The sequence below is a fragment of the Panthera onca genome, chromosome E1 (genome assembly GCF_046562875.1).
Source record: "Panthera onca isolate mPanOnc1 chromosome E1, mPanOnc1 haplotype 2, whole genome shotgun sequence".
In the NCBI taxonomy this organism is placed as follows: Eukaryota; Metazoa; Chordata; class Mammalia; order Carnivora; family Felidae; genus Panthera; species Panthera onca.
In genome coordinates, this window is record NC_138352.1 from 46,986,580 (window position 1) to 47,274,937 (window position 288,358).

Consider the following 288,358-nt stretch of genomic DNA (forward strand, 5'->3'; position numbering starts at 1 on the left):
AGCCTGGAGCCTGCTTCTGATTCTGTGTGTGTGTGTCTCTCTCTCTCTGCCCCTCCCCCACACATGCTGTGTCTCTCTCTGTCTCAGAAATAAACATTAAAAAAAATTAAAAAAAAAAAAAAAGAAAAGTATCCAGAGAGAGTATTTGGTGTATAGAAGCATTCATTACAACCATGTGGGCCAACAGCCTGTTATGGAAACAATCCTGTTGTCTACATAGTTCTTTACAGCAGTGGGATGTGCCATCTTGAAAGCTGACCTGTGTAGTTTTCTGCAGGGATGCAGGCCAGTGACTATTTACATATCTATATATTCTAAGGCTGCTCCAAACAACTGGTAACTGAGGTGATGAAGGGGCAGGGGCTTTGCATAAATAGAAAAGCAAATGTATATTTGTCGGCATTGCTCTCCGCTCCTTTGTTTTATCCTCTTTCCAAAAATAAAGTGCATTGTTCCCGGGGAGTGGCATTTGAAGTGGCAGCTGTCTGCCTGGCTGACTCCTTCCCATAGAGCAGAGCCCAAGGAAGTGACTAGGGTTAACTTGAGTTTGTTCTAGCCTCTACCAACACTGGGATTCAAGTTGCCAAAATAGCTGCGTTCACAGGGTGTGTCAGGCTGAGCCCCAAATGCCCATTGCTCACACATTTACAAGTGACACACAAACTTTGCGGGTACCTATGTCCTTGGGTTCTACACAAGTGTGGCTCATTGGAAAGCTTGCCCCATATTAGTGCATTTATAAGGAATAGCATAGCATGCCTTCTGTCTTCCACTCTCTTAATAGTAAGATGTAGCCTGAAAATCACCTTACTTGGTTTGGGTCAACAATAATATGAATGAGGCTTGATTTTTATTATGCACCTGTTAACCTGAGGGGTCAGCCAAAATGGAAAGTGGATGTGGACATTGTGCTACGTTTGAAGGCTGGCTTTAAGAAAAACTCAAGATACAGTAGAGGAGGTAGTTTGCCCAAGAAAGGTAATATTTTATTTAGGAAAATCTGTGAGCAGAATTCAGATGCATATTCAAGGTTTCTGGAATTGAGTTAAGTTGACGTGACTTAATTCACACATCGACTCAACATTTTGGTGTAGTTAGTACACCAAGATATCTGTGTAAAATAATCTATCGTCTCTTCAAATGGCTGTTGTGGTGTTTTGTGTTAGCAGGGATATACTGAAGGGATAGTATGAGTGTGATCCCAGGAACATTGGTCTTTGGTGGTGGGAGAAAAGTTCCCAGGAGGTGATATTACAGATTGGAAAAACCATTCTCAGCCACATTTTGCTAGCAAGCACTATCTAAATGTGCTAAGGGTTGTGAGTAGTGGCAGAACCTCCATCCATCTACCCATCCATCCATCTATCCCTCTGTCTATCCATCCATCCATTCATCTATCCATCCATACGTCTATTCTCCATACTTGTATCCATCCATCCATCCATCCCATTTTAAAAATTGACTAAATGCTAGGTGTTGGGGTAAATGGAAATAAGACATGTCTCTACCATAAGAAAGGTGTTTGCTGGGTTGAATAGACATATCTATCCAAAAGATATAGACATGCCCTGATCACCAGAACCTGTGAATATGACTATGACCTCATTTGGAGAAAGAATCTTTGCATATGTAATTGGGTTGAGGAACTCAAGATGATATCATTCTGGATTATGTGAGTGAGCCCCAAACCCAATGCCAAGTGCCTTGTAAGAGACACACAGAGAGAAGAGGAAAAGTTCACATGAAGATGGAAGCAAGGACTAGAGCTATGCAGCCACGGCCATAAACCAAGGAAGCCAGCAGCCACCATAAGCTGGAAGAGATGAGTAAGGATTCTCATTTAGTGCCTTTGGAGGTAGCAGGACCCTGCTGATGCCTTGCATTTAGATGTCAGGCCTCCAGGGGCGCCTGGGTGGCGCAGTCGGTTAAGCGTCCGACTTTAGCCAGGTCACGATCTCGCGGTCCGTGAGTTCGAGCCCCGCGTCAGGCTCTGGGCTGATGGCTCGGAGCCTGGAGCCTGTTTCCGATTCTGTGTCTCCCTCTCTCTCTGCCCCTCCCCCGTTCATGCTCTGTCTCTCTCTGTCTGTCCCAAAAATAAATAAAAAACGTTGAAAAAAAAAATTAAAAAAAAAATTAGATGTCAGGCCTCCAGGACCGTGAAGAAAAAAAAATTCTGCTGTTTTAAGCCACCAAGTTGGGGTAACTTGTTATGTCAGCCCTAGGAATCGAATACAGGGCATACTCTAGTAATTGTATTCTGGAAATCCACAGCTGGAAACCAGCTTATTCTGAGCTTTCAGAGGCTTTTCATTCATTCATTCATTCATTCATTCATTCCCTCCCTCCACAAACACGCAACTCAGGGCCCCTGTGTGCTGGGCACTGTTCTTGGTGCTGAGTAAACAAAAGCAGGAAAGAGTCAGCTCAGCCCTGCAGGGAGCTCACAGATGCAGGCAAAGCAGGAATTGCCCAATGGAGCAAGGAAGCCCTCAGGGGTGTGCACTGCTGGGAGCACAGAGCAGGGCTGGCTGGCTGCATCTTTGCAGGGGGATGAGTAGTTTACTAAAACAGTGCCATATGCCCTAAGGCATGGATGTGTCCAAGACCAGGGGAAATCTGCTTCCACCGAGTGAGCTACAATTTCTTTACACCAACCTTAGACTCACTTAAAAAAAGAAAGGCTGTGGCTCATAATTTATGGGGGCCCATGAGGAGGAAAACAAAAGGGTCCTTTCTTGAGCAGGCTGGTGTGTGTGTAGTTTATGTGCAGAATTTTCCCAAACTCTGCCTTCTGAATCTTTTGAGCTGGAGATGGTAAGTGTTGGTAGTGAGTAGGTGGGGGGAGAGACCGTGGTGGAGCAGAGAGAGGGGCCGTTCTGCCAGAGCAAAGGTATCCCCACCAAGAATCGGGCTGTAGCTACATGTGTGGGGAGATTTCCCAAAGATGCTGTTTTGTCCCTTACCTTGTTCAAATACAGTCACTCATTCATTCGTTTATGGGATGCTGATTTAACTCTTGTGAGATTAACAAGATGATTCTGTGCTGAGGGTCAAGATGGAATGGTAGTGGAAGGCAAGACAACTCTCTTAGGAGAGTCTCATGGGAGACAATGACATAGACCTCGACTCTGAAGAGCGAGATAAGGCCAGGTGCACTTAGGCCATAGTGTGAACTGCATAGACAGACATGGTAACGCTATGGGTGGTTAGAAAAAGTGGTCATTGAGGGTATGGCCAGGAAAGTCTTTCTGGAGAATGAGCGGCTCAAGGTGGGTAGGATTTAACCAGATGAAAACAAATAGAGGTTGGGTAGATCTTCCTCCCTCCCTCATTCCCTTTCTTAAGCCCAGAGTTGGAAGAGAAGAGTGTGCCCAAAATGCCTACCATCCAAAAGGATTGTCCTCCGGGAAAAAGGGCAAACTTGTGTTAGATGGGATATTGAATTCTGGTAAACAAACAAAATTTGAAAACAAAAAAAAGTATATAATTTTTTTAAGTGGAAATTTTATTTGTAGCCAGATGGTAGAAGCCTTGACTATCCGTTAGGGCATTTGTATGTGATCCTAAAGGCAGTATGGAGCTGCTGTTTTTTTCTTTCTTGTTAGGAGATAAAATCCACTTTCTATCTTAAAAGTAGTGATACTCATTACAGGAAGTAGGAAGATTATGGAAAAGAAGAAAAACAAATTACCTGTAATCTCCCTTTAAAGAACTGATTATTGTCAGTATTTTTTTCTGCATGTAATTTTTAAAACAATTTCAGAAATCACATACATACTATTTTATATCCTGCTCTTTAATCTTACCATTATAGCACAAGCATTACCTGATATTATTTCAGTCCTTCAAGAACATAACTTTTAATGATCACATCTAGGAGATGTACGTTAATTTACTTAATCTTTCCCCTATGGTTTGATATTTGATTTACTGTCATTTTTCATTATTATAAATCATGCTGGGATGAACTTCTTCATGTAATACTCTTCTTCCATATTTATGATTATTTCCTTTGGCTAGATCCCTAGATGGGGAATCACTGAATCAAAGGGCATGAACATCTTAAAGGTTCTTTGAACATTCTGCCAAATTGCTTCCTTGGGGGTTGTTGAGCTTTGGAAGTACATGATGAAAGATGAGTCTCATAGCCGAGGACAAGCAGGGCCAGGCCAGAGAGAAAGAGCATTCCAAACATTCTAGCAGGAAGAGACATTCCAGAGTCACCGAAGCTGCGGCCCTGGTGATATGCTGTCCTGATATGAAAGCATTGCTGGTGGCCCTGCCATTTTTAGAAAGCCAGTTTTGAATTCTTCCCTATAAGGGCAATAGTGCTCCAGACATGCTGGTCTTTTTTTTTTCTGTTCCTAGAGCACATCAAGCTCACTTCTACCACAGGGCCTTTGCATTTGCTGTGTTCCTATTCCTCTACTGGGAATGTCTCCCCTTGGAACTTATTGTGACTGGTGCCTTCATATTTATCTCAGTTCAAATATCAAATGCTCAGAGAGGTCATCTCTGATGACCTTCTCTAAAGAAGTTAGACATCCTCTGCCTTCAGCAGCTTCTTTCAAGTTGATTTTATCCATAGCACTTACTATTCCTGCCCATAGCTGATGTTCAATAGCTATTTGTAGAACGATTGAAGTCATTCACTCATTATTTCATCTACTAATATTTTCTGAGGGCCACATGGCAATATTCCCATTATTGTTTAGATGAAGAACAAAATGTTTAACATAACCTGTAGAAGGGTTTCCAGAATTGGTACATACCCAATCTCTCCTGTCTTATCTTGATTCACATTCTGCCTTAGTCTCAGCATTTCAGCCATACACACTTTCTTTAGGTACTTAAATGTGCCATTCTTCTTAAAACTGGCACAGGGTGTTTACACATACTGTTTCCTCTGCTCCAGGTATTCATCTTGGCTTCACCTCATCAACTTCTACTCATGTAGATCTTACATCAATGGCACTTCCTTGGGAATCTCTCCTGACCTCTTATACCAGGTCATGTTCTCCTATTACATACTCTTTGTGGGAGCTAGTCTCCAAAGATGGCCCCCCAGTGAGCCACAACTCCTAGGATTTGTGCTGTAAGTTCTCCCTCTTTGAACCTACTCTGCCCCTGTGACTCACTTCTTGATAGATGGAATGTGGCAGTGTTGTACAATTTCTGAGGCTAGGTCATAAGAAACCTTGCATCTTCTACCTTCGCCTCTTAGAATACTTGCTTTGGGAACACTATTCGCTCTAAGAATCCAGCTGCCATGCTGTGAGATGCCCAAGCTACATGGAGAGGCTGTGGGTAGGTGCTCTTCTCAGAAGGCCCTGTTGACAGACAGGGTCAACTGACAGTCATGTGAATGAGTTACCTTGGATGACTTAGTCCAGTTGAACCCTCACACAACTTCACCTAGCGATGATGTGATAGCACTCAAGTCAGGACTGCCTAGCTGCATCCAGTCAGTCCACAGAATCATGAGACACAAAAACAAATGTTTATGTTAAGTCATCAAGTTTCAGGGTTGTTTGTTATATAGCAATGGATAACTGAAGCACACTTCCAGAATTATATTCCTTTTGGCTTGTCATTCCTCTCTTTCACTGTATTCATCACAGCTGTGATTGCATCTTGTGCCTGATGATTTAATTAATGATTCTCTTCCTATAAGCTTTATGAGGGCAAAGACCATGGTGACCATTTTTTTTTTTTGTACATTTGTTTTATTTTTTTGGCTCGCCATTTGTAGTGGACAATTGGTATTTCATGGCCACCAAAAAATGGGGAAATGGCTATGGTGTGAATTTCAGGGAAGGCAGAGTTTTGCCTCCCAGCAAGAAAGTTAGAAAGTCCAATTCCCCTGTTTGGTTCCTGATAGGGCACAGAATGTGCCCTCAGTCCAGCCAATTGAATGCTCCTGCCTGGGTCTTTGAATCTGCAGCTAGTAACGCAGAGAAGCAGGGATGGCTTAGAATTCATTCTAGTGGCTCTGTTAGGAGCATTTAGTGTCCAGTGGAGACAGTCTGGACCCCCTAACTGATTCCTCTCAGGTACAATTTAAGCTGTGCTTTGGCTGCTCCTCTTCCCTTTTTTCCTGTCCGTTCATTTTACAAGTTAGTTCTCCGAACTTGCTGGTGATTCTCTGAGCTACATGATATCCCTCCAGAAATTTTGTTTTTGTCTAAGTTAGCTAGAATTGCTTTTTGTTGTATGCAACCACATATGACGACCAATTACATACTACCCAGCATGGTAACAAAGGCACAAAGGGTATTTAATAAGTATTGGTAAAGAAATGGATAAGTATGTGCCAGGGACCCAGGTAGACATCCAGGATTCCTGGATAAATAAATCTCTAATTCAGAGGAGCTTGTATTTTGCTGGGTTATACATAAACAAATACAGTAATTACAGGTAAGTGCTGTTAAGAATGGTAGGCACAAAATTATGGGAACTAACTATATCTAGAGGGAAGAGGGGAAGGGATCCCCTTGATTTATGTCAGTGACTGTAATTAGATAAACAGTAAATGTTTATTTATTGATGGAATGGATGAATAAATAAATGTAATGTTGAGGTAATGTACATGAAAAGGCTCATCAATTATAAAGTGTTATGTAAATGGAAAGTATTATTCTCAGATTAACACTTGGTTTCTGTATTAGGTAGGACTATTTATGTTGCATACATCAGAAAACCCAAGTCAAACTGGCTTAAATATAAGAAGATAGTTGACTGACTTACATAACAGAAAAGGCCAGGGAATATAATAACTTCAGGGGCTCAAGTGTTATGATTAAGACTTTCTTCTCTTCATTCTTGTCTGCATTGGCTTTATTTTTAGGTTCTGTCTACATGGTGGTTCCCAGACATTCAAGGCTTCTCTCTCTCACATTCATGTTCAGAAAAAAACAAACATGAAACTCTTTCTGGTTCTTGGAGCATAACTCCTTGGGTTTGCATTGATTTGACAGGATTGGCTGGCATGGCTGAAATGTCCCTCTCTGAGATCTATATGATGCTTGGATTGTCCAGACCTCATTCATGGTCCTGTCCCTGGAGTTGGGGTAGCGGCCAGCCTTGCTGCAGCTACTTGTGGTTAGGACTACAGCACTGGATGCAGACTGCTTGGTTTTGTAAGTCTTGCCTCTGCCACATAAAAGAAAATATTTATTTCTATCTTGGATGACACATCTCTGAAATGGGGATAACAATAGCACCTACACCATAGAGTTTGTGTAAAGATTAAATGAGTTAATGCATGCAAAACGCTTACATCAGTGCCTGGCACATGGTGAGAGCTTAATGCAAATTTGTTACCATTCTTAGCTATTATTACATGGACCAAGAATAGGGAAGCGATGGCTCCTGAAGGAAATTCACAGAACTGTTACCAGAAGAGGGTATGAATGAATGCCTGAAAGGCAAAAACAACAAACGTCCACTATACTTCATTCCCGAGTTCTAACCAACAAACCACTGGGGGTCAGCAGCCAATAAGCTCTTGGATGAAGCTCGCTGGGATTCCCAGCTTCTTGTTGGTGTCAGTCCTGTGCCCCCAGAAGAAGTTCCAAAGCATAATCATGCCCACCTGATTAACACCCCCACAGGGCTGAATGTCTCCCTGGCAATTAGTCCTATTTTTCCAGGCTTCTCCACCTTTGGGGCAGTCTTAGAAAATCCATGCCTTGGCCAGCCCACGTGCATATTAAACCATTTCAAAATGTTGGAAGAGGAAGTCTGCTTGCTTAATGTGTAATTTAGCTAAAAGAACTGGAACAACTTGCATTTTGGTATGTTCCTCATTTTGCAAACGAATGTTATTTTCATAATGGATGATAATGGCTCCTTCAGAGTTATTCTGATCCGTCATATTAATGTAGATTGTGGTGCTTTAATAAGAGTTGACTTTTGACTCCTTAGGCGTGCATCACGGTCGTTAGGCTGCACATACACTAAATCATCAGCCATTATTCTCCTTGTGAATTGATATTCAGTCCTTATTTCACTACTTCCATGGGATGAGCAAGAACATGAATAATACATCAACAAGCCCAAAGCTACATCAGTAGCTTGAAGTGACAAAAGACTGGGTTTTAAGTCCTTACAAAATTCCGGTTGAGGAAGCAGAGTGTCCATATTGTCTACTCTTGCCTGAGGTCTCTATGTACCCGTCATTCTTCATGCCTCTCTGGAAACAGACTGGGGAGGTGGTCCAGACTTCCAATTCTCCCAAGTTCAATTTGTTTCGAGATGGGGGTGTTCACATTATGAAACAACAGGGCAAGAATTCCTGGAGAGCACTTCTGGCAGAGAAGTGGTTTTGAGCTAGGTTCTTGGAAAGAAAATGTAAACTCTTCAAAGATTTTCTTACAGGGGTGCTGGAAAAACTGCAGACCCCTCTGTGTTAAGAAACTAGCACCACCATTTGGGGACATATGGGTGGTGACTGTGACAGCCTGTAGCTGTAAAGCTCCTGTCACACGCTCTTGTTTCAGTCCAGAGCACGGCAAGACTCAAGCCTTCCTTTGATCTCTTTGTGTAGCATTCCATTGGTCCTGGGCTCACTTCTGGAAGGTTCCATCAGCTCCTCTGTCTCTCCAGTACCCAGATCTCCCTCCTCTCACTCTCCAATGGTTCATGTTTCCCCAAGTCCCATTCTACCTGACACATATCATCCCCTGCTTGTCCTGTCGCCTCCCACCTCTGCCTTATCCTCCCATAGGGCAACCACTCATTTGACATATTTTGAGGCAGACCCAATATCAGATGTTACACAGCTTTGCTATAACTCATGTCAAGCTCTATATCAATTCTTGGTTTGTAATGTGGTAGTCACACAATTCTCCCCTCATCAGCCCTGTTACTGAACAGTCCTCAGTTGCTGCCCCATGGGGTGGTAGTAGATAGTAGAACATGGTCAGTGCACTCAAAGACACTTCAGTTCCCATCTCAGCTTGACAATCTCACTAGCTGTGCAACTGAGGCAGGTGACTTTACCTCTCTGAGTCCTCATCTGTAAAATGGGCACCATCATATCTATGCCAGAGGGCTTCTTGGGAAAACTTAAATCGAATCATGTCAGTATGCACTCCGTATACTGGTTGGGATACTGCAGACTCTCAGTAAATGGTTGCTCTTGTTGGCTTAGAAACCATTCTGGCAGACAGGCAGTGGATTTGTCTCATCTGTGGAGGACACTTGGTGCTTATTCTTCTCCCCCTTCTTTAAGCTCCCCTGGACACTCCCCTGTCTCCTCTTTTCCTTCCTTCTTCCTCAGCCCTTTTTCAATCCCACCCACAACTTTGTGAGGATGGAAGAGGATAGAGTTGTTTATTTTGAAACTAAATTCAACATTGACCCTCCGAAAAAACAACCCCTGCAATATACTCTATTACCACATAAGCGCCACATTTAAACAAAGCCTTTCGGCCTGAACTGAAAATTACCGTCCCGCTGGGAGGCATAAACTGGAGGGGCTGCCTGTGTGAACGAGGGACGCTCAGCAGCTGGCAGGGCCGTGTCTGTGGGAAGAAGCTTGGTTCCTTGCTTATGCACTGATTTTGCTTGGAAACTTGCGCTCCACTTTTCCTTCCACAGACGGGGAAGACAATAGCAATCTGTTAAAATGTTGGAGAACAGGAAAGCAACAACTAATAGATTGAAATCCATAAGAGCCCCATTCAGTTGCCAGCTAGAGAATTCTGTTGGGGCTTCAGATGATATAGTCTGAAAATGGTAGTATGTGGATAAGACTGTGAAAAAACTTTCCAAACAAAAAATAGAGACACTAATAAGCAAACAACAGTGGAGCTGAGGAATTTCCCTTTGTCTGGGTAATAATATTAATACTGATAAAAGCAAACATTTATTGAGCACTTATTATGTACCAGGCACAGAACCAAGTGGGAGTTCTACCTATATGAATTCATCTAATCCTCACAACCAGCCTATGAATCAACTTTTCCCTTCCTTTCCCTCCCCTCCCCTCCCCTCCCCTCCCCTCCCCTCCCCTTCCCTTCCCTTCCCTCCTCTCCCCTCTCTCGCCTTCCTTCCTCTTTTCTTCCTTTCTTCTCTTTCTTCCCTCTTTTCTTTCTTTCTGACTTAAAACAATGAAGAAAATTCTTAATTGAAGTATAATTGACATGTAATATTAGTTTCAGGTGTAATACATAATGGTTTGTCAATTCTAAATTGTATTTTTTAATGTTTTATTTACTTGAGAGAGAAAGAGAGAGAGTGAGTATGAGTGGGCGAGGGGCAGAGGGAGAGGGAGACACAGAATCAGAAGCAGGCTCCAGGCTTTGAACTGTCAGCACAGAGCCTGATGTGGGGCTTAACTGACTGAGCCACCCAACACTCCAAGTGGTTTTAAATTCTATACATGCTTACCACTACACGTGTAGTCACCATACAACATTATTATAGTATTATTGACTGTATTTGCTATGCTATACTTTTCATCCCTGTGACTTATGTATTTTACAACTCAAAGTTAGTACCTTTTAATTCCTTTCTGACTTTTTTGTCCTTTTTAGAAAGTAGACACCATGCCCAGCATGGAACCCAATGCGGGACTCAAACTCATGACCCTGAGATCAAGACCTGAACTGAGATCAAGGGTTGGATGCTTAAGCAACTGAGCCAGCCAGGCGCCCCTCCCCATCCTTTTTAAGAGCAGTTGTAGGTTAACAGCAAAATCAAGTTATAGCACCCTTCAGGTAGTATTTTTATCCTCGTTTTCACAGATGAGGAAACTGGGGCACAGAGAAGTTCAGTAACTTAACTAAAGTCACACAGTTTGAACTGTGTGGTTTGAACCCCAACATTCTGGTTCCCAGATCCATACTCTTTTTTTTTTAATGTTTATTTATTTTTGAGAGAGAGAGAGAGAACACACAAGGGAGGGGCAGAGAGAGAGGGAGACACAGGATCCGAAGCAGGCTCCAGGCTCTGAGCTGTCAGCACAGAGCCCTAATGCAGGGCTCGAACCATGAACTGTGAGATCATGACCTGAGCTGAAGTCGGAAGCTTAACTGACTGAGCCACCCAGGCGCCCCCAGATCCACACTCTTAATCCCCACCTTGTACTGCCTCATTTTGTACAAGATGCACTTGGCTGATGACACTGAATGAGCCTATGTGGCGCTGAATGGGTCTTGCCAGTGGACCTGCCACTATGTTGCTTTGTTACTTGCACGCTCTCTTGTCACCCACTGGGAGACTGTAGGATCCTTGAGGATATTTCCACTTCAGTGTCCCTCACAGGCCTGCATGCTGTGCCTGGCACCTAGAAGGGGCTCAGTAAATGCTTGTTGGGCTAAGAACAGGCAGATGCTACATGGGGTGATACTGACTATAAAGGTGAAGTGGACATTCAGAGAAGATGAAGCTCAGCGAGGGACAGAGAGGCTGGAGAAAAGTCTGCGGAAGAGAAAGGAAGTGAGGTCGGCTTTGGAAATTTGAAAAGAGAGAGGGCTGAAGGAAGGACACTCAGGGTGGGAAACCACACAGGCAAAATACAGAGGTAGTGAGGAGAGTAGAGTGGTAGATGCTCATAAGGAGATCTGGTCAACCGGAGTGAGCACTTGAACTTGGTACAGTTGGCCATCAACTGGGCTGGTGGACAGGCTGGAGTTGGAAGAGACCATGAGCAAGGCAGTGCTTTTAGAAGCCCAGGGGGCCAGTATGGCCCAATGGCTAGGTGCTTGGTGTCTTAGGGTCAAAGCCCAAGTTAGCCATTTTCCCAGGTGTGGGACCTTGTGCCACTCACCAGGCAAAGATACCTGTCAGGTGCTGCAAGGATGAAATGAGACCATGTGTGCATAGTGCCTAATGTTGTCTTACAGTAAACGCTGTCAGCTGCCATTATTTGTCCAAAGCCTTGTGGTGGAGAATGACTGGAGTGAAGAGAGACTGAGCAAGGAGTGAGTTTGAGGTCTATGTCACAATAACAACAATAATAAATTCTGATACTTGTGGAATTTTGCTCTCAGGCTCCTCATCATATAACCACCCAGGGAGGTGAGTGATTGTCCTGAGATTGCACCCTGGTTTCCAGGCCAATGGGCTTTCTCCCACCACATCCTGCTGATGAGTTCAGGATGTGAAGGAGTTGGGATTTTACTGGTGGAAACATCTCCGGGCTACAAATTGGGGCTGTCAGATAACTCCTTTTAACTCCTGTCTTCTGGAGGCCTCTTTTAACTCCTGTATTTTGAGAAACACACAAGCCTGCCTACACCCACCCCAGAAGATACTGCCAAGGCCACCTGCCCTGCCCTTTTCCCTACATAGAGTGACCATCTTTTGTTTATATGCACTAACTGAGAAGCATTGTGTCATACCCAACTTTCTATAGTTTGTTTGATATTTTGCTGTCATTTCCAAACAAATTCTTATTTTTAAATTTCTAGGACTAGAAGGTAAGCTCCATGAGCCCAGGGGATTTGTCTTATTCACCATTCTATCTTCTTCACCCGGAATAGTGCCTGGCACATAGCAGGGGCTCAAGAAACATTTGTTGAGTGAATGAATACACGTCTTCAAACTACACACCCATCCTTGGGAATTCTGATTTTCTGGCATCTATCTAGAAAACGGTAGCTATTATTCTTATTATCACAATAAACTTGCTCATTTCCCTGCAGCCTCAGTTCGACAACTAGACTTGGCATCATTTAAACTCAGTGTCCTGGGGTCTTTAGGATCTTTATTTCTTCTGAGTTTTGTAGGCGGCATTTCATGGAGTAAGTGTTCAGTCAACACGGAGAGACTGAGTTGTTGGCGTGGTGTTTATTTCTTTGTGCATGGATGTATGTGTGTGCACGCACGTGTGTGTGTGTGTGTGTGTGTGTGTGTGTGTGTGCAGGTGGACACGGGTGTGGTTTCCATGCCAGCCCACCTTCTGTGGAGCTGAAGGATGTTTGCTGAAGTTAGTCAGAGTGGCTGGGACTCAGGACTCTTGGGTTCTCTTCCTATGATTCATGGGCATTCTGGGGAAGTCTATGAAGCTCTTAAAGCTGTGGTGAAAGCTGGTATTTAAAAAAAGAGGATGACTTCGTTCCTCGTTCCCTTTTGTACATTTTTCCACTAGCACACAGGCTCCTCCAGGAAATTTTGGATCTTCAACCATCTTTATGACAAGTCATTTTATTATTATTTGTTCTCACTTTTTTTTTTTTTTTGCATAAGCTGTCTCCTAACTAGGTATTTGTTCATAATATTTCATTGATTTCATCTGTTGTTTTTACTCTCACATACTCTGCTCCTACTGTGTGCCAGGTGCTGACTGGCACTGCAGACATGAAACACTCTTTTGCCCCTGACTTGCTCCTGGGTTGGGGAGACCAGCGAGGGGCTGGGTGCAAAGACCTGGTAGGGAGGTGTGTGAGGGTCGGGGAGGAGGAAGGTCAGGGGTTCAGGGAAGATTTCCAGAGGCGGGGCCCTCCCTGAATGAGAGCTCACAAGGTGCCAGGAATCATGCTAAGCACGTTGCAGACATTATCTCATTCACTCCTCACTGATTTATGAAGTAAGTGCTATAATCCCTGTTTTTTTGTGACCTTGGATGAATTACTTCACTTCTCTAAGACTCAATTTCCTCATCTGTAAAATGGGATGTGTAAAACCTCAGAGATTTGTGGTGACGATTACATGTTTAAGAACAGGTAGAAGGTACTAACCAACATGCTAAAGTGGAGTTAGTAGGTCGGCTCAGAAATGTTACCTATTGCTATTGTTACAACAAGAAGATGCAGCCTGGAGAGGAGGAATGACTTGCCCAGGTTTCCAGAGAGTACCAGATGTGAGATTTGGATCCTACGCTCATGAGGACAGGCCATACCGCCTTGTATATCTGGTTGGGAATTTGGAATGGGTTTGGAGAGTTTTTCCTGGATGGAAAAGTGTATTACCGAAAGATTTTCAGCAGAGGGTGGCCTACTCTGTAACCCCATTCATGGTAGCTACATTACCCTGGTCAACCTCTAAAATGGACATGGCCACCACCTTCCTTGGTTTCCAAACATGGTATCTCCTGTTCTAAAGTCTCTCCTTTCTTATGCATTACTGGGCAGTTATCTAGTATGGAAACCATGAGGCCAGCAGAGGACCAAGTATTCTCATGATGAAGCGCCTAGGTGACAAATAACAAAAATAAGTCATTCCTATAGGAGGAATGGGGCGGAGGTGGGGGGAGGAGAAAAGAAAAAAAAATCCATCTCTGGCTCAGGTGCTGCTGACTGAAATAATTTTTATCCACTGTACAGAGTCACCACCCAGCTCTTCTTGGAGCCACCCCCCAGGGCAGTTGTAAGGACCGTGATAAAGATTTATGTGGTTTGTTTGCTTTCCCCAAGCCTTTGAAGACCCACAGAGGAGGTAATGTTTATGGTTGGTTGGCTGGTTAACCCTATAGCTCTCTGGAGTCTCCTTCTGCGACCCCTGGGCTGATTCTCTAGGTGGGAGGCAGCAGGCCATGGCTGCCCCATCTGGGGAACTGGCTGTCTAAAGGCCAGGGTTGGAGAGGATTTCAGACCCAATAGTTCTGGAGGCTTTGCTTACCGCAAACAGCGTCATCACAGCCGAACGCCCCCACCATCTTCGGAATAGAACCAATTCATCCCACAGGGGAGCGAACGCTAGAAAATGAGCGCTAAGAAGAAAAAAAGAGGTTGGGGGTGATGTTTGTAAGGTTGGGCTAAGCAAGACGTGAATAGATTTAACTCTGAAATTGTTAATTCTGGTCAGGTGAAGGCAGACTTGTCCAGGGTTCTTTGGTGTGAGGGACGTTATAGGAAGGCATGTATATATTTAAAAAGTAAATGAATCTCTGCTTTATTTTGTTAAACTCTAATATTTTCCTGGCACTGCTGGTTAGAATTACTTGTCTGGGTGTCCTGAACTCCATTTCTGAGCCCCAGCTGAAAACCGTGGACAGCTGGCGGGGAGTAGACACCTTGGAGCTCTGAGATATTTGGTATGCCTTTCCGACCTTATTAAAAACCAAATCCATTTTTTTTTCACATGTTCCTCCACATCCTAGGATAGCAACTGAAAGAACATTGGAAAAACATGTCTTTTTGGAGTTATGTTGGTCAACAGTTCCAGGGCCGAGAGGGCTTCAGTTCTTTGCCTCCTATAGGAAACTCTGTGGACTTGTACCCCCCAATCTGCCATTTTTGTTCAGAAACCTGGGGGCTAGCAGTGGGCTTCACTAGGTTCTTTTGAGTAACAGTGGCATTCATTGGAGATGTTGAGTCCAGAAATGTTTAGCCATGTTTGAATGCATTAGTTCACTCTTTCAGTCAATAAAGACTGGCCACGAGGTTCTCAATAAATGTGAAAGTCATCTCTAAGACCTCAGCTGACCTTTGACAGTCCTATTAAGGGCGGTCACCTCTCACTTTTTATGGCTGAGGACACTGAGGCACAGTGAAACGGGAAAATTGGACCACACAACAGTTCTGACTCTTCATTTCTCCAGATTGCTTTCCCCAGACTCTAGAGCATGAGAATCATAAACTTGGAAGCCAGGAAGGCCTGAGCTCCAATCACGTGTCTTCTACTTATGTCAGGTGAGGCCTGGGAGTAAGTTCAAGCCTCAGTTTGTCACCTGTTGAATGCACAGCAAAGCAACAATCACAGCACCGCCAGGGTCCTGGTGGCAATGACACCAGACAAGGTGTTAAGAGCCCCATACTAATATGTTCTCCTTGTGAGATGAACGTTGGTGTTAGGAGGCCAAAGCTGCAACCCTTTGCTTTGGTCCTGGAGCCTGACAGGAGGGCCTCAACTTGACAGAGGGGTTTAACCGGCCTTTCAAAGTTGTGGCTCCTGCGTGGGGTGCTGTGCTGTCTGTGCTGGGCAGAGGTGGTCCCTGAGAGCAGTCAGCTTCGGTTTCTCCACCAGGAGGTAGAAATATTTAACACAACAAGGTGACCTCATCAGGGGCATACCAGATGCTATCATCCATAAGCAGCCGTTTATTCAAGCCGAGCAGGCCCCACATGCCACAGGTAAGCTGGGGAAAGAGAGATTGAATTGTTCAGCTGTGCAGAGTGGAGGTCGAACAGAGCAGTAACACAACCCTTACTCATAACTTCCAGTTGCTGCAAGTGTTTTTTGTTGTTGTTGTGTTTTTTTTTTTTTTGAAGCAGGTTAAACAGGTTTTCCATGGAAAGGTGTGTAACAGACCCAAAGCAGGACAATGACAAAATTTCCTTTTTCAAAGGACCGTCTTCCTCCCACCAGTCCCAAATCTCTACCCATCTCAACCCACCCTGCCCCCCCACCCCCATTTCAGCACCGCTCCGGCTTCCCATCCCAGAAAAAATGTGCAAGGCACAAATTAGGCCAGCTCAACTGCATAAAGGCACTCTCTTCCCAAATGAGCAAAAATATTCCCACTTAAAAATGTATATAAAATGTTTATGAAATGAGGGAGGAGATTCAGAAGTTATTGTAGGAGCTGGCAAAACGCAGTGCCAAATGTATGTTAGAGCTCCTCTGATGGTTTTCTCTGCAATTGCCATTTAAAATATGTAGACGCGTTCTTGCTCCCTCCCGGGAAGGCCCCCTCCTCCCCACCCCCAGGCCCAGCTGCACGCGCATACAAGAACCCGCCTATACATACACGCACACTCTGACCGCGGACTCCAGCAAAACACGGAGCCGTTCTTTACAGGCCAGGGAGCTTGTTGTTTTAGTCTGTTGTTTTCATTTTGGTGCACCTGCACCCCTTGCCTAAGCCCCCGCCACACTGCCCCTGCCTTGCCCAACAACACCGGGATGTGTGTTTCTGAATAAGCCACACATTATTCGATTTGGTTTCCTCTGGAATTTGGTAGGAAAACTCTGGGTCCCAGTGAATTGGGCTTAATTGGATCCTTCAGGTCCTGAGCATGTTTCACCTGCCTTGTGTTTGTTCTCTGGGACTCCCTAGGCCCCATCCATCCCCTCCTCTCCTCCTTTCCCCCAGAAGCTATATGCATGCTGTGGCTGAGGTCTCTACCCTCAGCGGGGAAACCAGGCAGTGAGCTGGGTATGTGGGCGGTAAGGGCAGCTTGGGCTGCCCGACATTCTGGTGGCTAAGGGGTGGGTGGAGAGGCTCCAGGTTGATGAAGAGCTATTCCGTGTATTTGACGTCCAGCCACTATGGAATTCTATTTGCAAATGCTAAGTGACCTAGTCAATATGGTACAAATTATCAGTAGCAGCAGGGGGAATGTTGGCTGCTGCAACTGGGCTTTGAAGAGATTACTGTACTCTTGGTGCAATCCAGGACCGATGATGTCTTAAATCCAATTTCCACTTGGTAGGTCTCTGAATCATGGCAGAGATGGCATCGTAAAAACAAAGCAATGGTTTCTTCCTGATGGAGACAAGCCAGTTGAGACCCAAATAAGACCTGGAGGAAAATCATCCCAGAGGTGCGTTGCAATAGTATGAAGGTGACCGTGCTTTCTTAGCCAGAGAAGGGAGTAAAGGTCAGGAAATCAAGTGGCTGGCTGGAATATGAAGGGTAAAGATGAAGAAAGAAGAATCTGGGTTCTAAGCTCATCCTCAGGCACCCACTGTAAACATCACCTTTACAGTGTCCCTGAGAGGTGGTGGTCCCTCTGGTTCAACACAGGAAACTCACTGCTTCAACTTAAGGTGGCACATTCAGTCCACTGTTAGACAACTCTGATGATTTGAATCGTTTTCTGTTAAGATTAAATTGATCTCCTTGCCAGACTGATCTTTTGTTATTAGTTATATCAGTTATCTATCACTGCATAACAAATTGCTCCAAAATGTAGCAGCTTAAAGACAGTCAACATTTATTATCTCCCAGTGTTTTCGAGGGTCAGGGATTTAGGAACAGCTTAGCTGGGTATTTGTGGCTCAGAGTATTTCATGAAGTTGAAGTCAATCCTTCAGGCAGGGCTGCAGTCCTCGGAGTTAACTGGGGGTTGGAAGGTGGGCTTGTAAGATGGCTCCATCACACGGCTGTTGGCAGGCTTTCATTGCTGACTCTTGCCAGGTAGACCTCTCCATAGGGTGTCCTCAGGACATGGCAGCTGGCTTCCCCCACAGCAAGTGGTCCGAGAGAGAGAGAGAGCAGGGTGGAATCCACAATGCTGGTCGTGACCTAGTCTTGGAAGTCACATATTGCCATTTCTGCTGCATTCTTTTAGAAGTGAGTCACTATGCCCAGGCCACATTCCAGGTGAAAGAGCTTAGGCTCCACCTTTTCAAGGGAAAAGTATAGAAGCATTTGTGGACATATCTAAAAACTACCAGAGTCATAGTTCTCCTAAATGATACTATAGAAAATTAGCCTATTTAATCATTACTGTAGTTCTCCAGATATTTGACTGACTGTAGGGATATCTTAACACCCTGGCTAGATATCCTCAATTCCCTTGACTGCTCCATTCATGACTTGGTATATATCTTTCTACTATCCTTGTATAGTATGCTAATGAAGCTGAAACATGGCACCTTGGATTGTGCATAAGATTCAAAATATGAATACAGAAGACTATGTAATCATTAGAGCTCTATAACCCACGTGTATGCAGTGCCTGGTACATAGTAGGTATTCCATTAATGTTTGCCAATGAAAGAATGAACAAGTGAATGACTAGATGGATGGACTTATTTCTATTCAAATACCTGGAGATCGCATTAGTTTACTTTTCTTTGGTCTTTTTGTTTTTAAGCAGCTTTTTATACTTTTGCCTAATTTGAGCTTATTAAGTAAAATGTCTAAGTTAACTTTTTTACAATCCTTTGCCCACCTAAGATTCTCCCATTCTGTTTTTGGATTTTTTTTAACCTAGATGCAAAACTTAAATCCCTATGGAATGACATCTGCTGGTCTAGATTGTTCTGAATCATGAGTCCATCACTTAGTATATTATCTCACCTAGATTTCTCTCTTCTAGCTTTGTGGTCCAAAAATGTAATCTAGGGGGCGCCTGCCTGGTGGCTCAGTTGGTAAAGCGTCCGACTTCGGCTCAGGTCATGATCTGGCGGTTTGTGAGTTGGAGCCCCCGTCAGGCTCTGTGCTGACAGCTCAGAGCCTGGAGCCTGCTTCGGATTCTGTGTCTCCTTCTTTCTCTGCCCCTCCCCCACTTGTGCTCTGTCTCTGTCTATCAAAAATAAATAAATCTAAAAAAATTTTTACAAAAATGTAATCTGGGAGTTGTGCTTACATGTAACTGATTAATTACAGCTCCATCAGGTTACCAAGGTATTTCATCTGTGTATATCTGCTCTGCCACCAGGGCTCCTGATTTCCTGTCTCTCCCTCTGGCTAAGCTCTGCATGCAATCAGCACTCCCCAAATGGCAAACCACCCATAACTAACTTGTTCTAACTGCACTTAAATCCAAGCCATCCTCCACAGATGTGGATCTCTCTTGGTAAAGACCTTTAGAAAGGAGATTCCACTGCTCCCACAGTCCCCCATTTCCAGAAGCCACCATCTGGAGGTTAGGGAGAAAAGGGGAGAATGATGTATTGGCAGAATAATTGGGGTGGAAAGGATTTATTCTTGGCCTTTTAAGCAGGGACCAAAGTCTTTTTTGGGTATGAGTGGGTGGAGGGAGATGTGGGGGTGGAGAGGACGTGTCTCAACTAAAGTTGGAACATCCCGCGGAGGTGGCCATTTTGAAAAACCAATGGAGAGAGTAGAGAGTAAAGTTGTTCCAAACAGATGTCGGTGTCTGGGGCCCATTAAGAGAGTGCATTTGGTCGAACTAAAGATGTAAGGGGAAGAATTTGAGTTCTCTTTGCTCAATTCAGACTTGGCAAAATTCTGGCCTTATCTTATTTTTATCTTGATTACTTTATTATTTTTTAGTTGCAGAAATAATATGTGCTTTTCTTTTTTTTTTATCAAGTCAAATAATTTAGAAGTGTGCAAAAATGTTAATAATCTCCCCCTTCTCTCCCGGTCCAGAGTCTGAAATCACAACCTATATTTCTTTCCATATTTATCTCTATGAGTATCTGTATGGTTATATGTATACATCGATAGAGTTTTACAGAGTCACTTATAGCAGACTGGATCATAAACTACATTTTATCATTTCACACTCTTTCCCCCCTTTTCTTCCTTCCTTCCTTTTCAACTCTTCATGGAGCTTTCCGGGTGAGTATAAATGGCTCTTACTCATCCTTTATGATAATAGTACTATAGAAGTACTATAGAGGCAGCATAATTTGTCCAAGTGTTTCTCTATTTGTGGTCACTCAGGTCATTCCCAGTTAGTTTTGCCATAATCTGCAAAGTTGCAATAAAGCATCTTGTACAAACATCCTTATCTGCTGGTGCTTTTGTCTCTATGAGATAGATTTCCCAAAGTGGGATTTTGGTTACTTGGTAGCATGTCTTACATTCTTTCATGCTGGTTAATGGTGTAATAAACAATGTCCTGTCTTCTATCCCTTAAACCAACTCTCTAAGCCATTATTCTATTTTTTTTATGCAGTAACTGATTTCCCAAGGTGGCAATGTGGCTGAAGTAAAACCCAGAAAATACATCTATTCACTGTTTGGATGGGGGTGTAGGGTGGGCTAATCTATAGGGACCCAGTTTTGAGGTTGGTCTACGTGTGTTGGTGAGTATGTGTGTAAATGTGTGTGTGTGTGTGTGTGTGTGTGTGTGTGTGTGTGTGTTTTAATTGACTTGGCTGAAATGCAAGGAGTAGCCATGTCTAGATACCGTTCCATGTTCAATCAAATAAATGGATTGCACTGCTGAGGTGTGACACAGTATAGAGAGCACAGGATTTAAAGTCAGAAGACACGGGTCTGAATTTCCTGGTTCTCTCCCCACTAGCTGTGTTCTTTTAGAGTTGATGTCTTCAGGAGAAAAGTGGGCACCATCACAATGCCCACCTTGCAGGTTGTGAGAATCAAAAGAGAAATCACATTGCAAACCACACGACTTTCCATTGTGCTTAACATTTATTTCATGCAAGCAAAACACGTTAGAGGAAGATACTGTTCTTTTTAACAAAAAGCAAACAAACAAATACATAGTGTCAGAAAGAGACAACTAGGACCCTATGCTGGAGGGGTCTACAGAAACTCAGGAGGGCAAATCCCAATGGCACCCGTTGGAAAGGGGCTGGCTGGGTGAGTGGAAGATTCCAGAGGCTTACAATCAAGGGTGTATTTTAAAACAGACACAAGCAAAAAACTGCTCAAGCATTTTCTGCATTTGAGGACCCAAATATCCCCTGACTGATGAGGATTACTTTCTTTTGGAGAGCTGTCTGGTTTTGGCATTGGGTGTAAAGATTCTTTTTGATAGACTGAAGCTGTTGGCTGCAGTCCTTTGCTGAGGAGTGCTTGGATACTTCTCAGGTGTTTTCTTCTTTCCTCAAGGCAACCAGCTGAGTAGTGTGCCCGGAACTGTCTTAGTTTTAAAAAGGGAAGTCCAGGGTCCTCAATTTTGGGCACACTAGATGGCCTTGCTCTCAGATCACTTGCAGTGGGGGAAGCCAGCTGCCATGCCCTGAGGACACTCAAGCAGCCCTACAGAGAGATACGGGGTGAGAAACTGAGGCTTCCTATGTCATGATGGTTATTCTCAAATGGCTAAAGCTGTTTAAAGATAAGATGTGTCATGACCATGAAAGTTGCCCTCCGTTCTTCACTTTCTGGTGGTTCTCCTTCTCCTTTTTTTTCTCTCCTTCTCCTTCTCCTTCTTCTTTACTTTGAGTATAGTTGACACACAATATTATATCAGCTTTAGGTATACAATAGTGATCTGACAAGTTTTTACATTATATATTGCTATGTTCACCACAAGGGTAGTTACCATCACTCACCATACATCACTATTACAATATCATTGACATATTCCTTATTCTTTGCGTTTGATTCCCATGACTTATTCATTCCATAACTGGATCTCTCACTCCTTTCACCCATTTTGCCGATCCCTTTATGAGATATTGAGTCTCTAAGGCTGCAGTTCTTAAACTTTGCTAATAGGGAATATTGTTGTTCTGTGAACTGGAAGGAGGAGCATTCCCATTAAAATTGAATAACAGCTACTTTGCCCAATTAGCAGAAAATAAACAATTAAGATGGTACTAGAATTTTATCAATTTTCAGACCCCCATCCAAATCAGATTTACTTCTTACCTCTTATCACTTGCCTACAACTTTATGATTTTCAGATACATAATAAAATTATATTTTAAATGGTAATTTTATATATGAGTATTATGATACACTATAGAGGGCCATGACTCCCAATGGGCTTCATGATATAGAGTAAACTTTAGGACCATTTTTTAAAGGGATTATCTTGATGCAATGTTATGTACAGACCCTTCAGAACGTTATACAAAGTGGGGGTCATATGTCTCAGTTTTTCCAGGGATAGTTCCTGGTTGGCCAGCATCCCAGAGCCTGTCCATTCAGTGCCCACTCTCACTATCAAAAGTGTTCTGGTTTGAGTGATAAATTATATTTTCATCCTAGTTATGGGGGACCTGGTAGGCAGGAATTTGTTTTGTTTTGTTTTTGATTAACATTTGCTAGATACATGCCAGGCATTGATTTGACCACTTTCTATGCATTTTCTCATTTAACCCTTATGACTATTAGTAGATGCTGTTAAGAAATAAAGAAACTAAGGCCCAGACAGATTAATCTGCCCATGTTCAATAAGGAACTAAGTGGTAGAGTCAGGATTAGAACCCATGGCTGGCAAACTCCACAGCTTGTGTGCTTAGCCGATATATACTTGTCTTCATCCTTCTGTGTTAGCGGCCTGAGATATTGGATTTGACTCCCAGCTGCCTAATGTCTTCAAGAATTCCAAGGGAGTAGCTGTAACTCTCAAGTGGCCAGTGGAGCTTCCTTATGGGGAATCTGCTCCTTGGGCAGGAAAATGAGGTGTCTGTACCCACTTGGGTATTTCGGATAACTCCAAAGGGGCGCCCTGTCCGTCCCTCATTAGTAGAACCTCCTGTTTACAGGCATGCTGAGATTTTTTTTTCCAATTAAAAGTATAACAAATTTGCTAAGACTTGGTCCTACATAGCCCTGCCAGTTGGGTGTTTGGGGGTGGGGGTGGGGTGGCTACGAAGTATGAGTGCAGTGGCCTGCCCTGGGGTGAGGAGAGAAAAGAGCAGATCTGTATGTGTCCTAGCAGCCGGCTGTTCTCCCTCTGCTGTGGCCTGTTCTGGGACTGTGGGCCAAAGGAGCCTTGGAATTGCTTAGACCTGCCTCTGTGCCTTTAGCTGTCCGGGTAAAAACATCACCTCTCCGGAGGCCTATGCTGGAGCACAGACCCACGTATTGTCTGGCCCCTGGCAGGCTGGTCTGTGGAGGGGACACTCTAAGAGCTCTATTTTAATCTTTTGGAGCTGGGCCAGGGTAGGAATTCAGCTGCCAGCACCAGGCTCCCCACCCCCATGCTCTCGCCCCAGCCCCCATACCGCGACCCCCTCCTCCTGGTTTCATTTGCTCTGACCTCCCATCATGAGAGGTGCTGGTGTTCTTTTTTTCTCCCTTTCTCTTTTTTAAACTACCAGGGCTCTTTCATTGATTTGACCTCCCAAAGTGAGGCAGACCAGGGCTCCTCAGTGGGCTACTTGGGGCTCAGAGTTGGCACGAGGCCAACCCTTGAATCCTGAGATTTACCTCCAGATGTGTGTGCCTCTGTGCTTGTGCGGACTGGTGTGTTTGTGTTGTGTGTGTGAATGTGTGTGTGTGTGTGGGGGGGGGTCTGAGCATGTTGGTGTGTCTATATGTGTTTTTTTTTTTTTTTTTTTGTATCTCTAGGACTTTTCTCTCCATGTGAAGAAAAATTGAGGGGAAAAGAGGATGGAAGGGAAAGGAAAGGGTGGTCCAAGTCCATAAACGTCCTCTTCTCCCTCTACCAACAGTACACCCCTGCCTGGCTCCAAGCCAGATAATTTCAGTTGTCCCTCCAACTGGGTCTTCTTGTCCCTCCCCCGAGTCACTTGGGTCTGATTCTCTGGATAGGAATGAGTCTTATGGAGAGAGCACATGGTGTAACAGGCACGGGACTCTTTGAATTCCAATCCCAGTTCTACCACTTGCCGGCTGTAGGATTTGGGGTATGTGTTTCCCTTCCTTTGAGCCCCAGTTTCCCAATTTGCGGAATGTGGATGATAATGCTACCAACTGCCACAGAAAGTGGAAGATTAAAAGGCACTCAAAAGATAACCCATAATGTTAGCTGCTTTCCTGCCTACCTATCCCTCCTCAGGAATAAGCCCTGAAGGCGGCAGTGGGGCTTGGCCCCTGACCCCAGCAAAGAAGACCCCAGCTGGGAAGGAGGGGCTGTGTTCTTCCCGAAAGGGCGGGAGGGGGCAGAGGGTGTGGACCTCTCTCTCTCCCACCCGGAATCTCCCATTTTCTCTCACCCCCATCCTTTTGGCCTCTGCCAATGATGTGCATTTTCCCCTCTGCACCGGCCTCCCAAACTGACTCATTACCTCGACAGGGTAGCAACTTCCAAAACAAAACTTTTTCAACCAAGGAAAATATAACTATGGGGAGGAAAACATTTCAATATCACGCCTCCTGGGACCCAAGGAAATGTACTGAATGTTTGTCAGAGAATGATGCTGCCCTGGCTTCACAGACTTCTGTGAGAGCAGAGGGAGAACAATGATGGGCACTTGGCTCCAGCCAAACCAACATGGCCCAGTGAGGTCCGGGCTGGTGCCCCAGTTGCCCCAAACTTGAAAGAGTAAAGTGTGTGTCCACAGTAGGCCCTACGGTGGTATGATAAATACCCTACATAAAGGGAGGCCCCATGTCCCATCCTCTGCCTATCTCTCATCTTCCCTTCTCTCCCAAAAGGGATGCCAATTGCAAACTTGCTTTCTGGCAAAGGGTCTGCTTTCTTCATTCCTGGATTCTGCGAAATGGCCAATGGAGTACACTCCACACTTATCAATGGTGCCCCCTGGAGTTGTGCAGTGTTTTGGCCCCTTCCAGGCCACTCCAAGGAAGGGATCTTAAGGTAGCGGTTGGGCAGAGTCTAAGAGAACGGCTGGTGAGTGGTGCTGTTGCCAAAGATATTCCAGACCCAATCCGCTGTGATTCCACAATGGCCTGGACAGCCAAGGATGCAGGAGCTGAAATGGATGGCACTGTTTTCTGAGAGATTGGGGTAGAGTGAGGCAGAAGGAGGGATTGTTGGGGTGTGGTGGTATTGGGAAGGGTTGCTAAGCACAGACTCCTCGGTTACTGTCCTTCTCCACTTTCCTTTAGCTACAGTAGACTCTGTGCCAATGTATCTGCCACCACCTACCCTCCCCAACGAGACCGATGACAACACAAAACTGAAATTCTCTGAGGAGAACCCCTACTCATCCCTGATAGGTTCTCACTGTGACTATATTAGATTCATGGAATTTCAAAGCTGAAAGAGACCCTACACATTTGAAAGATGTCTTCATTTGTAAGTTCAGAGAGGAAAAGTTTCTTGTTTGCAGTCCAGACTACCTGACTGAGCTAGAACACGGGCCTCATGGGAAAGGATCTGTGTGCTTTATTGTCATTATCTGTGTATGTCCCATGCATGTCTGTCTCTGCAGGGGCTCTGTTGCAGAGCAGGAGCTTCCACTGGTCAATTTGGGCATTGTTTTTCCTTTCCCATAGTTCCTAAGCCAATGGCATATGGCATACTAGAAAGTCGGGAGTCCTGGGACTTGGAGCTCACTTTACTGAGCCCCAAGCCTCTTATTTGTAAAACAGAGATAAAACTGCTCTGATCACTTCACAGGGTTGTTTGTCAAGCTCAAATAGGATGGTGCTTGGGAAAGTGTTTTATAAACATATAGGACATTGCAGTTATCAAAAGCCTGATGGGGAAAATAGTGTGTGCAAAAGTTGGCCTTATTGGGCACTGGAATAAGAGTTTTTTGCAGGTTTTCTGGGTCCAGAAAACTCAGAGGGTTCAGCTGGGATAGGTGACCTTCCCAGTCATGGTGCTCAGTTGCTGTGCGTGCTATCGCGACACTTAGGTGAGTGCTGGCTGTCTGGAAGTATGTGCTGTATGATAAGAAAAAGTGGATTTCTCCCCAGGCCCTTTGCTTGCTTCCTTCTGGGGTGTGCTGACCTCAGTCAAAGCATTCTGGAGACCGTGTGTGGGATGGGGGGGTGCAACTTCTCACAAAGTCCTAAAGAAATACTTTTGAGGCACCCTAAAGGAGAAACCGAGCCATTTTATTTTATGTTTTCAAAGGATTTTTAATAGTTTATTTATTTATTTTTGAGAGAGAGAGAGAGAGAGAAAGAAAGAGAGAGAGAGAGAGAGAGAGAGCATGAGCAGGGGAGGAGCAGAGAGAGAGAGAGGGAGAAAGAGAATCCCAAGCAGGCTCCACGCTTTCAGCACAGAGCCTGATTTGGGTCTTGATCTCACAAACCGTGAGATCATAGCCTGAGCCAAAATCAAGACTTGGACACTTAGCCAACTGAGCCACCCAGGTGCCCCATCCGAGCCATTTTAGAGAGGCTCAGGCTGGCAGTCATTTGGAAAGTCCTTTGAGTCCATTTATTTATGGAGTAATTAAACAATTTGTGGGGATTAACATGATTTTAAGAGATCTCTTCATCAGTTTATCACCCTTTCTGGGGTATTTGTGCCGGGAGCTGTGAAATGTGTTGAGGAGGTGATGAGCAAACAAAGAGGCAGTTGCCTTTGGCTTATAGACTCTTACCTAGAGTACAACTGGTGCCTAACTTCCTCTAGTCTGTATCTAACACCAGTCCCTTCTGTGGCCTCCACCTGAATTCAGTAATTGACATAACTATGACAAGATAAGGAATATTATCATTATTGCTTTTATTATTATTGACAGAAGAAAGAGCATTATGCAAATGTGAGAATGCCATAGGCTACCTGAAAAGGAAATGCAATCTCACAGTCAATAAATTATTACAGAGATCTCACTTATTTGACAGATAATATTGGGCAAGAGAATTTCCTTAAGATTTTTTTCCCCGTCACTGTAAATTGATTAGAAACTCCCTCTTTAAATTTGCCTAATTCCCTAACCTAATTTTTCAAATTATTATTATAGAGAAGAAGGAGTTGTTTCTTGTTGGCAGATAGAAATACTAGGTGTTGTTGCCTGGCATAGCTCGTCAAAAGGCAAAGCGTTCAGGGAAGGCACACTTCTTACCTAGCAGCTTGATTCTGAAAGGCCTCCCCATTCTGCCCCTCCCCCAATGCCTCCCCAGGAGTGTTCATAGAGGAAAGAGGATATTAAAGAGCAATGTCATCTGTTTGGTTTGAAAAAGAAGGTAAACTTTTATTCAAAGACAGAATTAGGAAAAGAAAGTAATGGTTTGCTTAGAAAGATGACAATTTACATAGGGAAAACAGCACATTTGGCCAGGACAACAAAACAGCCCTCTGAGGCTGTCAGGAAAGCCGACCACAAACATGCCAATAAAGAGTTGAATTTGTGTGTGTGTTTGTGTGTTTGTGTGTGCGTGTGTGTGTGTGTGTGTGCGCGCGTGTGCATGCCTGTGCATATTTAAAAGAATTCTGTAAAATAGCGTAAGACAAAAACATGGTCCAAAGCAGCACATTCCTGGCCTTGGGAATTCAGGAGAACCTTTGTGCAGGTTCCTGCAGTTCTTTGCAGTGTTCTCAGAAACAGAAGAAATCTCAAATCTCAGCCAGAGGGAGTAGGGGTAAGGGAGGAGCCTCGTGAGTTTGGAAATAAAGGGATAGAGAAATAGGAGGGCACATGCAGAAATGCACTGAAGACATTTAAACATGCATGCGGTGGAGGAAGGAGCAAGGTTCAGGTGTCCAAGCTCCTGGATGCAAGTAGGTGAGAATATTTGCCATTGGCAGCCTGCTGCTGTATTTTCAATACTTGGCAATAACTAGGTATGCAAGAGAAATTGCCCAAAGGCTATTGATCAGTCAAGGGCCAACTGGTCAGATTTTTCTGATAATTGTGAAAACGATGCCCCAAATAATAACTCTTCCAAAGTTTCAGCAAGAAGTTTTTAAAAGCTGAGGCTAAAAAATGTGTGTCTTCATTGAGACTTGGAAAAACCAGCAGGTAAGCCAATTGCTGACAATTCTATTAGTTTATTACTTAATTGACATTTCTCCACACTGAAGACAGAGGGCTTGGAACCTGTCCTTGAAACAGCAAACCATCTTATGAAGAATCAAAAATATTTTTGACTTCTCCTATGAACTATATTTCAATAACATCAGGTTAGATATAAAGTATATTAGTATTATTTAATGCTTATGAAATAAAGTCATTCCCTCTGATAGCTAAGATTTCTTCTGTTGACAATTTTTCTTTCAAATACAATTAGGCATGTAGGAAATTATCAAAAATACTTGCCATTAGAAAAATTATCTTAATTCTTGTTAACCCTTGACCTCTTCTTATAAATTGGTAGGTTGAAGAGGCATGCATTTTACCAGTGTTGATTTTGATCGAGTGTACTGGCCATTTACAATATCCATTTAAAATGTTCAAATAGTTTGCAAATGTGCATACTACAAAATATTATTGTTTCAAGAGTAGAGGTCACGTTTAATACACCTTACATGATTCATCTGTACATTTACAGAGGTTTAAAGCACACAAAATTGTGCAGATAATGTACCGAAGTCTAAACTTTTACATACACTCAGTTGCATACGTAGCAACAAGATACATTAAGTTCTGAACAAATAACCAATGATCAGCCAAATCACTATGTACACATGAGGCAGGAAGCAGTTAAACACTGCCTAATAGAATGTCAAAAAATTACTTTTTCTATGAAACAGCCCTCCCCCACTACACACACACACACACACACACACACACACACACACTCATATACACTTCTTTTTTCTATCACAACCATTAAACTGATGCTTGTGGCCACGTAGATGGGATATCCCCAAACATCTGGTTGGTCACAGGGCAAGAAGTAACACAGCAACTCAGACAGACTTGAGAGAAAAATTTGCCAGATTTGGTTTTTATAAATCAGCTACCAGTTACTGTGAAAGCATATTCAGATTTTCATGTCGTGGACTGAAGGAAGAGGACCAAAGGGCATTAACTAATAGCTTGATAACATTTGCCACTAAGTTAAATACTGGCTTTTGCTAAAATAAAAAAAAAATGTGTATATCTGGAGGGGAAGGACCCTGGGGTGATATTTAAAACAACCACAACAAACCTCCTACATCCTTTATCAAAATAGAATATTTTCACAATAGACTGTGAAACCTATTTGATGGTTAAACAAAACCAACTGTCTTTTTGAATAACTATTTTACAAATTCATTAATAATGGAAATAGAAGAAATAATTGAAAAAACCCACAAATATAACCACTGGGTACAGATGTGGTGGAAAAACCAGAGACCCGAAATATGGCAAAATCAGTGCTTCATAAACAGTCAATGGATTTTTCTAAAAATACTTTTTGCTAATGGCAAAGTTCAACACCTCAGAAAAACTCTGAATTAGGATCTTAGAATAAGTTTCCAAACTGCGCAACATAGTTTCAAATACACTACCCTTGTTGTTTGTAAGGCCTTGTTGAAGTTTAGCTTAACAGTCATAAGCCATGTGTTTGAACATCTTATGAGAGGGGGCCGGCAAAGAAACAAGTTTTTCCCTTGTTCACTCTACTACCTATGAAGAGGTATCATTGCTTTCCAAACAGCTCCCTTAAATTTTTCCTTAAAGGTATGACCAGGAGGAAAAAAAAAAAAAAAAAAGTTTCAGGTTTGCGTCACTGAATCATCTGGGAAAATATTTAGACTTGTTAAAGTGATGATGTAGCCCTTTCAATTCTCTGAGAGTGTTCTCTTGTTAATTGATAACTACCCTCTCTGATTGGTATGTTACAATTCAATAAACAAACATACCAAGAGATGCACACCCCCGGCTGTAGCTCTGCTACAGACAAACTGGAGAGAACCGTCAGGTAATGGCATCATCTTTCCAACAGTATCAGTTTTAAGAAGCCAGTGACTTCTGTGTGCTGTTGACATAACTAGGGAACTTGAGTCCACTGCAGACCCCTTAGCAGCTTGAGTTGATAGTTCTCCAAGAGAAAGTGAGTACGGCTTGGGTGGAGTGGGGGGGGGGGGGGCAAGGGGTTGGGATTTTCTAGTATGCCTCTTTGTCTAAAGTTGCTGTCTTCAAGGGAAGAGGTGAGCAGTCCCCAGAGTGTACCTTTGTGTGGCAGGATAACAATAAATGAGAGGCCAGTCCTCTTTCCCACTTGTCTGGCACGATCTCCTGGCAAGGATAGGGTGGGTGCTTGCCAGGTGGCTCCCAGACAAGGTCTTTTTAGGGGAGTACAACAAGGCTTCAGTCATTGCTTTTCATAAAGTGCTTTGGGATCCTTCAGGAATGGGGGCTGGAGGAATATTATTACTAACTGGCTTCAACTTTCAAACCAAATGGAACCATTCTATCCAGTGTAATTATTGCTTTGAGCATTAGTGAATGTTCTTAAAATGGAATGGGTCTCATCTTTAAGTACCCACTTCTTAAAATACCCACTCCCTAGAGTAAATGTTTTTAATTACTGTCTCCCAGTTCCCCTCACCAATTAAGAGGATGTGACAGCCTTGTAAATGGTTGCCAAGCATATACATTGGAGACTTGCATTTTCCAGGCTGTCTTCCCTTCTCAATAGCCAGCAAGAGTGAAATCAATGATCTCTAGCCCAACATGCCCTATGTCAGCCTGGCTGAGGAGACAGGCTTTTGCCTTTTCTAAAACATCAAAGGGAAGATGTACAGTGAGGATGGCTACACTCCTATCAGATTGTGAGCTCCTTGTGGCCTGGGAGTATGTTTCATACTTTGTTCTTTTGTTCTCTGTGGGACTTAGAATAGAGACAGGGACATGTGAGAGGGCCCTGGTCAACAACTTTTGAGCGTTTTCACAAATGATGAGAGCTGGATAACACAAGTGAGAGTTAAGCATGGTAGAAAAGTTATGGAAAAGAAGACCTGGGACAGGAATATTTCCTCCAGAGGCTCCCAGTGTGGACTTAAAAAAAAAAAAAAAAAAAAAAAAAAGACAAAAAGTTCATCATATCCAAAGCATAACAAAGCCATCAAGATAAAATAAAACAAATAAGCAAACAAAAAACTCCTCAGATGTTGTAAAGTGTCTGTAATGAGTGGCCTGGACAAATGAATAAAGTATTGTGAATTAGAGAACATAGTTGTCCCTCACAGGAATCTAGAACAGGCTCACAAGATGTTGCAAAGTGGAGGTACAAGTGAAGGAAACCTGCTTGAACAAATGGCTAATTACTGAGGATATAACATCCACTTCTGTATAGGAATATTGCTAGGAAGATGCATTTTCAAGTGGACTATGCCCATTGAAATTGAATGTGCATTATTCATTTCATGGGAATGCATCTCTTTTCCTCATAGAAGGTAAAAAAATAAACCATGTTCCCAATATCAGTTAGTGGGTTTGGATTTAATGCAATTTTACTTCATGAGTCATTATTTGGTCCAATGTGCCAGAATCTGAGGGTCCAGAAGGGTGGGTTGGTCTCTGCTTTTGCTGCCTGCTGAATGCCTCCCATCTAATTCACAGTCACAAATTTTGTTTCATGCCACCAGACAGGTCATGATCAGAGAATCACTTGGTTTCTTAGTTTTGGCAATTCCAGCATTCAACATATATAATCTTGTCCTATAATTAGAAATAAATAGAAATTGAGTGCAGGTGACTGTCATTCTTGTTATTAAAGGGGAGTCATGTGGTATGTAATTTTAAGTGACATTTCTCTAAATTTGCCTTTTAAGTAACTTAGCTTAGATGCCTGTTATGTGAAATTTGTATTTCCTGGCAACAAGGAGCTCTGTGATAATGGAAATCTGTTAGGTAAAGGTTGAGAAAAGGGGTCGAATTTGGAATTAAAAGAGATAATCTACAAATTCTGTAAGTAGTCTACAGTCGATCAAAAGTTGACTTTTGATAGGTGTGTACCAATTCCCAATGGGCCAACCTACTATAAAGGGAATGGTTCCAGGTTTTGACCCTAACTCTGAGACTAAAGTGGCTCTGTGACCTTGAGCAAGTCACTTAACCTCTCTCGGCTTTAATTGACTCATCTGTAAACAAACGCAAGCACTTAGACTAATTTTATGGTCCTTTCTAACTCTAATACTCCATATACATAGAGTTCACTCAGAACAGAAGAAAACTGCATTTTAAAATCCTTGCAGGCATAGAAAAGAAGCCACAGTGATTCTGCTCAAGATTCTCTGCGGTGGGGGGGTGGGGGGATGGGGGGTGGTGGTTCACTGAGTATAAAATCTCTTAAAAAAATAAAGATTGAGCTCTGGGCTTTAGTTTTCTAATGACCATAGGCCATGGGCCAAATCTGTACCTTTCCACCAGGGTAATTATTTATGTTTAAATCAAATGTTTTAAAAATGGAAGGGATCGGAATAACATTGTGAACAGGGGACTTTGTATGAACTCCCATGAGGAGGAATGGTAGAACTGTGAGGACAGGGGTAGGGCCCATAAAGAGCAATATTTAACCAAAATGCCTGTGAAGCAGAAAAGGACCATTTAGAATATCAGTAAACTGAATGAGTTTTGGCTCCAGGAAATGAGAGAAGGCTCATGCCTTTTTGGAATATGCAGTGTGATTTCTCTTTGATTTGGGTTTCTCATTTGTGAGAAAGGCAGGTGGGAGGCACTGAGACCAAAACACTTTTTTCAGGTGTCTCTAAGCAGTTTCGGAACCATTGACAGGGACTTCTGTCCCTGAGGATTTTCCCTGAGGCCAATGGGCCAGCTGATCTCAGAGCAAAGTGGACTTTGGAAGGGGTGAACTGAAAAGGGGAAGCCAGCAACCCAAGCCCTGGGCAATCTGTCCCATGACCTGTGATGTAGGGGTGAGTAAATGTGCCAGTGTGTCTGTAAGGACTTCATCAGCTGCCTGGCCATATCTGAAGGGCACTTTCTCATTCAATGACAATTCCATCACCTAAGAATCTAAGCAGATCCACTATCATTTTCAGAGACAAAGCCCCATGGACTTACTTATCTTAGGATTGTAGAAAAAATGCATTTTTGCCCATCTTTCTCTCCCACTCTCTGTCTTGTCTTTAACTGAGGCTTTCACTTAATTCAGCTATCTCCTTGCACCCTGAATAATACAAGGACCATTTTCATGCTTGAACGGGAACTGAGTGTGCAGGAAGTCCTGCTTCCTGCCCTGTTTTACCTTTGCAAGACAAAGCTAGAAGCAAAGCATCCTCTACTTTTGCTTCTGGTGATTTCCACAGAGCACTAAATGAAGAAAAGATCTGTTTTAGGCCTACCATCAGTGCTGATGGATAAATTTGATTTGGGGACCAACTGAGAACCCTGCACTTTGGAATGACTTGGTTTAGCTGACTGGGAACCCAGGTCAAGTCCACTTGACTTTGTGCCCTGAAGACGCAACCTGCGCTTCTTTCCCTTAAACTCTTCTGAAGGTTTAGAACGGAAGGAAAAACAATGTTAATCTTATTTTCATCTCTAGAACTCCTCCCCATCAGTCACAAATTCAAGAAAGAGCCCTAAACCCAAAGGTCAGATTACAGAGCCGGCTGCAGAACTGAGGGTGGCTCTTTAGGCTGCCCTACTTCAGCCATGGGTGCCCCTAAATAGTCCAGGACTCCATGTTGACACAAAAGTTCTTGTGTGCCCTGAACCGGGAACAACACTGGCAACTCTCACTTCCACCTAACTGTATCCAAAAAAAAAAAAAAAAAAAAAAAAAAGGGACTTGAACCTGTAACCTTTGGAATTTTAACATTTCAAACCATTTGAAAAGGGTTGGGGACACAGTGGGGGCCGGGCTGGAGGGAGAGTGATGGAGAATGCAGGGATTTGCTGTGGATCAGGACAGCCAGTTGCAGGACTCCCTAAAGCATGCTGCTGAGTATTTCTGACACGGGGGAGGTGGTGGGGCCTTCGGGGCTCATCTCCGGGCCGGTGGGGCTGGGTAGGGCCGAGTGGCCCCCGGGGGGCGGGCTCAAGGCAGCCCAGGGCTTTGCGTCCACCAGGGCCGCGGGGTAGGGCTCCACGTAGATGCGACGTACCGCAGGCCTCGCATCCTGGAGGCTGCTCTTCCCCTCCTCAGGGAGGCTTGCGGCGTGGGCCAGAACCAGGCCCCGGGACCCAACGGGGGCAGGTCCCAGCCGCTCGGCCTCCGCGGGCTCCTGGGCCAGGGCGCAGGCCCGAGACACGTGCTGCGTGTAAACGCCGTCGGAGAGCGAGAGCGATTGCGTCTTGCTGTGCATGCGCAGCCAGCGGTGGTGGCGGCTGAAGCCGCCGTAGTGCTGGTGCTTAGCCGGCTTCCGCTTTCCCAGGAAGCCCAGCGGCGGCCTGGCGCTCGGCGCCATCTTGGCGTGGTTCTTGGGAGTGAAGCCGGTGAGGGTCAGGCTGTGGAGGACTTCGGCGCACGAGTGGTCGGGATCCGGCCCCGGGGGCCGGCCTTGGGGGTCCTGGCCCGATCCCAGAGGACTCTTCATGTCGTGCACCTGCAGAACGTCGGGGGCGCTGCCACTTAGGCCGCTGAGAGCCTGCTGGGCGATATCCTGTGATGACAGGTAGACCAGGTCCAGGTCTCGGGGGCTCAGGGCATCACTGGAGTCGTAGTCGCTGTCAGTGGGGAGGAAGACTTCTGAGCAGCCTTCTTCATCAGAGCAGGGCTGTGAGTCTACAGAGCCAGAGACCCAGGTTAGAAAAGAGAGAGAAACTCTTAGCCGGGGCCTGCTTCTTGGGCATAGTATCCATGTGGTTGAGCCCTCCCCACCCCTGTGCCTAGAAGGGTCCTGTGCTTTGTTAACGGTCTGCCTCTTGAAGGTAGCAATCATTTTTGAACAAGGGACCCCACGCTTTGGTTTTGCACAGGGCTCTATAAATTATGTAATGAGTCCTGTGCTTAGCTTAAGGGAAAGGGAGAGGAACTCGGGACAGGTCCAACCTGGACAGCGGCAGAGGGGAACGTGCCCTTATTCTCCCTGTACGCTTTTATTATTTGCTGGGCTTGTACAGCAAATACAATGAAAGTTATTGTACAGAGGATGAAACAGTTTAAAAAAATGCATGCTACTCATTTATTCATTTCCTATCCTTATTTCAGAGATGAGCTTTGCATTCGATAAAGTAGCAGGAACTTAAAAGGGGGAGGGAAGAAGAGGTGGAACTATGGGGATTGAAGTCTGGGAAACAGTTTCAGATCTTAGCTGTCCTCCACCTACTTGTTCTGTGATCTTGGGAAGGTTACTTAACTTCTTTGAGGTTCAGTTTCTTTATCTGTAAAATGGGAATGATAATAGAACTTCTTACCTAGGATGACTAAGGTATAAATCAATTATGTTTATAAATATTTACCTAGTTGTCAGGTGTTTAAAAATGAAAAAAAAAAAGGCCAAAGAAAAAACAAAAACAGAAGTAAAATGACAGGCAGAAATAAGCCTCAAAGTGCATACTATAGTGACCATAAATGAGCCACAACTTTAATTCTAAAGATATTTATCATTTAATGCACTCATTATTTATATCTATCCCCCCCCCCCCCCCAATCAGATGGTATGTTACTGTGGAGCAAGGATGTCTTAAAAATGCTTTGAATTCCCACAGAACTCATCCCAACATAGGTAGTTGGTACATACATGCTAATTTAAAAACATGCAAGTTCTCTTAAAAAGAAAAACTGCTAATCTACAAATCAGGCAATCTCAATAAAAAAAAAAATCTCTGTAGGATTTTTGAAAGGAATTTAGTAAACTGATGTTTAAAGTCACCTGGAAGAGAAAATTTATGAGAACAGCCAGCTTTTTTTTTTAAGTTTATTTATTTTGAGAGACAGAGAGAGAGAGTGAGCGAGCTTGTGAGTGCTCACGGGAATGGTATAGAGGCAGAGAGAGGGAGAGAGAGAATCTTGATCCCATGAATTGTGAGATCATGACCTGAGATGAAATCAAGAGTTGGAGGCCTAACTGACTGAGCCACTCAGGTGCCCCCCACCCTTTTTAAAAGATACAATAGGGAGGAGCCTGATTTCTGATTTACCAGATATCAAAAAATACTACGGAGTTTTGACAACTAAAACTTTGTAGTATTGGTGTACAAATGGGCAGATGGATTTATAGAACAGAAAAGTAAAGTCCAGAAATAGTTTTAATTCTGTGTGATAATTTAACATATGGTAAAGATAATATTCCAAAGTAAGGGAGTAGATAGATAGATCTTCAGGATATAGTGTTATCCCTTTAGTAAAATAATTAGAGAAAATCCTACCTTATAGCATATATAAAAATAAATTTCATGCAGCTTAAATGTAACAGGCAAACCCTTCAAGTAATAGAAGACAATATGTTTGTAATTTTGCAGTGGCAGGGTCTTTGTAAGCAAGACAAAATCCCAGAAGTCAGAGAATTGGCTGCTAAATTTGACTACATCAGAGTTTACTACTTTGTAAAACAAATGATACTATAAACAAAGTAAAACAGTAAGGGATAGATTGGAAGAAAACTGTGATAATATGTATAACAAAAGATTAATAACCAGAATATGTAAAGAACTTCTCTAAATCCATAAGAAGACCATCCAGATGGGCAGATGATAACCAGTCCTTCAAAGAATAATTAATACAAATGGTCAATAAACATAATAAAGATGTTCAACCTAGATAGACTATCATTACTAACTAGGTGGTAGTTAGGGAAATGCAGGTGGAAACAACAAGGCATGTTTTTGCCTATCAGATTTGCTAAAAATGAAAAGAGGGATACTCTCATGTGTTGTTGATGTGTGGGAAGTCAGGGATGCTCATATAGTGATGGGGGATCAACTAGTACCGTTCTGCCAATAGCATTTTTAAGTAGACGATATTAAAAATGTGCATATCATTTGTCCCAGCAAGTTCTTTTTTAGATATCTATGTTTGAGAAATTGTCACTGTGTATACACGGAGGCATTTACAAGCTGTTTACTGCAGTGGGATTTGTAATAGTGAAAACAAGAAACAATCCTGTGGCTGAGACTGCTGTGAGGGAAGACTTAGAGGCACCAAAGTATTAGGAAAAGAAAAATCACTTAAGAAAAATAGCTTACTTGCAAAGTTCTGTGAGGGAGTCCAACTTCAGGACTGGCTTGCTGATTAAAAAATACAACAGGTATTTAAAGTAAAAACCCACAGGAATACAAGGTTATAGTTACTTTGTTCATGGTGGGAAATCGGACATGGTTATCATAAGAATATTGCAGACTCCAGGGAAAAATTTTGTTTTGTAAGGGAATTAGTAATTTACACAAACAGGATTAAAGCTTCTTCTATTTTAGGAAGTAGAACCAGATGTAATCCTTTTCTTTTCTTTCTTTCCTTCTTTCTTGGCTTGTTTGTTTATTTCAAGGTCAGGTTGTGAAGTGCTTCATTTTCTTTTCTTTCTCTTTTTCCTGACTATGGAAGATGATGTGTGTGCTTACTCATTGGCAGGGCAAGATTTCAGTTTTTCTCTCTAACTGCTGGCTGCTACCCAATATCTATTATCCTTTTTTGGTTACAAATCTTAAATTTCCTTTGAGACAGCAATGCACTCATGTGAAAGACTGAATTTTTCAGCTTCCCTTTCAGCTAGGTATGGCCATATAACTAAGTTCTGGCCAGTGATGTAGAACTGAAAGTGTTGTGTGAAACTTCTGGAAGTCTGCATAAAGGGAGCTGGCTTAGCTCTGAGGTAGGCCCCTTTTTTTTTTTCTCTTTCCTTTCAGTTGCCTGTAACAAGATGTTGGCTAGGCTCATAAGGCAACCTTGGGAAAAAAAGCCATATGCTAGTGTGGTGGAGGTGAAAAATGGAGCATGGAGTCTGAAGACCATGGAGTCCACATACCAACAATGAATTGTCTACGTGCGGGCTTCTTTCACACGAGAGAAATAAAGTATCTTGTGTTTATGACACTCCTTTTGGATTTTCCGTAACATGGATCCAAACTTAATTCTAACTGATGCATACTAAATGTCTACTATCAGGAGAATAGGTTAAAACTTGGGGCACATCTGTATAGTGGAATATTATCCAGAAGCTACAAAGAATGAGATCAATCCGTATACTGTTCTTAAATAATGTCTACCAAAAAGGACTCCCTTTTCTACTTTTCTGGGTTCTACTCATCTGTTCAAGGTTTCCCTCAAAAACAGCCTTCTTTAAGAAGCATTCCTCAACTGCCCCAGAAAAGATTGCTGCCTTCTCTGCACTTCTCTAACATTTCTTGCTTTTATTGTCCTTTGGCACTTAGCCTGTATAGACTTGTATTATTAGTTGTCTTTTTTAATGCAAATATAACATCCTGGATTCCTGGTTAAATCAGAGCCCTCTTAGGGCAAATATATGTAATTCGTCCATTCATTCAACAATGAAGATTCTGTTTTGCTTGAGCTCCTGCTATAACAGAAACAGTGTGCTTGGTGCCAGAGTGAATATGAAATTAATAAGAAATGATCTGTCTCCAGGGAGTTTACTGTTGTAATGGAAGTATAGGGCATATATGCATCTATGAGACTGGTAGAACATACATTTTATAAGAGAAGTTTAGCAAATATGATGCAGGTTTATAGGAAAGAGATCACATTTCAGTGGGACAGGATTGATAAAATACTCCATCATCTTTTATTTATTTTTTCCTTCATGTAAATGAGATAACTGTTTGTTCATTTATTTATTTAGGGGGACGGAGGGAGGGAGGGAGCAGAGAGAGGGAGAGAGAGAATTTCAAGCAGGGTCCATGCTCAGCAAGGAGCCCGACATGGGGCTCGATCTCATGACGGTGAGATAATGACCTGAGCTGATACCAAAAGTCAGATGCTCAACAAATAAGCCACTGAGGCACCCCATAAATTAATTTATTTCTTCATCCTCTTTGAAAAAGTGGTTTAGGCAGCTATTAATAATAAATATGCAAATGATGAGAGGATTAGAAACCAGAGAAGAAGAGGAAACAGTACAAGTAGTCTTATTTGACTGTGATATGGGAACAGGAGGAATTTGGGAAAAGTGAGGCTACAAAAGTAAGATGCCAGCAGTTGCACTCTTGGGAATTTATCTTAGGAAAATTAAGACTATTTTCATGCAGGACTGTGTATGTGAATGTTCATAGCAATTTTATTTGTATTATCCCTAAACTGGAAGCTACCCAAATGTCCTTAAGTGAATGAATTGTTAAATAAACTGTGGTACATCCATTCTACAGAATACTACTTATCAATAAAAATAAAGAATTCAATTTATGTAACATTCATGAAATGATTATAGAGCTGGAGAATAGATAGTAGTAGCCAGGGGTAGGGATGGGGGGATGAGTAAGGGGGAACAGAAGGAGTTTTGTGGTGATGGTACAGTTGAATATTTTGGTTATGGTAGTGATTACCCAAGTACACATGTGATACAAGAGCTATACAAGGGAGCCTGAGTGCTTGTGTGCATCTGCATGCACATGGTTACACACATGCATGCACAAATGTGTATACATAACTAGTGAAATCTGGATAAGCTGTATGGATTGTACCAGCTTCTTGGTTTTGATATTGTACAAGAGCTGTGTAAGTTGATGATGTTGGAGAAGTTGGGGGAAGGGTACATGGGAATTCCTGTACATTTCTTTGCAACCTACTGTTTCTCTATTTCAAAATAAATGGCCAAAAGAGAGAATTTAATTTTTTAAAAGGTAGGGTGGAGCCAGAAGTGAGTAGTAAATCTTAGATAAGGATGGTACCTAATTTTGTACTCAGTGAGTAAGCTATTGAAGAATTTTGTACTCAATGAGTAGCTATTGAAGAATTTTGAAGAAGTAATTGACAAGAGGTGTGATTTAGGATAATTATGTAGCAGGTTGGATATAAGAGGAATTGGATGGAGAGGAAACAGACAGCAGGGAGGCCAATGAGAAGGCCGTGGTCCAAGCTATGTTTCTTTTAAATATTTATCTTGTTCAGGTTGAGGGGCTGTGTAAGAGTGGTGGTTATGTGGAGGAAAATAGAAATCCAGGAAAATTATTCAAAGATGTTTGCCAGGCATGTATTTTGTGCTAGGCAGATATGGTATCTGCTTTTACACAGTGCATAGAGAAAGGATTAAATAAGTAAAAAAAAAAAAAAAAAAAAAAAAACCCACATAAGATTAATTTCAGATAGTGCAAAGTTCTGTGAAGAAAATGAAACTGGGTTTCAGCTAGAGAGTGACTTGGGAGGAAGGTTCTTTTGCTAACGTAGCTAAGGGAGGAATCCCTGTAGAAAAGGGAGTCTAGGTAAGATGTTAATGATTGGAAGGAACCAGCTATGTGAAAGGTTGAGGAAAAAGTGCTCCAGACAACTTGGAGAGGCAAGTGTAAAGGCCCTGCAGTGACTAGCAGGTTTCAAGGCTTAGTGTCTGAATGATAGTATCAGCATTAAACCAGAGGAGTTAAATTGCATCAGGGTTAGGCAGTAGATTTGGGTTGGGTTGGGCAGTAGAAGAGATGGTAAATTTAATTTGGGACAGATTAAGCTTGAGAGGTTGGCCAAGATATCCCTGGAGGAGATGGGATGGAAGCCTGATGGGTTGCAAGGTTGGGGGAAGATGTTTGTGGATAGAGGAGGAACCACTGGAGAGGGAACTGTTAAAGATAGAAGAACGGTAGGTTAACAGACATAACAAGGAGTGGTCACTTGTGAGCACCAGTGCTGGCATTGGTTTTTGGTGAAAAAGTTGGAAGGACATGAGGTAGGGAAGAAGATAGATATAAAGAGATTTTCAAGTTAAAAGGAGTGAATTGGATAACGGCTTGGGCTGAACGGCTTTAATAATCTTAAAACAAGTTTTAGAGAGCACTTTTTCTCATCCTTTGTGAGAAAAATTGGGTACCGCCAGGAATAGGGTCTCAGGACTATCAGCTATTTTTGATGATGACAGCAACAGGTGCCATCGTTGTGATGAAGAAGAGAGGTTAACTGAAGATTTGAAACTGGGCTGGAAATAAGATCCAAAGAATTGACTTTAGTTGAACTTCCTTCTCTATCTGGTCAGTATTGTCTACTCAGCTGTCCACATGTATTCATTTGTGTCTACAATAGTAATGACATTTTCTTAGTGCTTACTGTGGGCCAGCCATTATGCTAAGTATTCTAGGTGCTTTATCCTATTTAATGCTTATAACAATTCTAATTTTGCAGATAAGAATACATACTAAAGCTTAGGCTTATTAAATTTTCTAATTCATGTACAGTTGGTAAGTAGCAGGATAGAAACTCGCCTGCAGATTTGTCTCCAAAGGCCTGCCATGCTCCTATGCACTTTAGCATTTTTTTTTTAACGTTTATTTTTGAGACAGAGAGAGGGAGCGCCTGGGCAAGGGGCAGACAGAGAAGGGGACAGAGGATCGAAAGTGGGCTCTGTGCTGACACTTAACCAACTGAGCCACTCAGGTGCCCCCACTGTAGCATTTTCATGGCTTTCCATGGAAGCTTCCTGAGGGCCGGGACCTCGTTACCTAATCTACTTTGTGTGGGACGCACACTGAGTTACGTTAATTCAACTTTTAGTAAGAGCTTCTTGATATTGCTGCTGTTAGAGAAACATGTTAAGTTTTATATTAGTTTCCTGGGGCTGCTACAGCAAATCACCACACACTGGGTGGCTTAAAACAACAGAAATTTATTCTCTCACAGCCCTGGAAGCCAGAAGTCTGAAATCAAGGTGTCATTTGTGCTGTACTCCCTCCCTCTGGAGGCTCTAGGGAAGAGTGCTTTCTTGCCATTTCCAGCTGTTGGTGTTCTTTGTGGGGCATCACTCCCATATCTACTTCTGTCTTCATATAGACTCTCTTCTGTCTCTTGTAAGGACACTTGTCATGGGATTTAGGGCCCACCCTGATAATCCAGGATGATCTCAAGATCCTTAATTACATCTGTACCTAGACCCTTTTTCCAAATAAGGTCACATTCACAGGTTATGGGGGTTCGGACACGAACATAATCATTTTAGGGCCACCATTAAATCCACCAGAAGTCTGATAGTAAATATGACTGTAACTATAAGCAATTGCTGAGGAGTTTGTGGCACTTTCTTTCCCTTTCCAGCCCACAGTCAGGTAAAACACTCTGCAAGAGCAGTTTATACTTTGACCTCTCAGCATACAAATAGTGAACATTTATTGTTTGCAGGGGACTAAGGAGTATATGAAGGTGTGCTTCAAAGGTCTGACCTTCTAATTTTCAATGGGGAATCATATTTTAAGACTCCCAGGAAGAGCCTGTGCTGATTTCTTCAGGTAAAGTTAGTTGCTCCGTTCTCTTGGCTCTTATGGCATTTTATATTTATATCTCTGTTACTGCATTTATCAAGGTTTATTATAAACTATTCATTTACATGTTTATCTCCATTATTGAACTATGAACTCCAGAAGGCATACACTATATCTTAATTTATTTCTGCTCAGTAAATGTTGAAGAAGTCAGGCAGTGAAGGAATGGACCAAAGAAGGAGTCAAGCAAAGGGGCATGCAGAATCTTCTGTATTTTCTAGATCATCTAATCTTAGCATTGACATTTGAGCAGGCCATGAGGATCTCCTAACGAGGCTGCAACTTAATTATCATTGTATTATTCGCTTCTTGTGCTATTTCTGTTGCATACAAAGCTTTCAGTAAAATAAGTTATGTTGAGTTGATTGAAACTAAAATAAATATTGAAATCTGGGAGCATAAATTGTGAGATTTGATTGCCTCTTAAAAACAATACTGAAAGCAGCCTGGAAAGAGCTAATTTACATAATCTGCCATAGAAATTCCTGAAAATAGTCACCTAAATTATTTTGTTTCATATTTGGTGATGCTTGACTTAAGGGTCAGCCTAGTTGTAGCAGAAAGAACAACTGTCTTAAAATCCGACAAACCTGGGCTGAAGTCCTATCTTGCTCCTTGACTGTGTATCTGATCTTGAGCAAATCACTTAGCCCCTCTGAACCTTTCTTCCTCTACAGCATGGTGGTATTATATTGCGTATCTTCACAGGTGCCAGGATGATTAAGTTAGATTGTTAGAAATACTTTAAGTGCCTTCCTACCCTTAAATACTGAGAAAATAACTAGAAAACGTTATCAAGAGGTGACTCATTAAAATATAGACCAGTAATCAGATAAACTTCAAGACTTTGCTGTGAGAATGCTGTTGATAATAAAGGAGAACAATAATCTCTTGTATGGTGTCTTGTGTTGGTGGTGATCTAGTTCAGTACTGTATTTCCTGACCTAGATTTAGCAGTGAATTTGTAAATGATATAACTAACTTCTTTACCATAGCTCCTAGGAGCAAGAGACATAGGCGATAAATTAAAAGAAGAGCTAGTTGTAACTGTCATAACCCAAGGGGAGGGAAAAAAGGCTTGGGTATGGAGTGGTAAATATTATCTTGTCGTTTCATGGACCCACAGTTGGGAAACACTGTTCTAGTAGGAATCTAAATATTTGACTTCCATGGTGGTTGTATTATTTATTATAAGACTTAGTGGAACCTATTGCTTAGAGTGGGATACCTCTCCCAGAACAAGCTGGGAAAATCTCCAGGATGCCAGCCAGGGCACTGAGGAGAGTTTCCAGGGACTTAGGCCACTGCCACTCCCTCCCTTCCTGGAAAAGAATGCAAAGTGCAGCTTCCATCCCCAGATCCAGGCCATATGCTCCATTAAGCATTGTAGGCACCTTGCCCAGTTGTTATTTTAATAAACCTGGTTGTGCTCCTCAATTTCCCTTACAGGGCCCACTGGGCAGGCTAGCATTGGTAGAACCTTGTGTTTCCCCTCTGACTGACCCAGGAGCTGTTTGATGAAAGTTCTGCCCATAGTATTAGTGCTGGCTTAGGAAGCTTGGCCTTTTTGCCATTGTAATGGGTGTTGCAATTCCTGGTCTCTGTGGCTCAGGCCAACAACAGCAGAGTAGAGTTGATGTGGATTTTGAGGGCGTTATGTAGAGATGACATTTCAGGAAAGAATAATTGATTTAAAGCTATTGCCTTTCTCTTAAAGGCAGGGGGCATGGCAGGACAGAAAGAAAGGAATAATAAGCAATATTTGCCCTAAAATCTATCTTCACATTTTTAATGTATCAGTGTCCAAAGTTGTACTTTTTTGTGTGCTTCATTGAATCTGTTTCCGCTGTGTTTGAGTAGAATTTAAATAATTTATAAATGAAGAATTTAAATAAATGGGGAGAACCTCGGGGATTTGTTCACCTTCTAATTTACCAAGAGAAATAACATCTTCAGATTCCTGCTGATTTTCTGAACTGTTTATACTGTAATGATCTTAAAATCATCTGGAAAAAGGTTACCAGATTGGAAGATCAGAATAATCTTCAAATGCATCTGAAGGAAACAACACCCCCCTCCCCTCTGTTGCCTCACCCATGTGTCACTAGGAGAAATAGCAGTATCGGAAAAAAAAATTGCTGCTGCCTGTGACCACTGTACCCACAGAAAAGGAGTGGGAGAGAAAATACACATGTGATGTACCAAATCATTCCACCCCCTGCCATGAGTTGCCTTTCTTAGGAGCCAACTTTCCCCCTTGGGTCCTTGGGAGATGCTTAATTTTAATTGACTCGGAGGAGTTCTACTTTGTGTTTGAAAACCACACAGAAATGGGAAGTTAAAGAGTTCCACTCCCCCCCCCCCCCGCCCCCCCCCCCCCCCCACACACAGATATACACAAACAAATCCAAGGTGCTCCACAGCCTTAAAACAGAATCTTGGGTTGGCAGGTTTGTGATAGGCTCTGTATTTCCAGCCAGCTCCTCAGAAGTTAGGTGAACCCTACCCACGCAGAACGGAATTGTATTGCAAAGTTTGCTCTCTGAGCAACCCACTGGAGATGTTTCTCTAAATTGGATTTTTTCCTCTTTGTAAATGGTTTCCAAATAAAAGTAGCCACACTAGTGCAGAGGCTAGAGTATGTAGGAGCAGATTTCATTGCTCTGAAATGCTTTTGCTTTTGTGAGGGGATCTGACCACTAAATGCTTCTCCAAGCTCTCAACTGTTTGCTTGTCACTGGGTTCCATTTTTCATTTGCTTCCCTCCACGTCTTTGTGTTTCACAGCCCATGGAATCTTGGCTTCAGAGAAATAAATGGACCCAAGAGAGAGTTATATTTTAAGGAACAGAATGATGATCACTCACATTTTAGATTAATAATAAAATCCAAATGTAATTGGCCAGATCCTCCCAGTAGAGAGTGCGTGTAACCTGTCATCTGGCCAATATGAGAGTTTGGCACTTCTGTGGCACAGGAGAGGCCACCCTCATACAGCCAAGGGGGACCTTCTTAGGACCCCATGGCCAAGAGAAGATGAAACTCTGGGAAAGTTGTGTGAGCAGAGGGCAGGTAAGGGCTATGAAGGTGGAAGTAGAATGGAAGAGCTGTTTGCAGATTTATGTAAATTGTTGGACAGCAGAGGGAATATCTATCCTGCCTTTTAAAAATGCGCTTTCAACCCCAGACCTCTCTAGCTACTGCCCTCCCTCACTCTTCTCTTCAACAGCCAAGATTTTGAAGAGTGTATCCTTACTGGTCCCATTCCTTTACCTCCCATTTACTTCCTGATCTACTTCTGTTCAGTTTATATCTCCTTCCTTTCACAAACTGCTATCTCCAGATTATGGATGACTCCCTTGTTGAAAATAAAATAAACGACCCCAATAGAAGCTTTTCAGTTTTATTTAAGCTCTCACTATTGTTTGACATGCTTTAGTTTCTGTGACACTACTCTCTGGGTTTTTGTTGTTGTTGTTTTATCTTCTTCTGATGGGTTCTTCCTGCTTTAAAAAGTCTTGCTGTTCTTTCCACGGGGATCCTTTCAGACTCTCCTCTCCATACTCTAACTACTCTGTCTAGGGAATCCCAAGCATTTTTGTAGCTACATCATTCGTATGTCAACAATTCTTAAATCCATGTTATTAGTCCACTTCTCTTTCCTGAGCTCCAGATCCCATAATCCTTTTCTATTGCATGTTTCTTTTTGTGTGGAATGTCCTGAAACTAACTCAGATTCAACATGCCCAACTACCCAAGCTTGTTTCTCGTAACTTTTTTTTTTTCATAAATGGCATCATGATATCCAGAGACATTCAAGCCAGAAAACTTGGTATCCCTCTGTTGCTAGCTTTATAATTGATCTTGATTCCAATATTGTCCCACTATGGTCTCTTCGTACAAAAGCCAGATTTGATTTTAAATAGTAATTCAGACCACATCAATCCTTGCTTAAAAGTTTCCAGTGGCTTTCCATCACAAGTGGAATAAAATCCAAACTTCTTATCTTGCCCCTGCCTGGTCTGGCCCCTGCCTTTTTCTCTACCTTCTCTCTCACCAGTAGCCCCTTTATTTGTTCTGCTCCAGTGACTTTGGCTTTCTTTCATCCCTGACCCACTTCAGGGCCTATTGCTGTTTTATTGCCTGGAATATTCCAACTCCAGATCTTTGCATTACTGGCTCCTTTTTCTGTGGTTGCTTCAAATGTAATCTTCACAGATAGGTCTCTGTTGATCATTTTAGTGAATTCAACACTCTCCATTCTCCCTGCTCATCTCCCCCGCTCATCTTGATTCCTGTTTTGCATTATATATTGGAAGTTTTTCACTTTCTGAAATTATCTTGTTTGTTTACGTTTTCATTACCATTTTTTTCTAGAATGTAAGCTCTGTGGAAGTGGAAACTTTACTTTATCACTATATCCCTCCCTGTTACCTCAAGAAGTACTGGAAGTACAAGAAGTACCTGAAGTTATTGGTGGATAACCAATAAGTATTTTTTTAATGAGAAAATAAAAAGGCTAAACAATGTTCTTGGATCCTGAGTTCAGCCAGACTGCGCACAGTTCCCTGAACTACAATACAGCTGCATACTCTGCTTCCTTTGCCCATAAGTGCTCTCCTCTTTCCTCTTTTTTGGCTCAACTCCTGCTTATCCTTCAGTATTTTGTCACCCCATCTCCCCTCCAGGAAGGTCTCTTTGATCTTACGGTTTATGGTTAACACATCCGATAGACTTCACAGCACCCTATACATTTCCTCATCATAGCATATGCAGTTACCATGAAATTTTGTTAATGTATCTGTCTCCCCCACTAAACTAGCTTATGGCAGGGATGGCATTTTATTTGTATGTCCAGCTAAGTGGAAATCTACAAAACTCACTTGAGGAAATCTAACAGAGTTCTTTAAAAAATTATTGGGTAAATCATAGAATCCTTTGGGAATGTAAATTAGCTGTCTCTCAAGTTCTTCATTTGCCAAGTTTTGATTTTTAGGACACTGACGTTTTTAAAATATAGGAGCATACATAAGCTTATTTATAGAAAAGGTTTACATCCCCACTAAAGTTTTCTATAATAAGAGTAATAACATCAAATGTGATACCTACAATTTATTGTCTGGGATTTGAATCCAGGTCTCTGATTTCTTAGCCCAAGCTGTTTCAGCTACACCATGCTGCCCCCTATGGGACAAGCCCATATTTCAGAACTGTTTGTTAAAAATGTTAATTCTTGTTGTTGTAAAGCTTACAGAATTGGGAGCTTTTATAAGCTATAGAATCAAGAAAGATACTTTGCCATTATTTTAATTGACTAGAAAGTGGCACTAGTCTCAACATATCCTAAGAATTATATTGCCTTTGATTAGTATGCTTTCTATTTATAAGCCAGAGGTATTTCGTAGAACTCTCTGTTAACCCAGCCATGTTTTGTTCTTAGCATTTCCTTGTAAACTCCAAACTCCATTCCCAAGAGTAGAGGTGATGTGCCAGGCATCTCGTACAGCCTGCCTGAAAGTTGTCTCCTGCTTGTTTTATCCATGATGAGGCCAACCTACTTATTTGGCTTCAGGGTCAGGATGTTTTATTTTTTATTTATTTTTATTAAAAAAATTTTTTTTGTTTATTTTTGAGAGAGAAAGAGACAGAGCGCAAGCAGGGGATGGGCAGAGAGACACAGAATCTGAAGCAGGCTCCAGGCTCTGAGCTGTCAACACAGAGCCCGACGCAGGGCCTGAACACAGGAACCATGAGATCATGACCTGAGCTGAAGTTGGACGCTTAACCGACTGAGCCACCCAGGCGCCCCAGGGGTCAGGATTCTATTTATCCAAGATTTCTTTCTTTCCCATCTTCCACCCCAGGACACTGGTGCTATGCTGGGTGAGTTCGCCCCGAACTTTTCTCCAGGCTGGGACCTACGTCCTGCCTCTTTATTGTCCAGTGTCTATTTACTAGAGGCTGGGCCTTATCTCCTTCCTTACTTGGTTTTGGTCAGATTCCCTTGGCTGACTTGGTCCACACTTGGCACCACATCAGTCCCCGTTCTGCATTTCTGAAGCCCTATCCCTGCTCTGTGTCCTTTTATATCTGGGAAACTCAGGCTAGAACTGGACTAAAGCTTCTCCACTGCTGGATGGACTTAATCTCAGGTTATTGCCCTAGTTTCCTATCCCTCCACTGTTCTGATTTTGATCCCTCTCTGCTTTTAGACTCTTACCACTATATAGTGTTTCCTCCTGCTTACTGAGACCAATGCCTCACCATAAAAGAGCCTCATTAGTGGAGATAGGACCAAGAGTCTGGTGACTGAAATATGGGTCTTTAGATCTCATTGCTTACCACTCACAGCCTTTCTTCTGTGCATCTCTGGGGATGGGGATGGGGATGCAAGACAGTCGATATGTGAGGATGTAGAGTTGATCTTCTTGAGGTTCTGCCCATCTGAGGGGTCTATCAGCTTCGTGATGGGTAAGCCACAAACTGGCTGTTTGTATCTTGCATACTGTAGAGCATCCATGATCCATCTCATTTCACGCCAAACTTCATCTATTTGCTTTGGAATGAAATTATAAAAGACTTTAAGTTTGTCAAACAGGTTTGAAAAAAGAGTAAGTTTCCCTGAGAATCCAAGATGATACATTTTCCACAGTACTGGTTTTGAGTAAAATATTTTCAACGTAGGTTTGCTAAGCCAGAAAATCCTGTTCTTTATCATCTCTTGTGCCTTGCATATTTTTACCTGACAGGCTATATCATCTGGTGCAAGTCGTGGAAGATCTGAATTCCAGCTGGGACCCCCACTTTTAGCTCTGTAATAACCTTTGGCAAGTCACTAGGCCTCTTTCAGCCTCTGTTGCCTTATTTGTGAATGTAGACAAAACCTTTTACATATCTTTTTTATATCTCATAGGACTGCTATGATGATTGGGTGAAATGATGAATTTGTAAGTGCTTTGTACTGCAGAGTACATTTCTCACACATATGAAGTGTTATTAATTCTCAGCTTAAGATGAAATATTCCTCATTAGGGTATTGTGAGGAAGGGATATGATAAAGTCTAAATTTCAGAATATTTGAAGAAAGAAATGCAATTTTAGTTCTTCTATACGAAATAGAAAAGCACAGCATTACTGGAATATTTTGCTAAGCAGAGATTCTTGGATCTATTTTAATAGAAAAGAAATAACTTTATATATTAAACTTATTACTTCCATACATATAAAATAAGTGCTTCTGAAGTACAAAACAGTTTAAATAGCTTATTCCTAAGTAGTTAAAATATCCTTACATTTTTAGGGTAGTCCATTCTATGTTGTTACCATTTTGGTTTCAGGGTTATCAGAAAATTACCAAAGTAATTTCAACAATATTTTCATTATAGAGTACAATTGTCATTTTTCTGAAGCATATTAGTGTAAATAAAAGTCTGCCTCTGTGGATGACAGTCTCCCAGATCTTAATAGACACTGGCCATAAACTTGCTGGTTATTCTGACTTTCCAAGGAGGGGATGTTAGTTATACATTTTTTTCATGGGACCCTGGAGCTTGTGATAGGCTTTGTGTCTAATTTCACTTGGGTGCCTTTGGCAAGCCATTAACTTCTGGACCATTTACTGAACTGTAAAAAGAGGAGGTTGGACTAGATGGTGCCTAAGGTCCCTTTTAGCTCTGACACTTTGTGATTTATTTTTGAAGGGCATTTGGAAAATTGGTGGCACTCAACTTCCAGTTAGAAGATGTTAATTGTATGAATACTGCAAGGTTAAGGGCTGATTATAGAAGTTTTAAAGATTAATTTGTACTTAAAGAATAGTCTTTAAGAATATCCACAACACAGAGTAGAGTCTGAAACTGTGATAGACTGCCATGTTCAGAGTGACAGGCAAGCTAGAGTGAACTAGTGTGGTCAAGAGCCATTGTCCATTGCTTTCTATTCTGGATTTGGCAGAGTATTCAGGGCTGGTAATGAAAGCATCTGGTTGAGCCTTTGTTAGGCAGTGAGTTGGGCAGGAGAGTCAACAGTGGGCAGGTCATGAGGACGCATTGAGCATTGTAAAGGGGGCGAACTGAAGTTCAGCAGGTAAAACCAAAGTGGGAATCCTAGAGGAGACTTGGACAGATTTTCTTGTTGGGATTGTTGCTCTCAGCTGGCTTCTACTGGTCCTACCTCATGTAGCACTCTTGTCTCAAAGTTATCTTAAAGGCACTACTGACTGTGGACAGCTTTTAGAGTGCCTTCTAAGGACAGGAACTGTGCATTTCTGTCTTTTGTTTTTGGCTGTGCAAAGAGTAGCTACTCAACAGTGATTGCTCAGTGAGTGAATGAATGAATGAATGGTTACCTAATTCTTTACATCTCTACCCCCCAACAGAGTTATTATGAGTATTAAGTAAGATAATGTAGATAGTGCACTGTATAAAGTATACATTGTTGTAAAGTTTTAAGTTGTTAAAATGACAATCATGATTATTGTATGAAGCTGAATGTGGCCTCCCCCAAGATATGCCCATGTCCTAATCCCTGGAATTTGTGAATATTGCCTTCTATGATAGAAGAGTAAATATTACCTTGTCTGCCAAACTGGGTGATTCAGTTAAGGATTTTGAGAAGGAAGTTTATCTTGGATTATTGGGCTGGACCCTATTTCAATGACAAATGTCCTCATAAAGACATTCTTATAAGAGTGAGGCAGAGTGAGATTGGCAGACAGAAGAGAAGGAGGCAGTGTGACCACAGAGCAAGAGACTGAAGTGATGTGGCCACAAGTCAAGGAATGCCAGCAGCCACCAGAAGCTGGCAGAAGCAGAGAACACGTTCTTCCCTAGAGCCTCCAGAGGGACTATGGCCTGACCAGCACCTTGATTTCAGACTTCCAGTCTCCAGAACTGTGAAAGAATAAGTTTCTGTTGTTTTAAGTCACCTGGCTTGTGGTAATTTGTCTCAGCAGCCCTAAGAAACTAATACAATTATTAATAATCCACTTACTCTCTTTGGATAAGATTATTTCAGCCTTATTGCTGAGGATGGATAGTGAGATTTAGCACATAGATTTTAAAATTGTCTGTATAAACAATGTTTATTTGTTATTTTTTCTCGGTGATGAAGTGGAGAAGTATTAACTGAATAAAAATTTAAAACATTTGTACAGGGAGGCCCGTGGCCTGAGTTTAGCAGACTTAGTTAAGTAGCTCTAAAAGCAGTACAATTTTCACCCATTTTACCTTATACTGTTGATCTAAAAATAACTGACAACATAATCCCCCTGATTTTAAGGTCCAAATTCAGCTTCTAAAGACTTGCTGACACATTTTTAAAAAGAAAGACCATGAACTCCCTAGGTCTGTTGGTTAAAAGTTCTGCATCCATTTCTCACCCTGCCCTTTAAAATTTTTGGTTTTCATCCCATAAATTACACCCTTTCTCTGTGCTCAGGCAAGATAATATTTTTATTAAAATGTAAAGGTGATTGGTTTTCTCACAGCACAGTTACAAGGTGCTTGAGGGGATGATAGATTGGCTATATTTAATGAGCTGTGTTTCTATTACAGCTTAGGAGCATTTGAAGCATTACAGCGTATAAATTATAGCCTAATTGCCCTTTAGGCTTTAGCAGCTCAAAATATGCCAAGCTCCAAGTCTCTACACTGTGACATTTCTGCTGTGTGTGCTGTCTATAAAACCTGTATGCCTTATCTATGAGTTTCTACACCTCCCCTGGTCCAGGCCCTCCCCTTTTCTGGCTGCACTCTTTGGCTTCTTTTCCTCACCGTATTTACATAGACTCCCTTGCTCTTTACAGTGTTTGGTTTGTGTAGTGACTTCAACACTGTCTTAGATCTGGAATCATACAAATGCTCTCGTGGCTGGCGGTTGCCTCTGCAGGTTATGGTGTGTGGTGGGCTGAGCTGTGAATGCCAGCGGGTGAGTGGCTGCAGCTGGTTTTCATTCTGAGTGGGAGAGCGGATTGAGAAACGCAACATAGATAAGGGGAGAGATGATACTGCATTATCTCGAGTCAGTGAAGTTATCTATGTTGGATAGAGCAAAGCAGCCCACTGAAGGCCTGGGTACAGGAGATGATCTGGGTTTACCCTGGCGTAGAAGTGATTTTTTGAACCCTTTGGGAATTGGCTTTTATCCAAGTCTACGTGTACCTGGCTGGCTGGAAGGAGAGTATGTAGAGGGGGCTCTCAAGTTACCTGCTTTGGGAGACTAGAATGGGCTGCAATTTTGAAGAATTGCTGGCCGGGGCTGCCTTTATCCATCCCACTTAATGGTGTGATGAAAGGGAAAAGAGAAAGAGGCAATGGAGCCCTAAGCTAGGTGAAAAAGAATGGAGCAAGGAGTAAGAGTGGGAGTAAGAGTAAGAATGGAGCCAGGAAGTCCTGAGGGGTCTGAGACTGAGAAAGACTGAAAAAAGTCAGCTTTCTTGTTGGATGAACACACTGGATTCAGGGAGGCTTAAGTGGAATAAAAGCAGAAACAGAACCTAAGGCATGGTTATAGAAGTGTTTCTCTAAAAATATTTATGGTTGTTAAAGAAGTCATGAAATATTAGGGCCAACCAGGCCCTTCAAAGTCATTCAGTCCAAATCTTTCATTTTACATACGAGAAAATTGGGGCCCAGGAGAGCAAACAAATTGTCCATTACTCCAAGGCCTATAGGTAGAACTCAGGACTAAAAATGTATGCTTATTGATTTCTGGTCATTGTTTTCTTCTGCTCCATGTCCATTATATTGGGTTCAAAAGATAAGCCGGTCTTTCCTACTCTCATGCCTCATTCTTCCCTTTCCCGCCCCTTCCGCATATCGATGTTCCACGTTTACTGGAAATGAAATAAATGCTATAAATGTTTGAATTTTTGAACACCACGTTCTCAGGTTAAGGAAACATGTGATTTATTAAAAGGTTTATTTCTTTAGTCTGAGAGGTCGTCTAAGGTATCTCATTTACAGAGCGGGAGAAGTAGAATAAGATTTGTCTGCTCACCACTTTGCGAGTGTATTATAATATCGTCTTCCTGAGTTCTCAGTAAATTCCAAATCAGAGCATTTTTCCTACTTATTAATGAATAAATGAATACATAGTTTACTGCGTACTTACTATGTGCAGGCAGTGTGCTCAGTGCTTTACATGTGCTATCTTTTAGAATTCTCTCAGTAACACTATGTGCTAGTGGTAGTATTACCTTCCCTATTTTACAGATTAGGAGGTTGGACACAGAGGACACAGAATTTCTCTCCTAAATGATTGTAATAGCTTCATATTTGATTTACCTACTTTTGGTCTTCCCCTTAAATCCAGGAATGATATGCAAATTATCTAGTGAGCATAGCCAATGAGAATGAGTGTTTACAAGAAATAACCAGTATGTCCATACCACTGCAAAGGACTATTCCTCACCTTGAATCTATCCTAAATAGCTATGAGGGCCTATAACTTACTTTCTCCAAGACTTTGGCTAGGGCCCTCTTACCTACAGAATAAAGTACAAATTTCTTACCATAGCCTTTAATAAAGCCCTGTGATCTGATCTCATTGCTGCTTTCATTCTTGCCTACTTTCTCACTACCTTCACTCAATTTATGCCCCAACCAAGCGACTACTCATCATTCCCAAAATACCATTTTTCTATTCTTCCTGCCTTATCTGTTTATACTTTTGCTTTGAATGCCTCTTACTGTAGTCCAACCTGTCCCTCCAGACCCAGCTTGGGTATCAGTTACATCTTCTATGGCAACTTTTCTTATACCCAAAAATATAAGTAAATTTTTACTTCTTTGTGTTGACAAAAAAAGATTTTTTTTGGTACTTTTCTTTTGGCACCTAACTCATTTTAAAAATAGTATTTATACACATTTCTCGTCTATCCTACTGGATTTTAAACTCCTTACAGTCAGGGACCATATCTTATTCAACTCGGTATCTCTCTTGCAGTGCCTGCCATCTGCATGTTCAACAAATATTTACCAAATTGAACTGAATATGTATCATAGTGATATTTATCGTGGGATATTACTATTATACTCATTTTGTGACTTGGGTAATATAGACAGAAAGATCATAAGATTTGTCCAAAGGACTTAGAGGCAATTTCAGGCGAGATTCAAATTGTCTTGATAATTAATTAGTGCCCCTGTCACAAGAACCTGAGGTGTCACTTAGACCATAGACAGGGAGCACATTTTCTGGCCCCTGTAGCCACACATTAAAGCGTCAGCTCTGCCAGAAAGAAGTCTAAACCATGGGGAATCTCAGGTCCAATTGGATTTGAGTTAACATAAACTGGTGGGTCATCTTCTCTGTTTTCTCTGGGATATTGAGTTAATACAATTTTTCTTTCTGTTAGAATTATCAGTGGGCTCCCAGGTAAGCATTCTAATCTGATCATTACTTCCTCTGGCAGTGGTTTTTCTCTCCAATATGGGAATCCACCTCTACCCACCATAGTGACTGATGCAGTCCTTAGTAACACTGTGATTTATATGTAGCTCTTTCTTAAGCCTTTGTTTAAAAACTCACATCTTCCTAAACTCCACATTTTAACCAAATCAACAGGCTCTTGCATACTGTTGTCTTTAAGTAAACCCAGATTGCTGTTCTTTCTCATGCTTGGTTCTCATTCCCTCCACCCTGCCACTTCTTTCTTCCTTCCACCTCAGAAGAAATAAACGATTACCTGAATGAAATCTAACACTTGCTGGTGTCTTTGTTTGGCAGCTGCAACCTCGCTGTCTGAGATGGCTTCCCTCAGGGACTGTTGGGTATTCAGAGAATCCAGCTCCACAACAGCAGAAAGGCGGCAATACAGACTAATAAATTTCTCCCTGTAGCTGCAAAAATGAACTGGAAAATGGACAAGCAAAATAAAACATGTTAAGATCTGGTATCAAAATAGAGAAATTCATACCTCAGAGAAAACAAGTTGAATGAAAACATGATTTATTAATCCTATCAGTGGAAAATATTAAGCCATAAATAAATTATAAATGTGCTCTTTAGGGGCCAGTTGTCTGGCTTTAGTCAGACAGTATTCCCTTTTAAGGTTTACCAAGTCCTGGTAAGGCATGGGGAAGTGGGGTTGGCTCAAGCTGCAGTTTATGTTCAGCTCCTAAAGTTGAGGCTGTGTGTAAGTATATCTATATATCTATCTATCTATATATATATATATCCCTCTCTATGTATCTGTGTGTGAATATATATATATATATACACACACATATATATGTGTGTGTATATATATATATGTGTATATATATATATATATACACATATATATATATTCATTTCTGAGAAAATAAATTTGCTTATCACTTTAAAGGGAAAAAAAAAGTCAAGTAGCAATTTGCAACCTAGTTTTGGTTTCCATGTCTGATTTCCAGTAAGTATCTTATATGCTTCTTTTCAAGGCCAAAAGTCCCAGAAGATGCAAGGCATACTTCTCTCAGGGTATCTTTTGTCTGGCTGGAAAACTTCCCAGAGGACCTGGTATGATGGGTTTTGATCCTTCTCCTGCCTCTCTGCTTCCCAGCTGCCCTGGAAGGAGATAGACCATTTTTGTCTTTGGCAGACTTGGCCTTCCTCTCTCAAAAGATAATGGGCCAGAGGCCAGAGGAAATAGTCTAACCTTTATCTCCATCTTGGAGGAGGGAGAGAGGAGTGTGGGACTCAGCCTCATGCAGGTACCCTGAGGTGATCAGATTTTCCATCCTTCTCTACCTGGCTCTGATCACATACCATAACATTAGATTCCAGTGAGCTGAGGAAAGCATCCTGAACCATAGTGGAGTACCAGTTTCTTCCTGGCCGTTGTTGAATTTGCAGACTCACTTTCCAGGAACCTCATTTACTCTGTGTATCTCTGACTTTCCTAGTTTGTTCCATGCTTTGGAAATAGGGCTGTTATAACTCCAAAATTGGTGGAAACATTTCTATTCTGGCTTCTTTAGTGAAGAATTCTAGGAGGAACATCTAATTACTGCCCTTGGGCCTCTTTGCTATTGATTCCAAAGACCTAGACCTGGACATTTAGGGAAGCTAAAACCACACTACCTTAAAACGAGGCATCTTGTCATCTCCACACCTCAGTAGGAAGCCCTACTTCTCTGTAGAGTGAGAGATTTCTGTGCACCTTACAATTTCCATCTTACCGCTGCCTACTTGCTTGCTTGCTTTCCTCCTAGGATGAATCTCTGGTGTGTGTAAGGATAATCTGCTCTGTTTGTGTTTCCTCATATGGAAGTAGAAGAGAAGAATGGAGTGAGGGCTTCTGTGGACCATCCTTATTCCAAGTGTGCACCATTTAAAGGAGGTGTTTCTCAGTTCTAGGCTTGGTTTTTCTCTCTGGTATCAGATCCTTCCTTCCCACTTCCTGTGCAGCACTTCTTTGCCTAACTAATTTCATAGAAGAACTAATTTCATGGAACCTCTCTGGAAACGACAAACTATTGAACTTCTCCCAAAACACCTACTTTTCATGCTATTTCCCTGCTTAAAGACTTCTACAGAGCTCCTTCTTGACTTCAGGACAAAAATCAAACCTCTTTTTAAAACATTTTTTAGTATTTATTTTTGAGAGAGAGAGAGAGAGTGGGAGCGAGCATGAGTGGGAGAGGGACAGAGATAGAGAGGGAGACACAGAATCCAGAGCAGGCTCCAGGCTCCAGGCTGTCAGCCCAGAGGCCCAACGCATGGCTCGAACCCACGAACCATGAGATCATGACCTGGGCTGAAGTCAGATGCTTAACTGACTGAGCCACCCATGCTCCCCAAACCTCTTATCACCATAAGGAAAGAACCTTGCAATATAGGATTTGAATATATCTTCAATCATATCTTCCTTCCATCATGCAACCACCCTTCACCCTCCGCTCGAGTTAATCCTAAACTTCGATCAGGCTGAATTTATTACAAGTCTTGTTACACTTCCATACTTTCGCACATGCCTTTTTCTAGTCCTCAAATACCCTTTCCTACCAGTGTCTTCAGGTCACACCAATATCCTCAGGTCAGCTTCTTCTGATACTCTAAGATCCAGTTTAAAACTGTGTCTCCTCTGCAGTGAAATCTTCACTGACACCTCTTCCTCTGCAGGTGGAATTAGTTTCTCTTTTGTGTTCCTGGAGCACTTGTTTCTAAATGTATCGGGACACTTACCCTGCCTTATTATAATTATGTGTTTACTTGAATGCCTTGGTATTAGACTGTGATTTCTGGGAGGGCAACAGTCATGTCTCCTATTTTTATTTCCTCAAAATCTGGAACATTATAACTTCTCAACTGATGTTTATTGATTGAATGAACAACAACAACAAAATGCATATCCTGGTCGGAAGAGGGCAGACCCTTCCTCCAAAGTGTCCTCTTTCCCTCTGTTCTCTCTTCTCTCTGTGCTCTTGATTTTCCTGTTTTGAAAGGTGTATTTCAGGTCTGTGATATTTGCTGGCAGTTCTACAGGAAAGAGTCACCATTACTTCGTAGCTTACTCTTGACCCTTGTAACTCCCTGAATGTGTCTTTATGCCTTTCAAGGAGGGATTATATCCTGTTAGCACTTGACAGATGTCCTCTCTTGGCTGGAGAGTGAAGAGAGTGAAGTGTCTCACAGTCTGCCTTTCCAAACCAAGTTGGAAAAAAAAGAAAGGAAATAAAGAAAAGAAAAAAAAATCCGTTTTTTTCTCTTCTCTCTAAAATATGAAGATAGGGAGATTAGGGAGAGGCACTAAAGAATTTCTTTAAAAGAAACACTATCAGTCCCATATGAATTCTAAAACGCCAGGGTGTCCATAACTTTCTCTTGTTGTGTCTCCTTGTGGTAGGAGCCTTGGATCAGTGGGTGGTCTCACAGTGCCCACACCAACCCCTCCCACCCCGTGCCACTCACCACAGTGAGCTGTAAGGACCTTTCAACTACAGTGCCTCACTTTCCCGCACTAGTGGTTTTTATCCAGAGCCTTTAATGTTACTTTAACAAATGTTACTTTAACATAGTCTTTTGTGGTTTAGCAATGATACATTTGGTAGCCATCACAGAGGAGGGGAGGATAGACTGGAAGCTTCTAATTTTTTTCTAATGTGAATCACATGCATTTAACAGACAGAATGGTATAAGGGTACAACAATGCATTATCTGGACCACATGATTTGTTAGTAATTTATATACTATGTCTAATTTTCTGCGGTGTTTTTTCTCTCCCTCTTTTTTGCATATAAGATAGTGACAGACTAAAATGCATTCAGCACCAACACTAGAAGTTGGTTTAGGAGTATCATAGAGTAGAAAGTACTTGCGTTTAGGTGTCAGACAGAATTGGGTTTGAATCATAGTTCTGTCAGTTCCTACCTGCGTGGCAGTGGGCATGTAATCTCTGGGAGCCTCAATTTTCCCACATCTAAGACTGATAGTAATGCCTGCTTAGGATTAACTCATTATCGTATACATACAGTGCCCAGCACAGCATGTAGCACATATCATAAGCAAAATAATTTTTTCTTCACACCCTTGCCCCAACCCTTTAGAAAGAATGAGGCATTTTGAGTTAGAATATTAGAACAGGACTGAGAGTAGAATATTCTTCTTAAGATCTTTAACTTAGTAAAATCCTAATAAGTCTGGGTCATGGAGCCTAGTTTAGAAGCTAAAAAATCAATATGGTTACCTCCTGGGGTGAATTTAGTTCCATGACTTCTTTGCCAAGGTGTCGGAAAGAGCCTGGGCACAAGATGCCCCTCTAAAGATTCCTGGTAGTGAAGGAGTTGACAGTTGGAATTCAGGAATGGTATCCTAAATCATGAAAAATGGGCCTTAGGAATGAGGGTTGAGACTGTGCCATTTCTTGTAAGCCTGTGGCCTGGATTCCATTAGGCTCAATGCCTGGATATCCCACAGGCACCTCAAAACTCATCATTTGTCAAACTGAACTCATCATCTTTACCCTCCCCCAAACCTGTTCCTCCCCTCATCTTTCCTATTTTGGTAGATGGCAACATTATCCATCTCAGCACCCTATTCAGACTCTGTGGCTCCTTCACCTTGCTCTTCAACCACATTAGATCAATCACAAAGTCCTGTTGATTTTAACTCCTAAGTTCCTCTTGCCTCTGCTTTCTCTTCTACACCCCTCCTGTGGCAGTTTTGGTTCCGGCTCTTATCATTGCCACCTGGACCACTTTCTCAGCTGTCTCGTTGACTCTAGCCCCAGCACCCCTGCCCTCGCTTTTGCTGTTCTGCAATCCATCTTCCACAGAGCTGCTAAAATCCAGTAAGACCATATTATTCCTTTTTAAAAAATCTTTTCATGACTTCCCATTGCCTACATGGTAAAATCTAACTTCTTTAGGATGGCATAGGTAGCCCTTTGTGATTCTGACCTTTTTAATATTTAGTTTCATCTCCTGTCACTCTTCTCAGGTGCCTTAAGCATCTGGCACAATGAGCCACTAAGAGTGTACTTAATTGGACTGCATTTCCTCAGGTTTTTAAGCCTTTGTGCATGTTGTTCCTTCTGTTTAAAATGATTTTCCTTTTTAGCTCTGCCTTTTCTTTCCTTTTCTGAATGTTTCTTTTTTTCTAAATATATATATATATATATATATATATATATATATTAAAAATTTTTTTTTACATTTATTTATTTTTGAGAGACAGAGGCAGACAGAGCACATGTGGGGGAGGGGCAGAGGGAGAATCAGACACAGAATCCGAAGCAGGTTCCAGGCTCTGAGCTGTCAGCACAGAGCCCAATGTGGGGCTTGAACTCACAAACCATGAGATCATGACCTGAGCTGAAGTCAGACACTTAACCGACTGAGCCACAGAGCAAGCAGGGAAGAAGCAGAGAGAGGGGCAGACACAGAATTCGAAGTAGGCTCCAGGCTCCAAGCTGTCTGCCCAGAGCCTGACGCGGGGCTCGAACTCACAGACCACGAGATCATGACCTGAGCTGTAGTCAGCCGCCCAACCAACTGAGCCACCCAGGCGCCCCTCACTATATTTTTTGAAGTTCATTTTTTTTGTTTACTTACTTACTTATGTATTTATGTATTTATTTATTTATTTAGAGGGAATGAGCGGGGGAGGGGCAGAGAGAGGGGGACAGAGGATTCAAAGTGGGCTCCATGCCGATAGTAGAGAGCCTGATGTGGGGCTTGAACTCAATGAATCGTGAGATCATGACCTGAGCCAAAGTTGGACCCTTAACTGACTGAGCCACCAAGGCGCCCCTCCCCCCCCTTTTTGGATGTTTCTTTCTAATTCAAGATCTAGCTCAAATATTATTTCTTTAAGGAAGGATTAGGTGTCTTTCCTTTGAAGTTCAATAGCCCTCCTTTTATAGCCAGGCTTTCATTATATTGGGACTTTTGGTATAGATTTCTGTATCCTCTACTGGGTTCTAGGCTTCTGGTGGGCAGACTTTGTCTTATTAACATCTGTATGTTCAGCCCCAGCACAGTACTTGGCATACAGTGGAAACTAGGAAATGTTTGTTGAATGAAAAATGCAGCCAAACACTTAAGTATGAAATATATACCAGGCTTCAAACTGTTTTTTAAAAATCCCCCAGTTTTATAATCTTGCTAGTCCAATCAGCTTGAGTCACAGAGCCAAGGAAATAAATAAATTCAACTTTTCTTATCATGGGCCTGCTGTCAACTGTGACTGCCCATAGGGTCAGGACAGGGCCACCTCCTCAGTGCAGGTGAGGCAAATCCTCAAGATGGCACATCATTAGAAATTCTAAGAGCTCATGACACGGCTTTTTCCTTTTGTTTCTGGGAACAGTTTAAATAGTGACCCTTGTCAGTCCCCAGGCACATGCTTTGTTACTGCTGCTGAGTGCTATCCTGCTCCTATCCAAAGGATGGGATGGGCGGAGTGTCAGCTCTCAGGCTAAGGAGAGGGAGTAGACTGGACCTTGTACCACGTTGCCTTAGCTCCACCTTTCTCACAGAGATCTCACCACATCTCCATGACAGTCTCCTTGTCCCCTACAAGTAATCCTGTGAGAGAATAGCCTATGGGTTTGCCCCAGTCTAGTGTTTACTCGAGGAGACAGAGGGCTAAGCTCCTTTATCGTTTTGTCCTTACTAGATCTATTTAGTGCTAGAATAGGCGCGGACACAGTTTTCCGTAGCTGGTTAGCAAGTTATCTGTGATCACTCAGGCTGCTGTCAGGAACGTGGTCACTTTGCCAAATCTCATATCCTTTTGTTGGGACAGGGGTGACTTGTACAAGTCAAACGGAAATACAGTGTAAACTTTTTTATAATTTACCTGTGCCAGTAACTTGCACCTTTTCAAGTTTCATTAAAATTCCTGTGTTCTTACGATTTTCTGAGTTCTGATTGAATTTTCAGTAACGTTCTCTTTCTCAGAAGTGCTTAGTGTGTCTGTTGATCTTTTACTATGGACCTATCAATGGAAGACAGAAGTCCCTACTTGTAAAAAACAAGTAAAAATTGCTTAGCATCTTTCTTGAGGGCTTAGGCCCACTATATAGCAAGCTCTTAGAAGTTCCTATAGAAATTGTTATTAAATGCTTAGTGGGCTAAAGTCTAATAGAAGAAGTATGATAATTTTCTTGTGGAAAGCTTTGATTGCTTTTGGGGATAAGATAGAGTCTGTCATGGTTCTTACTAAGGCTGAAAAATATTTTAAAAATTGTTGCTAGTGGTGCTGAAGTATAATAGACATTGTACTAGTGTGTGTTAATTTCCTGTTACTGGCAACATTTCCTCCTGGTCTCTAGAAAAGACTAATAGAATTATGTATGTCAGTGGAACCAAGCCCAGTCAGGTGATCTTTTCTGGAAACTTATATTGTTCTCATTAATCAGTTGGATCACCAATGGTATGGTAATGAAGGAGGACCAGGAGAATATGAAGGTATATTTTATTCTAGGAAAAAAAACATTTTAAAGTCAGGAACTACTGAGACCCAGGCTTTGATCTATGGCTTGGCTTTCATAGATGAAGAATAGTATCTTACAGTCATATTGTTTTTAGTATTAAGAAGAGGTAAGATATGTCAAAGAGATAGGTCCTCTTGGATTCTATGATACTATGATAACTACATCTCTAGTTCTGTAAATTCCTCAAATGTCTTTTTCTCTGTGTTCTAGGCAATACTACTTCAAGTGTGGTCCATGGATTGTATCAGCACAGTATCAGCGGAGAGCTTGTTAGAAAAACAAATTCTCTAGTCCCCGTCCCAGCATCTCTGGGGTGGGACTCCAGGTCTCTTTTCACATGCTCTCCAAGTGATTCTTACGCACATTAAAGTTTGGGAAGCAGTGGTCTAGAGCATCATATCCTAAAGTGTGTTTTCTTAGTTTTTTGTAAGTGCCACACCAAAAATTGTTCCAATCATGGTCAATTTGGAAACTGCTGGGTTAAACAAAGTTAAGCTTTTTAGTTTCCATTATTATTATTATTATTATTATTATTAATTATTATTATTATTTTGTGGGGGGCTACCAGATTTTGCAGAGCTTCTAATATGTTACTCTGCTGTTCAAAATTCTCTTGTGGACTTCCAGCACACTTAAAGTACAATCCAGAGTTATCATGGATAATCCAAAGGTCTTATCATGGCCTGTAGGACCCTGCATGATCTAGCCATTCACTCTCTGATCTCATTTCCTGTCTTTGTTGCTCTTTGCTTGGTACACTCCACCACCTACGCTGATCTTTTAGCCAAGCACACTCTTACTTTAAAGCCTTTGCACTTGTCCTTCCCACTGTATGGAAACCTCCGGTCCCTCCTCACATGTTTCTTCTATAGAGAGACCTTCCCAGGTCATCCTGTACAAAACCATAGCTCCGGTCACTTCACTCAAGCCCCTTACCCTAATTTGTTTTTCATTATAGCCCTCACAACTGTCTGACATGTACAGTAGTGATTGTTCAATTGTTTACTGTTTTTCTCCTCCACGAGAATGTCTGCTTCATGGGGAGTTTGTTCATCACAGATTCTTTAGTACCTGGACTAGTGCCTGACACATGGTAAGTTACTTAGTAAATATTTACTGAATTAATGAACAAATGAGTGGAGAGAGGATATTGTAGAGAGTAACAGCAGTAGGACAAAGTGTGGCTGCCCAGGAAAAGTGCTTGAGCCTCCCAGAAGGCAGGATAGAGAGGACACTTTGAGGGTCGATCCTCCAGGGTCTTGGGAGTCCTACACTATTATGAGTGATCTGAAATCATTGATTGTCACTGTGAAGACCAATGAGCGTTTTTGCTTGTAATCATGGAACAATGATGACCATTTCACACAGAATGGACTCTCAGTTAGCTCTCCATTGAAGTATTTCCTTAGGTCTTTTCTCTGTCAATGATCTGTCCCCTGGAAATCATTAACTTTCATGGCATCAGCTGTTATTAATAGACACTGGCCAAATTTCTGTTTAGTACCCAACTTGCTCTCTTGCATTTTACTGCCAATTGGACATGTCCGCTTGGATGAATTCACACTTCGCATTCAAGACAGAGCTAAAAGCATCATTTTCTTCCCCCAGCCATTTCCTCTCTGATTTCCTTACTGTGGATAATGGCAGCAGTATGCTCACAGTCTTTGAGGCTGAAAGCCATGAGAGTACTAGAAGTCTGTAGATTTCACCTTTTCTCATTCAAACAGTTGCTCAATCTTGTGTATTACTCCTGATGTTTCTTAATCTGTATTTGTTTCCTTTTTGGGGGGTTTTGTTTCTACCCTACTATTGGACTATTATAATAACTCCTGAACTATCCACCAACCCTGCTCTTGATCCATTTTAAACAGATTCCTCAGCCTGACTCTTAAGATACTGCCCTATATGGCCATGACTTGCCCATACCTCTATGTCCACTATTTCCTCACATCATTTCTCTGATCTAGCCAAACCGGACCACTTGTTCCTTTCCTGACTCTTTCTGAGATCTTCTGTTCCATGTCTTTGCTCATTCTGCTCCCCCTGACAAGAAAGCTTTTCCTATTGTCCATGTTTATTAACATCTTGTCCGTTCTTTAACACCCACGTCAGATATCCTGTCCTCCAAGGTGGCTTTCTGCTACAGTATTTGAGAAAAATGTGTTTTCTTTTCTTTTTTCAATATCACTTAATACTTACGATTTTGGCATATCCTACCTCATTTAATAGTAATTTGTATCCTTATTTTACTCCCTACCACTGTACTGAAAGCCCCTTGCAGGCAGAGCCTTTGTCCTACTCATCTCTGAATCTCCACAATAGGTATCTAATATATATTTATTGACTTGAAATGAAATACCATGACCCAAACTATATTTTGTAACAGCAGTGCAGTCATGTCATGGACTAATAATGTTCTTTGGGTGGGGAACTCATTGGATGGGGTCATATTCACATCCAGGCCTCTTGAGAGTGGCATGGCCAATGTTATTAATCATTTGACAGAGAAAAGGTGCAGAAAGGTTAAGTGATTGCCAGTGTCACACAATAGGGGACCCAGGACTCTCAAGTCCCGGTCTGCAAATCAGATTCAGGCTTCTCTTAATAATTCTTCCTCTTCTGGAAAATAATAATTGCTATTCTAGCTTTTTGGCATCTGACCTGCTCAGAGCAAGGGAAACAGAGAGGCTTAATCCATTTATCCTCAAGGGATAAATTCAGATTCAGATGCCCAGGTCTCAGAATGGCAGTTGCCCTGTCTGCTGCTAAATCTGGTGGCTCGGGAGCAATCCAAAGTGTGTGTGCCTCCATTCTACCCATGCAGCCACTCACCCCCCACAAATCCTACAATTCATCTGAACTGACGGAATTCTTGCTAATTGCCTCTTATTGGTCTGTTATAAGATGAAGCATGGGGAAGAGACAAAGCCTCCCTATTCACATTCTCAGTGGGCAGCAGGGGTCTCTGTAAAACTAGAGAAACTGGGGCCCAGGCTATTCATTTTTGAAAGTCAGGATAAGATCTTCCATCATTCAGAATTCCACATTATAATCACAATATTGCATCCTGGGAGACCCTGTCAATTTTTTTTCAAATGGTCTGCTAGAAATTTAGAGCCTATTTAATATTAGAGTCTATTTAATAAATTAGCACTAATTGACTTTTTTTCCCTTCAGAGTGATACACACTTTATATTTTAATTTCACCATTTTTTTTCCCAGTTGGAGATGAGAGAGAGAGGGAGGGAGGGAAGGAGGGAGGGGCAGTGCTTTTCATGAAAACATCAGTTCTTAATATTTGTGTTTTAAGAAAGCAAAGGGAAGGCAAGAACTGCAGCCTGATAACTGAACACTCTGTTTAGAACCCCCTCCTCTCCAATGGGCCTTACCTAGGTTTCAATAATTATTGCTCCGGCACATAGTCTTGGAGCTTTGCTCTCTCTCAGACTTGTACACAGTTCTAGGAAGGGTTGTTGCCAAAGCCATCATGTGATTTATTGACCCTCCACTGGGACAAGGGGAACAGATATAACTTTGTGATTTTATTATAAGGAGGCTGGGTTAATATTTCTAGGTGAAACAAGCTACTATACCAAGTTCAAACATCTGAAGAGGGAGGTTAAGAAACCCTGAGTGTGGGGTGTAAGGATTATTCTGTCCTGGGGCTGTACAGACGTCGTCTGAGGCAGGGAGCAGGAGAAGAAAGGACACATTGTGACCCATTTCCAACACCTCCTGTGTGTAGAGGCGGAAGTTCCTTGCCTGCAGAGGGACACGCGCGGAGGAAAAATAGGAGAGTTACAACATGGCACTTACATAAACAACACCAAACTGGCATAAAACATCTAACAAAATTACACGACTTCAAGCTTGGAATTTTTATACAACATAAATATTAGGGTTCAGCCCATTTAATAATGCTATATAAAATCAAGATTTAAGGCAGTAATGTTCCACATAAACTCTGAAAACAACATTTATGCTTCTTATAAAAGCAGAAAATGATTGCATTCTGTGGGCTTTTCAAAATGATGAATATAATTACATGAAGCAACAAAAATGGATTGAATTAAAAATCTACTAGTTTCAATTTAAGTTGGTTAAGGGGGAAAAATGTAGTTTCTGGCCAAGGGCTGAAAAAATTTTACAAGTATCCAAAAAAAAAAAAAAATGTTGTGTGCACTCTTAGGCAGTTAGGCAGCCCTCTCCCAACATGTGTATGTAGCCCAAGAGTCACCAATGAAATATGAGCTGCTTCGAACCTGCTAAGCTCAAGAAACCCTTTAATAGTATCTACTGTCACAAGTAGAGCTGGTATTTTTTTTTTCCCCTCCTGAGTACACGGCCACCCCTGGAATAATCCAGTTGCTCCCCTAGTGCCTTTATAGCATCTTGTGCAATTTATTCTTCATCATGTTCGCTATTTTGAACTAACCTTGCAGTACTGACTTATAATCAGAGCAGTACCCCAATAGAAGAACACTTGGAGTCTCTAATCTATGTCCCTGTGTCCATGGGTCGGAGGCCAAGTCTGGGTTGTTGCTCTGTTATTTAAGAGAGCCGGTCACTCCTATGATGGTCTTCCTATTTTATAGGCTAAACATGGTTGATGTGTGTGTGTGTGTGTGTGTGTGTGTGTGCGCGCGCGCGTGCGCGCACTGGGTAGGGGGAGATGGTGAACCTAGGCCAAAAAGAAAAAAAAGAGAAAAGAATTCAACCTAATGCTACATCATGTTAACTTACTAGACAGAGCCTAATAAACTTTTACTATTCTCTTCTGTGCCAACAGTTTTTTCTTGAAGTTGCTTATTAGTGAAGGTTAGATTTGCACATTTCAATTTGAATACGACAATAATTTTGACGGTACATTTTCTGTTTGTGAAAAGACAGCATGGCATACCCTTGCCATTGCTATTAGATTATACTACCACTAGTCTGATGTTCTTAGACAAATCATTTATACATCTAACTATGCACTTATTTACATGTTCTCCTTGACTTGTGCTATCCTGAAGCTGAGACTTGGTGTCTTTTCAAGGTGGGCTAGCCAGTGATTTTTCCTTGCTTGACCAGACCACAATAATGCTGGGTCCAGAGCCTTGGAAGAGGTCAATATGGAGGAGATACAGAAAAGGGGCAGAAGTACAGTGTGTGTCCATTTGTAGGCATCAAAGTGTGCAACATGTGCAAAGTGGTATTTAAATCAATGAAAACAAACATATCAGTTTTTTTTTTTAACCTCTTAGTTTTATACCACAATGCAGTTTCCATCAGCTATGAAAAGAAGATAAAAATGGTAAAGACTAGTACCTGGTGTAGAGGTATATTGATCTGCTTAAGGAGAGCTTTCACTGCCATCTGGAGCTCGTAGAAGAACAATTGCATGGGGCAGTCAGAAGTATGATCCACACTTTCCATAGATTCAGAGCCAGAAAGCTTTTGGACCCATTCCCACTCCTCTCTGTATGTTGAGTCAAGTTAAAATTAGAAATATAACAAAAGTTCAGAACACAGCTCAGAACATTTTTAGTGTATATGTCCAGAACCCAGATAACCAATTTTTGGTGGTTAAAACTCAATACAATTCATAAAATTTGAACTTTTTGCCACCCAAATGGAGTTTAAAATGAGCTTTTTTTCTAATATAAGCTTAGTTCACCTATCAAACCACATATACCTCAGAACAGCAGGTCTAATTTGTATCAGTCAGTTTTTGAGATTGGAGCTTTGAAATATTTGCTAATAATTTCCTGACTGTCTTCATTTTTCTTTCCCTGAAGATCCTCTGTGAGTTCTAAGACCCTGCATTTTACCACAGGGGCATCTGCTGGTTAATTCAGCAGTTGGGTAACCACAGGACTCTGGTCCAACTCAGCCAACAAACCACATGGCACATTTCAACCCCGGCCTGTTGTAATCGTGGGGACTATTTTGGTTTCTTTCCCCTTCCAAGAGCTTGAGGAGAATCACAAACAGGAACACCAGACAATTCCAATAAAAGGAACCAGGGGACACACATCACTGCTTCCATCCTCCTTTCAAACTAGTCATCTGTGTCTTTATTCTGTGTGCTCTGTAATCCTTCCTAATGAACTTTTCCAAATGTCATGCAGAATGGCAAGGAAAAGAATGATGGTGGGAGAAAACACATCTGGTTTGTCCCCCAAAGGCCGCTCTTCAAGAGGAGCTTGAAAAGATCAAGGTAAATGCCTCCTTGGAACATTGTTTCCACAGGTATTCCAGCACAAGTCTCTAAACACGTTCATTTGGCCCAGTTTCTCCTCTTTCTAACTCTGCAGGGAGCAGCAGTATGCACTCAGGAGCAGGCCAGAGAGGAAAGGAAAGCCCTCCTCTCTGGGGACGGAAAGAGAGGAGGTGCTAACATATGTTCCCACTCGTGTGAAAACCCTCTGAGGGCTCTCCCCAGTGGGTTTACCAGCCTGGGCTCCAATCTGTGTGTCAGAAAATGAAATCGATTGTGACATGAGCTTTTCATCAGAAAACAATCTCTTTTAACCAACTATCCTCTTGGAAAAGTGTCTGTTTTCAAGATCTCTGTTTCATTTCAATTCCCACACTGGAAAATACTATGGAAAATCTACCGTATTGTCCCAATAAGAGAAACAAAATAAAAATTAAATCCTACTTCAATCTGGGTGTGCGGTTGGCTCCACAAATAATTGAAATCTTTGAGAACCTGCTTGGGAGTTAATTTCTTTTCTCCCATCACTGATATTGAACTAAATGAGGGGGTTCTGACTGGCACAAACATTCACAAAACCTAAAGGAGCACATTGCTAAAATAGCATCTGTAATAAAATTAGAGAATAAATTACCAGTAGGAATACCATGAAACATCTACCACTAACTAAGCAGTTTAGTCTATAAGGATGAGAGAAATGGAACTGGCAAGAGTGAAGGCTACTGGAATCTTTTGTAAAAATTAAACTTGGATCCTTGTCAAGGAGAAATTAGTTGGTATAACCACGAAAAGATAGAGTCTAAACCTTTAAGACACAAATCTAGCAAATGGATGAAAGTAACCATTGCTGAGTCAACCCACAAATGAGCCATGTAACCTCTTGGGAGGGACTGATAAGATAACCAAAGTTGATTGTAGAAGTGACCACCAGATGGCAGACTTAAAGTCTAGGTGTGGTTGATAAGTGAAAGATGAGAATATGGCAGCTAGTGAGTTTTTGAAGAGGTCATCATTATTTCCTTCACTGTCATCAAATAGTATTTAAAAAACATCATGAGACACTATAGTTAATAAGCTCTTGCCACCTTATGGACCAAATTTTAAATGACCCAAGTTAGGAATCTCTTTTGGTTAAGCAAATCCATAGGTATAACTAGAATCTGGGCATCTAATTTGTATTCTAAAGCCTAAGGATCCCTGGAGAGTTGTTTTCTTATCTATTCTTTACTTTTTTTTTTCTTTTTTCTTTTTTTAGGTTGGGCACAATTCAGTTCATTATAGTAGACTTTCAGAGGCCTGCTGGAGGGCTAGTTGTAAATCTGAGCCAGATTACCAAGATTGGGCAACTTTCCGAAAGCTAACAGGGTAATTCACCATAATGCCAAACCATAGAGCAGTTTCCAGAAGCACAGGCCTTGTTACTTCTTTTCTTCTTTAGAGAACCATAAAGAGTACAGGAAACATACATAGTCCTAAGGCCAGAGGGCCAGGGATGGGGAGAATGAGGGCAGGGGGATTCTTTAAAGGGAAATCAATTGCTCTACCAGAACCCATTTCCACAATTGATATATATATATTTTTAAAAAATGACTTATTAAGTTGTGAAGAAAAGATACTGGAAATAAAAATGTTGAAAGAAAAGGGCATCTATTCATTAACCAGTTGAGTGTCAGTGGTTGCACCATGAATAATATAGAGAGGAAAGTGAAAGGAGTTTGCCCCTCCTTCAATTGGGTCACTCCTTCCACCAACCAATACCACAAACCCTCCTTATCCTAATGTTAAAATACAGCTCTGCTTCTGCCCCGGTGTGCTGGCACCTGGGGACATCTCACTGCAGAAACTACACTGGGTCACTTTTCTCCTGACACATCAAACCCATCATTTGAGCCACTGTTTCATCACAAGGAAAACCCAGACTCCTCACAACTTACTTGGAAATGTTATTGTTTTCACGGATCTTCACGTGGCAGAGAATGTTGGGCAACTTTTGGGTAACTAGGACTTTGATCTGATCCACAGAGCTACACAGCTTTAGATAACCCAGATATAATCCAGGAGAGAGACGCTGATGACTCCTTTTGTGATAAGAGAGAATATCCTGTAGGGTGAAAAACAAAACAACACATAAAACACCTTGAAAAGGCAACCTCAAGGGGCACCTGGGTGGCTCAGTTCCTTAAGCGTCCGACCTCGGCTCAGGTCATGATCTCACAGCTCATGAGTTTGAGCCCCACATTGGGCTCTGTGCTGACAGCTCAGGGCCGGAAGCCTGTTTCAGATTCTCTCTCTCTCTCTCTCTCTCTCTCTCTCTCCCTCCCTTCCCCTCTCCCTCTCCCCCCCTCCTTCCCTCTCTTGCAAGAATAAACACACACACACACACACACACACACACACACACACACATATATATATATATATATATATATATATATATATACTTATTTTAAGAAATGGCAACCTCAAAACCTTTTCCTTTCATAGGTGCACCATGTCATAAATTAAAGGAGCTGTAGCTAAGTTATTAGGATAGAAGCCTTGGATACCACTGTGGATATTGGGGACATATTGGTGGTACAGCCAATCTTACCTTTAGGATTACCTTGGATTATCCTCCAAGTCAGGTAATTAGTCATTAATATAGCCTGCCTGCATGCTATTTCCTTATTTCCTGGGCTGGGCTAGGTGTGTGGGTTGTGATTGGGAACGGGTAACTAGAAAACTAGAATTCCTAATTTCTGTCCTCTCAGGGCTTGTTGTTTAGCAGTAGGAAAACAGAAATTTGCAAGTGTAGAAGCTGACAAAGCAGTACACGAAGCCTCATTATTTCAGAATAATTGGTATCTAGGAAAAGTCTCTTTTAAATGACACCATTTAAAATAGGACCAAAACTTTATATAGTAAGTAGAAAAACAAAGATTTGGTTGGTTCTTTATCTTGAAAAATGAAACAAAAAGCAATAGCCCCAGATTTATTTATCTTGTATTATTATCACTTAAGTTGTAGTTACAATTATTCATTAATTCATGAGGATGAAGGAAGAATCAAGTATTGATTCTTTTTTTTTTTTTTTTTTTTGGCTTTATTTTTTAGACTAAATTGTATGATAGCTGAAATGCTATTCCTCATATGTGACTTTCACAGTGTGATAATGAAGAGGGTATTTTTGCAAGAATATTTGAAGTCTTCATATTTTTCCCCCTGGCATTTAAAAAATGTGGATATTCAGGTCATTCTCATAAGTTCCTTTGTTTTGTGTTCTTCAATTGTTAACTGGCCCACCCCTGCTAGATTCTTAATTGTCAACAGCTTTGGCTGTAATTTGATTAGATCTCCACATCATCTTCATCAGCTTCACGAAATTCTGCATCTTTTATAAGATTTTAAGATTCACCTTGTAATAGATTTGCCTTGAATTTGCATTGTATTTTCACATCACTTTATTCCACAGGCAGCAGAGACTGAAGTTTCTGGTGCAACAGCAAGTACGAGCCTGGTTAAGCACAGAAGGATGTTTGAATGCAGTCTTATTTTATATGTGGTCAACTCTCCAGTGAACTATTTTGGTTGTGACTTTTGCTTCCCTATACAACTGCAGGAACTCGGATAATGAACAATTAGAAATATGTATCAGTAGGTAAGACCTTTTTAAGCATTTGGGCAGTGGGGAAACTGAAACACAGGAGTGGTGAGTCAGGGAAGAATTCCTATAGGCTAGAGTTTAGTTTTCTTTTCAAAGGGAGTAAAAAGAAGGAACCAACCTTACCATGAAATGCAGGGAATATTAAAAGGAAGAGAAAACCAAGCATATAAACTTGTGCGGAATTCTATACGGAACAGAGAGGGCTTCTTTGACCTGCAGACTCTGAAGAAGTAATCCCTCCTCCGTAGAATTAACCATCTGCAACATCTAACATACAGTATTGTGTATTTTTTTTAAATGTTTGTTTATTTTTGAGAGGGAGAGAGACAGAACGTGAGTTGGGGAGGGGCAGAGAGAGAGGGAGACACAGAATCTAAAGTAGGCTCCAGGCTCTGAGCTGTTAGCATAGAGCCTGACACGGGGCTCAAACTCACAAACTGTGAGATCACGACCTGAGCCAAATTCGGATGCTTAACTGACTGAGCCACCTAGGCTCCCCTATACTATTGTGTTATTGTCTCCTCTGTATCATCCTTTATCAAACTTATTGAGTTCCAGGCACTGCAGGAGACAGTGGGGTGTCAGGGGAACATCATGTGATCTTTACTTTTGAAGAGGTTGAGAAAAACAGATGAGTAAACAAATGATCACAGTATTCTGAAATCAGTTTAACAATAGAAGCAATGGAGGCATACTGAGGAAGGAGTACTTATATTTTTTCTTCTTTTATGTTCTTTTCTTGAACCAGACTATGAATTTAATGGCAAGGCTATGTTTTTTATTGCTTTGTGTCCTTAGTACTCAGTGCTATTGCTGTATATAATAGATACACAGCACATGGAAGTCAGGACAGTTCCCTAAGCCAGAACATAGGAGAATAGCAGAAGAGGGACAAAATAAGAATGGTCACAATTGGGAGGAAGGCATAACTAGCAGGTACAGAAAAGCAAAGGCTAAGGAACTTTTATGGTATTTGGCAAAAAAAAAAAAAAAAAAAAGACTAGAAAATATTGGATTTTTGTGATCAAGAAAGAAGGGATTTTATTAATATCAAGAGATGGATTAGGCAGAACTTTCTGATGTCTTCTATCATATCTCTTTAGAAAAGATCACAGGTAGTTGACTGGAGGAAGTTCAGTCAAAGTGAAATTTTGAGAAACGAACAGGTAATCAGAGAGCAATGAGTGAGAGAAGGTAATGAGAGAAGGGAAAAATGGAAGTATTCAGATCAGTAGAATTTGATGATATGCACCCTAGGGATACTTGCTATACAAGCAGATGTGCCCAGCCATAAACCCACAGGTCATTATTTTTGAGAAGTGGCAGAGAAATAGAAAAGTCCCCAAAGACTAGAAAAGGGCAAATATGCCTGTCTTTGAAATAGAAAGGGGAGAAACACAAGATGACCTCAGTAATTAAAGACCTCCAACTTATTGATCTTTGGGGAAAATGAGAAAGAACCATCAAATAATCAATTTTCAGTCACCCAGGAAATCCTGAGGCACTAAACAGGAGTCCGTGTGGTTTTGTGAAGGGCAAATCATACAGACAACTTTAATTTCTAACAGCAAAAGAACAGGATCCATAGACCAGGGAGAAGTCTCCAGTAATCTTTTTCACTAGATAATCTGGGAAAAGTAGAATCTTGACATTACTTTAATAAGCTGACTCTCTAGGTTGAAGATTTGTGGATGGAGATGGTGTGGGAATGGTAGACATATTGAGTGATGGCCCAGTAGGGACTGGTCCTGAGGGCCCATCTCTTTAGCTTATTTATTGATGTTCCAGACCAAGAAACGAAGAATGTGTGCATCAAAATTGCAGGTCCCAAATTTGTTATGGTTTTGAGTTTCAAGAAAATAGTAATAAAGCTTTGAATGAGCCTATGCATTGGAAAAATAATTAGGGTTGAAACTTAATAAGAAAATGTGCTTGTAAAGACCCAAACCCAAAAGTACAAATATAGGATGTGTATAAGAAGAGTTTTCTCTTACACACATGTGGGGGTGAGCACTAACCACAAATAGAATGAGAGCTAGGAACATACTGTGGTTATGTAAAAACTACCACCATTCTTAGGTGGTGTAATTTACTCTTTTCATTCATTGTTTTAAAAGACGATTACTGAGCATCTACTATTGAGCATCTGTTTTCCTGCCTTTACTAGTCATTTATCCTTCATTAGAATGTTTTTAGAGCTTGAGAAATGTATGGGAAGAGAAAGAAATTGTCCCATTTGCATAATTAGAAAGCTTTCTAAACCAAATCAAATGCCTGTGGGCTTGTATATTAGCTGATTTTACTTCTAACTTGTATTTCTAGCCTTTACTTCCATTATAGTCCTTTTGTGTGTCTTATATCCAGCCGAAAGGGATTGCTTTTTCCTCTCTCCAACATGTCCTAATCGCTGTTCTTTGGTTCTTTGTTGGTTCATGAGTTCACTAATTCTACCAACTTTTATTGGGCACCTACTATGTGTCAGGTATCATGCTAGAATATTAATGACATCAGGATGAATAAGATGTGATCCTTCCCTTCATGGAACTCAAATGTCAGTGTGTGAGAAAGACATGTAGCAAGTTTTTCTAACTCTGTATGATCAGGTTGTATAAGGTCCATTGTGGACCCAAGGGAGGGTTAGATCTCCTTTTCTACCTTCAGCCTCATTTCTTTACCATGCCCTCTATTTAATTTAAATCTCTCTTTGAGTTCTTCCTTCCTCCTTCCTTCTTCTCTCTCCCCCTTGCTTCTTCCCTTTTTCTCTCCCTCCTCTTCTTCTCCCTCCTTCTCTCCTCCTTCCTCCCTACCCTCTCTCTCTCTTTTTTTTCTCCACCTGGTGAACTTAATTTACCCTTCATGGCTTAGCCAAATGTCACCTCTTCTACAACGCCTTCCCTGATATTTCCAGGGAGAATTAATAGCTGCTTTGTCTGTGCTCCCATAGTACGCTGTTTGTACTGCTATCAGGCTCTGGTTTAATTCTGCCTTGTATTACCTTGATTTGTTTACAAGTCTGTCTCCCTCCCTTGACTGAACTCCTTGAGAGCAGGGACCTTGACTTATTCATTTGTTTTTCCTATAGCACCTAGAAGAGTTCCTGGCACCTAGTTGGTGCTGAAAAAATGTTTATTAAATATGAAGTGAGAGGCCCAGAGGTAGTGGAGTGTGGAGCTGGGCCTCAGGGAGAGAATGTGCTGTGCTGGTTCAGTGACCAGGAAGGGTATATCCAACTGCCCTCCATTGACCAGGTGTCCTAAGAGTTTGTTAGAGGAATGACATGCTTTTCCAGTAACCACAGGGCTTTAGTTTTGCACAGGGGATGGAAACTGAATTGACCAGGGACAGCAAAGTTCAGAAAATGGTGGCCCAGGTATTTGTGGGCCCAAGATTATAGGGTTTGCAAAGAATTTAAATTTTCTAAATTATTTCCTAACTTTTAAAAATAAGGATATTTTATCCAAAACTCTAGATTTTTAACTTCTCTTTAAAAATGGGAAAACATTCAACATTGGGACCACTTTTTTCCACTGCAGTTGGCTGTGGCTGAATGGGCTGTTCTTTCCATGGCACAAGGGCCCTCCAGATTATTGTAGTCTCTGTTACTTCCACTTGCTCCTTTTTTTAAAATTGAGATTCACCCTTTTAAAGTGCGAGATTCTGTGTTTTTTCCTGTGTTCACAAGCTTGTGCTGCTCTCAGCACTACCTAATTCCCGAACATTTTCATCACTCCATCACTTGCATTCATTAGCTGTCATCCCTCCTCCCTCTACCCCTAGAACCACTCATCTACTTTCTGTCTTTGTGGATTTGCATATTCTGGGCATTTCATATAAATGGAATCATACAATATGTGGCATTTTGTGTCTGGCTTCTTTCACTTAGCATGATGTTTGATCTCAAGGTTCATCCACTTTGCAGCAAGGATCAGTACTTCACTCATTTTTATGGCGGAATAATATTCCATTATATGGATATCACTTTTGTTATCCATTCATCAGTCATTACATTTGGTTGTTTCCACTCTTTTTCTGTTATGAACACTGATAAACAAGTTTTTGTGTGAACCTAATTGTTTCTCATGTGCAGCTCAGTTGGCTCATTTTCATTCATCTTCCTGATTCCTGTAGTTTTTGATCCCCATGTTAGGGGCTGCTTGGGGGTAGAAAGAGCAGGAATGTACTGGAAAAAAGAAACAACAACAGAAAAGGGCAGAAGAAGTAGTAGGTCCTGGGTATTGCAGGTTTGAGAAGACACAGGGTGACAGGAATGCCGAAGGAGAAGGAGAAGGAAAGCAGAGCTGGGAGGGGCCAGAAGGCAAACTTTAGCACATCCTCTCTAGGATGACACTTTTTTTTTTTTTTTTTTTGAAGGATACAGAGAAAAGGAGGGGGAGGGCATGTAAAGCGGCTTGGGAAAATGGGAAAGGTACCTGACCAGGTGTCAGAAGATTTGGGCCCTAGTTTCTCCTATGCTGCTTTTTTGCTAATATGACCCTAAGGAATTATTTCCCTGAAATCCATAGCTTCATCTGTGAATGAGACACAATGAAATTACCCACTCAATCTCACTGGGTTTTCATGAAGATCAAATGATATTATAGATGTAACAGAGTGTTAGAAACTTGAAAATGTAGTGCAAGTGTGAAAGATTAAGCTTCAAAGAAAAGTTCACCTGTGAAGTTTCCAGTTATTAAGGTGACCCTGGAGATCAATGTCTGGGTAACTCAGCACCTGAGAGGGTCCTCCCTGTTGGAAGTACTCTCACTGCCAATTAGTTTGCTCAGAGGGACTCTAATTTGTCCGCAGTAACTCTCTTATCCTTCCCAGACAGGTGTGTGAAGGATTTCTCTCTTTCTTCTAGATATGAGAAAGGCCCATAATGAAGGTCTGGGACTTGAGAGGGTCAAGAATTTGAGAGGGTTAGACCCTGGAGTTTCCCCGGGGCCCTAGGGATTAGTAGATTATAGACCCAGAGTTTCTTAAAGCCCTTACCTGTTTTGAAAACCGCATTGCAGACCATACAGTTTTTATACAACTTTTCCTTAGTTCTTATGAAATGTAGAGGTGGTGGTGCAATGCCCCAGCAGATGATTGAGCCAGTACCAGGGTCTTATGGGAAGGTAGGGATGGGAGGAGATGGCCTAGATACCTCCCGAGGAGGCCTAGAATTGTTTGTAGAGAAATAATAACAATCACTAACGTTTATTGAGTGCTCACTTTGTGCCACTCTCTAATGCTCTACATATTAACTCATTTAATCTTCCTTGGAACCCTATGAAGTAGGGCTTCTTGCTGAAGGAAGAAGGGGAGGAAACACAAGAGGTCAGAAATGAAGTATCTTGCCTTAGTCACATCACTAGACAAGGTGGAGTCAGGAAGCACACCCTCGTGTGCTATATTCCAAACTGGTGCCTCAATATGTGTTGTGATCTAACAGAAAGAAGCCCCAAGCCTAGTGGTCATCACTCAACTGACCATGAGAAAAGAGAGTGGTTTGTGGCCCAGAATTGTGGGAAGTACCCCGCCTGCTTTGGGCAAACACCAAGACTTGTCACTACTTTCATGTTGAGTTGCTGGGGCCAACTCCTGACATAATTAAAGTCCAGGAGTGACTGGATACCAGCCCTAGTAGTTTTATCCCCTATTTCCTCTGTAGTGTAAGACCTGATTGGGAAGGAGGGGAGAGAGAAGAAGTAGGAGGAGGAGAAGGAGAGTGGGGGTGGGTGGGAATGACATCAAGCAGAAATGTGCCAGTCAGCGGGGGTAAATTTTCCACTTGGATCTGTGTGGAAACCTGATCTTGCCTCTATTTTTGGTCTCCTTTTCTAACAACCTTTTGCCAGATTGGAATTTTTCTGCACCTGTAACACATTTTTAATGTAATAAGTCTAGGAGAAACCAGGTATTATATCATGCTGGGGCCTGTGCTGTGTTTCTAGGAGCAAAGGTAGCCCAGACCCCAGTTTATCCCTATAGGGGATTAGTGTATTAGTCACCCTGTAAAAGCTCAATTTATTGTGATTTTTTTAAATGTTTCTTTTAGCACTTGCTTATAAAGGGTGAAGAGGGGAGCCACGAATAGTGTCTATGTTCCCTGCCCCCACCTCCTACATACACACCCACACCCACACCCACACACACACACATACACACACACACCCACGCATGCACACACACACACCCTCTATCAATTTCATATGAACCCAAATTCCATAAAATCAAAGCCAGAGGTATTGGCTTTGACCAATTAGCTTACCTTTGCTACACTGGACTCCATTCTGGTTTGGGTTAGTGCAAGGAATGGAGAGGTGAGATTATTCTATCAACCACTCCTCAGTGGGGAACTAAAGTAAGTTAGTGGGCTGGTGGCTTAGTTTTTTAGGGTGATCATGAACGGCTACTGGCATCAAGGGTTGGGTTTGGCTTGTTTATGTGGGACTGAGCCCTTTCTTTCCCATTACTCTGGACTGGCTGTCTTGTGGATATATGCCAGACCTCAATTTAAGGTAGCTGTTTCTGCCAGCTTGTCTGCCTAACTGGAGAGTACTATCAGACTCATCCCCATGACTGGGTTTAAAAAAGGAAAGGAAAGGGAAGGAAGAAGGGAAGGAAGGAAAGGAAGGAAGGAGGGAAGGGAAACAGCGTGAAGCCCATGCTCACGTAAGAACACCTGAGGAGTGTGGTGGTGTGGAGAGAGTGCTGGACTCAGGAGCAGAAGATGTACTTTGTATCCCAGTTATGCCATGCAGCCTGAGTCTTGATCAGAGCTGCCTGAATTTTGCATTTTGGTGGCTATTCAGTTCTCAGGTGAATCTTTCATCCTTTATTTGATCTCCAATCCCTCATGACTAAAATCCTAACTCCTGCCCCAGGATGTGGCAGAATGTAGCAGAAAGAAGCCTGATTCCAGCCAGAAGATCTGAGTTTAAGTTTCAGTCCTGACACTTTCTAGCTGTATGCCCAGGAGCAAACCCAAGTTTTGTGGGGACTAAAGCGAATACAATTTTCCGTGCCTTCTTTAATGAGAAGAATACAAAACTGTGGATATGAAGTTGTTAGGATCCCTGCCAGGAAGGAAGAAGGGAAGGAAGGAAAGGAAGGAAGGAGGGAAGGGAAACAGCGTGAAGCCCATGCTCACGTAAGAACACCTGAGGAGTGTGGTGGTGTGGATAGGGGCTAATGCAAGTGAAGAGCTGAATATGCTGAGGCTACATTAGCTTCACTAGACCTGCCTCTCTGTGTGGTCGTTATGTCATAGAATCTCTTTGAGCCTCGGTTATTTCATTCCTAAAATGGATTTAATCATGCCTGCCTGACCCAGAGGAATATTAGAAGGAACACACAAGTAAGTGTGTGTAAGAGTGTTTTTGTTCATAGTGTTTTATACACACACACACACACACACACACACGGTCTAGCAATGTATTATTATAGTCCCTTTAGGTGTTAATGTTTTGATTATATTACCTGTAGACCCCTACTCAAACATTTGTCTCAATGTTTCTCATTGGCTTATTGGTCAGGGCCATTTTCAGGGTGCTCACTGCACTTGTATTGCGTGGCCAATTACGTATCTGGAGAGTGATAAATAAAAAATAAGCTTCTGAACCTTTCGTGTGTGTGGAATACAAACAGTGAAATGCCTCTGGACCCTCTCTATTCCATCACTGCATTTGTAAATGGGTCTTAGTACATTTCACTAACCCCTCAATAAATGTGTTTGAACTTTAAATATACAGTATTAGAAAACTGAAAGACTGCATACCTGGATGGTTATCAGTAAAATGTCTAAGGCTGTAGGCTCCTCAGGTGTTGACAAAGACTTCCTCTGGCTTTGTAGTTTTGAGATTTGCATCCATTTGCCATTAAAAAATGAATAGAGTGTCTCCACTTCTCTGATGGTGACTATGAGGATGTTTCCATGCCGGTCTTTAATGGGCTCATAGTAAACTCTTCCCAAGTTGTGTGTTCCAAGTAAATTCTAGAAACAAATAGACTTCCGGTAGTTTGGATGATATTGTGCAAACAAAGCAACATAATTGGAACAAAAGACACTGAATATCAATTATCTGATGTTTCTGAGAAGTTTTTTTTTTTAAAGCAAACTTAAAACTGGAATATGTGGCACCATAGAAAATGTACTTAACAGAAGCTCCAAGAAAATCTCTTCACCATAAGCTTGCAAAGATTATAGCAAGAGGTACAAAAATGATGTTTTTTTAAGCAAATTCAGTATCTGTAAATATCTCTTACCCACATAGACACACCAGCACATAGACCTCAGTTACCAGCACTTGAAGAGAATCCCAGATGTTTTAAAGAAAAATGCCTGATATTTCAAGTATGCCACTTGTGGAGTTTTCAAGAGATCTACAGTAAGCTGGTATGAAGTGGGGTTGTTTAAAATGAAGACGTGAATTGACAATGTAGTACATTGTACAGGTCTCCAAATGACTGAACATTCCTTTCAAGATACTTTAATTGGGAGATTGGCCTGGTTTGACTTATCTGCATTTCAGGGGGTTCTATGTATTTAAAATTACGTTAAAATTGTTTGTAAGCTAGATCACCTGAGGCAGACAATACTTTTAGAAAGGTAGGAAAATAAAGATGCTGCATCAAATGTGGAGGGACCCAGGAAGATGTTACTAAAATAAACAGTTTTAAAAATATGCAGGGTTTGAAGATTTCTAACCTAGAATGTTGGATGAGGAGGATAAAATATACTTTTATTTTGAATATCTGTGATTTTTCCAAAGTATAAATAAAAGATCTCAGAGCTCCTAGCTGTTATTTGCAAGCTCAGATAAATGCTGATGACCTGTTTGCAGGAGAGCCAAAGTAGAACTGGAACTTATAAAAGTGACACAGATGACCTAAAAATGAATGAGCCAGCAGGTCAATATCTACAGATATGAAAACACTGGAATGATCCTTCCAGGTAGAGACTGTGTCTTATGTCTTTTATTTTTCCTCATTAGAACTGGGCATATAAGTAAGCAATTTCATAAATAATTATTGACACATAAAAATTCATTTGGTGGGATCATTATTTTTAAAACAACCTGGTCAGTCAGATTATTCCTTTCAAATTATTGGCTTCTAAATCATAGAGAAGTAATTGGGTAAGGCTTTCAATCCTGTCCTCTGTAGTATTACAGTTTTATATATAGGCAGCTTGCTGCAAAGTAATACTGGTAAATAAACTAGTAAACTGGCTGTCACAAAAAAGAAGTCCTGATTTATAGCATATGCCAATTTCTGTGGTGTAAATGCTCCCACTGATGCTGGCCAATTTAAAGCTTCCAAGAGTTTGACAATAGGTTTTCAAAATTCCTGAATCTTTAACAGTTGGCTGTCCTGAGCCAGTACAAGTTGGCTCCAGCAAGCTACTGCTGCTGAGCCTTCAGTTACACGGGTGTTAGGTTTCAGGGCAGCCTGCTGTTCATTAACTCTCAGACTCCTGAAGAATTATTTACCCTCTTGGCCCTGAGTTTCATCATCTAAAATTAGGAGTCACCCCTTATGCTAATCCTTACCTTACGGAGTGTCTGGGGGATTAAGTCAAACAATGCCTGACAAAGTATTTTGCAAACTCCCAAGCTTCATACAAGTTAGGGTATGGGCTTTCTTTACTCCTCTAATTGGAATCTCACCCTGACTTATACTTACTCATTTTCAAGACTCCACTAAGGTTTTATTTTTTCTGGGAGAACTTTCCCAAATCTCTCAGAATTTACGATCCCTTCTTTTGTCTCCTATTGCTTCCCATACAAACTTATGTCTTAGCGTGACTCTAGCTTTCCTGCTTTCCTGCATATTGACGTACATGTCATGAAATAATGGTTGTTTCATTTGTATGTCTCTGGGTTCCTTGCACAGTTCCTGCCACATAGTAATAGCTCGATAACTCTTTGTTGAATGAATTAACATTTTATCATTAGGATATTGGAAAATATCGTTTATTTTGGACCATAGCTGGTGGGGATTCATTGATTGAGGGAGTTATTTCATTTAAGCAGAGTTATCACCAGTGTTTCACCATCAGCTTTGGATATGCTGACCAATAGTTTGAATAAGAAAGCACTAAAAGTCTTTCTGAAATTCTTTATTGACATCAAATTGGGTTGGATGGCTAGTTGGGGAGAGCCCAATTTCAAAGCAGAATATCCTTGTGAAAATAAATAAATCTGTGTTCCACAAGGGCAAATTTGGGATTCTTTAGGACCTAAAGGAAAACCAAATCATCTTAATACCTTTGATGCTATGCAGTCAAGATTGGGAGATCTGGGAACCCTGAGATTCCTACAAGTTAACGAGGAATAAAAACCACCTGATGGCTCATAGGAATGCATCTAGGTTATAACCAGAACAAATTACAGGACTATCAGTAAGCCTTAGACAGATGCATACTATTTAGAGAACTTTATTCAGCTTGGGGTGACATGGGAAGTTGAAGGAAATCCAGAGTAGAGATACGAAGGCCTGGAAAAGGAGAGTAAAATTATGGGGAAAGCTTTATCCCCCTCCTTGAAAAATGAAAAAGACATGGTATTCATAAGTTGTTACCTGGCTTTTACTCACTAGTACTCATTTCTAAAGGCTACGGAGGAAGAAAGTTTAATGTAACCCAATCTGTAGTGTCAGATGATTACTGTATTTTGAGGATAAGTAGTTTGGATACCCCTCAATGTAAGAGCAATGTAAACTTCTGCCTCTTGGGGACTCTGTCATTTTCCTAAGGGTGGGAAAAACAGTGTGGGGTCTTGGCCACTTACAGGTCTTCTCATCTTTTTTTTTTTTTTTTTTTTTTTTTTTTTAATCCAAATGCTGACAGATAATTGTCTTTCCTCCTGCTTAGGTAATATTAATCAGTTAATTACTTTACTTCCTTTCAAATAAAATCTAAGACCATTTCTCCTAAATAGGCTCCAAATGATACAGAATAGACTACTTTTTCTTTTTAAACTATAATGTGGATAATTTCTTCTATTTAAACTTTTTGCCTGCTTTTTGTAAATGAACACATAATAAGATGATGAAGTATTGGAAAGAATGTAGGCTTTAGAGTTATACAGATCTGGATTTGTATCCAGACTCTGCTACTTCCTATTAGTGCAACCTTAGGCAAGTTATTTAACCCTTCTAGGGCTCAGTTTTACCATCTGTCAAATGAGTATCAATAATACTACATTCTTGGGCCACCTGCATGGCTCAGTTGGTTAAGTGTCCGATTCTTGGGTTCGGCTCAGGTCATGGTCTCACAGTTTTGTGAGTTTGAGCCCCGTGTTGGACTCTGAACTGGAGCTTGCTTGATTCTCTCTCTCTCCCTCTCTCTCTGCTCCTCCCCAACTCACACTGTCTCTGTCTCTCTCAACTAAATAAATAAACTTTAAAAATATACTACATTCTCATTAGGGTGTGGTATAGATTAAATGAGATATAGTTTGTAAAGCACTTATCACAGTGGCTGGCATGTATTCTGTGAAATAAATGAAAGTTGTTGTTTCATGATTATTGCCTATTATGTATTAAAGGACTTCACTATAGGGAAGAAATTGGAACACAAGGCACCTGGTGCACAGTGTTTGGTATGCCCTGAGATAAAGGTATGTCAGTATGCTGTGGAAATAGGAGGGAAGGGAAGATGGCAATGAAGGCCTTTGTGTGCCTTGATAAAATGAACCACTCTTGAAAGAGTATGAGTCAGGCCAGAATCTTTTATTGGCTACCCTGGCAGAAGTGTGGAGGATGGATCGGAGAGTATTAACACTGGAAGCTGGAGCATAGCTTTGGAGGCTTTTGATATAACTGGAGTAATCAGGCAGTGGCTGTGATGCTGGAAAGGGGAGGACAGCACAGTGAAATAAACCAGAGGTAGGATCACAGGATTTATGTATGGCTGATGCCAATCAAGCTGTTTTTTAAAAGTTTTTATTTTTTTGAGAGATAGTGTGAGCAGGGAAGGCGCAGAGAGAGGGAAGGGGCAGAGAGAGAGAGAGGCAGAGAGAGAATCCCAAGCAGGCTTCACACTCTTAGAGCAGAGCCCAACATGGGGCTCGAATTCATGAACCACAAGACCCATGACCTGAATGGAGAGCAAGAGTCGGACGCTTAACCAGTTTAGCCCCCCAGGTGCCCCACACTTTTTTACTTTCCTCATAACATTGTAAAAAATGTTAGATTAGCAAAGAGACCTAAAATATTAAGTAGCAGTTTCCCACATTCAGTTTTCTTCCTCTTCTGAAATGTTTCTCTGCCTTGTTACTCCCTCCCCACTGCCTAAAAATAAAAAGTGATTTCACTATTTTCAGACACTTTCATCCTAAAGATCAGCAAAGAGTTTGGGCAATAGGTCCTACAAAAAGAAAAAATAAAAAAGATGACAGTGACCCCAGTTGAATACCAGGCAAATAGAAATGTGAAGAGAAGGGAATGCATAGCAGTATAGCAGTGCTCTGGCCTTCTGGCCTTTGATGGGTGCTGTAAAGGGTAACTATTTACTGAGTACTATTTACTGGTCACTATGCAGGGCTGGTGAATTATTCAGGTGGTAACTATGGCATGAGGTACGTTTCTGTGATTTCCCTTTTCTTTCTGGTAAAATAGAATACCCCCAAGTGTGATCTTTGGAGTCCAGGGGTTGGAGAGACAAATACATTTATTTATCCAACCAGTACTTTTGTAATAGGAGGGATGAAAGAGAAAGTGGGGTTAATGCCAGGAGGCTTTTCAACTTGCTGGTAGGAAAAGAATTCCCATTTATTTTTTTCTTAATGAATTATACAGTGAAATCATCACCTGATATGGGGATGGAGATTACAGGGAAGGGATAGGGATGCAAGAGAAAGCAGGTTTTTAAATAGTTGCCTTATAGTTGGTGAAAGTGAAATTAGTAGAGAAACAGAATATGATCACTAGTTATATGTGAGAATTGCAGCCATGAATTTAATTAAAAAACCAGTCAGCCCCCCCTTTTTAAATTTATTAAAATATTTTTTAAATGTTTATTTTTGAGAGAGAGAGCGCACAAGTGGGTGAGGGGCAGAGAGAGAGGAAGACAAAGCATCAGAAGCAGGCCCCAGGCTCTGAGCTGTCAGCACAGAGCCCGACGCGGGGCTCAAACTCACAAACCGTGAGATCATGACCTGAGCTGAAGTCGGATGCTCAACCGACTGAGCCACCCAGGCGTCCCTCAGTCAGCCCCCTTTTATGGTGACTTTTATGCAGCAGTGTGCAAGTACTCCAGTGTAGGCTTGTTGGATTCATCCAGGCTTGGATTTTTCCAAATAAATAATACGGGGGAGACAGTGGCCAGAAATTTAGAGTATTTTCAAGGGAATAATTAGGATGGGCCAAGGAATCTAAGCTGGACAAAACAGGAAATTATATCAGAAGGGGGTTGATGAATTATACAATATATATATCGGGGGGCCAGGGAAATCCAAGAGCCATTTCAATGAGACTAATTGAGTAGGGGCACACTGGTCATCATGGCTTCTCTCTAGCCCTTCAGCATCTAGCTGCATTGGCTATGACAGCTATACCCTTCTCATGTTACTGATACCAGATGAATGTGTTCTAGGAATGAAGAACCCTATTTGAAAAGTTGTTCAGTCTGTGATCCAAGCATGTCTGGGCTATATGGTGGGTTAATAGAGAGTCCATTGAGGTGTCTGAATCTCCTGAGAAAGAACTTGACTGATACCAAGGAGACTCCTGGGAATGAACTTTATCCTAAGAAAAGAACAGTTTCAGGTACAGCGGCTTGTTCTAACTCAAGCTGGTCAGTGATGAAAGGAAGGTGAGCTTTTTTTAAAAAAGGTCTTGGGGCGCCTGGGTGGCTCAGCTGGTTAAGCACCCAACTTTGGGTCAGGTCATGATCTCGCGGTCCGTGAGTTCGAGCCCTGCATCGGGCCCTGTGCTGACAGCTCAGAGCCTAGAGCCTGTTTTGGATTCTGTGTCTCCCTCTCTCTCTGACCCTCCCCTGTTCATGCTCTGTCTTTCTCTGTCTCAAAAATAAACGTTTTTTTCTTTTTTAAGTCTTTATTATTATTTTTTAATGTTTATTTATTTTTGAGAGAGAGATACAGGGTGTGAGTGGGGGTGGGGCAGAGACAGACACAGGATCCGAAGCAGGCCCCAGGCTTCACACTGTCAGCACAGAGCCTGATGTGAGCTTGAACTCACGAACTGAGAGATCATGACCTGAGCTGAAGTCGGACACTTAACCAACTGAGCCACTCAGGTGCCCCAGGAGGGGGAGCTTTGAATTCGGTACAGTCATCATGGCCCAGCTCCAAGAACTTCCCCTTGGGTTGAAGAAGATTTTGAAGTTAAGAGTGTGTTGAAGTTGAGAACACTGCTAAAATCTCTGAGGCTGCTGAACACACAAGATAATAACCTGCCTCTGCAGTGGAGTATAGCACAGAAAGAGTAAGAGTTGCCTTTCAGAATTATAATAGCAACACAGTAATTATTACTATTTCAGGTGGTTGAATTGTTAGTATTGTGTGGGTCAAGAAATGAAGTTCCTGTAATTGCTGGTGGGGGTGGAGCCACAGAAATATTTTTTTGTTGTTATGATCCTATTTTTATGCCTTGGCCAGTATGGCCTGGCCAAACACAGCTTACATAGATTCCTGTTATGTGTATTTCTGGGGTTTATGTAACTGACAGTTTTGTAGGGAAATACCGATCACTGCTAAAGGCTCAGTGATCTCTTAAAGACTCCAATTCCATGTAGCTAAGAACCACAAATTCAGCTAATACCAGAAGACAATGAAAGGAAATCCCAGAAGACCTTGGTTAAAATTCAGTGTAATTTCTAGGAGAGGCTCTGTAGCCTACAAATAATTCTTGCAGGGCTTGGGGACCTGGTCTGATTGGGTTAATAATATGGAAGGATGAATAAATTCAGAATTAAAGTTAAGCTTCTAAGAGTTTTCTTTCTTCTTCTTTTTTTTTTAAAGTAAGCAAAAATGTATGCAAATTCCTGTGCTTTAACAGAAGATCAAGCCAAGAAACTCCTCAAAATATCTTTTGGTCTCTTTTCCCATCTCTATGCACTAACAGAGCAGCAAGCGTTTGTCAGGTGATCCAGTCAAACTCCTCTTATTTTGCAAGTGATAAAACTGAGGCCCAGAAAGGAGAAATGATTAATATCAAACCCAGAAGTCAAGTCTCACATCTTGTTTAGGGGGGTCACTCCTAGACTCTTCAGGAGAGACCCTTGCCCCTCGTCCAGAAAATTGCCAAAGGCACAGATTCCCTACATGAGCTGAGTGCATCTCAGACTGCCTCAGAAGCCTTCATATGCTTAGGGATCTGGAGGAGAAAGGAGCCCATCCTTTTCCTTTCCAGGTGGGCCTGGTAACTGAACTGGTCGAGTTTTTCTAAGATTTCCTTGCAATATGAGTTGAAACCTGGCCTCTCACCTGTAGCTGGGCTGTTGCTGCGAGCATCTTCTGCCGAGCTTGCAGCACTGTGGATGAGGACATGGAGATGGGTACGCTTTGCCTCAACCACCTTATATCTTCCCACATACAAGACAGCTGCAAAAGAAGTCACGAGGTCATATCATCATCCAAGCCAGTACATGATTTAGGTTGTGGCATCAAAGCAAAAAGCAGGGAAAAGGAAACCTGACCCCTGATGTTTGTTCTGCAGTCCATTTTCAGATACATGCAAAACAACTTTTTGATCTCTGTCCAATTGGAAAAAGATCTGAATGTTAATGAAATAGTCAGATCCACAATTTAGTCTTTGCCAAATGATCCTATAACTCAGAATAGTGGAGACACAGTCTGACAGAATGCAAGCTTCTTTGCTTTGAAAATGTAATGTAGATGCTACTTTGGCATTTTTTATGGCATAGGGCATATCAGGGCAGAAAGAAGACCTTTGAGACAATTTCCTCCCACCCCAATACTTTGATCACTGGAGACTCCCCAACAAAGTTTTCAGAGACTTATGCACAGAAACATTGGTGCAAAATGAAGTCAGAACTCAGTATACCTTTGTGAACCACAGAAAATCCTGTGTAATGGAACTGGTGTGAGAGTCATCAATTTCAACAATCGGTATTTGATCTTCATTGGTGACTAACATATTGTCTTTGTAATAAAATATAACAGCTATGTAGAGTCCTCTAAAAAGAAAAAGCAAAATAAAAAAATTGTCTTTAAGAGTCTCCTCTACCAAGCTTGAATCATGGAAACATATATTTTTGCATGTGATAAAAGATCATTTAATATAACTATGAGCACAGTCTTGCTAGGTATGACATGGTCACAGACTAGTACTCACAGAAGTTGCTATCTTGCCCACATTCTCAGGAGAAAGTGAATCTCCTACTTTTCATAACAAAAAGGAAGTTTCTACCGAGTTTATACTTAGAACCCAAACCAGCTGATTCCTGAGAAGTTAAGACTTCCTGGAAAACCTGCATAGGACCCACCGTTTTAAGGTCTTCACAAACTTATTTGAGGAATGGAATAGGTGTTTCAGGCTCCTTGAGACTGACTGCTTGCGGCCTGTGGTTTGTAATTTTGAAGTTTCTGAAACACCGAAAAAAAAAAAAAAAAGAGTATAAACTCCATTGGCAGAGTAATAACACTCCCAGTATCTTCTTCCCTCCGTCCTGCCTTCCTCTCCCCTGTCCCCTCAGTGTTGCTTATCCTCAGTTTCATGTGGATCCAACTTATTCATTCTTACAAAAAGCTTTTATATCTTGAGTTGCTAGTGGTTAACTCAATTAATGATCAGCTCCTCAAAAATGTTGGAGATGAGTAACATTTATAACTCGAGGGGGACCCCTTCGGCATTTTGCTTATATTTTCCTGATGAGCAATTGATTATAATGTGGGATAAAAAGAAATGGAGTCAAACCCTTTGCCTCCTCCCATTGCCTTTAATATCCACACGTTTTCTCAATGCTGGCAAAGCTCTTCTTATTAGTTCACACATTTCATTACATTTTTTTTTTCACTGTAAAATTAATACAAAAAGTTTGGAGAGTAGATAAAAAGAACAAAACTCTACCCATATCATGTTGCCATTTTAGTACAACCACTGCTAGCATTCTGGGGCAATCAATCTTCCCCAGTGTATATATGTTGGCTCACACTACTAGTTGTAGGCATAGGTTATGATTATCATCAGTACTATTCAGAAGAAGAAACAGAGACTAAGAGGTTAAAATAGATTGCCTAAGATAAAAGAGCCAGTGCCGAGAAAAACTGAGATGTTAATTTACTGAACAAATATTTGTTAGTACCCTACTACATACAGGGCTCTGTGGCTACATTTGGTGAGCAAATCATCCATTGCTGCTTCTGGTCACCCTTCTACTTAGAACCTGGAGATTTCACTGATAAAACTTGCAGACTTCTCCTAGTAGTCTTTACAAATAGTACTGCGTGGAGCTGAGCAAAAAGATCACTGATTTCAGTCCTCGTGTTCTGTGTAATGGAGGGAAGCTGAGGTTGTTGGGGTCATCACCAAACTTCTGACAGACATGTCACTGGGGTAAGAATATCATCTATATCACTGCTGTTAGGCATGGAAACCTGGGTGGATGGCCCACGGCTGAGGCCCAGCGTGGCTCTGCTTATGATCCTATAGGAACAGCTGGGAATAAGTGGACTGACAAACATTCATGCCAGCTTCAAGCTAGTGCTGGTAATGGTTATTCCTGGCAGAACAAAGCAAAACATTTTTTTTTTTTTTCTGACTTAAACATGAATTTGGCTGGTCATACCGTGCTTGAAAATGCTGCTGCTGGGACTTCCGGTTATAGGCAGCATATTGAACATACTCATCACATGCTACTGTCTCCTAAAATCTCACTAAAACCAGAGTAAAGAGATTAAAAAATAAAAAGGAAACTCCATAAATCTATAGAGACAAAGAGATGGAAAAGGAAACAAAAGCAAGTGAACTTGGTAGCTGGAAAGCAGATGGACAGATGGATTTAGCAGACTTGAGAAAGATGAGTCCTAAGCCAGCAGTGGAGGAGGCTGAGAAGTAACCTGATTCACCCCTTGGGCACCACATACTGCTGGAAGTTGGGGATAAGTGTGGAGCTAAAATCAGAGGGATTTGTTGAAGTCTGTTTAAAAAGCAGTTGGACTTCTAGATCTCCTCTAATCTGCATAGCTGGACAAATACCCCTTCCCCACTCTAGAAAAAAGCTCTAGTGGCTTATTCTCTGAAAAGCATAAAATTTGGTTTCTAGAGTGGGAGACATGGGGTACAGTTAAAAATGGGGGTGGGAGAATAGTACTGTATCCAAAACAAGTGATTAAATGAACATTTCCATACAGATGATTTTCCCATTGGGCTCTCAGAACCCTGGTGTTCAAACTTACACCCTCCTGGAAGGACACTGGAGGAAACTTTCTGGAGACTCTGACCAGACTAAGAGAATCCACTTAAAGCTTCCGACATTGCTTTCAATGGTTTCCTAAAGAAAAGCCCATGCCAGGCACCTGGGTGGCTCAGTCGGCTAAGCGTCTGACTTCGGCTCAGGTCACGATCTTGCGGTTTTTGAGTTCAAGCCCTGCGTCAGGCTCTGTGCTGACAGCTTGGAGCCTGGAGCCTGCTTCGGGTTCTGTGTCTCCCCCTCTCTCTCTGCCACTCCACCACTCGCTCTCTCTCTCTCTCTCTCTCTCTCAAAAAAAATAAACATTAAATAAAAAACTTTTTAAAAAAGGCCATGCCAGATCACCCTACAGTGAAGCCTATAAATAAAGAACTTTATCCATGTACTCAGAGCTTCCCAACAGCTACTGAGCTCTCTTCTCTTAAATCTCAGTAAACATCCAAGGATCACCAGGCAGTTGTGAAAAGCATCTAACAGGAAAAACAGAGGCCCAAACCAAAGAAATAAAAGGGCAATTCAGAGGAGAGACTATGCTGAGAGAAGAAAATACAAAATGAAACAAAGCCTATTATTAATAGCCTTAAAGATAAGCAGAGGCATTGCAGCCTTATAAAAAGGATAGAAGTTTCTAAGAGAAACATTCAGAGAATAAAAGAGAGCACTGGAAATTAAAAACATACTATCAAAAACTGAAAAACCCAATGGAAGGCTTAGAAAATGAGGTTGCAGAAATCTCTGAGAAAGAGCAAAAGGCCATGGGGATGGAAAAGTAAAAGAGAAAAAGAAATATTAACAGGATAACCTAGAAGGTTCAACACCAGACTAAGAGTTCTAGTAGGAGGGAGCAGAGAAAAAAGAGGGGGAGAAATAATTAAGAATAGGCCCCATAATTGAAGGGGGTAACTTTCCACATTGAAAGGGCCAGCCCAACAGACTACAATACATCCACACTAAGGTATTTTTTATATTTTTATATTATTTTTTTATATTATTAAATATATTAAGAGGATGAGGGGTAGCAATTGTAATGTGCAATTAAGAGCAGGGAGGGAACAAAAAGAGAAATCATCCTTAGGTAATGCCTCAACTAAAAAAAAAAAAAAATCAAGAAGTAGCATATAAACATGTGATATGGAGACCTGAAGAAAACATAAAAACAGATTTTAGGGTACTGAAGATAAAAAGAAATTTAAAACCTTCCAGAGAAGAAAAACAACAACATCGGTACCCTATAAAACCTCTGGAGTCAGAATGACATCAGACTTCTCAGCACTGAAAGCTAGAAAAGAACAAAGCAACACCTTCAAAACCTGAAAGAAAATTATTTCAACCAACAATTCTATCCTTGGGGCCCCTGGGTGGCTCAGTCGGTTGAGCGTCCAACTTCGGCTCAACTCCCGGTTCATGGGTTTGAGCCCCCGGAATCGGGGTCTGTGCTGACAGCTCAGAGCCTGGAGCCTGCTTCGGATGCTGTGTCTCCCTCTCTCTGTCCCTCCCCCACTGGTGCTCTGTCTGTCTCTGTCTCTCAAAAATAAATGAACGTTAAAAAAAAAAAATAAAAGAATTCTATCCTTAAGTGAGTGGTAAGTAGAACAAATGCATTTTTAGACATGGAGTGTATCTAAAATTTAGTTCCCAAGAATCCTCTCAGGAAATGACTAGAGTAAGGGCTCCACCAAAATGAAGGGCTAAGAAAAAGTTAAGACCTGGGATACAGAAAGAAGCAATCCAGTATTGGAGGGTGGCCAAAAGACTCCTCAATATGGTGGTGAAAGGACATCCCAGGGTGCCAGCTGTGCACTGGACACAGGCAGCCAGCAACCAGTCTAGATTGGAGCAGTTCAGAGGGCTCTAGGAGAGGTTTCTTTAAGAAGATGTAGTTGAAACAGTACTAATCTATTTGATTGTATTGAGAGAAAATTGATACAACTGGAGAAAAGCTTGGGGATTAACTAGTTGTGACCACATAGAAAAACAAGCAAACATACAGTGAAAGATGACTCTTTTAACGACAGGGAAAACAAAAAGTTATCCAGGAAAGGGAAACAGTCATTGAATTAAGTGATCGTTATAATGTGAGCAATAAATACTGATCTTACTAAAATTACAATAGAAATATATTAGGAGGATGAAGGGTAGGAGGATGAATATGTATGTAAGGGGGGGGGGGAGGAAAAAAATCATCTTCGTGAGCTAATGCCTCAAATTAAAAACACATCAAGAATCAGCAATGTAAATGTTACTTAGAGATATGAAGAAAATATCAAAAGAACTGGCTAAAAGAATGGAGTCTTTGGGAAATAAAAAATGGAGAATGGGAGGAATTGCTTTTTTTTTAAGTAATAAAGCTCAAGTGCTTTACTTACTTAAAGTCATTCAATCCTTAAACAGTGGCTGGCAAGTATGTATAATTCTTACTGCATTTTACAGGTGAGCAAAAATGAGGTTTAGAGAGGTTAGGTAACTTGCTCAAGGTCACACAGCTAGTATGAAATGTCTAGTCTGAATTTGAACCCCGCTAATCCATGATCTTAGCTGTTTATGCTAAGATAACTCTCACATTATAGTCATACATAATGTAAATTAAAATGAAGATTAGACTGAAAAAGGAAGAAAAAAACTGAGAAATGCTCCTACTATCTGGGAAAGGGGCCCATGCAAATGTTAAGTATTCCAGGTCTCCTCACTCTGGGCACATGACAGAATTTCACTTTTTGGAACCCTTGTGGTTGGGTGTGGCCATGTGGCCAATTCTGGCCAATGAGTTTTGAGTGTAAGCGACATACATAAAGTCCTGTCCATATGAGACATTCAAGTGTTCCTTTTCCTTCTCCCAGGGTGCAGACAAATATTTCTAGAGAAAGGATGGTGACAACACAGAAGGACAGCCCTCAGCTGACCAGTGGTAGACATACAGCTTGGGTGAGAAATAAATATCTGGGGGGGGGGGTGGTCATTTGGTTATTGCAGCATATTATAGCTCATCTTGACTGATTCAGGGTCTATACTGACACACTGAGTCACTGATAGAGTGGCTTCTACTCTGGCTTCTGGCTCTGTGTAGCTCAGGACTCTGGAACAGTGTTCAGTTTTCTGGACTCCGAATGCATTAGTTCTTTAGCTTTTAAGTGCTTGGAACATAGGGAGTTTATTTTATTCATACTGATATGTCTAGCACCTGACACATAGTAGGCAGTGTTTCAATTAATGTGTGCCACTTGAAAAATTGGATAACTGAAATTCACTCCCACAGGGTATTGCTATGATGAACACAACTGGCTTCTTTATAACTCATTATGCCAGGGCATAAACTGTGTGAATAATAAAGGCTGCTCAACATCTCCACTGAATTTGCATCCCAGTCCTGAACATGCAGATTAACTGCAGCCACTTTAACCAAAATACAGAAATCAATGTGGGTTTTGGTATCTCCCATGTGAGGCTTTGGTAGGAGAAGGGTTGTTTTATTATTAATTCCACATTTGGAATATGCTGTGTATTTACTGAGTACTCCACGCTCATTACAGTGGAGTCAGTGATTACATGTTAGTTCTAGGATTTATCAATAAAGAGATAAAGAGAGACTCCATTCTTCATCTGGAAGAGCAACAAAAGGAAAACAAGCTAGAGTTTGCAGAGTGCCTGTACTATGCCAGGCGAGTTTAGTACATTATTTAACTTAATCCCCATAACAATCCTGAAAGATAAATACTGTCATCCTGATTTTTCTGATGGGGAAGCTATGGCTCAGAGAGATCAAATGCTTTTCTCAGGGATACAGAGCTAGTAAGTAGTAGAAATGGGATTTGAACTAATTATTTTTTCTAACTATAAATTTGACATGCACTCAACCACACAGATCTCAATGTGGTTGAGTATTTTATTGTTTATTTATTTATTTTGAGAGAGAGAGAGAGAGCAAGCGAGCATGAGCAGGGGAGGGGCAGAGGGAGAGGGAGACAGAGAATCCCAAGGAGGCTCTGCATTGTCAGCATAGCCCAACATGGGGCTCGAACTCACAAACCATGAGATCATGAACTGAGGCGAAATCCAGAGTCAGATGCTTAACTGACTGAGCCACCCAAGGAGCCCTGTAGTTGAATATTTTAAATAACAGTTTTGTAGTTTTCTGTATGTAATACCTAATTATCCTTGGTTTATCCTTCTAGGCTTAGAGTAATGTTAAATTATCTTAAAATCATTCCTTTTTTGTGGGTGAGGTAATTTCCTTTATCTTAACATATTGTAGGTCAGCATTTTCCAAAGTCCATGTCTTGGAATACTAACTCTGTGAAAAAAGTTATACAATGACTTTGCAAATAAGTTTGGAAAATGCTTGGTTAACCAAATTCAAAGTGTCTCTTTATTAGAGTCTTTACTATTGTAATATCGATTTTACATTTCCAGGAAAGGGATGTATAATGCAACATTTTCCAAAGTTACTGACCAGAGACTTTTTCAGCTGAGCATCTTATACAACCACTGTTCTTTGGAATACTTTGGGTACTGTTTAAATGTCTAGAGTACATTTCAATATAAAAAATATTTTTTCCTTTTTGGGAAGTTCTATTTATGCCTTACTTAAATTTTTCCTGACATTGTCTGCATATTTACATCCCTGTGGGGGAAAAGCATATACATGCTGAAAGTTAAATGGAAACTATTGAAATAATTGGGCTGTCTAGATAATTTATTTCTTGATTATTAGATAGTTACCCAACAATAATGGGGAGAGCATCTAAATCCTCAGATAATATATATATAAAAAAAAAACCAACTACCTCTCATTCTCGTGAGTAGTTTTAGCTTTCTTCCCCTGGTAAAGACTAAACACAAAGTGGCTTATGAATTGCAAAGAATCATCTATCCAGTTGCTTTATTACCTTCGCCTGCCATACAAGAACCAATGGTCAGGGGAATGATGGAGAGAGAGGCAGAAGAGAGAAAGGAACCTAAATGATGCCTGGCCTAGTTAAATGAGCTCTGAGAACTGAGTGTACTTTGGTCAGTGTGGAATCTTTAAGGCCATGGTCTGGGTAAAGTTTTCCTTCAGATCTGGGAATGAAACTCATTTGAGTTTCCTTCTCAAACATGCATATTTACATTTTCTAATGAACCACTCATTAAAAGAATATTATTTTCTTACAAACACTTGTCCCCATTGCTAGCAAAAGCCAACATTTCTGAAGAGCTCTGTTGTTACACAGTAATTGGGACTCACTTTTTGCTAATGCTAAGTATGATTTTTTATACCTAGTCCAAACTCAGTTGCATCTCTTAGTTTCAGCCATGGATTTCTTACCTAGCTGGCCCAGCAGTGCCCTGAATCTGGAGAGTGCAATGCAGTTGGGATCTGATGGGTGAAGGAGCATGGAAAACGAAAACTTTATGGAGGCTTTAATTCTCCAAATAAAACTAAGTGCCTGCTCCACGAATCATTACACAGATCAGAAACCTGACCCTGTCCCATTTGAATAGCCCAAATAGGAGAGAAGTTTTTAAAAGCTTCTGAGAGATTTTCTGGGTATAGTTGGCCAGGTCTGGAGATGTGTGCTCTACTTTCTCCTAAGTAGTAGTACAGGGGACGATTAAAATTCAGGGTGAGATCAATCAACATCAGTGCCCAGTCCTAAAGGTAAGGGTGGGGGACACAAATGAGGTGTGGCAAGAAGATTGCACTTAGAGACAGAAAAGCTAGGTCAGAATCTTGATTCTGTCTTTTCCTGGCAGTGTGACCTTGGTCAAGTCACTTAGCTTTAGTGGTAACTGCCAGCATGAGGATGAAAAAGAGACCGTGGATGTGAAATTGCATTGTAAGCTTTATTACAAATACACATGAAGGTTTCTTGTTGCTGTTAAAAATTGGCTAAACTTCCTCAGGGATGCTCACGGAGTTTTCCTGGGGACTGAAAAGTTTGAGGGTGAATATCTCAAAGACCTGGGACACTGAGGAGTTTTGTGGAGGGACAACTCAAAGGGAAGGGAACTGATGGCAGCCGCTGTTTTTCTTGTGCTTTTTTTCAAACTGTTTGCATGGAGAGAGGGTAAGACAGAAAGAAAGGAAGGGAATGAAGGAGAGGGAAGTCTCTTCTGAAGGGTTAAAGCAAGATAGTGCTGTAAAGTGATTCCAGATGTACAAATATTAATATCTCTCTCTCCCTGATGAATGAGAAGGTATGACCCAGTTAGGAAACTGCTAAAATTACCGGCGCCACCGAGACCTCAGTCGATGGCCCAGCGCAGACTTTTATCCTTACCCCGGCAACTATAATGCTGATGAAGGGCTCGGACCTGCTGCAGCAGACCTTCCAAAACTTCACTCTGTCCCTTGTGTCTGGGCTCTCTGTCGTCACAGTCTTTCCAGTCTATTGAACAAAAGAAACAAACAGAATGAAATTTTAAAGCAAGGAGGCCTCTCCCCGGAGGCGCTGCCTCAGGAGCTGGGCTCTGCTCACACTCCCCTAGACTCTGGATGAGCACCTGGCACTCGCACAGCTGGCAGTCAGTGCCAAGGGTTTGCAGCTGCCATTGTTCAGGGCCCTGTGCAAAACAGTAATTGTGGTTGGGTTTTGTGTGTGTGTGTGTTGGGCAGTTTTAGGGCAAGAGAAAATGGTGACTGAAAGCCAAAAGAAAACAGGGAATCTGGGAGTCCGGTTTCTCCTCCCCAGCTCCTTACCCTCCTTTCAGCATCCCGGGTCCTAATCAGTTCCCCTGCCACCTCTCCACTCAGCACCCCAAATGGCACCTGGATCTCCACAGTAGGAAAGAAAGGGGTGGGAATGTGCAGACTAGACGAAATCCACAGTCCCAATGCTTTTATTGTAGGTTTCACACTTTTGGCCAAATTGACATTTCTTTCCAAGGAAAGAGCCCATGTCAGATGCCAAGAAATGGAAATCTACATTTCGCTCTAATGAATGTCTGCTTTGGTTAGCTGGCACAGCAGCCCCTGTACATACTCTGAGCCACCAACCACCCTGTCTGCTCAGTCTCTAAATATACAGTATTAGCTTACATGGCAAATTTAAATTGCAATACCCACTGAGATTTTTCTCCCCCTTCTATTTTCATTCCATTTGGCTATAATGATATCAAGAGTACGGGACTAATGTCAAGATTGTAATTCTGCTGTCTCCGACTCTGATTTTTTTTTTTTTTTTTTCAGCAGGTCTGTCATTTCATAGTGCATCCCATCTTCTCACTATCCACTCAGTTTTACTTTCTGAATCTTTTAAAAGCAACAACTTAAAGCACTTCTTGGTTGAAATACTTGCTCTAAAAATGCTAGTCATTCTTTTCTAGTAAGGCTAGTTCATAAGTGTATCTGAGGCTTCAATTCTAACTGAATGTGTTTCAAATTCTCTCCCCCCAGGTTTATTTTAAAATACGGAGTCTGCCTTGTTCAGAAAGTTAAGCAGATGTCCTGATGGTCAAAGTTAGATAACCATTGGTCCATCCACGGCCTAGTAGTACAGCACAGTTGGAAAGAACACAGGTTCTGGAGTCAGAAAAACCTGCGTGTGACTCCTGGCTCTTCGGACTCCTGGTTCAGTATCTGTAGGGCACATTACTTATGCTGACAAGGCCTCTACTCTGTAATGTGAAAAATGAACACAGCACCTACCTTGCAGGGCTTTTTGTGAGGACTAAATGAGAGGTTTATTAGGTACCCAGTACAATGCCTGTTAATGGCATTATGTCAGTCATAACTAATCATAACTTAGAAAGAAGGGAATTCTCTGAGGAAGAGTTAACTCCCTGTGTAGCGAGTATGGAAACATAATTTCTCACCCTATCACATGATTCCCTGTGAAGAAGGAGACCTCAGACATTTTTGAATCCTTCCTGCTTCCTACCCTTCCCCATGTGTCCTTCTCCATTTTACCTCTCAGAGACGGACCCCTGGAGAGAACCATTCCAATTCTATGTTACTCAGCTTATCTGGGGGCGTAGCCAGGCCCATAACGTAGTTACATGGCCCTCCATATAGTGCTCCTTTCCTTATGCTGTGGACACGTTTTCTTTTGTTTTGTTTTGTTTCTTTTGGGAAGGAGGGTCAGAGCTTGGTTGGAGTTTGTGTGGTGTGGCTTAGTTGTGGTCAACTCTGGAGACAGGGAATTGGCATAGGTGCCTTCTGTAGACTCTGTTCCTTGTGGGCAGAAACCGTGACTTAATTTCTCTTTGCCTCAGGTTTCTTCTCTGCAAAGTGAGTTTTTGAATATTTTTTAAAGGTTGTTTGAGGTTTAGAAAACCAACGTATGTAAAACACCATTATGGGCACATTAGGGACACTTGTTAAGTGTTGGTGAGGCATTGTGAACAGAAGGATGGTGTTCAGGTAGACTGGACTGGGGAAGGTGCTTTTACTGGTAAATTTGGAAATGTTTGAGGAAGTGAACTCCCAGTGATCCTCCGCCTTATTTGCAGTGTCCCTGGTAGTAGGGCACAGTGATAATAGATGCTGCTGTCATGGATTCCCAACGGCCATTCTGAGTTTGTTCCCGCCGTTGAAAAAATGCATCTGTAGTGCTCATAAGATGATTAATGTTGTTTGCTTGAGTAAGACTCCTGGGTGGCTGAGTTATTATGTGGCCCTGCACTTAGTAATACGTTCTAATGTGTGTTAATACTGCCATCGATGCAGGGGGAGCTGACATGGAGCTGGCTCTTTCCGCCGAGCCCCATTACGTCAGAGGCGAGCTCAAGCTCGAAGATTGCTAATGCTAAATTGCAGCCCAAGTGAGCACTGGACATGATGCCAAGGTTTTTGGAAAGAATGAGTTTTTCTCAGAGATGTTTGGAAGGTTCTGATGACTACATAAAATAGGAGACTTTAGGGATGAGGGAGAAAATTGAAAATATATTAAGAAATCAGGAACCTGACAGGAATAAACTTAGTGTGGGAGGAAAAGAGCAGATTGTGCCACATAATACAGTTCAGTGTTCTGGTAATGAGACACTTCAATTGCAACACAATGCAGAGCTTACATTCACTGGCGATATCAGGGCTTTCCTGATCGTAACTCAGACAAGCCTGTCTGGGTCCTTTTCTCTTATTATGTACCATACCATATAACATAAGTCTATAAAAACACATTAAGGCCTTTTGTAAAAATATAAAAAAAAGTTTTATAGCTTACTGGAACATATTACCAAATTTCCAATTACTCTGTCATGTTAGAATACATTGTCCTCTAGTAAATATCTGAATACTGATATCTGTTGCATCACAATGTCATAGTCTGTTTATAAATAGAAGCAGAGTCTTATATTGTTATTTTCCAAGTGATATGGCATGTCTGCAGCAACTATAATGGCATGTTTGGATTTTAGTTCTTTGCCAGATACCCTTACTAGTCAAATGGGCCATTTTAGAGAGCGTTGCCATTTGCTATGTTAATTAGCAATAAGTGACTCTTCCCAGTCCTGGACAACTGTCCTAGTCACTCTGGAGAAAGCCCTGAAGGGCTTTGAGGGAGAGTGTCTGAACAGAATTTGAAGTTTATAGAACTGGAGTCTGCCTTGTTCAGAAAGTTAAGCAGATGTCCTGATGGTCAAAGTTAGATAACCATGATCATTTTTTTTTTTCATTTTCTGTTCCTTCTATCCCTTCATCTACAATAATAAATATATTCTTTTTTTTTTTTTCCTAGAATGAGATTGGTTCCCTTAGTATCTTAATCTTGAAGCATTCCCAGTTTGTGTTTCTGATGTCTACAATAAGAAAGATGTCCAGATAAGACTGGAATAATTAAATCATTGAATGCCTACGGGACTCAGGGAGGGGCCTTAGAGAGCTCTGGTGTCAGTGGTCCAAGGCCCTGTATGACCTGGCGTCACTCCCGGAGTGACAGGAATGGTTGGCTAGCTGGCTCTTAGTCTGCTTGTCTGCCTGATGATGGGGCACTAGTTCCCAAAGCATAGGAGATGTGGTATGGGTCCAATCAGTTCAGGCCTGAATCCTGGCTCAGCCACATATGAGTTGTGACCTCGGACAAGGCAGCATCCTCTCTGAATCCCAATTTCCTTATTAATGGAAGAGGAGGACAGCATAGTGGTTAAGAACAAGGGCCACTGGGTTTGGACCTGACTTCAGTGCTTGCTAATTTTGTGGTGTTGGGCTCTATGCCTGTACCTCTATGTTAGTAGGTCCCTCCCCGGTAAAATGAGACTACTAATAAAACCACCTCAATAGGTCTGTTATGAAGATTGAATGAGTGGATCCCTGTAAAGCTCTTAGATTAATGTCCAGCATATAATGAGTCTAATGACTGTTGGCTCTGATGTTCAGAGTGATGCAGAAGATGATGACAGTGCTTATCCACAAGACAGGAACAGTGGTGAAGGACTGAGGTGAGGGTTTAGTGAGACACTGACGAAAGCCCATAACATGCCACCCGATTCGTGCTTGGCCCTAGGTAAAGGGTTGTTCTAAAACACAAAAAGCACATAAATACATAAAAAAGAAAACTAAAGAGTCTATAATCTTATACCCCAAATACCCACTGCCAAATATTGATAGTTATGTGCAGACGTGCCTTCCTAGTAATAATCAAACTCACAGCTTAAATATGTGCTAGAAAATTTTGCATTATGTTTTTATATAAAACTTCCAAAGTAAGAGTTTCTTCCACACAATGTAGTTTTTTTAAACACCATTTTTAGTGGCTGCCTTTTGTTTTATAATATGGATATGTAAATACCATACTTTATTTAACCATTGAATTGATATTGGATATTTGTTCTCCCTACCATACACAATATTTCACTATATCAATATATTGCTATAGTGCACATAATTGTTCATAATTGTTTGTCTGCATTTGTTTTCTTGGCTTCGATTCCTAGATATGTAATTATGGGGTAAAAAGAAATGAATGTTTTTATTATGACAAATTGTGTCTCACAAAGGATGTAGCAGTCTGCACTCTCACAAGAAGCATATGATACCATTTTGAACTATCACATTCATGGAGATTTCTTAAAAAATGAAAACACAGTTCAGAGCAATAGGCTCATTATACAGAAAAATCCATCATATGATATATTTAGAGATGCTTCTTCTGGTTAAGAGAGAGTTACCAAATATACCAGACATAAGTTACTAATCTTTAAATAACTAGAAGTGGCTTTTGTTGGGGTTTTCAGCTCCCACTATAAATATTATATATTTGTAGCAGAGGGTAGCAGAGTGCCTGTTACTAAGAAAGCTTCTTTTTCTGACATTGTGTCAGAAGAATATCTCATTCTCTTATCAATTGGATGTGGGTGAGGGAGTGAGGAGGAGAGGAGAGCTAGAACGGGCTGGCCACTCCCTCTGCTGTCATTCCCCACATCCCCACGAAAGTCTTGGGAAAGGTCAGATTGGACTCCTACAGATTTGGAGAGGTTAAGGAACTTTTGAAGGCCACGCGGCTAATAAAATGTATCATGGGTACCGAATTTGGTCTTGCCGGTTCCAAATTCCCTCTCCTCTCATTCCACCGAGTTGCCTCCCAAGGGAACATTTCTGCAGAGGAATCCTTCATTATGTGGCCCAGAGGCTACTCTGAGGAGGTTTTGTTAGTCCCCAGCAGTGGGGAGAGGGAAAGGCAGTGGTGTCCGGAGGATGGATGGAGGGGGAGTTGGAGCCTGTTGCCAGGCTTGAGAGAGTTCACAGCCACCACCTACTGGAAGGCGAGGCACATGCCGGAGTCGTGGTCTGAGCAGGTCCCCATCCCTTCATGTTATAAGCCGAGACTTGAACAAAATACTGTTGGCCCTGAAAAGTATCGAAATAGAGAGAATGATGCATTAGGAATTTTACTGAATCACTTTAGTCTAGAGTCCTGTGTCCAATGAACAACTTGATCCCTTGGGAAATCCACTAGCCATACGTTAGCTTTCTAGCTTTTATTGACTATCACATTTATTTATGTGTAATGATAAACATTTTGGGGTGCTCTCAGTTTCTATGAGCTTCCCCCCCCAAATTATACACTAATTATTAAAAGTCAAGTTTTACCAAAAACAGCAAATCCTCACCTCTTTCTCTTCATTTTCCCCTCCCCAGAGGCAGTCACCATCATTTTTATGAGCTGATTGGCTTGCTTTTAAAATTAAGAAGTTACAATGCACGTATTTTCATAATAGTACATCAGAGATGTGGTTCATTCATTTAGGGGCTGCATAGTAAGTACTAAACTTTGGGCAAATATTGTCATTTATGTAACCAGTCCCCTACCAATGAACATTAAGATTGTTTCTACATTTTATGGCATATTAAATAATGCTTTGCTTCTTTGATTTTACTTCAAGTTTAAAACCATTATTAAAACAATGGTTATATTCTTTAATGTCTTATGACACTAAAAATTTAGTTGTTTTTGTTTACTTGTAAACTTCAGATGTTTTGTATAGTTTTACATTTTTCCTTTGAGTTTTTTTTTCTTTACCCAGTGAACCCAAAGAGGCATTTTTGAAGCCAGCATTTGATAAACCATCCCTTGCAAAAATTGTAAAATAATGTTTGAAGTAAAAAAACAAAAAAACACAACCCAAAAACCAAAAAACAAAACAAAAAAACCCCACATCTTCGTAGAGCCTTTGCTAGAAATTTTAATAATGTTGGCCTTACCATATTATAAAGTTAATTTTTTTAACATTAAAAATAGGTTTCTACGTACTTCAAGGTTATAGAGATTCCGCAGAAGTGTAAATCTACTTCTAGGCTTTTATGTGATTAGGATAGTGTCTGAATTGCTCTCATTGGACGACCAAGTGGAAAAACTTAATCCCTATAAAAATTAGTTCAAATATTAGAGAAACTCTCTGTGGAGAGTTTTCCATTTTTATCACAATATCACTTTTTCTTTTAAGCAAAGGAAATTCCCTAGGGTTCTCTTCTGGCCCTTTTCCATCATGTGAGCTATAGGGTTGGGAATCAGTCTTCTGCCGATAGCATCTCTGGGGGCCACCCACTCAGGGGTTTGTTTGTTCTGGTAATCCACAGTTTTGGCCCCTGGTGTAGACGTGTGATTAGGACTAAAAGTCAAGATTCTGTGGTGGTGACCCAACCACCAAGAATTCTGTTAGAATAGCTGGTTCAAACTTGAAGAGATGCAACCTAATGCAGCTTTTTCATGCTGGGTTTCAGGAGTACACTTTACACATACCTGGTTTAAAGGACTGATCTTTTTGAAAAACAACAAGACCAAGAAAATTCTCCCCCTACTTCTTGCATAGAAAGGTCCTAAGATAATTAAGGATTTTAATTGGAGTAAAAAAATAAAAACAAAAAACAAAACAAAACAAAAAACCCTGACAGGTTTGATAAGTATACTTTAAAAACTTTACTAAAAAATATTCTGATGATTCAGTTTTGTTGCATTTTAATTACTTGAGGAGATACAGTGTTTGTTTCAGTATGAACTGATGTGCCAGGTATTTTTATTTTTTGCATTTCATATGCTCCTATGGTGTATAGTTGTATAAATAATTAACGTTTGAGTTTAGATTGATTAAACAAATAAGCTCAGCTTGTTCCAGTTTTTCATTCACAGTTTAAATTGGTTCAGGTTACTGAGAAATGTAGTGCCACCATATATAGTTTCTTTTCTGTGAAAGCAGATTTAGACAGATTTTTTTTTTTTTTTTTTTTTTTTTTTTTAATCAAGGGAAAAGGATTTCTCTCAGGAAATTGTATGACTCCAATAGATGACTGATCTCAACCAAGGCTATGGGGATGAGGGTTAGAGGAGGCTGTTATTTTTACCATCAGACAGGGAGTCAAAATTGGATCTCTCCGAGCCTTTGATCCCCCCTAAAGATTAGACTGTGATCCAGAAAGCAGCAGCTTTCAAGGCTTGCATGAGGCCAGTCTTTTTCTGATCTCTGTAGAACATGGCAGCTTACAAAGTGGTTCATGCTGTCTGCTCAGTCCTTTGTGGAGTTCAGATTATGGATACCAGACATATCACACTTAACGAGTGGCAGTTGTTGCCAGAGGGCTGGGTGTTGGCTGTCGCTTCCAGAGTAGGCATTTGCTACCCGAATCCCAGCACAAACATCAGGAGCAGGGGAATGGGAAGCCTAATGGGAGGATTTGGCACTTACCGTTGTCAGTCCTGTGATTGTGCATCTCAGGGTCTGCAAGTTTTCCATGATGATCTCTCCAGCCAAAGGACGAAAGTCTTTAGACATGCTCCATTCCACTGGAAGGAGAGAAAGAAAAAGAGAACGAAATCCACTCACATATCAAGAAACATCACAGAAACTCTAGCAAAAGTCCCTCTCAAAAATGGTACGTTTATCCTCTTTTCCCTATATTTGCACATCTAACAATTTGCCTCGGGACAGCAATTCGGTTTCCAAGTCTCAATTATTTTTTAAAACAAGAGAGGAAGACAATTAACCATTCAGCAGTGATTAATACACCTTTAAGTGTGCATATGTGTATGTAACTGTGTACACATGTACATAGACACATGCATCCTCAGGCACATTATACATAACAGTTCACTGTAGGTAGAAGGTAAGTTATTTATTGCATGTAAGAAGTGAAGGGTACACTAGGACATTGCCTTCTGTTCGCTGCCCATATCTGATCTGGGCTTCAGCAATCTCCTGAAAGTGCTATTTCAAGGTCCCAGGGACGTTCTCATCCCAAACAAAGAAGCCTCCTTTCATTTCCTGCTGGGTCATTTGACACCTTCTTCTGGAAGCACTCTCTTCCTCTAGTGTCTCGCACACTGCTCCCCAGGCTCTCCTTCTCCTCCCTGGTCCTGTCTTCCAGGCTTTTTCATTGGCTTCTCTCCAGCCTGAGGATTTGGGGTTTGTGGCTGACCTCTTCAGTGCTCCCCCTCAATCTGACATCCCCAGAGTGGGTATTCATTCACAGTTAAAGCTAACACCCAAATTCTAACACCCCTTCTTACCCTGAGACCATGTTCTTTCATATCATAGCATTTTCCATGGGTTCGAAAAACCATGGTCAGGAAAGATCAATTGTGCCTCATCAGTAAAAAGTAGAGTAAAAAGTGACAGCTTACCCATGGCAGGATTTAAGGCAATCCTGAATGAAGCAGGAGCTTAAGTCACAGGGAAGACAAGGCCTGCATGTTTTAAACCTCATAATGACGAGCTATCGGTTTTAAGATTTAAATTACATTCTCTATGACACTTAAGTACTTCAAAATTAAGCTGAACTATCCCTAAAGCCTGCTGCTTCTCGAGTCACACAATCCCTGTGCTTTAGGGCTGCTGCCCCTGTACCCTCGGCTCTGTCTCTGTATGTTCCTAGGAATCTGCCTTGTTCTCACTCTCTAGAAATTGCTTTCCTAAACTTCCTAGTGCTTTAATTATCTGCAGCAGCCTCTTCCTGGGAAATCCTGCCACTCTGGCCTCCCTTAATTTTTGCAGCCTTCTTCCCCTCCGTTTTGGTTGCACCCTTTCTTCCTACCTCCTGACCCCTCTTTCTGGGCTCTCCTTGGTTCCTCTTTTCCCTCTTCCTTTGCTGTAATGTTCCTTGCAGGCGTGGTTTTGGCTCTTTTCTCACTTTGCACGCTTGTCCCAAGCAGTGACCCTTTTCACTGTTACGGCTCCAATGATGGCTCTCAAAACTGTAACTCTAGGTCCGGCCTCTCTCTGGACTCGGAATTCCTCTTGCAGGTCTCCACATAAGTGCCCGCTAGTACTTCTCTTTGCCAAAACAGGTGTCTCCTCTTGTTTTCTCAGTTGTAGCTCATGGCATTGTCACACATCCAATGACCCAACTCCAAATCTCAGAGCATCCTTGCCTCCTCCCTTTCCCTAATTCCTCACAATCAGTTGATTACTAAATGCAGTAGGTTCTGCTTTAAATTGTCTCCCATAAGTTTCCCTCTCCCCTGCACACTGAAACTATTCTAGAACAGGACTTTATAATCATGCACATCAACTCTGCAATTCATTTTTTTAGAAGGAGGTATACCCCTGATTGATTAACTGATTAACTCTCTTAATTGATTTTTCTGTTCGTATTCTCACTCTTATGTACAATTCTCTTACAACAGCCTGAATTATAGTTTAAAAATTCAGATCTCATGATTTCATTCATCTTTTTACAGTGTCCAGTTGCTTTCAAAATAAAATGAAATGTTAACAGGGCATTCAAGGACCTTCATGATCTGGTCCCAGCCATACTCTCCTGTCTTCACTTTCTGCCACGTCTCACAGTGAAGTCCTTGCTCTGTAAGTTCCCGTTACCTGATTATTCTGTGTACTTTTCTGTCTCGGTGTCTTTTGCTCATCTTCCAACCACTGCTTGGTGAAACTCTACTCATCCTTTTAAGAGCTGGCAAAGTTGGGGCCATGTCTATCTCTTGATTTTGGCTCAGGTCATGATCTCACGTTTCGTGGGTTTGAGCCCCACGTCAGGCTCAGTGCTGAGCACTGACAGTGCAGAGTCTGCTTAGGATTCTCTCTCTCTGTATCTCTCTCTCTCTCTCAAAATAAATAAACTTAAAAAAATATTTAGCAAAGTTAACTCAAAATTCCTCAGGAAAAATCAATTAAATACACCTGTTCCTGTGTTCCCAAAGCCCTCTATTCATATAAAAACAAGATTTACTACACACATATTATGCTTAATTTTATGTATCTCTTTTTCTTGTTAGATTGTGATAGGTTTGAGGATAGGAGAATAGGAGAAATAGCTTTCTCTTTTTCCTCTTTAGTACATGGATTTGTGTTTTTGGTGGATAGAAGGTGCTTCCTAAATATTTTACAAATCAAATATATACAGTTTGATTATATGCATGCATACACACATACACATACACACACACACACACACACATACACACACACACACACAATAGACTGGTTTTTCCAACATGGAGATATTTTTCTTCCTGTGAATTTTTTCACTCTTCAGTTCTTTGCCCTTTGAAACTCTTAGGCATGTTGTAAATGTAATTAGAATCAAATGATTAAGATTGGATGTTAAATCTCAAATCAAGCCTATACTTCCTTACAAATAGATATTCTAGAAGATATAATTTAAAATATACATTATATATTATATATTATATAAAATACATATATATGTATGTATTTTTTCCAAAATGTTTCATTATGCTTATGAGCTACTAGCTCTTGAAGAAGCCAAGTCGCTGAAAGTCAACTTGGAGAGGGTTTGTAATCAGAGAATAATGTTGCATATAACTAGCCAAAAGAAAAAAAAAGGAAATCATTGAGGAAATTATCACAAAGAAAACAAAATGAAAATCAGTAACAAATGTGGAAGGATATCTAGAAAAAGCAAGGAACACAGGAAAATTCTGGAAACAGAAATTTCTTTGGTTGCCACTGAGACATGCATCATTGACTGATGTGGGGAACTCCAAGTGGAAGGATGAGAATCAAGGGTTTCCGATTCTAGGCTAAGGATTCAGGGAGACTTCCTAAAAGAAGAGCTAAGGATTAGTGGGATTGCCACCAGATTATCTGGCAAGTGGTTAATGAGAAGTTGTTCAAAGATACAATCTTTAAAATTTTGGAAGAAATGATTTATTTTTGAATAATAACTGTTCATGTTCTATTGAAATATGTTTTATAAAATGTTTCAGGTGGAAAAGAAGACCTGGCTTCTTGAGAAACAAAACAAAATACAAAGAGAAGCAGCCTTGTAAGGAGATGTGGTGCAGCTTTGGGAGTTAATAGAAAGTTTTAAGCATTGGGGCGCCTGGCTGGCTCAGTCGGTTGAGCGTCTGACTTCGTCTCAGGTCATGATCTCACGGTTTGTGAGGTCCAGCCCCACGTCGGGCTCTGTGCTGACAGCTCAGAGCCTGGAGCCTGCTTCGGATTCTGTGTCTCCTCCTCTCTCTGCCCCTCCCCTGCTCATGCTCTGTCTCTCTCTGTCTCTCAATAATAAATAAACGTTAAAAGAAAAAACAAACTTGTAAGCATTTAAGTCTAATTAGATCTTGGAACATGAAAGAGAAGATTCACATGGAAGGAAAAAAATCCTCCATATTGGAATGGACAATCTATTCCGAGGGCAACCAACAGTCTTTTTCCTCTATGTACTTCATTGGTTTGGTGGACTCTTTTGACATAAAAGAAAGGAGCTTCTGGTCACTTAAAAAATGAGGGAGGGAAACAGAGTCAGCAGGAATCACTTTGAGAGCCCACTGGGAATTCTAGGAAGGCAACTTAGCATGGTCTCTCTGGAAAGTTATGTGTAGGTAGTTTAAAGACTTAATATTAAAGCCACAAGAAAATCACTTGTAAGCCTGTTCTAAATCCCTGAAGGGCTGGAGCCATGTATATGAAGTTTAAAACTGTATAAGACTTATAATTTTAAGATAAAGATCAGGGCAACTGTTTCTACTTAGGTCTGGGAAACAGAAGCAGGGTTTAATCATGCAATGGCTCATAGCAGTTGAACATTAGCAAGAAAGGTACCAGACCAAACCAAGGTGTTAGTACGTCTGAAAATTTGGCTCTGGCTCAAACTGTGATTCACTATATTTGTATCAAATAGCTATGAATATTTTAAATATGATGCTTTATTATTTTAACAAATATTTTTATCTAAGTTTTAGAAATGTAGAGTCATTTTGGAAGGAGAGTTCTAGCTGAACACCTCTATTTACTGGATGGCAGCTACATAAAATGCAGCCTGAAAGGTTAAGAAGGAAAAGAGCTCCTGAAGGTCTGGCCTTGTCACCTGAAGCCTATAATGTAAGGAGAAAAGTCACAGAATCAATGCAAGAGTAGAAAATTCATGACCGGAAGCATTAGGATGCACAAAGAGGACCAAATCTAAAGCTCAGGTAAGTTTCCAGCCTCTTGGTGTGAACTATGTGAATAATCCACCCTGTTTCAGCTGGTAACACTTTTTAAGTTTTCAGGCCAGTTTCTTGAGAGGGTGGACACTATGCAAAAATCAAGGCATAAGGAGATAACATTACAGCAATGTCTAGTAAATTTCTATTTAATTGATAAAACATCTAAAACCTGCTGTTGTCCAAGAGTCTCCCTCAAGTCTGAAACCCCTGAAAGCCCAGAGCTGTTGTCCTTCGCTCACGCCAGGAGGAGTATACTGGTGGGTTCTACTCCTGTTTCATGCCCAGGCCCTGCTGGAACCCTTCACTTTAGCCATATGTCACTTGACCTCAGACTGATTGTCTTTATGTTTTTTTTCTCTTCTGGTATGCTCTCCTCTTCCCCCAAATTGTCTTCCCCTTTATTCAAACAGGAGCGGTTCAAAGTCCCTTCCTTTCCACAGTTTCCCCTGGCTTTCCAATGGAAGCTCCTTTGCCATTTTGCCATAGTAACTTTAATATGTCTCTCACACTTCCACTTGCTTTGTTTGTTTTGTGTTTATTTTCTAAGAGATCTGCCTCCTCTGTAGTCTGTACTTTCTTTGAGGGCAGGGACCATGTTGGATTAATACCAGTTTACGAAGCGCCTGTCATGGCACCTAGCACAGCATAGGTGGCTCAGTAAACGGTTAGTGAATTGATTCCTTGATTCCTGACTTTGGAATGTTTAAAGTCTAAGGTAGACAGAAATCTGATGCCAGTACATAAAGAATAAGAAAACAGTGTCAGAATAGAAAAAAAACAGTCAGAAAGAGAACAGAAGTTGCTTGAGCTGCCCAGTAAGTGGTTGGGTTGGAGATTAATTCCTGGCCTCCAGATTCCCAGCATCCCAGACTCTTCACTTGTCCATACTGCTGCTCAGGAACCAAAAAAATAAAAGTTTATTTCCTGTTCCCTATCAGCACTTCAGTGGAACCAAAACGGCATTCTTACTGGCCACACTCACCCCGGCGCCTTAGCTAATGAACGGAATTTGGCTAGACTGCCCAGCCCATCACCAGAACATTATGAAATCCTCCCCGGTTCATCCAATTGTGCAGTTTCTAACCTTTGAGGCCAACCATAGCACAAGAGAAAGAAAGAGGGAGTGAGGGACATGCCGAGAAACCAGGAAGAGATCAAATACAGTTGTTTCTAGAGATGAGAAGATGTGTCTTGCCGAAGCATGAACCCACTCAACACTTGTGGGTTTGAAATTGGGAACTGACGTGAAAACTCTGGATCTGGGAATTCTGTTTAGCTCTGGCAGAATACAAGGTCAGAGCTGCTCGCGTTTTTTATTTTAAATTCCCTTGGTAGTCCTAGGAGTGGGGGCATGCATTACTTTCAAACAAGAATCTTTATTGTTTGCACAGCACACAGTCTTCCAGTTAATTAGAAAAACATTTTTTTCCCCCAAATTAAATTTCCCTAGAAAAACAATGATTTAAATTAAGGGCAAAAGACTTTTTTTTTTTTTTTTTTTTTTTTGACAGTAGTAACGCCTTCTTGCACCCACTACTTCTAGAAGATTAAAAGCAAACTTGGAATCAGAGGGCTATTTCATTTACTTATGGTCAGATTCTGCAACCACAAAAATGGTATGTCCCTATCTGTCTACGTTGTGTACTGTCATAGTTTTGCCTGCTGTATGACAGAGCAGCACACGGATACAGACCAGAAGCAGGGATGTCTAAAATTCAGGGTTTTGAAAAGTACACTACAAGTAACCACAGTCCAATCCACCTGCATCCTTATTTCCCTCCTAATAGTTCACCCGATTATGGCTATTATCTAATTGTATTCTTTCTCTTGATCCCCTTGGCTTTCTAAATGAAAGGTGTTATCATTTGTGTGATTCTTACTATCGCAAGTAGCTTTCTCTCTTTTTCCAAGCCTAGCAACAAAGTGCTTGTTGAATGAATCCCAGTCTTCCAGATGACCTAGGTGCCAGCCTTCACCTTTTCAGAGAACTTCACCTTTCATGTACTTCTTTGGACACTTCACCAGGCATGCCTCCAAACAAAACTTCTCTCAGTAATTTCTGCAGTTTTGGGCTCAGAAAGTCTGAATCAGTGGCACCATTAGGGTTACTGGAAGCATAAGTAACCTTCAAGCCCCAGCTCGTGTAGAAATCACTTTTATCTTTTCGTTTATAGGCTGTCTTTCCTTGGCATATTCACCTCCTGGTTTTCCCAGAACATTTGAGTTGGGAAGGTCACAGATTTATCAGGGCGCAGAATCCACCCATCGCGGTGCATCTAAGGTGGGGTGGTGTGATGAGGTGGCTTTGAGAGGCAGCACAAACAGGGAGCCGGGGCAAGTCAGGGCTTGGTCCTCAACTGTGTGTGCATGGGATAAACACAGCAGGGCACCGGGGTTGAGCCACATAGCTTGTGAGAATGGACTGTTGAGATCTCAGGAGTTTTATGAGCTAGTGGTTAAACACAGCCATCATTAAAAATTAAATCATACAAAGTTAAAGTTAAATAAATTAAAGACAAAGACAGTAAGTATTTAAAACTTGTTACTCCCTGTTTTACTGCACTTTGCTGTTATTTATGCTCCTGAGGTTACTGATATCTCTTGCACCTGAACAGTGGAAACATGTATGATGGTGCACCAGGGCACATCGCTTCCCAGTCATTTTCGTGATATTGTGTCGGCAGTGGAAGTTGGAAGTGGCCATGGTGGGAATAGTTACACCATAAAAATCGGAAGTCAGGTCTTGATTTTTTTCTTCTGTGAACTGTTTAGATCAGGTATTGGCAAACTACAGTTCTGTGAGCTAAATCCAGCCTCAGTCTGGTTTTGTGTGGCCCAGGAGCTAAGGAGGGTTTTAGTTTTTATGTTTTTAAAGAATTGTAAAACCCACTCCACCCCCCCACCCCCCAACACACACACACGGAAGAGTATGTGACAGAGACCATATGTGGCCCACAAAGCCTAATATAGTTACTCTCTGGCCCTTTACAGGAGAAATTTGCTGATCACTAGTCTAGACTTAAGAAAGCGATGAAGAAAATGTTAATAATGCAGGTTAAAATCTCTGTGGCTGTTTCATTGTGAATAGCACAAAAAACCTGAGGAAATATCCTTCCAGTACTCAAAAACTATTACTTGATTTGACAAAGAAGTTGCTTATGCCACTGATCAACAAGTGATGTCCCATGATAAGCCTGTGTTGTTTCATCTTGTTTTGCTTCCTTAAAGTACACGAATATATCAACCAACACTTAAGTGGCAACTATACTCATCCATTAATTACAGCTACAGGTTGGCTTACAGACTCAAGAGTTTGATAAAAACAAACAAAAAGCATTTTGGGTGAATCAACAGGCTAGAAGAAATTTACAAAAATTTTATATTGTATTTTTATTTTATATTGTATTTTATATTGTATTTTATATTGTATTTTAATTGTATATTTTATTATTATGATTTTAAATTGTGTGCTACATATCCTATCAGTAAAACTTACAATAGACTTATGTGAAGGTACACACACACACACACACACACACACACACACTTTTCCCCCCAGAGAGCCAATTGTTAAACACTTACCATCATACCAGTGAATAAATGCTAGGTGATTGCTTAGATAGACTCTAAGGGTGGATGTATCCTGACCACCAGGGTAGAATGTCGGGGGGAAATAGATTTCTTAGGCATAATTTAGGTAACATTCTGTTACCAGGAGGCAAGAATGAGGTATATAAACTCCTTTAGGAGGCAGGAGTGGTACAGTGAGGGAATCTGGGGCAAAAGTTCAGTTACCAAGCAGTCACCACTGGGGAGGTCTGCCCAGTGGTCAGGCCCCAGGCACTGGGCAGTACAGGTGCCCAGGCTTCCTGCACCAGTTCTTCCAGCCCAAGCCAGGGTGGCCCAGAAACTGGTGCAGCACACAGCCTGCAGGGTGGGCATCCATGGACTTGACTGCAACCAGGGGGACAGTGTCAGGGGCTGCCCAGAAGAAACCTACATATCGATTGTGGGTACGACAAGATGTACCAGTCCAGTACTCCTGATGGCGTGAAAGAGCTCTGTTCCTAACCTGGATTATCTGGGCTTCATAATTATTATATTCTTTATTATATTCTATTATACATTGATATTATATTTTATTTCATGATTATCTGGGCTATATGTATGGGCACTTTTTTTTAATGTTTTTATTTATTTTTGAAGGAGAGAGAGAGAGACAGAGCATGAGTGGGGGAGGAGCAGAGGGAGAGGGAGACACAGAATTCGAAGCAGGCTCCAGGCTCTAAGCTGTCAGCACAGAGCCCAACGTGGGGCTCGAACTCACAAACTGTGAGATCATGACCTGAACCAAAGTCAGACACTTAACCGACTGAGCCACCCAGGCGCCCCTGTATGGGCACTTTTAATACATTCTGGACTGAAAATAGTCGCACAGGTCATTAATTCAGATACTTTTGGCTTTTCCATTTTCCCTGGAACACTGCTATATCCTTGAGTTATAGGATGTCCAGACAGATTTTTTCGAAAACAGCTTGTTTTTGAGTCCTTTTAATAGTGTCCAGATAATGATTTTATTAACAAGTATAGGCTTTTTAAAGGCTGCAGTGGATGTAGCTGAACAATAGCAGGGACTCAAAACCAAGTGACAGAGAGCTGAAGGCTGGGACTCTGAGAATAGGCAGCATCTGATGCCTCTTCCACAGGGGAAGGGCCTTCTCCTGGCTGAGCTTCCTGGGATGCTGAGATTCTGTTTTGTTTTATTCCCAGCAGAGAGATGCCCTTCTTGCCTGCAGGGAGAGAGGTCTGGCAAGCTGCTTTATGTTTCCAAAGGGCACAAAGCAGAGAAACGTAGTGGCAGCTGTCTGATTTCTACACACAAGGTCCAAGATATGTGGCCAATTCCCAGATTTCTGAATCCTTTTGGGTCCTCATGGAATTAAAATAAGCAGCCACAGGGGCAAAAGCAACAACAGTCCAACTCTCCGGCCAGACAAGGAGCTTTCATTGGGAGGACGGCACTGTTTGGCTGTTCGTTCATCCTACTGCACCCATTTCACACCCCACACTCCTCTTTATAACTTTACATAATTAAAACCCTTGAAGGCAGGACCCTGCCCTACTGATCTCTGGACACCCACCCCACCCTCTGTCGTAGAAGTATGGAGTGGAGTCTCAGATGGAGCTGGTCTGGCTTCTATAGGAGACAGTCCTCGTTGTTCCATTGGGCTTCCTGTAAACTACAAGATAAGGACTCCTTCACCAGGCATTTAACCTATTTCTGAGTTTGCACTACTCCCTGCATTTGTCCTGTGAGCCAAGGGAGGAAGACTATCACTTAATGAAAATCTACTGGATTCTCATACAGAAAATCTCATTTATTTCTTACAACAGTCCTCCAAGATGGACTAAGGCACTTGTTCAGTCTTTCTACCGATCTGACAAGTGGCAGAGCTGGGAATTAAAGCCCAGGCTGTGTGAGCCCAAAACGCCCCTACAACTTCCTCTTGCGCCTGGGCCCTGGATGACCTGGCCTTCTCCACCCACTAGCCACGGTCCACTGTGCCCACTTGTTCTCTTCTCTCTGATTTTTAGATCTTCGACATGTCAGGCTTCTTCCTCTCACACACACTGTTCATTTTGCCAGAAATGTTCTTTCCTTCTTTCTGACTTTCATTTCACTAAATATCCCTTCCTTTTCCCTCAGCAATCAATGTAAATGTCACTCCTGCTCATAAGCCTTCTCTGGTCCCAAGATAACACAAAGTCCCCATTGTATCTCTTGGACCACCAGATAGTGTCCCTGTGTAGCATTATTAGTTCAGTTCTCTTTAGTCCTATAAGCTCTGCGAGGACATTAACTATGTGTATATATATGTTGCTAGCATATGCCATAGCACAGAGTAGGTCAGAAAAGACTTACTGAATCGATGTTAAGATTATTGACCAGCTAGGTTGTAGGGATATGGAAAGGCAAATAACATGGTCCCTGGCTTCAAGAAGCTTACAGTTTAATGAGTTTGCAGATGAGGACGGGAGGTTTGGAGAGATCAAGTCTACCTCAGAACAGAGTTCCTTCCCCATCACCAGTCAGACCATCATTCCAGCCTGATGTCTCTCCCATCCCCTCTTGTCAAAGACCTACCCGTGTGAGAGAGGCTCAGGCTCCTTCAACACCAGCTCACGGTCTCTGGTTTCTGACAGTAATTGTATCTGTCATTCTCCCTGGCTTGAGTCCTGTCTACTTTGTATTATAACGATTCAGGCACTTGTGTTTTCAACTCTACCTGCACAGCACATTTCAAATCAGCCTCCTTTTAATTTCTTTTAATTCCATGCTTGTTACTCTTGTCCATATCACCGCTGTTTCACATTGGTACTCTGTGACAGTTTCAGAGCTCAACTGGTCTTTCCGCCTGTGCACATACCCCTCACCAGTCCACAGAAGCCAGAACGATCTCTTCAGAGCATAGACCATATCACAATACTTTCCTTCATTGAAATCTCATAGGTACACTTGGAATAAAATCCAAACTCCTTAACGTACTGTACAACGGGGGTGTACAACGGGGGCAAACTGTACCAAAATCCAGCCTACCGCCTGTTTTTGTCCAGCCTGTGAGCTAAAAATGGTCTCTACACTGAGGAAAAAAAATATTTTGTAACATGTGAAAATTATGTGAAATTCCAATCTCGGCGTCCATAACTAAAAGTTTATTGGAACACAACCCCAGTCATAATTTTGCATGTTGTCTCAATGGCGGAATTGAATAGTTGTAATACAGACCACATGGCCCACAAAGCCTAACATGTTTACTTACTGTCTGACACTTGGTAGGACGAGTTTACAGACCCCTAGTCTACAAAGAGTCATGTCTGACTCCTGTCCACTTCTCTGAAACTCCATTTCCTGTTATTCTACCCATCTTCCTTCATGGGCACTTTCTGTGTCTCTGACTTCCCAAGTCATTTCTACCAAGGTCATCCTGCACCTCACTCCAATACATTATCCTCTATTCTTTTGTTTTTAGCATTTATCACAATCTGAAGCTATTTGTTAATTTACTTGCTTACCCAAGAAAATATGAACTACATGAGCTTGGTCTGTTTTTCCTCACTGTATCCCCAGGGCCTACAAGAGGATATGCACATTGCAGGCATTCCAAAAAGTGTGCAAAATGAACATTTTATCTTCCCTGTAAGTTCTTCAGGGAAGATACGGTGTCTGACTCATTTCTGCATCCCCCACAGTGGCCAATATTGTGCCTTGTATGGAGTAATAGTTCCAAAAATAGCTACTGACCAAATAAAATGCCACTTTCTCTTCCTCCTGGGACAAAGTGAGAAAACACCTGCTGTCAGCAAGACCCCAAGAAACAAAAAAATGTGTACAGTGTCTTTTTCACCTCATCTACACTCCACTGTTTGAGAGCACATTTTAAGGAGGGGCCAAGGATTCCAGCATATTCCTCAGAGAACTGTGGCTATGGGTACATCAAGTGTCCCAGTGAAGGGTGTTTCCAGTTGATGTGGAAGCTAGGCTAGGTGTTTTCTGATTATGGGAAAGAACCACTGGCAAAGGGTGGAGTTGGCAGTTTTTCCTAAGAAAATTGGTCTAGTCATTTTTTTTTTAAAGATAGTAGATTACCTTTTAAAATATGTATGTGTAAAATGTTACAAAAAATAAAGATAAAAAGAAAATCCTGAATTAAACAAAAACAGATAATGGTTTATAGGAAGCTAAGGTTTAAGGGTCTTTGGAGGATTCTGGGAAGACATCTATTAATATTTATTGGGGAACTGTGCTTTACTAAATAAACAATTAGCCAAAAGCCACAGAGTCTATCCATGCAGAGTCTGGATTTGAACTCCTGTCTATTTTGTCTGCTTGCCAAGCCCATATGAGGAGAAAGTGATAAATGGACTAATAGCCATATTAAGATCTTTTAAGCTAGAGAAAGCAGCAACTATGAAAAGCTTGCAGAAAGCATTTGCAATATTTGACTTCTACTAAGGGAACTGGAGGCAGGGGCTCCTGGTTGGCGCCTCTGTCCCTTTTCCCCAAGGGCCCACGTTGTCTCTAGTACTGTGATTTCCTTGTTGTGGTTTCAAGAGGGAGAGAGGGTTGGGGGGAAGAACAGGGGATTGTACGGATACTGGGCGACCGTGAGTCTCATGAAGGTGTTCTGTATTTTCATGTCAGCTACATGTGGCCGTGGTGGCCAAGATAAGTACTGATTTCAAAAAATAAATAAATAAACAGCAGTGTAAACAGTCACAGAAGACTCATGTAAATTGCTGGCTTATAATTTGAGCCTGGTTCATGTTCTGTAACATCCCCGGTGCCAAATCTTCCTCCCTCTCCTTCCGCGGTAGTGTATTCCGGCCCTCCCCAATCGTGTTTCCCCTCTGGCTAGAGACACTTAGGCTGAGGTGAGGGACAGGATGGATGACCTGGGAACGGACCAACTCCAGAGCAGGAGCGGTTCCCCAGGATCCAGAGGAATGTGTGGGAGAACGGAAATAAATAAGAATGAACCAGACCACCTTGGGAGCAGTCAGCCAGAGCCCTCCTCCCTTTGTTTCACCAGGGGAGTGTGCTGTTTGGCGTGCTTCCCTCCTGTATTTGTTTTCACATTCTACTGTAAATTACTCAACAAGGTGCCTTATTGACCCTGAAAAATCCAATCTTTAGATTTCTCTCATCAAGGCAAGAATAAGCCTTCCAGAGCTCCCCAGGGAGACAAAGAGCCCTGTCTTCCATTCCCAGACCCAGCTTCTGTTTCTGTGTGGATGATCAGAATGGCTGATGTTGAGGGCACAGACCTCGACATGCTCGTTTGGGAGTTGTTTACTTGGGGGCCCAAGAATTCCAAATGGGCTCCAGGGGATCAAAGAAAACCCTTCATACTGTACGCAGCGTAGGTGTATCTGAGGGATCCCCTTCAGATCCCCGTGAAAGACTACACATCATCATGTACAATGTATATCCCAGCTGGAGCTATTTACAGGGCCTAATTACTTTTCTTGTGCCACGGTTATCTTAATTTTGTTTGTGGCCTTTGGGTTCTACATTTCTCCTTATATAAGGGGACGTATCTAATGAGTCAGTAGCCTGGACCTACAATGTATAATGCTGAGTATTTTTCAGCTATTTTGTTTAATGGGCAGATTCACCCATGCCTCTTATCTTGGTCCATGGGAGCAGGTGGCACGTAGTAGGTTCCTAATGAAAATGTCTTAAATGAGTAGATGCAATAAGTAACAAAGAAGACTCTGTCCCATTCGCAGTTACAGAGGAAGAACAGGACTGCTGCCACTTTGCAAACATTTCAAGAGGTCACCCTCTGTGGGGAGGATGAAGGTAAGGAGCTCTTCGGACTTTGAAAGATCTATTACCTATTCTAAGATAACAAGGTGGGTTAGGAAAGTCATTGGCAGTATTTCAATCTTGGGGGTAAGGTACTGGCCCATAGACAGTGAGAGAAAGACTTATGTGGACTTACTGGCGTGAAATACACATGATAGAGTCTCTATCGGCCTAGATCCAACACCACACTAATTGCTGGCATGTTTGGGATAAGAAGTCATACCCAGCTTTCAGTCTAGTGCCATTTGGTGGATTGATTTACCACACTTTTACTGACGGTCCAGTAGGGACCAGATTATGTAAAGTTCTGGGGATGGGATTATGAATTAAATCTGATCCTCGCCCTCAAGACAATGGCAGTCCAATGGGGGCAATGGACAAGTCACTACAAGGTTCGAATGCAATATGATGAGTCTATGAGAGAGGCAGGCTCAGAGGGGGGCACCCTCAGCAGCCTGAGGAGAGGGTGGGTAGGGACAGCTTTCTGGACAAGCTGACTCCTGACAGAGTCCTGAAGAGTGTGCAGGTCTGCCAAGGGAAGAGAGTGGTCAGAGACATTCCAGGTAGAGGTTGCTGTGAGAGCAAAGGCCCAGAATCATGGTGTGGTCAGGGAACTGCAGGGCAATCACCGGGGACAGAAGAGGTGAGGTGGGATGGGAGTGTGACTTGAATCAGAGCAGAGATTGGACCACGAGGCAAGAGCTCATCCTGCTAACATATTTTGAAGGCATTTTGGAGCTATTGATAGATTAGGCCATTATATGATCAGATTTGCATTTTAGAAAGATTACTCTTGTAGCTTGTTGGAGAAAAACTGGAGGGGATAAGGCTGCAGTCTGGGAGACCAGAAGTATTCGTGCCGTGATCCCTGTGAGGTGGAACACCAGTTCAGCACTGGTGTCTCACCCTCTGAAGAGGGTGAAGAGGAAGAAATTGCTTGACTTCTGTTACCTGCCAAGAGACAGATTTTCCTATTCGTTGAGGCATTTGTGAGCCAAATTTTCATGTAAACCTAAATACTTGGCATCTCAAGCTCTTATAGGAAATGGCGAATCCTGGAGTTCAACTACTTTTTTTTTTTTTTTTTTAAACTAAGAGCTATTGGCAACACTGTATGTTTTAAATTTCCAAATCAAATATCGTGGTTATATCAAAACCCATGCTGCCTCTGCAGGTGTACCAAACTGGTCTCAGCTTCGTTCAGAGTCCCACTGCACACAGTAATGAAAACACTGACATCTCACTGCTCATTTAATATTTATGCAGTGGTTGTCATCTCAGTTTTACACGTGCAAAACAGAGTTGGTTGGATTTGAGGTGAGTTGGAATCTCCTTTGACAGTAGTTTTTTGGGGAGATGCTTTCATCCTCAATTAACTTTCAAAACAACACTCAGTGGCAAGAGATCAAAGAAATGCTGTTACCATGGGGGCTGCTGACTCTATTATGTTCCCCCAAAAGTTGTCCCTTAGATGAGCCTTATTAGATTTGGAGCAAACACTCCTCTACACAGAAACAGACCAGTGAGACCAGTGAGATGTACTTTCGCAATGTGAAAGGAGAGAGAAAAGGAGGAAGAAGTAACAAAGGAAAGTAAGCCTGTGGCTGGTACTTGTCTACCTCTCATCACAGAAAGAACATCTTACAGTTTCCTAGCATTTTCAGCGTGCGATACTCCCTTCCACCTTTGTCGCACTTGGTTTTCCTTGTTAGGCACTTTTCCTGTTTTAGACGTGTCATCACAGGCTCTGCAAGCCTGCGTGTGCTAGCCAAGCCGCACGCTGGGAATGAACACAGGCTCAAGTTTTGAATCCAGGTCGGTCTGGGCTCAGAATCCAGTGCCTCTTTCCCTCACAGTTAAATGTCACTTCAGAATGTATGAAAGGCAAGGAAAACAGTTGCTGAGAAGAAGGAATCCTGGAGGCACACAGGTTTGTAAGTTTTGATTTGGAGAAAGGCTGACAGGTGATCCTTCCGAATCTTCAGTTAGCTATCAGGTGAAGGTGCAGTTCCACAGACCAGCTTTGGGTAGGGCGTTACGCCTTGGCACCCCAAGGGGCTCACCCCCAGTGTGCCCGCCCACTTCCCTGCAGAGCCCTGGAAGAACACGTAGCATTTAGATGTAGAAGGGTTTGATACTCATTCCTTTAAGTGCAAATCTCCGGGACCGATTCTTGCTGCTCGGTCCTTCACCTTCATTAATGATAATACTACACTTAAATGACACTTTCCAGCTTAAGAACACCTTCATGAATTCACATTTCCACATAGGAGCCAACACTTCTGCGAGCATCTTTAAGATTTCAAGGCACAGCGCTGGGTGACAGGGATGTAAACTAGAATAAGACATCATCCTTGAATTGGGGCTCACAGCCCAGCAGGCAGATGGATAAAGATACAGGCAATTACAGTAGGCGCAATGCTCCCCGTCGCAGGCAGGTGAACAAGGTGTTGTTCATGTTCTAAGGACCAACAAACTTTGGGAGGGGGACTGGGTAAGGGAAGGTGACGTCTGGTCTGGGTTTCAAAGACTGAGTAGGACTTTACCGCCCAGAGAAGGGCATTCTGGGGAGAGAGACCAAGGGTTGAGAGGATGGGCATGATAAGGTAAAGGAGGAATGGTTTGAAGCAGAGGGAAGCAGGAGGTGGGGGCTGGGGGCTGGGCTGATATGTGAAAGTCCTTGAATGCAATGCTGAGAGTTGGTTTTTACCTCGTGGGAGCCAGTGAAGGCTCAGGAGCAGCAGAATGACATGATCGATTCGTGTTTTAATCTGATGACCGGTGTTGATGTAAGGAGGCTCATGGGAGACATTTAAACCTCACTAGATCTGCCAACTTTGTTCTTATTCTTGTATTTCAAGTAAGGGAGCTGATTCTTAGAGTGTCCAGTGACTTCCTGAGAGCTGGTTGGTGTAGGTATCACAACCCAGCTGTACCATTTCTGACTTTAATTCCTATAGATTCCGCATGCCTGTGTGACACATGGCCCTAAACCTCTTTGTTTTCTGTGGAGCCCACGGTTTATTATATCTGGGGTGGTCTGGCCAGCTCATTCACCACCAACACTGTGCACAGTAACTTAGATTTCCTGTGAAGGTCTGCCGTACCTGAGAACAGTCCCCTTTCCACATGATTCTTTTCCTTTTTTTTTCCTTACTTCCACTCAGTCAACAAGATGAATCTCCTCAGAGTAATTGCTGGATAGTGTTGACGAACGCTTGAATCACGTCACCGGACTGCAGCTGTACTTACAGCTGTCCTAGCTGTCCTGCATACACCCACTGTTGCTTTTGCCCTCCTAGGATGCGGCCAGGCTCCTGGAGACCTGGACAGCTGAAGCCGTAGACCCAGAACATGGTCTCTCCCATGGCAGAAAACCTGGTTGTGGGCTCTGCTTTGAAATTCCCTCTTGCAACACCAGACCCGCCACTGAGCACCAGCCATAAATGAAAGCAAAAGCTAGAGTTCAGGCGGAAGCAGAAAGTAAATACATGGCCTTGGCTGACCCTTTCAGGGATAGATTCTTCCATTTATAACAGAGACTAAAACAGAAAAAAACCCACTGGAGGTGGTCAGGGCTGAAACAGTGTTTCTAGCATCTTCCGGGTCACCACTCAGTAACTTATTTCAAATCGTTTTGAATGGTGAGTTCTCACATCCAGGTGTTCCTCTGCCTCACCTGTTTACAAATGTCCTTACCAGTTTTTATTCCATTAGGCCTCAGCATAGAAAAGTAACAAGCATCTCAGGCTTCAGGGTTTTGATTTTTAAAACGAACAAAATAAAAAAGAGGCCAACAAAAAAACCCAGACTCTTAAATTCAGAGAACAGGCTGGTGGTTGCCAGAGAGTCGGGGGGGGGGGATGGGTGAAGTAGGTGAAGGGGATTAAGAGCACACCTGTCGGAACCAGCACTGAGAAATGTATCGAATTATTGAATCACTGTATCACACACCTGAAACTAATATAACACTGGATGTTAACTACACTGCGACTTTAAAAAAAAAAAAAAAAAAAGCATTTGCAAACATTGGATACTGGTTATTTAGTTACCTAAAGGTTTTGGTAGCATACAAGGAGAAGAAACAGTTGAAAATGTGTGTGTAGGTCAGGGAGGAGGCTAAATGCTAAATGCTGCCTGGGACTGGAGAATGAAGATGCAAAGGCTTATTTATTTTAGTATTTACTGTATCAAAAAATCTGGCGTTAAACCACACAATCCTGGGGTGCCTGTTAAGCGTCTGACTCTCGATTTGGGCTCCTGTTATGATCTCACAGTTCATGAGATTGAGCCCTGCATCGGGCTCTGTGCTGACAGCACGGAGCCTGCTTGGGATTCTCTCTCCCTTCCTCTCCCTCTCTCTGCCCTCCCCTGCTCATTCTCTCTCAAAATAAATAAACTTTAAAAAGCAAAACAAAATCTGCACAATCCAATAATTCTATTGAAAACCAATTTACAAGTAAAAGGCCAAGGAGACCCAATAACATATATAATTGTTATAAATATAAGTACTATATATTTGCAAGATGCAGTCTCACCATGCTGCAATGAAATTTACTTTTAAAATGTATAATTTATCCATAAATTATCTGACTAGTATGAGGAGATAATTGACATGGGAATTTGCATAAAAAAGATTTCATTTTTTCAGAAGACATTGGAAATCTCTGACTTTTCTAAGTGTACCCATCATTTCACCTATTTAAAGGGATAAAAATACAGGTTTGAAAGTAGCAGATCAGATCTCTCTCTTTAAAAACAAAACAAAATAAAACAAACTGGTGGCATCATACATGGAAAAAGTGCAAATACTACCAAAGGTTATATTCCCTCTTAGCTTGCTTCCCACAGGCCACCACTGATACCTGTTCTTGACTCCCCTTCCAGATGTTTTCCATACAGACAAAATAGAGAACAGAATAGACTGTGACCTACCAGGAGGACATTCTGTTTTCTCATGCGTAAAATGAGAGAGTACCTGGCTAATTGGGTTGTTACAAGAATGATATGCAAAGTACTTGACAGACTTTGGAAGGGTCTGCAAATATTAACTGATCACGGGGTCCTTAACCTGGAGTTCACAGACCTCTGCAAAATCTAAGGCTTGGCTTCGGAGTGTTTACAAAGGCCGTGACATTTAGACCTGTGTTTTTACTGGGCAGGCAGAGCCACTGTGCTACGAACTTTTCAAAGGGAGAATGATACCAAAGTGGTTTAGGAGCAGCATTCTAGAGCCTGAGTGCCATTTTCTTGGGGTTGTGCCCTATTCACTGAATGTGCATCAAATGAAGGAGAGGATGGAGACTGTAAGGCAGGATAGAGTTGCCCTTCAGGCTTGCTACCTCTTTCTGGGTCTCTCTCCTGTTCTGGCCTTCCCCCAGAACAGTGTCTACATGCTCCTCCTGGGCCGTGCATTTCTCTCAATGAGCCAACTTGCCTGCACCACTGTGCCAGCCTTCCAGAAGTGCCTCCCTGCATTCTCCCATTATCAAAACCCTGGACCCAGATGCCACACAGGAAAGTTGAACCTCTACTTAAAAATTAAAGACACATCTCATGATCAATAACTTTACAGCAAAGTATGAGTGATGGCTAAGCCCTGAGACTATTTTCATTTATGCATTTTAGTTATTTTTTCTCCCAAAGCACTTTCATGTTAAACAGAGGAAGTCAGAAGACAACACAGAATACTTATTTCTGCTAGAGAGTTCCCAAGCTTGTTTCCTCCACTGCAAACGTCATGGGCGAAGGCTTTCCATACATGCCACACTCCCACTGGTGTATCCATGGTATTGCACAATTACCTGGCACCCTGGGTATAATTTCACCTCTCCCCTGCTCAAGAAACGCAAGTGAGTGAGAGTTAACACCATATCAATAACCTTGATTTCCTCATGACATTAAAAAAAGGATTTTTTTTTTTTTTTTTGGCTAACTTCACTACTCCAGCTTCAGCATCATAACCATTATTTAAACTATTTCCTATACACTTCATAGCGGATAATCACAACACTGGTGTGAGGCTACTCAGATAGTAGAGGCTTAATTTTCAGTTGTTGAATGGGAGCTGGAGCCAGTTTGAGATGGCAGGTTTTTCTAAGGCTCCTCAGATTATATTCCCTCACTCCCTCATTCATTTTCCATCCACTCCCTCATCCATCCAGCCATCCGTTTGTTCAGGCTCGATGTTGGAAGGAGATGAAAGGGAAACATGTGCGAGGGCATGAGGCATGGGATTGTGAGATGAGTCCCAGGTAAGGTGAGCTGCCGTGTGGTTTTAGCCCTGGCATGGAGAGCGACAGGTGGTGGGAAATGAAGCTGGGAGTGTTAGGGCCAGGTTGTGTCGAGACCGTGTGCGTGTTAAGGAGTATGGACCATGTAGTCATCACCACATAAAGCTGGTCATGCTCAGACGGAACTCGTAGAAATAGCAAAACCAGATTCTCAGATTTATGTTCCTTCAGATCGTGGCATAGTCCTGGAGAGCGGGGGCCAGTGGGCCGCTCCCATGCACTGACTGGGGGTTGGCCAACTGTCGAGATTCCTACCTGACGTATTGCTTCCCATTTTCCACCCCAGCTAGAAATGCAGGGATAAAAACAGACATGCAGGGATCTGGGGGCTGAGGTGTGAGCCTCTGATGCCAGCACAAGTAGCAAGGGTCCGAGGGCCCTCGGCAGGTTACTCTGGTCCCGGGGACATCAGAGTTGAAGGAGCTCCCCTTGTTGACCATCCTCAGCTTCTGCAAACTCCAGAAATCTCACGAGGGTCCTATGAATTGCTCAGATTACGGGCGAGGCGCTTTAACCGCTGAGGTCCCCAGCCTGGGCTTCAGGTCTCTGGTGAGTTTTACTAAATGCTGTCGGGGACAGAATAGTGAACTGGGAGCAGGGATCTAGGAATTTTACCTCAGCTCTGTGACCTCAAGCGAGTCCATTTACCTTTCTGGGACTCAGTTTCCTTAGTTTTAAAAGAATACGTTGGGCCAGATGATCTCTGCTTTTCCTTGGTTGGTAAACTCTAAAACTCTGGTGGGTTGTTTTTTTTTTTTTTTTAATGTTATACATATTTCATGGCTGTTTGTGATTTATGGTTTTATTCTTGCTTTTTAGAGCTCACTACATCATTTTATGTAAAACCCTTTCTAAACCTGATTTTACATATTTTAATTTTTAATGCCTTTTGTTTTTTAATTTTTTATCACCGTTTTACTATTAATGTTTTAAAACAAATGGCCATCTCTTAAGACCATTAAAAATTTTTTTTAATGTTTATTTATTTGTGAGAGACACAGCATGAGCGGGGGAGGGGCAGACAGAGAGGGAGCCACAGAATCAGAGCATAGAGAACCCAATGCACGGCCCAAACTCATGAACCGAATAGAATGTGACTTCTCTCCCTAATTTCTCTTTTTCTTACAGCACTTACCATGGTCTACCCTACATTATAGTTATTATTTTTTTAGTCTTTATTTATTTTTGAGAGAGAGAGAGAGAGAGAGAGGCAGAGCATGAGAAGGGAGGGACAGAGAGAGAGGGAGACACAGAATCTGAAGCAGGCTCCAGGCTCTGAGCTGTCAGCACAGAGCCTGATGCAGGGCTCGAACTCACAAGCTGTGAGATCACGACCTGAGCCTAAGTCAGATGCTTAACCGACTGAGCCACCCAGGCACCCCTAAGACCATTTTATTAAAAATACCAATTAATTTGTTAACTTTTCCTGGATTTTGATTTTCTAGAAGTAGATCACACAACAAGAGCAGAAGATCTGCAAAGTTAAACTTTTTCCTCCAATCTCAACATCAAACCAACACAAACACATTCTTTTATCCTTGTTAATTCCTTACCAAATAACAAAGAATTTACCACCACAGTGTCAGATAAGTTTAACTGCTGAAACACGGAAGGATAAAATGATGAGAAAAGAAGGTCAGTTTAAAAGGATACCTCTAGACACTACTTAACAATGACCAAATAAATTCATTTGGAAATTTTGGGGAAGTTTTGGCAAACTATTTCTATTAAGTAGCTAGAACTATCCAAGTGAAAATAACTCAAGTAGAATTTGCAAGAAATTAGAGTCCCTCTTCCTGACTAACAAAGCAAACAGAATATATCCTCATTCACAGAAGCAGTCATTAGGAAAGGTGAAGCCTCCAAGAAGTGTTCTTCCTCCTGTACGGACAAAACCATGTTAACATCTAACTCTTTGGAGAAAGAAAAGAATATAGACTTTGGAGAATTCTAGTAGGTTCCCAGGAATAACAAGAAGATGTTATTCTCAGGGCAAAGAAAATGGGAAGTCTGTCATTTGGGGCTTCAACTCTCAAAACTGGCCTGGCTTTTCTCCTGCCTATTGTACTGTCAGTTCTTGTTGTTTAATTATATATTATTTAAGTAACTGTGGCTCCATTTTATGACTCTGAAAACAGCAGAAACACTGCCTTCCTATTTTAGGGAAGAAACTGAGGCCAGAGGGGTTAAGTCCTTGTTCAAGTTCACACAGCTAATAAGTAGACGGACGTGGAGAAAAAATAAACGAGGGGATTGTAACTACTTGTGTTTCAAAAAATAGTGCCTGTTCTTCCCTTATTAAACTCATGTTTTAGAAAAAAAATAGGCGAATAAGATGATGATTTTGCGAACAATATCATGATTTTGTTAACTGGGGATAACTCGGCTTAACGAGGAGGAGTAAGGCTATTTGAGTCTCATTGAAAGAGACGCTGATGAACTTGCATAAGGCTCACCTCATTACGGGGCAGTTAGTGATCAGGATTTATTCAGATGCCATGAGGAAAAAGCTTCTGAGCATGTGAAACTTTAAAATGAACTCTTTGAAACAAAACAAGCAAAAGAAGAAAAGATAGAGAGACAAACTCAGAAACAGACTCAACTACAGTGAACAAACTGATGGTGACCAGAGAGGAGGTGGTTGGGGGTGGGTGTGTGAAACAGGTGATGGGGATTCAGGGGTGCACTTGTCTGCGATGAGCAACGGGTGTTGTATGTACGTGTTGAATCACTATATTGCACACCTGAAGACCATTTATTTATTTATGTTTTTTAGAGACAGAGCGTGAGTGGGTGAGAGGGGCAGAGGGAGAGAGAGAGAGGGAGAGAGAGAGAGAGGGAGAGAGAGAGGATATTAAGCTATGCTCAGCACAAAGACCAACTCGGGGCTCTATCCCATGACCCTGGAATCAAGACCTGAGTCAAAATCAAGAGTCGGACGCTCAACTGACTGAGTCACCCATCCATCCCCACCTGAAGTTAATATAATGCTGTTAACGATACTGGAATTAAAACATATATATATATATATATATATATATATATATATATGTATGTCTATGTATGTATGTGTGTATATATATGTGTCTATATATGTATGTGTGTATATATATGTGTCTATGTATGTATGTGTGTATATATATATGTCTATGTATGTGCATATATATGTCTATGTATATATAAATGAATTCTTCCAATGGAAACCTCTAAAATTTTTGGCATTTCCAAAGCAGTTTCATAATCATTGCTTGTGGAAATCAACCCTTTTTTTTTTTTTTTTGGCATAAATTTGAAGGAAATATTTATTTTTAAAATAATGTACATAACACTAACAGAAACAAAAATAAAGCAAAATGTTTGCTAGTGATCACTAATACTAACAAATTAAATATTCTTTTCTTTTTTCTTTTCCCTTCCATATTTAAGTCCATGAACCAAGTTGCATCAGTTTTTGTACAAGGTTTGGAACTTAGGGTAAAGGTGTTTTTTGTTTTGTTTTGTTTTGTTTTGTTGTTTTTGTTTTACCTCGAGATATCCAAATGCTGCAACACATTTGTTGAAAAGGTTATCTGTTGGCAACAGGATTGCTTTTGCACCTTTGGGAAAAAGAAGTTTGGTGCGTGTGTGTGGCTCAAATTCTGGGATCTGTTCTGTTCCACTGATCTTTGTGTCTGTCCTTCCGGCAATGCCACAATGTCTTGATCACACAGCTCTGCAATAAAGTCTGGGATCTGGGTAGACTAATTCCACTCCCCTCCCCCCGCCCCCCTGTATTCTGCTTTTTTAGAATTATTGTAGCTAGTTTAGTTCCTCTGCCTCTCAAAAAAACATTTTATAAAGCCTTGTCTGTATCTACAAAAAAAATCTTGCTCGCACTTTGATAGGTTATTCTGCAGGGCATAGCATTCTGGGCTGACAACTCTCTTCTTGAAGTGCTGGGAAAATAGTGTTCTGCTTCTGGCTGAACTCCACGGTTTCTGATGAGAAATCCGCTATCATTTGAACTGTTTTTCTCCTGTGGTTCAGGTGTTGTTTTTCTCTTGTGTTCCAGATTTTTCTTGTCTTCAGTTTTTAGAAATTTGACCATTTTGTGTCTTGGTGTGGATTTTTTTGGTTGGATCCGGTTTGGGGCGTGCTCAGCTATTTGAATCTGTAGGATTTTGTCATTTGCCAAAACTGGCAAGTTTTCAGCCATCATTTCTTTGAGTACTTTTCTAGCACTGCCCTTCTCTAGTACTCCCCTCTTTCTGCTACTCTAATGACATGAATGTTAGATCTTTTGTTATCATCCCTCTGGTGTCTTAATGCTCAGTCTATTTTCTCCCAGTCTGTTTTCTCTTTGTTCTTCACACTGGTAACTTCTGCTTTTCTATCTTCCAGCTCACTGATTTTTTCCCCACTGCCCCTTCCACTCTGCTGTGGGGCATACCCACTGAGGCTGGTATTTTGCCTACTGCATTTTTCAGTTGTACTGTCTGCATTTAGTTTTTCTTTCCACTTGGCATTTCTTTGCTAAGACTTTCTGTTACTCTGCTTGGGCTTTTTATTTTTTCATTTGTTCCGAGCATGGATTTAATTGCCTATTGAGACATTTGTATCATGGCTGTGGACTCTTGTCATAAAACCCTAACATCCCTGTTATTCTGTGGTTGGTCTTTGTTGATTGTCTTCTTTCATCCAGTTTGAGACCATCCTGGTTCTTGCTTTTGGGAGTGATTTTCAATTGAAGGCCAGACAACGTATTTTTTTGCGAGACCCGGGCTGTTTCATAAAACCTCTGTTTTTGAGCTGGCCTTTTCTAACAGCACCTCAGTGTTTTTTGCTGTATTTTGTAGGAAGAATAGGGAAAATCCTGTCTCCTCCATCTTCTGGTAAATTCTGGTTGTCTCTGAGTGAGATTTTGAGATTACTGCAATGCAGCTGGGTCCTTGGAATCTCATAGGATGGGGACACAAATTCTAAGATGTAGACTTAAAAAAAGTTCTTAACAGCATTTACCTTTCTGTGTTTCCAAGCAACATGATCTCGTGAGTTCCTCCCATCCCCAGCTATTAGTCAGTGTTAATTCCTGTGGTCAAACCTAGTCCAAAGGGGGAGTAGAAACTTTTTTGTATCAATTTAGCCATCTCCACAGAATCTACTATGCTAATCGCTCAGGGGCTGGTTACCTTTATAACCAGGAAGGATACCAATACCATAGACTACCTCAAAATTTAGTTCCCTCTTCATTTTTTACCTGGCATAAATATTTTTGAAATAGGTAACAGAAATGAAACCTTTTACTAATCTAATAACCTAACCTTGGTATCTCTGATCCTCTCTTCCGTTTCTTTCCCACAAAATCTGTGAGTTGAATATAGTTTTGGAGATAAAGAATCTGATTGCTCTGTTCCTCCACTGTTAGGATAATACGAGAGCATATTCCTGGTGGGTCCGTGTAAGAGCTCCCATCATTTTCACGGGTGCCTTTATCCTAATCCACTAGGAATTTACAGCTCAGCTAATGCATAATAGGAACGCAGGCTTAACCAGATGTCTTGAAGAAAAGAAATGGAGGGAATAAAGTTAACAAATATGTATATAGGGAGGTAAAAATCTTATAAACACCTACAGCAATTTTCAGAAAGACACCCAGAATGTTGTGATGGGCCAAACAATATATGTGGCTATTTATTCTTAATAAAATGCTCTTCTAGAAAGCTCATTTTGAAAATATAGTTTCTGTCATTGCAATCACTGAAAAGGGTCTCTGGATGTTTTGCTGAACTCCAGCTCTGATATTATTCCAGCCTAAATTATGTCTGACATAGGCACAGGAGGGTCAAAATAGCCTATAGTTACTATAGCCGATAATTCTTGTGAAAGTGTTCTAAATTATTTCCTATCTTACATTTATTCCTCTGATACTTTGATAGTTCTGAGCTGGAAGAGATTGGACTCCCCCCTTTTAAAAAGATTTTTTTAATGTTTATTTATTTTTTGAGAGACAGAGAGAGACAGAGCGTGAGCAGGGGAGGGGCAGAGAGAGAGGGAGACACAGAATCTTAAGTAGGCTCCAGGCTCTGAGCTGTCAGGACAGCTCAGAGCCTCACATGGGGTTTGAACTCTCAAACCGTGAGATCATGACCTGAGCTGAAATCAGATGCTTAACCGACTAAGCCACCCAGGCACCCCGAGATTGGATTCCCCTTAATTTGAGTCCACGGGTTTAGAAGTCACAATCAACTACAAAGAATCTACTGATCATAAGTAAGCTTTGACCCACAACTGTAGAACAACAAAAGCCTGAATATGTTTTAATGTAAGTGGAGGTTTAGTATGATGTTATGGGTATAACTTTCGAGGAATATGTGTCCTGGCTTCATCACGTACTAGCTGTGTAACTTGGTCAACTTCTTAATTTTCCTCATCTAAAAACTGAGGATAGAGCCTGCCTCATAAAGATAAGATTGTTGAGAATATTAAATGAGAAAATGTACACAAAATGTACATTAGCTTGGGCATATAAGAGCTCAGTAAATACTTCTGACTATTACTGCTGCCACTTCTCCTATATTTCTCACATAAAACAGTCTGAGAACAGCTCTGTTCAAAATGCCGTGTTAGTAGGCTGTTTTTATCAGATACAAATTTTCCTTACCCTAATAGAATAATTAAACCTGTTCCAGATTTCATGCCCATGACTAGGTTTGAAGGCAGATACTATTAGACACTTTTAACCCATCGAATGTTTATTTCTGGAACCCCTGAGCTAGGGAATCATCCACATTTCCTCCTCCCCTGCCTTTTTTCCCTCGCCATGTTTATTTGGTCCTGTGCCAGAAACTTCTTGGGGGTAATTCAAATTAGCATCCATTACAGATCAATCTAGAAAAGGTTGGTTATTTATTGTCAGGCGGATACATGAACCTTGGCAGTTTTAGAAACCAGAGCTAAAACGATCTTATAAAGTTCCAGTTAAATCAACACAGTGATGTGCTAGGTCTCATGATGACTTTCATGAAATTACCTCTGAAATGCTAAGTATTTTCTCACTCAGAACCTCATTCTAACTCTATAACTTATACCAAAGATCACACTGTACCTGCTCTTAGCCTTATAAGTCTTACAAAAGCCCTTGGCCAAAAGCAATAAAATTTGACCTGACCTAATCCGGGAGTTGCAATGGATAATGTGTGTATTTTTCATTCAATAATTTAATGTGGAAATTCACTGCATGTGTCACATATTCCCCATCTTAAAGAGAGAGCTTTTATGGTTCTAATGTTACGCAGAAATTACATACGTAAACACTCTTGTCATGTAAGACTCCTCACTTTCCTGATAGCTTCAGCAAGCGCTACAAAAGACTCCTTTGGAGAAAGTTGCTATTTCATATAGTGTGGAAGCCTGCTGCGTGAAATTCACCCACTATAGTCACAGAAATGATGGCAACAGATATTTTTTCCCCTGGTCCCTGGAAGATCTGAAATAATTGGCCCACTTGGGCCTACTGCATTATTCTCTCCTATTTGTCAATAGGGGAAAAACACCGTGGACATCGACAGACAAGTTTTGTTCTCTTCCTCTCTTAGGTGTACCCTGGAGCTTTTCTTCTCCTGTGCGTGGCATGCAACGTGTCTCTCGACCTGGCCTTTTTCCTTAAAGGGCATCCCTTCGGAGCACTCTTCTGTCCGACAGCTCTCTTTCCTTCGCTTTTTCTTCTCTTGACTCACGGTTTCCCCCTGTGTCCCATGAAATTTATTTTTTTTCTTTTGATCCTTTTATTACATTTGTTTTGAGTAGATCCACACGGTTCAAAAATCAAAAGGTAGAATTGGTGATACAGCACTAAGTGTCCGTAAGTCCTCTCTGCCATCTGCCCACAACCCTCATCTGCTCTCTCCCCGCAGGCATCCACTGTTCTTGGTGTCTTCTGTATCTTTCAGAGTTTCTTTGTTCACACTCAAACAAGTTGGAATGTAGATTCTCCTCGCCCACCATTTTAACATAACAGGAAGCCCACTATATGTATTCTTCCAACCCTTTTTAAATGAATTAATTAATGTGTTTATTATTTAAAAAAAAACTTTAGTGTTTATTTTTGAGAGAGAGAGAGAGACAGGGAGAGAGAGAGAGAGAGACAGAGTGTGAGTGGGGGAGGGGCAGAGAGGGAGGGAGACACAGAATCCAATGCAGGGTCCAGGCTCTGAGCTGTCAGCACAGAGCCTGACGTGGGTCTCGAACCCACGAACCGTGAGATCATGACCAGAGCCAAAGTCAGACACTCAACCAACTAAGCTACCCAGGTGCCCCAACCTTTTTTTTTTTAAACTTAATCTTGGAGATCTTTCCATATAAATGCGTAATGAGATTCCACATTCTTTCCTATAGCTTCTGTATGTGGATGTGTATGACAATTTAACTAGTCCTCCATTGATGGAGTTCCTGTATTTTATACTGCATGTGACGCAATTTACTCTTACAAACAATGCTGAGATGAATAACCTTGTGCATATTTCATTTTAGAAATCTCTAACCGTATCTGTAGGATAAATACTCCTAATAAGGATTGCTGGGTCAAAAGTTGTTTGCAGTTGTAATTTTGATAGATATTGCCAAACTGCCCTCCATAAAGGTCATAAAAATGTATTCTTCCATTAGCATTATGTGAAAGTGACAGTTTCCTGGACCCTGACCTACAGAGTGTGTATTAAAACTTTTGAATTTTTGCCGTCCTGAAAGGTGAAAATTGATACCTCAGGTTCGTTTTAAATTGCATTTCTTTTACAATGGGAGAATCTGAACTTCTTTTTATATGCCATCTGTGTTTCTTTCTCTATGAACTGTCTTCCCTCATTTTTGTCTTATAGACTTCAAAAGCTATTTATTTATCAGAAAGATAAGCCTCTGCCTCTTGTACGAAATGGTGTCTTTTTTGTGTTGCTTGTAGTTGTTTCTGCTGAAGACAGTTTTTTAAGATGAGGTTGAATTTACTCTAGACCTTGAATCATGGTAATAAAGGCCTTTCCTTACTCTAGTTATAATGGATTTCTCCCAGTTTGTTTTTCAGAACAGTTATGATTTCATTTCATTTTATTTTTACATTGAAGTCTCTGATCCCTTTACAATTGATGCTGCAAGACACTATGAGACATGGATCCAATCACATTTCATTTTCTCTGTTAAGTAGCCTTCTTGTTGAATTCTACATCTTTCCCCTACAGACTTGTGATACTACTTTTATCTTACAGTAAATTCCTGCATTTAGAGCTACCTATGGAATTTCTCTTCTAATCCACTGGCATATTATGTACCAGTGCGGCACTGTGGAGTTATTTTGGCTTTATAATGTGTTAGTATCATGACCTTTATGGTGACCTCATCGTAATGATGATAGCATCATCTTAACATACATTATACATACATTTAAACAGCACATTATACCGTACAAAGCATGTTCACTTACACTGCCTCATTTGTTTTGATCCTTATAACATCACGTGGGGCAGCTGGAACTGGTACTTCTGTCCTGATTTCATACATAAAGAATCTGAAGCCCAGGGATGCCTGGGTGGCTCAGTTGGTTGAGTGTCCGACTTTGGCTCAGGTCGTGATCTCACGGTCCGTGAGTTTGAGCCCCGCGTCGGGCTCTGTGCTGACAGCTCAGAGCCTGGAGCCTGTTTTGGATTCTGTGTCTCCCTCTCTCTCTGCCCCTCCCCCACTCATGCTCTCTCACTCTCAAAAATAAATAAACATTAAAAAAATAATAATAATCTGAAGCCCAGAGGAGACAGAATGTTTGCCCAGGATCACAAACAAACCTAGCAGGTGGCAGAGTGACAACTCGCCTCTTAGATCCGTCTTTGCCAATCCATGGTTCCGCTCCTTGGAATATCTAAGATCCTCTCTGAGTATCTACCAGAGAGCGTGTTCATTCCCATAGATTCACTCTGTGCTGCTGAGCTCTAAGCCTGGGCCGGATCTTCAGCTTTACCTAATCTTCCTGGGATTGAGGAAGACACAGTCATGAAATCATAGAATGCTGAAGCAGAGGGAGACCTGAGAGGTCACAGACTAACCTAGTCATTTTATAAAAGAAAGGAAACCAAAGCTCAGAGAAGTTGTGAGCTTTGTTCCCAAGAGCATTTGGTTTCTAAGAAGTCAGGGCTAAGCCCGAACTCAAAGATAGTTCTTTTCACATGGTTTAATGAGGAACAGGAGGAGGTAAATGTAGTATGTACTTTACTGAAACTAATCACCTCCATGTGTACAAGCACCTCCAGGGCCAGAAATGATAGTCATGAATTCATTCATTCATTCATTCATTCGATGATCATGTACCATGTGCCAGGCACTGGGCTTGTCATTGGGTTTATAGTGGTGAACCAAGCACAGTCCCTGCCTTCAAGGAGAATACAGTCTAGAAAGAGAAACAGACATCAAGCATATAATATACGGATAAAGATGTAATTACAAACTGGGAGCAAGACTATAAGGGAAACTTAACATGGTGCTCTGAAAGAATACAACAGGAAGACCTAATTATTTATACTGCAGAGTCTGGGAGACTTCCCACTGCTCCCCACCCCCACCCAACCCAATTCCAGCCTGATTTGTGGTCCCTGATACATCTCTGTGGAGACCTAAGATTTCACGGATCAGTACTGAAGTTCAAAGAGGAGATGTGACTTACCCAGAAAGGTTGCTTAGTTCTAGTTAGAGCAGAAGCAGAGGACAATAACCTCCTGACTTTCTGGCTAGGGCTTTTGTATAAATGCCATCTTAAACTTTAAAAAAAGGTTTTTTTTTTTTTAAATGTTTTACTTATTTTTGAGAGAGAGAGAGGGTGAATGGGAGAGACATGGAGAGAGAGAGAGGGAGACAAAGATTCCGAAGCAGACTCCAGGCTCTGAGCTGTCAGCACAAAGCCTGACTTGGGGCTCGAACTCACGAACCACAAGATCATGACCTGAGCCGAAGTCCAGTGCTTAACCTCCTGAGCCACCCAGGTGCCGCTATAAATGCCCTTACTGCAGACCCATGCTCCACTACCAAAGTTCAGAGTGACATCACCCTTCACAACTCACAGGCTCCCAGGAGACTGGCACTTTGACCTAGTCTATACCATGCCATAATCAGCACACTGCATAGAACAGACAAATCAAGATTTTGACAAACGCTTTCCAGTGAAGCTAGGTATTTTCTAGAAAATAGTTTGTCTCATCTTCCTTGAGTGGTTCATCAGTTATTGTACTGAAGAATAAGCTGGACTTCCCTAAGCTGAGGGCACATTTTTATTTAGAGCTTAAAATATTTTGTAGTATAGCCTCAATTCTTTCTTTGTAAATGGGCAACTTTTCTTTGGCAGTGAACAGTGTGACCTCACTTCTCTTGATAAATTGTTTCTATCTGTTAATGTAATGCTTAGCACACACGTCATCGGAAGGAGAAATGGTTGATTAGAATAGAAGAGACACAACCCCATTTATTTAGATTTGTCACACTCTCTGGGTTTTATGCACCCATTGCTCGTGGATGTGTCCCCATTTAACACCTTGGGCAGTGGGATTAGATAGGGGTGATGGATGCCATTTCTCATTAAAATTAAGAGTTCCTTGACTCATTATGCTTTTCTCCACTTAACTTTATTTTTCTTTTCCTTGGGGATGAGTGGAGTGATAGAATTGGAGACTTTTTAATATTATTTCCATATCCACATTTGGCTATTTACAGCTATGTGACTTGAAGTGATGGAACAGTCAAGACTGGTTTTAAAATGGGGAAAAATTTTAATAGCACTCTCCTTTAAAGAAACATTCCAAACTGTAGGAAATGCTCTAAATACAGAGATGTTCGTGGCAGCAGCACTTCTAATGGTGAAGCAACTGGAAGAAACTTGAACAGCCAAGGATCAAAAAAACCAAAAAATACACACTGATGAATTCCATGCCATATGAATGGATTAAAACAATGCTTCAGAACAAAAGTCATAACATGGGGATGTGAAGTAGAAGAGAAGAAAGCCAGTACAGCATAGTTGTCATTAACAATAGAGGTGGGGAGCGGCACCTGGGTGGCTCAGTCGGTTAAGAGTCCAACTTCGGCTCAGGTCATGATCTCACAGCTTGTGAGTTCAAGCCCCATGTTGGGCTCTGCGCTGACAGCTGGGAGCCTGGAGGCACCTCGGATTCTGTGTCTCCCTCTCTCTCTGCCCCTACCCCGCTCATGCTCTCTATCTCTCTCTCTCCTTCAAAAATAAATAAACATTAAGAAAAAATTTTTAAGAGTAGAGGTGGGGTGCCTGGGTGGCTCAGTAGGTTAAGCGTCCAACTACGGCTCAGGTCATGATCTCGCGGCTCACGAGTTCAAGCCCCGAGTTGGGCTCTGTGCTGACAGCTTGGAGCCTGGAGCCTGTTTTGGATTCTGTGTCTCCCTCTCTGTCTGTCTCTCCCTCAAAAATAAATAAACATTAAAAAAAAAAAAAGAGCAGAGGCTCTGGGATGAAAAACTGGACTCTTACATGGCTGTAGAACCTCGGCACGTTCCTCTGTTTGCTTTAGGGTTCCTCATTCATGAGGAGAGAATAATGATTGTACGTATTCCATAGGGCTGTGTGAGGGTTAGAAGAAGCAATGTTTCTAAAGCCTTGACTCCACACCTGGCATGTGCTATGGGCTTGACAAAAGTTCACCATTGTTAAATGTATGATCTCAACTTATTATGGGGTCCAAAATTACCAAAAGTTCCTCCAAGGAGTAGGTTTCTTTGGGCTGTAGGACTGAGGGTAACTGATTTGTTTCTTTGTTTCTATTCTGTTCTTTGCAGCATTCTATAATTATGACACTGGTTTTTCCATTTGTCCCCAACCCTCTTTTCACCAGAAAAAAAACTTTGACCTTTACTGACCTGCTCTGTGTCTCCAGGAGCCTGATTCTTACACACGGCGTCCCTTCAGGTGGCAGCTCCTGATGGTGTCCCCGCCCCAGCGCTCCCCCATCTCCCTCCGAGTGTAGGGGTGATAAAGGCTTCCCCATCCAGCTAGTCCTGGGTGCCTTGCTATCCCTTGTCCATTCACGAACCCTGCCCACTTCTCTGTAAATAATCCCTTCATTAAAATTACTTCAGACTTCAAGCTGACTGTACTTCTGTTTCTGCTGGGACTCTGGCTGATAGAAGGAGCATACATTATTTTTTATAATTGGAAAAATTTTATTTGAGAAGCGCAAAGGACCACCCCTGCCTCCCACCTCCCAAAAGGAAGCACTCCTCACGGCGTGGAGAGGCCCCTCAGCTTCCAGACTTGAGGGTGATTATTTTTGTTTCATTTTTGAGCCCTCACATGAAATTAGGCTTCAGGCTAGAACACCTATTTCTTAGAAAAACACACTTTCTCCCGGAGAGAAATTCTAGAAAGCAGTCGCGGACTATTGACAAACTATAATGCTGCAAAGGGATCTGGCCAAAAAGGGATCAAGAGAAAATCTCCAAGGGGAGAAGGTGGCCCGGAAGCGGCTCATCACCTGCAGTGCCAGCTGTGTGCCCAGTGGGGCCATCGTGGACAGAGCTGTGCCTTGAGTGGAGACCTGCCTCTGTGGCCACTGGAAACTCACCAGCCCCTGTGGCGTCTGGGCTCAGCAACGGCCAGGCTCCCAGGGGGTAAGTGATACAGTTTGTTCAGTCCGGGGGTGGTGATGGGGCTGGTTGGGGGGGCTGAGGGGGGAGGCTTGGCACGTCACCGAGCACTGCTCCGCCGTTAAATCTCCACTGGCAGGCTGACTTTTCCCCAGGAGGAAGCGTGGGGAGGAATCTCACAGTTGCATGGCAATAAAGAGCTGCCTGGTGGGCCTCCCTCTCGGCCAAGAGGCTTCATGGCTCCAAAGTTCTGGAGGGGTGTGTGAGGGGGAGGAGGAGAAATAAGCCACTCGACTCAGTACTGATGCGATCACCTTTGCGGAGACTTTCCGGTGGCAACCGCGTTGAAGACAGCAAGCTTGGGGGAGCCAGCAGGGTGCAGAAGGATGAAACTGAAGGTGGTGGGGGAGGGGAGGGAAATGGGGGTGGGGGGAGAGGAGAGGGAGGTGGAGGTGGGTGGCGTCCAAGAAGAACTGTGGAGTTGTGAAGGAAAGGGGTGAGCGGTGAGGCTCAGTAAAAGACAGTGTTGGACAAAGCCAGTTAAAAACTCCAGCCTCAGTGGGCCTTACTCTCTTTATACTGCAAAGTGAATTCTTATATTGGTGAGCCTTCTTTCCCCACATAAGCCCTCCAAACCCTACAAAGAGGGGGTCTGTGTTTATCACGTTCATTGTGACTCACAATGAATTCACCGAATAGCTAACTATGTAATACATATGTTAAGCCCTGTGCCAAGTTCTAGGAATACAGAGATGAACAAGACATCGCTGTTTACATAAGGCTTCCAGTCTGATGGGAGAGACCCATGGTGAAGACATGACCACACATGCACAGCCTGGTTTCACATTAGAATGACCTAGCAACTCTTGAAGGGTATCTGTGCTCGGGTCTCTGCCCTGCAAAGACTCAGATTTGATTGGTCTTGGAAGAGGCCCTGGCATGGACCCGAAGGTGATTCTAATGGGCAGCTTTGTTGGAGAATTCCTGTTCTAAATATACTCAGGGTTCCCATGAACTTCCAATGATGGTCAAATGAAATTTGGACAATAATTTGCTGGATGTATTAGATACTAGAGGCTCTAAAAAGTTCTATAATAAAGAAACCTATTTAAACTTAAAAATATACTGCAAAGATAAATAGATGTTTGTGATTTGTGAACATTATTTTGAAAGGCATGATAGAACTCATTAGGCATGATTTATATGAAATACTTAGAAATGCCTCTCTGAAGAAATGACCTTAAAATTTTTTTTTAACATTTATTTATTTTTAAGAGACAAAGAGCATTAGTGGGGAAGGGGCAGAGAGAGAGAGGGAGACACAGAATCCAAAGCAGGCTCCAGGCTCTGAGCTGTCAGCACAGAGCCCGATGTGGGGCTCGAACTCACGGGTGGCAAGATCATGACCTGAGCCGAAGTCACATGCTCAACTGACTGAGCCACCCAGGCGCCCCAAGAAATGACTTTTAATAGAGATCTGAACAATCAATGGTCAGGGAATGGGGGGAACAGTTCCAGGCAGAGGGATCATCATGTGCAAAGGTCCTGTGGTAGGGGAAAACTGCTTTAAGAACAGAAAGGTGGTCAATGCTACTGTACTGTAGGAGGTGAGGGGACAAAAAGACACGATTTGTGCCTTCAAGGAACTCATCATACCTTAGTAAAAAAACTCAAATATTCCAAAAACTTCTATTACTCTATGGATCTATGATTTTCCAAATAAAACAGGAAGAAGAAATCAGTGTCAAGAATAATCCTTCACCAGCTGATATAAAAACCCATTTCATGTTTGTCCCTAGGTAACTTACATAATTTTTGGAAACAGCAGATATGCTTTCATAATGTTGGCTTAGGGTAATATTAGTATTAGGTCATGTTTACTAAGCATAGTCTGGGTAACAGGGAGAAGTGACCTGGAGATTGAATCAAAATGCCAAATGGCACCTATGCCTGCCTATCATTTTTCTCTTCAAATCCTTCAAAAGGGAAACAAGGTACAGTATTTAAAAATATATCCATTAGCTAGAAAACAAAGTGAGCCTACATGCCAATTTTCCACCTCCTTGTTTCCTCCTTGATCCTTAGCAGCCACTAACCTGTTCTATATTTCTATAGTTTTGTTATTTCAAGAGTGTTCTATACATGGAACAATATACTATGTAGCCTTTATTCACTGGCATTTTCACTCAACATAATCCTCTAGAGATTCATCCAGGCCGTTGTGTGTCCTGATACTCTGTTCCTTTTCATTGCTGAATATTATTCCATGGTACAGACATACCACATTTAGTTTAACCATTCACCACATTGGATTGCTTCCAGTTTTTGATTATTACAGATAAAGCTACTATAAACAGTTGTGAACAGGTTTTTATATGAACACAAGTTTTCATTTTTCTGGAATAAATGCCTACCAGTTGGTGGGATGTATGGTACTTGCATGCTTCTTTTTTTAAAAAAGATTGTCAAACTGCTTCTCAGAGTGCCTGTATCATTTTACATTCCCACCAGCAATGGATGAGTGATCCCATGTCTCTGCATCCTTGCCATGTGGTGTTGTCAACTACTTTCAAATTTTTTTGCTGCTCTGATTGGCATATGGCAATATTTCATGGTGGTTTTGATTTGTGTGTCCTTAATGCAAACCCAGTGAGTTATTATTATAAAGTGGAACTTGAGTAGATGGCACTTGAGGAGGGAAAATAGGTGCTACTCTTGGGAAAATAGGTCCTACACTCTGAAAGGATCATTTGAAACAAATTTTGAATATGATAATGGCAAGTAGGGTAGGAAAGAGAAAAGAGGCTATTAGAGATTTGAGGAAAATACATAGGTAAGGAAATCATAGTACACTATCTGACTTTGCAATGTCAAAACTTACACATTCAGTGTAGACTGCACATAGTGACTTCCTTCCAAAAAAAAACAGGATGGAAGAAGTAACTTTACAGTGGAGAAACCAGACAGACACATCTCAGCCAGGCGATCAAGGCCAACATCAATAGTGATGAGTCCTGTTGGGAGCATGTACTCTTGATATGATGGGTTGAAAATGGCTAGCTAAAACTTTATCTCTGTGGTCTTCTGCCCCCAAACCCATATCCCTAGTCTAATCATGAAGAAAGATATCAGTCATGTCCAATAGAGGCACATTCTACAAAATACCTGACCAGTCTTCCTCAAAATTATCAAGATCATCAAAAACAAGGACAGTCTGAGAAACTGTCGGCCAAAGGAGCCCAAGGTGGTATGATGTGTAAATGTCATGTAAGGTCTTAGATGGGGTCCTGGGACCAAAAAGAGACATCAGGTGAAAACTAAGGTTACTGAAAGAGAGTAAGGACTTTAGTTAAAAACAACAACAACCAAAACAAAAAACAAAAAAACGAACCAAAAGTGTGCACACTCATAATAGTATAAACATTGTTGACTTAACTAAAAATAGAAATACAATTACGTTGAGAGAATCAGGGACTGTAGATGAGGGTGGTATTATGAGAGAGTTAAATTCTTTTCTGTTATAGTTATAATTGCACATATAAGACCTGCAATTGATGTATCAAGTAAGAGCCATAGAAGCATATTAATTAAAGTAGACAGGTAATTATGAGAACTAGAGGAATTAAAGCTGGCTGGCTCTGAAGAGTAGGGTAGGAATAATGGGGCAAATAACTTTTTTTTTGTATTATAAACCCTTCAGTGCAAATTTGTTTTTTAATCCCATTCTTAGATCACTTTAGACAAAAATAAAAATAAAAAGTATACATAAAAAGAGACAGACCTTCTGTTCGAGTAAATAAATGTAACTATATACTCTTTATGAGAGATAAATGTGTCTGAAATATCATGGGAAGGATGCACATAAAAAGATGGAAAGACAGCAGGCAAATGGGAAGAGAGAAAGCACAGTTAATCACAAGCAAAATAGTTGAAGCAAACAGCGTTAAGCAAGACAGATAAAGCAGCTTCTCAGAGATCAAAGATCAAAGGGACAAACACTTTGGAAAAAGACAGGGATTTAAACAACATCTACACATTCACACTATATACCCAATGGAGTTCACACATTCTTTTCAAACACCAAATCCAGTGCATATACACGGATTGATTGGCTAGCTACAAATAAGAGTTTTAGAATATCTCAGCAGTATACAGAGCACATTAAAATGTTTTCTTAAAATAATAAAATTAGAAATCAATAATAAAAATATAGCAAAATATATGGTCATTTAGAAGTTTCAAATGGCTTGCCTAAAAACTCTGCTTAAAGTGGGAATTACAAATTGTTTAGAAATAAATGATTATAGCACCTTGCTTTAAACTTTCTGGATATGAACAAGATAGGGGAAAATTTATAGCCTTAAATACATGGATTGGAAAATGAGAAAAAGGAACAAGTAAATGAACTTTTCACATTAAAAAAAAAAAACAGGAAAGAAAGAATAAAGTAAACCAACAGAAAGCATCAGGAACTGGCAAAGCTAAAGCCAGAAATTAATGAATTAGAAAATAAGCAAGAAATAGGTTTTATGAATTAAGAATGTTAGTTCTTCAAACAAACCAATAAAATAACAAAAGTTCAACAATTGTAAAAGAAAGGGCACATATACATGACTTTTGAAATACTAAAGGGACCATAATCACAGAGGAGATTTAAAAATTATGTTCAATGCTATATATCAATAATCATAATCCAAATTCCTTAATTTGGTAAAGGCTGTCTACCAGAAACCTCTCCTAGAGATCATACGTAATGGTAAAATATTAGGCATGCCTGGGTGGTTCTGTTGGTTAAGTGTCTGACTCTAGATTTTGGCTCAGGTCATGATCTCGTGGTTCGTGGGTTTGAGCCCTATGTCTGCATTGATGGTGTGGAGCCTTCTTGGGATTTTCTCTTCCTCCCTCTCTCTCTGCCCCTCCCCTCCCCTGCTCCTGCACACTCTCTCTCTCAACATAAATAAATAAACTTAAAAAGATGGTAAAATACTAGATGCGCATTGACAAAAGCACGTAGGAGAGAAGGATAGCTACTGTCCCACTTACTGCACACAATGTATTGGGAATCAGAAATCACATGGATTCTCGTTAATGAAGTGAGATCCAGGAAAGAATGAAAAGTACTGGAAAGGACAAAATGATCCTTACTTGAAGATGATACAGCAAAAAAAGCATAAGATGCAAGACAATCTACTGAAGAAAAAAAAAGTTACTAACAGAGCTCAGCAAAGCAACCAACTAAAGATTTCTTTTGAACTAGCATTAGCTCTTCTATTGTCCTACAATAGCCAATTAGAGAATATCTTGAAAAGAGAGTTGATTCATAATAGTCATGAAACCTGTAAAATATATGCGGCATGAAACTTAATGGGAAATGTAGAAGGCCCATATAAAGAAAATTATTAAACCTTCCTGAATACGTAAAATTCAACTTGATTAGGAAGACATGTCATGGATGGAAAGGCTTTCTCCAAATTAATTTAGGAATATGATGCTACTCCAATAAGATTTTTTCACTTAAACTTGACAAGCCAATTCTAAAATTCGTTTGGAAGGGAACATGTGTGCAACTGAGACATTTTGAAAAAGATTACCCTAGGGAGGGACTCGCCCTACCAGATGTTAAAATATACTGTAAAGTTACTATATGGTGTGAAAATTAATAAAAGGAAATGCCGTTTAAAATGGATTGGGGAGGCCAGAAGGGGGAGCTCTCACACCCTACCACTCATTGTCAATTACAAACCCAACAGGAAGTCTCTGGTACTTCAGCTACTGCTTTACTACCCCAGCAGGAGGAAGAAAGGTTTTTCTCTTGCCCCAGCAACAGCTCAGCCAATGAGAGACCTCACAACTCAGCCAATGAAAAGCCGCTATACTTCAAACTCCCAGTTTACTCCAGTGGATTTTTGGTTTATAACAGCTCCTCTCAGCTTCCCCCGCTTTCCTCTTTGAAGAGTGTTCCTCTGCTTTGCTCTTTGGACTTGTTGTAGCTTGCTTATCCCGAGTTGCAACCCTCTAGTTTTGCTAAATGAACCCAGTTTTGCTGGTGAAGTAACTGGCAGTTTTATTTTTAAGGTTAACAATGGGTGTAGATAAAAAAACAAACAAACAAACAAACAATGGGCGTAGATAGGTGAGTGAGACAAAGAATGTGAATGCATAAACCTTCCCACTTCTAGTTAACGATCCCAGAAGGAAATATTGTTGCAAGTAAAACAGAGACACATACAAGGATTATAACATCATATAATAGAAAAAAAAATGGACACAACCTATGGCTATCAGTGGAAGAGTAATGAGATACATTATAGCACTTCTAGCCAGGGAATAGGAATACTATACAATTGTTAAAAAGAATGAAGAGGCGCCTGGGTGGCTCAGTCCGTTAAGTGTCCGACTTTGGCTCAGGTCATGATCTCGCGGTCTGTGAGTTTGAACCCCATGTCAGGCTCTGTACTGACAGCTTAGAGCCTGGAGCCTGCTTGGGATTCTGTGCCTCCCTCTCTCTCTGTCCCTACCCCACTCATGCTTTGCCTCTCTCTGTCTCTGAAAGATGAATAAACCTTGAAAAAAAAATTTTTTTTTAAAAAGAATGAAGATCCAAACACACTGACACAGAAAGATAGATTGATATGTATGCTACATTGTTGAATTAAAAATAAATGTAGTTGTAAGATTACACGGTGTGATAATTTTATATTAGAGCACACAAACAAAACCATACATCTGTGTGCTTATACATGCATGTACATACATCAAGAAAAGATTTATAAGGACATACACTGGACTCGTAACAGAGATTAATTTAGTGATAGGGGTGTCACATTGGAGGAAAGAGTAAATTGTTTTACTTTGTCTTTTATATAACCTGTACTTCCTTGTTTGCAGGTTAAAAACCTAAGTGAGGAAAATGCAAAAAGACTATGTTTTACAACATATATTATTATAGTGTTGCTGTTCCCTCCCTCTCATTGGACCTGCTGTTTTTCCTCCTCATACATTTAGCTGCTGAACTTATTTCCACATTTTCACTTGTATGCAAAAAATGTTAATCCGCTGAGTTTCATGTCCTTCAGACGTAACATCTTCAGCCTCTCCTAGTTGCTCTCATCTCTGCAAACCTCTGGCCTCACCCCTGCCCAAACGGGCTAACTAAAATGATAAATCCTTTTGTTTCGTGGAATTTAATCCCTTCAATCTAGTAATGAGGGTAGCCTCCTCATATTATGATCAGATTAATTCTTCAATTAATTAAACATGGACAATAATTCTAGTCTTTAGAGCAATGAATTTTGTTGGTAGGCAAAATATCTTTCTAATTATAAGGTGGAGGGAAAAAATAATAGAAGGGGTAAAAATAATATAAATACCAAGCAATGTGCACCTAAGTCCCAGGAGGTCAGGTTTTTCTTAAGTCTTGTGAAGAGATGGCCCCAGTGATCAAATCATGGTCAAGTTCACACTATTATTATAAATTATCAACCCCTAGGGTTTCCATGTACAAATGGTGGACTCTCTTTCCTAGAAGCTACAGTGCTCCCAGACATCTCTCTGGAATTCTCTAACTTCCTTTCTTTCTGGCAAAGAAGTTGGAGGTAGTGGTTGGCAGAAACACCGGCCTGGGCTTTGCTGGAGTGGATATAATACCAGGTCCTGGCAATCTCTGCAAGGAGAAATTTTTTTTCATTTAATTTAATTTAATTTTTTTTTTTTTTTTTTGTAGAAAATGTCATCAAAGGCAGAGCAGTTAAATGGTTTTCTATTACAAGCCTTTGTAGGAAGGAATTAGGGTGGTGGTTTCTAATCTGCTGGATGACACGGTGAGAAAAGATGGGGAAGGGCCCCAACCAAACCAGTGTCCTGCCCACACCCACTGGAACAGCTACTGTAGCGTCTCATCATTGGCAAACCCCAAAGGGTGCCACGTCAGGCCCTGCTCTAAAAAACACACAACAACAACAACAACAACAACAACAACAACAACAACAAGAAACAGAAAAGAATTCATCCTATGGATGGAAAACAGATGCTGCACTGCACCTGTTAGAGGTTACCTTCCTTTCCATTCCTAACCCAGCAAAGAGCAGCAAAATCACTTTTGCAAATGTTCTCTGCTTTGGGGCTGCAGAGAAATGACGCATCCTGTGCAGATGAGAGCTTCAGACAGGTTACCCAACGCAGCGAGGAGAAAATGTGAAATGAGGTCCTGGCAATTGTCCAAAGCATCAGAGCATTTGAAATAACTCTAGTCTGGCTCTGTAAACCATGAAAATTGGTGAGATGGGACCAAAAGATGCAAGAGCTCTTTGAATCCAAGAAGGAAACACCTAGAAACAGACAAGTCGTTCCCTTAGCCTCATTTTCCTGCATTTAGGGGAGAGGCAGGCAGAAAACTCCAGTGGGTCTTACTCAGAACTGTTTCCGTGGTTTTAAACTGAAATTGATGCCTTTAATGTCCAAGTTGTGATGACAATCGGCCTGGTTGCATGGCCCTTTTCATCACCAGGGCCTGCACAGGGCTTGTAAAGAGATGCTCTTAAAAAGATTTCTGGATGTCAACAAACTCTTAAAAAAAAAACAACAACCCCAAATATGTTGATGAGTTGAGCATATGCAAGTGAGGAACCAAAGGATTCATATTTTCTTTCAAACACAGCCTCAAGTATGAAGGGGAGGACATCCGGTTGTCAAAATAGGCTTGAGGTTTTGTGAACCCAGAAATTCTAGAGAGCAGGGTGAGATTTGTTCCAAACCCTAAATACTGCAGGGTTAAGTCTTCCCTCTAAACAATTAGATAACTGACATCTCATTCCGTGGATTTCTCCCTTGTTTCTTATTTTCTAAAGCAAACAAAATAACTCGCCTTGTTTCAGGGTAATTTTGCTAATATTTCCATAATTAAATAATTACTTCAACTCCTGAATTAAAAACTGTCCCGTCTCCGGGTACAGGAGGTTGCCAGCTGTTTTAAATAACCCTTGAGAGTGGTCAGGTTAAGGACTCAATTTATGACCTTATAAATTAACACAAGGAAACCTACTCCATAATGCAACAGACAATTCTATTTATAATGCTTAATTAATCCCCTCCAGTCACCAGCAGAACCCACTTGTGGCTTTCATTTCAACCTCACCCAAACGCAAGTCTCCTGAGATGAGACGTGTTAATATGTGAATGCTGATAGAGTTTGCAGGCCTCATGGGCGAGTATTAAATAGCGGACGGGTCTGGATGAATCAGCTTCCGATTGTTCACTAATCAAATGTAAGAAGAAAATGGCAAGTTTGGCAGCACTGACGAAACCCTTCATCAAAAAACCTGAGCTGGAGCAAGGTAGAAAGAGAGGAAAATGCCCAAGTCTGACACTGCCCGCGAACACTAGCTCTAGACTTCAGGAAATCTCGGCAGAACAGAGACCCCGACAAAGTGTCAGAATTGTATCAAAGGATGGCTGTAGGAGGCTGTCCTGGGTGGCTTCATTTGTCTGGTGTCACCCGTACCCCGAGGCTGCTCTTTTTGATAAGAAAACTCAAAGTGGTAACCAATTCTATGCTGCCTTACCTAAGGTATTAGAGAGTGGAGTCATCTGGAAAATCCCAAGTATCTCAGAAGGCTACAGGGTGTGGGCAGAGTCATTTCTGCAGACAAAGAAGATTCTCCTGGGACTAGGCCCTGGGCGGGAGAAAGGAATCACCGCTTGAACAGGAATTCTGCCTCGTGGCCTGGCGTCTTGGAATATGCACAGACGGCTTTATCAGGTTTTCGGACTGTGCAGGGTATAATCAGGAAAATGACTTTCTCCCTTTTTTGTCCACCGTGTTCAAGAATCAACATAACGTGATATGTGCAGCTCTACTGGCGTCTTTAGCCAAGTTCCTTAACCTCGCCGCCTCGGGTTCCTCATCCACAGAGCAGAAGTGCTAACTGTGCCCATCTCCAGGGTTCTTGTGAAGATTACACAGAGCTAATACACACGGAGGTTTTAAACAGTGCCTGGCATACAGTAGGCGCTCCGCAGCCTCAACTCTTCTTACCGCAGCCTCGCTCTGCTGCTTTCTCCTCTGGACTCCCTGTCTTCCCTCCAGGTGCTGCTGTAGCAGCCACGTCAGGCTGCCAGCAGCTCTCCCGAAAAGCTTCCTAACTCACTTCCTCATTCCAGGTCCACACCTCTTCCAATGCATCAGACACAGTACTGCAACCTAAGTCTTTCATAGTCTACCTCCCATCCTGTCCCCCTCTTATTCAGGGGTCTGCAGAGTTCATCAATCTAATGTCGAAACTCCTTAATCTTGAATTCAAGTGTCATTGTACCCCTGCCTCCTGCCCTAGTTTCTCTCTCTGCTCTTGCATTTCACGGGACCTTCTTGTGAGCCCTCACCTCCCCTGGAGCTATGATCTGTTCCCCTGCTCTCCTCTGCCTGTTCTAGCATGTTCTTGCTCTTCAACTGTGCTCCCAGGTTTCTCCACTTGGAGGCTACCTCCCCCTCCCACCAGCATCTTCTTTTTTTAAAACATTTTTAAAAATGTATTTATTTACTTTGAGAGAGAGAGAGAGCTGGGGAGGTGCAGAGACAGAGAGAGAGAAAGACTCAGAGAGAGAATCTCAAGCATGCTCCACACTGCCAGCATGGAGCCCGATGTGGGGCTCGAACTCACGAACTGCGAGATCATGACCTGAGTCGAAACGTGGAGTCGGACGCCTAACTGACTGAGCCACCCAGATGCCCCTCCCCCCCAGCATCTTCTGGTCCAAATCCTAGACATCCTTGAAAACCAAATGCCACCTCGACCTTGGAACTTTTCTGATCCTATCATGTTACTTTCCTCTTTCTTTTCCGACTCCCAACATCTTTATCTGTTTTTCTTTTAAATCCTCAACCCTAGTTACCTGCTATTACAGATATCAATGCATATGCCTCTTAGTATGTTCCATTTCCCACCCTCTGAGCTCCTTGGATTGAGACTGATTCTTCAGTGTGTCTTACTCAGTCTTGTCTCCATCGCTATGCTATGCACAAAACAGGCCCTCTGCAAACAAGAATGGAATTATTAATATTTTGGAGAGTTTTGGAATAGTGACAGCCTGGTCCTGCAGTTCATGCTTCCTGTGACTTATTCTCAGTAACCCCTTGCTCTGTACGGGAGTGCCAATGCAAATATGTCAACTCAAAAAGTAAATGGGATTAAAAAATCCTATCAGCAGCAGAAAAAAAACAATGGATTGTTTTTTAAGAAGAAGCAATGGGGAAAAAAAAGAAATCTGGAGTCCAGTACCTTTATATCTGGTCACTACAGCTGCGTTGACACTAAGAGGCTCTTGAAAGCTGACAGTGAGTGATGTGCTGCTGGTCACCATAAGACAGGCGTTGGTTGGCACCTCGGGGGCTCCTGGGACAGAAGGAAAAACATAAGGATCTTAACATCGCAAATCCTTTTCAAACAACGTTCCCGCCTCTTCAAAGGATACCCTGAAACACACACTATGGAAACATTTGTTTGTAGAGCCTAATAGCTTTTGCTTTTGAACATTTTCATTAGAAGTCTCAATGGCCTTTATTTGTTGCTATTGTGATCTTATTTGAGCATTAGAACATCTTCTGAAGGGGTAAATAATACCAGTTAAGCCTTCCCAAAGTATCCTGGAAACACAACAGGAGATTGACCTGGACCAGTGGAGAGGAGGCCAGAAAGTGTTAGCAGGAACTGTTGATAGAGACTGGTACATTTCATGAAGTATTTTCATGTAAATCATTGAACTGGAGCCTTTTTGCAACCCTGTTGGGTAGAAAGGGCAAGTAACAGCGTGTGCACGTTTAGGAGGAAGAAACCACAGTCTGAAGAGACCACACTAACTTGTTCAAGGACGCAGTGAAGACACAGCTAAGACCAAAGCCCGTGGCTTCCGATGCCCCGTTCTGGGCTCCTCCCCGTGTGGAATGCTCAGGGCCTGGCTCTCATGTTGCCTCCTATTACATCAAGTAACATTTTCTGAGAAAGAATTCATGGACGAATGTCATGCCCATTAACCTCGGGTTTTAAAGGACTCCTGATAGTTTTAGGTGTTCCTTAACACCCAGAAGGTGTTTTGTGATTTAGAAAATTACCCCCCAAATGGCTATAAGTCTAAAACTATAACTACTTCTAGTATTAATCTGTGTCCTAAATGAGGCACAATAGCAAATGCATTTATTAAAACTATTGCTGAATGTCTTTTTTTTAATGCTTAAGTATTTATTTTACAATAAGATTCTGTAAAAAAAAAATCTTTATTTAAGCAAGTTATTCTATTAGTTAAAACAAAGCAAAGGTAATAAGTTTGAAAGCAAATTAGTATGTATTTTTTATGAATGTCTTTTTTTTAATTAAAAAAACATGTATCGGCATTGCTGAAGAGATTGTTAATATTGAAAGCAAACTTTCGTGAATGTTGCTTAAGCTATTTGCTTTAAGAGAAAGGATTAGGGTATGGTTCGATACTTAGCACTGCTTTAGAAAGCCAGATTTTCACTACTTTTTGTCTTTATCTATAGCACAAAGCAGAGGCAGATATTTCCAAACTAATGAACTGATCTTTCTCTTATATTCAAATTCTCCAGTCTAATTTATTGTTGTTGTTGTTTAAATAAGATCTACTTTTAGAATAAGATTTTAGTATTTCCCAAGTGTTTGATTTTTATATATTTTTATAGTAGGGGCTGCTCTAAGCATTACCTTCCAGTGCTAATGAGTATTATCCAGAAACAAGGCTTTTTCTTAAACTAACAGAAAGAATTGGTGATGAGAACAGAAGTACAGATAAAGCACAGTTCAGTGACTGACTGTCCTCTGTCGCCTGTAGTAACTGAAGATTGGTTTATATAAGCTTCCTATAAAAAAAAAATGCAAGAGAGAGTTGAAAACAACTTAAACTTGGGTTGAAGGCAGAAGCTGGACAAATAGGCAAACAAATATTTTCCACCTCCACATCCCAAAATATAGCCACTTAGGGTATCAAACCATCCAGGTTATTAGGCAGTAGGGCGTATCGGGTGGAAAGCTCTAGATGAGTGTGAGATGGTGGAGACAGGCCAGCAGCACCGAAGCCTCATGGCTGTGGTCAGAGAACCTATCGGGAGCCAGAAAATCAAGCGAGACAAAAGATCCTTTTACAGTCGCCCAGAGCCCTCGCTCCAAATAGGCTGACAACGGCCATCCATGACCCTGTAGCAGAACTGCCAAAAAAAAAAAAAAAAAAAAAAAAGTCAGTAAAAGAAGGCCTGGCTGTCTCCAACCAACCTGGTTTCTAGTTAAATGCAGAAGTCCTCTGCTTATACTCACTGGCGTGCTCGAAGCCCGTTCTCATGCGTCTGTAGAGCCGACACCTCCACTCCCAAGCTTTCAGCTGTTTCTCTTTCTCGGTGTTGTCCAGACTGGGTCCTTCGTTCTCCACCTGGGCGGACAGCTCGCTCACCCTCTGCTGGGCCTCCTGCACCAGCGTGGCAAGGTGCATCGCTCGGCTTTCCAGGCTGACAACTGGAGGGAAAGACATGGCTGACTCCTTTCTCCTTCTGGGGGAATGCCGCTTCATTGGCGGGGTAGTTAAGAGTCTACTGTGGACTTTAAAAAATGCCCGGGCTAAGTGGGATCCGTGTTCCTCATTACCTGACTGACTCCAGTACGTCGAAGTAGTGGTAAATCCATCCATTTAAGATCTTTCATTGCTCTGTGGCCCTCTTGTCACAGGCACCCCAAGTAGCTGCCTAGCACGGTTCACTAGAACTCAACTATCAAGTACCCATGAGGACCACTTCTGACCCAGATCGCACACATTTGTTTCCATGATCTTTAGAAAGACAAACAGGGCCAAAAGCTCTGTAGGGCTAGGAAGGCCTTAGGAAAAGTCATCCACAAGGCAAGTTGCATACTATTAAAGTTGGTTGGTCATTTTTTCCCTTCCTTTTTTCTTTCTTTTTTCTTTTTTTTTGGTAGCATCGGATTCGAATTTTCTGCTCTTATCACATTGTGCCAATCTCATAGACGTTTTTGTATATACGTCTTAGTGGTGTAATATTTACCTATTTATTTATTTAAAATATTTTCTAATGTTTATTTTTGAGAGAGAGAGAGACATATAGACGGAGTGTGAGCGGGCAAGGGACGGAGAGAGAGGGAGACCCAGAATCCGAAGCAGGCTCCAGGCTCCAAGCTGTCAGCACAAAGCTGGATGCAGGGCTTGAACTCACGAACCGTGAGATCCTGACCTGAGCTGAAGTCGGACACTTAACCGACTGAGCCACCCAGACGCCCCACCAATTTATTTATTGCTAACGAAGTGCCCACTGCCCATAGGGCTGTACGTTCTGACACTGGGTGTCATTAGACAATGATCTTCTATCAATTCGATCTCTGATCATGATCTCAGGGAAGGAATGGTTTCTGGAGATGCCTGTGCCTGACAGCAAGTTCGACTACTCTTTTTACGGAGAGGGATTATACAGCTTGATATTTCTGTTTTACTCAATACATGATATCTCAGCTAAATTCACATGATGGCGTTTTCCCAACTGGCCCTTGTGTGAGTGAATGTTCGGGACAACAACAGAATGCATCACATTCTTGTGTCAGACTGGGAAGCTGCTTCTTGGCCTTTGCTCCTGGCTCTCACGAACGTGAGGGCTGCCTCAGCGGTCACTTGGTCACTCTGCAGGAGCCCCCCTCTCTCCGGTTAGTGGTAAGGAGGAGGCAGCCTCCGCGTGGTCTTGTGGAAGGCAACCATGCAAATACTGAAACAGACCAGAATCAAGTTCTGCTGCTCTGTCGCCAACATGTGTTTGACCCTCTCTGTGACCAAAACAATATTTCCCCCTGGTGGGTGAGAAAGAAATCCAACCATTCCATTCTTCTAATTAAAGGGGGGGGGGGGGGGTGGGATATGATGAAGATAACTCAAGTGAAAACTTGTTAGGTGTATTTTGAAATGGAAATTAGGTGGTTATAGATTCATCTTCTCTGTGTTCATAGGCATGTTTGCATTAATTACAGGAAATGAATAATAATTTATTATTGCCCCTGCTCACCATCAGTCTCAATTTATTTACAGATGAGGTCAATGAAAAATTAGTTGAGTCTTTTTTTTCTTTTCCTTTCTTCCTTCTTTCTTTTTAAAGTTGCTGTTTAGAACACTCAGGACTGTGTTTTGCTGCCGATTTGTCATGGTTAATGAATGTTGCTGTAGCAGTCAATCATGTACTCTGAATACCGTCACACTTTTTTTTTTTTTTCTAAAGCCTCAGTCGTGAGCCATGACAGAAAAATAAACAAATAAATATAAAGCTAAAAAACTCTTTCACTGAGCAGCTACACTACGCAGAATCCCCCGGGAAGGCTAAAGGGGGCCAGAATAAATGATAATATAAGTGCTGTGGACGCAGGGAGGCAATGATGGTGTATGAATGTGGAGGCTTTGGCAAAAAAAAAAAAAAAAAATACACACACACACACACACACACACACACACACACGCGGGCACACACTCCAGTGGAAAAATTGGCAATATTAGTAGCCTCAAGGTGCAATTTCCTGAAGCAGTGAGATTGACAAGTCAGTACTAAATGCTGTTAATTTAACTAACTTCAGATTAATGGTAGAGTCTGCTATGACTGAAGGCCTCAAACACAGTCTCATTATAGCCTTGCTGGGAAGGTCCTAAATATAGGCATTGACAGTTTAAAACAAATTCGTATACATTTGTGTATTTTTAGACATAGGTTAGGCGTCAGGGTTTGTGTCACAGTTTTCAGGTTGATTAATTGACCCAGTAACTGCACCCTCTACCCACCGCCCCCCTCCTTCTTCCACTCCAAATTATAGAGAAAATGGGGGAATTGTCCTTGCTAAGTCATTCTGTGAGCTTTTTATTGTAAGCCTGATGTTTGAATTGCATGCATGCATCAACACTTGGGTGATAGACACATGATTTATAAAAATAAATTTTTCTAATACTATGAAATCCCCCCTATTAATTTTTATATCCACAACAGTTATTACTGGTGTGAATTCCAGGTGGCATTTCAGATGGACAGCTTCTCTTGAGCTATGCTTGGCTCCCCCTGAAATTTTTCCTGCTTTCCTCAGCACAACATGCTTTGTTTCTAGACTTTCCCTTTCCTCCTCGGCTGTGGCCTTGATGCTGTTTGAGTTGTAGTGGCAAAGGGATTCTACATGTTTAAGGTAGAGCCTTTTGCCTCTTCATAGGCTAAAGGAAAATCCATTCGGTTTTACAGCCAGGTGAATTTTCCAAGATCCTCCAGATCCCTGTGCTTCTCAAATTGAGCTACCTAAACACCAACACAGTGTGGTGGTGCTGGTGGGGCCGCAGTGGGCATCTCTGGAGCCACAGAATGAATATGTGTGTCTTCCCAGGGCATCAATTTTTCCATACAGATTTGGGTAAAAGCCTATTATTTAGAAATTAAAACAAACACTTCTGGAGGAGAATGGAAAGATATCCCCAAAACTGAAGGCTTAAAAAGGAACTTTATAGAAATCTCTCCCACCGTTTTTCTTCCAGGCACCCCTGAGAATGCACTCACTTGCCTCTGTAGTTAGAGGTAATTCCGTGGGTGAGTAGAAGGGGCACCAACCGAGCCAGTGGTTTCCAACCATGTCACCCAGCAAAACTTTTATTATTTTTTTTTCCTATGGAGTTTTTTAATAGCTTAATAAAACACTTCTCTTTTGAAAGATTTTCCTTATTGACTACCAAATCAGCTGACTTACAAAGTAATCATTTTCTCCTTATTATTAATGACCTAATGAAGTGGGTTTATACATTTTAAGCAGAGGTAATATGATAATCATATTAGACCGTGCAGTTTTATCTTGAGTAATGGTGCCATAGTTTAGGCTTTTTGACACCTGGCAAATGACTCTGAGAGTCCCCTTCCTATTTTGGCCAGATTGAGAACATTTTAACCCCTTTATTTTATTGTTATTTTTTTAACTTCCTTATTTTGAAAATGAAGAAACCCAGCCCAAGGAGGTGAGATGGTTAACTGAGATTTTCGTAAAAACCTTAAAGGGGCGCCTGGGTGGCTCAGTCGGTTGGGCGTCTGACTTCGGCTCAGGTCATGATCTCACTGCTCGTGAGTTCCAGCCCCGCGTCAGGCTCTGTTCTGACAGCTCAGAGCCTGGAGCCTGCTTCAGATTCTGTCTCTGTCTCTCTCTGCCCCTCCCCTGTTCGCTCTCCGTCTCTCTCTCTCTCAAATATAAAAAATAAAACATAAAAAATTAAAAAGAAACAGCAACCTTAAAGAACCCAGTGAACTTCCTCTATGGCAAAAGGAATGCAAATTAACCTAGTACTTACATATCACACATTCTAACTGCTATAGATTTGGCATGAGGCTAGTGAATTCCTTTTGGTTGGTCAGTTGGACACAGAAACGAGAAACGCTATGTCTATCATATGATTTGTTCTCCTGCCCATCCACTTCTCTTTTCCTTGGATCCATTTCCCTTTTACTTCCACACTCTGGACATTTTTCCCTGGAGTCCAGAATTCCCAATGTACTTGCAAGGTTTGGTCTTTTCTTTCTCATTGTAGTCGGTTCCTTCTCCAGCCAAGCAACTATCCCTCTGAGCAGGCATAGCCAGCACAATAGAGGGTCTGTGAGTGTGTGGTGAGCCGGCCGGCTGGCGCAAGACCACTCCGCTGCTCCTGAAATAGGCCCCACGCTATTGTGGTGTTTAATTATCAACAGCATTTCTACCACCCAGTGTCTGAGTGGGTATTTGTTCTAAGACCTGCCCAGCTAATTAACTACGAGGTGGGGGTGGGGGTGGGGTGGGAACTTGGTGTTCAAAGAATACAATTACGGTTACTGTTTAAATCCTGAGATAAATAATGATCAGACTGAATGTTTTTTCCTCACCATCAGAATCTAACCTATGGATCGCCAAGTACACACTACTTCTTAATTTCGTCTCGCCCTGCAATTGATGAGTTTTGGCCTGGTTGATAATTGCTTAGAGCAATATAACGAGGGTAAAATGTAAACTAATTTCAATTTTTAACTGAAAGTGTTAGGGAATAATTCATTTGATTTGCTTGAAAAAATGAATACATGTGCCCATTACTAAATGATATGACATTCTACAACTTAGCAACAACTTTTCTATTGTTACTAGCATTTTTCTTTTCTCTTTTTTTTAATTGATGAGAAAAGGAGGCACAAAGACAATCACTTAGTCTCAGTATCCGAAAGAGCCTCAGAACCAGCCTTAGGTGCCTCTTCTTATAGGACCCGTGGCCCAGGAGGGGAACTCACTGCTCACTAAGGTGGTCCTGTCCATTCTCACTGTCGGTTTTAATTTTAAAAGAGTTTAATTTAGGGGCGCCTGGGTGGCTTGGTCGGTTGGGCATCCGACTTCGGCTCGGGTCATGATCTCACGGTCCATGAGTTCGAGCCCCGCGTCGGGCTCTGTGCTGACAGCTCAGAGCCTGGAGCCTGTTTCGGATTCTGTGTCTCCCTCTCTCTCTGCTCCTCCCCTGTTCATGCTCTGTCTCTCTCTGTCTCAAAAATAAATAAACGTTAAAAAAATTAAAAAAAAAAAAAGAGTTTAATTTAAAGAGTTTCCTCATCCTGAGCTGAAATCTGCTTTCCTCTTATTTCCAAAGTAGAGGCAAAGTGATACAAGGGCTTTGGGTCAAAGATCCGGATCAAGCACCGCCCGTTACAAATGTGTGATCCTAACCAGTTATGCTACCGTCTTAAACCCCAGTGTCTCATCTGAAAACTGGCACAGTAATAGTACCTGTCTCATAAGTTGTGATCAATTATTGATAATCTTTGCATAGATGTCTCTCAAATAGTGCAGTTTTGTATTATCATTATTATATTCATTGGGCTGTGTTATATGTTTTAGAGGCACACAAAACTAAATCAAATACTTGTTTTATAAAATAGGTCTGTTCTTCCATCAAAAAAAAAAAAAAAAAATCTCTGACCGCAGTTAAAAATTTTCTGCCCCAACTACTATTCAGAAATACATTATATACTAAATCGTGTCAATTTTAACCCTATCTGTTATTTCAAAGAAGAAAACAAGGTCACTTAGGTATAAACCTTGAATTGTAAGCCAATATCCTCTGGGCAACCAAGAACAGCAGTTCATAAAACGACAACCTTCTAACAACCTCACAACTGACTTGTTTTCAGGTAGGAACTCAAAGGAAATACTATAGAGGAGTCCAATAATCCAATGTTTTTTAATTAAAAAACTCTCATAGCAGAAAAGCTCAAAACCTCAGTTTCAATTTACCTGTCCTGCTAAGGTTAAGGACTCAGAATTCACTTTGGCTTCACTTAGGTCTTGACCTAAGTCTTCTTTTCAAGTCTTGACCTTGAAGTCTTATTTTCAGGTTTTCCCAAGGACTTTTAGAATGTGGTTCCAAAATGTTTTAGAGATTTGGAGATTAAGTGTTTCATTTTAATTACCATGGCACTTTCTCCTCTTAGAACTCATTACGCCCTGGACATGGGGCTCTGGAATGTTCTTCCCTGCTACTTTCCAGCAGAATGTGGATTCACAAAGTCCGTATTATACAGCTTAAGTTGTAATTGTGGTTCTTTAAGAGACAATGACCCAGAGAGAGACTTCTGTCCCTGCTCTCCCAAACTCCAATGGATAAATGGACATCTCTAAAACAAGCATACAAAACACTTGAGGAAATTATTTAGAAAATCGAAAGCAGATCACTGAATGATGTCATAGCTTAACTATGAAATAAGATAACCATATCTTTTGCCAATACTTTCAAGTGCTGTCTAATAGAAATATAGTGTAAGCCAAATCATTTAAAATTTCCATAAAAAAGAAAAAAGTGATATCAACTTTAATAACCTATTTTAGTTTACTCAGTAGATCCAGACTATTATCACTTCAACATGTAATCCGTGTAGAATTATTAATGACATAGTATAGATATTATGTATACAATATATATAAGTGTTAAGAAGTGTTTGTATTGGGCAGTGTTTTCAAAACACAAACTATACAACAGATGCATAAAATATTTCAACTCGTCACCAGAAACTCTTGGGTTGTTTTATATTGTTTTTGATATTTATATTGGCTAACTAACTGTCCCGTAATAGTCACACCCTTCTGCACTGTACTTCTGAGCTGGGTCTGTGTGACCAATCACATTCAGCAGGAAATGATAATACGTCATTCCTGAGATTAGGTTATAAAAGACACTGTTGCTTCTACCTTGGTTTGTCTCTCTATCTCTCTGTCTGTCTTTCTGTCTGTCTCTCTCATCATTTGCACTGGGGGAAGCTAACTGTCATGTCAGGGAGCAGCCTTATGGAGAGGCCCATGCAGGAAGGAACATAAGTGTCTTGCCAACGGTTATTCTGAGTAAGGTTGGAAGTGGATCCTCTACCTCAATCAAGCCTTAAGAGGATAGTAACGGTTATGTTGGGAGAATTTAGGGACGCGGACCTAGGTTGTGAGCATGTGCATGTGCACATGTATGGATTGAGTGGGTTGTCAAAGGTATCCTTAAACTTTATCTGTCACATTGTAAGTTTTTACAAGGAGAATGTAGTCTCTGTTGCATGTACATTTAAAAAATCAAAAACAAAAGAATGAGGGACAATTAACTGCTAAAGAGCAGGTGAACAGACCTTAGGTTGTGGCCACCGGATGTCTAAATAATTACTCGGAAATATGAAAAAAGGTCAATTCACTCAGTATTTAGTGAAATCATTCCCTTCAAAAATAAACAAGACATTCACACCTTTCAAAAGAAGTGGCCTTGGGATTCATTCAATTCAATGAAGCACATATTTACTGAATGCCTACTGTTTCCTGGGGATGCCGAAATGAATGAGACAGACGGGTTCTGCTCTTATGGAGTTTACATGCTAATGCAGGAGAGACAGTAAATAAGCAAAGGAAATGGAAAAATACATATACAGTGATAAGTACTATGTAGAAAATTTAAGTGATGTGATTAGAACGTGACTTTAGACATTGGACTTGGTGGCCAAAGAAATCCTCACTTGAAGATTTGACAGTTAAGTGGAAATGCTAGGAAGGAGTTGGTCAGGCAGCGATCAAGACGAAAAGCAGCCAAGCACTCCAACTGTAGGGAACAGCTAGGACAGAGGCCCTCAGGTAAGACAGTGGGGTGTGTTCACGGGATGGAAGGGAGGCTGGTGGGGCTAGTGTATCGCGGGTGAGGGGTGAGCAGTGTGAGATGAAGCTTGAGAAGCAGGTCTGTAAGTCCGGGTGAGGATTTGTACACCTATTTTAATGAAGCAAATAAAAATATCTGGGGACTCATTCTAGAGACCTGCCCAAAGTTTGTTCTTTACATATTCTTAATGGTTGCAAATCTTTGTCCTTTGAGGGTGGATTTGATTTCAGGAAACCACTCTAAATCATCTGAAGCCAAGTCTGGTGAACGTGGAGGGTGATGACGCGGGGCGATGCTGTTTTGGAACAAAAATCAGGTGTGACTGTAAGCAACGAGTCAGATTTTCTCATAAACTGGCTCTGAGGACAAATCCAGAAGTGTTTGGAGCAATGGCCGCTCTGTTGGAACAAGTGTGGGGTCTCCCGTGAGGACCGTGTTAAAGGATAACATTTGTTTGGCTTGTAGACTTTCTGGTGTGTTTGTTTACATAAAGCCAGCCTCATTAGTTTATAGTCACACCTCTTAGACGTGCCCTGAACCAGTCCCAGCACCGGCACGGACCCTCGACTGCTGCAGAAACTTGTGGCGCATCCTGACGTTGTCTGTCAAAATTGTAACATCGGTGTCCGCGCCATACTCGCGTGACAGCTACTGGGCAATTGTGTTTTATGAAGTCACTGAATGTAACTAATTCTGGGCGACATCTCCCAGTTCCACGGGCAATACCTGAGGGAAAGTGAGAGAGATCACAGAGAAATGCAGAGAGGGTCTGCAGAGAAGGGAGAACACAGCTGCAAGGAAGGGCAAAAAGACTGAAGATGAAGTGCATCCCACCATCCTTCCTGGTCCACATCATTCAACAGTGTAAAGCTGAAAACGGTCAGGCTCCCTTTACGGCCAAATTCTACAACAGTACCTGGAAAAATAACAACGCAACAATAGCAAAAGATACTCCCGAGTGTAAATTGCTGGAAGACTTACAGGTATTTCCCATACTCTGTGTAATGCGCTCTGCACGTAACTCATGTGCATGTGTATGTGCATAAATTCAATACCTGTAATTCCCAGCAGTGGGAGACAGGGTTCAAAATTTCAACTGAAGATTTCTGAGCACCTACTTTGTGCCAGGTACTGGGGTCGCAAGACAGACAAAATCCATGTGAGTGACCAGATTTGTACATGGTAGGTATCCAAAGAGAACTCGTTTCTTTATGATTACTGTTAATGGACCCTAGATGATGTGAAATAAATAGCAGTCTCAGAAAGGCAAGGACCCCACTGATGATTCGGCAAATTCCTTCTAGAGGCTGCTGAACTGGGATTTCAGAATGGGGGCAGGATATGAGTTAGTCAGAATGAGGCAAAGGCTTAGACTGGGGACTTTCACTTATAGAGACAAGTCTTTCTTGGATAGCGTTTGTTCAGTTGAGCAGGTGTCATGGCGACTGGGATACTGAGTGGATAGAACGACCAAAGGCACAGTCCCTGGGTGTTGTGAGGTGCTTCTCTACATTAGCTGTCCTAGTTCCAGTCCTTTCTAGTCTGTGCCTGTTTCCTGAGCTCAGCACACCAGTCCACCTGGAAGTATTTGGGATTCTACTTTAATCAAGACTGATATTAGAAGGAATGGATATTACTTTGCTGCTTGCTTAAAGATGGGAAGAACGGCAAAAGTCACTGAATAAGGATACTAGATTGATCTAATGAGTAGGCCGGGTTCTGCATGTATTTAACATGGGGGTTGTGTACAAGTTTGGGTGGCTACTTCTGGGACTTTCCCGATAAAGAAGGAAATGTACATGGCTGAGTTTCAAGCCATGTTTGTAAAGAACACCTTGCTATGGTGTTGTGATTCAGGAGCTAAAGACCGAAAAGCATACCTGACCAATAATTTAGAGTTAGGTCCCTAAACTCAGCTGTGTCTTTGTGATTCCTGCAATGAGCTGGGGAGAATCACAGAGGACTTGCTTCAGAGTTGTGTTGGGATCCTTGGTTGGCAGAGTGGAAAGCACATGGGGCTGGCTTTCAGAAGGGGACATACAGGAAACAGAAGATAGAAAATGAACCCTCGTAGAGACTCTGTACTCTGCTTTGGAATACCTGACTGGCATTAGAAGAGGAGCTGACGGAGAGTCAGGGAAGGAAAGAATTGAGGTGTGATAGTGAGTGTGCTGATGCTTTTACACAAATACCAAAGCATTTACTATAGAGGAATTGGGTTTAAATCCTACTTCTGCCATCTACTAGCTTTGTAGCATTGGGTGAATTATTTTGACTTTCCTTTTTTTAATGTTTATTTACTTTGTTGAGAGAGAGAGAGAGAGAGAAAGAGAGAGACAGAGAGGCAGGCAGCAGGAGAGGAGCATAGAGAGAGGGAAAGAGACAATCCCAAGCAGGCTCCATGCTGTCAGCGCAGAGCCTGACCCAGGGCTCAATCTCATAAACCATGAGATCATGATCTGAGCTGAAATCAAGAGGCAGATGCTTAACCAACTCAGCCTCCCAGGCACCCTTGACTTTTCTTATTCTAGTTTCCTCATTGAGCAAAAGGATGAAACAGACTCCCATCTCATAAGCCAGTTGTGAGGACCGAATGAGGTGATGCACCCAAAAGAAGTTTTACAATGTGTAAAACACCCTAAGAAATTAAGACCTCATTGTTATTTTTCTTCTTTTACTTCCTGCCTCTGCAACTTCTGGGGAACAATTCGCAGCAGGTGTTTGCTTATCTGGTTCTGGCTGGCGAACCCTGGTGTTTCTCATGGGCTGGCTCGCACTCATGCACAGAAGCAATTCTATGTCTTTTGTACTTGATATATAAAGTGAATTAAAAATCCCTGAAAACAGATTGTGCTTTTCTATCATGCCTCTCTCCAACAGGAAAGGCACCTTAGGGTATAGGACAGAACAAAACAATATACCGTAGGATTTTAGCAAATGGCACAAAGGGAAAGATTCAGGGCCCCAGTCCTCCATATTGATTATTTGGAAAAGCAGCAAGTTTGCATAGAAGGATCCCAGGCATGGGTGTCCCACAGAGTTGGGTTTGAGTCATTGACGTCCCTATTCACCTGCCAGATGTGTGACCTTTGGTTAGTCATGTAACCCCCTGTGCTACCATGAAAACTCATGTATATGGAGACTTCATAGCTACCCAGTCGATATTCCTTTGCCATTTTTACACATGTGGGAGTCTAACAGGGAACTATCTCTTTGACTTCTTGGGTGGCCAAGGTGACTTAGGTGTCCTATTTCCTGGAGGCTAAAACCTAGGTTTATCTCTCACCTTCCTTTACAACTTTGTGATGATGGTTCTGGTTATCATCCCAGAGGGAATGAGAAAAACCAGGGACCTTTTGAATGAATTTGTTTTTGGTTTAACTAGATATTTAGTACGTGGGATCTTTTATGGAGATTTAATTACGCACAAGGGGACTTGGGGAGATTGGGAGTCTCACTGGTTTCACGGAAAATGCAGAATTCTTTGTAGTGTCTCAGGTAACTGGGACTGATGTTTCATCCAGCCCAGTGCAGGCAACATCTGCATGAATAGTTCCCTTGTTCCTACAGAATGGGGCTCAGTCCACATTCTCTATGTTCAGACCCTCTGCTCCTCTCTCCACTGCTCTCTCACTGGATCTTTGGGATAGACGTTATTGCAACATAAATTAGAAGGTAGCAAAGAGGGCTTTCAATTTCTTCCATCTCTATTTGCCCACTCCTACCCCTCCAAGCCCCCCGCTCCACTAGAAAGAAGTGACACTTTGACGAAAGAGTTCTTACTGAGAAGCCCCGACCCTACGGAACCCAAATCCTCACTCTGTGTGACAGGGATGTGGTGAGCCCAGCATTTTTAAAATAAAGAGTTTTCTGATACAAGGATCTGCCTCTGTACGTAGTCTTTGGGTGGTGGGGGGTTTATGAAACTTACGAGCAGAGATGTGGCCTCTAATTATATATTTGCTTGCTTCTCTGGGTCTCACCGCTTGGAAGTAAGTGAATCAGTATTAGTGAAAGTAACAGTTTGATGGGTTTACTTTTTTCTTTTAGGAAACATAAAAACTGTGGCTTGGAGCCATTGTGGTCATTGGGTCAGAGAGTTTGCACCAGGGGAATGTGAGTGCCCACCTCGGAATGTTGCTGTAGGGTTTAAAGGAGTGAATGCATGTAAAGTGCTCAGAATAGTGCCTGGCGCAGGGCAAGGGCTGTGCAACTTCGTCCTGTCCGCTCCTGGAGGGCACTGCCACTGGCCCCAGAGCAGCTCCCTTTGGCAAGTACTCTCAGCTCTACTTCAAAAAACATCCGGAAAGCAGCCGGTCCCGAAAGACCACGCGTTATCGGATTCCATTTACGTGAAATGTCCTGACTGGGCAAATCTATACAGAAAGAGAAGGTAGCTTAGTGTCTGCCTAGGACTGGGAAGAGTGGGGAGGTCGGGCAGTGGTAGCTAAAAGGTGAGGTGTGAGTGAAGAAAAGGGTCTAAACCTGATTGTGGTGATGGTTGCACAACCGTGCATTTACCAAAAACCACTGAACTGTACACGTGAAATGGGTGAATCGCATGCATGTGAATTGTATCTCAAGCTGTTCAAAGGCGCATCCAGAATTCTGCGCCAGCCCGCCACCAAGGTCACTACCCTGCTAGTCCAAGCACCTGCATCTGTCTCCTGGACCCCTAACCAGTCTTCCCAATTTCGCAGCGGCCCCGCCACTGTCTATCTCCCGCAGAGCCCTGCAGTGATCGTCTCAAATGTAAACCAGAACACATTATTCAGCTGCTTAAACTGCTCTGCTGTCTCCCCATCACATTTACAATCAAAGCGAAACACCTTACCGTGGCCTGCAAGAGCCTGAATGGTCTTCCTCCACCATCACTCTCCCCTTGGTTTATCTGCTGTAGCCACACTGGCCTCGTTCTTCAAACAGGGCAACTCACTCCTACCTGCCTTGGCAGCTTTCTATTTGCTATTCACTCTGCCTAGAATGTGACCCCACATGTCCTCACTTGGCTCATTCCTTGATATCCTCTAGGACCAGGCTCAAATGTCACTGCATCAGAGAGGCTTTTCTTGCCCAACCCTATTTAGAATAGTCCCCACTCTGTCAGTCTCTAGCCACTCACTTATTTTCTTCATCACATTTGTCACTATTTGCGTTTACAATTTAATTGATCTATTTACTTGCTTATTGGAAGTCTCCTCCACTAGTGTGTAAGCTCTATGACAACAGGGATTTTGTCTTGTTCACCATGGCGAGGTGAGCCTAGGTACCTAGAACAGTGCTCTGTCCTCAGTGTTTGTTTGCTGTTGTTTTTTTTATTTTTATTTTTAACGTTTATTTTTGAGACAGAGAGAGACACAGCATGAACAGGGGAGGGTCAGAGAGAGAGGGAGACACAGAATCTGAAACAGGCTCCAGGCTCTGAGCTGTCAGCACAGAGCCTGATACGGGGTTTGAACTCACGCGGGGATCACGAGATCATGACCTGAACCGAAGTCGGACGGCCAACTGACTGAGCCACCCAGGCACCCCTGTCCTCAGTGTTTGCCGAATGAATGAATGAATGAATGAATGAAGCAAGCCACCATATTGACTGTGGACCCAAGACACTAACCCACATACACACTTAAACCTTTTCTATGTATACTTCCTATTCTATAGCCTCACTTGGAGTGTTTCATATATTTTAAAACTTGGGTTAAATTCTTAGGAGGGAGTTCTTTCAAGGATCCCTTTCAATTCCACTTGGTATATTCTATGTAGCACGTAACTTGATGCCTAGACTGGTAAAACATTATAGGTATTTGCATGAAAGTCCGTGAAAACATGTAAAGGAATTCTGAGCCTATCTTCATCAACTGTTCATGCCGTAAATGTCAGTCATGCTATTTCGGTGGCACGAAGCTGGATCTAGCCTTAATAATACATGTTTTTATCCCCAGGTTTACTTACAGTGCGGACTTTCTCTGGCCCCTGTCCTCAGAAGAATCCTGGCAATGGGCACGTTGTTGGTCATGATGGCGATATCCAGGGGCGTCAGCCCCTCACTGTTAGGGGTGTTGAGATCTAGCTCCTCTGGTGTATATTGATACAGGAGGATCTGCACAGCATCCATGTCCTGTTGTTCGACTGCTTCAAACATGGCTTCGTTGCCCTGGAAGTTCTGGAGGACAAGCACACACGCAGGTGAGCACACTTTCACAGACCGGCTTGCCTTGCGGCTTAGCTGTTTTAACTTCAGTGACTGCATCCCCACTCATAACTGCAATTGATCCCAACAAACACGACTTGTTAAACACAGTTGGATCCTCCCTCCCTCTTGTCTAATGGCCATTGAATGGATCTGTACATTTAGATGCATTGAGACCATACGGTAGGGCATGGCTAGTCTACAGGTAAGGGCAAACACCGGCTTTTCTCGCAACCAGTCTTCTGTGCGAAACCGTCTGATAGGTCATTAGAAGGTGTCCCATGAGGAACGTGGCCTGCAGTCATATAAATCTGGTACACACTGGATTCGTCTAGGTTACCACACTATTTTACTGTAAGACCCGTCAGGGCCTTTGATAATTCTAACATGCAGTTATGCCTCTCCGATAGGTGAGAAATATGACCTATTTTGAATATTTGTGCAGAGAACATATCTTTCATTGCATTTGTTTTAACTGCCCCTGGAATAGCATTCTACAGAACACAGTTTGGGAAGTGCTGGCATAGATAACGCAGTACAGGTCATTTAAATTACGACTGGCTTGGAGTTGAGAGCACGATCTCCTCTCCGCTCATCCCCTCTCTCCCCATCCCTACGTCTCTTCTCTTCTATCACTCAGACCCAGATGCTGTCATCCCTTGCCTGGACGATGGCAATGACCTGCCCATTGCTGGTTCTTGTCTCCTCCAGCCCATTTTCATACTGAGATGAGAGTAGTCTCTCTAAAACTGATGTTACATACCCCTTCCTTTCTACAGCTCCCGAATAGCTCTCACTGCCTGCAGGCTGGCTCCCCAGCTCTTAGCTCTGTACTAACTAACATCTGCACCTTCTCAGCCCCGAGGCCCCAACCACTGAACACCTGGCATTGCTGAGCCCCCGAGGGAAGGGCTCAAGAGGTGGTGTCCAGGGAGGGCTTTGGTGGTTGGGTGGCCACCTGTGCTGAGAGGACCAAAAGTTGAATGTTCACAGGATTCAAATCACCTATAGAAAAAAAAGTAGCTAACGACAATACGATTCCACTGAAAAGTTCTACCAGAGATTAATAGTAAACAAAGGACAAAAGGTCTGGAATTCTCTCATACGTATTTCTGTAGCTCATGGGAGAAGAGCAACACATACACTATTTCTACATCTGTTTGGGATCTTCTCTAAGTGTTGTTTGCTCTTTAAAGAATGTTGAAATACCATCGGTCCTGACACAGCTTAGGGCTTGCCTGATCGAACATATTTATGGTTGGCAGGTTTAATTTTAGTACCATCAAAAATCAGTTCTCTCCATCAAAGGCAGCAGGTCAGCTTAAGTGAGTACAGGACACATGGTTGAAATCTGAGGGAAATACAATGCTATTATGCAAATACTTGTTTTGACAGTGGGGTCCCAAGGGATAGAACTATTTTGGTGTGCAGCTCTCTTTGCTACAGGACAATCTACTGAATGCAAAGGTGTTTTGTCTCCAATCTGCCAAACTGAAGAGCCTCTGATGCTTAGGCCTTAAGTCAGCCACAACCAAGCCCTCCCAGAAGATGAGCTTGAAATGAGACAACAAATGGGAAAACAGAACAAAGTCAACATGCTGCCCTGTCCACAGTTGTGTATTTGGTTGTCATTCTTACTATGCCTCATTTCTCATGTGCCATATTTGCTCTCACTCTGAAGTCCTTTCCTCCTCCATGCTTTCGTTGGCAAACTCTAGCGTGTTTCTCTTGGGAAAGCCTAGGGCTCATTTCTGTTTGAAGCTCCAACAAGTGGTGTTATTGCCCCCTGCAGAAATGCCCTTGCTGAGCATGTTGATATATTATGCCCTCAGCTTTTACTGATGGTCACTATCAGAAACTACTCTATGAGAAAGTCTATAACGTCACCAATACAGACCTTTATACTCTATTACAGAATTCACTGTGATGTCATATAAAGGCCCAGAGGACTATAAACAGGAAAATACTCGTTTCTCCTGGTAGACTGATATACTTTCAGTTATCAGCTAATGGGATGCTATAACCACCTGAGCTTCCCTTTTTGCTTTGAATGACGAGGAGCTCAGAGATAAATGTAATGATAAATTTTAGGTACTATATTTGCCGAGGCTTTTAGTATATCTGTTTCTATTTCTATCTTCATCATTTTCTAGTTTTTTTTTTTAAGAAATTTTTTTTAATGTTTACTCATTTTTTTGAGAGACAGAGAGAGACAGAGCATGAGCGGGGGAGGGTCAGAGAGATGAGAAGGGGAGGGACACAGAATTCGAAGCAAGCTCTAGGCTCTGAAGTGGCAGCATAGAGCCCAGCACGGGGCTCAAACTCACAAACCGCAGGATCATGACCTGAGCCGAAGTCGGACACCCAACTGACTGAGCCACCCAGGCGCCCCATTTTCTACATTTTTTCTTTTTCACTCTTTCCTTCCTTCCGTTCCTTCCTTCCCTTTCTCTCTCCCTCTCTCCCTCTATCACTTTACTTATTTCCCATTATATAATACATACACCTTTTTTTTTTTTTTTTTTTTTTTTTTTTTTTTTGGCCTGGATTCTGTTTTGAATGCCTCTGGAAGACATATGGGCTGCACATCACAAATAAGTAAATGAAATATTCATTGTTTATTTGATACTTGAATGAACACTGAAGCTTTCAGAAAGCCTATATCATTCATGCTCCACAGTTATCAAACTGCTATTTTGTTTGTTTGTTTCTCTGATATATTAGAGAAAGAAAAACTAAGAGAAAAGAAGGGGCAAGAAATTAAGAAAAAGTAAGGGGAAACTCCCGCAATCACTCAAGCTTTGGCTTCAGCACAGACACGTGTGGTTCCTGCCTTATCTGACTCTTGGCACTTGTGGACCTGCAAACACCAGGTTCTGAAGTAAACGTGCAACATCTTAGGATCTCCTTAAACCCAAACACAACTCCACAAAGCAAGCGGAGACAAGAATCCAAAGCATGTTATTACCACTGAGGTCTTCCTGAGGCTCAGCCGGTCGGTTCTTGTTCTGAAATAGGCCTCATCGAACGAAGAGTGGCTTCCCTTCAGCTTCTCAGAGAGGTTTCTGTACAGGCGTTTGGCAGCGTTGGGAGACGATGGGGCACTATGTTTTTTCGACTGAGAAAGATGCAGATTCTGCATTTGTTGGGTCATTTTCACAAAGCGGTTCCTGAGAAGAGGAAAACCTGATGTTGTATCATTTACACAACGTAATTATAAGTTGACAAAGAATTTTATCATCACCAGTAACCATCTGGAATCCTAATAAAATACTGTAGCTGGAGGCGACCTTCGAGATGAGGGCCAGCTTTTTCATGTTATAGATGAGAAGGCTGAAACTCAGGGAGGGAAACAGCTTGTTTACGGCCACGTAGCTAATTGGAGACAAGAATGTAATGACTATATCCATTTACTATCTACACGTATACACTTATATACACACATGTATACGACATGAGCCTCGACTCAAGTCTTTTGGTCTCTGTCCCACTGAGGGGAAGTGTCTCAAATCTATAACCAGGAGTTCCGTTCGGTTCCCCTTGGGTATATGTAATTGGGACCTTTCTACTTACCTCCTTTTAGATGCTGCCCTCTGTTGGGTATGGTTGTTCCCTGCAGATACCCCTTCTCTTGAGGTGTTAAATTGCGCATCTTGTCTGAGATTTGGTGAGCTACCCCAGTGCCCAGAAGTTTGGGGGATTTGTATCCATAGCTCCATCCCTGCTCACCCCAGATACTCCAGACAGTGTCCTCTGGGGGGACTCACTACTGGTATTCTCCAAGTAGTACTTGACTGTTGTTCCACAAACCTCTAAACAGGTCCTCACCAATGTCACACCTGGAGTCAGTTTCCAGGAGATCAGCCATGCCATTTCAAAAGCCATCCACTATTAAGTTGGGTACTGCTACTGACATATTGATGCTGCTGAGGCAATGGCTGCCTGGCATGCATATGTGTACTGGATGAGCAAATGCACGAGTGAAACAACTGGCCAAGGCAATTATGTACCATGGCTTCTGGTACACTGGGCCCAGATCTCTCTGGAGCACACTGCTGTGTTCTCACCATCTCCCCTTGAATCTCCGATGGAGCCTTCCATTTGTAATGCTGCCATTGTTACATAGCTGCGGCCCTTGGACATCATCTCCAGTCTTTGAATTGTCATAGTTTTATGGATCTCATGATACAATATCATGTAAGAATCTCTTTTATTAACCCAACTCGTCATGGGACTGACTTTGATGATTCCCCAATTTCTATAGGATAAACTCTAACTTCTTTGGCCTCACGTACCAGTTCTTACCTCTCCAGCCTCATTGCCTACTGTACCTCCATGTTTCATGTTTCTGTCTTTCTGATCTCCTTAGAGTTTCCTAAATAGTTCAAACTCTTTCCTGCATCTGGGTGCTTGTTTGCACTGCTTTTGCCTGTATTGGAATCCCATCTGTGCCTTCACCACCTAGGAAACAATTGCTGAGCCTTAAGGTCTATGCTCAAGGGGTCTCTGACAGTCTGAGGCAAACTTGGGTACTTCTTTACTCATTCGCTTGGTATATGCTTCTTACAGAAAATATTTTATTGTATTACAACTCTTTGGCTTTCTGTCTCCTAGCTAGTCTATATGTTTCTCAAGAACAAGGAATGCCAAGTATGAATTTTTATATCCCCAGAACCTAAAATGTACCTGCCTCAAAGTGAAAGAAACATGATACAGATTAGGCTATGGATTGCTCCTCTTCCAGCTACTGACTATGTGATCTTGGGTGAGTTACTTAACATACCTGAATCTTATTTTTCTCGTTTATAAAATAGAGATAATACTAATAGCACATTATGGTTGTGAAGATTTGGTGAGGTAATGTATGTAAAGAGCTTACAGTATAGAAAACTCATGGAAGCTATCATTTTTTTGTTACAGAAGATGCTCAGTAAATACTTTAGAATAAAGGAATGTTCATATGAGAGTCTATTACAAGTAATATTCTAAGGAACTACTCAGAAAGTTCATTTTCTGCTCATACTTCTGAACTGGGTTCCATGTCCATTGGCCCCAACTAACCTTGACTTACTTGCACATTAACAAATGGAGATCTATCCTCATTACATTGTTGAATGTCTTTAGGCACCTTTTAAGTGTTGCTTGCAATTTCCTGCAACACAAAAAGCCTTCCCAGTACCTTCCAAGGTGGTCAGATCTATTCAGGGTGAGCCACGTGTATCAGGCCCCACTCAGTCTTTGCTGAATGGTCATATTTACATTTGGGAGGATGACTTAATGCACTCTCTGTAGTGCCTATGTACATATGGGTGTGTTTTCATAAATCTTTAATAATCTCTTCATTTACCTAAATGCAGAAATAGAATAGGTGATTTGGCATCTTCCTCCTTCCATCTACACATCCTTTAACTTTGATTCAATAGCAATTATAGTGTTTCCTCTATATCTTGCCATTCCCACAAAAAATCCAGACTGATATGCAAGCTGGCTCACATGGAGATTGCCTTAACCTCTTTCTTTCTGCCTTCTGTCTCTAGCCTTTTCCTTCAGCGTTAATGCCCCAGTTCAAGCCATCTGTCTTGTCTACATCATTATCATTCCCAAAATAACTCTACATTCTTTTGTATCTCACACAGTGCCCAGGAGTCCAGTAAATAAATTCTTGTCGATTGATCAAATTCCAGTCACTTGCCCTCTAACCGATGACACCTGCCCACATGGCCCCTTTTGTCTTTGCTCATTTCCCATCTGTTCCCTTCAGTCAAAATAGGTTGACTCTCTCTGTCTCTCTGACTTCCTTCTCATGCTGCCCCAGCTGCCCCTTCCTTCCTGGCCATCTTTCAGCATGTTTCTATTCTTCTAGATTTCATCTATCATTATATTTTCTTTTCCCCCTCTATATTTAAAATGTTGTCTGATGAGAGAGACTGAGAAAGACAACTCCGTGTTATTTGTTCTCATAAACGTGCACACCCCTCTCAACTAACTACGCTCTTAAGGTTTTACCCTTATAGAAATGGCTGGGTCCTTGAGAAGCATTGTAGCCTTGGATTTGGAATTTGGCAGACCCGAGCTTGGATCAAGATATTGTTATCTATAATCTATGTGACTCCAGGAACTTTATTGAAATTCTTGGAGTTCATTTCATCATCTGTAACAAGAGTTCCTCCAGAGTTATGAAGATGAAATGAATTAACAAATGAAAGCACGCATCCTGTGCAATGCTTACAGCAGCCACTCAATAAATAGCAGAAATTATTAAGATTACCTCAATCTTCCCAAACCAGAGACTCCAAAGTACATCGTAATAATTTAAATAGTTTTTTTGTTGGTTTTAAACATTGCTTTAATAGATGACTTTGCATACTTATTACACTGTTTAGTTTTTATTTTGATAGAAAAATACAAGTTTAGATATTTTAATATGTGTGTTTACTACAAGTTACAAAGGAACTTGTAGTCAAACAGAAAGCTGAACTTCAAACTATGAGTCGAAGGAGAGGAATAAAGATAACTCTAAAGAAAAATTAAAAAAATAAAAAGAAACAAAATAAGAAAACATAATAAGTAGAAATGTAAAATGATGCAGCAGGGCTAACACTGAAAATATCTGTGTAAAATATACTCAAATAGTTTACTTTTCCTAATGAAAGAGAAAACTCTCCAACTGGGATTTTTAAAAAGTGATTTACAAGTGGTACGCCTAAATAAACATTTTACAGAAAGATTAAAAACGGAAGAATAATAGGACAGTGGGAATGGCAGAGTAATGGCCTCCAAAACTCATCTCCTCCACAAAAGCAATAAGAACATAGCAGGAAATGTCAAAATTAACTTCCTCAGGACCCTGGAAATTAACCAAAGTTTGCAGCAATCCAGGAAGTGTTTATTTGAGAAAAGTGGCTGATTTGATAAGAACAGGGAGCTATGTGGCATTTTTAATGTGCTCAGTTCCTAGCTTCCCCGGCTCTGTGGTAGCCCTGAAAACCAGCAGCGTATATTCATGATAAAAAAACAGTTGCTTGGCAGCCACTGGATGTACAAAATGGTGATGCAGCCTCTTTCAAGACCCCATTTTGAGAGAACTGTCGTTTTTTGACCTTCCTGGTGGTGTGGTTCCCCAGAAGGCCCCACTCCCAAGACTTTTCTTGATTTGACCTGCCTCAGGGTTTACCAAGTGCAAATAACCTTTTCCTCTAAGGCATCTTGTCAAAAACAAACATCATCAATTGTTTAATCATCACAGCTGCCTGAGGGGGTGGATAAAAGTTGGGGCAAACAACAGACTAATCAAAAAGCTTAAAGGGCAATGGGGGGGGGGTGGGGGATGCCTGTCCATAGAGGACTTTGGAAAACTGACACCTGGCTAAGGGATCTAGCAGACCACGGGTATGCCCAGGGCTGGAAGCCTTCTCATAAAATACCTGAGAAGCTCTTAAGCTCTTCTCTGTGTCTGATGCTGGGGCTGTGTGCAAGCAGGAAGCGAAGGGTCAGGCAGAGCTGTCAGCTGTCTGGAGAATACTGCAAGTGTGCCCCAACGTGTGCACAGAGCCCTTCTGTAAGGACTGGAAGACTTACTGGTTTCAGGCATTTAAGGAAATTTGTGTTCAGTCATTGGTTGACCACTAAGCTAACCAAGCAGAGACATCAGTGGTCACATGTGACAAAGAATACAGATGTCACAGATTTAATTCTGCAAAATCACTAAACAATAAACCCTGAGGAGGTGGGATTATGGGATAATCTGATTTCTAGAGTTACCGTATTATAATATTTAAGACGCCTAGTTCTTAACACGAAAAATATGAGCCATACACAAAACAAACAAAAATATGTCCCGTTCACAGGAAATAAAGCAGTCAATAAACATTGCCCATGAAGAAGTCTAAATGTTACTTACTAGGCAAAAACTTTAAGTATGTTCAAGGAACAAAAGGAAACCATATCTAAAGAAATAAAGAAAATTGTGAGGATGATATCTCATCAAACAGAGAGTATCACTAAAGAGGTAGAATTTATAAAACAAATCCAGAACCAAATAGAAATTACGAAGTTGAAAGGTAAAATAATGGAAATGAATAATTTACTAGAGGGGTTCAACATCAAATTTGAGTAGGCAGAAGAAGGAATCAGCAAACTTGAAGATCGATGTACTGAGGTTATCCAGTTTTAAAAACAAAAAGAGAAAGAAATGAAGAAAAATGAACAGAGTCTCAGAGAAGTGTGGAACACCATCAAGTGTACCAACATATATATAATAGGAGTCTAAGAAGGAAAAGAAGGAAGGGGGAGAACATATTTGAAGAAATTATGGTCAAAAACTTCCCCAGATTAATGAAAAGCATTAACCTACACATCCAAGAAGCTCAATGAACACCAAGCAGGATAAATTCAAAGATATTCCCACCTAAATACATCATAATGAAACAGTCAAAAGCTAAAAACAGAGAAAATCCTGAAAACAACAAGAAATAACTTCTTACATACAAGGAATCCTCAAAAAGATGCACAGCTGATTTTTTCACCAGAAAACCATAGAGGACAGAAGGAAGTGGGATGCCATATTCCAGATGCTGAAAGAAAAAGACTGTCTCTATCCAGCATAACGACTCTTAAAAAATGAAGGTGATATTAAGACATGCATGGCTAAACAAACACCAAGGGAATTTAACAGCAGACCTTCCCTACAAGAAATAGTAAAGGGACTCCTTCAGGGTACTAGACAGTGACTCAAATTCACACAAGGAGAGATAGAGCATTGGTAAAGAAACTATGGAGGTAAATATAAAAGGTAATGTACATATAAGGCAATATAAGTCTACCTTTTGTTTATAAGTCTGTTATTCTACTTTCTGATTTAACACAATGAAATGAAAACAAAACAAACAATTGCATTTACAATAGCATGACATTAACAAGATTCAAATACTGACAAATTTAACAAAAGAAGTACAAAATGTATTAACCTTTCCTCAGTTACTCTGTTTTCATGTGCCATATGATTCCCGTTGGGGATTTACTGATAAATCATGCAACCCCTACAGCACCCAACAAAGTGTCTTGAAAATGATAGTAACACTACTCTGCATTTTCGCATTAAATTGAACTGGGGAAGAAGAGAAGACTCAAATGACGAATGAAATACCTGATGGGTAAAATAGATACAGAATCCTGGAGGAGCACTGGTAGGGAAATTGTTTTTGTCATGTTAGGTCTGGGATATCACTCTTCAGAGGGCATTCCTTGTTAGCCATTTTCACTGAAACACTCAACAGGTTGAAAGCTATAGTTACATTTTATTCCATTCTTCAACTGCAAGATAATCATGGTGATTTTAAACACAGTATTAAAAGTAGGGACTTCAATATCAGGCTGATCTAACTTTGGATTTTGACTCTTCTACCTATTAACTGCAAGACACTGGGCAAATTTATTTACCTTCCCTAAGCTTCAGTTGCCTTATCATTAACAGTATTCTTTATCTCAATTAAAAAAGTCACATCTAAAAAGGATATTAGCGTTTTAAATGAGATGATACCTATCAGTAGTTTAGCAAAGTGCCTGAATGCCTGAAATAAATAGACGTTCAAATATTTTTTCATGTAATCAGATATTTCAAAAATATTTGGACGTCTATTTCAGGCCTATTGTTCCCAGGCAACTACTCATCTGCTTTCTGACACTACAGATTGTTTTTTTCCCCTCCCCCACAGGATTTCATAAAATGGAATAATCACTATTCTCTCTCTGTCTCTTTAAAATATGGCTTCTTTAACTCAGCTTAATTATTTTGAGATTTATCCACACTGTTCTATTAGTAGTTCTTCACTTTTCTTGCTGAGTAGTATTCAGTTGGATGGGCATACCACTATTAATCATTTCTTAGGCATTATTTTCATAAGAAAAAACTCTTGATGCTCTCTCTAAGGAAAGAAGATGTATCTTTGTTTTCTCCAAAGAGAAGGTCAAACAAGATCTGTTGAGTGAAGGTGGGCTGGTCTCTGCAACATAATTTTAGACCAGAATTTAGGAAATGTGATGAAATCCTGCATGAGAAAGCTAGTTTCTAGTTTTATACTTTCTTTTTCCATTCTAATACTTTTTTTGCCCCCACAATATTTGGTAAAGGTCATGTTAAATGTTACAGTCTGCAGACATTTAAGGGGAAAAAAAAACCCGATTCTACACAAAACTGTTCCAAAAATTTGGTTTCATTTTTGAGGCCAGCATTGCCCTGATACCAAAACCAGAAAAAAGGCATTATAAGAAAGGAAAGCTATTGCTCAATGTCTCTCGTGAACATAGAAGCCAAAAAGTTCAACAAAATGTTAGCAAATAAAATCCAGCAATATACATAAAGGATAATATATCATGATCAGGTAGGGTATATTCCAGGAAAGCAGGATAACATTCAACCACTCATTGATATAATTTATTGCATTAACAGAATAAAAGAAAAAAATGATATGGTCACTTAACAGATGCAGAAAAAGAAGCATTTGACATTATTTGACATCCATTTATCATCATCATCATCACAATAATAATAATAATAATAATAATAATACAGCTTTCAGGAATATAAGGGAACTTCCTGAACCTCATAAAGATTCTCTACAAAAATCTACAGCCAGCATTATACTTAATGGTTAAAGACTAAGTGCTTCCTCCTAGGATCAGAAACAAGGCATGAATGACCACTCCTATTTCTTCCGTTATACTGGGCATTCTAGTCAGTGTAGCAAGGCAAGAAAAATAAAGGCATAAAGACTGGAAAGAAAGAAGCAAGACAGTCTTCATTTGCAGATGACATGAACATTTTGTAGAAGGGTCTAATAAATCTACAAAAATCTACTCAGCAATAAAAGTAACAAATGTATGCAAAACTTGTATACTTGAAACTACATGACATTACTGAGTGAAATTAAAGAAAACCTAAGTAATAGAGACGTATACCTTCTTTATGGATCAGATCAGAAGAAATCAGTATTGTTACAATGTCAGTTCTTCCTAACTGAGCTCTAGATTCAGCACAATCCCAATATAGCAGGGTTGTTGGGTTTTTTTTGTTTGTTTGGTTGGTTTTGAGAAATCGAAAACCTGATTCTAAAATTTTTATAAAAATGGAAAGGATTTAAAATAGTCAAAATAACTTTGAAAGAGAAGAACAAAGTTGGAAGACTTACACTACCTGATTTCAAGAATTGCCTCAAGGCCACAGTAATCAAGATCTGTGGTACTGGTTTAAGGATAGCTCTCCAGATAAAGACTGTGGCCCAAAGATACAACATATAAATTTCATGAAACAGAATAGAGAGACCAGAAATAGCATGCACATACATGATCAATAGAGTTTTTAAAAGTTTACTTATTTTAGAGAGAGAGAGAGAGAGAAAGAGAGAGAGACAGAGAGAAAGAGAGGGGGGTGGGCAGAGAGAGGAGACAGAGAATCCCAAGCAAGCTCTGTGTTGTCAGCGCAGAGCCCGATGCGGGCTTGAACCTATGAACCGTGAGATATGACCTGAGCTGAAATCAAGAGCCGCCCGGGTGCCCCTGATCAATTGATTTTTGACAAAGGTATCAAAGTAATTCAATAGGGAAAAATATTTTTTCCAACAAATAGTGCTGGAACAATGAGATATCCATATGCAAAACGAAAACAAAACCTCCATCCCTACCTCATATCATAGATAGAAAGTAACTTCAAATGAAATCGATTATAGACCTAACCCTGATACAGATAACCCTGTAACACTTCCAGAAGAAAATAGGAGATAGTCTTTGTGAACTTGCATGAGGTGATCATTTCTTAGAAGAGGTACAGAAAACAGAAACCATAAAACAAATTGATGAATTATACTTTATGAAACTTAAAAACTTCTGCTGTTTATTTCAGCTTATCCCAGCTACATTTTTGGAGGGCCTGTAAATATATCTGGAGCCAACCGTAAGGAAACAGTGACAGCAGCCTGGAGAATCCAGATCCAAAATGGCAAGAATAATCTGTGGAGAGTGGAGCCTCCCCAGATTTACTTTAAAACCACCTGTTCCCTGGGTTTTGGCTGCTTGCTCGACTCGAGAGCCTTGGCTGCCACCATTATCCTGTCTTCTAACACCAGCTGCGTCGGGCGAAGGGCGGGTCCTGGCTCAGCCCCCACCATGCTTGCTGTGACAGTAGCTGCAGCAGTTCTGACCCAACCAGACCCATGAGGGAGGCTCCAGCTTTACTAATGGCTACCCTGAGGGACTGGGTCACACTACCTGGAAACGTGAAAAACCAGACCAATGAGAGGCAAGAGACCGGAAGCAGCCCGCAGATGATTTCTTCTCCATTCCTCCCTTGCGGATTGCTCTGAGGGCTTCTTGGAAGCAATCACATACAAACAAACCACCAGATGTGTTTTCTTGTGAAGCTTGGCTAGGTCAGTTACAAACCACCTATATTTGTTTTTTCTCCTTCCTTGACTCATTTCCCTTTTTTCCTTGATGGCTTGACTCTTGATGCTCTGAGGTTGTGTCTCCCAATACCCAACAGAACATTCATGATTGGTTTTTGCCTCAGGTTTTGCTTTCACAAGCTAAGAAAAAATGTAATAATTACCCTAGGAGAAAGTTGGTACTATTATATCATCACTTTGCTAATAAGGAAACTGAGGCCCAGAGAGGTTAAGTAACAGGTCCAAGATCCTACAGCTTATAAATGAATTCTGACTCCAAAGTTCATGCTTTTAGCAACTCTGCTATTATTCTGCCTGAGGGAGCTTGGTCTGGCTGCCTGTCAGTTTCTTCCTAGACCTCGATTCTGAAGAGATCTTGCCTGTGTTATGAGTTCTGGCACGTCCAGAGTCCCTGTCTCACAGGAGCTTGGTTGTGGGACTTCCTCATCATATTTGTACTGTGAAAAAAGATCTGGGCCAGTTTGGATGAGGAGCAGTTGTAAGACAAAGCATATTAGAAACAGGAGCTCCAGCCATTCTTGACAGCTGGGTAGACAGATACATTCAGCGAAGGGAACATTTCTGACTGAGACAAGATTGCTCTTCAGGCTGTGATGTGAACTGGGGACCTTCACACTTCAACCTGCCTGTCATTAGACAGAAAAGAAAGTGTGACCCTTCTCCTATTCCCCACTTGCTATTAACATGACAGGTTTGTCTCTGATTGCTGAAGAGTGGGCAATTCTATTACACTGATAATATATAACAGGGTGGAAATAACCTTTCAAGTTCCTGTGCATTTAAAAAAATATATTTGGTTATTCAGTGGTAAGTTTTGAAAAGTCAGCGGTGACTTCACAGCAGGAAGAAGACTATATTTGAAGTTTAAAAGAGTGTTTATGAAGAAGAAGGAGGAAAGAATCAATTTTGATTCTGTAGTCCAATAAATATTTAAGGGTGATCTACTTTGTAGTCTGTGTATCCTGTGATAGACCCTGGGAAGTCAAAGGTAAAGAAGACACCCTCAGAGGTTAACCAACTGTCTTGGTTTGCCTAGGACTGAGGGGGTTCCTTGGAGGTAGGACTTTCAGTGCTAAAACTCGGAAAATCCCAGGCAAACTGAAACAAGTTGATTATTTCACCAACACCAAGGGGCTCACAGGCTAACAAGGAAGACAGTCACACAAGTGTATGTAGGTACGAAATAGTGTAATATGTGAAATTATGGAATAATAATAGCTTTTACTTCTTTAGCACGTTCTGAGTCAGGCACTACTTAAAATAAGGCCTTTGCGGGGTGCCTGGGTGGCTCAGTTGGTTGAGTGACCGACTTTAGCTCAGGCCATGATCTCGCCATTCGGGAGTGTGAGCCCTGCATTGGGCTCTGTGCCGACAGCTTGAAGCCTGGAGCCTGCTTTGGATTCTATGTCTCTTTCTTGCCTCTCCCCGACTCTCTCTCTCTCTCTCTCACACACACACACAAAATAAGTAAACTAAACTAAACTAAACTAAAATAATGCCTTTGGGGCACTTGGGTGGCTCAGTTGGTTAAGCCTCCAACTCCTGATCTCGGCTCAGGTCATGATCTCACAGTTCACGGGATCGAGCCCTGCATTGGGTTCTGCACTGGCAGCGTGGAGCCTGCTTGGGATTATCTCTCTCTCCCTCTCTCACTGCCCCTCCCCTGCTCTCTCTCTCCCTCTCTCTCAAAATAAATAAATAAATAAATAAATAAATAAATAAATAAATAAATAAAATAATGCCTTTCTATGTATCAGCTCTTTGACTCCCATAATAGCCTTGTGAAGTAAGGAGTATTATTAGTCCCACTTTATGTAGTAAGAAATTGAAGTACTACTAAGGAGACGGACCTGGGATTCAAACCCAGGCAATATGATTCTAGATCTGAGAGCTTAGCCTCTTAACACTGCTCTCAAATGTTTAAGGCAGTAAGTAGCACAGAGGGCTGAGTGGCAGGAGGTGTCATGGCAGAAGAAGGTATGGGGAAATGGGTTAGAGACAGTGATGCCTGAGCAAGATTTTGAACAACGAATGAGGGATCAACCAGCAGGAAGGAAATGAAAGGGCATTCCAGGTATGATAGCTCAGGTTAGGACATGTCATAGTGTTCCTGGTAGGTTGATGCCCACAGGGGCCCAATGGAATTCTTTTGGGTTCTGACACTTCCAAAGGTACATTTCATCCACCATGCTAGGACCTTGGGAAAGAAGCCTGGAGAGATAGCAGGGCTAGACCATCAAGAGCTTTCATGCCATGTTGAGGGACAATAGATTTCAACCTGTTCACAACAGGGAAGCACTAGAGAAAGGCTGAGATTTGCATTTTTAGAGAACCACTCTGGTAGTATCTAGAGGGTGGTTTGAAGGGGAGGGAGTGTGGTGGGACCAGTGACAGGGGACAACAAAGTATAAGCTCTTGAAAAAGCCCCCATGAGAGCTGGTGACTTCAACTATAGCATGTGACAATGGGGATGGAGAGGGCTGGGCAGATTAAAATGAAGGAAGCAAAATGGACCAAACTTGGTTAGTGATTGGATGGAGGGGCCCAAGGAATCAGGAAGCCTGATGATAGCTTCTATTAGCTCTGCTTGACTGATTAGGTACAGAATGGTTCTACCAATAATAAAAAAAAAAAAAAAAAAAAAAAAAAGGAATACAGGAGGAAGAGTGGATTTAAAAGGGGGAAAGATAATGAGTTCAGCTTTCCACTTGTGACTCTCGATGGCCTAGAGGAAATCTAGATGGTATCGTCTAATCCAAGCATCCCATAAAAAGAAGGCAATAGCTTGTTCTAAAGTCTCCTTAGTTTTCTGATCACGAGTGAAGTGATAATTACAAAAGAAGTTCCTGGAGACAGGTATGAAGTAAATAGAAAGCAGAAGAATTAATATAATATTAATGCAATATCCTTTGGGTTTCCCCTGAGGGAGAAAAAATTTAATGCATTCATTTATGATAGGCTATGAGTGTCTTAATTTGTTATTCCTCCTAAGAATATTTGCGTTTTATAAAAGACAGCAATATTTAATTGAATCCCTGAAAAAAGAATTTCAGGCACCTTAATCCTAGAAATGGGACAATTCTTTGGCCAATGGGTCTTCTGGAATTCCTCAAATAAATCATAGCACATTTGTAGCTGCTAATTCCATGTGCATGGGTACGGGGGTAATTTGTACATAAATTATATACATGGGTTCTCCTCATCCTTGAACTAACTCCTCCAAAAGGTTCATTTCAAAACACTTAAGATCTTTACTATCTTGGCATCATAAGTATAGAAAAGCAGTTATTCCTGATCAATACTAAAAAATATTATTTATATCACCTATTTATTTGAAGTTGTTCTTTTAAATGCCATTTTTCAGCTCTATTTTCCCCTTCTAATTCCATGAGTGTTATCATGCTTCCTTCAGAGTGCTCTATATGCCTTAGATGGAGAAGGGGTATATATGTCCTCATCCCCACATAAACCCTCATCTGTGGGTTTCTGATGCATGGTCGCTGGATCAAAGTGTATGAACAATGATCTTGATTACCTACCGATCCTTTCACAGGAAAGCTTTAAGTAGTATCTCATGGATAAATTAATTGAGCTTAGCATGCCTTCTTTGAAACAATCAAGAATGGAAAGAATGGAAGAATGGAGATCTGGGGAAAGTAAGGGAATTCCTAAAGATACACAGTCTAGGAATTAGCAAAAGTGCCCTGCTATCCTGACATTTTCTAACCACTAGGCAATTCCATCTCCTTTCTGTTGGAATGCCATCCTTTGTGGAACAGCCACATCATAGGGGAGAATGACCCTACTCTTGCGATTGAGGGGCCTGGGATACTTTCTACTCTGCAAAACCTCACCCATCTCTCAGATTTCCTAACTTTGGTCTTTATTTAGAGAAGCATGCTGCTCACTGTTCTGCCAGCATCCATCTTTGTCAGCACCCAAGACCATGACTTCATCTGAACGCCCAGTGATCTACTGCAGACAGAGCCCACCAAAGATATTAGACTCGGTATGACATTTATATGGATTCCGAACCCACCAGAAATGGACTGATGCTGCCGTAAAGCCTTGCCGTGGCCAGGCAAACAAAAGACTAAGAAGACGTGGTGGTGGGGGTAACAGCAATAGCTTTCTCCATTCGCCTTCCCCCTCTGCAGGGATTGCCTTGCATCTTATTTAGGAAATGAAGAAATCAAGTGGGTATAGGGATTTCTGTGGCCTGGCAGAGAAGCAAAGCCAGACTTGGTTATCAATGGTACTTCCAGTGGCCTTGGCGAGGCCAAAGACCAGCATGGGTAATAAGACACAGTATCCCACTTTGAACCTAGTGCACCCTACCAAGCATGCATCTTCACGGAAGAAAAAAGGGCGGGAGGCATACAGGTACGAAAGCAGCAGTGGCTCAAGTGAGGGTCTGCATGCACGCCCACTGTGTGCCCTCAGTGGGCATCCTCAACATCATAGTCAGGATGTTACTTAGGGGCACGCTCATCCAGGATGGACAGAATGCTGGCACCCCACCCTGCATGTCCAACCTCTAAACTGGATTAAAGACAACATGCCTGGGTGTATATTCAGGATTGTCAGCGTTGATGGGATGCATCTTTACCCAATGCAACAGGTATTTTGTAGGTACTCAGGAGCCCGATTGGAAAATGATCTTATACAACAAAAAGTATTTTATTTTTCATAGCTCTTGCTAATCAATTAGGCGAGCACGTAATGTCCTCAAGCTTGCTGCAAACAAAATGCCTAATTATCAGAAGTGTGGCTTCCCCACCCCCCATTCTTGCCTCTGCACATGGATATGTACATGCTGTCGTAGACCATTGTGTATGTGCTTGTGTGCATTCTTCATGGACTGCCTGCAGCTAACTTTGGAAGATGCAGATTTTTTTAATATCATTTAAACCGCAGCAACACACACACACACACACACACACACACACACACACACTTAAAACATAATCAGTGAATGAGACAGCCCCACACTCCTAAGAAGAAAGACAACAGTAAATTTTACTCACCAGTTCAGGTTGTTCGAGGCAGCAGAGGAACAAGTTGTTGGTAATTGTCCAGTGCTTTCATTCAGTAAATCACATTGGCTTTGCTTTCTCCTGTGGCTCAGCCTCTGCGCAAAGCAAGCGAACCTCCTTCCTATTCTGTGTAAAGAATAAAATGCGAACAGGATCACTACAGGCAAGAGCCGAAGTCCATGATCACTGAGCTACTCTTAATGCCAAATAAAAAGAGCCAATGATGCACAGGGAGGGACGGGGAAAGGGAGACAGCTTGGCTCAGAATCTAGGTGTGTTTTCAGGACTGTCGCCCCGAGGAGGCTTGATTTCTCAATCTCTTGTATGTGTAGTCAAAGGATGCCATGACTTCAGTGTGTCTTTAGCCTATTGTATCCGTGAGGTCCATCAGGAACGGCATGCAGGGACAACGAGCTTCATGGCAAAAGAGACCGAATGTCACTCAAGGATGAGCAGAGGGGCAGCAAAGGCAGCCAGTTAGCACTGCACTATCTCAACTGCAGGGAAAGAAATCTTGTCTGGCATCCAGGAGCCCACCCAGCAATCTGTGACTGCAAGCGACCTATGGCTCTCCTGGGGCCAGGCACCCCCCTATGCCCACAACTTCCTGGGACCAGAAGCACACAGGTGACCGCCACATCCCTGCACCTAAGGGCATCTGTGCAATCCTTTCCAAGTTCCCAGCAGGAGCTAAGAAAGCTCCCAATCCAGCAAGGACTGCGCAAGCATTGCTAGAGTTTTTGTCTGAGCAGGTTCTGAGGAAGTAGTCAGCCGATCTGGGTCATAGGCCACCAAGAGGCTCAATGTTGGGAGGAAGATTCCAGTGTTTCTTTCATGCCGGCTACATATGGGTGCACCTGGCTCCTTTCATATGACGTTATGCTTTACATGACTAATGAAACACACAGAATGAATTTCCTAGAAAGCTGCTTATTTAGGCATTTTTAATGTTTCTCTCTGAAATAAAATGGCAAATGACCTTCACAGGCTACTTATTATGTTAGACAGACATTGCTGATTGAGAGGACATATTAAACCCCGCCTCCTCCACCCCTCCCCCACTCCGTACAGAGATACACACACACCGACGTCCCTAGCAACAGCATTAAGAATCTTTCTAAAGATCTCTTCAAATTCTCTCTCTGCCAAATGAAAGCTTAGCTGTTATGATGACTTCAGAAATAGTTTTGGACCCTTCTCCTGGGCACTGACTCTGGTATGTTATTTATACCTGGACCCAAATCAACTCCCAAATTTTGAATGTGACTCTGCAGCAAATCAGGAGAAAGTCTGGTTATAAATAAGAGGGTGTTATGTTAATCTTTGGCCTTGTAATTAATTAGAATGCTCGGAATGACCTCTCGTATTCCTGAAAATCTCCCCCTTTCTAGAGACAGCATCTCACTGTGGTGGCTGACGGGTCTCTGACACATGGCAGCTCTGGGGATGGGATCCAAGGCAAGGCTCAGTAACTCCTAAAACCTTCCAAAGGAGGGGCTCAGGTTAACTTTTCACAATTGTCTTAACTTTTCCTTTTCTCACTTAGAAGGTAAAATCTCTGAAACAACTTCTTCTTCTTCTTCTTCTTCTTCTTCTTCTTCTTCTTCTTCTTCTTCTTCTTCTTCTTCCTCTCTCTCCTTAGATTTATTTGTCCATGAAGCATTACTATGAATAATCTAATTTGGTAATATTCATGCCTAGAAGGCTATTTTTTTCGTCAAGGATTAAGAAAAGAGTCAGGCTTTTGTAGCTTAAGCCTAAACTAGTGCCAGGTAAAACTTTACCCTTATCTCTAAAAAGACTTTGACTTTAATGCAGATTTACTTCAATTCCATATGCTGGGGAAAGCCAGGTGACTGGGTAATTCTACCAAGGTTAGGAGCTGCCTGAGAGGGGTCATGAGTTCAGCTGGACATGCAAACCTAAGGAGATGATGCCTTAGTAATAGCGGCCTCGCGTCCGGGAGCAAATGCTCCAGACGGAGTCATTATCATGCACCCATGTCCATTGCATGGATTCATCCATTCATTCCTCAATCCACTCTTCAACAGATGTGTATTATTAAGTACTTAGTAGCTGTGCCACTGTGGCACACTGTGCCAAATACTTTAATGTCACCAAAAAGCTTAGCAATGAAGTATAAACTCCTTCCCACACCTTTAGCAAAATACTCCATAGTGTGGCTCTGCCTACCTCTGTAGACTCATTTCTTGACCCCTCCCTACTCACCCCCCATGCTGTGGCCCGTTTAAATGTCTTTCAGTTCTGTGGACCTGCTGTACTGTCTCTCAACTCGAGAATTCTGCATAGGATATTCTTCCATTTGAACATTTAAGTCCCTTTTGTCTGGCTAACTCATGCACAGCGCTGCAGCCTTGGCTTAAACATCATCTCCCAGGGATACTCTTCAAGCTCTTGGGCTGTTAGGGTCCCCACACCGTGGTCCTAGAGCACCTTATACTTGCCCATCGTGACATCTATCACATTTTGTTGCACTAACTTGCTTTCCAACAGCCATTCCCATTTTACTGTAGGAGTTAAGTGCAAAGCCTTTTATTCACTGCTCTATTTCCAGTCTGGCAGAGTTCCTGGCACATAGAAGGCATTCAATAAATATTTAGCGAGTGTTTTGTTGAAGTGCTTAGCATGTGTTTGTTGAATGAATGAATAAACCATTTCAAAGAATAACAGGGGTCTGAGAATTGAAAGGAACCCTAAAGTTCACTTAGTACATCTCATTTTTCTTGCCAGGTGGCAATCCACTGAAGTCTCCCCTCCTCTGATTATCCTTTCTCGATCATCTCAGCCCATAGTGATCACACACTTAGTTTGTCCCCCGCCTGCACCCAGCACTTTTAAGCACGTTCTTGCTTTCTGTTCTCCAGTTGTTTCCCAGACTTTGTCTCATCTCTACAAACGTATTCTCCATCAGGCCCAGCATAAGCCTGAAATTATTTGATGCTTGATTCATTCAATAGCAAACATTTGAACAAGGAGTTGAATGATTGGAGTCTTGTTTTAGGAATATTAGTCTGGGGTTGGGGGAAGGATGGGTTGCATTGGCCAGACCTAGACAGGACTCTAATAATGACCACAGCACAGAGATACAATTTGAAAACAGCTTTGCGTTTTCTTTCCCTCCCTCTCCCATACCCCCAACCCATATCATAATACCTAAACACTAAGCATGTTTGTTCCCTACTCAGCACTACCCCTCCACCCAATTCTACCCCCACTGTTAGTTCACTTGCTTAGGTTATTTGTGAACATGTCTCACTGATGGAAGCTCCTTTGAAGACAGGGATTACATTAAAATTTTTTTTTTTTTTACATTTATTTATTTTTTTTTTTCAACGTTTTTTTTTTTTTTTTTTTTTTTTTTTTTTTTTTATTTTTGGGACAGAGAGAGACAGAGCATGAACGGGGGAGGGGCAGAGAGAGAGGGAGACACAGAATCTGAAACAGGCTCCAGGCTCCGAGCCATCAGCCCAGAGCCTGACGCGGGGCTCGAACTCACAGACCGCGAGATCGTGACCTGGCTGAAGTCGGACGCTTAACCGACTGCGCCACCCAGGCGCCCCACATTTATTTATTTTTTGAGAGACATAGGCAGAGCACAAGTTGGGAAGGGGCAAAGAGAGAAGGAGACACAGAATCCGAAGCAGGCTCCAGGCTCCGAGCTGTCAGCACAGAGCCCGAAGCGGGGCTCAAACGCACAAACCGTGAGATCATGACCTGAGCCAAAGTCGGACGCTTAACCGACTGAGCCACCCAGGTGCCCCGAAGACAGGGATTACATTTTAATTCATTTGTATTTTCCTCCTCTAGCCCTTACACCCCCTGCCCAAGCTGGTGTTTAGCAGGTACTGAGTGCTCAGTAAATATGAAGAAAAACACCTTATTTATGCAAAGCACTGGATGAAGCACTATGGTGAGGTGGGGAACAAAGATGATGAGGTATCTTTTCAAAGATAAAGGGGATTGAGTTAGTGAGAGAGAATGAGTACTTCCTTATGGGATGCTTAGGGAAGATTCACAGAGAGGTTTGCATTTGCACTGGATCTGGCAGAATGAAGACCTCTAGAGGTTGAAAAGAAGAGAGGGAAATGGAGTCAATGCACAGAATTCCTAGCATGTTTAGGGAACAACCAGTAATCCAGTTGGGCTGGAGTAAATGTGGATGGGAAGATCTAATGGAATGTGGGCTGCAGAAAGAGGTCAGGGCTAAACTGGGGTGTGCGTGGATGTTCTGTTTGAGTTTGGGCTTTTTCCTACAGGAGACAGGGATTTGAGCAGGAGAATTTCAGGGATGAGGGTTAAGATCCCTCTGTTCTAGCCATCATGGACCCGGGACCAAAGCACTGAGAACCTGGAAGCAGGAAGACATTGATGGCGAGGGTCTATGGAAAAGGAGATTGGGAGCTGAAAGTTGGGTGCACTCTGGAAGAACTTACAGGACTTGTCCGTGGTGTAGCTAAGAGCGGAGGAAGATGTGAGCATAAGAAAGAAGCTGAGGTTGACTTTTCAAGTTTCAACCTACACGATGGCAGATGATGGCGACAATCCATCAATGCCAGTGCACAAACACAGAGATAATATAGGTATTCAAGTCATGGTCTATGCACATTCTGAAGATAGAGAAAAGAGCAGGAGGCCGAATCCTGGGAGCCATGTGGAATGCTCCCCATGCTCCCCATGTGGGTGCCTGGACTGCTCTGAAGAAGCCATTCAACATCTGTAAAAGTAGTTAGTTCAGGCTGTGACAGATGGGCCAGCGACACATAGGGCCATGTGTAGGGGAACAGGTACAGAGTTTCCCCAGGAAGAGGACTTCCCCATGACATGGTTCCCATCTCAGAGTTGTTGAGCCTGGTGGAGCGAACTCCAGTTTGGGATGAGGAGTATTGAGCTTGAGTCCCCAGGCTGCTTCTCACCAGCTGGGTGACCTTGAGTGACCTTGGGCGAGTTACTTTCTCTCCACCAGGTCTCAGTTTTCCCACATGGAAAATGAGGGAGCAGAGCCAGTTAAATTCAAAGGTTCCTTTTTAGTGGACTCTTCCCTGATTTGTGAAGTGCAACGTTGAGAATTTCAGAATACTTGTGAAACTAGGCCAAGGCCCACCAACATCAGAAGCTAGTAATGTCCACTCTCTCCTGCAAATTCATGCCCATATTTTGAGAACGTCCATAGATCACCGCAGATGCATGTCTGCCCTGCGGTTAGTTCCGTGTGGTTTGTTTGGAAGACATAAATTTAAATTGATCACTTTTTGATGACCTTTTTCTAACGATTTTTCACTCTTTTTTTTTCAGCAAAGATTTTTTTTTTTTAGGGGTGCCTTTTCATTGGAGTCTCAAAATTAAATTATGGGAAGAAAGCAGCAATCCCTTACTGTGGTCAGCAAAGAGTCTGGCCAGCCTACTTCCGCTCCCTAATCTCCTGACCTTCCTTAGGGCGAGGCCGCTCAGTAACGATTCTTTTTTCAAAAATAAAATGTGCTACTTATCAAAAGCTGCTAAAAAGGAGACAAAAAAAAAAAATAGGAAAAGAAAACTAACACCCCAGGGTGTATCTGAACATGCTTATTATGTGCGAAGTTGTTAGTAATGAATGTAAAACTCTTCCTCCTCCTCCCTTGCAATTACTAAGCCCCAAAGAAAAAAGGAAACAGGGGTGGGGGAAGGCAGGAGCTATTCAGTCCAAAGCAGACCTTTTCAAAAGGTGCAAACTGTTCATAGGCATGCTATTTCTTGATTATTTTGTTTTAAGCACTAGTTGACCTTTCAGATGAAAAGTAAAGGCCCCAAAATATCCTGAGAAACTCTTTTTTTTTTTTTCTCTAAGTCTTGGAGACCAGACTCATGACATTCAGAAAAGACTCTCCAAAACGAGATGGGCCGTGTGACTTCTGCCGTGATTTGATGACAGAGTGTTTATCGGAACTAATCATGTGAGATTTTCCAGTGTTGCATTTTTGAGAAATGGGATTCTCTTAAGGAGGTTACAAACACTTCACTGAAAGTTTTCCAAGAACAGCTTCATGCCGCCTCTCGCCAGCCTCTCGCCAGCCGGAGCACCGATGTGATAATCAGGGTCCGAGCTTCTGAAAAGTCTTCTTGTTCTGGCTGCCACCCTCCTTTCAGCCGTCATTAGAATTCTCAAGCTATGAATCCCCTATTGTCTGTGTGAGCCCGGGATCCCCCACACCACGCCGAGGAAGGAATGTGAACCTTCTAGGTCTGGTCCTAAGCCTCAACCCTATCCAGCAGGTCACAAAGCCCCATTTATACTTGGCTCCAAAGTTTTATCATAATTCTTTATCTGCTCAGCCCCATAGATCCTCTAGGGCAGTCAGGAGACGTTTGGTAATGAAGCCCATTTATCCTCATTTTCTCAATTGGCACACTTAAAGTTCTAATATTTATGTTCACACTGTCCTAATTTTGAATGTCAAAGGTACTATGCGAGACAAGGAGCATTGCCAAAGGATAATTGAACCGCACCGAAGAGTTCACCAGAGTCTGATGCGTGATGTGGTTTGTCATATTACCAGTCATTGCATCACAAATAGTTAACTTCAATAGCTTGGTGGAAACATAGTAACAAATGCTGCCATTTATCAAACACCTCTTCCTGTGTGGCATGCAGCGACGTCACTGAATTCTCACACTTTACGAAGAGGATTATCCACTTTTTATTGAAACTAAGGTTCAGAGAGATTAATTAACCTGTTTCTGTGTATTCAGAGGCTGAGCTTAGACTCAAACCCAGATCTCTGACTGCAAAGCTCACGGCATTTGTACCTCACTCCTTTGCCTCTTACCAGAAATACAATTTGTGAGTCGTTTTAAATTAGCATAACAAAGTTATTTTTCATCACAGATAAGCAAAGAATTTTAAACTTAGGGCTGTTAAAAAGGTTTTGGCCAACTGAGTAATGAGATCTCTTCGTATTAGCATGCTGTCAGGTCAGAGTAGGAATTTGTGGCATATATTTCACCTATCAATAGGTGGCAGTATTCACCTAAATCTCTCCAAGAGGAATTAGCACAGGTCACTTACAACCATCCCCAAGGCCATCTACATTTTTTGATGCACTGGGTTTTATCATGAAGAGTAGCATTTACATAATTGGGCTACTAACTGGATCTTCATCATGCCTTCGGAGAGTGAGATTTGGACTCCAGTGGGTTGTTTGGGAGGGGGATGCGCCATCACAGAGACCTTGGGACCCCTCTCCATTCGCAACATTCATTTTGGCCATTTCCTCGAGGGAGGTCTTTGTTTGCAACTGGAAGCCAAAGATGATTTGGGGGTCTTCGTTTACTTTAAGAATGTTCAGCAGAATTTTCAAATAATTTAAAAATGAAATTATTAATACCCTAAGATTTGATAATTCATACATTCATAATTCAGAGAAAGTTTGCTCAGATCAGGACAATAAAGCAACCGGCAGACTTCATGGTTTCAAAGTGGTTTCAAGACCTATGTGCATGTATACTCGCCCATCAAAACATATGAATCTTCACCAGGATGCATGAAAACTGGAGTCCATAAAGTAAGTGCTCAATACACAAGTCAAAGTGGACAAGTTGATGAGGCCAAGTACCAAAGGATAAATGACCTCTGGGTTTTAGGCAGACTCTTCCTCTTTCTCTTATTCCTCTGTAACCTCCCCTTCTTCCTTCTCCTTTTTCCATAAAAAAAATATCTTAATATCAAAAATATCTTTAGTTAAAAGGTATTAGCACAGAATCTGTCTCTATCTGCTGGCTGCTAATAAGAGTCTGCCTGGTAGGATACAATTTTACAAAGTCAGGAAAACAGGTATGGTCATGGATAAAAGGATAAGCTGAGAAATTCTCAGGCCTATTTTTATGTTGACCCCCCCCCCCTTTCATTTGGGATACTTGGAACTGATCATCATAAATGATGGACCAAGAAGCACTGAGAAATTACATAAGATGAGGAGTCCTGACTCTCAGAAATTAAGAAGTTGACTCAAGTGAAGATTCTCAGGAGACTGGATTCTCTCGAAAGAATTCAGATTGGCTGGTGGATGAAGGCAGAAGTCTTCAGAGATGGCATCTTAACTTTTTTTTACGTTCCCAAAAGGGACGAGTATCTTTCTCTGTGCTCACTGTGGCATTTGGAACCATGTTAGCGCTCACGGCATAGTCTACCTTCGTTAGAGTTACTTGTGGCCCCACTTTCCTGGACCGAGACCTCCAGGAGGGCAAGACTCATACCATCCTAACTTTTGAATTGGCTTCTCAGCTCAATGACCTGGGCCTTGTGTATGCTAGATGATGTTCAGTACATACATACGTTTAGCGGAACTGAATTAAAGAGAATTCATATGAATGCATTTTATATTTCTGCCCGTAGGTTAAAAGAGAAATTGCAGCTTGGGTGTTGGAAACCTTGCACAGGTCACATTTCTTGTTTGTCATACGGTTCTTCCATTTTAGGGCCGCATTGGTAAGTGACCGTAGGCATCCCATGCCAAAGCTGACACCACCCCCGGAACTATTAGTTAACTCATTTTATATCCTGGGCAAGGCCATCTTATTTTTGTAGGATGCCCCGGCCACATGAAGGTTAAATGCAGAGGCAGGCAAAAAAGCCATTATAAGGGACGTTAAGTGACCCACATTTACTGTATCATGCCAATCACTAATGTTTCCTGCTTTTGTAGTTTAGAGACCCAACCTGCACTAAAAAGTCGAACACTACAATGCTGTTTCCTAACGGTAGCTCTCATTGTTTCCCATATTAGGGCATAGCAAAGCACAAGGGGAGACATTCATCTTCAAAAGCTTACAAAATTACATTCAACCCATTAGGCATATCAGGAGCTATTGCCACGCTCGGGAAATGAATTACCCAGCTGAATATCACGGGCATAATGAAGTTGTCAGCAGCAACAGTGTGGCTGTAGATTGTCTGATTATGTGTTGGCTGTGCTGGCCATTCAGGGACACACCAGGAAGGAAGTCATTGTCATACCGTCCACAACATTCTCAGCCCTGTCCCCAGCCACGGTAATAAACCTGATATCCTGAGAAGCACATGGAAAACAACAATAACAGCAACAAACGACAAAAAGCATGCCCTTATTCCTGGCATGGCTGGAGTGTGTCCCTTCCTGGGGCTCCCATCTGTCATCTTCTTTAAAAAAAATGACCATGACAAGGAGTGCAAGTTTAGATTCTGGCCCTCCAAACAAACATTTCACAATGGGCTTCCTTAGCCTTTGTTAACCTCAAAATAAACAGCAGTCCAGCAAGAGAGCTTTAACTACGTGGGTGGGATTTACACCTCTCCTGTGAGTCAAAGATGGAGGCAGCCTGAGTTGTTCTTTTCTGCGGAAGGATCTGCCAAAGCAGGGTGATACAGGTAGTGTCTCTTGACATCAACTGGAATCTTCCCAAAGATTCTCTTGGCTTTTTTTTAACCCAAACCACAAAAAACCCATAACAAAACAAAACAAAACAAAACAAAAAAGAAGCCAAACAACTTGAAGCTTTCTCCTCTCTTAATTGAGCAGGTTAAACTAGATGACCTTGAAGCAACTCCGAGCTCTAATATGCTATGATATCAAAAGGCCACTAGAGCACATAGCACATAAAAGAACACCTGCCACAAAGACAAAATGCTTTATTTCTACCCAGCTTCTCAGTTTGTATCGGAAATAGGTTCTCATGCTTTAGAACCAACATGCATGAACTTTCTTTTCCTCTAGTGCAATGAAATCTGCTTTAAGCAGGTGTTATTTATCAAGAATGCTTGCTTTAAAAATAAAAAAGAACGTTGGTGTATTTCACTCACTAACAGAATCCTATATCTATTCATGTTTTCTTTGGATAAAACCAACAAGATGTTGCTGTTGGTGGGACTGGTTCTCTTCATGCACTTACCACATTGCACGTGAGCACTGGACCCTTTGATTACCTGAGGTGGCCCCACTCAGTGGGGAGTGATTTGCATGAGTAATCTGGGTAGTTCTGGTGGTCAGGCAAGCTGTAGAGCAAATTCTTCTCTCTCCACCCTCATTTGTTTTTGTCTCCTGGGCAATAGGTTTTCATAAACAATAGGTTTTCATAAACTCATCTGGGGAAACTTTTTTTGGAGTTTGAGTTCAGGTTTCAGTTGGATTCTAGACCCCTAGACCGAATGTCAGAGAGGGTCCTCTGGCCCTTGGTTAGCTGATAAATAAATCTCAAGAGGTCCTCCCTCTTTTCTAGGTTTTCTTTATTTACTCTAGCCCGAGAGTTCCTTAGATGATCCCCATGTGTCTGGCTTGGGATCCAGTCTCCTGCCAACCTGCTCACCTGCCCAGCCCCACCAGAAACACCCCACCAATTTGACAAATAATTTATCTCCATGACTTCATGACACCAAATCTTAGTAGAGAAGAGAGAATTCTTTGTCACTAATCATGGTGAGAATTCAAAATACTGAAGTAAAGGAGAAGTGAGGATGTTCATCATCTTTGCACATCCAAACACAGTCATGAAGACCTATCCTGGGTTGTAAGACCCAGCAATTATAAAGGGAGTCTACAATGTCACTTAAACGCTGGACCACAAGTGGCACTTTATCCATTCAAATTACTCTCTGATGAAAGGGAAAACTTCTTCCCCTTTCTCCTAACAATGTCAGATCAGGTTTGCCATACAAATTCCAGAAGCATCTGACCTAAAGCACACAGCAGCAAAAAGGCATTTAATGAATTAGAGAAGAAAGAAAAACAGAGGAAGAATCAAAAGGAAAGTTAAAGAGGTTGTAATAACAGTACTTTTAAAGAAGGCTTTAAAGATTCACCCCGTTAACTTTTAGCCCCTTTTCTATTATTCCCGTCTTCCCTTGCAGACACTGGCACAGCCCCTTTCTTTCTGGCCTACTTCTTCTGTCTCCAGACTTCTGTCCCACTTCCCTTTCTTCTCTCCGTCCCAGAGTCTGAACCCCCATGACAGCAGGCCCATGAAGGGCTGAATGGGGTGCTCCGGTCACTTTGTAAGATGGCTCAGTGCAGAGCTTTTTCAAGGACCGCATATGCCAAGTACTCAAAGTAATTCTTCTATGGCATTGTCAGACTTGCCGGATGCACCTCGCAGGAGAGGGAGGCATTGAATGGATTTAGAGGCTCAATGGCTTATTCACTTCATTCAGTATTTGGGGGAAAATCCAAGACTTTGCTCAGAGAGGATTAAAAGGACTGCAACGAGCACTCTCCATCAGTGCTGCCCGCCTAGCTAGGTCAGCCTCCTCCTGGTTTGAAAGGAGGTCACAAAACCTTGCTGATGTCTCCGTTCCTCAACGTTCGAACTCAGTGTATCAAACACAACCAGAGCTAGTTATGCTAAGTGATTTACCTGCGACATCAAGGAAATGTAGGGATTTTTCTGTAACAGTCCCACTCTAAAATGCATTTCCTTCTCAAATGAACACACGTGTGCACACACACACACACATACACACACACACACACACAACCCTTGCTACATAGTCACCATCTCTTCCAGATATGTAAGTGAGAAAATCAAGTGCTTAGGAGCATTTACACTTCGTCAACCAAGTATTAATTTAGTGCAATGTGGCATATGGACAGGAGAAATTGTGGCTATTTTAACTGACTGAAACAAAACCACACAGGCTGAAAAGAGTTACATGTAACCTAGTGAAACACACTTGTCCTTGAACAAGAAGAGTTTATTTTGAGCTTGGCAGGACTGAGTGGTTGAGACAGAGTAGATTCCTGCGTGAGAAGGCATCAGGCGTCACACAAAGACCCCAGGCTTAGACAGGAGTGGTTTTGAGCTCTGCCTGAAAAAGAATCACTGCTGCTTTCCATTAACCTGAAATCATTCCCCTCTTCCTTTCTCCACACCAGTACCTTTATCTGCAGCACCCCTGCCTGGTGGGCCCTGAGGTTCAAGGTGCTGTTGAAAGCGGCAGATAAGGAAGGTGAACTCTCGGGTCCACTGCAGGAAAAAGTCTAGGATATTGGAAATGAAATGCCAGTGAGGGTCAGGAGACGCAGATAAAAGGTTTGCTACTTGTCAGCGGTGAAGCTCTGGCAAGTCACCTGACTTCTGAGTCTCAATTTTCTCATGTAAAAAATGGAATTAATAGTAGTCACCCTGCAAAAGGCCTGAATAGATACATCACAACAGAAGGTTTACAAATGGCCAGTAAGCACACGAAAAGGTGCTCAACTTGAATAGTCATCAGAGAATTGCAGAATAAAACTACCATGAGATACCAGTGTATGCCCACGAGAATGGCAGACATCCAATGTCGGTGGGGGTGTGGAACAACTGGAACGCACATAGATGGTTGATGGGAGTGTGAAACGGTATAATAACCTTAGAGAACTGTTTGGCAAGTTTTTACAAAATTAAATACAACGTGCCTTATGATTCAGCAATTCTGCTTTGGGTTTTATCCAAAAGAGAGGAAAAGAAATACCCACAGAAAGAATTGTACAAGAATATTTATAGCAGCTTTGGTCAAAATCACCAATCTGGAAACAGTTGGAATGTCATCAATAGAATAATGGATGCATAAACTGTGCTATACTTATTCTATGGAATATCACTCAATAATAAAAAGGAATGAACTATGGAGCCACATAACAATGTGACTGAATGAATCACAAAAAAAAAAAAAAAAAAAAAAAACCAAAAAAAAAACCCACCAACACCACAACAACATTATGTTGAGCAAAAGAAGCCAGACACAATAGAATATTTACAACATGATGGCATGTCTGTGAAGATATTTGGCAAACTGATCACAATAGGGATAGAAATCAAAACAGTGGTTGCCTAGGCCTGGGGAATGGGAATAGCTGACTGGATGGTAGTAGAAGGAAACCACCGGGTATGTTGGAAATGTTCTATATTTGATTGAGGTTGTCAGGAGGGTGTATTCAATTATTGAAACATATCTAACCAAACACTTAAAATCTATTCATTTTATTGTATGTAAATTTAAAGAAATAAATGTCTGCTCTAGCTACCTTACAGAGATAGAATGGAAGGCTGAATGAGAAGGTGAATAGAAATGCCATGTAAATCTGCATTGTTGTTGTTCAATAGATAAAACCAAGCACAGACCATATTATGGACAGGCATATGGAAGCCAGGTGCAGATCCCAGGATGTGAACCCAGGCTCCAGCCCAAGGACCAAGCCCATGCTACTAGCCCATGTGATGTCTTTGTGAGAATAAGAAAAGCAAAGCTCTTCTTTTCCCCCTCACTGTGACCCACTGCTTAGAGAGCAGAGATTGGCTGAATGTCACCAACATTTTACCCACTGGGCCAGGCCTGTTTGTACCAGGAACAATCTGCATGGCTCTATACGAGGGCTCTCTTCAAGGCCTTTGTACATACTGTTCCATTTGTCCGTGTCACAAGACTGGCTCTCTTTGACACTTCAGATCTTGGTTTAAATGCCATTTCCTTATGGAGGAAATATTCCGCCCTCAACCCCATGAGTCTTTATCTCAACACCTTTGGGCCTAGAAGCACCAGCCATAATTTGTAATTAGTATTTCCTTTCCTGGTCTTTCTCTGTCTCCTCCTTCTACACTATGTTTTCCATAGGGGCAGGGAGCCCACCTCTTGGTGAACAAGAGGTATAATACCCCAGGGTATAGAAGAGTGCCTAGCACATGGCAGATGATTTACAAATGTTTGTTGAGTGACACGGTCTGATAGAAGTTTGGGGAGGTAGGAAGTTGAAAGCTAGTGACTTTCCCAGTGGGTGATCAGGTAGGGATACACTTGGCTATATAACTGGAGACCCGCAGGGAAAAAGGTTTCAGGGAGGACCATGGGAGGCCAGAGACCTGGCAGCTAGGATGGCTGGGATTAGGAGTAAGACACCAAGAATGGGTAATAACATCAACGTACAAAAAACAATATTTTGGTGTCAAATTTTTATATTTTACAATAATAACATTTTGCTAACGTGCTCTTGATTGGCCATAAGATTTTTCTAGCTTGCTTTTCTGGAAATTCATTTTTTTTTTGGTCATCAAGATTTATAATTTTAGTAACTTTATTTTCAGTTGGTATAACTGAAAGCAAATCAGTTATTAAGCTTATTCTTGGCAAATGCAAGATCATAGATACTTTTTGATAATTTTTGATTTTGAGAGGATCTTTCTGTTGATACAGTTATTACTGGACCTGTTAAGAGTATTTTAGAAGTATTAATAATAATTAGATAAATTTTTTATAATTTTGAAATATCCTTTTTAGTATATCTACAGCTGATGATTCTTGCAGAACCATTTTTCTGAAGATTCAGCTCTTTAAACAAGTTCATTTTGAATAAATATAAACTCAATTTTGAATGTAAATGTATACAGTGGCCTTTTAATATTTCCGCTGACATTTCCTGAAACTTGTGTAGGTCATATAAGAAACTGAAACTGGGGCTTGGGTGCCTGGGTGGCTCAGTGGGTTGAGTGTCCGACTTCGGCTCAGGTCACGATCTCACAGCTTGTGAGTTCAAACCCCACGTCAGGCTCTGTGCTGACAGTTCAGAGCCTGGAGCCTGCTTCGGATTCTGTATTTCCCTCTCTCTCTGCCCCAACCCACTCACATTCTGTCCCTGTCTCTCTCAAAAATAAATAAACATTAAAAAAAAAAAGAAACTAAAAGTGGGGCTATCATTACAGATATTTAAAAGAATAATAAGGAAATGCAATGAATAATTCTACAAATAGAAATTTTACAACTTAGATGACATAGACCACTTTTTCAAAAAACCCAGACTACTGCAATTGCCAATATGAAACAAGTCACTTGAATAGTCCTTTAATTGTTAGGGAAATTCATTCATAATTTTAAAACACCCAAAAAAGAAATCTCCAGGCCCAGGTGGTTTCGCTGGAGAATTTTACCAAATATTTAAAGGAAAATTAACACCAATTTTACACAATCTCTTGCAGAACATAGAAGAGGGGAGAATGCATCCCGATTCATCTTATGAAACTAATATTTACCCTGGCAAAGAAAACAAAGACAGTGCCAAAAATAAGACCACACACTACTATTCCTCATAAATATTATTGTAAAAATCATTAACCAAAGCGTCCGACTTCAGCCAGGTCACGATCTCGCGGTCTGTGAGTTCGAGCCCCGCGTCGGGCTCTGGGCTGATGGCTCGGAGCCTGGAGCCTGTTTCCGATTCTGTGTCTCCCTCTCTCTCTGCCCCTCCCCCGTTCATGCTCTGTCTCTCTCTGTCCCAAAAATAAATAAAAAACGTTGAAAAAAAAAATTAAAAAAAAATCATTAACCAAATATTAGCAATAGAATCCAACAATATATAAAAGAATTAATTATACACCATGACCAAGTGGCATGTATTCAAGGCATGCAAGGCTGGTTCAATATTTGAAAATCAATCAATGTAATTCATCATATCAACAGACTAAAGAAAAAAAAAAACCTCACATTATCATTTCAATTGATGCAGAAAAAGTGTTAGGCAATATTCAACACTCATTCATGATTATTACTCTAAGAAAGATAGTATTAGAGGGAGCATCCTCAGCTTAATAAAGAATATCTACCAAGAAATCTATGTCTAACATGATAGTAAATGTTGAAAGACTGAATGCTTTCCCCCTGAGATCCGGGGCACATCATGGATGTCAGCTCTCATTGTTCCTCTTTATCACAGTACTGGGATTCTTTTTTTTTTTTTTTTTTTTTTTTTTTTAACTTTTTTAAAGGTTTATTTATTTATTTTGAGAGGTGGAGAGGGGCAGAGAGAGGGAGAGAGAGACTCTCAAGCAGGCTACGCACTGTCAGTGCAAAGCCCAACATGGGGCTCAAACCCACGAACCATGAGATCATAACCTAAGCTGAAATTAAGAGTCAGATGTTTAACTGACTGAGCCACCCAGGTGCCCCAGTACTGGGAGTTCTTGTAGTAAGAAGTGTATGTAGTAAAGCAAGGAGAGAAAATAAGACATACAGATACAAAAGGAAGAACTGAAAGTGTCCTTATTTGCAGACAAAATGATTATCTACATAGACAGTGCCAAGGAATCTACAAAAGATTCCTAGCACTAGTAAGTGAATTCAACAAAGATACAGGATACGAAAGGAACACACAAAACTTAATTGTATTTCTGTATACTTGCAATAAATGTATAGACACTGAATTTAAAACTGCAATACCATTTGCAGTTTGCCCTAGAAATGAAATCTTAGGTATAAGTCTAAAAATCGTGTACAGGATCTGTATGCTGACTATAAAACACTGATGTAAAAAATCAAAGATCTTAATAAATGGAGAGATATAACATATCCATGGATTAGAAGATACAACATAGTCAAGATGCCAATTCTCCCCAAGTTGACATCTAGTTTTAATACAATTCCTACCAAAGTCTCAGCAAGAATTTTTGTAGGTAGAGGGCAGATATTTCTAAAACATAGGTAGGAGGCAAAGGAATTAGGGTACGTTCAACAATTCTGAAAAAGGAAACTAAGCTGGGAAGAGCCAGTCTACTCAATTTCAAGACTTATTATCTAACTGCAGTGATGAAAACTGTGTGGTACTGGCAGAGGGAGAGGCGCATAGATCGATGGGACAGAATAAATAAATTAGAAACTAACCTACACAAATATGCCCAACTGGGTTCCTCTGACAAAGTTGCAAAAGTAACCAACAGAGGGAGGATAGCCTTTCAATGAGTTGTGCTGAAGCAGATAAACATCTATAGAAAAAAAAAAAAAAAAGGAAAGAAGGAAAAAAGAAAAAAAAAATAAAAGAAACTTGACCTAAGCCTCACACTTGATACAATCATGAGCTAAAATGTAACATGTAAACCATAACCCTCTAGAAACACAGAGGAGAAAGTCTTCAGGATCTAGGACTCGGCAAAGAGTTCTTAGACTTGATGCCAAAAGCACACTCCATAAAATGAAAAACTGATAAACTGGGCTTCATCCAAATGAAATTTTGCTTTGTGAAAGGATGAAAAGACAAGCTGCAGAATGGGGAAAGAGATTTCCTAGCCGCGTATCTGACAAAGAACTGGTATCCAGAATACACAAAGAATTCTCAAATGGGCAAAAGATATAAAGAGACATTTTACCAAAGGGGATATTCAGATGGCAAATAAGCCATAAACACATGATATTATACTCACCATCATTAGCCATTAGGGGAACACACAATGAGAGGCCACTACAAACCAAGCAGAATGGCTAAAATAAAAAAATAGTGACAACACCAAATGGTGGCAAGGATGCAGAGAAAGTGGATTACTCATGGTGCCAGTGGGGATGTAAAATGGTATAGTCACTCTGGAAAACTGGGAATTTCTTAAAGCGCTAACCATGCAAATGACCTATGTCCCAGCAATTGCACTACTTAGGCATTTATCTTAGAGAGATGAAGACTAGTTTTGGCACATGTACACGAACGTCTATAGCAGCTGTATTTATAATAGCCCCAAACTAGGAATAAACTAGATATTCTTCAATGGAAAGATGGTTAAACAAATAGCCATAATATGGAATACTACTCAGCAATAATAAGGAACAGACTTCTGGGGCGCCTGGGTGGCTCAGTCGGTTGAGCGTCCAGCTTCGGCTCAGGTCATGATCTCATGGCTTGTGAGTTCGAGCCCCACATTGGGCTCTGTGCTGACAGCTCAGAGCCTGGAGCCTGCTTCTGATTCTGTGTCTCCTACTCTCTCTGCCCCTCCCCAGCTCATGCTCTGTCTCTCCCTCTCTCTCTCTCTCAATAATAAATGTAAAAAAAAAAAATTAAAATAAGGAACAGACTTTGGATACACATGACAACCTAGGTAAATTTCTAAAGAATTATGCTGAGTAAAAAAAGTCAGTCTTAAATGGTTACATACTGTATTATTCCATTTATAGGACATTCTTGAAATGCAAAAATATTAAAATGGAGAAGAGATTAGTAGTTGTCAGGGGTTAAGGAGGGAGTGGGTGTGGTTATAAAACTAAAGGGCAACGGCAAGGATCTTTGTGGTGACAGAAGTGTTCTGTTTTTTTTTTTTTTTAAATTTTTTAAATGTTTATTTATTTTTGACAGAGAGAGAAAGAGAGAGAGAGTGTGAGAGAGAGAGAGAGAGAGAGAGAGAGAGTATGAGTGGAGGAGGGGCAGAGAGAGAAGGAGACCCAGAATTTGAAGCAGGATCCAGGCCCTGAGCTGTCAGCACAGAGCCCGATGTGGCACTCAAACTCACAAACTGCAAGATCATGACCTGAGCCGAAGTCAGATGCTCAACCGACTGAGCCACCCAGGCACCCTAGAAGTGTTCTGTTTCTTGACTGTGTCAATATCAGTATCCTGATACTGATATTGTTGTCATAAGATGCAAGATGTTATAATCAGAGAAAACTTTGGGATCTCCTTGTGTTATTTCTTACAATAGCATCTGAACCTACAGTTATTTCAAAATTAAAAGTTTAAATTTTTTCTTAATGTTTATTTATTTTGAGAGAGAGACAGAATGCAAGTGGGTCAGGGGCAGAGAGAGAGGGAGACACAGAGTCTGAAACAGGCTCCAGGCTCTGAGCTGTCAGCACAGAGTCCCACGCGGGGCTCGAACCCATGAACTGTGAGATCATGACCTGAGCCGAAGTCCGACGCTCAACCGACTGAGCCACCCAGGTGCCCACCAAATTAAAAGTTTAGTTAGGGGCGCCTGGGTGGTTCAGTTGGTTAAGCTAGTGATTCTTGATTTCGGCTCAAGTCACAATCTCACAGTTGTGAGATCAAGCCCCACACTGGGCTCTGCGCTGCTTGAGATTCTCTCTCTCCCTTCCCCTCTGCCCATTTCCCCTGCTTGCATTCTCTCTCTCTCTCTCTCTTAAAAATAATATTTATGATTAAAAAGTTGATCAGCTGTGAAAATAGTCTGCTTCAGTTGTCTGATATTTAACCTCCATCAGTGCTTCTGTGGTATGAAAGCAGACGCAAGCACAGAGGACCGGTTCTGGTAACACCGTGCCTATGTCTACCTGGAGGGCAGCAAGCTGGTGCAGAAGGGCAGAGAGATTTTGTACAAACAAGTTTTCTAGTGGCGTGAGGGTATGTTACCTGACATACTGCTTACCCAGGATCTAGTGCAGGGCTTTGCACAAAATTAAAAATCAGTAAGTAGCTACTGAAGGTAATATTGAATAAAAAGATACTTTCAGAAATCTGCTGTTTTTGCCTCAGAGTTGGACTGTTTGCTTGTTGCTCAAATCTAATGGAATTGTTGGCCCTCAGATTCCCTAGCAGTGACAAGGCAAAGATAAAGTTACTTGTCTGAAAATTTGGTATGCAACTCACTCAGCAATCAAAGGAACTAGAAAGCCAAAGGAAGCCAAAGCGAGCCAAAGCAAGTGGTCTTGTAGAGTAGACAGAGCATGGGTTGTGAATTCTTTCACCCAACAAATCCATTCCAGAGACATTATCCTGCAGTTATCCATCCGCAAATGTGCAATTGCATATAAACAGTGCACATTTCATTGCTTCTGGTTGCCAAAAGTTGGAAAAAAAAATATTCAATAGATTTAAATATACCATGACAATCCTCATAATGAAATACCATGCAACTATTAAAAAGGATCTGGTGCATAGGTATTATTGACACAGAAAGATACTCAAGAAAAAAATTTAAAAGCAAGTTCTAGAACAGTTCTAATTTTTTTGTATAAAAAATGTATACGTATGTCTCTAGGTTTAGTAGTATATACTAAAAAAATAGGAAAAAAATGTACTCTGTGCTATGAACATGGTTATCTTGGGAGAAAGTAGGATTATGAGGGACTTTAACTCAGTTCTCTATTTCCGTATGTTTGAATAGGTTATACTGATATCGATAACTTCTGTAAATCACACAAAGGTGTTTTCTTTCCAATTTTTTTAAATGTTTATTTATTATTGAGAGACAGAGACAGAGCATGAGCAGGGGAGGGGCAGAGAGAGAGGGAGACACAGGATCCGAAGCAGGCTCCAGGCTCTGAGTTGTCAGCACAGAGCCCGACGCAGGGCTGGAACTCGTCAACTGCGAGATCATGACCTGAGCCGAAGTCGGATGCTCAGCCTACTGAACCACCCAGGGGCCCCCAAAGGTGTTTTTCTTTTAATGATGGAGGATGGCCCTTGGAGTTTGAAAGACTTGTGTTTGAAATTCAACACTTCCATTAACTATAAATTTGGACAACTTACTTCATCTCTCCAATAAGTATGTTTAGGGGCCCCACTTTCCTTGTCTGTAAAATGGGGATAATCCTACTTACCTTACAAAGTTATCATGTGAGTTCAGTGAAGGAAAACAAACATTTGATCTGGGGCCTGGCTCAAAGCAGTTAATTTATAAAATACAATTTGTATGCATTTGCCACTGCCTCGGCTGTGGGAGAGTGCCAGATTTCTGATTAGGGCCCTTGTCTACAACTTCTCAACTGTAGAAAATATTTATAGCCATAAGGCCTGTTGACTCATTGAATTTCCAAGACTGGCTACTTCCTGTCAGGTGTTTCCTGTTCTCATCCAAGACCCAAAATAAAAGCAATATGCAGTTTCAATACCCAGGTTTGGTGTTCGTGGTCTGTAGACATGCCCTTCCTTCACCCTTCATTCAGCCACCCAGATCCAGGATTTCACTGCCGCACATCTACTGGCAAGCTAGCTCAGTGTAGACAGAAGTCCTTCAAAACTCTGAATCTTCATCATCTAACGAGCTCAGCTCTTCTGCACTGATGGCAAAGCTATCAGGGCATTGCTTGACGGGACTTCTTACCTGTAACTTTGAGAGATGAGAAAAGTCCGCACGAGAAAGCCTCAGGTTGGGCCATTAATTATATTACCCACTTCTAATGTCATATGGTGAAAGTGGGATGAGGTAAGCCGGCATTTTAGGGCATTTTGAATTAAACTGAGCCATTATGATTGTGTCCTACATTATTATATGCTGTGTACTGGGAGACTCTGTGATCCTTCGTGTCCAGAAAGAGGCACTCCAATCCAGCAGTGAGCAGGCTGCCAGAAAGGAGCCGGACCAGAGTTTAACTCAAGCTGATTGGTAGAAGAGGCGACAAATCTGGATCTGATGCAGGTCAAACAAGCCTAGATAGTCCCTCTCATGGCCGAGGTGCGACACTAATGCATGGCTCATTTCTGCCTGTGCTGTGGATGTCTGGGGATTATATGAGCCCTTTTGATGACAGCAAACCCACTAACTCTGGAGGAATGCCATCTTTATGAAACTTTGTGAGAACACTTCCTATGGCTGTTGATACATGCCGCTGGCTCCTGTTTTCTCTCTCTAGGGATGATGCGGAAAACTAGATTAGAAAACAATTACCGTGTTTTAGAATTAGTGGTTTCAATTCTTTCAGACTGCTTGTGTGCATGAGCTTCCGGTGCTGAACTCTGGGATTTGATTAAGGTGGAGGGACCCAAAATCTGAGGAGCAGACCTCCCAATTCGGAAGTACGGATAGGGGGCTCTCAGCCTGATGGACAAACAGTCAGATACCTGAGGACTCTATCACAACACCCTGCCGATTATTGCCATCTGCCTGTGAAACTGATCTTTCTCTTGCCCTCAGAGCCCTGCAGGAACAGCAAGGGAAGATGTCATTTTTGCAAACGCATAGCTTCTCGAGCTTGGTATCTGACCCATCAATACTGACCTTGGGACTTGCAGTTTGATTCATTTTCTTAAAAAAAAAAAAAAACAACAAAACGCAATTTCCTGTGTCTAAGGAGGGGGGAAAGGTTAAAAAATATCATTATAAAGGCTCCAAAGATTTTTAGGACATCAAATTGCTCTGACAAACCATTTTTATGAGTTAAGTGTAAAGGAAACAGAAACATACGGATTAAATTTCCCTTAAAATACACATGGGCTTAAAAATTAAGGGGGAAAGAAGGACTTGGCAATGTGGGTTTCAGACTTTGCCAAACCCCAACTCCTGAGAAATAACTTGAGATGCTTGACGAACCCAAAAAGCAGCTGGGTTTGCCCTGTGCCCTCACTGAGCGACATCTAGAGTCCCATGTGATTGGAAGCTGTGTAACTGAAATATGCTAATTTATAAAGTCATGCTCTGATTCTTCAAACTCCCCCAAACAGTCCCTGTTCATAAAATTTCCCCCTGAAGGCCTCGTCCTCCTCCGGGTTCTCCTTGTATCCAGGCAAAATCACAGATCAGCATTATAATTCCCATTTCATGGATGAAAACATCCGAGCTCGATGAGGTTTAAACGAGATGGTTGGTGGCAGCTTTCTCAAGACAGAAAGTTTACCCATATGCACCCCACACCTGCCTTGGGAATAAAAGAAAGTCACTGGTTCATTAAGTTCTATAATGGATTCATAGATAGATGGCCAGTATAAACCCCCCGTCGAGCACTGAGAATTCAGAGCAGTGTGTATGAATTTGTATGGTATTCATTCATTCATTCATACATTCCATAAACAAATGCTTATGGAACACAAATGCACTACTGGGATCACAAAAGAGAACAGGAGAAGGAGCAGCTAACAGTTGTTGGGGTTTTCTATGTGCGGGAGATTGTGATAGCCCCTTACCGTGAGCACAGTGTCCTAGTTAATGCTCACTTGAACATTCAGAGGTCTGTACTATGACTATCCCTGTTTTACAGAAGAGGACGGAGGCACAGTGGGATTTAGTTAATTTGCCTAAGATTGCCTAGAAAGGGCAGATCTAGGATTCAAAGCCACGATTGGTGTTAAAGACACATGGATTCTGCCTTCAAGGAAACCTAGCACCTTCTGGGCAAGCTAAGACATATGTATTCAAATGTAAATATAATAAAGAGTGATAAACGTCCCAGAGACATTCAGAGCACGGAAGCATTAGCTTGTACTGAGATCAGAAAGGCTTTGTGTAGAAGGCAGCACTTGCATAAGATTTTAAAAGATGGGTAAGATCCGAATACCAGGGGAGAGGTCAGAGTCATTCCTGCCTGGAGAACATCTGAGAGAGACGAGGGAAGAGAGAAGGAAGCCTAGGCACAACAGGAGGTCCTGCAGAGATGCACAGAAATCATACCAGAGGCACCTTTGACTCAGGCAAGTGCAATTATGTACCATCAACCGAAACAAAAGAAAACAAACCCTCCAAAATAAATTGCTCGGGCCATTTCATCTGTCATTGCCTAGAAAAATGAGTAGAAGACAGGAGGAAAAGCCTGTTACTTCCTCAGCTGGTTCTGACTCTGAGAACCTCTCATGATGTGAGCACCTCACAGCGCGAAGTGATTCTGGAGAAGAAAGGTGGACGTTTTTGCACAACAGAGCCCCTAACCATGTTAGCTAGTACTCAGGTGATTAGCTAAGTTCCAGGGCTTAACAGTCTATGCTACTGTTACTGACAGGGAGCGATTTTGGTCATCTGTGACATTTAATTGCTGATTTTAGAACTTAAACCCCCTGTATAAAATGCAAATCCACTATATGTGCTTACTTTGTAAATTGTAAATGAACCCTTGAAATTAGAAGGGTCAAGTTGTTTAAAAAAAATTAATCCAAATGAAATGTAAATTGTGCATAAAAATATATTAACCTCTAAATAGATACAACAAGAAATATCCTCCTTCAAAGACCCCAACAATTTGCTCACTTATGTATGACAAACTAGGCATAGAAACTTTGGACAGTTTCCGAAATGCTATTTATTATTAATAGCAGGGGCTTCAAGACCTAAGGGTGGGAAAGTCAGTAAATAGGCAGCGGGGCTGAGAAAGTTTATCAAAGAAAATACAGGGAGGTTGATTTGTCAGAGTAAGAAATTAAAGAACAGTGAAGAAAATGCTAATATGGGATGAGTTGACATGATACACATGTGACAAATATCTCATAACTTCGCTCCTTTTTCCTCCAAATACAAAAGGTATGCTCATTTTAGAAAAAGTAGGATATATATTTTTCAAAAATGCAAAAGATAAATAGGGGAAAGCAAAAAGCACCCATAATCCTGTCAGAGAGAAAACCGTTGTATCTTTTTGTGTATTTTCTATCCACGTATATATCTTCTGCATATTTATGTGAATCCATGCTCTGTATCAGTGGTTCTCAAACTTTAACTTATATCAATTTCACCTGGCTACTAAGACATGCACTGGTGTGGGCTCACTTCCCAAGTCTCTGATAGCAGGTCTGGGCGGGCCGGGGAATGTGCATTTCCATCAGGTTTATAGATGTCGCTGCAGCCGGCTGCCTGTGGGCTGGGGACCACACTCCGAGTGAGATCCGTTGCTCTGTGAGCTTTTGATTCTTGCTCTTTTCACTTCATATTAGAAAATACCTTTTCTCAAGGCTGTGTAATATTTTATTACGTGATTTGTTAACTGTGCCCTATTGTTGAACCCACTGATTGGAGGAGGTCATATTTTTAAGAAACAATGCTAAGGTGAGTAAGATGTACCTGTAGCCTTGAGACCGAGGAGGGAGCACATCTAAGGCTGTGGGAGACAAAGAAACGTTGACACTCTTACGGTTACTTTGGATCTTAGAGCATCATGAATGCGCACACCACCGAAAGGAAGGGTCCTGAGTGAATCATTTCAGGTGCGCAGCAAGGACCTCACAGGCCTCGGGGGGCTGTGTCTTCTGAGACGGGCCCATCGGTTCGTCTGAAATATGCAGAGGGAGAGAAGCAAGACAAGAGCCTAAGAGGCCGACGTCTGATCCGCAACCGGCTAAAAATCTAGCTCCAGGGGCAGCCTGATAAGCTCAGGGTTCCGCAGGGACCTCTGACGGGCGCCCCCAGCGAGCAGGCTCTAAGCACGAATAGCAGCGCCGTGGGGCGCGCTCTGGCCCTCCTGCCTCCTCCTCCTCGGCACCAGCAACACAAACAGTTAAACCGCCAGCGGCTCCCAAACAGTGGTTTCCGCCCTCAGCGACTGCCAGCCCCTGCAGGCTCACCGCACGCAGCCTCGGAGGTCTGGCTCCCAGCGCCTCTCTGCCCGACGCCAGAACAATGAGAGAGGGAACTGCGGCCGCCGCAGAGCTGCGGGGCCCACGGTCCGCTGCGGCCTCCCCGGCCCACGGGTGCCCCTCGCCCCGCGCCTCCGCCTGGCTTCTCACCCCGGGACGTCCCCCGGACGCTCGCGGGCGTCCACATTCTCTAGTTGGCTCATCGTCTGGTACTGTCCCCGAGGAAGAATGCTAATCACGGTGACTGGTGGTACTAATCACTGCGGGTGAACCCGGGAAAATAAGAGTCACGGTGGGACCCATTGTTGCTTGAACGGTGGTATTTACCAAGCACGCTGTAGATGTTATATTATCTAATCTAATCCTCACATTGGCCCTAGGAGCTCAGCACTATCACTCTTCCCGTTTGTACCAACAAAGAAATAAATGGAGGACCAGAGAGGTTGAACCACTTGCCCAATGCCGCTCAGCAGACAAGGGAGGGAGGTGGACTTAAACCCAAATCTATCGGACTCAAAAGTCCATGTTCCTTATCACCACTCTAATCAGCTTTTTAAAGGAAGGTATCTAATATTTGTTTAATCTTCTCTTCATCAGATTCATATAAATGCCAGAGAAGGCCAAGCATTTTACTTTTTTAGAGAATCTTCAATGGGAGGGTAGATTGCTAATAGCTTATTTTAAATGTTTGTTTTTTTATTTTTATTAGAGAGAGAGTGTGTGTGTAAGAGCAGGGGAGGGGTAGAGGGAGAGAGAGAATCTTAAGTAGGTTCCACACTCAGAGTGGAGCCCGACATGGGACTCAAACCTACAACTCTGGGATCATGACCGGAGCTGAAATCAAGAGTTCGACACTCAACTGACTGAACCGCCCAGGTGTGCCCTAATAGCTTATTTTAAATCAGCCAGGAGAAAGTCCCCTGATTTCCTGGGTTATTGGTTCACCACCCATGGTACTGAGATCATAGGAAGGGTGTGGGCATAGTGTACAAGGGACTCTGAGTTATCCCATCAGTTAGAGGTTTCAAGAGAAGTTTCTATCCTATTAAGATAAACTGAATTTTTTAAATCTATAATTTTAGTATTGATATATATATGCTATATGATATGATATATATTAGTATCGATATTAGTATTGATACATATGTCATATATATATATGGTAGTACTAAGGACTAATATATACACGTATATACTTAACATGTATACATATATGTGTACATATAAATATACAGTATGTGTCTATGTTACTAAATATACATTACTAAATACATAATGTGTATCGATTACTAAACATATACGTTAATAAATGTATAAAGAGAGCTATCTCTATATCATGGTGGGACCCACATTTCTTCATGGAGCATAGAATAGTGGTTCTCAAACATTTGTGTGCATTGGAATCACCTGGAGGGTCTGTTAAACCAGACTAGTGGGTGGGGGGGGGGGGTACCTGGGTGGCTCAGTCGGTTAAGCACCCGACTTCGCCTTGGGTCATGATCTCACAGTTCGTGAGTTCAAGCCCAGTGTCAGGCTCTGTGCTGACAGCTCACAGCCTGGAGCCTGCTTTGGATTCTGTGCCTCCCCCTGTCTCTGCCTCTCCCCACTCACCCTCTGTCTGTCTCTCTCAAAAATAAACATTAAAAAAAATTTAAAACAAACAAACAAAACACTAAACCAGTGGGCCCCACCCCCCCGTTTCTGAGTCAGGAATGCTGAGTAGGGCCCAGGGAGCTGCATTTCTAACAGGTTCCCAGGCGATGCTGATATTGCCCATCTGGGAGTGCCCCTGAGAATGGCTGGAGAGGAGGATATGCTGCAGCTCGGCCTTACGGAGAAAGAAGCCTCTGCCACATTGTTTCAAAGGGGTTTGCATGCCACACTGCCTTCTGCTAAAATGATGGATTAGAGATGTGACCAGAGAGACGGTCACCCGGAGGACTGGGCCCATGTCAAACTGGGTCTTCCACATCATGATACAGGGGGCTTCCCAAGGAACGGCTGTGGCACTTGAAGCCCCAGGGGTGATCGTTAACAGATAAAAGCCAGAGGAAGCCTGGTGTTTTCTGATAGTCTCCTCTCTTATCAATAAGGGGAAAAGACATTGGCTTCTTTGTTACTTGATGTGATTTTAGAGATGGTTGCAAACAGTCATTTTCTGCAGCTGTCCTAGGAATTGGAGTTCGCTCCTGTGGCTGGAAAGATTATGTGCCCTTGCTAAAACTGACTGCTTTCCCAGATTCACCCATCAAAATGCCCTGTGAAAGATGACCCTGCCCCCCTGATGGCTCAGGCTTGTCCAATGTGCATTGCTTCTGGAAGTTTCTTAGCATATTGGAGTAGAGGGAGCTTAAAATCAGTGTTCACTCAGTAACATTTTCATCTAAATTGATGGGTTTAGCTCTGTGGCAGAAAATTCCTGCCAGACTTGGGCTGTCCCTGAATGACACGGCCATATACAAGCAGGTCAGGCCCTTGCTCCCATTTGAAATTTTTTGGGTCTTGCTTTGTGTCTTTTCTGTAGCAAAACAGCATACGCAATGCTGTACTAGGCTACACAGTCTGTATTTCCCAAGAATCAAATCCTCAAACCTCTACTATCCCTTCCTAGGATAGAGAAAGCCAGGCTAACTTCCAACCTCGAATTCTGAGAGCAAACCAGAGGGCCAGAAAATGTCAGTCTGTTTTCTTCTTTGATAAGCTTCCTTGGCAAAGTGGGACGACCTGAATTACGGTGTGGCCCTCGGCCCAAGAATCTTGAAGTCGGCTTCTGGCTTCCCCCGTCTCTAACCTCTTTTCAGGCAGTGGTGTGTGGCCCACAGTGCTGTAGATCAATCACTCGGTTTCCAGAGGCAATCATGCAGTCTCTTTATGATTACGGGTGCTCCCAGAGGAAGGGAAACAGCCACAGATAACCCCAAACAGAGCTGACCCAGAGCTGTGTGCTTTGGGAAGGCATTATTCGGTTTCTTTATATAGCTATTTTGCCTTTCTAGCTGATAACAAATTTTTGCTCCCTGAGTACATAAGGCCTCATGGCGGGGAGGTAGACCAGCAATTTGCTAATTAGAGAAGAAAACAAAGCCTGGAGTTTCAGGAAAAGCCAACTGACTATGTCTATTAAGGATGCTCCCCTTGCTGGGAGAATCTGCCAGGTGGCTAAACCACCGGAACATGTTTCTGCCTGGAATGTTAAAAAGGGAGCTTGGGGGCCTCCAGTACAAAGGCCTTCAGTCCGTTCCCTGGAGCCCTGGAGAGGGCTGGAGGCTCCGGGACTACAAAGGATGAATAAGGCCCAGCTCTTACCCCCAAGGAGCTGAAGGGCCAACACATTCACTCATTCATCTGCCAAATATTTACTGAATTCTTAGAATGTACCAGGGAGATTGTTTTGGTAATAAAATCTCAGAGTAGGGACAGACTCTAGATCAGGGATCAGAAGTCTTGCGGGGAGCAGCGTCTTTTCTGTGCTGCCCTTGTCAGATCGTCGCCTGACCTCTGACCACATCTTGGGGTGGGAGGCTGTCACTGTGTGGCAGGTGATCCCACTGCTCCACGGTCATCGTGGCTCAAAGGCTCGCTCTGTGCTGTGCTGAATTCCTTATCTGCCTTCTTCTGTCTTAGCCCAGATGAGACCAATGTCTACTTGGAAGAATACTGTAGGACTCATTAACCCTGCCTGCCCACCTGAAGCCCGCTCTCCCCTTCCCTTAAAATAACCACACACACAAATCCACACATGCCAAACCCCAAACGCTGCTGGCTTTGTTTTTGCATCTGTGCTTGGCAGAGCTGCTGGTGGTATATGTGTGATACACTGAGTTTAAAAGAGGGTAGAGAAGAAGATGGGGGTGTGTACGTTTGGCTCCGCGCCTAACACTGGACCTGGCATGCGGTAGGTCTTCAGCACCTGTGCATCAAAGGAACAATCAACGGATGAGTGAGCAGGTGACTGACACGAGTGTGAGTTACTAACTAGACTATCCCTTCTTTTATGTTGTGGATCGTGTTTCATACATCATCACACGTCCAGTACCTGAGACAGTACTTGGGCCACCAGTCAGGGTTCAGACATAAGTACTTTATACATAAGTGGTTGGGCAGATGGGATTGAAAACCACTGGCATATTCAGTGCGAGCTGAATAAGTGTGTGAACGAACAAAGGAATGAGTGAATGCGCGAATGAATGAAGGTGCACACCACGGGGAGAAGCCTCCCTAGGGATTGTTATTCCACTTCCACTGGAGGACATCACAGTTGCAGCGAGTGGGTGAGAGAAGTATGACCCTGTTTAATAGGGCTGCTGGTTGCCTTCTCAGCATGAGAGGCTCTTTCCTACGGTTGACTCAGCAGCCCAGGCCGTGTGCCTTGGTCCTGTGGTCTCTTCTAACACGCTAGGGTTAGCTAGGTGAGATTTTGTTTTGTTGTGTTTTGTGTTTTAATCAAACTCTGCTTTGCTTAGAGATTCTACATTTATTTGGTTTGCTTTCCAGTTGCTTAAGGGAATGTGGATGTTAGCTAGACATGGTTACAGATGCTAACAGGGAAACTGTGTGGTTTGGTGAACAGAGGAAAGAAAGGCCTGGAGGAAATAAACAACGCATACTGATGTCTACACTCTTGTCCTCCCAGGACCACCTGGAGACCCACCGCAAACACAGAATAAGAGTGGACACTCCCTTTTCCCCAAAAGGTCTGAATCTGGCACACTCTGGCAGAGCAAGTCTGTTTCCCCCAGGCGTGGTCCTTAGCTTCTCAGAGCCGCAATCTATATAGATGAGACTGCGTGTTGCTTTTGATCACATTACCTCTGTTCCCTGGAAGGTAGCCCTAAGACGGTACAGGATCAAGAGTACTTAAATTTGGTTTGTTTTTCCTCCTGTGATTATTAGATCCTCAGCCTCTGAGTCAGTTCAGCTGTACTCCCCAGGAAACCAAATTTTACTTTGTCCTAGCAAGAATCTGACTCAGCCTCTGCCTCTTTGGAAGGCACTGTGATTTCCATGCCAGTGATGAAAAGGAAAACCAGGGAGGTACAGATGATGCCCACTACTTAGCAACGTATGTTCTCAGCAACATGCTCCTTCTGAGATGCCACCTGGTCGGCTCTCCTGCATTTTGCTGAGATGAAGGGAAAAAAAACCTGACAGCAGCTCTAAAAGAGATAAAGAACTAGTCACAAACTTAGGAGAATTCCATGTGGTTTAGTGGATTAAGAGCCCTCCTCTTAAGTTAATTAGCTGTTGGTTCTTTGTTAAATTAGGGTCATTTGCCAGTTAATTTTCAAGGCAAGTATTTGGCACTAAAAAGGTACTTCAGAGAAATAGATGAACAGACTAGAGAAGTTCAACAGTTGCCTCTGACCATGTGTCAGAAGCTACATCCCATCCTTGCTTCGAAAGAGCCCTGGAGAACTTCTGGATGGTCCATGGGAAGAGCCAGTAGCATGCTGGGTGGCAAAGCTGTCTGCTGGCCCTGCTATTAAGTTCCAAGCCCTGCAGCAAAGGATTATAGGCCAAGTTGGGCAAGAAGTGAAGGCTACCCAAGGCCACTGTAACAGGCAGCTGTCCAGTGTTCAGGTCAGCCCAGCTAGATGAAGCCAAGGTTCAGTTAGCTGGAATAACATCAGGCTTTGGACTAACCGTGCTCTGGGCTAGCACATATCTGGGCTTCAGAAGGTCAGTTCTATACAATAGGATATCCTACATCCGTTGACATGGTCTTCACCTGAGTTGATCTGCTCTAGTTGAACATTACTAGTCATGTCAAGCAGGCACTCCCCAATCATATGAGTTTCTTCCAATGTTATGAGAGTGAATATGCCCAGAATAGAAAAATCTCGTATGTTCAGTCAATTAATGGGTTAAAAAAATCCGTCCAAGGCCCTTACAGAGGAAAAACCAGACAGGCAATTTAGGAAGACCAAGAACAGATTCTGAAGAGACATGGACATGGAACCAAATTACACATAGACCCTTAAAATGCTCCATTGACAGTCTTCTGGAAACATTTTGCCTCTCAGAAATTATCGACTGTCTGTACAGGGTTTGCTTGGTTCTGGTCATTTCTCAGGACGGGATTGGTCTGTAATGATCCAGACTCTTATGTGCAAACTGGAAATGCTGCTTTTAAGAGGCGAGGGGCATAGTTTTGAAAGATTACCTTCTTTTGCTTCTCTAATTAGGTTGGAAGTATTCAACTCCTTCTATCAAGTCAGTGTTCTCCAAACATTATAGACTTCACAGTTTGGACACTGGAGACAGGCACTCATGAAAGCTTGTCTCCATGTCATTACCTTTCACAGGAGGGAGGAAATGAGATCAGACACTGTTCAAAGAGCAATTTTGATATCAGATATTCCTCCAAGCATCTGCAAATCAATAGAAATTGAGGTGAGAGGGGCTATCAGGAGGCACCAGTGCAATGACTAATGAGACCAGCTACCATCTGCGTAAGCTGGACTGCGGACAGAAAATTTTATACATGTGCTTTGAATTGCTGAGATATCCTTATGTAGAGTACCGGACAGACTCAGCTCTCCCCAGACTTTTGGAAAATTTGGTTTCTATCTCTACCCAGGTCGAAAAGGGTGGTGTGGTGAGAGAGCTCCGGGTTTGGCTACAACGCAAATGTGCCAATCGAACATAATTCCAAATTCTAAAAAGAGAAAGTAAAAATGTCTACATGAAGGCGTACCTAAATTTGATCTAAAGAGACAGATGCTGGATGTATGTGGCTCCTACATCAATATTTCTTTGGGCACTTCTGGCTTTTAAGAACCCTTTCAACTCTGTCATCTTGTAGTTATCCACATAGCATCCTGATTTCATAGATGGAAAAAATGAGCCCTGGAGAGGCAACGAGATTTCTCCTGAGAGCTTTCAAGTTCCTGTTTCAATTGCGGGGCTAACAGGGAAGGTGGTGGTGTAATTCTATAGTGTTCATCGTCTTGCCTAAAATCTTTGTTGGAACAAGAGAGCTGAGGAAAGAGGGGAGAGGCAGGTTGAGAGAGGGAAAGGAGGGAAAAAGAGAGAAGTGTGTGTGTGTGGGGAACAGGTTATGAGAAGGGGGAAAGAAGCAGAAAAGGTGCAAGGAAGAGAAAGGAAAGCACCCAGCTATAGTGGGGGCACCATGCAGTAGGCAGGGGGTGGGGGTTAGGTCCTAGCCTAACTCATCAGCTGTATGATCGAACTGACTCTCAGACTTCTCATCTGTGAAATGGGACCAGCTACCTCTGCTGAGCCTTCCTCACAGGGTTTGCCAGACCACAGGAGACCAAGCACACGAAGGAGCTTTGGAAAATACAGAGGGCTGTTCAACTCTAAGGCAGCACAGTGGCAGAAAGTCAGTTACTCCGGTAGGGAATTCAGGGTTTTGGTTACCCTGGAGGGTCACTTAAGACGTTTAAATTCCCCATTGCTACTGAGTGACAACAGGGCCAATGTGGGCTTCGTTTGTAAACAGTGAGGATTCCAAAGCAACCCCACAGGGAGGAGGGTGAGCTGCCCTGAAGCGCGGGCTCCAGGCGCCAGAAGAAATGGAGCTGTCTCCCTGCTTTTTGATGCCAAGACATCAACACTTAAAGCAGCCACAGGGCAAGTTTGATGGGAACCAGGGAAGCAGAGAAAGAACTCGATTGAGATGCCCTGCCCCATAGGCAGGCTTCCCACTGACATGAATGAGAACTGTGCTCGGTAAGGAGCTGAGGACTGGCTGGTAAATTCTAAGGATCCCCTGGGCTTTCCTATGAGCGAATCTGCTGTCCTCTTGGCCTTGGATGCCTTGGAGGCCATAAGGCTGGGCCCAAGTGACGGAACAGAAGAGACAGGAAGACTATTTCTGAGCTCTAACAAAATGCCTTTTGCTCAAGGTCTAGGAAGCATCTTCTAGGACTGTAATGTGAGACTTGTCTCCTGTCCCCATGGCGTAATTCTCAGGTACTACAATACTAATGAATTTGGTCCTTTGCTTGTCTCTCATTAATGACAACTATTCGGGACCCTTGCCAGTAGAACACTCTGTCCTCCTGAAACAGTAAAAGCAAAATGTGGGGCCTTTTAATGACTCAGGGTCCACCTTCACAGACATGTATATGACACAGAGTTACATTGAAACACCATCCCAGGGTAACTTGCTGAAAGCCTCTCCACTGAGTTAACCCTGCACTCAGCCACCCAAGGCTGGCCCTCCAAGATCATTCCTCAGTAGCCTTTTGAGTTGGAGATTTCATTATTAGCCTGTATCCTGTTCAATGATATTTGCACAGATGAGTTTGAGAATCGGTTGCCCTTTGTAAGGTTTCTTCTAATTGCTGAAAAACTGACTTGCAGGAGTGATCTGAGGATGGTCTCCCATCTATCTACACTCAGATGTAGAGCATCTCCTGTCTGTCGTGGCTAGGATCAGTGCTTACTTCCTTGAGGGCAGGCTTGGAATAGGTTGTGTCACACACCTCATGGTTAAAATGGACTTCTCAGCTACTGTTTGGGTGCCAAAGACATGTGAGGCGCTGTCCTAGCCTCTTCGCAAATATTATCTAGTTCCACAGCAGGAACTCAACACATGAGGTGGGTCTTATTGCCTTCGTTCGAAGGGCAAGGAAACAGAAACTCGGGGTGGGTAAGCTCTTTGTTCAAAGGCACCAAGCTGTAGAACTAGGACCCCAAAGCAGGCTTGTCTGGGACAAAGCCCAGGCTCAGACCCCAGGGCTGTGCTGCTTTCTCATTAGCAGAGAGGTGAGGTGGTAGTGGAAAGAAATCTGATTCCCCATCAGACTGACTGCACCAAAACCCACTCTGTGACTTTGGGTAAACTATTTACACATATTATGTGCTTCCCTTCTCTCTTGAGAAGTGGGGAGAGTGAGGCCTGTGCTCTCTACCTCACAGGGTTGGGAGGATCAAATGGAAAGATGTGGGTAACTCTGACAAGCCTCACAGCTATAAGGGATTAGGGTAGTATTCCCAATTCGAACATTAATCACTCCGTATCATAACAGCAATGGACTCACCCTGGGAAATTTTTGCTAGAAGGAGTTAGTAAGGATAGCGACATTTTGCCTATGATTGGTGGGGTGCTTGGAAGAAGTGGCTGGTTACTTTCCCACAAGTTATCTACCAACCTACCTACCTGTATAGCTATCCATCCACCCATCTATCCATCTATCATCTCCCATCCCACGTGATTTCCTTACAACATGACTACATTTCTCCTGCTGAGAGGGGTGGGAGTCTAGTGTCCTCTGCCTCAGGAGGCTTTCAACCTCCCTGATCAGTGGAGCACAGTGGAAGGATGCCCTGTGACTTGGTGTTCAGTGGCCCTGTGTCATAAAAGGGATCAGCTTCCACCTGGCTCGGGCACTTGTCCTTCAACCCTGCCACCATGTGAGGAGGAAACCCCAGTCACGTGGAAAGGCCACGTGTGAGTGTTCCCGAAAACAGACACAACCAGGCCTCAGCTGACAGCCAGCATCAATGTGTAAGTGAATGAGCCTCTGCATAATTTCGGCCCTCAACCCCTGAACGTGCCAGCTGAGGCCCCAGACGTCATGCAGCAGAGACAAGCTGCCCAAAATATGTACCATCTGAATTCCTGAGCCACAGAAACCGTGAGGGATAATAAATGATAATTATTGTTTTAAGTCATTAAGTTGGGTAGGGCTGTTAAGCAGGAAAAGATGAGGAGACATTAACGCAGGGTCACACAGACCCCAAGAGACTATCTCAGTTTTCTCTAAGGTTCATCTGGTGAGGGGAGCTTTCCATTCTGGAAGTTCAAGATCACGCTGGGAGGCAAGAGATGTTGTCTGGGTCGATCTGTAACTGTAGACCTAAGGGATGGACCCAGGGAAGGCCAAAGGAAGACAGCCAGCCAAGCAGGCCCAGCACAGGGTTGGGTAAGTGACTTTCCACACTGAAATGCTTTTGAAAATGAAATGGGGTATTATTATGAATCACTCTGGTTCACCAGGTATAGGTGGGGATGCCCTGGGTACACTGGGACTTAGAGACTAGTGTGACACCAGCCAGTCAGTAGGAGGTGCTGAGGGTTGTGGCAAGCTGGCCCACGACAGCTGGGGGAAGTTTTGGAAGAACGGCTCGAAGACCCGGACGGGGATGTCTGTGCTTGTAGCAGTTATACATGAAGTCACAAGGAAGGTGCAAAGGAAGGATGTGAGTCCTGAGTGGGGGGAGAGAGACTCCGTGTCCATGACAGAAAAGCTAAGAGGGAAGACACCATCAGCATCATACTGCTCCAACTCTGAGACCTCTCTTAACCAAGAGGGTGAATTTCAACCATCCATTTGGTTTGGAGAAACTCCTCACCAGAATAAAGATGGAGAGGGGGCTTATAGGGGTCATCTGGAGTGTGTGCATGTATGAAGTGTGTGCATGCTTGTGGAGGGAGGAAAGGCAGGGAAATAAGGAAAGGGGTAGAAGCGAGTTCCGGAGGAAGGATGTTTTGAAGCAGACTTGGCCTGGGATGCTGATAGCTTGTGACCCAAAGACCTTAAAGATTTCAGTGAGGGTGGGATGCTGGGATGCTTATTCCCTCAGCAGCTTGAGGGAATAAGCCTTTAGCAGCCTGTCCAGTCTCTGCCTCACACTCTTTAAAGAATAGGAATTTGTTTGCAAGGGAAAGACCACACACAGTCCCCAACCACACCCCTGCTGTCACCCTAAATGACATTGGCATGGCTCAGTTAAAACTCTGTGAGAAGGGAACAGATTAGAAGGACATGGTAGTTGCAGATTTCTCCATGAGGTGACTTGGTGAAGTAGTCACAGATTCCCCTCTATCAAAAAATAGTGCAATATTTATGTAGTCGCAGAATAAACAGAACCCTGACTTGTGCTTCGTGTTTTACGTAGCTCGTTCTAGGTAATTTGGGTTCTTTCTGACACGTTTCTGACAATTATGGCAACTGTTTCGCCTTGGGGAAGTTGAGAGGGATTTGTCTGCCTCTCTTCCCTCATCTCACGAAGCTTGTCTCAATGAACTAAACAAAATCTCTCTTCAGGTTGCCTGGAAATTCCCTGTTTGTGTTGGAACCTTTTGCATTTCTATACATTGGCACACCTAAATCCCTGTTCTTTTACCAGATTTGGACTTTCTCACCTTGGTTATGGCCTGGGCACTTTATGCTGTTACACAGAGCAGTGGCCTTCAGATTTCTTTGACCATGATTTACATTAAGAAACATTTTTTTTTTTTTTACAGTGTGACCCAGGAAACACACACACATTGCATATATAAAACTGAAACAAAAATCTCACAAAATGTTAATCTTCCCAAAGCACCCTGCGTTTTGTATTCTGTTGGGTTCCATCCCTTTCCGTTCTAAGGTCTACTTTCCTATGGTGGGCTATTCCAATAGATGAAGTGATATTCAATTAAGATAAAGTGGAAATCATTAGCCCTGATTGGATTCCTTTTAGACTTAAGAAGACTGACAGTATGTTTATTTGTGAAGAAAAGGGGAAAATAAAAGATCTTATGAGTATTTTTTTAATGTTAATTTATTTTTGAGAGAGACAGAGAGAGAGCACAGCAGGGAAGTGGCAGAGAGAGAGAGAGAGAGAGAGAGAGAGAGAGAGAGAAATGAATGAATGAAAGAATGAATCTGAAGCAGGCTCCAGGCTCCGAGCTGTCAGCACAGAGCCCGATGTGGGACTCAAATCCATGGACCGTGAGATCATGACCTGAACCAATGACCTGAGCTGAAGTCAGATGCTTAAATGACTGAGCCACTCAGGAGCCCTGATCTTACAGTGTTTTTTTTTTTTTTTAATGTTTATTTATTTTTGAGAGAGAGAGAGAGACAGAGTACCAGTGGGAGAGGGGCAGATATATATATATATATATATATATATATATATATATATATGTACATATGTACATATATATATGTACATATATGTACATATATATATATATACATATATGTACATATATATATATATATATATATATATATATAGAGAGAGAGAGAGAGAGAGAGAGAGAGAGAGAGAGAGAGATACACAGAATAAGAAGCAGGATCCAGGCTCTGAGCTGCCAGCACAGAGCCTGACGCGGGGCTCAAACCCATGAACTGTGAGATCATGACCTGAGCCTAAATCGAATTCTTATCCAACTGAGCCACCCAGGTGCCCCTTACAATATTTTTGACATTATACCTTCTAAGACAACTTTAAAAAGGTGAATTATGACTGGAAATTTTATAATGCTTTTTTGTATTCTAGAAAAGGAATTTATAATATTTAAGTCCATTACTAGAATTTCACAATTCAGTCTCTCTCTCATACACAAACATGTGCATGTACATTGAAGCATACTACACACAGAGATACACACAGAATTTCCAGATCTCTCTGGGGACTCTTATCAAGTATCAGGGTAGAGAGGATATTCAGTTTCCCAATCAGAAGTGTCTAAAGTTCACTGCTGGGTGAGGAAATATATAAACCATGATGTGACGTGGTACCAGTCTTTTGATAGCTGTAAATAATTACTTCCTATTTTCCAAAGGGGTTGGGTTGTGGTGGTTAAAATGAAGAAGATCTAGTATTCAAATAGGAGGAAAGAGTTCCCTGAAGGAGGAAAAATCTTTGTAAAGAGAAAGGGAAAAAGGAGCTGAAGTTCAACCTAAGCATTAGGTGCTCTGCTAATACTTCAAATATGTTACTTCATTGATTCGTTACAATGGCGCCTTGAGGTCAGCATTCATTCACTGAGCTGCATGGTCTACAAAACACATGCGGCACCTGCTATATTTTAGGTACTGGGATTAATAGTGAGCAAAGCCCCCAGTGAGCTTACCCTCTACCAAGAGATGCACCTTTACGTTGAGTTAAGTTCTTTGAAAGAGAGGCTCCTTGATTTGTGTATGAGACCATCTCATCGGTAGACCTGATGCTAGGTTGGGGCTTCCCTGACAGAATGACTGTGTGTGAGGAGCACTCTAGGCTTAGCACCTAGCACAGGGGACCTCCCTATACCATATTCAAAGCCCTTAAAAAGGCTAGTATTGTTAGGACAAGCCCTGTCAGCTTCACAACTTTGTGTAGAACAGCCTTTTACCTGAATGTACATGTGGTTAGAAAGAAGGTGGGCAATGAGGGGTTCTGTCCTGGGCACCTGGTTCAGTGTTCCCACTGCTCTTGGGACTTGCCTACAGATGAGTGCCACTCTTGGTGCTTTATGGAAGGTGTATAGGTGTGTGTGTGTGTGTGTGTGTGTGCTTTCAAAAGGGAGGTCAGACTTTGTTCCTAGAGAATTTCTCAGTTGAGATCTTATTGTAAAATAATATTGAAATCAGTTTTTACCTTTTCAGCGTCATGCACCTACTTTTGTATTGTTCTTTGGTCATTAATAGAATTTGCTTTACAGAATGTAATTTCCAGTGTCACATGTCTTAAACTTCTATTTTTTTCCCACTTCAATGTAAAGGTAAAATTACTAAATCACTAAAAAAAAATCACTAAAAAGTCATCAAAATCACCAGCCATTGCGTTACCTAAGTGAACATGCCAACACTTTGTCAGAGTCCAATATCCTATATACTGATGTATAGTACAGTTCAGTCTTGGTACTGGGTCTTTTTTCTTTCTTAACTGCTAGCTAGAGTAGTTAGGAGGCAATGTTCATTTTCTAAGTTATGAAACAAACTCATGGAGCGAATCACATCAAACACCCAAATGAAAATGGGATACGTGGTGCCTTATGATTATTGAACATCTGTTTGGCACTGAAGCCATCTCAAACGCATCTTTTTCTTGGAAGATTTTCAAAATTAAAACACTTCCTAGTACTTGTATAACACTTTAAAGTTTACAAAGGGGATTTTTTTTTGTATTTTAATTTTTGAGGTGTCATTTACGTATAGATCTCAAGTATACGGTCTGATGAGTTTTAGCAAATGTTTGACAAACATATACACCCATGTAACCCACGCTGCAATCAAGATAGAACATTTCCAACACCCCAGAGAGTTCTCGTGTATTGCACACCTTCCCATCTTACACACACAGAGACAACCATTGTTCTGATTTTATCATAATATAAATGCAATCATATTGTATGCATTCTTTTGTGTCTGGCTTCTTTCACACAAAATGTTTTTGAGATTCATCCATGCTATTATTTATATGAGTAGTTTACTCTTTATTCTTGCTGAATGAATATACATTTTATCCATGCATCCCATTGGTGGACACTTGGGTTATCTCCATTTTGGGGGTATTATGAATAAGGCTCCAATGAACATTCATGTATAAGTTTTTGTATGGCCATCTGTTTTCATTTCTGTTAGGTTAATAGGGGTGGAATTGTTGGGTCATAGGGTGGATATATGTTTAACTTTATAAGCAGCTGCCAAACAATTTTCTAAAGTAATTGTACCATTTACCCTCCTATGACCAATATATATGGATTCCAGTTGATCTACACCCTTGTCAGCATTTGGTGTTGTTAGTCTTTCTAAATTTAACCATTTTAATATAAGAGAGCAGTTTTCATTTTCATCTCATTGTAAATTCCATTTGCATCTCCATGATGTTTAATGAATTTGGAAGTTTTCCTATGTGCTTACTGATTAATTTTGTGCCTTTTATAAAGTGTTTGTTCAAGTATTTTGCCCATTTTTCAACTGGGTTGTCTTTTTGTTACTGAGTTTCAGGAGCTCTTTATATATTCTGAATCTAAGTCCTACATAATGTATTTTTTTCTCAGTCTGTGGCTTGTCTATTCATATTTTTTAATGGAGTCTTCTGAATTTTTAATTTATCATTTTTAATGGCAAGTATTTTTGGTGTCCTGTTTAGGAAGTCTTTACAAATATTTTATCCTATGTTTTCTTTTAGAAGCTTTACACCATAGTTTTAGCTTATACATTTAGTTCTGTGATTCATATAAAACTTATTTTTATATTTGATGTAAGGTAGGGATTAAGATTCATTTCTCTTACAAATTATTATCTGGTTGTTGCAGTGTTATGCACTGAAAAGATTTTTCTCTCCTGTTTGACACCTTTGTTTAAAATCAACTGATGGTGCAAATGAGGGTCAAGTGTTGGACTGTCTGTTCTGTTCCATTGATCTATTTGCCTATTTCCTCACACTAATACCACATGTCTGAATTACCATAGTTTGACAATCTTGAGGCCTTCAGCTGTTCTTTTACAATATTGCTTTGACTTTTTTAGATACTCTGCATTTCCATAAACATTTTAGAATCAGTTGGTCAAGTTCCAAAAAAAAAAAAAAAGCCCACTGAGATTTTGTTTGCGTTTATGGAAGCTATAGGTAAGTTGTTAATAACCTGAGCCTCATGATAGAGATGAGAACACTGAAGGTCAGAGAGTCACAGAAATTAGAATACTAGAGCTGGAAAAGACATGGGATAAATCACAGTTTTCTGCAATGGTTACACGATGGAACCATCTGGGGATCTTTAAACCACACAGATGTGGCTCCTGCCCTGGGATGTTCTGATTTAATTGGTCTGGCATACAACCTGGGCATCAGGATTTTTAAAAACTCTCCTGATGTTTCTAATGGGCAGCAAAGTTTGGGGAACCACTGGTTCAGTGCTCAAATTTATAGACGTGGAAATTGAGGCTCAGAAGTTACAAGTGAGTTGCCTGAATGTACAAAACTTACGAACTGACTCACTCTAAACCCACTGTTCTTCACACAACGTCGTATGGGTGGTCAAAAAAACTGATGTCAACCTTATTAAACACCCACCGCCGCAGCTCCCAACCCAGACAAAATAGCTGCCACTTTCTTGCCAGCAGAGAACGTGATCTAGCTCTTTGTGTCATACTGAGCAAAATTCTAAATATGCATTTCCCCTGGGAAGTAACAAAGAGAAGCAATCTAGAGAGGGGGAAGATGGAAAGAAATAACATTTCTGGCATTAGGACCAGGTGTGTTATCCTACCCCTGGATACCAAGTCAATAGCTGTCTTCGTGATGTCAATTTCCAAGCTAAAAAAACAAAAGGCTATTTGCAGAAACACTATGAAGCCTGAAGTTCTTATGTTTCTCGGGTAAAAACACCGAATATCTGATAATATTACTGACTTCAATATTAGCAATTTCTATCTAAATTTCCTTTAAGGAAAATTGCTTTTAAACCTCACAGGAAAAAGAACATTGCTCAGCATGCACATTTATTTTCTCTCTCTCTGGGATTCAATGTCCTTCTATTTGGAAAGTAGAAATTGTAGGACAATAGATAGGAAAACTGATGGCATGCAATTATTCGTACTTTAAATTGAGTATATTAGAATCTGTAATGCCTCTTTCTCCAGCTTAAGATTTATTTTTTTTTTTAACGTTTATTTATTTTTGAGACAGAGAGAGACACAGCATGAGCAGGGGAGGGACAGAGAGAGAGGAAGACACAGAATCTGAAACAGGCTCCAGGCTCTGAGCTGTCAGCACAGAGCCTGACGCGGGGCTTGAACTCACGGACCGTGAGATCATGACCTGAGCTGAAGTCGGCGGCTTAACCGACTGAGCCACCCAGGTGCCCCTCCAGCATAAGATTTTTTAAGCTCCCAGAGGACAGAAACCATGCTTGCCTTCCTTGGTGTTCGTTCTCTCATTAGCACAGGGAATGGCACATAAAGGGTGGTCAGTGAGGGTTAAACAGAACTACTCTGCTAAAGAAATACTAAGAGCTCCATTAAAATGCCTGTAGCCAAAGTCCTGTAGCTTTTGCTGTAACAACCAGGCACTGCTCATTTCAAAGCTTTAAAACAATCCATGTTAAATGGATCTTTCACCTTTAAGCTTCATATTGAACATCTTTCAAAAAAAAAAAATGGGGGCACCTGGGTGGCTCAGTTGGTTGAGCGCCCGACTCTTGGTTTCAGCTCAGGTCATGATCTCATAGTTCGTGGGTTCAAGCCCCATGTCATGCTCTGTGCTAACAGTGCAGAGCCTGCTTGGGATTCTCTCTCTCTCCCTCTCTCTCTGCCCCTTCTCCCATCTCTCCCTCTCCCTCTCCCTCTGTCTCTCTCTCTCTCTCTCTCTCTCCATAAATAAATAAATAAATAAATAAATAAATAAATAAAACGAATAAATAAATAAATGTCATAGTTTCACATTTTTCCTCATTTCAAGGCAGTTCAAGACAAATGAAGATGCCTCCAGTGTACCTGTTCAGTGAGGAGTTGTGGGCTCCTATAAATCATTTATGATTATTTCTGTTTTGTCAGGAGCCATCTTTCAAGTTGTCTTTCAAGCTGCCTGTGGGTCATCAACTCTCAGAATTACTTTTGCCAATAAATAATCCCGTTCTCTAGTTTTTGACATAGAATGGGTTAAAAAAAAAAAAAAATACCGGTGATGTGCCAAAAGCACATTCAGAATCAGTCTGAATATTCCTGAAGTGATAGTAATTTTTCTCAACTGGAGCTGTCTGTGGGGTCCGCCCTCAAAGCTGTCCTGTTTGGACTGGGCCCAAGGAAGAAAGAGGAGGCATGAGATCAGCAGCATTCTGAAGTTTACTTTGGGGACCGTGGAGGATAAAATGAGACTACAAACAGACATTTCTTTCTGTTATTTTTATCTCCCAGATTAGAAGAGAAAATCGTGATAGAATAAACATGTACTTAATACCTAATTTGGGGATTTTGGAAAACTTAGATCCAAGGGGACCGATGAAAGAAGGGGTAGCTGAGGGTGGCGGATAGGACAGCAGGGAAGGAAAGGGTCCTCAGGAGCTATCTTTCCAGGACCCAAATTGTATTTCACTGTGGTTATCATTGAGAATTCTAGAGAGGTTGGCAAAGAAGCATCTAGACGAGAAAAGGCTTTAGCATGACATATAAGCTGCTTTGATCATTTTGATACTGCTGTGGATGGGTAATTCAAAGTGGCTTTTGTTGGAAGTTTCTTTCAAAAAGCCATCGATTGGTAATAAAGAACCAGCTTATCCCTTGACGTTTGTCCAATAAATGATTACTTTCCTAAGGGAGCAAGTGTTTTTCAAACTCGCGTTATTGGACAGGCTGACCCACAGATGGGGTATCGTCCCTTGCCCTTGTTGGCAGAGTGGTGTATTGAACAGAGTGAAGACATCAGTGACAGGAACACCATTGTCTCCATCATTGGAAACACTGCAGATCAGGTGACTCGGTGCTCTCCTCCATAAACATTTACCTACGCTGCTAGTTTTCAGGTTTTCATCAAACCACTCTGTCACTTCCTTGGATCTACCATTTGGGCTAAATATACGATTCTACGGCAGTGTGCCAGATTTCTAAACCTCAAACTTTGAAGGACTGCAAACTCAGCTCTAAAGCAGTGTAGGCTTTGGAGTTAGCCATATTTGGGTTTGATTCTGGTGCTGTCACTTATTGTCATACAAAATTATTTGGACCTAATTTTTTGAACTCTGATGTCATCTTTGTAAATGGAGATACGAATACTTAATTCTCAGGGTTACTGTGAGGAATGCATAAGAAAATGTACGTGTAGTATCCAGGATAGTGCCTGGCACATAGTAGGCCCTCAATACACCAGAGCTACTACTATTTATTATTATATCATCATTATAATTATCACAATTATTTTACTACTATAGGACAACTCTGTAGGTGACTAAATGAAAAAAGAAGTGGTCTTTTTAAAAATTAGTTTACTAAAAAAATTTTTTTGACATTTATTTTTGAGAGAAAGAGAGAGAGAGACAGAGTGCGAGCAGGGAAGTGGGCGGGGGGGGGGGGCGGCAAAGAGAGACAGAGACACAGAATCTGAAGCAAGCTCCAGGCTCTGAGCTGTCAGCACAGAACCCGATGTGGGGCTCAAACTCATGGACTGTGACATCATGACCTGAGCTGAAGTCGGATGCTTAACCGACTGAGGCACCCAGGCACCCCAGAAAAGAAGTGGTCTTAAATAAAAACAAAGAACTTACATGACTGACATCTTGCAAGCCAAATTTGTAAAATTTGTCATTGTAAATTCCTATACTTGGCATTACTGAAGTGTGTCTACAAAGTGCTCAGTTATCACTTAATAACAAAATGAAAATTACTTTAATTATTACCATTCAAACAGACATTTTACTACTCACTATTGTAGGACACTATGCAATTCAATACTGTATGACAATTGGGACAAAGTAAAAAATATGACCTTTTGCTTTTAGGAATAAAAAAAATTCCTGGAATTGACTCCTGAATTTAGATTTGTTCCTAGAGAATTTCAAGAAGAGAACTGACAGCTGTTTACAGATAAATCTCTAAACAAAAAGTATACTGCCAAACAGCTACTGGTTGGTGGTCATTCCTTTACAGGGCAGTGGAGATTGGTCTGGATGGCTCTTGGATTCTGTATCATTTCTACAGCTGGGATTTCAGGAGTTCAGGTGTGATGGTCCATTTTATGTGTCAACGTGAGTGGGCTAAGGAGTGCCCAGATTGCTGGTAAAACATTATTTCTGGGTGTGTCTGAGAGCACGCTTCTGGAAGAGATCTAGCAAATGAAATAGTAGACTGAGTAAGGATGATCACCCTCACCAGTGTGGGGGGCATCCTCTAATCTTTAAGAATTTGTACAGAACCAAAAGGGGGAGTCCAGGCAAGTTTGCTCCATGCTTTTAGCTGGAACATTTATCTTCTCCTGCCCTAGGACACTGGTGATCCTGGTTCTCAGGCCTTCTGTTTTGGATTAAAACTATATCACCAGCTTTCTTGGGCCTCCTACTTGAAGACAGCAGATCGTGGGGCTTCTCAGCCTCCATAATCGTGTGAGCCAACCCTCATAATCTCTGTCTCTGTCTCTGTCTCTCTCTCTCCCCACCTCTCCTCCCAACCCCTGCCACTGGTTCTGTTTCTTTGCAGAACCCTGACCAACAGGAGGGTTAACCCCCAAACATTACTGCCATGGTTCTCAGAGTGCAATTTTTTAGAGTACCCTCCTTTCCCTGAAATAAACCTTGAAAGTGAACTTGCCACAATTCAAGAAAAATGGAGTGAAGCTGGGGTCCCTGTCAGCAAAAAAAAAAAAAAAAAAAAAAAAGTCTTCACCTGAAGCATGTAAACATCCAATGTAAGTCAAAATATATAATGAATAAGAAAGAAGTCGAAGGGGGGAGATAAGCTTTTAAGAGTAAGTAGAATAAAATTTTTGTGAGTTAAGAAAGAAGCATAAACTCTCCTTTGTAACATTCACCTCCTTATTAATCAGCACAATTCCAATTGGAAGGAGGGGTTAAATCCTCTGCTAACAAAAGAATGCCCTTTCTTGGTTTAGTTGTCTCCCTATCATGCATTATACTCAACTTTAGATGACAGATTTGAAATTATAAGTGACCTTTCCTGAAGATGGGAAGTAATGGCACAGAAGGAGGTGGTGACAATGCCTTTTGTGCCCCAAGATGGCTGATCACCACTGGGTACCAACGAGGAGCAGAGACGTGGCTCTCAACAGCTTGCGAGCACAAGTGCACTTAAGTCTCCCAACAACCATATGAAGCAGAGACTATGATTTACTCCACGTAAATAGTCTCACGGCACATTTTTCAGAGGCAAGATTGAACCCAAGGCTGCCTGCCCTCCAAGTCCCATGTTATTAACTGCGAGGTCATTAAACCAGAGGCAAGAGTCAGTGGAAGTCTCTTCACAGGGCTGACTGAATGAATGCATTCAGCCTGAATGAATGCAATTATGTGGAGACCCAGAGCTGAAAGAGGAACCAGGCAAACTGCCAGCCCCAAAGGGACTAGAATGAGGTTGTGCATGGGTCAGAGATCGGGGGCTCTGTCAACCTCTTCAGTGTTTCTGCTAGGGCCAGATAAAAGGGAGACTGTATGGATTGCTCTCTGCCACATACCAGCTGTGTGATCTTGGAGCAGCCATCTAAGCTCTCTGAGCCTCAGTCTCTTATATGCAAAACTGTGGTTCATAAGAGTCTGTGCCTCTAGTAGAATTACTTTTGCTGCTCAGGGTCCATCGACACTTCTCGTCAAAGGGTCCCGAATTTTCTTTTAGGGTGCTGCTCTCTACCCTATTCACGGCTCATGTGCTTTGGGTGCTACTGCATGTGAGTAAAATCTAGCCAATGAGAGTGCTGTATTACCAGAGTCCTATAAACGTGGCCTGGAGAGTTGATGAAATGCAGTAAGACCTAGGCCCAGGCTCTTGGGCAACCATTCACTTCTGAGAATGTAGCAAACATAGAGGAAGGCAGAGTCAAGAAATAGAAAAAGTATCATTTGGGATCCTGAATCAAGCTCTACCTGAAGCCAAACTTATCACAGTGTTTTTCAATTAAATGAGTCCGTTGCTTAGGGTATTATAGTTGAAAATGTCCTAACCATATTATATAGTTGTTGTGAGGATAAAAGATGGTTTTATGTAAACAGTTAACACAGTTTGTGACACATATTAAGTATACGATATTAGGTACTTTAATTTTTCTCAGAGTCTAAGCCTACACTTTGGGAACTTAATTATTTTTATGCTTTTAGTTTTTTTCCATTATATATTTTTGATTGCCTTTAGGTTTTTGGTAACATTCCTTATTTAACCATCTAGTGTTGTAGTTAACAAACGTGAAACAATTCAGCCTAGTTTAGTAATCATATATGCAAATAAAAATAAGGTAGATTATTTGGTTATAGTATATAATAGTCTTGTACTCTTGAAAGCAATTTAGCAATACTATAAAAGTCCTCAAAAATGTCCATTTTTTTGAATCCAAAAATTCACTTCTGCCATCTTCTCTTCTCTTATGAAAACTACATAAAATTCAGGCAAAGATTTATGTATCACAATAGTATACATAATAGTGAAAAATTGGAAGGAAAAGCCTAAGTATTGAGCAATGGATGAATGGCTCCGAAAAGTATGAGCCAGTCACAGAACTGAATATTTTGTATCCATTAAATAAAGACATTTACAGAGAGTTGTTTATAACAAGGCGAATGAACATGCCATAATATTAAATGAAAAGGGGATATTGAAATATACACGTATTAAGAATTTAGTCATGTAAAATATTTTAGGTATATCGTAGCATATATATGAGGGGAAAAAATGAAGGAAAATACCAAAGTATTTGCCAGAGAGATTCACAGTGCCAGAGTTGTGCACCGTGTCCTGTAGGAGTTAGAATTTGCTGCCTTTTGTGTCAAAGTGACAATTCAGGCTGTTAAGATACATTAACAGCTATATCTAGGAAAAATATTTGGGCTGTTGAACCAGGGGCCCAATCCAGGCATCATCTATCAGCTTTCTCTGGCAGGGATTTAAAGGAAACAAACTGAAGAACATTTTCCCAGACAGTCCGGGTGAAGTGTGGAATTAGGATCCCTTCTGCACAGTGTTGCACTCAGCCCTGGCATTTCCCTGCTTCAGCCTCCAGTTAGAAATGTTGGGTTAGTGGGTGGAAACGCAAACCCAGTTTGCTCTGCTTTGGGGAACTACCTGTCCTAATGTCCTAACAAAACCATGTTTCTCTAGTTTATCATCAGAATTCTTGCACCTCGGTTCCTCCACTTAGCAATAGCTACCGTTTCTTAACACACTTCTGTTTTTTTTAATTAAAAAGATTTTTTAACGGTTATTTATTTTTGAGAGAGAGACAGAGACAGAAACACAGACAGACAGAGTGTGAGTGGGGGAGAGGCAGAGAGAGAATCGGAAGCAGGCTCCAGGCTCCAAGCTGTCAGCACAGAGCCTGACGCGGGGCTCGAAGTCGTGAACCGCGAGATCATGACCTGAGCTGAAGTCGGACGCTCAACTGACAGAGCCACCCAGGAGCCCCAGCATGCTTCTTATATCAGACCCAGGGTTCGGCACTTGACACATTTTACATTACTTGACGTAATACAGCCCTCCCTGAGGTAGATGTTATTATTCTCGTTTTTCAAAAGAGGAAATGGGCTCAGGGAGGGTAAATACTTGCCCAAAGTCCTTGGCCAGTGAGCGTCAGGGGTGGGACGTGGGCCCTGTTCATCTGTTCTGGCTGCACCTCCATGAGCTGCTCTGCTCCCTCGCAGGTGTCAGGGCTCAACTTGGCTTCTACAGCACCCAGCCCTCCCACCCTCCAGAGCTTCACCAGCAGTTGTTTCTACAGTCGTCTGTTTTAGTCTCCCTGCCTTTCCTGGTCACTGTCACAGCATTAGCCCCAATGGACAGATGCTTGAGAGCAATGGGTTGATGTTGCCTTCTCCGAGACAGAGGCAAGGCTCTTGTAGGTCTGCTTGCTCCTGCTGCTCAGGGGTTGGGAGGCTTCTTGAGGCTATAGTGACTCTGGGTTAAAAGTACCTGTTAAAAGGGGCGCCTGGGTGGCTCAGTCGGTTGGGCGCTGACTTCGGCTCAGCTCGTGATCTCACGGTTCGTGAGTTCGAGCCCTGCGCCGGGCTCTGTGCTGACAGCTCAGAGCCTGGAGCCTGCTTCAGATTCTGTGTCTCCCTCTCTCTCTCCCCCTCCCCCACTCACGCTCTGTCTCTCTGTCTCTCTCTCTCTCAAAAATAAATAAACATTAAAAAAAAAGTACCTGTTAAGGGCATTCATTCATTCAACAAATAATGACTGAGACACTTACCCTATGTCAGGTACTGTTCTTGGCACAAGAGTGAGTTAGGAAGAGTAACTTCAGAAGGGAGTCAGGAAGAATGGTCCCTGACCTCCTGGAGCTTACACTCTGGTGAGGATCAGCGGAAATAATCAGATAAATGAAGACACAATTAAGACAATTTGGGGCAGTGGTAAGTACCAAGCAAACAATGGAACATTAAAGAGTGAGCTAAGTAGAAGCATCACTGTAGCAGAAGTGAGAAGGACAGAGGTGACTGAGAGAAGAGACCCATAATGGGAGGGACCAGTGATATGATCACCTGAAGGAAGAACCATCCAGGCTGAGGGACAGCAGGTGCAAATATCCTGAGGTTGAATCGAGCCTCACAGGTTCAAGTCGGGAGAACGGCATCTGTCTGGCTGGAGTGGAGTGAATGGGGACAAAGAGCAGCTGAGGTTGGAGGGGCAGGTGAGGCCTGGCCCTAATGAATTTTCCAGTTATGGCAAGGAATGTGGAGTTTATCCAAAGTGCTCCAGGAAGTAGGTGGCTCAGTCAGTGATTTTGGCTCAGGTCGTGATCTCACGGTCAGGAGATCAAGTCCCACTTGGGATTCTCTCTCTCTCTCTCTCTGCCCTTCCCCTGCCCTCTCTTTAAAAACAAAAAATTAAAAAAACCAAAGTGCTCTAAGAAGGCATTGGAAGTTTCTAAGCCAAAGAGGGGTGAGCCCTGATTTCTGTTTTAAATGATTACTTTGGTTTCTCCAGAGTGAAACCTGGGCTGTACAGGGTCAGGAGTGGAAGAAGCAGGCCACCAGCCAGGAAGCTGTTGCAGGGGTCCAGGGAAGGGATGATGGTTAGGACCACCTGCTTGGTGAGAACTCTCTCTCCCTGGGGTGACCAGCTCCTCTGAGCTAGCAATTCGGTAGTGTTCCCTCCTTCTCGTATCCCTGGAGACTGGACAGGACAGGGAAAATCTCCCCTGAGTCTACAGCCCTGTCTGTTTCTTGCTGGTCCTTGGGGCAACTACATAGGCCCGGCTCTGGACAAATCGCCCTGCCTCCAGCCTCTTCAGTCTCCCTCAATGGAGCCCCATTGCCGTGGAGGCCAGGGGACTCTGTTAACCAGTATTGTCCATCTTCGTCTCTAAGCAGACAGGGCCTGTGTGCCCACTAGCTTCTTCAGGTACCTATTTTGTTTACATGTGCTCAACTCAAGCACAGTCATGCTGGTAAAAAGGCTTTCAATGGTTTATTCAAAGGAGGGGCAGAGGGAAAGACTCCAGATTTTTGGACCCCAGATAGCTCTTCCTAAACAGAGCTTGATAAGTTAAGTGTAAATGAATCAGAAACATGTGCATACTGGGTTTCTCTTTGCAGGCACTTTGGTTTAAAAATGAAAGGCAGGGTTTAGGGGAATGTGGGAGAGCATGTCCCTGAGCTTTGCAGGGACCTGAGCGAGAACTTCACAGAATGGAGGGCCCCAAACATGGTGACATTTTCCCCTGTTCTAATTTCTTTCATCCCAGGCTGTGAGAGCTGCTTGATATATGTGGCATTCTGCCGCGTTTTCCTTGCAGACACTATGCTGCTGGTATTCCTTGCTTCCTTGCCAAAGACCTTATTATGCTGTGGGTTAAAAGTATGCTTCACCAAAGCCCTTTTGACTTAAACATCTTAAGAAGTTCACAGACTTTGTTCTCACGGGATCCAGGCTTTTGACAGCAAGCACTAAGTCACTCTTTTAGCGTGTGTGGCAGCCTTGTGTAGCTGAGAGAGGACACCGTCTGGGCCTCGTTCAGAAACCCATACCAGCTCCATGACCTTGTGCGAGATGGTAGTTACACTATCTCAACCTTAGGGTCCTCATCTGTAAAATGGGGACAACGCCTTATCCGCTTCCAAGAGCTGTTCGGGAGGGCTGCCTAAATTGTGGAGTGCATATAAATAAAACGGCTAGTGGTAATGAATGTGCCAGAAGGTTGTGAAGCGTTTTAAAATGGTACATCTCATTTATCTGAAAGTGATATGTGGTGGAGGGGGCAGGGAAATAAACATGTGTTCCCTTATCTTTTATGCTAAGGGAGGGTCAGGATATAATCTAAGTTGGAAGGAGACAATTAGGGATGAGTTCAAAAAAAGCATCTCTTCCCACCCTTATTCTGTGACTGTCCGTGATTAAGAATCCTAGGATTTCAGAGCTTGGAGAGCTTCTTGTTAATCTCTTTATTTCACACTCAAGGAATCTGAAGCACCAAGGGGGAAATGACTGTCCTGTGGTGACATAATTACCTCACTGAAAATGCTACGATGCCAGTGGTTGAGAGAATAAGGTCCGTCTTAGCAGTGAGAATGTCACAAGAAATGGGGTTCAGTTATCTATAAAGCGTTTTCCGAGCATCTTGTATTATTCTTTATTTACATTAAAAAAATTTCTTTTAATGTTTATTTTTGAGAGACAGAAGAGAGAGAGAGAGAGAGAGAGAGCGAGCACCAGTGGGGGAGGGGCAGAGAGAGACAGAGACACAGAATCCAAAACAGTCTCCAGGCTCTGAGCTATCAGCACAGAACCTGACGTGAGGTCTGAACCCACAAATCCCATGAGATCATGACCTTAGCCAAAGTCAGACGTTCAACCGACTAAGCCACCCAGGCGCCCCTTTATTTGTTTATGTTTAATTTCTAGGGCTTAGTAGAGTTCCTTGCATGCAACAGGCACTCAACAGAATTTTGCAGAATGAGTAAAGAGTACTAGGTAGGAGAGGGAGCAACAGGAAATGAAAAGAAAGCATGATTTCAGACCTGAAGGAGCTTACAGTCTAGCTGTGGAGACAAGGTGTTTATGAAAAAAAACCCAGAGCAGTGTAAGTAATTGTAAGTACAATGAAACAGGACTTTTTTCCTTAAGAAAAACAATTTTTATTTTTTATTTATTAAAAAGTTTTTTTTAATGTGTATTTATTTTTGAGAGACAGAGAGAGACAGAGCACAAGTCGGGAAGGGGCAGAGAGAGAGAGGGAAACACAGAATCTGAAACAGGCTCCAGGCTCTGAGCTGTCAGCACAGAGCCTGACACAGGGCTCGAACCCACAAACAGAGATCATGACCCAAGCCAAAGTTGGATGCTTAACCGACTAAGCCACCCAGGCACCCCCCAAATTTTTTTTAATGTTTATTTTTGAGACAGAGAGAAAGAGAGAGAGAAAGAGAGAAAGAGAGACAGCACACGCGAGCAGGGGAGGGGCAGAAAGAGAGGGAGACACAGAATCTGAAGCAGTCCAGGCTCTGAGTTGTCAGCACAGAGCCCGACACAGGGCTCAAACCGGCGAACTGTGAGATCATGACCTGAGCCGAAGTCAGGGGCTTACCCGACTGAGCCACCAGGCACCCCAAGAGAAACAGATTTTAAACAAAATGGGGTAATTTGGGTCCGTAAACAAGCAAGACATCTAATGTTGGCATTTGCGCAGTGAACCTGTCATTAAGCCATCCTGCACAAGGGGGCTCATGGCTGAAGCTGGGCAGTTGCCCCAGGGCAACACTCTGATTTCAGCCCTTGATACAGGGGTGAGCATGTGACCTTGTACGGGGCCAGCCACAGCGCTTCCTTACCCTTTGGTATATGATCAAGAGAGAGAGGAGGTCTTTCTTCCTTTTGGATTGTTAGTCCACAGAACATACACTTGGAAGTGGCCAGCGGCCTTTCCTGACAGGCAGGAAGACACTAAGAATGATGTCATTGGGCAGTCCGGAGAGGAGCCAAGAGATGGAGAAGGAAGCAGGTATGATGACTTATTTGAAATCCCTAGATCCAGCCATGACTTAATGTCCACCTTTGGACTTCTAGTTACATGAAATAAATACAATAAATTCTTTTTCTCCGAAAGCGTTCCTGTCCCTTTTATTTAAAAAAAAAAAAAAAAAAAAGGAATACAATTGGAAAGGTACCCTGAAGGTCTATTAGCATTGGGTGGGGAAGCTACGTGGGTTGATGAAGATAAATGGATCATTTATGGAAGCCAGTGGTATTTGAAAAGGCTCAGTACTGGGGGAAGGAGGCTAATGCTGAGTGCTGAGTCATGAAGGAGAGTGGGAAGTTACTTCTGGTCTTCTCTGGGAAGCAGGAAAGTCCATCCCTCCATCTGACCCCGTATACCTCTACTCACTGGCCCCAGGTCCTAAAAGATCCGCCAATGGAATCCACTATTTGGAGTAAGTCAGACATTCTTAAAATGTGTTCTTCTGAGTACCCAATGTAAACAGACTGTAGTCAAATACAGTAAAACCTTGGATCGCGAGTAACTTGTTCTATGAGTGTTCTGCAAGATGAGCAAACATTTTTAATAAATTTTAACTTGATAAATGAGCGATGTCTTGTAATATGAGTAGTGTGTGACACCAAACAGCACATGATCACAACTGAGCTAATTGTTCTTCTCTGTCTGTCTGTCTCTGTCTCTCTCTCGCTGTTGGATTGTGGGTGATCATCTCCCATGCTCAGATGCTCAGTCTCAGGCCGTGGTGTCTGGCGGATATCAGTGATTTTTCAGAACATTGGAAGGTGCCCACAACTGGCACTAGTGCATTTTTTGTCACTTCAAAGCACCTATGGACAGTCCTTTGCTTTTCCAGACAACAGGAAGTTTGGGAACGCTTTGCTTTATTCTAGGTCAGGCTGCCTGCAGATAGAGACCCTTTCCTCTGCTGCCTTCTTGCCAGTTACACTAAATACAGTATACAACAAGAGTTTATCAGTACTGTACTGTAGTCAACATCTGTGAAAGTGTATAAAATCGACCCCACGCAGAAAAAGATTCCACTGAGCCAATAGATAGCAGTGATTCCGTTAGTGATAGTGAAAGTTGTCCTACACGATAGCCCTCCTCTCCCTTGCCTCCTTCACACCAGCCATAAAGGTTTTCCAAGGTAAGTACAGGTTAATTTGTTTATTTTTCTTTATATTTTGTATTTTCTTTATTATTTTGTATTATATTACAGTAATGTAATCATTTTTATATGAATATTTTTGGGTTGTGGAATGAATCTTTTGAGTATCCAGGATTTCTTAGGGAGAAATTCGCCTTGATATACAACCGCTTTGGATTACAAACATGTTTCCAGAATGAATTATGCTCACAAACCAAGGTTTTACTTCAGGACTTCTTAGATTTAACTCTGCTATTCTTCTAGAACCCCCATGAGGCAGCTAGAGTATATATTTCTTAACTTTTTGGTTCAAAGAACTCTTTGTTTTGTTTTCTTTTGTTTGGAGGAGTCTCTTGTAAGAACATTTTTTTTTGATAGGCATTGGGTTCAAGTGTCCTTTCCCTAGAAGGACCCCTGCAAAGCACCATATTGTTTGGGGGAAATAACGTGTTATTTTAACCTGTCTTCTTTCCACAAAGTATTGGAGATACAGAGGTGAGTGGAGCAGGGAATGTGCGGCTAGCAGACCAAGAACAGACTACTAAAAAGAGTATGGCAGGGAGAGTGTTGGACCAGCTCAGGAACCAGGACAAGAGCAGCAATAACAACTGTGTGGAAGACAAGGCTCTGAACTCCTCTGTAACCAAGGCAGAAAGAAGAAGAAATCATGATGAGTCCCTTTCCTAAATTAATGAAACAATCCTCTAATATTCTTGAGTTTTACAGCTGAATTACCTCCTAAAATACAAGCAAAATAGTTAATTGGGAGAGGCAAAGAATTTTTTTCCTTTTTAGCACTGAACCCTTGGAAAAAATTGATCACATAGCTCCTTGTGTAGGGGGTATTGGATAACATAATGGATGGTCTTCAACAGCAAACTAGGCAAAGACACAGAAACATCCCCCATAGGGCTGTTTCATCTGTTAAAATTCAATGAAGGCCAAGGACAATTACAGCTCTTTGTAGGAATGTCTATAGTGAGCTAAGGGCATGCAGTCTGACACATTACTTAGGTGACCTCAATTCATACCGGATCGATAGGGCTTAGGGATATAGACAGAGCAGCTAATAGATCAACCTGGTGGAAACAACCAATGTGCACCAAGTAGATTACTGTCTTAGTTAACTAGTGGAGAAAGCTGAGAACTGGGTTCTGAGTGAAAGGTATATAGACTAGGGTCATTTTGAAGGTGGGAAGAGGAACCGGTAAGGAGAGGGAGAGAAAGGGAAGGCAGCAGGGGAAGGCTCAGGTGGAAGCAGCAGTCAGACTCATGATGGTTCAGCAAGCAGGTGACTTGGAGGATGCAGAATTAGATTCAAACATGGGTGAAATCCTCACAGAGTAGATGGCCTAAGACAGTGCTGGTACAATGAGGCCAAGCTCTGAGGCCCCAAATCAGAAACTGAAGGAATATACAGCCCAAGGTTCAAAATGATTATATTTCCAAATGGTAGAGAATCCCAACGCTCAAGATACATAATAGTGTTATTTACAAATGACTCAAGCACAACTGAAAAATGTCAAGAAAACCAAATTTCACTGTTCACTGATTTTAAAAGTTCTCCAGTCTGGGGGCACCCGTGGCTCAGTCAGTTAACGTCTGAAGCTCTTGAGGTTGTCTCAGGTTATGATTTTGCAGTTCCTCGAGTTTGAGCCCCCACGTCAGGCTCTCTGCTGTCAGTTTGGAGACAATTCAGATCCTCTGTCTTCCTCTCTCTGCCCTTCCCCAGCTCGCATGCTCTCTCTCTCAGAAATAAACAACAACAAAAAAAATTTTTTTAAGTTCTATAGTCTGGTTGTCCCAGAGATAAGCCAATAACTGACCCCTCATGGTTACACCTATTTTCGTGTGTCCCTCCCTCATCACATAACAAGGCCCTCTGGTTACATTACATATACAGTCCCACACCTGGACTCCAGGCTGTGCTGGTCCTAAGTCAGTTTCCCTACCTCCCTAACCACAGCCTTAAAACTTCCCATTAAAAAAAAAATGTTTATTTATTTTTGTGGGGGGGGGGTAGAGAGAGAGAGGAACCTCAAGCAAGTTCCACATTGTCAGTGCAGAGCCTGATGCAGAGCTTGAACTCACGAACTGTGAGATTATGATCTGAGCTCAAATCAAGAGTCAGATGCTTAACAGACTGAGCCACCAGGTGCCCCCAAACTTCCCATTTAAGCATTACACAGTTTGCTCAAATCTTGTTTTTTTTTTCTAAAAATATCAGGGATTCTTTAATTCCCATAAACCCATGAGCTATACCAACATTTATTATTTTTTAAAAAGAATATAAGCTAGCATGGAAAGGGAGATGCAGAGCAGAGAAGGAGGCAATAGAAACTGCTTGGAGTGGCTACAATTTGATGGGAATATCACAGAAAACCTCTAGAAAGTATGTGATGGTAGTAGGGTCAGAGCTTAAGGACTTAGGGGAAGGGTTCTGAGGAGGGCAATGCTGTTTCCTCCCCAAAACAAAGTCTTTGTAGTGGGGAGAGGAGGGTACTAAGTAGGTTTTATGGGTCCCGAACAAAAGGAACCATGGAAAACCGACTATGAGTCATGAAAGGGAATTTTGAGGTCATCTCATTAACTGCCCAGGGTGGTTGACTTATAAAAGAGAAAACGGAAGCCCAGGTAGACTGTCATTTCTCTAAGGTCAGACAGCAGCACAGCTAAGGTTAGGGTCTAAACTTTGAGATGCCCAGCTCTGAGTTCTATTTGCCACACTATGCTGAGGGGCTACAAGTGTAGGAGAGAGCTGTCTTGCTATCTTATCCTGAGAATGGGTGACTTTGAGGGGGCAGGGGAGCGCTGGAGAGATTGGACACACGTAGGGAATTTACCTAGAACAACAGAAAAGGAAGGGACGAGTGTGTATCTAGACTGAAAACTTTAAAAACCTGCTCCTGGTGTCCTAATGAGCTCCTGACACTTCAGAGTTGCAGGAAAATACCAAGAATCGTCTAAGTTTAGGAGATCTGAGAGGCAAAAGAGGCTCTGAAAAGTGCCCACACTGGGCCAGGCAGGCATGCAGCCAACAGACCCAGCTGTTCGTGTTTCAGGAAAAGGGCAATCGATGGAATCCTTCTGCAGAGGAAGAGAGGCTCCACATAGTGAATAAGTCATACGGTTCAGCCTCTTCACAGACAACGCAAATCTGCTGTGGTCACTTGACCTCATTCTGTGGCTTTCTCCTCATGGATTTGACCCACATGTACCAACACTCTCACAGAGGAGATGCTCTCGTCTCAGGGTGCCCCAGCATCTTTCCATTGCTATGATTTGTGGCCAGCTCTTCCAGGAATCTGGGTCCCTCTCCCCATCTTTAGTGAGACTCCAGTATCGCCTGACTGGACGGAGGGTGGGGGAAATCCCCACAAAACATTTCCCTGCCTCTCTTCCTTTCCCTCTTTGATCTTTTGACAAAGTGAAATGTCACACAACGGCGGCCTCGGAGGTCAGACCTTCATTGTTGGTTGGTCCCACCGAGGAGTCTTAAAGTTTAGAATGAACCGTTGGAAGCCCTTCGGGATGGAGGCTAAGGTACAACAGCAGGTATCGGAGGACTGTGACAAATGAGAATAGTGTCAAGAGAGACTGTTCAAATAAACAGTCGGATGCTTGGAAGCACAGCCTGAAGACCTCAGATCTTTCTCTCCCCTCTGTTTTTTCTCCCCCCAAAACAGAAGATTAAGTTTGCTGTGAACATGAGCTGATGAAAAGAATTCAAATAGTGCTTTGAATAGGACCCCAGTCAGACCCACAGGAGAGCTACAAATTGCTTTTGGAGACACCAGTCTCCCTTTACAGAAAGTTAGCATAAAGCCCACATATCTTCTTTCTATAAGGTACTAACTTGTAAATTAACCTTTAATGGTGTATAAATGATGTTCTGAAAGAACTGCTTATGCAGCTATATTTATGATCTAGAAAATTGCAAATATTTACAAGATTATAGGTGTTAATGGTCTGTCAAAAATGTTTGTATATTGTACATACATTAAATCCCGGTTTCAGACCACCCTGGTATAAAAGACCACCACTCTCTAGTCCCATATAGTGTTTCACTTTGATTCCATATATGCCAATCCCTATAATTAGCCTGTTCCCTAATATAGATCAAGTCCACTTTATAGGGAATTCTCCCAATAGTTTTCATTTAATTTAAATCCAGTGCCTGGACCCGTCTATGTAAACTGTTTGGTAAATGGCTCAGGATGGCCAATCGATCTTATGTCAGTCCTTTGGAGGTTCCTGGGCCATGGCCTGCGAACCTGTCTGTCTTGTTTCTGAGTGGGCCCCACTGCAGGGTCCCGGTTTGACTGCTTTCCTAAAATAAAACTAAGTATATATGCGTGCTCCCATGACTCGGCCTCTGTGCTGAGGTTTGGTCCTTTGAGCACGAAATGTACATAAGCCACAGACATAATTCATTTCAAAGAGCAGCTCATTGTTACGACTGCACCTTGACTCTGGTGCTGGACAACGGGAAACGATCCTGGAACAGGGGGACAATCTCTTTCTTTCCTGTGTTTGCTAATCCTATTGTGGCTCCTCTCTCTGAATAACCTGTGTCACTGTTCCATGAGGGGGTGCAGCAGGAAGAAAACAGAAAGTGTCACAGGTTGTTCTGAAATGGTTCTTCCATCCTGGTTTATTACCTCCTTTGCACACTTTCATTAACGTCAAACTGTTTCCACGGCTATCTCAGGATGATTGGTCTCTGGAGGCATCTGCCGGGGCTGTGTCTGCCTCATTGGGAATGGGGAGATCAAGCTTATTTCCCAACGTTATGAAAAGAACTGCCTTCCCGCCCATTCCGTCTGATAAAAACACGTAGGAATCTGTTTGCCCAAGTCCCGACGAGAAAAGATTAACTTTTGAATTTTTATACAAATCTTCAAATAATCACTCCCTCCCACTCCACTCCCCCACCCCACCCTCAAAAAACAGCAGGGAAATAATGAAATCAGTTTTCTCTTAAGCTCTTTAACGATTGCTGACGACACACGCTTAATTTTCTTGAAAATAAAATAGGTGTTTGGGTGGCTGCAACAGATTGAAACCATTGAAGTCTCAGCAGAGGTCTTAAATGGGGCTGGCTGGATGACTTCAGGCCCCAAATGAAGAGCAGCATGTCTCCAGAGCTAAGGGGACAGGCTCGTGACCATGCTAAGAAATCAGAAACTCGGCTGGGGAGACAGTGGCCCCACCAGTCCTCGTCAGCCTCTCCCTGAGAGGATTCTCCAAGCTACCAAGTCTTTCAACCTGCCTAGTATGGGGGAAAGATTCATTAAAATGATAGTAGGATGCTTGGGAGACTTAGATATAGAGGGTTCCATCGGAGCTGTTTTGGAAATCTCTCCACGTCAAAATGCCTGTCAGACTCATTAGACTAATAATTCCCTCTTGGATCCTGGCCCCTTTGGGGACCCAGGCAGGTAGAAAGGAGGTTCTCTGAGATATTCCCAGCACGCCAGAAACACTCAGTGGAGTTGTAGAGCTAACTGGGTTCAGACACAAGGAACAACTCACATGTATTTCTTCTAACTCAGATTCTACCAATTCAACATGTTTATGTTGGTTATCTTATGATGGCAGTTTTTGTTTATGAACAAAATGAGAAAATTATTTCTCAATTAATTGAGTCTGGTATATACAGACCTTATCATTCCAACTATGGAATCTGGGAGGAGAGGAAGATTATAAGTTCCCTGAAGGTGAAAAGTCAGGAGCCACTGGTTTGGGGGGGCTCTGTGCAGGATATGGAGCACCAGGTCACCGCATGTTTTATTCATGTGCCGAAAAGCAAACACAAAATGCACATCTCAGTCGGGGGCAGATTCCAGTATCTGTTCACTTGCCTTTTATGTTTATCCAGGAAAGCCGAAAGTACTATTATCTGAATAGCCAAATGTACTATAGCCACATGCTCTCAAAAGGAGGGAATGAGCTCGCCTTCTCTCCTACTCAGGAAGTGATCCTTTTTAGAGTGGAAGCTTAAAATTAGGATTCGACCCAGGCACCACACAGGTAAGGCTGGATCCTGGCTATTCTGTAGTGTTGTCTAAGAGGGAGGGGCCTGGAATAGTCGCACAAACAGCCCAGCGTCCACTCCTCCTGGGGAGGTTGGCAAAGCCTGAGAGGGATTCAGGGATTCATCAATTGTTTCAAACTCTTTTTTTTTTTTTTTTTTAAACATTCTGGGTTTGGCAAAACCCCAGACATACTTTACCAAGCACTGTTTCCTTCATTTTTTAATCCCATGTGTATTTCAAATGCAATCCGTATGTTACTGATTCATTTACACTTAACTCCTCAAAAATGCTGGTTGGGATGAATTAGTCGATGCCCAAGGAGAAGTATGGGCCCCTTTTAAAGATGATGTTAGGAACCTTTCCCCCATCCTTCTGCCTTCATTTGCCAAATGTAGTTCAAAGTGAATCAGCACCCTAGCCCCACCCTACCACCACCACCAATTTTTAATAGCATTAGAAAAGGCAATCCCAAGGAGCACTAAATTTGGGGAAATTTCTTTATTCCACTCTCCCTCATTTAAAAATCCTTGTGTATTTTTAGGGAAATCTAATCCATATGCTTCTGATTCATTTACACTTAAATCATTAAAATGTTGTTTTGAACAAGCCACTTGGTGAGCAGAAATGAGTATGAGCCTTCCTTTAATATTATTTCTTCAAGCTCTTTTCTGCAAAACAGGAAGTCACATTGGGGAAGCTGAATACCCAAAAGTTAAAATTTGGTGTGATAATTCTTAGGCCACCATGGTTTAGATAAATCTATTTTTGGCAATCCTCACACAAAATCCAGTGCAGTGCTCTGTTTGGATGGCAGACGTATGCTCATAATTGCACATAATCAGCTAAATTGCATCTGTAAGTTACTTCCTTTAATTTGAACGGTGTGTGTGTGCACACGTGTGTGAGTGTTGCCAAATCTTTTGGATCCTAAGCACACCTGGCAAAATGGCACTACAAAAGGAATCACATGCTGAGAAAAAGGAGAGAATCTAACAGTTTATGTATTGGCCAAAAGCATTAATCAGGAACATAAGGGATACCTTCTTTAACTAGCCCTAGTTAAAGACTAGTTAAAGTCACTGAACCGGTGTCATCATGCTCACTGACAAACTAGAGGGGCAAACTGTTACCATCTCCTTTTCTCTCTCACCTGTGATAACAGATGCTGGTGGACTTTCTCTCTCCCTCTCTCTCTCTCTCTCTCTTTCTCTCCTTTTTGTCTCCCTTCCCTGAATCTCAATGGTATAAATGATACTGGGAACACTTACTTATTCCAACCTTTTCATTTAACAGAGGAAGAAACAGAAGACCAAGAGTTGGTGACAGAACTGAAACAAGGATATAGAACACGTGACTACTCAAGTCACATTGTAGCACAGTGATTAAAAATGAAGATCTGTGATGTGCGTCGGAATACTGACTCTACCATTCAGTAGTGGGGGATTCGGTATTAGCAGTCCTGTTACAGAACTTGATTCCCTCAGAATGATTCCCTCATGATTCCCTCAGTTGATTGAGATGATTCCCTCAGAATGAATCCCTCATGATTCCCTCAGTTGATTCCCTCAGAAATGGGGATAATAATAGTAGTTACACTGTAGAGCTGTTGGGAAGCTTACATAATATACACCACATAACAGTGTCGAGATATAATAAGCACCCAACAAATCATAGCTGATGTTCTTTCTACTCCTCTGTATAGTTACTCTGTATCTCTAATACTTGGGAAATTTCATCAGGGCAAAGGAACATGCCTATCATTTTATGAATAATGAGACCAGTGGTAGCTGCCATGGGCTGGACAAATTGTGTATGTTCTGAAGTCCTCTTTCTCCACCAGCCCTTTATTCTGAATTATGCACCATGGTGGGCAGACTCCACGCTCCACACAGAAAGCACATGGGTTCCTTCCCCTGAACAAAGCCCTGTCATACTGTGGGAATGAGAAAGCAAAATGGAGCCAGTTTAGAGGGAAAAAATAGCATGGCAGCAATAATTTATTAATATTGTTATAATTTTCATGTCTATGGCCCAATATTATCTTTAAAATATTACATTTAAGCCATAGTAGGGCAATATCATTTCTAGTTCAGGCCACAGGTCATGAAAGTTCCTCAAAGCTCACCTGTCAGGTAAAGCCATCTGAATCCCATCTGAACTATGAGATGGGGGGTTTCATGGAAAATAAAAACATCGTGTCATTGTAATAAAATCATCACGTACAAGCGAACACAGAGGCAAGAAAGAGTTAAATTTATAAACCCTTCCCTTGGCTCTTACTTTGGCTAAAATTTTAGACTTCTAGAAGAGACTTTTAGGAGCAGCAGCATCAGTCTGCTACAGAAGCTGGTGATAGGGTCTCGATTTTTTCATATGTTAGGTTGAGGAATCGTAGTGAGGTTTTCAGGGTGGCATTAGAAGAGGAACAGGACAAGTAGCTGAAAAAGTGCTCTTGGAAGGGGTGAGGGCATGGTGGGAGCAAGAAGACAGGTAAGATAGCCAGTGCATATTTCCTCTCGGATTCCAAAGTCCCCACTGGAGCGTCCAATGCTGCTTAAGAAAGCCCATGGTAACCTCTTTTCTAGACCTGGGGTGACACATCCTTTAATATTAATGCCTTAAATTGTCCAAAGGAAACTGTGGCTATGCCTGTTTCCAACAGTGCCAAACATCTGGAAGGAGGTTGCAGGGAGGGAGTCCCCTGAATAGTCCTCATGTCCTCATTTGCTTGTGGCCTGGAGGGTTGGTGACTGTGAGAAAATTGGCAAGGTTTCTCAACAGGGCATCATCCTGGGAGCGAAGCTAAGAGTCTAAGCGGAGGGTTTTACACACTGTTGGAAAATGCTCCTACCATGTCATCTGGGTGTCTGCAGGGCTTGAGCTGTGGGATTTACCCTCTTTTTCCAGAGTCATGAGCAAAAGAGAAACTGTTAGTGTTTAAAGGCCTGCGAATAAATTAGTTGTGTAGCACATCACAATTGATGTAGCCCTGGTGTTTGCAGCTCCATCTGTAGCCAGAGGCAGGGAACAGATAAATCCCAAAGGTCTTTATCAGCTCCAGGATTCAAGGGTCTCTGGCCATTATCACAGCTTTCTAGGGCCAGCTTTCCCTAGCAGAGAAATGGCATCTCCACCTGCAGGACCACCGCACTATCATCCTCGTCATCACGACTACCATCAGCATAAAGCTAGTGAGTGCTTACAATATCCAGGCGCCAAACCAAAGGCTAGAAGGTATTCAATCTACAAGAGCCCTTTGAACAACCCATCACAATCTCCTATTGATAAATCAGGAACCCAAGGTTAAGTGAGTTGACCAAGGCACCAAGGTGGCAAGTGACATGTCTAGGACTTGACCTCGAAGCCTGTAATGTTGATCAGTATGAAGTTGGGTAATCTAGCTAGGTCTAACTTGAATGAACTAATGAATGAATGAATGGAGAATGAATGCATGAACAAATGATTACAAAGGCCCATTCTGACTCAAGTTATTTTGGTGACTCTTGATAATCTTAGAAGATAATACTGGTTTGGTAAAAGAACTAGATTTAGGATTGAATTCCTGATTTGTCACTTTCTACATGTGTGGTCTTAGGTAGCTAATTATGTCTTTGAGCTTGATTTTGTATCTGTAAAATAGGGATAATACCAACCACTCTTTGGTCATTATTAACGCTCTTATGTATAGTATGTAATGTTCCTGGTTCATAGCGGGCCCTTAATATGTGTTACATATTATTTTTAAACACTTAAAATTTTTATATTAACTGACCATTGCATGTGGCCTAAACCATCCACCACAAAAAGCAAACCATGGGCAGGTGGTAGTCAAGGGAAGCTGGCTGCATTTTCTGCTCTCTTACTCCTAACATTCTTAAACCTTCAGAATGCAAACTTCCCTTTCTCTATTCTTAACTCCAAGTTCTCAGTCCCAAATAATTCTCCACCATGAAAAAGCAAGCAAACACCATGAATCCAAGCCTGGAGGGTTGGTGACTGTGAGAAAATTGGCAAGGTTTTTCAACAGGGCATCATCCTGGGAGCAAAGCTAAGAGTCTAAGTGGAGGGTTTTACACACTGTTGGAAAATGCTCCCACCATGTCATCTGGGTGTCTGCAGGGCTTGAGCTGTGGGATTTACCCTTTCATAAGGCAAGAGAACTGGAGGAGGCAAGGCTTGTGTCTGCCGAGAGGAAAATGCTTGGATTTTGAAAGACTAAAAGAAATATCACATTTTTCTTATTTTGTAATTTGCAAATAACTATTTCCTTCTAAGCTGACAAATAATAGATTAAAACCAATACTTCTCTGCTCCCCAATAAAATGGCTTGACTTGAGTCTTTGAAAGTGTTTCGTTAATCTTTTCTAAGCCCTACCTGTGAGCCCTGCTCACAGACTCACCCTGGCACTGGCGATTTACATAGCTGGACAATGAAGGAATTCAGGATGGAAACAGCTACTCTTCGGGGCAGGTCTCAGCTCATGACACATTCTTTCTTCAGGCAGAATTATCATCTACTAATTTTTCTCCATAGTGCACTTGCAGTTCTTACATAAATTCTTATTATTAGAATATGGAGGCTTAACCAGTAATGAGAAAATATAACCGAAGTACTCAAATGTTTTAGACTTGTCTTGAATGTCTAAAATTTAACAAGCTTGCGTAAAAGCTGTGTGATATACAACAGTCCAGTGAAAAGTTGACCCATTTACAAAGCATGATTGGGTTACACTTACCATACTGACCTTCTTGGTTTGTAAACAGACTACTTTTTCATGGGGGTAACATGCAGATTAAGTTTCCATTAAAAATTAGCCACTTCTAAATTTATACGATTAATTTTGACTTCTTTGGGGGCCAAGGAAAAGGTGGAAATGCACTCTTTCCTTTTTATAAGTCTGAGTCTCATACGGAGTATCCCCTTCCACACTGCCCAAGCCTAAAAGGCAGAGTGAGTGTCCTTTTCTGAGTCAAATGCCTGTGCCTGGTGTATTGCACTGGCAGAGATTGCTGAATCCTATAGTACAGGAGTTTGGAGCTGTGCTGTGACCCAAAAACAGGAAACCTGAGAAGAGCTAGACTTAACTCCTACCTTCTCTACCTTCTCTGTACCCGAAGGCGCTAATGTTCTTTCTAGTATATTCTATAGCTCCAATCTCAAGAACTCTGGCGACACAACCATCAGTTGTGACCAGCTGTCTCCAATCAAACATCATTAGTGCAGGATTGGCAAAAAAGAGCATTACTGAATCAAATGGTCATGGTCAAAGGTAGGCTAGAACCCAGGAGTCACTTTCCCTGCTGCCTTTTTCACAATATCCTCATATTGCCTTTTGCTGTTCCCTCTTCCTTCCCTGGCCCTCTCTGACAGTGGTCACTTCAACCTTAATGTTGATGGATTTCAGAGGCAGGACTGGTCTGGCTTGAGGCAGCATGTACAGAAAGTGGTAACAGAGCAGGGTCCTTTGTGTCTAAGTGATGCCATATATTTGCAGTCAGAGCCACAGGATGGGAGGGATTGGACTCCCCTGCCCTGCTGCCAGGCACGGGTCCCTGACTCCTTTAGTGGTCTCCTTCCTCACCGTCTCTCCTCCCACTTCTCAATGTCCTCTCTTTATCTCTGTCTTATGCGGGTTCCACACCAGAGGCTCTGAAATCGGTGGTTTGGGGAGCAGCCTAGATGTGGGGCATTTTCAAAGCCCCCCTGGTGGTTCTGATGTGCGGCAGGGTTGAGAAGCTCTGCCATGGAGAAACTCAGATTGCATGCAGTCCACAGAGAAGAAGATACTGGAGACATAACCAAGGGAAAAGAACTACCTGAGGGTCCTGGCTGTGGAGAAGGAGTGTAGTCACTGTTTGAGCTAACAAACAGACTCAACTAACTCCCCTTAGCACACTGGTCCACACGACACTGGTCCACACAAACACTGGTCCACATAGACACTGGTCCACACAGACATTTGTCCACACAGACACTGGTCCACATAATCACTGTCCACACAGACACTGGTCCACACAGACACTGGTCCATACAGACAGTGTAGTGAGAGCACATTTGGTGTAACTTTCATTTGGTAAAAAAACTCACTTTGGTTTGTCGATGCTCAGGCTCCTATTGGCCACATAGCATTGTCTCATAGCCTAACTTTCAAATCAGTGAAAGCATTCATACCTTGCATTGTCTCAGGTACTAGAATGCTTTGAATACTAATAAGTTACTAATTATGGATGGGGCAGTGGTTCGGGAATCCCAAAACGCTGAAGAATTGTGATTTTTGTCTTTATTTCCCTGAACATTTTCTGGCACATGTTCTGGTGAAATGCTTTAATTTTCACAGAAGACTACTGGTTCAGTATTAGAAAAATTTTCAGCAACAGTGAACATCTATCTCCAAATAATTGACAGAATATATGACCTTTGTAACCTTGAATGTTCCATTGCTCAGTCCTTATTAAAAATTCAGCTCTCTACTCATAGTTTTGGGACTTTGAAATGGTAAAATTCATGGTGTGTAAAAAAGCTTGATACATAACTATGATCTTAATTACATTAAAATGGTCAGTTGTGTAGATACATGGGACCTAGAAGTCAAACTGTAAACTGCTTGTGATTATGGATGACTTTGTTCTTCGCTTCTTGTGTTATTCAGTTTCCTTTTATGCATATGTTAACTTTAAAAAAATTTTAAAAATTTAAAACCTAAAAAAAAAAAAATTCAGCTTTAAGAAATAATATTCCATGAGGCTTGCCCAGGAAGATAGCATGTAAATGTTCAGAACAGTCTGGGCACATAGTGACAGCCCAAGCAAGGCAGACTTTTCTTTATTCCTCTAGGTGGTCTAAATATTATCCCTGGATGAAGCCAGACCCTCAGTGAGCTATGTGCTTGAACTGTGGTATTCTGGCCTCGTACCCAGATGCTTCAACTGTCCTGGGCATTGCATTCCTCCTGGCCTCTCTGAAGAATGGCTCAAGAACCAGCCTGTTGAAATTTACTGTTGAATCATAGCAACAATGCATTTTCTAGGAACCCACAGGAGAAATTTCATTGAGACCTCAAGGCTAGGAGCAGTTGTATTTCTCCCGAAAATCTGGATTTTTTTTTTAATATGAAGATTTTAATTTTTTAAGAATAGCTTTAAGTTCATATCAAAATTGAGACGAAGTTAAAGAGATTTCCCACACAACCTTGCCCTCACATACACACAGACTCCATTACCGATATCCCCACCAGAGTGGTACATAGGTTAGAATAGGTGAACTTACACAGACACATATTAATCACCCAAGTCCATAGTTGACATTTAGGCTCATTCTTGTGGTGTACATGGGTTTGGATGAATGTATAACGATACTTATCCATCATTATACTATCAGAGTATTTTTACTGCCCTACAAATCCTCTGGGCTTCAACAATAGTTGAATCCCTTCCTTTCTCCCTAGCTCTTGGCCACCACTGATCTTTTGACTGTCTACATATGTGCCTTTTCCAGAATGTCATATAGTTGGAATCATAGAGGATATTAATTTTTTTCAGGTTTAGATTGTTTTTATCTGATGCCTGCTATAAATTGCTGCTAGAAGTTCAGCATTAATTGGTGACCCATTGTTAGTAACCAGGTAGAACCTTATGGGTGCATTTAGTCTGCTGAAGTAATCTCTTATTTCACCTAATTTTTCTCACCTCCTCTTTCTCACTCCAGATTCCCTCCATTGTTATTTTTATCTTATAACAGTGTATGTATTTCAAATTAAAAAAAAACCAAACATTTGAAGATGTGGGAGGAAACTAAACAAGCAAAGTTGGCCTAGGAATACATTTAAATAATTATTTTTACAGATTTACTGCCCTAGTTTTTTCTTTAGTTAAAAGCGCATAGTAACAAGGGTTCCAGTCTTGGTCCCATCACTAGTTAAACTGTGGAACTTTACAGAACCTATCCTGCAGGCCTCACTGTATATCAGTAGGGTTAAGAAGTGGAAATAACATGATTTCTAAAGTCCTGTTCAGTGGTGGCAACCTTGGATTTATAAAGGAGTTTACATTCTCTTAGCATACATGATCAACCCGCAAAGGTACCACACGGCAGATGGAAGCTAGCTTGTGAGCCTGTGTTCTATGATTATGCCACAGAGCACAAAATTCACAACAAAATACTGGCCAGCTGAAATTGCCTTGAGCCAACTTGCTACTTTCCCTCATGGAATTTACAATCTACAGGATATCCCTGAAATTCAGTCTCAATAGAGTGCGCATATAGTAAGCATATGGAGGGAAGAATGAATCCATCAATATGTTCTTGAATGGCTTCTCAACTTTTGGATTTTTTTCCTTTTAGATATACTTATTTCATTTATTAAAACATAGCATCTATATATGCAAAGATTGCTAATGCATACAAGAGTTATTATTTATTCAATACATATTTCTTGATGTGCATATGGATTTCCAGTCCCCTTGCTATAACTCTGTAGTATTAACTCTCTTCTCAACCCCCAAGCCCAGAAGTAGGTAAATACTTCTAAAGATTTATGATATTTTGGGAAAAAATATCTCCAGTTATTTTTCCTAATTAGCGCCCAAACATCTATTTGTGTTATTATAGTTAAAATTAAGTTGTTATGGAAATGTTACGATGTAAAAAAAAAAACCTGTTATTTTTTACTGACAGCAGCTTTTTGATAAATCATTCTTTTTTGTTTCTGAGGGAATGCTTCAGATTCTTTATTATCTCTTCAAAGAGGTCAATCGCTCAATACAAAAGAACACAAACTACTGATTCAGAGATAGATGTGTAACTCAGCTCTAGCGTCTGAATAGGACTTCCTGGCATTTGTTTTATAAGCTATCCTCACCCTTTGTTTCATTTTTCTCTTTTTAGTTTTTTGTTGTTTTTTTGTTGTTTTGTTTTTTAGAGAGCGAGAACGAATGAGGGAGAAGGGAAGAGGGAGACAGAACCTTAAGCACATGGAGCCCGACGTGGGGCTTGATCCCTCGAACCATAAAATCATGACCTGAACTGAAATCAAGAGTCGGACGTTCAACTGACTGAGCCACCCAGGGGCCACTCTTTTTAGTTTCTTAACGCTCATAGTTCAGGAATCTTTTGTATTGATTCACAAGAGCTCTTCCTACAGAAGTTAGGAGTACTGGTTACTATTTCTTTTTTCCTTTTAATTCTCCTGTTAGAACATACATTTTTGTGTTCACATTCAAGCCTCATCTGGGGTGGGGCCGCAACAAATGAGAGGAGGTCAGGTGGGTGGTCTTGTAGCAACAAAACAGTAAGTGGAAATGAAACTGGGTGGTTGTGAGATGATGTCTCATCTGGAAACGTGGACCTCAGAGAGAAAACCTTTGGGGCGGGAGGAGATTTACATTCTTTGCTAACTAAATTACAAAAGTCTTCCCAGATATAAGTGCAACTAAGTCAAATTTTGGCTTAACTAGAATGAAAACCGCTCTAGAAACAGAAGCTTCGTTTTTTAAAAATCCCCCTGCCCCAACTTTTGTGAGATTGCCTTTATTACTTTATTCCCTGCATCACAGGTCATGCTTTTGGGAGCACCTATTTATTCTAAGTTAGAGTTGAAACATGATTTTATACCACTGCAAAGTTATACAAAGTTTCCATGTTAAAGGAGACCAATGAAAAAGATACTAACTAAACACAATTTGGCTTCCTTTGGGAAAAAATGACCAACCTTTCTTGTTTTGTTAACAAGACTATCTTTTTTTGATTCACACAATTGTATATGGCTCTTGTTTTAGGCAGCTTCAAAAATTTTTTTGAAAGAGATGAAGTATAAGTATATTCAGTAAGTAAAATGATGCATTGAGATTAGCTTGCCCTCTAACTTCCCTGCATGGGAGAATTTGTTAAAATTTTTCAAAAGTAATAAGGTTTGAAGTGATTATAAATGATGTCTATACTAGATACATGATCAGATATAATTGTCGGTTGTATTTAGAAGGGAAACCCTGGCTGAATACATATTCCCTAATTAGTTGCTGGCTTGATGAAACCAAATAACTTAACTCTCGAGGGTATGCCTTCCCCCTTTCACTTGAAAAGAGCTAAAAAAACATGATGTATAGATCTAGTTTGTGTGGCATATCCCAACCGGATGTTTTAAGAAAAAAAATCCTTTGTGGGCAGAATTGGTATTTATTTATTTGAATAATAATACCAAGCTCCCTAGATTAATGATGTAAAAATTAGGTTTATACTTCTGGATAGAAACCTGTCAAATTAAAGAATAATAAATTTTTGGCCAGTGTGCTGTCACTATCTTCTACTGTGCCCATAGCAGACATTACTAATCAACCTTGCCATTCTTTTTTATGAGTTGATACTCAGATGAAGAGCATTTGAACTACTGTTTCATCAGACTGCACTTCACAGTGAGATGAAACTTATTTGTCTTGCATTTTGAAGTAGGCAAAATACAGGAGAGGATCTATGGAATGTTGTACCTAGGTGTATCTCAACACTGCCTAGATTCTAAACTGGGTGTTTTGAACCCTAAATTCTCAAAGGAAATAAAGAATGGAGGATCCTTGGGTTATCTTGTATTTTCTGCTTCATTTATTTATTTATTTTTAATGAGAAAATGGGCCTTCTGTTCTTATAGAGATACTGGGATTGGGGGTGGGGATTGCTGAGGGGACACCAAGCCAGTGGAGCTCCAATGTTTCAACCACTGGATAAATATACACAATAAAACTATTTTACAGAAGCTTTTTCTTTTTTCCTTAGAAAAAGTGCTAATGATGGTGTAGCACAAAATCCAGAAGCACTGGAATCTGCCCCAGTGATTAAATCTCAAAAAGTACAATGGGATTATTGGCTTTCCATATGGAAAAAAGTAAAATTCCTCTTCTAATTTATCCCCAAATGAAAAGCCAACAGACCCATGGTACTTACAAAGCAGTCTACGCTTCCCCACTGGATATCTCATGACTTGTTTTTTATTGACCGGGGCCTTCTACAGATCCATCTTTTGGGATGTCTGTCTTCTTCTAGAATCTATTTGTCTATCTATTTATCTGTGATAATACATGCTATCTTAATGACTGAAACTTTATAAGTCTAGCCATCCATGCATGACAAGTTTGCTCAACCTTTGACCCTTTCCAGAATGGTCTTGCCTATTCTAACAAAAGCCCCTATTCTATCCTTTTGTTCTTCCATACAGAGTTTAGAACCCTGTTTGTCAAGTTCTGTGAATAATCCTATTGGTATTTTGATTGGATTTCCTTTGAATTTACAAATTAGAAGAGAATTTACATTTTTATAATGTGACTTTCTGTGCATGAACATTATGTATCTGGCCACTCATCAGATCTACTCTTATGTCTTCCAACAACTTTTGCTTGTGAAAATCTCCAAGGTTAGGATGATCTTAGCTACAGGTGAGTTACTTGCTTAATAACACCCTGAGCTGTTCTAGAGAGACTGTCACATGACTTGGGAATTTTCAGCCCCATTCCATGCTGTTCCCATCGGGTGGGCTCTCCTCACTGTCTCCCTGTCTCCCTTGGTCCTAGCTCCCATTGTCCGCAGCGTTAACTTGCTTGAAGGCACCGTTTTGCCTTTACTTCTGTGACTCACTTCCTTGCTCTGTTACTCATGTTTCCTGCAATTGCCTCCTAATAAACCACATGTACTTTCATCCTTGCCTCAGGGTCTGCTGCAGGGGAATCCTTGACAAGTATTAAGTAGATTTCCATGCCAAATGTAATAAAATCTAATTCTCAGAACCTAGAAGAAAAAAAAAAAACACCAAAAAACAAAACAAAAAAATCCCCTCAAAACTCCACCCTTGGTAACCTCATGGTAGGGTCATTCGAGGGAAGAGTATGAGCTTTGTGGCCTGATAGTTGCTTAATTTCAGCTCCCCGATTTTTTCACTGTATGGCCTCAATAAACCTCTGTCTTCCAGCTACATGAAAACAGTAACTTAAGCCTCATAATATTGTTCTGATTATTAAATGACATATTAAATCTTACATTCATTCGACAAATATTTATTTCTTCAGGCATAACTTATGCAAAGAACATAGTTAAGGAGCTGGCACAGGCTGGGTGTACAATAAGTGGAAACTATGGTTATTGCTGCACACTGACAAATGAGTGGCAAAACAGATCTTGAAGAACTTGTGACAAACAGTGATACTGGACAGTAGTGCATGAATCGTTCATAGGTGTTATACACCAGGGCTCTGTACACTCTGCACCATGGGGTGGACTTTTGAAGGCACACAGACATGGGTTCAAATACCCAGTGTATTAGCCAAATGCCCTTGTTAACTTCTCCGGGTTTCTCTGGGATGGGGATCATGATGCATATCATACCTAAAACACTGTGATGCAGAGCCAGTGAAATAATGGACACAAAAGTCAGGCCCTTGGCTATGATGCATTTCTTAATCTTATTTTAATTAATTTATTTATTTTGAGAGAGAGAGAGAAAGCACGAGAGATAGCAGGGGAGGGGCAGAGAGAGAGAGAGAAGGAGAGAGAGAGAATCTCAAGTAGGTTCCACACTGTCAACATGGGGCTTGAATTCACGAATGGTGAGATCAAGATCTAAGCTGAAATCAAGAGTCAGACACTTAACCAACTGAGCCACCCAGGCGCTCCCTTAATCTCTCTTTCTGAAGGCCTCCTGGTTGCTGTTTACTGAGTACACTGTATCTCCTTCTCCTACATAATAAATATGGTGCATCCAAAGGCATTCAGACAAGTCCAATTAGTGGACATCATTCTGTCTACTTCTCTAGAATTAAGAGTAGTTAAAACAGGATATTGCTCTGTATACATTTAATATAGGCAACAGACAGGGCCTACCATCCATTATCTACAAAGTTTTCTAGAATGTGGCTTGAGAGAAGACATACGGAGTCCATGTTGGAAGCCAGGAAGGAATGTAACGATTCTATTCAGTTTCAGTGAACTATCTTAAGAACAGTACAATTAAGTGTGGAAAAAAAGAGCATGGGTTGTGGAGTAATTTTAATTCTAGTTCTGCCATTTTCTAGTTACATGTGATCCTAGGTAGAATACTTCATATCTGACCATCAGTTTCTTCAGTGAAAGGCTGACACAATCCCATTTTGCCATATTAACAGGATTCAATCAGGTAATGGGGGGGGGGGGGGACCAAAAAACAGGTGTATAAGATGTCCAGTTAGTGCCTGGCACATAACAACTACTCTGTAACAGTAAATGGTAATAACTGCTATTATGTAGCTAGTATATAACTCTGAAATACCTCATTTAGTGTTTTCTTTTTTTTTTTTTTTTAATTTTTTTTTTAACGTTTTTATTTATTTTTGAGACAGAGAGAGACAGAGCATGAAGGGGGGAGGGGCAGAGAGAGAAGGAGACACAGAATCGGAAGCAGGCTCTAGGCTCTGAGCCATCAGCCCAGAGCCCGACGCGGGGCTCGAACTCACGGACCATGAGATCGTGACCTGAGCTAAAGTTGGACGCCCAACCGACTGCGCCACCCAGGTGCCCCTCATTTAGTGTTTTCTTACCTAACGTTGCTAGTCTAGCATATGGAATATTTGTGGCAAATCTGTGTCTTACTTCCAATACATGCGGTGCTCAACTTTTAGAAGTTTAACTTTCAAATAAACTGCATTTTTTTGTATCCCATACAATTAAAATCCCTAAATGTCCTTCCCTGTAGCAAATTCAAACTTGTACCTCAGTTTATCCAAGGGGCATATCAAATGCTCCTCATGTAGCACTGCTTGCCAAGTTTCAGCAGCGATGCCACCATTGTCTGTCTGCAAAGCCACGTTTATTGCCAACTGAGTAGTTCACTGCAGTTTCTCTTGTCATTTTATAAATATGAAGGGAAAATGGAAAAATTCTAGATACTATTTTAGTGACAGGCATAGATTTAAGAAGAAAACCATCCTACGTGCTGAAACAGAAGACCCTTAACTTTGGCTTGATGTTCTATTGACTTATGCTGCATAACTATGTGTTCCAAGGTGAAGAAAATTAAAGAGAACTCTAGGATGAGTAACTGATACTTGAAGCCTGTCCCTAAAAAGCAAGATACAGGTAGGGATTGAAAATACTCGTTAAATTCTCTGCATAGAAGCTCCCTTATAAAATGTATTAGACTTTAGCATAATGTTTAGTGATGAATTATATACACCAATAGGAAACTGTCTCTATTTCTAAAAAAAAGTCTAATTGAAAATGGGAAGTTCTTGTTTTGTTTTGTTTCCTTACAAAATTATAACAACTCACACGGTAACCCTGAACACGTCAGCTAAATCAAAGCTCTGATTGGTAATTTCCCATTGTGATTCATAAAAATTGCAACATTTATCATTAATTAACTATTTGTTCAGTAGGCTGTTCTTCAAAGCATGAGCTCTACTAGGGGACTAATACAAAAGGGGCTTGTAAAGAAAATAATAAGAAAAGGATGGAAACCAAATGGGTCCAACAAACATAGCTGTGCACTTTGTAACATGAGCTACAGCCATTAACCTGAACTACAGAGATGGGTCAGAGGCTGACAGATGTTATTGTCTCTGTAAGGAGTTGATCTCATTGAGATTGGTTCCGTGGAGACAGAACAGATAAAAAGTCTCAGTTTAGTCGCCACTGAAGCCTCTGCCTATGATGCTATAAATGCGGTGGGTTTGCTTCAAACACACAAATTAGGAAGCAAACCCCTATCTGGGTAGTCGGTCTATATCCCAAATTATATTCCCAGTAGAGTTTGGAATCACTTTGCAACCACTAGTGACTTTTTCCCTCATCTGATTAGAGGTGGTGGTGGTATTGTGGAATATAGAAAAGAGCAACATTGATTATGGATGCCTCTTTTTTGGTCAAATAATATATTCTGCAAAAAGATGCTATCTTGACAGGCAGGACCATTTTAACCTGATTCAGGGGAAGAGACCCATCTGCTTTTTTCTCTCTGACCTTTTAGTAGGTTGATGCTGCCTGTCTTCTCATTTAATAAATTGCAACACAGCTTGCCTATTAAAAGAATCCATAAAACATGACTTAGTACTGTAGCAAAACTACAGAAACCAATTACTAGCACAGATCCTGCAGGCTCATTTTGAAAGTTCAGAATAAAAGTAGGGTCCTCCAGTTTCCTAAGCATTGCTTTTCTGTTGATAGTGTCTCTTAGTCCTCACTTCTATTTAGTCTCCATTTTAATGACATAATTAAAAGGGACTTGAATATGTTCTCCACTGAAACATTCTAAGTAAAATTATCTCTCTTGTACTTGGATGAATCAGTATTACTTTAAGGGTTTGCTCTCAACTTTAAAATGTAACTGACAAAATTTAAGAATCACAATGGAGTCACAGGATGTAAGAGATTTGGATCTTAAGGTTGATATGTAAAAGCTGCCAATTGTCAAAGTTACCAGTGAGACTTCATGAAGTCACCCATAAACTACACTATGGGACCATCTTTCAAAGAGTCAGTGTGGCAGGAGACATCACTGTGGGATACTAAGTCAAGTTGTTATCTTGTGTTGAGATGCCATGATGGTTTTGTTTTTGTTTTTGTTTTGTTTTTCTTAAAGCATCATGAAACACTAGAATCACTCTCCATTTGGTGGAACCTTCACTCATTGAGAGTCATAAAGCATACAATGGGGTGTTGGGTGGCTCAGTCAGTTAATTCTTAGTTTCAGCTCAGGTCATGATCTCACGATTCGTGAATTTGAGCCCCACATTAGGCTCTGAGCTGAGTGCATAGAATCAGCTTGGGATTCTCTCTCTCCTCTCTCTGCCCCTTCCCTGCTCACTTTCTCTCTCTCTCTCAAAACAAATAAACTTAAAAAAAAGCTTGGGGTGCCTGGGTGCTTTGGTCAGTTAAGCATCTGACTTCCTCTCAGGTTATGATCTCACAGTTCACGGGTTTGAGCCCCACGTCAGGCTCTGTGCTGACAGCTCAGAGCCTGGAACCTGCTTCAGATTCTGTGTCTCCCTCTCTCTCTGCCCCTCCCCTGCTCATGCTCTGTCTCTCAAAAATAAATAAACATTAAAAAAAAAAAAAAAAGCTCATGAAATGAGTGATCTTGAGAAACCAGAAGCTTTAGGCCTCCCTGTGACTCTTGTGCCTGGTAAAGGACCACTGAGTTTCTGGGAAGGTAGGCAACATTTCTAGCTCGGGTTAAGTGGTCTTGATTTTTTTCTTTGTGATGAATATTACCTAGTTAAATTTTGCAGATTGCAAAAAAAAAAAAAAAAGGACTGTTGAATATAAGAATTTAAAATACAAATTGTGCCATTTGGATATCTACCCAGCAAATTTCAAGAGACTACAGACAAGTAAACAATTAGCAAGTGTTTGGTAATTCAAATATTCATATTGTTAAAGCCTTTTTTTTAAAAAAAATTGCAATTAGAAAAACATAATTACTATGATAAGGAAGTATACTGAAATCTTAATGGAACAAAAAGTTGGCCATCTGACTGATCCTTCCCTAAATAAAAGACTGTCACCAACGTAAAGCTGTGGCTTAAATGGTCTCTTGTATTGAGGGATAAGTTGGGACAAGCTTCTGAAGGCCATGGTGGGGATTCTAGAAAGCCTGATCTCTTTACTAGCCCTTCCCCAGCCAGAACTCATGTTAGAATTGCAGATACAGCCATTCTACTAAGGTCCTCCAGATCTAGTGATGATTAGCCCAATGCTGCTGGCTGCATGTAGTCTGCCTGCATTCAGGAAATGACTGGGCATCTAACTTCAGGTGGACAAATCCCAAACAGCGTTAAAGATGAGTGGTGACATTGCTCACTCATTCAGCTTTCTCATCACTTGGTGTTGAGAAAGCATCTTGGAGCTGAGCAATTCCATTTCTCCCTTAGGCTGCTGGGCTCTGAAGGCTGAGGTTCAGGAAATATTGTGAGACAGTCAATTTTGAGTAACTGAGAGAGTCAACTCTGGGCAAGTGGCTTTGGGTACCAAGCACACAGGCAAGGAGTCTAAGAAATCTTGAAGAAGATACTGATTCAGGAAAAATTATTAAAATAATATGATAAATAAAATGATAAAATCATTAAATTCATTAAAAAATGATCCTATTTGGGGCAAATGTTGCAGAAGGAGGTATTCCCTTCGAGTTATTCTGCCCTATTTTCATCTTGACACCTCCACTGGTGTCACACAGGTATTGATTGTCTGTCTTTAGCCATGAATTATATCTTTACTTAGTATACCTAGCACAGTGTCTGACAAATAGTACATGCTTACTAACATTTTAAAAACTAACGTGTTGAGGGGCACCTGGGTGGCTCAGTAGGTTAAGCGTCCGACTTTGGCTCAGGTCATGATCTCATGGTTCATGGGTTCGAACCCCGTGTCAGGCTCTGTGCTGACAGCTCAGAGCCTGGAGCCTGCTTCAGATTCTGTGTCTTCCTCTCTCTCTCTGCCCCTCCCCCACACATGTTCTCTCTCTCTCCCGCTCTCTCTCTCTCTCTCTCTCAAAAATAAACATCAAAAAAATAATAATGTGCTGAATTTTATAGGTTATGAGTAGAGAAGAAGAGCCAGTCATATACACAGGACTTTAAGTCACCACTCCCTTCTTGCTTCACCACCATATTCCATATGTGCCACTTACAACTTCCCTCCAAGTAGCACGTCCCCCCTTCCTGCTTATGATCCCTGATATTTCATAATTGTCTATGGCTGAAATCTGGGGCCAACTGGCTTCCCCACCATGGTACAATGAAGTTTCATTTAACTGGAAATGTATTCAAAGGCACAGAATTACAGAGCATGATAACTATGTTTTAAATTTTAATATGAAAAAACATTTTTCAAATATCCCTTAATGTAACTGGAGGTTGAAAGTATAATTCCATATTTAAGATGTATATATGTATATACAATTTTAATAAATTCAGCCCTTTAAATATTTTTCCTGAGTTGTTTCTCATGATGAGAAGGTGGCTCACGACCATCCTAATCTCTTAACTGTAACAGTCAGTCTACCTGAGAGCTTCTTGGAATCTCCGTAGAGTTTTAAGTAAGCTAGTCCTGTTTCTGGCTTCCCTATCACACCACTCCTTCTAGTATTTGGCTTCAGATCTGAATGTGCCCCTATATTGCCACTGTCACGGTCCTTCTCACAAGTATAAGATCCTCTTTCTTTCCTGTCTTTGGGCAGTTGAGTACCCAAATGGTGACATTAACTCGCTGCATGATCCCTTCTGATCTGGATTTTCTTATTGGCCCTCAACTGCTTTGCACAAGCTTTACTTCTTGTTTGCTGTATTCCTAGTGCCACAAAGTATCTGGCTAGGACTTGGCTTCATTCATCGGACATGTGGCATTCATGTCCTGTCCTAGCTCTCTGACCTCTTAGTTTTGAAGCTCTGTCTTATAGTCAGTCTTTCCAAACACTTATTTTATACGATGGCCACTTGAATCTGCTCCATCTAATGCTGACATGGTAGCATTTGGGGAAGAAAAGATAAAACGGATAAGGTTCAACTGGTTACAATCCACCAAAATTTAGATTAGGTATAGTTGCAAAACTCCCAAAATGAGTTCATGATGATTATCAATTACATTAGCACTTTCTTTCCATTGCTTGGTTTCCCTCATTCAATATTGTTTGTGAGATTTACTCATGTAGTTGCATGTAGTTGTAGATGGTATATTCTCATTGTTGTATAGTATTTCATTGTGTAAATATACCACAGTGCATTTCTGTTGGGTTTATATATCAGGATGGAGTTGATAAATTATAGGGTATGCATGTGTCCATTTTTAGAAGATAATGCCAATTTCCCATTGGTGGTTGTTCCAAATGTCTCGTCTACCAGCAGTGTATGAGAATGCCAACTGTCCTATTTCCTCACCAGCGCTTGGTATTTTCCATCTCCTGTTATAGCTATTTGGTGGGGGTCAGCTTATTATCTTTTATTTTAGTAAAATCTGGATTTTATGCTAGAAGTTCCTTGGAGATACTTTAAACTGGTATCTATTCATGATCTGGGTAGTTAGCTTTTACAGTATCTTAAAATACAACATTGAATCTTTCTTTAAAAAAAATTTTTTTTAAAGATTTTAAAAGAAAGAGATTTGGTCTGTCTCTGTCCTTTTAAAAGACACGGTGCTCACAAATCTGGAGTAAAGTTACTTTAGCCATTAAAATTAAATTAACATGGAGATGCAATAATATGATTTTTTTGAAATTAACTCTAATAGTTTTATGCTAAACCATATTCTAACTCTCAGACTTTAAAGATTATACTGTACCAACAAATTGTCCTATAACTTCTATAATGCCTATTGATGAAAGGCAATAATAGCTAAACTTAAAACAATCTCTCTGTGTGCTTCGGTGCCTTGAAATCTGTTGTAACCCCATTGGAGGATAAAGACTATTCTATTCTACGTGCAAAATGATCTCTGGTTCCACGTGTTAAATCGTGGACACAAATAAGAGAAATAGAGAATATCTTTTGGTCTTTCAGAACTAGGAAAACATGATTAACCTATATGTAAAAATTATAATGGAAGTCAGTATGTAATCAATTGTTAAGTAGGATGCTCTAATTGTAAGTGCTATAGCATTAGTATTTCTATTATACTGTATTGTAAGTTTTTGTTTCCCATACTAGGTATAATTCTATGAAGACAGGAAGCTGCCCATATCCTTTATTACTGTATTCTTGGTACTAATATAGTGCCTAATATATTACAGCACCCAATAAATATTTATGAGATTAAATTGAAGGAATACAACACACAATTTAGAGTAAGTAGCCAGGTGAAGATGATTCAGATTTAGGTGGAAAAGAAAAGAGGGGCTTTTCCAGGCAGAGGGCATACATCAGCTTTACACTGGTGTTTCCTTTTGTTGTTGTTATCTCTTATATTTAAAACAAAATCATTATTATCTCAATTCATTCCCCCAGAAAACTATATAATTTTATGGGACTCGACTTCATAAGTAAATCAAGTATTAAAAAGATATAGCCTTATCAAAAAACAAAGTCCATAACTTTGCAGGTGACAAAACAGAAAAATGAAGAAGTTAAGTAGAGAGGTAAAGCCCTCTATCTGAGCTTCAGTCTGGAAGCAGGACAAGGAAGGGCTAGAATCAGGGAGGACTGGGAACTCAGCCCCTGGAGTTGACCGGGGTTTACAAAGAAGTTAAGTAGAGAGGTAAAGCCCTCTATCTGAGCTTCAGTCTGGAAGCAGGACAAGGAAGGGCTAGAATCAGGGAGGACTGGGAACTCAGCCCCTGGAGTTGACCGGGGTTTACAAATGCTTTTTTTTTTTTTTTTTTTTTTTTTTTTTCAACGTTTTTTTTAATTTATTTTTGGGACAGAGAGAGACAGAGCATGAACGGGGGAGGGGCAGAGAGAGAGGGAGACACAGAATCGGAAACAGGCTCCAGGCTCCGAGCCATCAGCCCAGAGCCTGACGCGGGGCTCGAACTCACGGACCGCGAGATCGTGACCTGGCTGAAGTCGGACGCTTAACCGACTGCGCCACCCAGGCGCCCCACAAATGCTTTATGTCAAGTGGGAATCTGGAGCTAGGTTCACTGCCTGAAACCAGGAGGTAATGTGGGTCTTTTCAATTTGTCGAAAGAGAAGGAAAAAGGTTGATGTCACCTGTTGCTTGGGACTGCAGTTTTGGCCTAAGGAGGCTGCAGAATACAGACTCAGTTTTATAACAGTAACTGAGCCAAATGTCACTAGCTTGGGGGCTCAGATCTTGGATATTCTCAATATCACCATGGGGTAAGAGCATAACTCCCTATTAAAGATTTGTTTGGACTGGGGTTCCTAGGTAGGAGCTAAGTGGAGATAATATCAAAACCTTTAGATAAGGAGGAATGAGGAATGTAGGATAGAGGAAGGGAAAGAGGCAAGTTTCAAAGAAAGCAAGATATATATGCAACATTTTTAAAGCACAAAGAAACTCACTGCTAGGTAAATGTAAATACTACAATGAAAAGAAGGAAGAATGGAAGGAAGGAAGGAAGGAAGGAGAGGGAAAGAGAACTATACAGCATTCTCATAAGTGAACGTAAATGAAAATATTTAAATAGAACACTTGTAAATTGTATATCAATATAGTTTTAAAGACCACTACTGAGTAGAGTATGCCTAGAATTGAACATCAGAAAATCTATGAATATAATCTACCACATGAATTAATTAAAAGAAAAAAAACTATATTATTTTCTCAATAGATGTAGGAAAATACTTGATAAATTTCAACACACAATCCTTATTAAAAAAATTTGTTTTTGTAAACAAGAATGAGGAAGATCTTTCTCAATTGAATAGAAATCACTTAACCAAAACATACAGCAAATATTTTTCTTAATAGTGTAATTTTAAATACTTTTTTATTAAGGTCAGAAACATGTCAAGGATGGCTGTCATCACCCTGGTATTCAGAATAATTGGAAACCCACAAAAAATAATAAAAACAAACAAAAAATCAAAGACACAAAAATGAGAAAGAATGACATCAAATTACTCATATTTGCAGAATATATGATTGTCTGTAGGAAATCCTTAGATAATCTACAGAGATACCATTAAAACTTTTGGGGAAGATTAACAGGGTTGTTGGATTAAAAACCAAACCTTAAATGACACATCGGACAAAGGGCTAGTATCCAAAATCTATAAAGAGCTCATCAAACTCCACACCCGAAAAACAAATAACCCAGTGAAGAAATGGGCAGAAAACATGAATAGACACTTCTCTAAAGAAGACATCTGGATGGCCAACAGGCACATGAAAAGATGTTCAACGTCGCTCCTTATCAGGGAAATACAAATCAAAACCACACTCAGATACCACCTCACGCCAGTCAGAGTGGCCAAAATGAACAAATCAGGAGACTATAGATGCTGGAGAGGATGTGGAGAAACGGGAACCCTCTTGCACTGTTGGTGGGAATGCAAATTGGTGCAGCCACTCTGGAAAGCAGTGTGGAGGTTCCTCAGAAAATTAAAAATAGACCTACCCTATGACCCAGCAATAGCACTGCTAGGAATCTATCCAAGGGATACAGGAGTACTGATGCATAGGGGCACTTGTACCCCAATGTTTATAGCAGCACTCTCAACAATAGCCAAATTATGGAAAGAGCCTAAATGTCCATCAACTGATGAATGGATAAAGAAATTGTGGTTTACACACTCAGATACCACCTCACGCCAGTCAGAGTGGCCAAAATGAAGAAATCAGGAGACTATAGATGCTGGAGAGGATGTGGAGAAACAGGAACCCTCTTGCACTGTTGGTGGGAATGCAAATTGGTGCAGCCGCTCTGGAAAGCAGTGTGGAGGTTCCTCAGAAAATTAAAAATAGACCTACCCTATGACCCAGCAATAGCACTGCTAGGAATTTACCCAAGGGATACAGGAGTACTGATGCATAGGGGCACCTGTACCCCAATGTTTATAGCGGCACTCTCAACAATAGCCAAATTATGGAAAGAGCCTAAATGTCCATCAACTGATGAATGGATAAAGAAATTGTGGTTTATATACACAATGGAATACTACGTGGCAATGAGAAAAAATGAAATATGGCCTTTTGTAGCAACATGGATGGAACTGGAGAGTGTGATGCTAAGTGAAATAAGCCATACAGAGAAAGACAGATACCATATGGTTTCACTCTTAGGTGGATCCTGAGAAACATAACAGAAACCCATGGGGGAGGGGAAGGAAAAAAAAAAAAAGAGGTTAGAGTGGGAGAGAGCCAAAGCATTAGAGACTGTTAAAAACTGAGAACAAACTGAGGGTTGATGGGGGGTGGGAGGGAGGGCAGGGTGGGTGATGGGTATTGAGGAGGGCACCTTTTGGGATGAGCACTGGGTGTTGTATGGAAACCAATTTGACAGTAAATTTCATATATTAAAAAATAAAAAAAAAATAAAATAAAAAAAAAATAAAGTCTAAAGACCATTAAAAAAAAAAAAAAAAGAAATTGTGGTTTATATACACAATGGAATACTACGTGGCAATGAGAAAAAATGAAATATGGCCTTTTGTAGCAACGTGGATGGAACTGGAGAGTGTGATGCTAAGTGAAATAAGCCATACAGAGAAAGACAGATACCATATGGTTTCACTCTTATGTGGATCCTGAGAAACGTAACAGAAACCCATGGGGGAGGGGAAGGAAAAAAAAAAAAAGAGGTTAGAGTGGGAGAGAGCCAAAGCATAAGAGACTGTTAAAAACTGAGAACAAACTGAGGGTTGATGGGGGGTGGGAGGGAGGGCAGGGTGGGTGATGGGTATTGAGGAGGGCACCTTTTGGGATGAGCACTGGGTGTTGTATGGAAACCAATTTGACAGTAAATTTCATATATTAAAACAAAACAAAACAAAACAAAAAAAACAAACCTTAAAATCAACTGTAGTTATAAATAACATCAATAACCATTTAGAAAAGGTGATAGAAAAAAGATCAATCACATAGCAATGAACTGTAATGAGTAATAAATATACTAGAAGTAACCATTATAAAGGAAAAACAAACAAAGGTTCATAAAAACATCAAATACTCTGCACAGCATATCATGCTCATGGATGGGAAACTGTTAACTCTCCTGATTGATCTATACATTCAATGCGATTGCAATAAAATTTCTAATAGAGACTTTTGTGGAAAATGACAAACTGATCTCAAAATTCACTTGAAAAAGTAAAAGGCAAAGAATACCCTACACAATACTGAAGAAAAAGATCAAGGTATAATACCTTGCCCTCAGATACTATGAGTTAACAGAAAGCTAGAATATTTAAGATAATGTGTTTCAGGTGAAAAGACAGACCAACAGACTACTGGACAGACTTAGACTCCTTAGATTTATGGAAGCCAAGTTTAATACAGAGATGGTATAACAATTCAATGGAGGAAATCAGGACTATTTATGAGAGTACCACTAGTTTCCCATAGAGAAAAATTTAAATTTGGATCTCTACCTCACACCATATGTAATATAAATTCCATATGAATCAAAAACATAAAGTGGAAATCAAAACTTTATAACTTTTAAAACAAAATATAGAAGAATAAGTTTACAACATTAGAATAGGGAAGAAATAAAACCCAAGTGAAATGTTCAATCACTTAGATGCCATAAAATGTAAATATCTCCATAATAAAAATTAGTACATGTAAGTAAAAAGTAGGTCAATGCCTAGGAAAAGACATTTACACATAACACACAAAAGTTTATTATCAGAATAGATAAAAAACTTCTACAAATCCATAAAAATAGAACAGCAACTAGCTTACAGATAGTAAAGGATGTGAAAAGGCAATTCACAAAAGAGGAAAACTGAATGACCTATAAACATATAAAAAATGTTTAGCTTCACTAGAAATTAGGGAATTGAAAATTAGAAAAATTAAGATACCATTTTACACCCTTCGGGTTGAAAAAGTTTGACGTCTGAAAATAACATGTTAGCAAAGATTTGGGAAGCAGGAACTCACATGAACTGCTCATGGGATTACAAGCCAGTCAACCATTGGGAGAGCAATTTGGCATTATCTAGTCATTATCTAGTAATGTTTATGAGGTACATACCTTATAACCTAACAATTTCCCAGGTAAGTACCCTGGAAAAAAAAAATCTACTCAGGGGCATAAAGCTACCAGAATAATCACTGAAGCACTGTTTTGTTTTGTTTGTTTTAATAGCAAAAATTGGCAATAGCCTAATTGTTCATCAGTAGAACAAATTAATAAACAGTACTGTATTTATACAAAGGACTATTATCTAGATTTCAAGTAAATAATCAGAGTCATGTGTCCACTTGGCTAAATCTCAAGAACATAATGTTGACTGAAAAAAATATGCAGAATGGCACATCATTTATGAAAACTTAAAAGACTGTGGATATCACTCATCAATAGATAAAACATGGATAAACACACAGGGTTGTATTTTTCTCTGTGGAGAAATGATACAGCAGAATAGGATCAGGAAAGGGAGCACATGAAAATGTAATAATATTTGTAACATTTTTTTTTCAAATCCATAAAAATGTGGACGAAATATTGGAAAATTAATTGTGAGTGATACTACATGGGTATTCCTTATATTCGTTTCTTGTTTACTTGAAATATTTTATAACACTTTGTCTTTTTAATGAAGGGGTTTGTGGATACTGAACTAAAAACGTGAATCATTGTGTCTGCCTGTTCATAGCACTATACTGTGGGTGCTATCCTTGCCCACACTCTTTGTTTATCTTGTCCTGTACCTTCTCACAACTCTGCTGGAGCCACAGCTAATGGAACTAGGGATGTTTTCAACTGACAAATCCCACTCATTCTGGCCAGTGTCCTACTGAGGAACAAAGATCTGAACCACATGATTTCTTTCCTTGACTTCTGGAATTGATGTGTATTCCCCCAGTGGGACGCAGAAGTAAAATGTCCTCTCCTTGATGTCTGCGCCTGTCATTTTGGGCCACATGCAATCTGAGGAGTAAGTAGATGAACCTGGTCTACAGAAGTAGGCGAGACCACAAAGAGAAGCCTGGTTCTTGATAACTTGTTTCTTATGGAGCTCTCCAATTCAGGTTAGTGTAAAGTCAAATCAAATTTTGTTTTCTGTTTGCAGATTTCATTAAATATTTATATTCCCACAATTATCTCCTCCTCACTCCCTTTTAATCTGAGCTTTTGGTTTTGTAGCCTAAAAATTGTTTAGAAAAGACAGAATAATAGCTTCTTTAAGTCAATAATCAATACTAAAGGTGAAAACATATTTTAACAGTGAGGGAGGTCAAAAGTGGCTTCTGTACTTGGGAGATAAGTTCTGGTCTTCAGTAAAACTCTAAAACATATATTTTTTAAAGCTAATAATTTATCACTTGGGAAAAATTATACTTGTCAATATTCAAAGTTATATCTTACCACTTCCACCCATTTCCTATCCCCAGTGCTGTTTAAAGACAAAGAGCACTAGAAACGGCCTGGCCAGTAGGCAAGCGGCATTTGTTAGACTTTTGGGAATTTGTGAGCTGATTGTTAAACATGGCCATTCTTAAAAACTGAATTATAAAAAATTATAATAAAATTACTTGTATTAAAGACAAAGGAAATACATCAAATAAAAAGCTTCTGCACAGTAAAGGAGGCCACCAACAAAATGAAAAGGCAACCCACCGAATGGGAGAAAATAGTTGCAAATCATGCAACTGATAAGGAATTAATATCCAAAATATATAAAGAACTCTTAGAACTCAATGCAACAAAACAAAACAAAAAACAACCAAACACTTGAAAAATGGGCAGAGGGTCTGAATAGACATTTTTCCAAAGAAGACATTCAGATGGCCAACAGGTATATGACAGGCTGCTCAACATCGCTAAATATCAGGGAAATGCACATCAAAACCACAGGAAGATGTCACCCTTGTGTATTCTTGGTGGGAATGTAAATAGGTGAAGCCATTGTGAAAAACAGTATGGAGGTTCTTCAGAAAATTAAAAATACAACTATAATATGATGCAATAATTCCACTTCTGGGTATTTATCCAAAGAAAACAAAAACCTAACTTGAAAGGATATACGTACCCCCACATTCATTGCACCATTATTTGCAACAGACAACATATGGAAACAACCTGAGTGTCCATTGGTAGATGAATGGATAAAGAACATGCAAGATGTCTGTCAGTCTATATCTATCTATCTATCTATCTATCTATCTATCTATCTATCTATCTAATGGAATATAATTCAGCTCTGAAAAAGTGTGAAATCTTGCCATTTATAACAACATAGATGGATCTTGAAAGCATTATGCTAAGTGAAATAAGTCAGACAGAGAAAGACAAATACCATATGATCTCACTTACATGTGAAATCTAAAAAACAAACAGACAAAAACCAAAAGCAGAGTTCACAGGTACGAAGAACAGACTGGTGGCTGCCAGAGGCAGGGGTTGGGGGTGGTGGGTGAAATAGGGGAAGGGGATCAAAAAGTACAAACTCTCAGTTGTAAAATAAATACGTCATGGGAAGGCAAAGCACAGTGTGGAGACCATACTTAATAATACTATACTGCACATGTGAAAGTTGCTAAGAGAGTAAATCTTAGAAGTTCTCATCACAAGGAAAATATTCTGTAAATATGTATGGTCATGGACGTCAACTAGACTTTTATAGTGATCGTTTTGTAATACACACAAATATCAGATCATTCTGCTGTGTGCCTAAAACTCCTGTAATGTTGTATGTCAGTCACACCTCAATAATAAAAAAAAGGAAATACTCAAAACTCATCACTTCCTGATTTTTGAGGAAACAGTCTACAGTATTCAAAAACTATTACCCAATATGGTAAAGAAGTTGCTCACATTAGTAATCCACATTTATATGTAAACTACATTAATTCATCAATTACAGCCATAGGCTGGCTACAGATATGACTTCAGCAAAAATCAGTGAAAGCATTCTGTGAGAATCAGTTGGCTACGTGGAATTTACAATACAGTGTATTAAATATTTTATTTGTAAATTGTGTGTTACACATCCATTATGTCAGTAAATATAGACACACACATACATATACGTATGTACACACACACACATATATATATATGTATGGACACATGTGTGTGTGCCTGTGTATATAATTTATTCCAGGAGCAGCCTAGAAGGGCAACATTGAAATTTCATAAGAAATGGAATTGTTGGAGACAGAAAATAATAGATAAGCAATTTATTAATCCCTGGAATTGGGCATTTTTGAAAGAGAAGAGGCAAGTAAGGAAAAAAGCAACACAAGCTTTCATTAAAAATTTTTTGAAGTTTTATTTATTTAAGTAATCTCTATACCCAATATGGGGCTCAAACTCACAACCCCATGATCAAGAGTCACATGCTCTTCCCACTGAGCCAGCTAGGCAATGCACTAGTATTTCGCTACAGAGAGCAGTAGGGAGAGGAAGAAGCGAGATTTTTGAGCAGCTACTATGAGGAATTTGGATAAAGGTCTTTAGGATATTTTTCTGTGGAATGTGATATAATTCCGCTTTAAAGGACTTTAATAAAAATTTACATTGTTTTCATCTGTTTAGATTTTTGTGTTTCCTTTGAATACATACCTAAACTTAGGGTCCATGAAGCATTTGAGTTATAGTTAGGTTACACAAACATTTTGATCATAAAACTATTATTTGGAGTCAATATGGGTTCACTATGAATAAACTGCCAAATTGCCTTTGTTCTTCTAATGATAGCATGGTTATACTAGCATAGCTTGACAATAACAACAAAAATGACAACAATACAACTATTACCATCACTAATTATTGTTTTTAATTATTGATAGCTGTTCTATATTCTTTACACAGATTAATTTGCTTAAATATCACAACAACCTTATAAGGCAGATAAAATAATGTCATTATTTTACAGATCAGGATGTGGACCTAGAAAGGTAGAGTAACTTGCTCCCAAGCTCATAGCTAGCAAAATCTAGTAAGGTTAGAATCCAGGCAATCTAGCCCTGAAGATCATACCATTAGTGAACTATATAATGCTACAATATTTCCCAACATTAGCAGTGTAGCGTGAAATTCATCTTACTCTTCATTTCTAAAGAGTACCGATAACAACCTAAAGTAGCTGTCAGGGTGCTGGAAAGCTGCCTGCATCAGATATTGTTGGGTGATTTCATGAAAGCACTTTCTGAGCCTCTGCTTGTTTAACAGAATGTTACAGACATTTCAGGAGAGACAAAGATGAAAATGAATAAAACATGGTTCTGCCTCCGAAAAGCTTAAAATCCAGGTATACACCATTTTTGTCAATCTCTTGAATAAAGTCAAGAGGCAAATCAAGTATGTCCCAAAACTGAAATAGGGTTTAAAGTAATTCAAATTCAAAAAGCTTCTAAGAATCTCCACTACTATTCTGAAATTAATGTGTCACAGGAATAAATGTACAAGTTTGTTGTAGTATTCAAAACCAAGTGCATAAATATAGGACTGGAAAAAATCCGTTTTTATAGCAGCTTTTATACAGCATATCTAGAGGTCTTAGGATTAACCTCAAGACTAAAGTGCTATTAAAATTTCTGATGTACTCTTAGGTTATAGTAATAGAAATAACATGTCCAGAACAAGAACTTTTTTTTGTTTTCTTGGAGCTCTGCAATGGTCAGCCATCTTGGCAGGGATTTTTTTTTTTTTTTTTTTTTTTCAGTTCAGGACGTAATATTTTAAGAGGGACATTGAAAAATGTGACTGGAGCAAATGGAAAAGGATAACTAAACCAAGTCATATGAAGGATGGCTAAAGCAACCGGGGATGTTTAGCCTGGACCAGGAAGGCTCAGAGAGTGTATGGGATCAGATTCCAAAATATTTGGAGGGTTGTCATGTGGAAGAAGGAGTCAACTTCTGAGCTGCTCCAGAAGGCAAAACTAGCACAAGCCACCTGAAGGTTATCTCAGGTTAGTAAAAGAAAGTTTGAAGTGTTGAGCTATTAAAAGTTATTGAACCTCCATGGGCTAGAGAAAGGGGTCCTAGAGAGGATGTTGTGGGGAAGACGGCTTGGGGTGGGCTGTTGAACTGCATCGTGTTGAACCACCTTCCCAAATTAAAATCCCATGATTTATAATGGCATAGCACAAACAATTCCCTAAACTTTTAAATTCTTTTTTTAATGTTTATTTATTTTTGAGAGAGAGAGAGAGAGAGAGAGAGAGAGCGAGCATGCACAAGCTGGGGAGGGACAGAGAGAGAGGGAGACACAGAATATGAAGCAGGCCCAGGCTCTGAGCTGTCAGCACAGAGTCCGAGGAGGGGCTTGAACCCATGAATTGAACTGTGAGATCATGACCTGAGCTGAAGTCAGATGCTCAACTGACTGAGCCACCCAGGCGCCCCAATTCCTTAAGCTTTTAGAATACATACACAGGAAAATATTATTTCCCCCAAATACACAAAAACTACAATTCACATATGAGTAGCAATTATCTTTATATCCCTCCTAGAAGCAAAAGAAGCAGTGACATTTGGGTCATGAGAAGAGACGAAACAAACAGCCTGTGCAATTGCCTCTGTGCAGAGAAAGCCTGGGAACTACAGGCATAAGCCCCGGCCGGGAATCTGCTCTGTGGAGAACAGGGGGCTGTTTTCATACAAGGAAGGGAACAGAGAAGGAATACAAGGTTAACGCTGGATGTGGCTTTAAATCCTTCAGCACAGTGCCTAGCGGTCATAAAAAAAGCAAACACAAGTCAGCAAAACCTTTGCAGAGGTGATGAATAGAAATAGAACATATTACTCTGGTCTAGATAAACGCAACATGTTACATCCCCGCACTGCCTCTGCAGCATGGGCCACAGACCTTCCTCTGTAAAGAGCATTTCAGGCCTGGGGAAGAAGAAAATGCAACCAGAACACAGGCGAAAATTCTGGCACATGGATCTTCAGGTAAATTACACAAACCAAATTAACACAATTGGCAAGTGGGCACCTGGAGATGGGGTTTTGAAAGGGAATCCCGCCAGAGACAGGAGGAGTGAAAGGGAGCTGCCAGAAGGGACTGCTCTAGGCTGGTTGAATACAGGACAAAGTAAGAGAAAAAATGGAGATTGTCATCCAGACAAAGCTCAGTGGAGAGTCCAGAAGAGTCAAGGGGAACAGACCTTTGCCTAGCCCACAAAAGCCCCAGATAAAATCCTAACCATACTATGCAATTTATTAAAAGTTTTCTTCCCCACTAACCAACCAGCTTCCACTAGTCTCAAGCATTCTTTCTGACTTATTTCATTAACATTTCCTTCTTTTTCTGGAGTGGTCAGAGCCCCAGGGAATCTCTTTCTCTCTCCTCCCCCTTCCCCCCCCAACCAGTGGGGCATTGAATGAGAGCCAGAGTGTTGTCTGTGTAAAGAGAAATTGCAAAACCACAAATTGCAGAAAATCGTTACTGCCAAAAATCGAAAGGAACACACAATATCACCATGCCTCTTAAAAAGCAATTGCGCATTTTACAGGCCTCTGGATAATTCAGGTTTGTTTGGCAACTTTCTCACCCATACCACCCAGAAGACAATTCTCTTCCACCAGAGGCAGTGGTCCCAAAGAATATTTGTAGTTAAAGAGAAACAAAAAATGTGGGTGCAAGTCCTTCCAGGGGCCTTGCTTTGGCCCAATACGGTTCTATTTGATTCTATTGTGTAGTATTGATTTTAAGATCCAAAGTTTGCCCCTCCCAGATTCCCAGGGATTCCTGCTGAGACAGAGAGAGAGCCTCCAATAATGTAACAAGAATCCCTTAAAGACACAAAGCACTTTCAGATGGCAAAATCTTTCCGAAATGTTACCTTATGTGATTATCACAACAACCCTTTGATAGAGGCAAGGAAAATGTTTTCCCTTTCTCCTCCTCTAACCCATAATAAAGACGCTTTGAAACTGAGGGGTTCAGTAACATTCTCAAAATCATACCACTTCTGAAGGAGTGATCTGGGACTCAGACATAAGCCTTCTGAGTTTTAGTCCTGAGTTCCTTCTATCACCTACCCCCTTTCTCTGTGGGGGCATGCCTTCCTGACTTGGCTATGGCTGCTCTCCTTCAGAGGAGTTGGGATTTTATGTGGCCCATACACATTTCCAGGGTCTTGACTTGGAAAACCTCCTGCCATTCACCACAGATTGAGCCTTGTCTGAATGCGTGCTGATTAGGTCGTCTTCCATTTGTATTTGTTGTATACTACAATCATCACTGGGGTAATGCCAACTCCTGAGGTACTGATCGAGTCTGGCTGCCAAAATGAACCCAAATCACAATTGCCTGGTGATTTTAATGTGTTTCCATGACTCCATGGGTCAGACCAACTCCCCACCAGTTTAGCTCAGAGATGACGTGGAGAGGTGGGAAGAACTGTTTTTGTCTGGATGGTGCAAAACTCTGTGCAAAGTTGTTGCTCAGAGTATTTGCTAATAAAGGGGATCACCAAGCACTTTGTATGTCCTTGAGAAAAAAGTGTGAAAGTAAAGTGATCACAGATTAACCTCCTAACATGGAACAGCTAGCCATTTCTCTCCCCACCTGGGAGATGCAAGGTGCTTCAACCAAAACTTTGATAAAGAGATCTTGAGGTAGTGGTCACATATGTGTTCATAGTTGCATACTTGCAAATAATGACTAAAAATGCTATCTTAAACTACCTTCCGTCTAATTGTCACCATGAACATATTCCAAATATCTCTTAGTATTTAACATTAAACCATTTAAAATCAGTGATAAGCCTAAGTAGACACATACAGTGTGAGAAAGAGCTATGGAATATGAATATGGAGGAAAGTAAACACAGACTGTTCTCCTGAACAATTTCTATGTTCAAAAGAAAGAATACAGTCAGACGTTAACATGTGTACAAATAAAATACTTATGATGGCACATGAAAAGGGAGACTGCTCCTAAAATCTAACATGGCTTCACAGGCAAAAGCTGCTTAAAACATTCATAACTTGCAGGTGTCTTGATGATGCAATAAAGACCAAAGTGATATAACACAGAAATTGACATTTTAAAAAATTCCAGTGAACACAGATACTTTGACATAAAATCTGAATGGTTTTCATAAGGATGCATGTTGCTTGGGCTAGTGTTTGAATATTTGGTGTATAGCAATGGGATCAATCCATTCTAGAGAACAGACAAAATATATTATCCACACATTCTTGGTTTACCTGGCTCAAGGTTGTTGATCTCCTGCTTCTACCTTATGGTTGTTGATCTTCTGCTTACTTATCTGTAGTGACAAGCAAGTCACTACCACTACCACTACTTTTGAATAGCTAGAGTCTTTATCCTGAATTCACATCTATCCCCTGCTTTTTGAACTTGAGTATTATCAAATTATTCCAGAGACAGATGGAACATTCATATTTTGAACTCCCAGTTCGGACCCGGTGTAATTTTATTTGGTCTTTTAAAAAAGAGGGGGTTTGTAATTTGGCTATAGACACTGAGAGTACCAAGAGTAAAGAAACATAATACATGGAGATTCGTTCTAGAAAGAACACGGGTTTACAGAGCGGCTGCAATGCAGTACACACAGGGAGGCATTATTAAGATAACTACCCTGCTATTAAATGTGAAACAGCCTGTGACTGTGAGGAGTGACCGGGCAAAGAGTAATAAATTAGCCATTTGAGAGAAGCTGAATATTCAAATGTTTGGTGTCACATGATCATCATATCTAAAAGAATACTGCCTAATGTCTCCTCCTCACTTTTTTTTCTAGCTTTTTAGATGCAATGTAGTGGCAGCCATGATTGGGTTCGATCTGTTTCCCAAACGGTTTATAAAATATCACATGATGCTATACAAACCAACAGTGTGAAACATTAGATTCACACTGAGGCTGCATTTGTTGAGCCAGGCTTTAAAAAGGCAGCAATGTGAGATGGGAGCCTTAAAGATGAGGAGGTTTTAGGAATTAGAGCTGAGAAGGAGATACCATTTCAAGGAGGAAATTTACTTACATTTTGCTGCAAGTGAAATGCCTGTCTTTAAAGGGCAGCCTCTGAAACAAAGAGAAAAACAAAAACAAAAAACAAGCGTGTTAAAAAAAAAATAGAGAGCAACCAATTCAGAATGAAAAAGGCACTGGATTGTCTTTGAAGGTACAGCCACTGACTGAAAACATGAGGGGCCCAGAGATGAAAACATTTTTATTGGGGAACTCTTCTTAGAGGTACAGAGAGAAGTAGCCCACAAAGAAAACATGCAAGTCAACTGTCATATCTCACCACATTCTCAGCTCCCTGTCCTGGACCCTCCTAGAATTTCCAGATCCCTTGATGCTCACTTTGTCTCCCACATCTGATCCTAGCTAGAGAGAAATATGGAGAGTCTAGTTGCCTAGTTCAACGGCTTAGACTCATCATTCTCTGGCTTCTGGTTCATACTGACATTACACCTTATTCTCATAGGCCCAGCTCTGAGACATTGTTCCATTAAATTAAGCTCCTCATAAAAATTATGCTCTTCTCAATTCATGCTTATTTGGGTAAGTGGACAAGTTTTCTTTTCCAAGGAATAAAAAGCTATTCTGGGGAGTATTGGGGTGGGGGCACTGGAATCGATGCCAGGTTTTTCCTTATTCAAGATGGCAGTAAAAGAAGAAACAATTAGACTGAGCCTGTGCTTGGAAGGAGTTTGCCAGTTGTGCAGGCAATTTGTTCGGTGTGGCAGCCTACCAGACAACTCAGTTTGCTTCCAAATCCATTTCCCCCCCTTTGGATATACTGTGGTTATATCCAAAGGGGGTCCTTTTCAAAGTAGTAGATTTAATTGGGAATGGCAAGTAAGCCCCCATGATTGATATGAACAATCTGTGTACTGAGATTCACATGATTCTGGGTCATCTCTAAGACTGAACACTCAAGTCATGGTGTCCTTGGACCTACAGCAAGATCTGCCATGCCCCCCTACGTGGATCTGGATAAGCTGGATTAGTGACTTTGGCGAGCAGTATTTTTCCAAGCTCTGCCATTTTAATTTTTTTTTTTTTACATTTATTTATTTTTGAGAAACAGAGTGAGACAAAGCGTGAACGGGGGAGGAGCAGAGAGAGTAGGAGACACACAATCTGAAGCAGGCTCCAGGCTCTGAGCAAGCGGTCTGCACAGAGCCTGATGCAGGGCTCGAACCCACAAACTGTGAGATCATGACCTGAGCCGAAGTCGGACACTCAACTGACTGAGCCACCCAGGCGCCCCCAAGCTCTGCCATTTTTAGTAATAGTGTGCCTTTGACAAATTGATTCAGTGCTCTGGGATTGATAGAAATAATAATGTGGCTATTTCAAATAGTTGTAAGAGTTAAGTGAGATAATGCGTGTGAAATAAGTGCTACTTAGTAGCACTTACTGTTATTGTTCTTATTACCAGAAGACCTATCTGGGAAAACAAATTAAGAAGATATAATAAGTCCATGATATTGGAGCTGGGAGAGTGGCTATGGAGAGAGTTTTGCTTGGGTAAGATGTCTCCTCTCTTGACCATCTGCACTGTACCATTGTCCCAGATTTCTCTCCCACATTGCCTTCTTCCACTCTTCGTTTCTCTAACCGCTGAGTGTAATTCAGGTTAGATTAACATCCACACTGGAAAATCCCTCAGTGTTTTAGCAAGCCACCTAATTCCACATTTACTATCCATGGACATGGTTGGGGTGAGGCTCCTAGGCTGACAAATTATTAAGTTATTGAACTATTGACCCCAGAAAGAACCGGCATAGTTCTTCTTTCAGAGTTCTTTACATGAGGTAGGTGCTTGATACATTTTTATTGAGTCGACTATTTTAGATGGATCCTATGGTGTGACTCAATAAGATGTCATATGCGTCACCGACTAGGAGGAGTTAGAAACACTGCTCTGACAGACAACACACACCCCCACCTCTCCCTCCTCCAAACAAAAAAGTGTACTGAAAATTCTTCTCAAATTGTGCACCCTTCAGTTCCTCTAAGGAACTTGTTGCTAGGAAACAAATTTAGACAGCTCTCACCTGCTGAGGAAAGTTTTTACTACTGCTTCAGATAACAGGTTCTTCTTTAGTGACAAAAGTATTAACAAAGAAAACTGTCTGTTACTTCACGGATTCACTGGACAAGAGCTCTTTCTTCATTTGGGCAACAATTTCATGGCAATATCATTGATTACCCTGAAAACTATTCAGAGCTGTCCTTGAGACTGCATTATGAAGCCACCTAATGCAGTGGTACTGATCATTTTTCTTGGGGTACAAAATAAATAAAGCAATCAAGTACAGTGTGGGTGGTGGTGAGGTTTTATAGACTACAGAGGAACATAAAAGCTTGCTTTGGCTTTCTATGCTTATTTCCACATTAGAAAAAGAAATACCTGAATTCTTAAAGAAGAGAGCATTTAAAATGAATAATTAACTCATTTGCTAAATGTGTATTCAGTGCCCGGTATGTGCAGCACACTGTGCTAGGCCCTGAGAATACACTGCCTGCTCTCATGATAACATCTGTCTGGTAGGGGAGACAACTGGACAGTTTGGAGGGATCGCATGATGATGTAATGCAAAATCACAAGGTGGTCAGAGAGGAGGGGAGGTGGTCTTTGATGATCCAGTGTGGAAAGAGAAATCAGGGAAGTCTGATTGAGGGGAGTGTTAGGATAATATCTGAAGAAAAATTCATATTTAATAATGCCTGTTGATGTTGCTGAGTCTTAATGCATCAGGAACTGTCCTAGGTGCTTTGGCATGTACTGATTCACTTGTTACTGCTAACCACCCTAGAAAGGAATTCAGCCTTTCAAGGAATTCCTAGAAAGGAATCTGGTTTGAATACCTCAGGGTGGGAGGTAAAAAGCCAAATGGGGGTTCCTGGAGCACACCAGGCAAAAGGACATCATCAGTGGCATGGGGCCCCGGACAGGAGGAACTCGTTCTCCTTGAGGGACCGAGAGACCAATACCACCATTTGCCTTATTTAGCACACCCTTCAACCAAACCCATTCTTCCACCATGGGAGTCCTTAAAGAATCATAGATGGGGCCCTTCTGATATCAGTCCTGGATAACTTAAGTTACAGAGGCCTTGCCTCCGTGTTCCCACCTTGTGGAGATGCAAGGTCCTCTTATCTCTCTGCCCTGAACCACACCCACCTAGTACCCCTGAGCCACCCTCAGAGGACATGCAAGGTCAGCATCTGGGTCATGGTCACACATGGGCCTGATCCACGTGGAATGGATCTTATTCAAAGGCCTTGGATTTTCTTGGTCTCCTTGCTAGGACTTCAGATTCCTATGCTCTGACAGTCACTGGGATTTATCAACTGATGGTCCTGGAGCAACTGATCTCTAGGCCAAAGTGTTCAACTAAGGGATTCTACACATCACCTGTTTATCTTAACTTCTTACCCTGGTTCCTGTGGCTGATCCCATCTGGTTATGATCTGTAACCTACAATTGACACTCATTAAAAAAAATAGACTACTTAGTAATTTCAGAATGTTCTATGCTCATTGAAGTATCTGGTTTGAATTGCCTGCTATTTAAAGTTTTCACAATATGCAAAAAATTGCATCAATGCAAGTATAACTGTTTGAATGATATAACATATGGAATAAAATCTCCTATGTATCTATTCCTCTCTACAATGCACAATAAAATAAAGTAGTTCCTACATGTCCAAGATTATAAATTTTGAGATGAAGTCGCTACCACTTTCTTATTCTGAATTTTGAAAAAAATTTATTTTATGTTAATTTTACTTATTTGCTTATTGCTATGGTAGGAATACTTATTCTCTATTTCACATATTCCCAGGAGTGCTGAGACCAGTTTTTTTTAATTACCTGGGAAATTAATTTAAGAATGAACAGGGCCCCCGGGGGGCCCAGTTGGTTAAGCATCCAACTCTTGGATTCAGCTCAGGTCATGATCTCACAGTTTGTGGGACTGAGCCCCGCATTGGGCTCTGGGGAAACAGCAAGGAGCCTGTTTGGGATTCTCTCTCTCCCTCTTTCTGCCCCTCCCCTGCTCACTCTCTATCTCTCTCTCAAAAAAATAAATACATAAACTTAAAAAAATACTTTAAAAATGAACAGATGCCAGTACCAACATTTTTGTAGCTATGTTTCCTAGGGCAAGTGAAACAAAAGCAAAATTAAACTACTGGGACTACACCAAAATAAAACACTTCTGCACAGCAAAGGAAACCATCAACAAATGAAAAGGCAACCTACTAAATGGGAGAAGATATTTGCAAATGACATTTCTGATAAGAGGTTCATATCCAAAATATATAAAGCACTTATACAACTCAATACAAAAAAAAAACCAAAAAACGAAAAACAAATAATCTGATTAAATAATGGGCAGAGGACCTGAATAGACATTTTTCCAAAGAAGACAGACAGCCAAGAGACACATGAAACAATGCTCAACATCACTCATAATCAGGGAAATGCAAATCAGAACCACAGTGAGATATTACCTTACACCTGTCAGAATTGCTAGAATCAAAAAGACAAGAAATAATAAGCACTGGCGAGGATGTAAAGAAAAAGAAACCCTTGTGCACTGTTGGTGGGAATGTAAATTGGTGTGGCCACTGTGGAAAACAGTATGGATGCTCCTCAAAAAATTAAAAATAGAAGTACCATATGATCCAGTATTCCACCTACTGGGTATTTACCCAAAGGAAACAAAACCACTAATTCAAAAAGATATATGGACCCCTATGTTTATTGCAACATGACTTATAGAGCCAAGATATGGAAGTAGCTCAAGTAATCTAAGTGTCCATCTATGGATGAATCGACAAAGAAGATTATATATATTATATATTTATAGAATATACTTATAAATATTATTCGGCCTGAGAAAGAAGGAAATCCTGCCATTTGTGATTTGTGACAAGATGGACTGAGATGGGCCTGAGGGCATTGTAGTACATGAAATAAATCAGAGAAAGTGTCCATTGGCAGATGAACAGATAGAGAAGTGGTACACACACACACACACACACACACACACACACACACACACACTGGAATATTAGTCAGCCATAAAACAGAATGTACTCTTGCCATTTGTGACATGGAGAGACCTAGAAGGTATTATGCTTAGTGAAATAAGTCAGAGACAGAAGGAAAAATATCATATGATTTCACTTGTATGTGGAATCTAAAAAAGAAAAGAAACAGAAAAACTAAAAAAGAAGAAAGATACCCATAAATTCAGAGAACATTCTGATAGTTTCCAGAGGAGGGGGGCTGGACAAAAGAGGTGAAGGGGAGGGGTGAGGTACAGGCTTCCAGTTACAGAATGAATAAGTCATGGGGATAAAGGCCACAGCATAGGCAACATAGTCAGTGGTATTGTCACAGTGGGGAAAAAAAAAAGAATGAACTGATGCAGGTTTTATATAAAGAAGAATATGCTAATTATCAGGTAATAATAATACTATGTTATAAATGGCGAACTCCTCTTCACTTTGATCAAGTGTTCTTTAAAACCTGAGACTATGTGCTATAGGCACAGGGATCAAATGTTGAGTTTGAGAGCCCAGGGCTCCCACACTGGAGGTACAGGCAGTCGTCTAAGAGGGTCATGAGTTGGAGTCTCGATTCTCCCACTGGAGGTAGAGGCAATGGTATCAGAAGGCCATGAGTTGGAGTCTTGGTTCTTCCACTGGGAGTAGAGGCAATGGTATCAGAAGGCCATGAGTTGGAGTCTCGGTTCTCCCACTGGAGGTAGAGGCAATGGTATCAGAGGGTCATGAGTTGGAGTCTCTGTTCTTTCACTGGAGGTAGAGGCAATGGTATCAAAAGGCCATGAGTTGGAGTCTGGGTTCTCCCACTGGAAGTAGGGGCCATGAGTTGGAGTCTCGGTTCTCCCACTGGAAGTAGAGGCCATGAGTTGGAGTCTTGGTTCTCCCACTGGAAGTAGAGGCAATGGTATCAGAAGGCCATGAGTTGGAGTCTGGGTTCTCCCACTGGAAGTAGAGGTAATGTTATCAGAGGTTCATGAGTTGGAGTCTCGGTTCTCCCACTGGAAGTAGAGGCCATGAGTTGGAGCCTTGGTTCTCCCACTGGAAGTAGAGGCAATGGTATCAGAGGGTCATGAGTTGGAGTCTCGGTTCTCCCACTGGAGGTGGAGGCAATGGTATCAGATCGTCATGAGTTGGAGTCTGGGTTCTTCCACTGGAAGTAGAGGCAATGGTATCAGAGGGCCATGAGTTGGAGTCTCGGTTCTCTCACTGGACACAGAGGCAATGGTATCAGAGGGCCATGAGTTGGAGTCTCGGTTCTTCCACTTATTTCCATGTGATGTGCTGCCAATTATTTAACCTTATGCCTTTTATTCTTATGAAAGCACATATACATACATCGATGTTTGTGTATCTCACTGCCTTTGTCTATAAAAGGCAAATAAGAGGAGCACCTGTACCTCCCCTGAGATTGTTGTGCTTTTTAGAGGAATATGCATATAGAGGACTTGGCAGAGACTTTGCCCATTTTAAGTGCTTAACATATGACACTTAGATTTATCTTTATTGAGCCCAAACTGAAAAATTACTGTAGGAAGAATTACACTTTCCATTTGGATCAAAATATTCTGTCCTAGTTCCTTAAGTGGTTACAAGAAATGTCATCTCCAACTTCTTTTGTGTTTGACTTTGGGTCTTGATTTGACCCAAAGTGGGCTCTTCTTTAAAAAGTCAGAGTGGATTGCTTTTTCACTTCCTTCTTACAGTAGTTTTTAAGTTTTTCCCACTAGTGTTTTAAGAAGTTTGTAAACATTTCTAATTGTTTCTCTTATGGTATTGGAATCCCACTGCCATTTTTTTTCTTTTTCTAGTCTTGACCCTGCCTTTTCCAAGAATGCAGCAAACCCTTGCATATCCTTGCCACATTTGCTTACAAATGACCTCTTATGCTTTGATTTTTTCCAGCTTTAACTGTTAAAAAAATTAAGGAAGCAGTTTCTTTTTATTTATTTATTTTTTTGAGAGAGTGAGAGAGAGAACAAGCAGGGGAAGGGCAGAGAGAGAGCAGGACAGAGGATCTGAAGCAGGATCTGCACCAACAGGCTGACAGCTGAGAGCCTGATGTGGGGTCAGACTTATGAACCATGAGATCATGACCTGAGCTGAAGTCAGACGTTCAGCTGACTGAGCTCCCTGCCCCCCAAGCACTCCAAAGAAGCAGTTTTTACTACAGAAGATTTGGAAAATACACAAAAGCACTAAAATGAAGTAAAAGAGTCCACAGCCTCACCTCACAGATTTATTCTAAAGTAGATAAAGAGGTAAGCACCTTGCCTCCCATTTCCCAGAGATAATTACTGTCAATAGTGTGTTAGGGTATCATTCTAAAGTGTTTTTTATGCTTATGAAAGCACACATACATATGTAAACTTTTTACACATACACACATGTGGTTAAAATGTTTTCAACAAAAACAAGGTCATGTTATATAATTCTCTCTATATATGGCTTTTTGTTCTCTTTTTAGTATATTTGTGGAGATACATTCCAAGTTGGTATATTTGTTTAGTGGCTAAATAGAAATCCACTTATGGACACGCCTTAATTTATTTAACCAATCCCATATTGATTAGTGAACATTTAAATTTCTTGGGATTTTTTTGCTATGACAATGAGCTTACAATGAGAAAGCATTTTGAACATCAGTCTTCAAGAAGGTTGAGCCTCTTCACCCTGTACCAACAATAAGTATCCTTCATAAGTATCTTTCATTTTGCATTCATAATTTCTATTTCTTTGCATTTTTCTTCTCTATGTGATAATTCTTCCATCTGAGCTTCAATATACTTAATTCCGTTTTTAGCAATGTTTTTGAGTTCCAAGAATTCTTTTTTTTCCCCTCAGATTGTTCCTTTGTAATAACTTTCCCTAGTCGCCCTGGGAATTTGTGTTACTTTCTTTTAGAGTTCTTTTTATTTCTTCCTTTAAGGATACCTCACAGAGAGCTACCTGTTCTGATTACATTGTTCTTTCCCTCTTCAAACTGCTGAGTCATTTTTAATGCTTTGTGCATTTTCTCTCCCCACAAACTCTGCTACTTGTCTGCACACATCCAGATCTCCTGATCTGTAAGGGAGGAGAGGCCCTCAGCACATATGCAGGTAAGCTGGGGTGGGGGTGGGGGTCTTCTATGTAGTAATGGGTCTGCAACTGGTGGCAGGTAAAGGAAGAATCTTTTCTTGGTGAGTGAGCTGGCAGACTGGGACCCCTCCACTGAGTGGTATAGGGAGGTCTATGACTTACCAGCATCCTCCTGGCAAATAGGGAATATAAGCGTTCTCTTCAAGGTATACACAATTGATGTAATCTTTAGTTATGGTCCTCTCAAAAACAAAACACAAAGCAATGGTAACAAAAAAATGACTCCCAAACAACATAGAAATTTCTATATTGAAGCCAAGTTGACATGTCAGACCAAGTGTACACTCTTATCTTCAGGATAAAGGACATTAAGAGACTCATATAAACATGGCACTCGCAGAAAACATGTCAATAATATTGTGAATTGTAGTCTATCTTTCATATGGACATATTTTGGCAAAATAATTGTATTTCACACACTACTCAAATAATATATGCTAATTATCAATAGCAACAAAGTAAGTGGTATTTTTTTTAGTCAACCATGTACTTGTTTACCAAATACATCAGATATTTAAAACGTGTTCTAGGTTTTAAATATAAACCACTGACAAAACACAGTGACTGTTTTATCACCAAGGCATTTGCGGTCTGTGTTGCATGGAAGGCCTATCAGCAAATGACTCCACAATGATAATGACATGTGGTAACCACTAGGATAGAGCTAGGCCTGTGGTATTCAAGGAGTAAAGGATATTCTTTCTAAAACAGATTAAGGCAGATTTTTCCAAAGAAGGGTCAAAATGGGTTTGTGGAAGAAAGAAGTTAAATGTTAAGTACGTTTGGGAAACACTGGGTTAAAGATGGTTAAGTGGATCTTTCTAGTATAATCTTTTTCAGAGGTTTTAATAGTCAAATATTTATTACAAATTCTAGGGAGTGGTAGTGTCCTGAATGTATGGGACTGAAGAACCCTTCTTCCAAGCATTCTGAGGGACACACCTGGGGAACAATGGCCTAAGTGATCCAAGGGAGCTCTCTTAGAGGAGTACCTTTGGAGCTGAGACTCCAAGATGAGCAGGTGTGAGGCAGAAGAGGTTGGAAGAAAAACAATCCATGTAAAGGCACGGAGACAGGACATGGCTATGACAATACCAAGTGGCTCCAAAGAGCTAAGCCAAAGGTCACGTGAAAAAGTGACCAGAAGTAGGTACAGAGATAAACAAGAGTCAGTCAGATCATTCCATCCAGGTAAAGGGTTGAACTTTAGCCTGAAAGCAAGAGAGGTATTTAGATGTTCTGACACAGGGGAGAGGTATGAATGGATTTGCTTTGTCAAAAACCCTGGGAGCACCTGGGTGGCTCAGTTGGTTAAGTGTCTGACTTGATTTCAGCTCAGGTCATGGTCCCTCAGTTTGTGGGATGGAACATGCATTGGGCTCTGTGCTGACAGTGTGGAGCCTGATTGGGATTCTCTCTCTGCCCCTTCCCTGCTTGTGCCCACATGTACATGCATGCTCTCTCTTTCTCTCTGCCTCCAAATAAATAAACGAACATTAAAAAAAAACCCAAAAACATCACCCTGGTAACAGTATAGCTGTGCATTCATAGTGAAGTTGCCTAGAGAAAGGAAGAGTGGTCAGGAGGAGTTCTTGAAATAACCCAGATGTCAGTGTTGAGGGAATGAGCCAGGGGAGAAAGATGGATGGATGGATGGATGGATGGATGGATGGGAAGGAAGGAAGGAAGGAAGGAAGGAAGGAAGGAAAGAAGGAAGGAAGGAAGGAAGGAAATAAGGAAAGAAGGCAGGATGGGAGGAAGGGGGGCTAAGGAAGCAGTATCTGCAGGACCAGGAGTCCAGTTAGATGTGAGGTGAGTGGCAGGTAAGGGTTAGGGGACACTGGGTAGGTGATATAGTCATACAGTGATGGGGAATACGGGAGAAAGAACAGGTTTGGATTGAACCTAATGGCTCACTTAGGAGGTAGAATTCAGGTGAAAGGGGATGGAGGCCTGAGCCAAAGCTGTAGCCAATGCTTGGACATGTTGAAACAGAAGAGCCATTGGAATATGTAACTGTTAAGATCCTAACAGGTTAATTTATTAGAGATACTAACAACTCTAGGAATCCACAGGTTAGGTAATTATTCCCTAGGAAACACATATCTCATTTAGGAATTCTGTACCTCAAGCCCCTCAACTGACAAAAAGATAAGTATGAATTGTTTTTAAACGAACAAAACATGGTGAAAAAAAAAAATTAAACCCAAACGGACTAGCTTCTTTTGCCTTCTACAGGGGGGTGAATTAGTCATATGATGGAAAAACAAATCCCTATTTCAGGGTTTCTCAACCTTGTTACTACTCACATTTAGGGTCAGATAATTCTTTGTTATGGTGACTGTCCTGTGCCTCACAGAATATTTGTTTAGCAGTGTCCCTGGCCTCTACCCACTAGATGCCAGTATTATTCCTCCCCTGATTGTGACAACCCAAGTGTCTCCAAACATTGCCACATGGCCCCAAGGGACACAACGGTATTCTCCTACCTCCCACCCCGCAGGTCAAACCACCGCTCTGGACTTTCCCTTTGACAAACTGTGGTGGCATTTGGAAGAACTCTACTAAGTCCTTTATGCCACTAAAGAGTGAAACCCAGAGGAGCAGACCTTTTGCTTCACAGAACGTATTAATGAGTTTGCAAATTCAAGGTTGGCCTAGACCTTGAGCAGATGGTGTGGGAGTTACATTCTGTTATAGAAGGAAGTGAGAGGAACTGAATTCCTAAGTAAACTGAGGGCAACTTGTTGAGCAGCAGTGGGGCTGATCTCTTACAGAAAAGAGAATGGTGAGAAATTCCTAATGGCTGGTGCTCTGGAAAACAGTGTGGAGGTTCCTCAAAAAATTAAAAATAGACCTACCCTATGACCCAGCAGTAGCACTGCTAGGAATTTGCCCAAGAGATACAGGAGTACTGATGCATAGGGGCACTTGTACCCCAATGTTTATAGCAGCACTCTCAACAATAGACAAATTATGGAAAGAGCCTAAATGTCCATAAACTAATGAATGGATAAAGAAATTGTGGTTTATATACACAATGGAATACTACGTGGCAATGAGAAAGAATGAAATATGGCCCTTTGTAGCAACGTGGATGGAACTGGAGAGTGTTATGTAAGTGAAATAAGCCATACAGAGAAAGACAGTTACCATATGTGTTCACTCTTATGTGGATCCTGAGAAACTTAACAGAAACCCATGGGGGACGGGAAGGAAAAAAAAAAGAGGTTAGAGTGGAAGAGAGCCAAAGCATAAGAGACTCTTAAAAACTGAGAACAAACTGAGGGCTGATGGAGGATGGGAGGGAGGGGAAAGTGGGTGATGGGCATTGAGGAGGGCACCTGTTGAGATGAGCACTGGGTGTTGTATGGAAACCAATTTGACAATAAATTTCATATATTAAAAAAAAAAAAAAAGAAATTCCTAATGGCTGGGAAGATGGAGAACACTGAATGACAGGGATGCCTAATATTCATTCCTAAACTAGTCACTGTTCTGCAGTGGTGCTAGACTCCCCTATTGTCCCAAAGTCTGAAAATGGGGCCCCAAGCCAGATGCGGCTGTGAGCACGTCCACTCTCAAGGTTTTGCAAACATTTTCTGCATGGGGCTTACATCACTGTCCTTGCCATTGTCACCCTCTACTCTTTCTTCTTATATTTTCCTTTTTGTTTCTTCCTC

The 288,358-nt window shown here is 41.5% G+C and overlaps 1 protein-coding gene and 1 long non-coding RNA gene across 2 annotated transcripts; one reads left to right on the forward strand and one right to left on the reverse strand.

Annotated features, from left to right (window-relative positions):
* Window positions 1–33,735: 33,735 nt before the first annotated feature.
* On the reverse strand, window positions 33,736–208,013 carry ANKFN1 (ankyrin repeat and fibronectin type III domain containing 1). The gene is made up of 19 exons (XM_060646482.3): window positions 207,932–208,013; window positions 183,464–183,598; window positions 168,947–169,148; window positions 165,741–165,951; window positions 151,919–152,113; window positions 149,876–149,989; window positions 104,608–104,705; window positions 102,184–102,274; window positions 96,771–96,878; window positions 88,588–88,687; window positions 88,146–88,278; window positions 87,566–87,682; window positions 79,894–80,109; window positions 70,420–70,586; window positions 67,594–67,744; window positions 65,877–66,045; window positions 55,054–55,220; window positions 48,708–48,921; window positions 33,736–34,744 (listed from the first exon to the last, which is right to left on the reverse strand). Exons 3-19 carry the CDS (start codon window positions 169,130–169,132, stop codon window positions 33,948–33,950), a joined length of 3,234 nt encoding a protein of 1,077 aa, XP_060502465.1. The 5' UTR covers window positions 169,133–169,148; window positions 183,464–183,598; window positions 207,932–208,013; the 3' UTR covers window positions 33,736–33,947.
* On the forward strand, window positions 70,974–80,760 carry LOC132687886 (uncharacterized). Its single transcript, XR_009614315.2, has 3 exons — window positions 70,974–71,109; window positions 71,937–72,122; window positions 80,390–80,760. It is a non-coding gene; the product is annotated as an uncharacterized LOC132687886 (long non-coding RNA).
* Window positions 208,014–288,358: the final 80,345 nt, after the last annotated feature.

Coding starts and splice junctions, on each gene's coding strand:
- ANKFN1 (XM_060646482.3), bottom strand. CDS start 169,132: ATGACCCAACAAATGCAGAATCTGCATCTTTCTCAGTCGAAAAAACAT. Junction 88,688..96,770: donor TCAGCATTATAGTTGCCGGG/GTAAGGATAAAA, acceptor TCGGTGTTTCAG/AAACTTCAAAATTACAAACC. Junction 67,745..70,419: donor GAAAACAATAACATTTCCAA/GTAAGTTGTGAG, acceptor CTCAACATACAG/AGAGGAGTGGGAATGGGTCC.